Source organism: Lagopus leucura, unplaced genomic scaffold (assembly GCF_019238085.1).
Source record: "Lagopus leucura isolate 7727_CA_CO unplaced genomic scaffold, USGS_WTPT01 Super-Scaffold_100017, whole genome shotgun sequence".
In the NCBI taxonomy this organism is placed as follows: Eukaryota; Metazoa; Chordata; class Aves; order Galliformes; family Phasianidae; genus Lagopus; species Lagopus leucura.
In genome coordinates this window covers 9,655,980-9,915,219 of record NW_024962271.1, presented here as the reverse complement: position 1 = coordinate 9,915,219, position 259,240 = coordinate 9,655,980, and the positions used below count along the sequence as shown (strand labels likewise).

Sequence of the window (259,240 nt, the reverse complement as noted above, 5' to 3'; positions counted from 1 at the left end):
CAGCTCAGAGGGACAAGAACATAAAAACATTCCTTCAAGTTCTGTTTTACTCAGGAAGAAAGACTGATGTCTCAATCACATCCTTCCCAGAACAGATGCATTTCTAAAATTCGTTCACAAGTCAGTAGCTCATGAATTTTCTACATCAACGTACATTTCAAGCTTTTAACTCGGGGGGCAAAGCAGAAATGAATCAAGAAAAAGGACATGCAACACCCACTTTACAGTTACACTATTTACTGCATCTGAACTTCTCATTCTACTAAGAAGACTGAGTAGGAGGAGAGACAAGGAAAAAACTGCTTACTTCACTTCTGTATAAGTCTTATAGATCACTTATTTCATTAGACTGGTTATAGCCTTCAGACCTGAACCTTCTATTTTACATCCTAATAAGCACACAAATGAAAGGCTTATGTTACTCCAATAATGCCAGCTAAAGCACATCAAGGTCCAAATAAATATGAAAATAATAGACTTGAAAAAAATATTTGCAGAGATGTGATGTTCCAGTAATTACTAGTGCTATAACATAGCATCAACACTGAAGAGTCTCACTAGCCTCGTATTTAATTCAAGCACTCATTGCATCAGTGGACTCAAATTAATCAGTAAAAGTCATAAATACGGGTGCACTTATATATGAGCCTTTCAAATTCAACTATTTCAACATTTTCAAAATGATCTGTCTGCAATTTTGGAGTGTAGTTTTAAGCATACAAACAGTACTCCAGTTAAATCACAAATTAATACTGATTGGAAAGGAACACTAACAAGTCAAGCTTTTATCTTAGGGTTCATGGACTTTCCAAATCTGCAGTTCCTCACTATTTCTTGGCTTCAACACAAGAGGTCAAGTGATCAATTGTTTTTTAAAATTGGCAGTCTTCATCTGTGAGAAATATACTACTACACAAGTACTGAAACTAGAAAAAAACTTGCTGATTCCAACTGACGTTTTAGACAACTATTTACTTAAAGCCAAGCATCAAGTGCTACATTTGCCAACTGTTAAAGGATTCATACCATAAGGAGAAGAAAAATATATTGTTATGGATAGGGTATTAAAATGTTGACAGTCTGCCCTGAACTTTATCAATGGCGTGGGCAATACCTGTCTCCTGTAAAATTCCATGCCACTTCAGAGTGTTACTACAAATACAGAACTGGTTCTCCTTATTCTGTTCAGCTTGGCTGTACTGCACTCCAGAAATAAGATAGCATGTATAAAGTTGAAAAGAAACTGCGTTTTTCTTCTTTGTATTTTCCTCTTAAGCAGGATTGTGGTGATTTGCCAAATCTTCCGTTTCAGCACAGAAAAGGAAAACAACAAAAGAGTGTTTGAAAAAACATATCCCATATATGAATAACTGCTTTACCTAGACCACAGGGAAGGAAAGACAAAAACAGTTCACCAGCATGAAAACTATCTAGTTACTAAAAACATATTTTCCAGTTGATCTATATGACTGTTTACTGCAGTCTCTGGGAAAACCATAACCACTACTCTGTCATGTTGTAATGATGTGGAACTGTTGTATGGCATAAGAAAAAAGAAAAATCTTTCTAGTGATACAAGGCATGATGTTCATAGCAAGTCTCTAACAACAGTAAAATTCACAATTTAAAGAAAAGAAAAAAAAACAACCACACATCAGAAAAAAAAAAAAAATCCCTTTAAAACAATATTAAACACTGCACATAGTCAACAACTGAAATGGCAAGAAGCTAAATAGTAAGTTTTATTTATTTATTTATTTTTCAGCAACGTTAAGGCAGATCTTTAGTCAGGATCCTGACTACATAAACATTACATTTTTATGCTTTCTCTACTCTCTCCTACCCAGTTCCTGATATATAAGAAATTGGAGTGCATTTCATAAATACAGTATGAAAGAAAAAAAAAACAAAACCTGCCAACAGTTGAAAACACAAACAGTGCATTAGAAAAAGCCATTCTCAAGTTGTCTACTACCATTTTCACCAGAATTATTTGTGCTATAGGAATAATGTTGTTGGTGACTTCTTGGCAGCAGATTAACAGGTGTAGCAGAAATGCTAAGTCACAGCTGGAAGCAGCACTGGAGCACCTGGTGGGAAGGCAGGGCCAACTGCCAAGAGAGCTCAGGTGCATGCAACGTACCTGCGTGACCAGAATTGCTGCAAGGATCCACCCCCTTCCCAAACCTGTTTAAGGGTTGGCAGTGGAAGCAAGGGGATCTCTCTGGAGATCCCTGTGTATGTGAGCTCCTCCTACAGGTAAGCAGGGGTTGTTGTTGTTGTTGTTGTTGTTGTTGTTGTTGTTGTTGTTGTTGTTGTTGTTGTTGTTGTTGTTGTTGTTCCTTGTGTTTTTTTGTTTTTTTTGTATGTTTATGGCTGCTGTGTTTGGGTGTATCCTTACTTGCTGTAGCCTAGGACTTTGCTACCCTGTCATCATTGCTGTGCTTTCCATTGTATTATAATATCACAACAGGTGGTTTTCATTATTCAGGTTGTGTTTTTCTGGAGTTAACACTTATAAACAAATTACTCTTGATACTACTGTTTCCTAGCTGAGAGTCTGGTCATGTAGTCTGGTTTGGGATGTAGTTTTCCTCCCGGTTTTAACAATAAAACAAACAAACAAAGAAGCAGTTACAAGATAAATGAGACTTTTAATACAAAGGGGGATGATGTTAATGAGAAAAACTTCCTCAACATAAGGCTAATAAAACTAGGTGAGTTTTGTTTCCTCTGTTTTTAAAAGGAGCAAAAAAGGGGAGGAAAAAGACTGGAGAAAGAACAATGAACTCAGTTATATTTTTTCTTTAGTATTATTAAAAAAAAAAAAAAAAAGCTTTGTAAAAACTGTGAGCTTAATTTAAATCCACACAACTCTATAATCATTGGAATGGTCAGAGAGAATGAGAGCAGTTAATTACTACCTTGCTATTAAATGGAGGTACCTCACTTAGCTGGCCTTAATGAATTCTGCTTGTTTTTCCCAGCTTATGTTTAGCTTTTTTCAGGTTAGAATAAGTAGTATGTGAACACTGGGGAAATCTAGATGGCCACTAAGTGTACCTAACAATTACTACTGTGAAACTAATTACAGAACTTCAAGTGGTATCTTTGCCATTCCAGCTTTCCTCCTCTCTTCTCTCCTCCATATCTCCCACTGACTATAGGTGTAGACAATATCTACACTACCATTAACCTCAAAGTGAAATATCTTGCTATAAAACAACATTCTAAAAGCTTTCACTGGATGGCCAGGTGTAATTGCCTCCCTATAGGTGCCCCTGTACAACAGCACTCAGCACAGGACTGTTTACTCTGTTCCCAGCTGTGTGCTTGGTGCAGGCAGTCTAACTAGAACTAGCCCAGAATACAAGGCTGTTTGAGTACAGCACTGTCTGGGAGCTGCTCCATGATGAGGCAGGAAAGGACAGACAGCACACAGAGTGAGCAGTCACTGTTTAGGTAGAAGGTAATAGCTCCAGCAAGGTGGCGATTTTTAGGTTACGGTATTGAACAAAACATATCTATTCCCTGATGAAACAACCCACAACTTCTCAAGAAAAAAAGCACCACACTAATGGATTATTTAAAGCCTCCAAGAATGCTTTGATGGAAACTAAGCAGAAAATTAGAGAAAATGGAAACAAAGATTTCATTTATACCTCTGGCTATGAAAGCAGATTTAACAAAAAAAAAAGATGAAAGGCTCCACGTTTTGTTGTTGCTTATCCAGAACCCCAACAGGAGGGAAAGCTCAAAAGCCAGTGCATTCACTTTCCTTTCATGGAGGAGGTGGACTACAGTGGAAATTCTAAACTCTATAGATTATCTCTCTGTAGAAACTACATAAATAGCTCAGAGAAATGGAAGTTAGACACAATCTGCCTCCCCTTCAACCCCCTGCACTTTTTTTTATATTAGATATGATTTAGCTTTTTCTGTAAGTAACTAAAATAAACTAAAATATCCTTTAAATAATACTGGATTAAAGAATCACAAGCTATGGACAACTATGAGATGTTGTGATATTATGAGCAAACTTTACTGGTAATTCCCAAATCTTACCAATATTATTGATAAGACTATAAAATTCCCCAATCTTATTAGTTTGAAAATTCTTCTTCTGTATAACTCAGATCAATCAAAGCTGTCTCATGCTCCTTTATTCTCCCTTCAAATATCAACTTTAGAGATGAGAATGTTGCTTTTTGTTTTCACAATGTATAATGTATCTATCCAGACTATGCACTGTGGGGAAAAAAAAATGCATCATAAACTCCAACACTAAAATCCCAGGGCTGCTCAGCAAGTAATGCCTCCTATTTTATTTTATTATGCTGGCCCACAATATCAGAGGTGGATGGTGGTGCTGTGGCAGTAGCTGAACCTTCCCACCAATATTACATGACATTGTTGCTGAGTGACAGATGGCAGCAGAGGGGCAGTCCGATGGAGTGATGTCTGACATGGAAGCACATATGAGACAGAAGGGTGTGGCTGAATTCCTCCATGCAGAAAAAATTGCACCCACTGACATTCGTTGAGACTTGCAGTTTGTTTATGGAGACCAAACAGTGGATGTGAGCACAATCAGGTGGTGGTTAGTGTTTCAGCAGTGGTAAGAGTTTGTCACCTCTGTGGTGCAAATTGCTAAGTGCCTACCTGCTCTTGTTCATCACTGGTGAAGATGCGTACTGATGGTAGTAGCAATGTTGAATAGCTATGTTTTGTAGCTGAGAATTTGCTCTATTAAATAGCCTTATAGGCCTCTTTGTATCTGTTGTAGTTTCTACAGAAATAAATAGGAGGCATTGCTTTCAAAGCAACCTACTTATATATATTCTCTCATATAGAAATAGGGCTTGTTTTCTTCACTTTTTCCTTTGTTTTCTTTTTTTTTCTCGCTTTTGCACTGTTTATAGATAAGCTACAAACAATACTGAGATGAGAAAAAGGAAACTGAACTGACAAAGCACATGACAGTAAGCAGTTTATCAGAAATACTAATACCCCTTCCCTACCTGCCTCATTCAAGTTAAAGAGGTTCAAGGATTTATAGGAAGCTGGACAAACATGCTTTGAAGATCTAAAGCAGACAGACTCAGGGAGAATGCGTCAGCTACTAAGGTTCAGGTAGGGGCAGAAAGTTAGGAACAGTCATTATCTGCAGCAAAGATGGAAAAAACCAATTCAAAAGTATGCAGTGAAAATCCAGGGCTGGCTCACAGCAGACAATGAGCTCTCGGGCTGGCCCGCTCATCCTTCCCAGCTGACCTAGCAGTCCAGCACAGCAATTGAGGGAACTACAGAAAATAATGCTTCACAGATTTTGGGTCAACCTGCTCTCCTCCAGGATGCATATTCAGATTTGAAACAGACAGGAAAAAAAGGTATTAGAAGGTATATGCAATGTTTATCTCCCAATATCTCAGGTTGGATGACACAACCCTCCAAGTAGGTTTCAGTTTAAATCATTTGTTGTTGTTTAATCTCTACTAAAATGAAAAGATTGCTACACAATCAGATTTTGTTATTGCCATGGAGCCATCACTTCAAGGTTGAACTCAAAGCATCACTAATATTTACACAAATAAGGATTATCTTTAGAACATAGAGAAATTTATTAGTACAGCAGAGGTTTATAAGGCATGAATATATTTTATTTATAGCAGGAAAATATTCCTATATTCACCTCTTAGTTTTCTTAGAAAACTAACTCTTGTCCTGTGCTGTCATACAGCCCTAAAATGACACAGATGCAAATGACTAATGCAGCTTGTGTATTTATATTGTTATCAAAAATCATAGAGAAGATGTGTTCTCCTTTCTCAGAATTTTTTACTTTGCTGTTTCAGCGGTCAGATCAGCAAGGTGTGTTTAGCAACATAATGAATGCAGTAACACTGTCATAGCAGGCAAACTGCTAATGGGTGCTATACGTGTTTCTCCTATAATTCCAATCATACAGCTCTGATTTGAATGATCTATTTTATTCCTGACCTGAAAGTCTAAGTGGGCAATTTAACAAACTGAGACTAGTAACTAAGCAATGCAAGTCGGGCCAACAGGCAGAGGAGAGGAGAACACTCAGGGTATAAAACTGCAAGTGCTGTGTTGGTGTCCACATGCCACTGTGAGAGTTCACAGAAAGAAGTCATCCTCAAACATCAAAGGAATGCTTTTAAGTCAGAAGTAGAAAAATATCAGCTACCTTGCCTTCCAGGATGTTACTGAGGAGCCAAGCAATAGACAAAGGTCAGAATGGAAGTAATGCAATTACTCTGAAATGATGTTGAGGAAAAATGACTGCAAGACTGTATTTTAGATAACATTAGATCAGACAGTACAGCCTGAAAGGTATTTATGTTTATAATGATGCACAAGGCATCTAAAAGAGCCAATATCTATAGACACAGGTCTATACTTGTGAAAGAACAATCCTCATTGAATTTCTGGCCTGCAAAACTACTATATGTACTCAGTCTTCCCAGTTCTCAGTGCTCTGCATTCTGTTTTAGTTACAGTCCACTTTTGTTACCTCACTGTTTTCTGAGATTTACAGGGAAGACAAAACATAAGGGAGATATTCTCCATTCCCCCATCGCCTCCCCCCCAGTGTTTATATTGATTCTTGAATGCAGCAAGAACAAATTGCTATTCTTGTATGCTTCTTGAGGATCCAAGATGGAGCGTGCCAACTATGCTTTCTCCTCTGTAACATTATATATATAATATATATATTAGTTTTTAAGAGGATAAGTCAAATATTTCGAGCAGCAAATAAAAACAGCACAACAATTGATGCTATTGTGCATCTTGGCTTTTAAGTGAATTAAACCACTACTTTATTACAGACATATTATCTGGAATTAGTACTGCTACAGTTGTGGATTGAAATAATTCTTGTGGACAAGAAATAAAACAAAAACAAAGCCAAAAACATCCTTCCCAGGAAAGAAAAGCAAGGGCAGCAGAGATAAATTTTGTTGTGTTTCTTCACTATAGAAGCACAAATGGGAACTAAGAAGCTCCTTATACAGTTGAGAATTCACCTACTTTCACGAGAACATATGACAGTTCAGCTGTGGAACTTATTAGTACTAACAGATAAGTACATCAGGCACATTTGACTGACAACAGATAAAAGCACAAGATAAAAAATTTAACAACTTAAGTGCTCTGCGAAGTATTATAAAACTTTCAGTTTCAAGTTTTAATTAAATTCCCACTTTTTATGTATTTGAACTCAGCTTTAAGGACACAAACTCTACAGGAGTTTCGTTATACTCCTTTTATAGGCATCATGTAAAATGGGATACTGGGATGCAGAAGGGGGAAAAATGGGAAGCAATGGATGTGGAGAACAAATTATTGTAACAGTGAAAAAATCAGCTGTTGCAAACAGTGACACTTTGCAAAATTACAGAGTAACAAAATTTCAAGCTGGATTAATCTCTAACTCAGAAGTATCTCTCCTCAGAAGCATCTACTGATTTCATGCTAACAATACCTCAGCCAGGTCTTAAGGTGAAGTTCAGCTCTTCACAAAATACTGGTATAAATCCCATGCACCAGGTGGAGTTTACACAGAATTCAAGAGGCACGTAACTCTTGTGTCAACTTTTCACTCGGGGATCAATTTTCCCTTAACATATAAAGCAAACATGGGAAGAAAGGTTACTGCATAGTATTTAAGAGGAAAATATGACACTTGGAGAAAAAGTAAATACCATCATAGTCTCTATAGTTTTCACTACCTCAGATACTTGGAAACTAAAACTGAATAGGATGGCTATTAGTTTAATTCAGGAGTCTGTGTGCTACATACAAAGCAAATACACAATTATATGTGTTTTTATATGAAAGTCAAGGTTTTTTTTTACATAAATATGGGACTCAAAAATGCCTCCTAGGTCATAAGCTTGTATTTATTTTAAGGGAGGCAGAAGAGAAGGAAAAAGGAAAAAAATCCTTGAACAATCTTACTTCCCCCACCCATTGAGAACCCCAAACCCCTAGGGAACCTGCACACAAGAAATGCCTGTAAGGCTTCTTCTGTTTACCCACTATCAGTCTAACAAGACATGAAGTTGAGGAATCAGCTAACTAATGAGCTGCTTTCAGTTATGTGAAATCTTACCTGATTTCTTCATACATACTGGTGTTTTATATTTCATAAATGAAAGTTTGTGGAAAATTATGGCTTGGATTTGTGAAGAAGCAGCAGAAAATATTTAGATTCATTCATATTTGTGCGTTTTTGGCAGTGCTGCTGGTATTTAACAAGAGAATTCCCTGTGCCACTCTTTGTGCAGTTTCTGATGTGTGTGATATTGCTCCCCGCGGGGCGTATCTTGAGATTTTAAGAATTTTTATTTGGAAGACCGCCAGAATTGGTTTATACCTTTTAGAATTGAAATAGAAGTTTAATTGGTTCTGCACAGAATTTAGAGATCCTACTGATAAGCCAGACAAACAATACATTCAAAAATATTTTCAAGAGAAGTAGAGATGCTGTCACAGACAGCCCAGCACTACTTAAATACTTCAAATATCATTTTTGACACAACCAATATCTGTAGACAAGAATTTAAGATGATCTGTTGCTGATTTCTGGGACATGTGCAACCTAAGTGGTTTGTATGCTGATCTAACATGCAACACTAGTAGCACTACAGTGTTGTGTTGGTTTTTTTTTTCACTTATGAATTCACACGTGCTGAAAATATAATGATATTCCTGTGTGATATTCCTGTTATTTCCCCCATTTCAAAGGGTCTTTTTGTTTATTTTTAAAATCACTTTGTTGCACTTCAAAGTAAGCTGATGTACATTCATGCATACATTGGTTTGAAGTAGAATTATATACTATAAAATATGCCACACATTTTGAATTCTTTAGTTATTTTTTTATTGTGATTTTATTTTTTATTGGATTTTATTTTTTATTGGATGTTGAATTTGATCATTTGCAAATTCGAACGGATTCATGCACTGACTTTTGACTATCAGAGATAGATATACAGCAATCCTCTTTTTGATTTTTGGATTCAAGTTACAACTCATAACTTTCCTGCTATGGACACTTTACCTGCCCAAAAATTTTAGCATAAAAATTTCTGAGTTTACAACTAACATTCAAACCCATCACAACCCCAAGATTGGGAATAGCTGGCAAAAATAAAAAAATAAAAAAAAAAAAATTGGTACTTTATTTATCAACTTGTTTCTTTTAGAACCTGTTGGAAACAACAGGTCAATTCTGAGTTGTGTGTATTCTGAGAATACATATATGAAATTGATTCATTTTTCTTGAAACAGCCAAGAGGGCAGATTTCGATGCATTTGTATTCTCAATATCCAGGAGAAGTAGCAAGCTTTAGGGAAGTGCTCGGAGTAGTGGGACAAGAAACAGGAAATATTCACCCAGTTCCTTTTTCCTACAAAGACTTTCGGAAAATCTTCACAAAGAGTGCAAAGCTGGTTTCTCTGTCTCATGCTCTTAATGCACAAAACAGGAAAAATAACATTGCCTGATCCATTACAATATTCCAAGATTTCACCAGCAAATGTCAATAAGACTTGTAAGTGTCAATTTTTGCTTTCAAAGATGTATATACAATATACATACATAATCCTAAACTATAATTTGCTTCATTATCAGATAGAGAAATGAGACTGTCAGTCTTTGAAATCAAGAGTGGAACTATCATTCAGCTGCTGAATCCTCCTCACAGTTACTGAAGAACATACAAAAGCTCAGTCTTTCCTATTATTACCACTACTGCAATTTTAATCTGAACAGTGCCAGTATTAGTTTGCCAGCAGTACAGGGGTTATAACATCCAAATTAACAGATTTATTTTTATTGGAAAGAAAATTGGAAAATAGTAACACAAAACATATATACATAATATGTACATAATCCTGCTATTACTATGCATGATACTGGGCTGAGGAGAGAATGATGTGAAACTGACTGCATAAGAGATCTTAAAGTACTTCAATAACTGCTCAAAAATCACTACTGCTCCAAAAAATACTTTTTGTATAGGGTAGAATTGGTGGGAATCTCAGGGCACAGGTCACTTTACTTTTCAGGATAGCAGCATAGCATAGACAGTAGGTTTACAATTTACTTAGAAAATAAAATATCAGTTTGCTGCAATCTTGTATCTCCTTAGGACAACACAACCTTATGGGATAGTTGTCTACTCCAAATTTAGAGATCAAACAATGGTGGAAGGGACCTTAAAATTAACTAGTTCCAACCCCCTGCCTTGGCCAGGATTGACACCCATTAGAAATCTGTAAGTTCTCTTAGTTGCAAAATAGTGTACGATCTTCATTACCATCCTCTGCTTGGAACAGCTGGCTAATCCATCAGTGCATCCACTCCAGAGACAGAGGTTCTCATCAGCCTAATTTGTAAGCAAAAGCCAGACTAGTTACTCAGTATTCAGTTCAGATAAGTATTTTGTACAGAGCTAGCTTAAAAAAAAAAAAAAAAAAAAGAAATTGCTGGTTAACAAGCTGAGTAAAAAAAGGAAAAAAAAAAAAAGTACGATATGCCCTACAACTTTGCAAGACTTTGTGAATATTTACAAATACACTTTTTCACATTTATGTGATCACTTCTGTTTTGTATCTTGTCTCTCAGGACTAACATAGCACGTTTTCTTTCCAAAAGATTATTAAATCACTTTCTAATGGATGACTCCTTCCTCTATTGATCTCTCCTAGTCATATCATCCTTCTTCTGACACTACTTTTGCCAGTAGGAAGAGGAAACTATTATTTGATTTAGCTCATTTTGATGCTGTGCTGCAGCTAGGCTCTTTGCTCTCTCTCTCTCAGCTCAGAACTGGCAATGATCTCTCCTTCTCCTACGTGTTATGGCGGTGCTAGTCCATACCTCTTTGTCATACATCATTAGCTGAGATGCTTCCTGTTGGGAGCACTCAGCTCTTATTGTCCAGAGGTTTCTACACTTGACAGGAAAAGGCAGTGCTGAGGGTAGAATGTTTGTGAGCTGAAGCAGTGCTGGAGGGCATCTGGGCTCATTACTCACTTCACCATCTGGAAGCAGCATATTTATTGTTATGAGACCTTACCTCCGCCAGGGCACCTTATTTCTGAGATTATCAATATACTCAATGTAGGCCAGCTGCTCAGTTAATTGTCAGTGTGCCAAATCCATGCGCTGTAATTCTATTGACAGAGCAAAATCAGCTTGTTCGATTAACTGTGATTGTTTCTGTTTTAACTAGTGGAACTGAATGAATTAAAAGCCTCGAGCTTTCAGCTATTTTTCCCTGAATAATAAGACAAACTTATAAAGCTTAATGACATGACAAACGCTTAGCAATGCATAGCCTGTGTTCCCACAGGCAGGCTAAACAAGATCTTCCTCGCTGTTCTGTGAATATAGTTAAGGAGCCAGCCTGCAAACTTCTACTGTGTTCATTCTGCGCTTTTCCTGTACGGAATCTAACACCTGACAAAGACATGTCACCTAGAATTTCAAAGTGAAAAGCAGATCTGCCCATAGGTCTTAGCTACGTTTTCACACAGCTTATTGAAGATGAAAGTAAGGTTGTCTCTTTAAAAGGATGCATTTTAAAAGGTCTGTCAGCAGTACTAAACTTGCTTGGAATCACAACTACTGAGGTGGTATTAATCAGCTAACCTGCAAGTAAGAAGTTTCATAATAAATCACCTATCCTAATGCTAGGATCAAGAGGTCACATTGTTTAGTGAAGGGAGCTCAGGATGTCACTGTAAGAACCTACAAATCTTAGTGGCCAGAAGCAACGCAGTTTCCACATTGTACTCAAAATGTTAATTAAACTGTTACCTCCTTTTCTTGTTGTTGTTTTTAATGCACACAATAATACAAATTTTAGATCATCATCTTCTTTCTTTTCTGTTTCTACCCCCCACCACATTTCAGGGGTTTGACAGCAGAGTTCTTTACCATTGTGGAATGACAGACTACATTCCTATAGTAGAGAATGCTATAGAAAGACTATAGCATTGAATTGACTCCTCAGTCAATTCTGTATTTTAAGTGAGTGAGTTTTTCCCCTCAGCTAGTAAACAAATAGGATTATTCCCAAATCTGGTTTCTTAGATAACATGCTTGATAATCTTTATGCAAACCTTCCTTCATCTTCCATTATTCAAATGGAATATGTTCCTCAATTCAAATTATTTTCTGAGTTAAATTGAAGGCTTTAACATATTTTTTCAGAATTTACAGAATGTAAACAAGAATGATTGTCTTCATTGAGTCTTATCATATAACATCAGCAAGAAAACAGCAAAATTTATTTTGGCTGTTCAATTTTGAAAAGCTTCCTGATGAACTATTTCACATTAAAATTGGCTTAAGTAAGGAGGGTTATGTAATACAGGCCTCTTTGTCAAGTTCTTACTTGTGCTCTAGGAGATAGTCTCTCCACCTCTCAAAGGAGTGAGCTTTTCTTCCTGTTTCCTTGGTGATGGATCAGGAAGTGAATAAATCCTTTCATACACTGTGCTGTGGTCTCTAGTAAATGACAATGTAGGGTGTTACCAGTTCCAGCTGTTCCTATGAACTTCTCTTTAGAGATGGTTGGCACTAAATGGCACAGGAAAATAGCTTTGGCAGGGGATCTCTGTGACACAGCACTTACCTAAACTTTCTTTTACTGCAAGATGCATAGCAAATCACTCAGCCTTTGATCCCAATTTGTCTGCCATTTACAGAGCTCTTTTTTTCCTCTCTTCTCCCCTTCAGCTATTATCTATAGGTTTCAAATTGTATTTTTTTCCTTCCTTGGAGAGCATAACATTATTTCTTCTTCTTGTCTTTTTTGTTTTTTTTTTCAACAGCTCCGAACTGGAAGAATTGTGTTGTCTGACCAGGCTGTATAGAGCATATTATGCTCAAATCTTCACCCCACGGAATTCACAGAAGTTCTACAGAGCTAAAATTATTCCCAATTAAATTGATTGTAAATCAAGTATTTTATGTCCCTAAGAAGCTGTTTTCAAGTTACTGTGGAAATAATTAAACCTCCTGATATTTATTTAATAACTAAAACACAAGTTCAGACGAGAAATTAATGTATTTTGTTCTTATTATGCTATTTTGTAGAAGAACTTGTTAAGTCAGGACACATTACAGGCCCATACTGGAGAGAGCAAAATTATTTAACAAGCAAAAGCTCCCTCTCGTGGCAGGCTGGCAGGAGGCCCCGTAACAGCAGCTGGAAAGAAAACCCACGAGAGCTCACAGCACACGTGGTCTGATTCTTCCTCGTCAGCGTATTGCTGCTCCTTCTGCAGAGAATTACAACAATACAGACACGAGAAAATTAATTCCTGTCATAGAAGGAGACAAGAATTATGAGGAACAAAATAGTAAGGAACTTCACAACCTTAATATAACTGAACTCAATTCTGGAAAGAGCAGCAGCATCCCAAACTGTCACAGTACATATATTAGCCAAAAAATAGATTTGGAGAAGTGCTATAATTTAATATCAAGCCTTTCCCCTTTTATTAAAGGCTTGCTGGTGAAAGTGATATAGCAATGGGGAAGTTACTTGAGCTACATAAATGGGCTCTATTCAGAAATAATCAACGCCCAATTTAAAAGAACTAATGCTTTTCACTCTGTCTTGTTTTAGGAGGTTTAATTTTTCTACTGATAGAAATAATCAATTTTGAAGTTCAGAAGTTTGTCTGAAGTTATGCAAGATGAACCACAATCATTATTTTTATGCTAGGATGACTGCTTCTCTGATAACCGAGAGAAACAAAGGCTTCTAAATCTGAAAAAGAGAAATATTGTTTCTCAAAACCAACTTAATTTTGTATGCACTCCTTTCTTCTTTAGAACAAACAACAACAAAGCCATTAAAAAAAAGAGTTTCTATTGCCTTACCTTCCCCCTTTAACAAATCTTTAATATAAAGTCATAAATTAGTAATTGCTTGAGTGAAAGGGATGCAGACCAGCTCACAGTTCTTTTTCCCCTGTTTTCCTTAGAGTACAAAGGTAACAGATATAGAAATAGCTACTTAGAGTTTTAAAGTTAGAGAGGACCCATAAGGGAGTTCTACTATTTCCCTCTGTTAAGTCACACATTGTTCCCAAAAGCCGAGGATTTTGTTGGTATTTGAGAGAGAGGCAGATATCTCATGGTTTCACATATTGTCCACATTATTAACTTCATGATAGATAAAGCTATTCACATTTTAGCTTGTTATTCAAATATGTTTCAAAATGGCATTTAGACAGGCATTTGGTGAAGTTCCAGACTTCTGCTTCTGTTGAAATCAACAGTAAAACAGATTAACTTACTTGGAGCAAGACTAAAGCATTATGAAGTTATAATACCTGTTAGAACAAAAACAATGTCACAGAAGTGTGTGGATCGTTAAAATAAAAAAATCTGTATATGAGAACAGAGTTGCCCTTTAGTGCACAATTTTGAAATGACACTCTTAAACGGGTCAAGAAATACTGTTCTGAGTTGTAATACTGTTTCATTCCACAAAGCTTCAAATGTGATGATTCTCTGATTTTATCTAAATGTGAAAAACTACCTTGTAGATAAAATTACTCCAAAACAACAAACTCAAAACATTAACATTTTTCTATAAGAAATAAAAAAGGAAATATAAATATTTTAATATAGAAGGATGAGGCATTACTGTTTTGCAGTATTTGCACTCATAGAAGTAACTGCAGTGAAGTATTTCACGTAAACTATTTTATCTGAGATAGAATGCGAGCATGAAAAATATAAAGAGCTGCTATCCCACAGGTTCTTATAGATTCCTTAATGCATTTCCTAAATGCTGACTATAAGGTAATGTGTGTAGCAATACTGTGATTCTTGGCTGCAGTAAGGTTAATTATAAACATAAGATATAAGCACAGAGGAAATAGTCACAAGCCATCGTGATGTTGGAACTCAGTACCAGCTTTCAGGAATGTGTTTATCTTGTTGAAGGACAAGGTTCTGGGAAAAGCTGGACTGGCGTCTTTTTAAGACAGCTGCTGATACATTATTGGTAGACTAACCAGAAGGTTTTGTGAGTTTTGTTGGTTGTTTTTTGGTTTTTTTTTTTTAGAATAAAAAAGCTATAAATACCTGTCTTCTATAGAATGTTTTCATTATTTTCTATGTATGTTCTAGCCTCAAAATACGGAGCTAGCTATCTCTTTGCTGACTCCTTTCTGCTAAAGGGAACACACTCTTGTAGATGCACATGCTCAGAGGCAAGAGAGAGAAGCCATATATAACAGGTTTTTTGCTAAAGCATTCTTAAGTCTACGTATTTCTTCATGCCTCAGTTGCCATTCCCCCTGGCTTCCCCTATGTAAGTACTTCCATTTTCCATGTACCTACCTGCCCACCCACCCTTTCCTTCAAAAACCCTGTAATAGCACAACTCTGCCCTGGCAATAAAAAGTCCTCAGTGCACTATTCAACTGCTTTTGCTCAGAAGCCAGGCATTATTTGTCTGTATTTTAACAGCATGGGGAGGAATTAAACCCTATTTAATTGTTTAGGGATGATTATATCAGGATGATTCTCAGATGTGTTACCTTTTCTGAATAAACATTAAATGAATTTTCTCCAGTTATCTACTCCAATGCTCTCCCTCTTGTTCTTGCTTCAGCCTTCATACAGTCTGTTCAGTACTACACAAAGTACCACTTTACTCCACTTTTGGTTTCATCAAGTATACTCTACAGTTAGAAGGCCTAGCATATTTTACAACAGTTACAGTACAATTTAGGAGAAATATAAGCAGATACAGAGATACTGTAATAGTGTCCTCTTGCTTATCTTACAAGAAAGCATTCTTGTAAATCTCCTTCAAAACAAAGTTGTTTAAAAATTGCCCTCAGTTAAATAGAGGCAAAACACCAAACTAATAACCAATAATATCTTTTTCTTCACAGAAAATGCTTGCATGTATTACAGAAAACAGGACATAATAGGACAGATTGTTTGAAGTACATAGTTCAAGAATATGCCAACTTTAGTTACATCCAAATTTTAAGTATGAAGATTTAACACCTATGAAAATCTTGCATATGTATTACAAAATGTAGCTTTTATCTTAAGAATGTCTTTAACTCTCTGGTGTGAGAGTTACTGGTAGTAAAACTGAAAGATCACATACTTACAGCTCAGATGTTCATTGTATATTGAATAGCACAGGGATTGTTGCATGCTGGGAAAAACAAAACAAAATATTATGTAAAAACATTAAGTGCAAGTGTAACTCACGTATCAGATAACATAATTCAAAATAACAATAATTGGCAAGGCAAGTTCTCATTATGTCAAGGGCCTTACTCACATCTCAGCTGTTACATGTAATCTACAAATTAACAAAATTACAAATAAACTGAAGTACTTTTTCCAAGCACTGGAAATCTTACTTAAAACGTCTTGCCTAGTCAATTTCCAGCAACACTGAGATGTATTACTAGATCAAGAAGAAAGCTGGGACTTGTTCAGGAATTTAAACAAATTAAGAAACTGTTAAAAGGCTGGCAGTTTTTTTTATAGTAGATTATTATGAATTTTTCCCCAAAACTATCTTTTTATGATTATGAAATATGAATTTGAAATGGCTCAGTTCTCTTGTGAAAAGTCAGCATATACTTGAGATGTCAGTTTTTGCACTATCCACTCTTTGCTCTTCTTTACCAGTTAACAATGTGACAATTCTCCCTTGGATATCCCAAATATAGAAAAGGGTTATTTCCATCCCAAAATTTCTTACCAGTGTTCTCAAGACTTTAATGAATCTCTTTGAAAAGTAAAAGAAAATTCTCTAAACAACAACTTTTGTTTCAAAGTTAATGCTTTGATTCCTTATCCAAACTAATTTTCACAATACCTCTGCTTGCAATTTACACTGGTAGAATGTGTTTGTGTTAGGTAAGTTCTGCAGCCCATAAAATTCACCCCAAAGCAATTTTAAATAATAATAATAGATCAAATTCAGCTAAAATATTCTTCTAACATTTTGATGTATTTTCTAACAGCTGTGCCCTGCTACAGTAGCAAGCAAATGTCATACTGTTGACTAGGCTTTGGTGTGAAATTCAGCTAACTGAACAAAACTGGGGAAACTAAAGCACATAAGATTAAAAAAAATAATCACTAGAAACTACAAATACTAGTGTGAGATACTGTCCAAAGTCTAGATCCCTCTCTGAGGGTGGCTGGATTCCATGGGTGGTTTAGTGGGAGGTACAGGTTATTGGAAAGGACTTTTAGGAATTAAATCATATAAGGCTGATGACACCTAGTAACCATATCAGTAATAGGACATAAGGCTCAGCTTATCCAAGTAACTGTATCTAAGTAACCCAAATCTGGGTGTGGATGTAGCAAAATTGGACCTATGGGAATAATTAATTAGGGGTAATTGTTTATTTTGGAGGAGTTGAGGATGGAGAAACAGGCGCAAGGGAAGCAAAAATGAGGGCCAGGAAAGTAGAAAAGGAATGAGGTACACAAATCATATTACTGATGCTGCCCAGGTACCTGCCAGGCAGCCCTGGGTTTTATCATCAGATGTGGGGCAGGACAGTAGACAAGACAAGACCTCTTGTTCTGACCACATGGTAAGACTCAAACCTGTTTCTCCAGTCAGAAGAACTGGAGCAGGGACAGGCTCCTCTTAACCAGCAAGAGCTGGAGCAACAGTTCTGTTGTCACTGCAACTGACTGCATGGGCAGCTGCCCACCACTTCCTAACATGCTCTTCGGTTATTGGATCTTAGAAAGAACATTATTTGGAAGTTTCAGCTTATGTTCTTGAACGGCTTTTTTTTTTCTTTTTTCTTTTTTCTTTTTTTTTTTTCTTCACAGTGGAAAAATGGTAGAAATCAGACATTGTGCATAATATACCAACTGCCTAATCAGATCAAATTTGAAATAAAAGAATATTTAAAGAAAAGACCAAGTAGGCTCCATAGCTTTTAGTGTATGACTGCATTATTCTTCAGGAGTATTTAAACAAAACCCTTTACTATTATTATATTTAAATTTGATTGTATAGTAGTACTCTTTAAATAGAAGGCAACAGTGCCTACTTACACACTCAAGTGACTAGGAAGAAAGACTATGTTAAACACATAAGATAACTTGATAAATTGTTAGGGAAGGGGTGGGGATATATTTCTTTAACAGTAAGGTAAGGCTGATCTCTCTCTCTCTGATTCTCCAGTGACAAACACAAACAATTCCTGTTTGATTTCTAAAGAAGCATAACAAAATGCTTCAACCAAAAGAAAAGAAATTCAACTTGTTCCGTATAAAGAATGCATAAGGACCTGAAACACAAACCAAGTGTGAATGATCCCTCTTAGAGCCTGCCTAAAGCCAGATCAATACTTTGCAGAGCTGAGAACTGTGCAATCTATTTAAAGCAAAACCTCATACAGCAACTGCTGCAGTTTTAACATTCCGTCTTTTCATCACAGTGTGTGAGTTTACCTAATCTTAGAAACTATATGAATAAGCTAAGTGAAGGAGAGGAATGATAAAGAAATTGAAACAAACAAACAAAAAAGAACCATACAAAAGACAACAAAGACAATGTACAAGTGCTAGCAAAAAGAAGTGAGGGACATTTCAGCCATGTGCCTAACAAGTTCTGTCAGTACAACTCATGAACAGTTGGTAGAAGCATAGCACCTGCTGGGTTGAGCTAAGTTAGCTCTTCTGATCTCCAGCTGCTGACATTTTGCTTTGTTTTTTAATGCAAAGGCACAAATGCATATTACTCTATGGTATTTTAAATAGTGTAGGTACCAATCATACTGATTCTGTTTAGCTTCAGATCTGCAGAGCAAAGTGCTTCCCTACATCCTCATAACTTTTCTTCCTACCTGACTGCCCACTAATAAGAAAATGCCATATGACAAAAATAGTAATTTCTAGAAGCATATAAATCAGTGAATGCAATGCAAAATCACCAGGGCAGGTATGCATGCCAGACAGTTTGTATATTAGCTGACAAGTCTAAATGCAGCCTTGCCAAAATAAAAGATGAATTCAAGTAGTGCAAGATACAGGTAAGCTGAACATTGAAGCCTTACTAGTGCCAGATGTCAGATGCATATGTTAAACCATAGGGTTACTGAAGGCTGTGCAGACAGCCTCTAAAAATACTGAAGAAACTTATCTCTCCTGATGATTATTTTTTTTTTGTTCTTTCTTTCTGCATGTCTCTGAGCCAGATGATAATTGCAGTTCAAGCAGTGGTTGTCCCAGTAGCTGTTTCTGCCCTAACACTTTTCTCCCTCCAATACTAGTCTCCATTTCCCTTTGAAGTCCTTGACTGCCACACCTACAATACCACAGCAAGTATTACCATGATGTACTAAGCCAGGTTATGCCAGCCTTCGTAAACACGGTGATGGAATTCAGGGCTCTGTAAATATCAGCCTAATGAGCAGAGAAACCACCAGCAGATGGCTCTTCCCAACTGCAGCCACTGCAGTCACAAGCTGAGGTGAAGAGATGAAGTCGCTCTCAAATGATGAGGAAAGAAGCCTTTAAGTGCTTCAATCTGTTCCCCTCAGGCGAAAGGCCCATTCAAATTTCTGCACCTTAAATACATGAATCATTTCAAAGTACCTTTCCCGCACTTTCACCTGGGCCAAGTCTCTGATCTGCTCCTGGCAGACTTTCCTCAGGGCCCAACACTGCTCACCTCATCCCAGACACGCTCCAGGCATGGCTGCTTGGCTGAGGAGGGCACTGTGGAGAACTGGCCCCGTCCCGCTCCTCTTCCCTCTGCCAAGCACCTGCCTCAGGTTCCAGAGCCTTCCAGCAGTCGCTGCCTGAAGAGGGGCTGATGACCAGGAGTGCAGTATGAGGAAAGGCTGGAGAAGCCACACTCCTGACCAGGTTTGAGGGCCGAGGTTCTAATGAGGCACAAGCAGGACATTTATTTGCCATCTGAAAGCGGTGCCTTGCCGTGGCTTCAGCACCACTCCAGCACAACTCACTTCTCCGCACCACTTCAAGCCTAGCATAGCAACTAGCGCTTTTTTAAGATCCCATAAGCGGAGCAAAACACGAAAAACACAGAGCAGATGGGTACCCGTGTTATTTATAACCACCGAAGCCTCGGTAATACACCCCAAAGAAAAATCGATTGGTGTTTGAGGTCTGACAGCACGAGGTGCCCTCAGAGACGCGCCCCAGCAGCAAGGCGCAGTCACCTGCGGAAAGGCGGGCGCACAGGCACTGCAACGTCGGGTTCGAAGCGACGCGGGGAACGCCGAAGCCATAGCTCCCACGCGGAACGCTCCACACCTCCGCTCGTCCCTCACAGCCCCTTCCCGCCCCCAGCAGCGCGAGCTCCACGCGGACAGCGCCCCCTGCAGCCCCGCGCGGGAACTGGGTCAGGCGCCCGAAGCGGCCGAGGGGGCGGGGCCGCCGAAGGGCGAAGGGGGGCGGGCTTCTCCCGCGTCGCGGCGCGGTGACGTCGAGGCGTCTGCGCGTGACGTCGCAGCGGCGTTCGTCCCGCTCCCGGTCTCGCCCTCGCCGCCCCTCGGCCCTCTCCGGCCCGCGCCCGCCGTCCGCTGCTGCCATGGCGAACGTGGCCGACACGAAGCTGTACGATATCCTGGGCGTGCCGCCCGGAGCCTCCGACAACGAGCTCAAGAAGGTGCGGCGGAGGGGCGGCAGCCGGCGCCCGGGGACGGCGGGCGGTAGCGCTGCGGGGCGGGGGTGGGTCGGGCGCCGGACGGGGCCTCGCGGGGCAGCGGGCGAGGGCCGGCGGGAGGCGAGCGGGCCGGGGGCGGGCCTCGGGGGGGGGGGGGGGGGGGGGGGGGAGGGGGGCACGGCTGGAGGCGGCGGGGCCGCGCCGGGTCTCGCCGCGAGGCCTGAACCCGCGTGCGGGAAGAGAGAGGCGCCCGGTGTCACCTCAGCCCGGCGGGAATGCGCGGGCCGCGCCGAGGGGCCGTTGGAGCCTCGCCTGCGGGCGGGCGGTGGCGGAGCCGGGTAGGCCTCGGGCGGGCCCCGGGCGGCACGGGGGGGCGGGAGCGCCGGGGAGCCGGGCCCTGCCGTGCGGCACGGCGGTCTGAGATCCCCGCCATGGCCGTGGGCGGCCTCCGCCTCCCGCCGCCCTGCGCGCCCGACGGGCGGGGGCTCCTCGGGGGAGGGGAGCGGCGCAAAGCGGAGCGGGGCTGCGGCCTCCCCATTGTCTGTCCCACGTGTGGGCCCGGCGGGGTTTCGCTTTGCTCGAGTCCGGGCTGGGGGCACCGAAGCGAGGTGATAAAGAGGCAAGGAGAAAACTTGGAGCCGGGTCATCGGTATAACGACGTACCGCAGGCATTTCAGTACGTAGGGTATGAACCGCTTTTCTGTTTTCCCCCCCAAAAAATTTTACCCCCGTTTATGCGGGAGGAAGGAAAATTAACAAGCAAGTTTACTAGCAGTGACCTGCTTCCGCTGATGGGTGGTGCTGCCACAAACAGCCGCGTTACCCAGCATGCACAAGGTAGCTTAATTTGTGCAGGGATAGGCAGTGGCAGTGTCGAAATAGTGTTAGTGAAAGGTGGTAGGAGGCTGGCAAACACCGTCAGGCACTATTTTTTCCTTATCAGAGTCTCTTAAAGGTGTTTTCTCGCCCATATGACTGAAGAACTTGCAGCTGTCTTTTACTCTATGACCTCTGCTGTTCTGTATTCGTTGCTGTATGTTGCACTTGTCAAGGAATGTACCAACTGCCTTGTAGCACTCAGTTTGTCCCTCTTATTCTCACTGAGAGGCCATGTGGATGCTTCATTAATCTGATATTTTAATATCAGATATGAAAGCAGAGCAAAGAAAAAAAAGAAATGGATAATGGTTTTACTGAGAATCAGGAGGAAAACAGCCCTTAACAATGATTAGTTTAACCTGTATTAAAGCTATGGTAGGTGTCCATGTAGCCTTGATTCTGGATCTGTTTCTCATTAATTAAAAAGAGGTTGCTTGCTCTGGGGCCATGAATGATCTTAAGGATTGCTCTAAAATGCTGTGCTGCTATAAGCGAAGACATGAACTCTTCCCTTTAACAGTCACTACACAAAATCCTTTTTAGCTGATATGATATGTAGATTTTCAGTTGAATTTTTCAATTATTTTAGTGCTTAAAATACAAGGAAAAGATGTTTGTATTACAGTTCAAGTTTGTGAAAGGTTAAGCCTTGTTATTGATGGGTAATTTGTACTATGAGACCTATAACTTTTGCTCTTTACTCTTAGTGTATTGTAGAACATTTTGCTTCTGATGTCGATGTTCTGCTTTGTTTTATTAACTTTTTTTTAAGCACAGCATACTTCAAGATAATCAGTAAAGACATGTAACTTAAAATAAAGGAATTTTACCAGGCATAAAGCTCTTCTACAGCTGTAGTTCCAAAGGGAGAATTTAGATGCTCAGCTCTACTCAGATGTCATTTTGAGTCATTTCTGTTAACAATCATGGGGCAGACATTGGGAACCAATGAGGTGGGGTCAGGGAGAAGATGTGAGAAATACCCAAATTGTAGAAGTAGTCTTGTTACTGGCTTTGATCCTCTAAGGAACAAAGTGATGGAGTACTGCTAAAGAAAAGGTCATGGTCTTAAGAACTGAAGCACTGGTCAAAAAAGCATATTTAAAAATCTTTGCAGCCATTCTGTCTGCTGTTTTTAACAATGAAGTAGAGATGATGTAAATTCTGCTCATGTAACTCATACTTAGTTCAGTATGAGATTGAATGTTTCATTATTGGTAGGTAAGAAAAAAAAATTAAATGATTTTTCTTGGATTAGTGACTGATAAAATCGGATGAAAAGCTGAAGCAGCCATTTTGTTCTTAATGTCTTGCTGTGATTGAGGAGACATAGTAAAATCAGAATTATATACCCCATTGATACGTGACTGATATCAAACATTTGTTTTCTCATTTTATCAGGTTTTTCTTTCTCCTTGGAAGGCTAGTTGAGTCTCTCAAAAAAGTACAGATGACTCAAAATTGGAACTAATTTTGTATCTCTTTCAACTAGGCTTATAGAAAGCTGGCCAAGGAATACCATCCTGATAAGAATCCAAATGCAGGTGACAAAGTAAGACTTGTTTTGTTTTTATATATTTTTTTTCATTTAAACTCCTGAAGTTTGCTGTTTCAATAGCATCTAAAGACCTGAAAAAAGTGTTGGGGGGCTTGGTGTTGCAGATGGCTCAAAAACAGTAAGAACTATGAGAGGGAATAATGCCTTCTCTACTTATTTCCAATCTCAGGGCATACTTAGTGACAGAATGCAGCAGTTAAGTCAAATTGTTTGAGAAGGCAGTGCTAAAAGAATTGCCTCTTCATCTGCCAGTGTCAGCTGACACTGACATCTAGCTACATATGTATTTGAAAAACATAAATAATCTGTTTTCTGGGCCCATATTTCTTGGAAAGTAAAATATGTGAAGATGTGGGAAAAAGTACTTTTGGAGGGACTTGAAATTGCAGTGTAAAACGCACCACATATATGAGAAGTTTGGATCAGATGTACTGATAGTAATTTAAAAAATGTTAATTAAGTTGACTCAGTTGATTATCCCTATCAGAAGTTCTCAGGATTGCTTAGAAGTGAACAGGGATGACTATGTGAAGATAAGCTTTGTTTTGTGGACTAATATGTTAAAATGCATTTTAAAATAGGAGAACAACTGAGCAATTTCTAAAGCGCCTGACAAGTCTGACAGTCGATATCGTGTGCGTAACTTGTTTTTGCCTGCTGGCTACTGCAGTAATGTGTGGTTTTGTACCTGTTAGTAAGACTGTCTTGTGCTAGGCCCAAAAAGCAAGTCAGTGGATACCTGCAATAAAATGTCGTGTTTGATGGGAAGGCAAGATGTAACACAACAATGCCTAAATCTGCTTTCCTGTCTTACTAGGATGAGGGTGGAGAAGGTTTGTGTTGTGTACCATCCTCATCAGGTTTTCATGCTGGACAGGGAACTGTAGCAAAATTCTCCCTTAATTAAAGATTATCGTGCACTGATGTGATTCTTTCTTCCTTCTAGTTCAAAGAAATAAGCTTTGCCTATGAAGTATTGTCAAATCCAGAGAAACGTGAGTTATATGATAGATATGGAGAACAGGGCCTTCGAGAAGGTAGTGGTGGAAGCAGTGGAATGGACGATATTTTCTCCCACATCTTTGGTGGTGGATTGTTCAACTTCATGGGTGGTCAGAGTAGAAGTCGTAATGGTAGAAGAAGAGGAGAAGATATGATGCATCCTCTCAAGTAAGTATCATGATGCTGAAATTAATGTAAATTTTCAACTTATCTGTACTCTTCTCTGCTGCTAGTTTATATGTTTGTTGTGCTCCCCAGGTGAGATTATGCAGTCTGCACCTCCTTTTCAGACCTCTGTGTCACGTATAGTCCAGAAGGCAGTTAGCTGGTTTTCAATAAATGGTTAATCATGTAGGTTATCTGATACTTTAATTTGTCTCAATACTAGCCTGTAACTAAGCCTTAGTTAACGTCATTTTCTTGGTGTTGCTTCTCAGTTATGTTTGGAAGCTCTAATCTGAAATTGCATTAAATAAACAAGTATTGTGTAATAGCTGAACTCTTTAGGTATTAATGCTCCTGAAAGATTTTAGCTAACTTGCATTTGTAGCTGACTGTCTGGAAGTATAAAATATGTAATTAATGGGAAATTCTTAAAAAAAAAAAAAAAAAAAAAACTTCAGAAACAAAACCAAACTGAACAACATGCTCGAATAGCACATCTGACTGTTCTTCACTTACAGTTAAAACTGGCTTTTTGCCTGTTAGCAGCTCTGTTCAAACTTCCTTAGAGTTGCATCTTTTCTATGGTTGGCATAGTCTGGTTACTTCTTTTTGCTTGCTTAGTTAGCAGTTAGTACTGTATGGTGTATTACTAATTGCTTTAGTTTTGTTTTTATTTGTAAATGCTAATGCTAGGTAACCTTTTCTAGTTTAACATACTTCAAGTTGAAACTTCTGTCCAATAATGTGAACCTGGGGAAACACTGTTCGTAAGCTTCTCTCACTTTACAGAGGTTATTAGAATTTGCTCGTATATTCAAGGGCATCTAAAAATGAACAAATGTAAAGAACTGTATAGCCTTGGGGACTTGTTAGTGTTGTTCTTTCTGCCTCCTCTCGCTCAGTATCTTGTGTTTTCCAGGGGAAAGTACAGTACAGTAGTAAGTAATCTTCTCATGTATGTATGCTATAAAGGCCTCCAAGATGATCTAGAAGCAGGAGGGCTTCTCACTTGCTTGGTAGAACCTCTTTGAAAAAGAAAACTAAAAGATCAAATGTGACTGTGTAGTGAAACATAATGTGCTATGTTAGCTTGCTTCCTGTGGAGAAACCCAACTAACCAGTTACATCATAGCTTTTCTCTTAAGTGATGTTCAGGGCTGTACCTGTATTCATATGTATAGAACAGTTTTTAATGATTCCTTGCAAAAGCACAGTGGTACTTTAAAAAAAAAAATCTTGTTTTAACAGCAGATTTAGTCATTATGAAGAACTGTTTTTCTATTACTTGTCCTAGGCAGATATTTTAATGATGTGGAGAAAGAATATTGTTAAATGATAACACAGGAGAAAATGCTTTATTTTGCAGAGTCTCTTTAGAAGATTTATATAATGGAAAGACAACTAAACTACAACTTAGCAAGAATGTCCTTTGTAGTGCATGTAATGGGTAAGTTTGGTTCTGCTTGCTTTGTTGGCGTATGATACAGTGAAGCATCTTCTATGTCAGATCTTCATCAGTATTTAACTTACTGGAGTCTGCTCTCAGACTCAGAATCGTTTATTTGTAATTTCATGGGATTTGAACTACTTGGGGGAGTGTGTGTGTGTGTGTGTGTGTGTTTGCCAGCAGGGACACCTGACTCACTGGCGGTGCAGTCAGGCATGTTAACCTACTGCTGTAAATATTGTTGTACATTTCTGAAAGGCTTGGTTTTAATGCAACTGGTGCTTTCTATTCTAGTCAAGGAGGGAAGGCTGGAGCTGTTCAGAAATGTAATGCTTGTCGGGGTAGAGGTGTACGTATCATGATCAGACAGCTGGCTCCTGGAATGGTTCAGCAGATGCAGTCTGTGTGCTCTGACTGCAATGGAGAAGGTAGGTTGGCTCTTTCATATTCCTCATTGCACTTATAAATATGTAATAAAAATGTATAAATATTTATCTTGTGTGTTTGGGAGAACTGCTGCATAGCTTCTCTCATAGTGAATTGCATCTCATCTAGGAAAGCTTTTCCCCTATGTTGTCATGCTGTCAGATAGGTGTCTGGACCCAGTATGGAGAAGTCATTTTACTTAGAGCAGCAGCAAGGCTTAATGTCTGGAATGCTGAAAGATGACCTGGAAGCTTAACAACAGGGATTAATTGTGGTGTTTTGTTCTTTTTTTTAATTTGTGTTACGTGGTGGTGGTTTTGTTTCTTAAAGACTTAGATGTGAATTTTACTTGTTGCTATTACTCTTCCATTAAAGAGACCAATATTTTTGGGGGGGAGGAGGGATTAGAAGTTTTTGGTATTGTTTTTTTTTTGTTTGTTTGTTTTTTTACTGTCTTAGTCTCCAAGGACAGGTTTAGGTTAAAACTAAAAACCTAAAGTTGGACTTAAAAGAAAAAAAAATACTAAGATACCCTTTGCTGACTTTGTTGTTTTATCATCACATGATATGTACTACACGTGAATCCTTTCTGAATCTTCTGCAGTTTGCAGAGTAGTAATGCAGCCTTGTAGATAGCTTTGCTTTTGACAATACCTGACATTAAAAAGAGCTGTATTTCATTGAAATATTTTACAAATGATGTTTCTTAACATCTTGTTTCACAATTCAAATACATAGTTTCAGTTGGGTAGGACAGAGAATTTAAGTTGCTCTGTATAATTACCCTTCAGTTTGCTGGAAAAAGTACTTGCATTGCTAAAGATGACAAACAGTATGAAAAACTATTCACTGTCAGGATAGTATAGGAGTGGAATCTTATGTGCCAGGCAGTTGTAGGTAATTTTTGTGGGACACCATTTATTGCTCTTGTATGAAGCTAATTTGATCAGCTGTCTTGGTATGTGAGGCTCTCTCTAGTTTTACTGTCTGCATTTATGTAGTACTTAAGGGCTGCAGTAGAATGCTGCAGAATGGGGCTGTGAGCAACTTTCACTGTTGTTAACAGAACAGAATTAAGCTTCTGAAATTCAGTGAAGTAGTTTGAAATTGGTATTGTGACTTCTGAGGAAGAGTGGATGCTGCTTCTCCCTCCTTTACAGTGATTATCCTGCAACATAACGAAGAATTTAAAAGTAGTTTGTTTTATTTTAAAGAGAAGTTGAATGGTAAGGATACTGGAGTTGAGTTTGGACCTAAGGAACAATGCAAGCAGCAAACCTCACCTTTTGTTTTGTCTTCTGTGTCCAAAATCTTTTGAAGATTCGTGATAAGATTGCTTGGAAGCTTTTATATATATCTTTGTGTTCCCTTTTTGTTCTTTCTTCCCCTTTTCCCAAGTACAGTAAGTAGAGTCTGGTTTTCTTCTTGTGATGGATGTGTAAAGCAACACCTAAATAACTAGTTCTGTTGCGTATGTTGTTCAACTTACTTTAAAATAGCTTTCTTTCCCTTTCAGAATTGTGTACAATTATGTGTTAATCTCTGAACTTGTGTCTTCAGGTGAAGTAATTAATGAAAAAGACCGCTGTAAAAAATGTGAAGGGAAAAAGGTGATCAAAGAGGTAAAAATACTTGAAGTCCATGTAGACAAAGGCATGAAACATGGGCAAAGAATTACATTCAGTGGAGAAGCAGATCAGGCTCCAGGTGTGGAACCAGGTGATATTGTCCTGTTACTCCAAGAAAAGGAGAATGAGGTAATACCTTTAAGTTTATATTTTAAATGCCATTTGATACAATCTTTTAATATTTAAGTGATATAAATGGCTGTATTCATGTAATTGCATGTCTGGAAGAGATGATGAATAGCCTTTAGTAATTCTATAGCAGGTAATATGGCTTTATTTGTGAGCTTTTATTTGCAAGTGAGGACCAGAGGACATGTGGATTTTGGTGTTTCTTCATGCTAGTGAACATTAATCTTCTCAAGTAAGCTCACAATGACTTTGCTAGATTTAGTCACTGTGCAGAGCTGTTCGAGACATTAACTTCAATCTACATTGCTTGTGGCACAAACAGTGCAAAGTGTTGATTTTATTAAATAAACTCCTACTAGGCTGCAGAGATGGTGCTTTCTGTGTCCACTATTGTTGGGCTCTGGAAATTTAACACAGAATGCTGATAGTATAACTAGATCATTTAACCAAGCACTAGGAAATAAGATTGCTTTATACTAGCTTGGTTCATTCTTATTGTATTCTAGTGTGTACATATTGCACTTCTGAATTAAACATTGCAAATGACCTTTTTCTGTCCTAGACCTCTGCTAAGGGAAAGTTGGGATGACTTTTTTTTTTTAATGTTTTGTTTGAAAAAGCCCAGTTATTACTATGAAGGGATAAGATAAACTTTGTGATTTACTCTGAAGGAGGAAATCATTAAATGGACTAAAAAAAGCATTCTGTTGCCTCTAAGAACTGAGGTACAAATTTCTAAGTTATTATCAGCTTTAACTATTTGAAAATTTGTAAGCTTTTCAGTGCTGTGGACAGCTATTCTATTGAGACCTATGTGTAGTTCATGCATTCTTCTATAATACTGGGTGAAACACACCATCACAGTTACTTGGTTCGTTGTTTTTGGTAATGAGAACACTGTACACATACAAAACAGATGTGCATAAAACCATGAAAGTTCATATGGTAGATTCCATTTCTATCTTAGTCTTCTAATGAGCTGTATTTGGTTTTACAGCATTAACTATTCTGAAAAATACTGAAACCTTGTGTCCTAGTGAGTAGAACTAGACTGATATTCAGTCAAGCTTTTTGTGTTCTTAAAATCTCCCTTGAGGTGGGAAAGGAGGTGGAGGAGGTAATGCCTTTGGCAGCCTACTGGTGGACAAACTCATGTGTATTCCCATTAAAAATCCAAAGTGGTGTGGCTTAAAGATCTCTTAAGATAGCTGTGGACTAATTGATCAGAACCCTGTGCTCCATAGGTAGCTAGCTGATGGAGATATCAGCTACTACAATAAATGTTGAGAAATGAAAATGTGGTGGTTTTTTTTTTTTTTTTTTTCTTTTTTTGTACCATGGTGTAGGGGAAGCAGTGTCAAACAGTCCTGAATTTTTTGTTTATAGCCTAATTTTTGTAAAAGGTCTTGGGGTAAAGGAGTACTGCTGCTTTACGGGCTGCCTTTTTATGTAATTTGAACCTTTTGTCTTAGGATGTCGTGAGGTGTTTGTAAGGTGCACGCTTCCAAAGTGTGTTAAGTAATGTCTTGTAGTTTTAGGAACAACAGTAAACTCTAAATAATCAGTCTTGTGAAGATATGATTGTAGTGCTAGAAAAGATACCTCCTGTTTTCTGTTTTCAGGTGTTCCAAAGGGATGGGAATGATTTGCATATGACGCACAAGATAGGACTTGTTGAAGCTCTGTGTGGATTCCAGTTCACATTTAAGCACCTTGATGGGCGTCAAATTGTGGTTAAATATCCTCCTGGAAAAGTAATTGAACCAGGTAAGTGTGAGGAGATAAAGACTCCTGTGACTGTGCTTTTGTTGTTCTTGAATATCTAATTCCATTCTTGTTTTGCTTTTACCTGAGCCCAGACTGGAGAATTGGGTGGGGCAGGACTGTTTCTGAAGCAGCATTCTGCAGATTGGTTTCTTACCCTTACAGGTTGTGTCCGTGTAGTCAGAGGTGAAGGAATGCCACAGTATCGCAATCCTTTTGAGAAGGGGGATCTTTACATTAAATTTGACGTTCAGTTTCCTGAAAATAACTGGATTAGCCCAGAGAAGCTTTCAGTAAGTAGTCTTTCGAGCATAAATTTGGTAGTTTTATTGGGCAGTGCATGCAAGGTGCTTGTGTGTTAGCCCCCTGTGCTTGCTTTGTAATCTGTAAATGTTAATAAATTGTTCTATTAATACTGTTCATAGACAGCATATTACTTGAAATGTGAATTGAGATTAAGGTTTCTGGAACCTGTTTTTAAAAGCGGTGTTGATTTTTGGGTAGATGAGAAGAGAATCTATGACCATGTGATAAGTCTTGAAAGTGCAACTGTATTTACTGATTGGACACTGGTTGATAATGTGTGGAGCTTTTTCTTTTTTTTTTTAATTTGTTTTCCAGTTATTGCAGATACTTTGGTTACTCTTAAATGAGTTATGCACTTCAGAGCTTACACTAGTTTAGGCTTCCAAACCAAACTTGCTCCAAGGAGTCTTGATGCTGTGGGGAAGTCATCACTTTATTTAGAAGTTGGAGATGTGGTACTGAATGCGCTTCTTTCTTTGGGGCAGGAACTTGAAGATCTTCTGCCTGCTAGACCAGAATTTCCTAATGTAATTGGTGATGCAGAAGAGGTAGATCTTCAGGAATTTGATACCACTCGTGGTTCAGGTGGTGGCCAGAGACGTGAAGCTTATAATGATAGTTCTGATGAAGAAAGCAGCCATCATGGACCTGGGGTACAGTGTGCCCATCAGTAAACATTTGTCTAAAAAGTTGCACAAGGATTTTCTTTGAAATTTTGCCTGACTTGTTTTCAACAATCCAACTGGATTGTATAAGTAATCCAGATGAACCAATGGACATCTATTGCTGTATGTGTAACTTTTAAATTGGTCTATAGTATCTACAGAGTGTAATTTAAACTAACCACAAAGCTTACATCTTCATTTTGACTGTGTAGCAGAATAAAGCACTTGAAAGGAAGACGAGACTCCTTTTCACATGGGTTTTAAGTTTGTCCTCGTATCTGTGCTTGATTTTTACCAGTTTTGTGTAGATTTTAAGTTTCATATTTTAAATTCAAATTCTACATTGTAAAGTTTGTGTACAATTTGTCCTGAGGCTTGGTATTTGGCTGCACCTGCATAAGCTGCTACAAGTAGAATAAAGAATTTCATAGCCTGTATCTGTCATCTAGATGCATGGTAAATGGGCTTTGCACATAATGGGTTTAGAGCTGACTGGGAACAATGGAAGACTAAATTAGAAGTGGTTGTAAGTTTTTTCTACCATCTTGTGAACGGTTTCTGAAATAAATAAAAGCAGTTGGTGTATAATATATTTCTTCTTGCCGTGTAACTTTTACTTTTGCAGTGGTTCTGACCATGTGTACCAACTGAGTATAGAGAGGTAGGTGCTTAAAAACAGAGAGAGGCTGAAGCTGCTTTAAAACCAGCTTGCAGTTTAAGTACTGTGTGTATAAATATTTTTCTTGAGCAGCAATACAACTATTTGGGTAGGGGAAGGCCACAGCCATGTCCCCTTTCTATAGAGAAAGTACAGAGATTTCAGACTGCCATCAAGAAGTTACAAACATTTGAAATGATTAAATCCTGTGCTAAATTAAATCCATGTCTTCAAACAAACAAAAAAACATGCCTGGCAATCTATAGTGGTGTTAACACAGTTTGTAAAGAGATGGAGATTAGTGTTGTACTTGACAAATATTTTTTACCTCAAAACATACTAAATGTTGTCAATTTTATCAGCTTTTCAGTAGTTTAAAATTTTTCTAGCTATTAAGATGCTTAATTTTCCCAGTTTCAGTCCTATTCCTTTTTATATGCATTTAATTGGTTTTAAAAAAGAGACCTTAAATAATTATCAGGTACAGCTGTCTTATTTTGCTACGGAGTTGGAGAACTGTGCATGAGTTGCTGTTCACCAGTTTGTTATAGTGTAGTTCCTCTTCCCCATTGAGTAGAAGTTGAAATACACTCTTATTTTTCTTTACAAATTTCAAGAGTGACTTTAAAAGCTTGTCAGGTAATTGTTGAATTCTTACCAGAGTGAGGTGGGAGAGAGGTGCTCCAGAGCTTTCAGTGCACTTGTAGGTGATGACATTGGAACATTGCGAAATGTGGATTTTAAACTGGAGCAAGAATAAACACTGTTTGGCTGCTCCTTCAGTATTGATTTATACCGTTGCAAGTCCTCTATTGAAGCTTTGTTTGTTCTCACTTAAACTGCAGGTTTTGGCTTTGCATGAAGTCATAGTTACATAGTGATCCTTCTGGTGTGTTTCACCAAGTTCATCATCTTAAGCTGTAGTGTTTAATAATTAATGTACTTGTCTAATGCTTTCAGATACTGGTCTTCAGATTTACCTCTAAACTTTAGACTCTAAAATTTTTTTAACTCTAAAATTTATCTCTCTAAAGTAAATTGTTAAAGTTGTGTTTTTTGGTGGAGTGGGGAGGAATTCGCTGTAACTTCTTAGATAGCATATTGAAGTGAAAGGGGGGGGAGGATGTAGATTTGATCATTATATGTAGTATGGATTATTAGTCATTAATTTAATTTAGGCTCCTGACAGTAGAATCTGACCATATTTCCAGAATTGCCTTTATTCTACACATCTCCTCTTTCTACAGAGTTTTAGTGTGGTAAAAGTCATACATAAATTTAAAACTTATACAGTCTTGACTTCAGTACTAAACTTGGAAGTAATATAATACCACTGTCAGTAATTTTGTTTGGTTTAGCAATAAACTTTATTGCTTTACTGCAGCTGCTGCCTCGTTAAATAGGCCAATGTGCTTGTCCTATGTGAAAGAAGCATTAGTTGCGTGTTCTTTGTAATAAGTGGTGCATTGTGATATGTAGGTCAGAGGTAGTACTACAGAGTAATTGAGTCTTCGGTGCTTCACCCCTTGGGATAAACGTATCAATTGATTAAGAAGGCCTGCATCACTGAAGAAGTGCACAGCTTGTGAGTTTGGCCCGTGTCAGGGCCCAGAGACACTTTCCTAGCTGTTAATAGTCTCTCTCTCTCTCTCTCTCTCTCTCACAAGCACACACACTCTAAGTTAAAATTCATGAGATCTTCAACTAGAGCAGGCCTGATTAAACAACAGGAGCTAATTCTGTAATAGATACCACTACATTCAGGCTTAAACCCCTCCAAGATCCACAGCTGTGCACTGTACTGGTTTTCAAAGCTATATTCAACAATGCATTTTTATGGAAATTGTAGAATACTGTCATCAAACATTCAGATTTCAGTGCTGCCTTGCAATGGGATATGCATTAGTGTAGCATATGAGGGAACAGTTAAATCATTCATCTTGAAATACCAGCTTGTCTTCAGGAATCAACATTGCTAACAAGCTGATGCGATGCTCTCATCAATTTAGGTTAATTCAAAAAAACTTAGTTGTAATTGGGCAGTATTATGACTGACTTCTAAATGTAGAATGTTTCATACAATTCTTAATGCTATTATTAGAAAAAAAAGCATATCTATATTCTGGTTATCAAGTGAAAATAAGATTATTCATCAGTTAGGCTTAACTTAATGTTCTTGACCAGCTTTGACTTCCTTGTCCTAGGAAGTGCTTTTTTTTCCTTAATTGAAACTTGTGACCCTTATCTCACTTTTTTTTTTTTTTTTTTTAAGACAGAAGAAAAAACTGTTAGAAGCTAAAATTGCTTAAAATATGCTTAAAGTTTTGAAAGTGCAAGTCTTCCCTGCTGTCGTATCACAGTGAAAACAGTGAAATCACTCCTAGCAGACTAAAAGCCAGGAGTATCCTCAAGTTAATGAAAAGCTTAAGCAATTGTGGTCATCTTTTACTTGAAAAAGTTGTCAAAAGCTTTCCTACCAGAGAAAATCTGAGCTATTACCCTATCTTGCAAGTTATACCACAACAGAAGACTGGAAATAATTCAGTTTATTTGTGTTAGATTTATATCTATGTTACCAGAAAACTGAAGCTGCATATCTTAAAGTTCTGTTAAAGAACTTAAAAACCTGCATTTCATTTTAAGGCTTAAGTAAAATCTCTATAACACGAAACATGAATAGTAACAGCAAACCAATAGCTAAATAGAATTCTTCCATGCATGCCAGAAACAACGTAAACTGTAATAAGAAGTAGCTTCCTACTTCTAGCTGTGTAGAAATATCAGTTAGACCTTAAATCTTTTGCTACTAAATCTTGTTTGCTACATCAAGGTATTTTTCCTTTTACTGTGAACTGAGCTAAAATGCCAGCTCAAGGCTTGTACAAAGGTGGAAAAGTAAAATCGCTTCCTTTTGCATTTGTGTCCTTTATGGAAACAAGGAAAAACATGGATCCCATTGTATGCTTTTATGTAAAAATATTTATTCAGCAGTACACAGCTTTATTAAGACATTGTAGATATTCTCTGAACACTTTAGAGGAGGAAGGTAAGAGCAGTTGTGAATATTCTGTCATTGCAAGGCAGTTCCGTTAACTTGACTTAGCAGTAGCCTTTCCACATAATACAGTCAGCTCACTCTAAGGGTGAAGAAAATTCACTTTAGTTCAAGCTAACAAGCAAAGTTTAAAGGAAATTAAAAAATTAGGTGCTGTAGATGTAATAAGTAAATCCCTGCTCTCTGCTTACAGATGCAGATACGCTGTTACCAAATCTGACTTCCGCACCTTCATCTTAACTTATTCCAGCCACATTCAATCACTCCCACCCACAAGACTTCTCTGATTATTATCACTGATTGTCCAGATGGATACCTATTGCTCCAGATGAATTCATCCGGAAGCTCTATGCTTTGCTAAGAATGTCAGGCAGTGTGTGCTACAAAGTTCTGTTCAGCTTTATTCTTCTTCAAAACAATTTACTTCCTAGAGCCAGAAGTAAGGTAGTTCATGTTCAAATACCAGTAGAGAATTAACAGTAGTTCTTATTCAATAATAGACATAGAACAACAGATTTTAACAAGAACTGAAGCTTTGCTGTAACTTTGTAAGCTTTTGTGGATGGGATAAAGTATGGCAATTTGCACACTGAGCAATCTAGAAGGAAAAGCTTATAACTCTGTTCTATTCCAGGTAACTGTACGTGTTTCTGTAAGTGCTCTCCTACGCGTTTATCTGTGTACAGCAGTTGTCCTTTCCCTGTACCTCCCTCTCCCTCTCTCCTTCCAATTTCTGCCAGCCAACTTAGGCTTAACTTCTGAAGAAATACACAATTAGAATTAGCACCCACAACATTTATCTCACATGAAAATGCAGAACTGGGTGTTGGAATGCTTATATGCAAGTCTCCTGGTTTAAGCTTACCACTAGGTTATGAATGTGCTGTACTGTATCTTGATTTAATAGTTGAACATCAAAGTTACGGAGGTCTCCACCAGCCATACGGAGCGTCTAAAAACATGAAGAGAAAGTTTCAAAAACTACTCCAAACGTCTATACTTGCACTGTCAGCTTCTCTGAAAACCAGGTGCTGCCCTGCTACATTACAAAACATTGCTAATTGTTCTTCCTTGTGTTTAGCAGCTCACATAGGGACAGCGAGAGCTATCTGTATTAGACAATTCACAGCTCAACTACTGTAAAGTATTTTAGAATTTTTTTTTAAAGGAAGAGTTTCATACCTGTCCATCAGCCAAGGGAATGTTTACAAATGGAACCATTTTATCTTGGGGTACTGATTTACTTCTCAGTATCATGCCTTGAACTCTTTCACTGGTAGGTAAAGTTCTTGAGACAGCTTGTTGTAGTCCAGCACTAGAATACAAGTAAAATGTTACTATAACATTAGCTTCCTCTATTCTGCACATTTTTTGTGCAAGAAGTTTCTGCACATGGTAGCAAGCATACCTAAGAAAAAAGCCATCTTGTTTGCCTTTTTCAGTGCTGCCAAAGGACTGCAGGAAATCTAATAGCAGCATTTACTAGCACACTAGGTAATATTTTCTGACCGTGACGCTTTTTATTGCTGTGTTACAGGCCTGTAAGCAGGCTGACATTTGGACCTCTCACTATCAAGGACATCCACTCCCCAATATGAACAGTGACAACAGTTTTGGAAAGAGAAAACTGTGCCTTGAGGCTTAAGATAAGACTTGCACTATATCTGTTCACTTCAGAGGGAAATAGCAGGACGTTCCAAAGCTGCTACCTCTTAGAGGTACAGGAAATGCTGTATGTATAGAATTCCTACACTTGTTTTGTATTTTTTTAAAGGCAGGATTTGGACATTTTCTAGGAGGCAATAAGCCTCTGGCATTTGTAGTAAGCCAAGGTGAAACTAAGCAACATGTTGGTTTCATGACCCAGTTAGTTACCAAAATCTTACACCCTTCCCTCTTCTCTTCTCCCTACCCTTAGGTATTTCGGCTGCCGACTTCTGTCAAAACTAAACTGTTGCTTATGGAAAATAATTGAAAACCTAAACTGTTCAAAAAGGATACAACTGTGATAATCAGTTTTTTAAAACATGAGCATATTGGTCACATTTTAATCAAACATATGCTCTGAGGTCGTAGCATAAATTCTAAACTATACCTTTAAACAAAAGGAGAAAGGAGTAGAATGTATACTCCATTCATGTTTATTGAGGTTTTTCCTTTTCTTTGAAGGAAAGAAACAAACTGGCTTAGTTGTGACATTGCATTCTGTACCTCCATGAAAAAGTAAGCTAACGCCCATGCTCAAAGCAGGAGGTGCAACTGGTTCACATCCCCACTACCAAGTTCAGTGGCAGACCATGAAGACCTGTTAAATCGAGATGGACATGCAGTGTCTTGGTGCTCCTTACCCTTTTGATACTTTTGGCGTGGCTTTGAAATTTGTGGCATTGCAGTCAGGGGCAAGAGTCTTAACAGCCTCATTTATGCTTGTGGAAGAGTAAACAGACCTAAAAAAATAACAAGAGTAGTGATTTATTTTAATTGCTTCCTCATCTACTTCTACTGTAAAAGCTCCAGCTTAGATGAAAACAGACAGTGAATTAGAGAACGCTGTAAGTGTTCTGTAACATATCCAGTTTATATACAATGAAGAAGCCCTCAAATAGATTCTGAGCTATGCTGGAACCTAACATGACAGGTGAATGAAAGGTTTGGTTACATTAGTAGATAAGGGACAGCTGCAACTCCTGATGTGGGGGATACTTAAAGCATCATCCCCAGCTTTGTTTCAGCATACAGAGATGATCATCTTGGGAAGTTGCTTTTACAGTAGGATTTCATTTTACTAGTTCAGCTCTCAGGACACTTGTTATGTATGGCTGACCTGAATCCACAGAACAATTTTTTAATTTTTGACTTTTTTTTTAATTGTTGGGCTTTAACTTGGTTCACAGAATTTTTGATGACAGAATTTACCTCTGCTCTTTCCTCTCTTTTCCCACTCGCATTTTGAAGACTAAAGGCATAATTTTGTCCCACTGTTACTGCACAGAATAAATGCAGCCTGAAAAGCCAGACTTCTCAGGCAAAGCAACCTCCTGTAGTTTGATTTCATCAAGACAGAAACTAAAAAAATCCCAATTCAGGAAAATAATTGTACGTGGCTAAGACTTTATTTCTTTTAGGCATGTTAAGCACTGATATTATTTCAGTTGTTTTTCTCCAAATACAAATTGAATGTACCCAAATAAGTGCCAGTGGATTCAGGGATGTACACTGGAACAGGAGCATCTCAAAACGCTTTTTCAAGCAGATATATCCACTGTTTTTTATTCATTTATTTTAATTCATTAGATTTTATGGCGAGACTTAAATATTGTCTATCCTAAGTACCACAAAGGTGATTTTGCAAGCATCTATTTCCCTGCTAATGGTAACTTCCTTTCTGCTATGTCTAAGGGCAAAATTATTACACAACAGTTCATTACTCATAGTAAGAAGCAACAAAGACATTTCCCTTATGTGCTGTCTTTCAAGAAGTGATGTTTGTTAGTCTGTGCTGGTAACACATTTGGAACTGCACACCATGTGGTGAGCGAGAGAACTACGTCTTTCAGCTAGATGTCAGCTAGATGTGCTTTTTTTTACCTCCGATACAAGTTACGGAAGCCATCTCTATCAGAGCGTTTATAAGGCTCAAATTTCATCTACTTTTGAGCATGATTCTGTGCAGGATTTACCAGTTTAAGTAAGTTATGTATCAAAGGTCAGGCTTACCTAGAAAGACTGTGCAGTTTGCTATTTAAACCAGAGCTCAGTGAAACCAGTGACTTTGATTTGGATACCTGAGAACGTGCATTAGACTGCAGTTAACAGAAATGGCATCTTAAGGCAAAATGATAGACATATGATAGATACTTCCAGGAAAAATACTGGAAGAATTCCATGTTCAAACAGAACAGTTAAGCTCCACAGTGCTGCTTTTTGCTGTTTTACATATTTTAGAAACCACAAATACACATTTCAAGTTTTTTTGATGTAAAACTGTACTGAATTTCAGTATGAACAAACACAAGCAATAGCTTTTCTAACATACACCTTTCCAACACGTAGCCCTCTTGTAATTAAGACCTGTAACTCCACATACAAGTTTTGTCTTCATTGAGTCATCCTGGCACATTGTGTTTGGCTGAGGTACTGCACTGCACAGGACTGAGGTGGTAGAATTAATACACCTGTGCTATCTGGTTTACAGCTCCATGTGGATAGGATGCACTAGTCACCCAAACATAACGTCTATTTTTAACACAAAGTTGAGTTCTAAAAAAATGTTTCAGATAGTTCCTCAAAGCATCAAGACTTATTGGCAAATCAGGAAAGAATGACTACTTCAGTATGTGCAATTCTGTGTGAATGAGTTACACAAAGAGCAGATAACATTTTATTATGAAGTTAATTTACTATGCAAATTGTCTTGCTTAACTGAAAATAAGCTGAAAGAATTTATTGTTCAAACAGACAACAGGCTACTGGCCTGTCTGGTAATGGACAGAGCAGGGTTCATAGCACGTCACAACTGATTAAACCCTTACATTGTTTATTTAGAATAAACTTACTTTTTTAGGTATTTTCTTTGCAGATGTATACTTGGCATCTTCATATTCAACAATTGTAGTTACCTTAACTAGAAATGCATTTGAAAGACAAGAAAAGAAAAAGAAGTCTCACAAGAGGCATACGTTACTTCGAACTTTTTTGTTTGAAGGCGATTTACCCACCCATAGTTAGGTATCAGTTCTGCTGGGTGATGATCACCCACCTGGGACAGAATTCAAAGCCAACTGTTTGTCACAGACAAAGTGACACATCAAATAGTTAAAAGGCACCAGATAACCCTTTAACTCCCAGATAAAACAGAACTGCATTTAAGTAGTAATGTCACTTTTATGGCATAGTTCGGACTATAAAGATGAATGTTATATTCTTTACAGAGCTTAGAGAACAGGAAGTCAAAGCATAATCTGTAATGTTCTGAGCTCTCCTGTTATACTGTAGAGCACTGATAAGGCTCTCAAATCTGTCTCCTTTCACCATTTTCAGTGATAAATCTAAAGGGCAGGAATTCTTATCTCATGTTTTGGAGCACTAGAACAGCAACACAGCACGTGATCCTTGTACTTTTAGTTAAGCACTTTCCTCTGAAGTTCTCCAGGCCTAATGTTCACATTCTGCTCAAAACACAACAAGGAGAAAATTTAAGAGCAAAGCTACATAATAGAGCTGCTTGCCTTTTTTACTGTTGGTCCGTGTCACTTTTGCGTTTGGTACATCTTCTAGGGTACAATCTGTCTGTAAGACATTTATTCAAAAAGATTAAGTGAATATTTTTTGTTCAACAGATACATTTTATCTTATAGAAAGCAATAAATCAAAAGGGCGTGGAAGAAAATGACAGAAATGGCTGAACAGCAGTTTATTTTTCAGAAGCAGCTGTACTTCTTGCAGATGACCATAAATGTTTAGTAATGTTACTGCACTGTGGCTGGCTGTCTAGCCTTTTATATGTCTTCTGTTTAAACAGGCAGATTAACAAAGTAATTTGTCTGAAATCTTTACAGCAGAAAGAAAAGTTTCTGGTCTGTAAGCTGTGATAAAGTTAAAAATACACACCGCTGCAGCAGCAAGGGCCACTTCCTCCCCTTCTTGCAAATCTGTGACATAAGAAAGCACAGCTTGTTTACATACTGTTGCTTGAATCATTATTATCTGCAGGTTCTTATCTTTCAAAGTATGGAAATGAGCATGTCATTCAGAACTGTAGTTGCCTAAATAATTCACCTTCACTAGCAAATCCCTTAGGACAGCCAGTGTGCAAAACAACGATAAACAAACATCCTGGGCCACTTCAGTAAGTTTTATCTGTAGAAGAACAGTAAATTTAGCCAAACAGTACACAGCCTGAATTAAAAGCAGCAATGCTCTGTGCTGCTGGAAGCCAATGCTTTTAGGTAGCAGTTTTCAGGGAAGGCACTAAACACACCTTCTGCAAAGGCTTACAGTCAACTCAAGATCGCAGAGCCTTCATTGTCACCAATATTAAATGCTGCATTCACACGCACTTACTAAGCAAGTCCTTCCTTTTCATCTTTCTGATGGCAGTCGGCATCTTCAGCAGTTCCACCATGAACGCTTTCTCAGCCATTTGCAAGAGCAAATCGAGTTCTTTCTTCATTTCCCGGATGCTTTCCTTGGCTGGAAACCAAACGGGCGTTTATCGCCACACGCCTTACCTGCCTCCGAAGCCAGCCCCGAGGTGCGGCAGCGCCAGCCCGCCGGCCGCTCCCCGCCCCGACGTCCGTCACGGCGCCCCCTGGCGGAGCGGTGCTTCCCGCGCAGTCCCACCGTTCCGCGATCCGCCACAGCCTCGGCCGCCCCGACGCGCGCCTCACGGGACGCCGCGCGGCGCCCCGCCCCGAGCCCCTCCCTGCCGGCCGGGCGGGCCCGGTACCGCCGCCTCAGCGAGCCCGGAGGGGGCCGGCCGGCCTTACCCTGCTGGTCGAAGTCGCTGAGGAAGAGCGCGATGCGCTGATCCTTCTTCTCCTGAGAAAGGGCTCCGCGGTCGCGCTCCACGCCCGAGTCGGTGCTGCGCCGCTTGGCCGGAGCCTTCTTTGGGGGCATGGCTGCCACCTCGCGCGACGGACTCGCCCCTTCCGCCCGGAGGCTTTTGTACGAGCGGGGGCTTCTCCCCCCTTCCCCTCCTCTCCTCTCCCCTCCCTCCGCCTCCTCTCCCTCCGCCTCCTCTCCCGGTTCCTGGCGGTCACACCCCCAGCTGCGTGAATCGCCTGAAGGCGGCGCTGCCGACCGGCTTCCGTCCGACGGGTGAGTCGTGGCCGGGCGGCGGGGTGCGGGCGGGCGGCCGCTGCCGCGTGGCAGTCCGTGAGCGCGGTGCGACCTGAGCGCGGTGCTCCGCAGGCGGGGCGGCACCGGCAGCCCGAGCGGCCCGTGAGCTGGAGCGGCACGAGTTGCGTGCGCTGAACCACGGCTTTCGTTGAGGACCGCTTTCATCGTGAGGTGCGGCGCCTCGTGGCGAGCTTTGCAGCGTTGTGTCAGTGAGGCGGGACACGGAGAACAGCCGCTCTTTAGTTTAATATGCGCTTTATTATTTGGAAGTTTCATACATTGAAGTACCATTATAAGGAGCACCTGTAAGAAAATCAAACCTAGAAGCATGCATTTCAAAGTAAGGATTGTCTGTTATTAATCAAATGTTTAAAAGACATCGAAAATAAACCTCCTTTTTCAGCTTTACGGGATTAATCCACGAAAATGCACATTCAGCTCATCACGGTACACACAGACGTTGCGGATGGGCAGCAGAGATCACTGCCCTTCTGTATGAGATGCAAAGTGTCATCCCTGCTAATGTCGGAAACACAAAAGGCACCATAAGAGAATGTTTAGAAAAAACTGTTTATGCCGTTCTATTTTGATTTAAAAGTGTAAGAATTGCTGTCCTGGCATAAAACAAAAAGCCTTTGACACCTGTAAAGTATCATTAGAAACTTGTAAACCTTTACACTTTTCCAGAAGCATTGGGTGCAAAGGCAAATATAAAATCTATTGAATTCTTAGATTACAAATGCTACCCTATGAAAAAATCTATAGTTACAAAAATATAAAAGATCTTCTAACTCCGATTGTTAGATCCTAGCTTCAATCTACACCACAATGCAAGTTCGAAGCCAGATAGATCTGATTTAGACACATTTATAGAATAGGAAAGCGCTGCTTGTCTTATTTTTAAATCAACATTCCATCCACTTACTACAGTTTTGCCTTCTAAATTTGACTTATTACTGCATATTAAAGATGCCAAATGGAGAGTGATAATGGGTAAAAGGCTGCATTTATCAATGGATAGTAGCAACATATCCATTCCCAGTCTGCTTTCCTTCCAGAAATCCATTTCTCTATAGATAAGAGAAAATATTTTTATTTTTTATTTTTATATAGTGTTGTTTTTTTTTAACTCCAGCCTCTTTGTGTAGCACATGCAGTTTTCCTTTATGAACTTGTAATCACTGGCAAATGATTGAGAAGTACCAAGTTCTTCCTTGCAGGCTTTTGTGAGAACCAGTGAGAAGGACAGCAGCTGCCAGTGCACATCACAGCCTGGTAGCTGCTGCTGGAAGGACAGGTATTCGCAACACCTTGCGCACATAAAAGATTGGCACATCCTTTATCCATGCAGTGCTTTTTTAGCCCTTGGCTTTATATTCTGGATCAGCACAGGGTGCTGAAGCAGCTCTAAAGGCAGCCTAACTAAGTGCTATTAGGCATTAAAATGAATTTACTCTAAATAATAATGACTAGATGAAATGAGATACTGATGAATTAACTTTGTAAAATGCTGAGCTTAAGCCTGACAGACTGTAATGCTTTCCTGGCTGAATACTGGAATACATTTCTTGGCCAAAGGTGTCCAGCTTCCAGTCTGGACAAACTGAAGCCTTCTTCCTCTGTTCAGTGGAAGTAGCATAGATCAGTGCAGTAATACCACTTTTCTCCTAGATAGTGACCTGCTTTAGCTGGGTTTTAATAAGAACTCAGACTCAGTCAGCCCGCAGTATCACTGTGGAAGATTTAACATGAGCTGTACTATAGTTAGCTTTTTGCTAGGTGTGCAAGACATTTCCCTCTAAGTACCTTTTCTTTCATTAGAAACCACCCCCAAACATTTCTTCTGATCACAACGTTTGTTAGTCCTTGACTTAGCTGGCTGTGTTTTAGCCAGCTAATGGCTCTTCTAATGATGTGGCTTTGAACAAATGTTCTCTATAGATAAAGCAGTTCTTTATAAAGTAGTGTTTTATTTTACCTTCTTTGAAAGCATTCACAGTACTCATAGGTGCTTTGAGACAGTAGCTTATTATGTTGCATGTATATAAAATAAGTGAATTAAAGAGTCTTGTGGAGTCGTTATAAGAATAAGCGTTCAACTGCTCTTATCTTATGCCGGGTTAATGTGTCCAACAGCATATGAACAAGAAGGTAATACTCCTCACTATGTTCCAATTTTACAAAAATAGGGTTTGAATGGACACCTTCTTCATCCCTTTGACCATAACTGTGTATTCTGCTCAGATTATGCTGTGATGGCAGAATTTCTTTATAACAGAAGTTCAAAGGTATCTACACACATCTGCCAGTGATTTTCTTTTAATAAGCATGTTGTACTTATGTGTTTAGTCAGATTCAGAGAACACTCCATACTTAAAAGAACCACAGCCCGGCACACTAGTCCCTTGTAGCAGGTTTCTGAATTTTTGCTGAGTTTTAAAAAGGAAATCATGTTCCTAGTTCCAATCTAAACAATTGTTCTGAGTATTTCTGTCTTGAGACAAACAAACTAAGAACAAATAACAGCAGTAGATTTCATGACCAACTCCCTTCCCCAACCTAGTGAGTCAAAAGTTCCAGAACATCACTTCCAACCAAGGCACAAAATCATTCACTGACTCTTTTCTTCCATTGCTTTCTTCACATTTTCCCCTTGCCCTTAAAAAAACCAGAAGTTGGTGTAACAATGTTGCATATTACCAGACATTAAATTCAACCGAGTTGTAGCTGTATCTGAAATAGATTCTATCTATTATGAATTTAGGTTAATTAGATGAACAGCACATTCTTAGCACATCTTTGTTCACTTTCGGCATTCACCTCGAAGGGGAGGAGATGGAGGAAAAAGCCGCAGCAGTTTCATGCATATTTTTCAAGAAACTTTATGTGGAAGTCTTTCATTTTCTCCATTAGGATCTTCAGCTTGTCTATTTGAGGAAGAATGGTCATTCTGAAAAGTAGTATTTAGAAAAAGAATTTTTAAAAAGCACCTTATTTTCAAAGCAAAGTAATGTGATCACTTCACAGATGTGACACAGCCAGCAGAACTGCTGTAGCTAAAGGTTCCCTCATCGCTTCAGACCAAACAAGACCAAATTCCATGCTGAATTCCAGCTGTTAGTGGCTTGGCTGTAATAAAATGCTATTTGTTGGAAGCAAGAGCAAGCAGTGGAGTTTATGTTCACAGTTTTGGTATTGAAGGATTTAGTCCTATTTCTTGTTTCAGTTAACTACACGTAATTAAGCATGTGTAAGGAGCAGATTAGTAAGGAAAGATACTGTAGATACTTGACTAAGGAAATGCTGTTTAATTCCCAGAAGAAGGCAGGGCAGTGTTATAAACACCCTAGCCAACTTCACAGCATAAGCTATAATGACTATTTGCAGAGAAGGCATTTCAAGTGTCAGTGTATAAAAATAGAATAAAACTATGTCAGCAAGCTGGGAGAACACCTGAATCAGAAGGAGAAGATAGAAGAGCAGGTCTTTGCCCCAGCAGAAATTGAGACTGTATGACTTTAAATGCAAGCCCTTATATCTAATCAGAAAAGAAAGTACTGGGGTAGTACTTAGCTTATTACAGTTCATTTCATGGATCAAACAGAAACTGTACCTGAAATGATATGTTCCTTCTCTTTGGCCAAATCCACTTCCAGGTACAACACAGATTCCAGTCTCTTCCAGAAGTTTCATGCAATAGAACATGTCAGGTGCCATCTTATGCGCCTGAGGGAATCGATGCGTTGGAATAACAAAGTCAAAATATCCCAAAGACATGTAATTTCACAACTGCTTTTTTTTCCTGAAACCTTGTCTTGCATTATTGGTTTCTTGTTCTGTTTACTAAATAGACGAAGAACAATTCCTAGTTGTACAATTCATGCTGTGAATTAAGTAACAGTAGTTTGTGGAGGAGCGAGGATGAAGAACCTACACCAAATATTTGCTTCAAAAGAGAGGTTCTATATATTTTTGTTTTACTCCTCGAATGGTTTGTAACTTTTGATCAAAAGTCACAAAATTGTACTTGGAGAAATTTAAGCCATATCTGGCAAGATGAAATTAATTTGAGCTGCGTGTTCCACTTTTGTTAGCAGTTTCTATTTTTTCCCTTATGTTATCTGCTGACTAGAAAGTCTCCTGATTAATACCATCCAAGTTCTTAAGTGCATACAATTGTACGCCTTGTCACAGAACGAGCAGGAAAGGAGCCCTATTTTTGTCCTCGCCTATGTACTTACAATTCCCTTTAAAAAAAAATGAGTATTACATATTGGATAACAGAGCTCCAGCTAGGAACAAAAAGACTTGTCACTGAGCTTACTGACCTATGAGAAAAAGTATTGTGCAGAACTAAAATCTGAAAGGAGATCTCCCTCCCTTTATCTCAACCTTGCTCACTGTGGCTTCTGCAGAGTCAGTAGTGCACAGCCCATCTCAGTCTCAGCCACACATCTTGGCCTACCTACGTCCACGTACGTCTCTATCCTACAGCTTAATCCATTTAACACATGGTAGCACTCTCAACTTGGAAGCCTAACGAGTGCTTTGCTTACTTCCCTCACCTAAAGTAAAGGCCATGTTGTATTTTAAATCATATGTAGTCAGTGAAGTACCACTTCTGTGACTAGTGGGCTTTCTCTATCTCTGGAATAGAAGTTCATCATTAGAAGTAGGGTAGATTTAGACTAGATAGAGGGTAGATTGAGACAAGGATAGATTAACGCCAGGTATTAGGTAGGAAGAAATTCTTTACTGTGAGAGTGGTGAGACACAGGTTGCCCAGTGAGGCTGTGGATGCTCTCACCTGGAGGCATCTGAGGCCAGGCTAGATGGGGCTTTGAGCAGCCTGGTCTAGAGGGAGGTGTCCTGCCCATAACAGGTATTTGGAACTAGATGATCTTAAAGGTTACTTCCAACCCAAACCATTCTGTGATTCTGTGATCCATTCTAACTGGCAGGCACAAAAGCATAAAGGTTAAAATGGATTGGGAATAAATGATGACTGACCTTTGCTTCCTCAATGGCTTTGGAAGGCATAAAGATCCGTGGGAAAGCATACAAAGCACCCTGAAGTGGATTGCAGTGAACTCCTGGAACCTTGTTGAACATGTCTTCTGCCAGTTTGGCTTTTTTGGCAAGATTGTTTAAAACAGACTCCTTTTCCTGTATAAAAGGAAAGTGTCCAGTTTGACATATCTGATAAAGCAATAAAAGTGCCAGAGATAATGATGATGCCACAAGAATCCCACCCAGAATTAAGCACTCCAAGGACTTTGCTGAACTTTTAGAACAAATGATGTTCCTACATTCATCCTTTTGGTTACAGACAGCAATGCATAAAGGCATTAGCAGGATGCAACTACAAGGTGTAGGCAGACAGGAACCTACAGAAGTTTATCAGCATGCCCTGTTCTTACATTCTTCCTTCTGAGCATCCATTCTTGGCTATTTTTAGGGACCACATTAACAAACCTTTGGTCTGACTCAGTACTGCAATTTCTTAAGCCAGATTCAATTTCAGAAGTGAAAAACTGTATATATATGCTTTAACACACAATGCCATATTGTTCATATACGGAGGTACTGGATAGCAAGGAACAAGGCTGAATTTATAACTGTATTTGAATTTCTGTTTCTCTTTAGATGTTAGTACAAGCAAATATTATTTATTAGTTCTTTTGTCATGCTTAACAGCAGAAAAGTTGAACTTATCAGCAAGAAAGCTGATTTGGTAATGCCTTCTCAGTTTGTTTTGGCTCTTAAACAAAGAAACCCTAAAAAGAACAGAACGTATCTTTAAAGGTAGACATATTTAGTTAGTATAAAAAGCCTACATGGTTCTAAGCCAGTGCAGAAAGAATAAGCATGTTATTGCTGACCTTTATGAACTGTGAATAAGACTCTTCTCCAGGTACTGGAGGATTCACTACAATATCCATTGCTGCTTGTCCTGAGACTGGAGGACAAAGGCGAACAGAAAGCAGCTTAACAAGCTGTCCTTTAATGTCTGGATGCAAGTTAAGGACCTCCATATAACCTCCTCTGTAGCCACATCTATGATTGGAGCAAACAGAAGAGATCAGTTAGCTGCAAGTGTATAAATACTGGAAAAGCAATGAAAAGAATTGCAAAAGTAGAACGATGGTTAATGAAGATCTTTGCAGTACGTAACGTAGAGGTTGCTGAGACAGCTGCTTTACTGGTGGTTTTATGATGGAAGTGAACACTGTGCCATTACGTCCTAGTATACCATACAAAGAAAACAGGTACAAGCAGCTTCCCTGTTGGGCAAGTTAACTATTAACATGGACTGCTTCTTCTTCACAACAGGATCATATGGTTGTAGCAGCATTCATTTAATAGAAAAAAATCTTTTTCTTAGATCTCTTCCTCTCCAAAACAACCAAACCCCCGTAATATTAAATGTCCTAGTGATTCTTGAGCTTGAGCTTTTCCCATGTTTGCCTTTCTCACAGCTCTGGCTTAGGACTGTAGGACTGCAGCTTTGTGGAACTGAGGCATGAGGTGTCTGAAATAAACATGCTCATAACATTGTGCTACTCAATACATTGAAACCACTGAGCTAATTCATCACTCAGTGCTTTAAATGTTTGCTTTCTTTTTTGTAACAGTTTTTAGTTAAAATCAGAAAAAGATACCTTCAGGTTTCTGATGTGAAATTCCTGTGCAATCAGATTAACGGGAGAAGATGAAATAAAAAAAATTAAAGCAGACTTACTCGCCCATATATCCCTTAGAGGTGGAATGGAAAGAGGCCAGCTCAACGTTGTTAGAGTACTCAGGTCCCATCTCGTACAGAATCTTTTTGAAGGAATGAAACTGGCATCCTTCAGAGTACACATTGTCCTGGTAAACCTGAACAGTCAGAAGACATTAATGTACCCTGTTCCCCCAGCTAAGGATAAAAATGGCCTTTTAGAGAGCCAGGTGTGCACAGAAGAAACAGTTCTAACACTTGTAACTGAAGCCTTTAGAAGACACAAAGTTCTTTATTAAATAGTTGTTACTGTAATTATATGTTTTATCTCATGTGGCCTTAATAATTGAGCCTTCGGAAAAACAGCCAACTCTGTGTATAATTTAGCCTTGACTTGTATGTTTAGATTGATTTTTATTCTTTATTTCATTTCAAGTGGTCTGAATATTGCATAGATTTTTAGGTCAGCTCTTGCAAAGTTTCTTCCTTAATTTTCCTGCTTGTGTCTCCTATGCTTTACCTCAAATCCAGATCAAGCTACCTCTTACTAATCATCTCATATTAATAATCTTGTGTGTTCGTCTGTGTCTTAATGTGATGACAGAGACTCTGTCCTCTGTACTTAAAAAGCACAATGCCACATGTGGGACAAAATTTGATTTAATCTGCTTACTTTTAGCTTTGCATTTGAGAAAACAGAATATTCCATTACCTCATCAGCCAGAAGAAAAAGTTTCTCTTCCCAAGCAAAGTGTATCACATCTTCAATGCACTTCCTGCTTTGTACCTGCCCTACAGTTAGATTTTCAGATCAAGAAAAATAAAGTTAGTGGAGCACACAGACAAATCGTTCAGCCCAGACCTAGTTTGACAACTAACTTTTCAATGAAATATTCCTCTGTCTCAAAAAAGAGCTATTCAATTTAGAGCACAATTCAGTAAGTGTGAAATTAAGAAACATAATTGGAGGGGATATGGTTCAAGGTAATTTAGTACACCTCAAGCAAAGGAAGTGTGAGGTACATTAATCATGCAATAATTAAGAGTAGTCTTTGTATAAATGATCTTTTAAAATCCTCACATGCTTAATGATTAAGCAAAAACAGGCTATTTCACAATGTTATTTAAGCATAACTTTGACAGATAACTACAGGGAGTTTAATTATTCTGTTCCTGTTTGTGACCCAAGCCATGCTAATTGACATTGTGCCTTCCTAACTCAAGTATGATGTATTGACTTGAGCCAATTTTCTTCACAAGTGCAGTGAGCTGTGGATATATACACAAAGATTTTTTGCTGCAGTCAGCTGACAAGCAGCAGGATAAAAGCTTATGCCTGCTTACACCCACTTGAATTGTTTTTGTTATCTTCCGTCCCCAAGCCATTAAAAGGGAGCTAGTTTCTCACTAAGCAACATCAACTACACAAAGAAATAAATTCTTCCAATGGAAACACGGGTTGTCATTCAGTTCAGTGTGCATCTGTAGCCATTGCCATTGTCGTGTGGAGAGAAGATTTTTGGTAAGGACCAAAAGCAATTGAAAGTCATTCTACAAGTCCACAAATTTCAGTGGAGGCAGTGGCTTTCAGATGTGATCCAGTGAAGTGAATCTGCTCCTTCCTCTCTCCCCAAATTCCTGGAGTTCCATGACACTGAAAACAAGTTTCTAAAATTATGATGTGCTATCCAACTTGAAGCACTGATGTCTAGAATTCAGCTTTACACATTGGCATGTATTTTGGATGGGCCTGCAATGTCAAATATAAAAAAAAAGTAAATGGATCTTAAACATCTTTTCAACAGAGGTGCTACAGACCGGTGGGATTTCCCGGGTTGATGATGCAGAGCACTTTTGGGTTGCAATATGCCTTGGCTTCATTCAAGGAGCGCCGAAGTTCATTTACATTTAGAGACCAGCAGTTTTCTTCATCCAAGTAGTAGTTCACCTGGATGGCATCTAATTCAGATATGAGTGCTGAATACAAGGGATATTGTGGTATAGGGATCATAACTCCTGTTCGGGATTTTCCACCTCCTGAGACCAGGATCTTCAAAATTGACTGGGGAAAAAGTAATAAAAAAAAAAAACCAAAAAACAAACAACAAAAACAACTCATATATCAGAATTAATAGTATTCTCTAGAATAAGTTACTGATCTTTCTCTTGAAAAGATGTAGAGCTAAGGTAGATTTCTATTCTAGAAGCCGGCAGTCATTTTCTGGAATATTTAAGTTACTATCTGAAAGAGGCTGGTCTAACTGAGCTTCACAGTATTCCTCTGCACATCACTGCTAAATGTCTGGTCAACTTCAAAATCTTGGGAAAAGTTCTGATCAGAAATTCTGAGCTCCAGGAAAAGTTGAAAAGAGGAACATCAAGATCATGATTTTTCTGTAGCACCCGTTCACAATTAGAACGAAGGAAGCCTCAGCTAGTTGTTGCTCTGCCTTCCACATACTGCACCAGTGATTGCAGCAGGCCAAGAAATAACATCAGAAGTTATTGCTGGGGCACACAGAGGTTTTCCTTTGGGCTGACTGCCCCCAGCGCAGGATTTCTGGTTGGAGATCCCTCTCTTCTGGAGTCTTTCCTGTGAATCTGGATCTCTGGGGACAGGGGAGCACCTTTCCTTTGAAATATCAGTATATCTATGCTGGTCCCTTTCCTGTTACATTCCTATACCCCCCCGTTCACAGCGTTAATTTTTTGGATTGTAACAGGGCTTTTTATGTGTTAATGAGATAAAATAATGCATTTCTGACAAGTGGAGAGATTTCTTGCCTTTTTTAATCTAGGGAGAGCTCTGAAGTACAGGTGCAATCTTTATCAATGTGTAATAAGAGTGCAAAACAAAAAATAGATGACAACAGTACCCTTGAAATTTCTCATGCATAAAATCTGCCTTTCTGTGCTTCTCATCACATTTTAACTCAGCTGTTAGATGAATGATTTATAATCAACATCATTTTGTACCCGCCACTAGTTGAAAAATACTGAACAACCAGAAAGTGTCATTAGAATGAAATGCAAATCTAAAAACAAATTCTTTGGCACACTTTGCCCCTTAAGTGATGAAGCAGTAGTTGTTCTGTCCTTGGAAGTACCAAATAATGAGACTCATTGTAACTACTGACACTCTACTAATGGCAGAGTGAAATAAGCATGATACAGATTTGATATGCTATGCTGATGTTCCTGACAAGCTGCCAATACAACCCTTGGCATCAGAAACTCTGGAAAGCCAAGTCATTAACGATATCTGGAGAACTGTTATGTCACAATTCTGTCATTCTGAACTTTGCCACAAGGTGTCATTAAAAAAAGCCACCTTATTATTATTAGGCTGCCTTTAAAAAAAAATAAAAAAAAAAAAAGGTAAACAACTTTTGGTTGTTACAATATCAGTAACCATGTCCCTGTAATGCAAAAGTCCAATAGAGATGGTTCTCTTCTTTTAACTGAGGACTAGCTTGGTCAAAGCCAAAACCTAATGCTTCTCCCAAACAAGTTGGTTATTGAAAATGGTCTTTGAGGTTTTCACAGGCATTAATATGCACTAGCGGAGTTTGCTAGGGAGAAATGCTCCTGAGACTTCTCCCCTCTTTGTCGTGGATTCATACCTGCTAACCTTCAGTTCTTATGCATCACGACTACCAGGGGCACCACTATTTAGTCTGAATGGGCTGCCTCACCTAGTTTGTACTTAGACATGTACATAGCTTATGCTATCTATGCAAGGGGTACTGGTCATTATAAATTTAGAGATGGTGTTTCCATGGGTCTGTTCCTTAGCTGGCACCTTAAGTCCACGTAATTGATGTTCTGATTATCTACTTAATTTTACTACAGCATCTGTTTGATCAAACTCCTAGGTGTCAGACAGTTCAACAGAGATCTGTATTTCTGAAGGTAGCTAATTAATTGTAGCTTATAGCAAGAAGAAACAGCTTGAATTTTGACACTCACAGTAATACCATCACTTGCCCCAGTGGTAAGATATATGTTGTCTGGATCTGCAGGAACTCCTCCATCTCTTCTTTCAATATATGAAGCGACATCTTCACGGATGCAATTTATACCTTGGCTGGCAGTGTAAGCTCCTGTGGGAAACAGCATGAGATAAGAATTAGGTGCACTGACTATTACCCTGCTGTTTGCTAGCAAAACTCCTGAACTAGTAGTGTACAAAGTAGTTTTTGTGTATGAGAGTTCTGAAACTCTGGGATTTCATTTTCTTTCCAAGGAGTGGGAAAGGAAGTTGGGTTGTTCATTTAGCAAAGTAATTCATTTGAGTCTAGAAAAATACAATAAGAATCACTAACATATAAAAATAGTATACTGGATTGATTAAAAAGTAGGCTGTAATGGATGCTTTGCAAATTGGGTCAGCAATCCCATTTTGACATTCTCCCAGTTGCTTTCATTATGCTGAAAGGTCAATCAATGACTATGTAAGTAGTAGAAACAAGGAACAGAGATAGGAAAAAAACAACTTTTAAAAAATCCATGACAAAAATAAGACTTGTTTGCAATATGAAAATAATATAATGCCATTTCTTCCCACAGTCTGAGAACATCCTAAACTGCTTCCCTCTCCCTCCCTGTGGAGGTAGAAGTTACCTGTAGAGAGACTTCTAGTGTCACCCCAGTCTGCCAGGTTTGCATGAAGTTTACAGGACACAACTAACAATCCTAAATTAAGTAAGATTTTTAGATGCCTGTGTGCTGACATGTGCAACACAAGTGAAGATGAGACCAAGCTTAGTTGAGGACTGATGAACGATGAAATGACAAGTGTACACATAATTTAGAACACTGTCATGAAGCTGTAGAATCTTCTCTGCTTGTTGGGTGGAGTGAAATAATTGCACCTGACTTCACTCTCTTAGCTCAGTTATATGCTAGTAGTCAGCCTAATAATACTTCTGTAGCAATGTAATTTAGAAAGACAGCCTTTGCAGGGGCTGTGCAATTGCACTGCACAAAGTGGCAGTTCAGGGCACAGAGTTCTCTGATGTCCTAAAAATTTATTTTCACAGTAAAGTTACATTAGGTTTATACAAAGGTATTCCACCACAGCTAGGAAGCTCCTGTTATTGTAAGACAACAAACCTAAGCTGTCATTCTGTTTTGTGCTTCTTGAAGGGCTCTGTCCCATAGCTCAGTAGGGATAGACAGAAATTCAATTTTGAGGTCTATGGTTAATTGTACTTGGTTGATATCTTTGACTGGAATGCATTAGTTTGTACTGTAAGATACAAAGTATATTAAAAAAAAATCCAAAAAACAACATGTTCAAATACTCTGGGATTCTTTTGACACAACAGAAGTTGAGGACGTCTGAGGCTTCATACATGGTATGGGACTCTGCACATGCATTCACCCCAGGCCATGTGCTTCTGGAGTGCTGAATAGAGGCTGATGAGCAACCACGGCCAAGAGTGAGGGCTGATATATGATCCAGAGATAGATGGAGAGCAGGCACAAACCAGTAGAGCAGATCAGTATGGTGAGCAGGTACAAACCAGTAGAGCAGATCAATAATATATGCAGTTCTTGGTTTTCAGGAATTTAGACAGGAAGTTGTTCTCAATACATATTGTATCAGGAAAAATACTGTGTACACTGCGTTTACATATTTACAGAGCTTGTATTAAAAACATATTCTCAATGATCATTGCATTTGAATGTTGCAAATATTTTAGGCCTACTTCCCCCGTGCCTACTAAGCTAATGCAAATTATTTGAAGTATGTGATGATCTGATTTAAAAAAAAGTGGTTTTACGTGTATTTCTGAAATATTATACAAAGCCAATTTCTTTCAGTCACTCCAGACGCACAGGACTGAGGCTCAGCATTCTGAGAACTCCTATTATGTCCCTAAATTTGAAAATCACTACAAGAAAAAGATTGAGGAAAAATTTAAATGTGTCCCTAGCAACTCTTACATGGCAGTTGGTACGGGGTTGCTGAAGTGTTTGGAAATAAGCTAGGAAAGGATTTGTGGAGTTAAGAGCAACTTCTCAATTTTGGTAACTGTATTTTATGTTTTACTTTTCCTGTGAGCCACACTATGAATTCTCCCCCTACAGCTTTGACCTAGGCCATCTCCATTGGACTTGTTATCATATAAACCAAGATGAGGATATTTCAGCACTACACGTATTGAAACTGCTTTAGTTGATTCTGTTGCACGTAGGAGCAACTGGAACGGATGCTTACCTAAGCTGTTACCTCCACAACCCTGCAAGATCCGTCTCGCTCGCTTTTTTGCATCTTCTGGAAAACTTGGGCTGTCCAACAGGTTTGGGTATGTGCACAGTGCCACTACCTAGAGTGCCAAGAAAGCTGTAAATTGGCCACTGCTCAACGGTTATTTCAAGTTGGTAATGTTTCTGTGAACTTTCCTTGGGCAGGAGGATCACAAATAGCAGGTAATTTAAAACAGAGGTTATTGATGAAGGGTTTGCAGTTGTTTCTTTAAAGGTAGTGCTTGCAGGAGTGAAGAGATTTTTATCAGGTTCCAAGTTCTGCTGATAAAAGCAGTTATAGAGTTGTTAACTGTTTGTATTAAGACTGGTAAACACTGGAGTCCAAGTGAGCTATGCGTAGTGCAAACACAGTAAAACAGTTAATTATACAGAAGGGGAAGTCTCTAAATAGATCTGTCCTCCACTCTTTTTGTATTATTAGCCCACTCGGTTGACAAGAAATAAAGCGTTTAGATATAGAGCAGAACTGAAAAATATAATCAGAATTTTAAATCCCAGTAGCGTCTTCTGATAATTCTTGCCTAAGAGAACTCATTACCAATTAGAATTTGTGGAAATATTTAATTAAAAAAAAAGTGATGATATGGAACATAGGAAAAGTAGAAACATAACCTAACAGAACTAAGTTTATGGAAAGATGTAAGGCGTAAAGGCTCTGAAGGCCTTGCTTGAAATCAGCTTTGATTCACTCTCTCATTTCTAGGTTAACGTGGTGTCAGATGGGTAGGCTGTTATCATCTTATGGTGACAAGGTGGAAGGTGACTAAGTAATTAAACTTGAGCACATAGGTCATGGGGAGAAAGGATTTCACATTTACACAGTGTTTTATTTAGTAACATTGGTGGATCTAAATTAACTTGAAAGAAGCTTGGGGCTTTCTAGTTAGTAGGCAGTTTGTTGTATACCTCAATTTTATCATCTCAGCATGTAGATACCCAGAATCATGCAGCTTCAATTTGGCCTGTAACTCTCTAAATTTGAATTATGATAGGCTCAGGATTTTGTGTGTGAGTAAGGGATGTTTTAGTATACTACTATATATAGTATGCTATTTTTACTAGCATGCTATTTATTTAAATAGTATAAAAATACATTTATTAAATAATATAACAAAATGTAAATAGTTTTAAAATGATATGCATTTAAATAGCATAATAGTTGGGATATTTTTTTCAGCATGCTGCTATAAAATCGGCAACTGGGTGCACCCAGCTGCATGCAGATCTTTCTTCACCTGACAGTACACTTTCAGGCATTTGCTTTTTTCCTTAAGGGCAGCCACTTTCTTTTTTGAAGTGCACTGCTGATAATGAATGTGCTGGTTCCTAATAAAGAAGAAGTGGCAGGGGAAAGGATGGATGGGGAATAATCTGAAGAGTAAGAAAAGCTACTGTGTTAAGAGAAAATACAGCAAGCAAATTACAGGACTTTAGGCTGAAATCACAATTTGTAACTCGTTATGGCAGACTATTGTCTGTAAGTGCAACTGAAGAATCACTCATACTAATACATAAGTCAAATGGATACTAAGGTATCATAATATAATCAAAGAAGCAAGAATAATGTGTTATAATAGTCTTACCTGTCGAAGGAAGGTGATTGGCCTCTGTCCCATTGCATGTGCATCTCCAATGTTGGCTTTAATTACTTCAGTAAAAGGTTTTTTGATTCCCTAGAAGGGGATAATTCACAATGTACTGTTAGGGCTGAAACAGCTGATAGAGCCTTGTTCTTTGGCTGGCTGTAACTGAACAGTGTGTAGTCTCAGAAAAGAGAAGTTTAATGTAAAGCTTACTGCATTTCTTAAGTACTACCAGAAGATCTTAAATGCTGACTGTGACACATTCTAACACAATTAGTAGTCTGCTCTTTGTTTTCATTTTCTGCTGCCTACAAATAAGAGATTGGTTTGCATGGAAACTACATGTGTGAGCTGGAAAAAGATGAAAGAAAGGCATTTTGAATTAGCAGTAATAGAACAGCTTGTTTGATACACCTGCGGGAGGAAGGGCTCAGTCAAGAAACTACAAATATTTGATAACATCTAAAAAATCCACTAACAAGAGAAATCTAAGACATCTAGTACTATTTTGAGTTGGCCTATGCACTCATTACTTCTTTATTTTCTGAATATTTAGAATAAGTGTGCATTATGTTATGACCCCACAACACTACAGCTGTTCCATGGAGCCCACAATAGTGAGGCTGTGTATGATAAACAGCAAAAGTGCTAAATAATCACCATGAGTATTGGAAAGCTTCCTAATCTCTGAAATCTGAACAGGCAGATGTTTTTCATGTGAGGAACTGAATGCATCATGAGAACAGAGGGAAAGCAGTGGAACAGTGTTGGATAGCAATCAGCTCTTTAAAAAAGGACTTAAAGTTACGGGAAAAAAGGTAAAGAGCTGGACTGGGAGAAAAAAAGAGTATGGTTTATTTAAGTAAGAAAGATGATCTAAAAGATAACTGAAGTGTGAGAGATGTAGGGAAGTCTTCAAGCTGTTACAGGATTTTCATGTGGACTAATAAACTGCAAGTTCATACTGATCAGTTTTCTGTACTGAATCACTTGCAACAACCTGCTCTGTTTGGGCTGAGCTCACAAAGCCCCTTCCTGGCCCGTGTACCTAAAGCAAGTTACAGGTTTGCATATGGCTGGCAAGGCTTAACTAGTTATTCGTTTTCTACCATGGATGGCGTGCAAAGATACTGATGACCAAAATGATAGAATTGGCCACTAAGTTCCTAGGTTGTGAAGATTTGGAAGCCTACAGCTACATATGTGGCTAACAGGTTATTCTAGATAATGTGGTTTCTGTTCTCCCTACAGATCCACTTCAAGGATTACATAACCAATCCCATTTACATTTTTCTTCAGAACTTAAATAGGTAGCTAGAAATGGCATCAAGACAAGGAGGTGGAACTTAGATGATCCTGATTTAGTACAGTTAAAACACTTTACATGGCCTTAAAATTGGCAGGAATTTTTTAAAGGTTTCACTTAAAGTAATTGAAAGTGATACACTGACCCCGCCATGTCATTTGCTTTTATGTTTGCTGGTATAAATGAGCGCCTAAATAAGGGTTGCATTTCAATTTTATATAATGAATTAGGAATAGAGATATCTGATAAACATTACAGGTATTTGAGGCTGGAGTTTAGCAATTTCTCAGCATTACAAACAGTTAGAAATAAGTTGAGGATTGCTGATAGCAGATACCATCCAGATCATTGCTAGTGCCAAACTCAATGTTTATGCCATCACTGCCTTTGAGCTCCAACTACAAGAACATAATCATCACCTGCTCCTTAAAACTTACCCTACTCTTGCTACTGAATTGATTGATATGGAGAAAACAGGAAAACATGTAAGTTATCTTACTGGAAAATCTTAGTGGAGATAGAACAGCTGGGTTGCACGGACTGCTCCTGCACACCTGCTCAATGTATGTCATCCTATTGAATAATTTGTATTTCTTAGCCTCAGCTGCAGGAGCTATTACTTTTATTTTTGTGTGTTTCACAAGAGAGATGCTTTTAAATAACTGGGACCTTTGCTTTTCCTGTCTGAGTTAATGTCAGCAATTGTTTAGAACTGTCTTCTCAAGACTCACTATATCTCTTCCAGTGAAATCTAGAGAAAAAGTATTATGACTACACATTTTTCTCTTCACATATTTCTACTACTTGATTTCTTGTCTTTCTATGGAATGAGGGAATATCAGAAGCTATTCAGATTGTTTAGATTCCTCCTTGAGGAATTGCTACTTTGCAATTTCAGAAAGAAGGCAAAGGAAACGATAACAAGCAAGAACTAATGAAGAATGCTAATGAGCCAAAGTTTCAAAGCAAGGATATCAGAAGCTGCCATGAAAAGAAGTCTAGACAGTGTCCATGACTGCACATGAGTTCAAGGTGGAGATCTACTCGAAGCCTTGACACAGAGAGGTATTAGTCACAGGTCTTTTGAGTCAAGGTTTATCTATGGTGATGGCACTAGTGTGCGTGGCAATCTCAGAAAAGATTACTGTCAAGTACTTCTCAAAGTCTGTATTAACATCTATACGTGAGGAGATGCAAATGTAATGTTGGTAAACTCGACATCAGGCTGTGGAACACGAGGAAAAGCGCTGCAACAAAACATAACATTTGTTAGGGCAAGGTTTATTTTATTGCAGGAGGCTAAACAGTCTTCAGCCATGTCAGAAACCTGTCTGTGCTGGGAAAATATAAGTTCTTGGTAAGCCAGGAACATTCAAGGAGAGCAGAAACTGTCTATAGTCTCTCTCTGTATATAAATATATACATATATGTATAGTATATTTACATATGTATACAAATATACGTATGTAATACATACATTTATATATCTATGTATTTTTATATATGTAGCATTCATTTGTAATTTAGTAGGAGCAGGCTTTCAAGGTGTGTTGTAGAGGCAGTTTGGCTGGATTTGGCAGGATTGCAACTGGCAATTACAACTATACTTGTGGGGTTAAGCAGGCAGAGATCTGGAAAAGTGAAGCTTGCAGAACAGGAGCTGTAATAACGAACTGTGGAGCAGTAAGTACCAGTCTGATACTCATGCCTACTGACGAGGGTATGAACCATGTCAGGGAGAAAAGCCAGCCTCCAGCCCTACAAAACATCCAGTGCTACCACCTTCTGCCTTCAGTGGCTCCTCACCCTGTCCTGACAACATTTCATCTTCTGAACAAAGCCAATCTTCTGCCATTCTACTGAAATTGTTAGCAAGGGGACTGATTATGGTAGTCATCTTTTTTTAAAGAAACCATCTCGCACTTTCAAATTCAGATGTAAAGCAGAGCATGTAAAAATACATTCAATATTTTTCAGTTGCTGCCTTTATGATAATGACAGGTTTTAAAAAGAAGAAATGAGTCTTTCCTCTACAATCTTTAGAAATAAGTTCCTTCAGTTATTTCTGTCAATCTCTTTTTCTTAAAGGAACTGCAGTTTTTCTGGGAGGCTATGTGAAAAGCTTCTGGAACTCAGAGAAGGTCAGGCAGGATTATTCTAACTGTATTGGTGTTCTCAGTATCACACCATGTTGAGACAAAGGCTTTTCATGTAGGAACCAGAATTAACTGGTGCAGACTTCGTGCAGTAAAACAGATCTGGAGAAGCTTCCTTTTCCCCTACATATCCCCGTGACCTCAAGAAACAAAGCTAGAAGTAGAAAAATACAAAATGAAGAAAAAACTCACAGGGAGCAAGTCACCATGCAAGGAGTGTTGAGTGAATTATTTGATGAAAGAAGTGGTACGATGCCAGAACATTCAGTATCACAAACAACTAGCAAGAAGCCAAAGCACTGCCAGTGCTGGTATGTCTTGCAGGAGTTTTAGCATGCCTAAAGGTTCCTTTTACAATGGTGCCATCAAAGAATGCTGGGAAACTGTGAGATTAGCACTGTGTCCAGAAAGAGCAAAGAATTGCTCAAACAAATGTACAGCTATGTTTGCTCAAGTCTTAAGCAGATTTCAGGGGAAAAGCCTCAGTCTGAACACAGGCTTGTGTGGTTTGAATTTGATTGAAACTAAGCTAAAACGGAACTGGAAAGGGTGAAAATGTGAGGTGTTTTTAATCCCAGAAGAGCAACGTGGTGCTTCAGCTGTTTCAGAATTTCAGAATTTGTCTGCTTTGGGCAGTTTTTCATTGATTCATTTCCATTGGCAATTCTTTGTGCTCCCTCCTGATGGTTATCGGGCAATAACACCACACTGTGGAACCCTTTTCCTTAGCACAGGCCAATCCTGATTTTGCTGTGACTTGCACAAACAAGCTGTAAAATAAGGGAGCTGGCACAACCAACCATTTCAGCATAGTTTAGATACACTCTGTAGTAGCCAAGTGCTTTTTTAGCTCTCAGAGGGCCAAGAAAGCACTGGCCAGAGGCCCTTAACTAATAGAGACTTGAAGGTCTGAATTAGCATTCCAATCTATTTATTAAAACAGCTCACGGCAGAAAAAACCCTGACCTGCTTACCACAGAGTGAGGCTTTGTGTTACGTGTGTGTAATTCATGCTGACAAGGACTGCTGTTGGAGGGAAGGAGAAGGCAAATTTTGGATTTTGCCTTAAAATGGCAGCGGTGACTTGCATGCGCTTTACAATTGGATGAGAACAACAGCACGGCTGACCACTACCAGGCAGGTGTGAATCAGACATTACAGATCAGGAATTGTCCTCATGTTGCTTTTCTCTTTTGCATTGTTCAAAGTGCATTTGCATTCAGAAATTTTGTCTACGTTAGTAAAATCCTAGATTTGAATGTGGCTGTATATAACATAACTAAAATAACACCTATTAGGAGGAGGTTAGACACTAGGATCCTCTCAAATTGAAGACCTATTGGAAAATAAAAAAGACTATTTTGGAATCAATTTTGATATCATATCTGAAAATATCAAATCTTGACTGTGGATCTTGTGGACTGTGTGTGTCTGAACATAGAGTTTTTGTAAACATATTCTCAAGATCTTCCTCTTTATCTGCAGTAGTTTCCCCCCTTATTAAAAAGCATGGGTTCTACTGTGGACTTGCTCTAGTACACAGTGTGTACTGCAGAGGAGGAGCAACAGTTCTACCTTAGTAAGGTCACAGGCTCTTGCCTGGGAGATACTTTCTTGGTGTGTACACAGTCACGTATTCAAGGCAGGAAATTACAGGGTGGTAATTTAAGCTTAGCACCTTTTGTTACTGGGTGTACCAGTCCATCTTGCATCCTTTTCTTAGCATGTCAAATTGTATTTCTGCATGTCATCGCCGTAACTGTTTTATCTTTCCAGAACTCACAGGGACACAGTCAATTCCCATTTACAATTAAGGCTGGATTCTGAGTCAGAAATCTTTCTATTCAATTTAAAAGCCTGAAAAATTAGTTTATTAAAAACAAAAAACAGAACAGACTGAAGTGTCTGGAGACTGTACATTGCCACAACATCAAGTAGTTCCAGACTCAGTGGTGGAATATGAAATCCTCCTCCGCTGATCTGAAAGAACTTTCTGCATGCTACCAATATGTGTCTGCATACCACCTCTCTGCCCCTACCTTTCTGTCTAAATAAGTTGGGTGTTTTGAACAGAGCCCTAATGTTGTAGTGACTTGCAGTAAGCCAGTTTAGTTTCCAGTGTTACATGAGTTGACTTGTGGATCCTAAAATGCTATTTAGTATGCATGTGCTTTATAAGGATGTTTAAGCTCACTTAACTTGACATCAAATGAGTTATGTAAAACCTACACAGGAAATTGGTAAACAGGAGAGTTTAAGTGAGGGAGATAGGAAGATATTTTCCATAACAAGGTCAGTTAAAATTAGCACTAATGCAAAATAACAAATTGTATGTTTGCTGCCTATCTGAAGATAAAGCTTGTTATTACACATTATGTAGAGAGAAGGGTTCAGTCCTGTGATTACATTATTCTTGCATGGCCTTCATGCTCAGGCTAAAATTTCTAGTCTGAAATGTAATTGAAGTCAATACTTGATATGCTGGCCATCTGTCAGCAAGTCTCAAAAACAAGTGATAGACAGAAGATCATACTTGCTGGAGTTCTATTGAGAGAATAATCGCTTGGTAAAACATGCCTGTGCTTGAGCTTGCTTTGTAAAAATTTCCAGCAACACCAAGAAAAAGGCTGAAAGTTCTGTGTCTCACATCAGTAAGCCAGCATCAGCTGGTTATTACCATCAGCAAAGGGGAGAAGAAATCAGTCTTTCACTTTTGAAGCACGATGCTTTTTCAAAATTATAAAATATATGTATATTAAAGGAAAGTATTTGAGTAAGAGATTTTGCATAAAGATTTCCAGCTGAACAGACTTAACTTAGATGGAAACTTTAATTTTCCATTTCAGCCAATACAGATCACAGGTCAACAAAACTCATGAGTTCTAAGTACAGGATGCCTCATCTCCGCTCCTGAGCGATGGATCTTATCCTGCTTGAGTAATGCATTCTAATCTGAGACTTACACTGGCCTGATCCTGAGCACGTTAACGAAGAGGCTGAAATTAATGCCTCCTTTTTACTTGCTTTCTCTTTTTAAGAACTATCCCTTAAATTGCCTAGGGACTTCTCAAGTAACGTTTTATTCCTTATTTCCATGTGCACTGCGGAGTTAAAGCTCCTATTGGAATCCTCTGCGGTTACCATACAAAAGAAGCAAATACCAGAAAGAATAACAGAGGAACAGCTATTCAGAATGTGAGTCGACAGGACAAAACTGAAGGAGGAAAGCTTTCACTGTGCAAACAGCTTCAAGTAGCTATTTAGCCGTCTGCATAGCAAGCTATATGAATTACACAAGTATAAAGTCTGAATTGCCCAAGTTTAAACATAGGGGCCTCTATTGTCTGATTAGACAGTGCCTGCATTGAAGATGCTTTTAGTTTACGTAGAAACACAATATCTAGAGGCATCTTCTACAGAATAAGACAAATGCAGATTTACAAGTGGAGGTACCATTGCTTCCCACTGCCTCGTCTTTCTCCCACACCATACTGTGGAGTGCAGGCTTTCCTGCTTGTGCAAAGCTCCTCCCCCATCATAAGTGGAGGAGCAGCTCCAGGATCTTACTTTCGGCAGTAAAGAGTAATCACAGATTGAGAGATGCCGTGGGTCATCGCCTCTCTCAGACAACCACTACTTCAGGCAGCACTCGTTCCTCCGGCAGAGGTGCAGTGCTCACTCTGTGATCGTAGGTTGAGAGGGGTGAAAAAAGCAGTTGTCCAGTAATGCAATGCAGAAGAAAGTCTTTCAGCTGCTTCCTCAGGTTGGTCAGTGCTCTCTGTCAATGTTGTCCTGACTTCAACAGTAATATTCTCCTCCTTCCTTGCCAACAGGTACTTGGTTTTGTTTGCTTTAGTCATTTTAGAGTGTAGTCATGTGTTTACGAACACTGTTTGCTATTGATAATATTCCAGGGACTGCCTCAAGGAAAAAAAAAAAGCTTTTAAATGGAAAATGCCATATAAGCAGACACAAAGCAGCTGTAACAAACTTCTAATAAAGCAATTGGTAATTACTTGCCTTTCTATTTTTTAAGAAGTGCACTGGCGATGATTCTCTCTGCCAATGACTCAGCTTGTAATTGAAGGAAGCAGAGGAGTGGGGAGGAGTTAGGAAGATCACATTGTATTTGTTTTGTTAAGTAATATCTCCTGCTCTGAGATGGTTGGTAACATGAAAACAAACACTCAGCGGGAACGCTGGAAGGTTTTGTTCCCTGTTCCTGGCAGATGATCTCATTAGGGAATCCATGGAAAGGCAGCAACACCTTTATAAACAAGTAGTGTGGCAAAAATCAAAACACATTTTGAAATGAAACCTTCATCAGCACTCTGATGGTCCAATTCTAAAAAAGATGCATCCAATAATTGAGTTAAGCTTAAGTAGTTGATGCATGTAATACATGGTGAGCTGGAAGCATGCACAGCCTTCCAAAATGAGATCAGCCAACTAACACAATGAGTGAAGAAATGAAACAGTCCCTTCCGCATTGCTACGGCACTGTTGTTCAAAACATACACTTATCATGTTCTTCCTGCCATAGCTACAATTACAGATTAGTAAGGCTTGCTAAAGTGGAGAAAATAGGGAATAGTATTTGGAATCATAAGAAGTAACTCTGCCTGATGCTTTACTCAAAGCAGCACTACGTTGCTCAGTCCCTGTGCTGGGGGGGAAGCTGTGATCAGTGCTAGCAAGAAGCCACACCTGAACTGCTGTTTGTTCTCTGGATTTATGTCTTAAGATAAGGACTAAGAGAAAGATCTGGAGAGCTCAGCATAAGCACTGAGTGATTTGGATGCTCTGTTCGGTCTGGTTTGGCCCAGGAGCTTCTGGGATTTGTGGCTGCTGTGAGTGTCAGCCACCCAGAATCGGGCAGCACGAGCGGGCGTTGGCGCTCGTGTTGGGAAGCGGCTCCTCAAGCGCCTCAACTCGGGCAGCTGAAGCCGGGGAATTCCGCGTCGGAGATGTGCTCAGGACTCCTGTGTCTGCCCGGCGTTGGGGCGTGCGGAGCCGCGAGGACGGCGGGGGGCGGAGGTGCCCGTCCTGGTCGAGGCAGAGCCTTGCGGCCCCGTACCGAGCGCCCAAGCGCTCCGGCGGGCGGTCACTAACCCCGCTCGATAACGTAAAGGACGCGGTATTGCATCAAGAGGTCAAAGTGGCAGAAGAGATGTAAATACCGCTTTATGAGGGGATACTGTATGCGCTTTACGCAACCCACGGCACGAACAAACAGGAGGCGGTGGCGGCTTTCAGTCTCTCGTGCCACTCCCACCCCTTCGAGAAGGGCCGGGGGAGGGCAGGGCCGGGTGCGGGGGGTTCCTCGCTCCGGCCGCTCTCGCATCCTCCCCTCGGGGACGGCGCGTCCGCGGGCGGAGGCTGAAAAGCCGCTCTCGGTTCCGAGCATCCCGGCGGGGCGCCGCGCAACCGGGGAGCGGCGCCCACAGGGCGGTCCCGCGGCCCCTCCGCCTGCCACGTCGGCCCCACGCCGACCGCAGCCCCGCCGAGCCCCCCGGCGCCCCAATCAGCGGCGGCGGTGGCGGAGGAGTGCCCGGGGGCAGGGCCGGCGGCCGGGGAGCGCTGCCCCGCCCCGCCCCTCCCCGCCCGCGGCCCCCGCCTCACCTTCCGCAGCTCCTTCTCGATCTCGCCGGCTTTGTGGACGATGGGGCCCCGCACGGCGTATTCTACCGCCTTCACTTGCGGGTTCATGGATTCCAGCGTCAGGATCTTCTCCCTGCTCGCCTTCTCGTTGATCTTCACGGCGGAGGCCTCGGCAGCGCTGCTCCATCTCGCCGCTCCCTCCGGCGGCAGCCGGGTACCCCGCGTGGGCCGCCCCGCCGCGCCGCGCAGCGCCTCTTCCCCGGCGCCCCGGCAGCTCGCCGGCATCCGGCCCGCGGCGCGCCCAGCCGCCGACACGAAGCGGTGCATGGTCGGCACGGGCGCTCAGCCCGGAGAAATGACACCGCCGCCGAAGATCGGTGTGTCGCGCAGTCAAAGCCCGCGGCTGTCGGGATGCCCGCGAGCGAGAGACGCGCTCAGGAGCGATGCCGAGCAGCGGGCGCTGTTACATGCACACGCTCAATGCTCCCATGTCCGGATCCCGCAAACTTAATCGCGATCGGTACGAGCGATCTCGCAGCCGTGCGGTGCCGCGGGAGAAGCAATAAGTCCCACCATTGCATCAGGCGGCGGCGCCGTACAGCCCCCTTCCCTCCGGCAGCTCCCGCACTCAGTGCCCCACCACAGCCCCGCCTGCAGCCATCCTTAGCCGAGCCGAGCCGAGCCGAGCCGAGCCGAGCCGTGCCGTGCCGTGCCGTGCCGTGCCCGCCCGCGGCACGCCAAGGTGGGGATTGCAGCAGCAGGCTGGCGTCGCGCAGCCTGGCGGGTTTTGTAGTTCCAGCGGCCCTGGGCTGCGCCTGCCCACAGCATCAGGTGATGGGCAGGGAACTACCGCACCCACAGTGCCCCCGCCCGCCGCTCCGCATTGTCTGCCGCCGCGCACCGCGGCTGGGGATGCCGGGGGGAGCGGGAGGGGGCAGAGCCCGCGGGGGGGATCGGCGCAGCCCCGGCTCCTTAGGCGGACCCCGCCGCCTTTGTCTGCGGCTGTTTTCCTGCTCGGTTCTGCGAGCCGCCCAGGGCGGCCCCCGCTGAGCCGCTCCCGTCGGTGCGGGGATGGAGCGGGCGGGGGCTCGGGCCGGGGGCTGCGGGCGGGCACCTGTTGGGGAGTCTGCGGGATGCGGCCTCCCGGGGCGAGAGGGAGCCGGTGGCGCTCCCCTCCCTCCTTCCCTTCCTTCTTTCCTCCCGCCGCTCGCTGCGGTGCTGCGCTGCTGCGCTGCTGCGCTGCTCCGGTCCTCCCCTCCTGCAGGAATCATCCGCTGCTCTCACAGTGCCTTCATTGTTTCCAGATGATGGAAATGTTTTTATCTCTCGGGTTCAGTTCTGCTCTCAGAGCGGGCGGCTGGAGAGCTGCCATCAATACAGCAGCGGCACAATTCAGGGGGCGGGGAGGTAAATGCTCTCTTCTTGGCATCCGTGGGGAGGAGAAGGCCCGGCTCACCCCTCCTGGGTGCCCAGAAGAGGCTCCTTGTTTGTGCTCAGAGAGTGGAAAAAGGGACCATTCACTCAGGAATATTCCTATGACCTCATGTTACCTCCCCGAGGAAGAGCCTGGCCTCCAAACCGGGCTCATTTCTGATTTATTTCTGTAGAACCTTCTTTCTCTTCCTTTCTCTTTCTCCACTGACTTGGGAGAATGGAGGAAAACAGCTTCCTATTTTAGGTACCTAATTAGATGGTTCAGGACTCGTGCTCTGTGCTGCATGGTTTGGTACACTCCTCTGGCAGATGAAGAAAAGGAAGCTGCTTTGGCAGTGTTTGGCTTTATTTTGTCCCATGGCACTCTATCTTGACTCTTTTCCTGTCTTCACTATTTCCTCTTTCTAATAGGCTTCTGCTTGCTGTAGCGTTTAGCTCCGTAAACATTTAGCTCTAATTCTTGTTCTATTTCTATTTACTCTGTGCTACTTTAAAGAAAATTCATTTGTTTTATTCAGGGATTTCATTTGTTATGATTTCGGTTGTACACGTTGTACCGAAAGCTTTTTGTTGTCTACTGCTCAGCTTGTGAAGGCTAAACAAAGGTCTGACCCTCTGTGTCCTCTCTCCAGTATTCAGTACCCAAAATGACCCAATGGAGCGCTGTCTGTCGGGAACTCAAGTTCTAGGAAGGACATTTTTGTTTATCTGCAGCTTCGGTGACTGTTTCAGCACACTGGAGTCTGCATCTCCTCCACACTCATTCGTTTTCCACATTTTAAAGCTTTAACTTTTGAACCATCACGTTTTGGAGCCCATACATTTTGACAGTGCTCCTTTACGGTTGACATCAGTTGTGTATCTGGAATGCTGAGTGTTACCTGAATGTTGCTTTTGGACTGATAATTAACAAGCCATGTTGTGGTGCTTTGACACCAGGTTTGATAATGTACTTCAGAAGAAAAGTTTTCAAGCTGTAGTAAAACTTGTCAAGGTAAAAACAAACAAACACAAAAAACCCATAAAAACAGAATGCATTCTGTAGTAGGATCTAATTGGGTCACTTGAAGTGTTTGACTTATTTTGAATTTTGATATAAATTATTGGAAAACTGTTATTTCTATTCACTGTATATCCACAGGCTTGCTGGACACCCTAGTTTGAGTTCATCAGGGATCAGGGTCAAAATGCTGTCTGCCATATACAAATCTAAGTCTGGTGGATTTGGAACCAGTAATTTTGTTAGTGGAAGTATAGAAGTCAACCTTTGCTCCTGACATACACTGTTCCACCCCTAATCCGCCCCCCAGAAAGAGCTGGCAAAGCAGAAAGTTTCCAGTGCGCGCTGCTGCCGTATCTCTGATTGATCCCAAGGAGGACAAGGCATAGGCTGCTGCCCGGCGGCCCTGGCTCTGCCTCCAGCTGGCGGTCCCAGCGGGACCTTCTTTGCAGATTCTGTAATGCTGCTTGTTAGCACTGCAGCCTTGGGAAAAGGCTAGCAGTCGTACAATACATTTTGCACAAGTCAAAGCATATGCTTGTAATTAAGCAGTTGAATGAATATATACAGCCTTGAAATTCAATAGTTTGATTAATTTCCCAAGTGTAGAAACATACACAGTAGTAAAGAAATAGGATGAAAAAACGCCTTCCGTGTTCAACATAATATGAGGTGTTGTTTGGGTTATGGAAGTGTGTATTTCTTTAATTATGATAAATGTATGTTATTTTAATATGGATACTTTCAGGAAGGTAATGGCATGTGATAAACTTGCAGTTTTGGAATAAAAATTCATCATTAGAAGTAAGTTAGATTTAGACTAGATAGAGGGTAGATTTAGACAAGGATAGATTAAGGCCAGGTATTAGGAAGAAATTCTTTACTGTGAGAGTGGTGAGACACTGGAACAGGTTGCCCGGAGAGGCTGTGGATGCTCTCACCTGGAGGCATCCAAGGCTGGGCTGGATGGGGCTTTGAGCAGCCTGGTCTAGAGGGAGGTGTCCTGCCCATAACAGGTATTTGGAACTTATGATGATCTTAAAGGTCCTTTCCAACCCAAACCATTCTGTGATTCTATGATTCTATCTTCTTATCTTTTATGTTAACAGCAAAACTCACAGTGACTTCAGGAAAGGTGACCCTCGAGTTGGTATGACTGCGTTTGTACATGCCACTTTGACTTACTGAGGCTTAGCATTCCTACCCACGCAATGAGGAAAAGAAAGCTTAACTTGTGAGCAAAGGTACTGTGAAATTAGTTAATGAATGTTTGTAACACAGTTGTGCAATGACCTATTAAGGATGAAGTGTCTTCTTGTATTCGCTTATGGAAATCTTCCTTTCTCTCACCCCTTGCCCCTGGAGTTGAAGGGCAGATAGCAGGCATAGTCACAGGCTGCTGCTACACCCTGTGGAGGAGCCGTGGCTTTTGCACGTTGGCCTGAGATGGTTGATAGGCACAGTCATTGGGCAGCTTATGCAGCTGGTACAAACCATATGAATGCAAGTTTCATAAACTAGACAATGAAGGTGGCACATACTGCTTACCAAGTGTAGTTATTTGGTCCCCAATGGCGTGTTCCATCCTTAGTTGTAAAGAAAGACCATGTTTGGTTTTCTCGCAGACATGAGAAGCTAAAGTGAATTTCACAATGCTATTGAGTACTTGGAGATATGGAACAACAGCAAATGTTTAAATACATGGAAAGCTAGATACAGAGTTGGAGAAAAGCCTTGATAAACAGACCAACAGCTGCTGTCACATGTTTTCATGATGACAGACCTTCAGCAAGCTGCTTATCACGAATGAGTGCATGGTTTAAACCACATGATTATAATAATGATGTGGTGGCTGGATGTTTGTTTTTCTTACGCTGTTTCATTTAAATAAATGCACTGGATAGAAAACTACTCTTAAAATGGCAAAGTGGTTAACTATATGTAAGGAATAATTAATATTTGAATGACATTTGATTTTGATGAGACATCAAGTAAACAAAAAACATGTTGCAAAACCTTTGTTTTTTTTAGGCAGAAAGACAAGCTGTTCTCGTGTTCTGTGTTGTACAAGTATGAGAATGAAGAGGACCGTTTCCTCTGGAATACTGCTGATGGTGGTAGTTCAGAATATAATGAGCAATATTATTATTATAATATATTGAGAATATAATGATCTTCAGAGAAATTACCGTTCTGAGTGTTCTACCAGCTGAACAGAAACCATCAAGATCTTGCCCAGAACTCTGTGCAGTCAGTGGAAAAAGTGCCAGTTCAGTGACTTTGTATCTTAATGTTTACTGCCTCTCATTCTCTCATGATAAGCAAAAATAAAGTCCAATCTCCAACCCAAAGAACAAACCCAAAAGGAAACATGAAACACTTTATAAAATTTTCTTTGTAATAATTGACAAAGTACTCTATGAAAATAATGAAATTCTATTTTGAATAGGACACTTTATATACAAAACATTTAAAATAAAACTGCTTGCATGATTTTGTTGAAACCAAACTGTTCTAAATAATGTGTGAACTGTAGTAATTTTGCACACCTGTGATGGAAATTCATGAAACCATGACCTTGAGTCTGCTTCTGGGTTGGTTTTTTTTCCACCTTAACTGAGAAGGTTCAGATACACAAAACACCAAAAACTATTTGAGTATTTCAGAGGGTCTTTAACAGCCAGGGACTATGAGCTAGAAATGTAAATGTTTCTTTTGAGTTCCAAAGGAAGCACAGTAAGAGTATGGACTTCTTGTGGATTTTGTGCTTGTCAAATTGGAGCTGCACACCAAAATACTGCAGTGTGTAAGAGCCCCGTGTGGTAGGCATCCCAGTGAAGGAGAGAATCCTAAGGCCTCCCATAATTCAGATCAGCCAGACTGCATGTGGCAACCACATAGACAAGAAACCATCAAGGACACGGAACTTCATGTGTAGCTTTTCGTCAAATACATAAATGGCATAGCTTTATTATTTCCTCTTTTAAATTAGTGTAAAACATGTTCTAAGTGAGGCTCTGTCTTGCAAAGTACTACTGTTACTGACATAGAGGTTAGGCATCTGTACTCTTAAAAAAAATATTTGTTGCTTTTTCTCAGTGCTGTGTTAAACCTCTAAAGGGATACAAGAGTAGTTTTGACATAGTAGTAATTTTTGACATTCAGAACTCAAAACTCTTGTGTTAATAAATTAGAATACCCAGAAAAATAGAATAGAATCACAGACCAGCACAGATTGGAAAGGACTTTGGAAGATCATCAGGCCCAACCTTTAACAGATGTCTGTATGATGAATCTTAAAAATCAGGAGTCTAGCAGTGAGTGCTATCTTGCTTGTGTTCAATAAGGAAAGAATTTTTATTTTTGTTAAAGTATTTGAACAGCTGTTGCTATTTTATTTGCTCTAAAAAGAAAGGGAGGATACTGTAATAGGACTGTGTTAGTTCTCTTGTATATTCATTAACTCCTTTCCTGGACACTGTCACACACACTGCAGAGCCCCCTGCTGTTAAGGGCCTTCCAAAATATTTTTGTATGTTTTGCTGTGCCTGAAACTTCTCAGTTAAAATGAAAAACAAAATCCTGAAATATTTTCCAGGTTCTCATTGCATGATTTAATCTCAATCCAGCAACAAATCTGGATGTTTTGCCTATATGAAACGCAACTGTGTTTTTGGCAACGGTCACGGTTTATAGAAAATATAAACTTGTCTTTGTGTATCTGTGGAGAAAGACCTCTGCTGGCAGCAGATCGATGTAGGCTGAAAGCAGTACACACAGCGAGAAGGTAAACAAAACTCACCCTCTGAGAGATCATTTAAATACTGACGAGAAAAGGAACATGGCAAGTTAGCTAATTCAGTTGCTCTGCACACAGCAGAAGCCATAACACAGGGATGGATGCTCACAAGTGCAGAATATCTTCTCACACTCTGTGTGGGAGCTGGACTTGAAGCAACAAATGGCTGTGGAGTCCATAGGCATGAATGCTAAGAATGAGAGAAAGAGTGGGAGAACAGAGAGGCCACAGAGCGCCGACATGAGCTGTTAGGAATGAGACTCAAGGAGGAGGGGTGGAAACAAATCAATAGGTGGTACTGTTCTAGGAAAGCATTCTGCGAAATGTTTGGCTATTTATTCATCATACAATAATTGTTAGCAAGGATGGAGTGGCATGGCAAACTGAGAATCTTTAGGGGACTTTCTAGGGCATAAATGTAATTTAATTCTGGGAAATGACGTAGCAGAAGTCCAGCACTTTTCCTATTGTTTAGATCATGACAGATTGTGACAGTGGCAATGTTACTGTAGTAGCACACTGCTGTCTGAGAACACCTACTGTGGTAGGTGTCTGCAGGAAGAGGAATGTGCATATGAGATTCCAATAAGGATGATATGTATGCAGGAAGGAGACACTGGGCTGAGAATTGGGAAAACTAGATTGAACAAAACTGTACACTGTATATCTTACATTTATCTATGAGAGATAAAGTTAATACTTAGATATGTTCATTGTGATTTAAAATGCAGCATGTAGAAAACTACCCTGAGCATATTTGTGTGGAGAGATGATAATCAGAGTTCAGACATTAGTGTTGAACTACTTTTAATATTTAGGACTTTAAAACTCTTCTAGATACATTTTTACCATATGTACTATGTATTATGAATGGATTTTTGTTTGCCTGCAATTCATAGCACTCATCCATTCCAGCACTGCTTTCATAACATGAAGCGAGCATTACACCTGAAGTCTAACTGCTCTTTGTTCCTGTGGTGTAAATCCTGGTTGCAGAACAGTTTAACAAGCGTCTTCTCTCTTTTACTTTATGCGAGCAGTTTAAATTCAAAACACTCAAATTATGTTATTGTCTTTAATATAAAATATAATGCAGTTGAGACCTGTTAGATCTGTCAGCATTTGTTTTATCAACCAAAGTAAAAAAAATCTGTGCTGCAACAATGTGAAAGCTTCTGCTGGAACCAAATGTGGCATGTAGGACTTCTGGTGGAAAACAAGTAGAAAACCACGTATCAAACAGCCTTCTGGTGATTTAAAACTTGTAGCAGTTCTACAGGTAATCAATTCTTTTAAGAAGAATGCAGAACAACAACAAAGAAACAGTACAGTTGGTCTGTTACTGGAGTATATATTTTTAGTGTCTTTATTTCATTTACGTATATGAATGAATATATAAAGATCTATTTATATAAAAATGTGAAATCCAGTACAGTAAGTACAGTATGTTGTACAAATATGGATCATAATCTAATGCATTTAGGTGGCTCGTGGTGGCTTCATGGAGTCCCTTTCCAACGCAAGGTATGCCCCTCTCCAGTAGGATGTTTTGAGATGGCTTTTCCTTCTTCAGAGCGGTTGCTAAAGAAAGGGAGTAGGAGTATGGAAAAAGTGTGAAAGTGGACCTTAAACAGTTTACTGGTGATTTTAACCCTCCATTTTCCTTGTTTTGCATGTGAAAAACAGCATAGGACCAGAGCTGTATTGCTGTTTTGGCTAGGAGCTCTCTTTGGGGAGCTGCCCTGATAATTACAGAGATAAACTATCAATAACAGAAGTGGGTAAATGATTGTAAGTGATTGTGCTTGGACCTGGAACTGCAACCTTCCTCTTCAAACGGCTGACTGAGACATCTCTACTCCTTGGGTCATGGTTAGCATGAAATTAAAAAGATTTCTTTTTTCAAATTTAAATAAGAACTTTTTTTTACCCTAAAATTGTTACCTGTGAACTTTGTCATGTGAGAGGTTAACTGTCAGGATTACTGAAAGGAATCACATTTCCAATGCTTAAGGTGGGAATGCACCTCCTTACTGTTATGATGTTATGTAACTTCCCTATGTTATCTCCTAAATATTCTGATTTTCCTTAGTACAGATAGATGAAATTGGTTGTTCTCTGTGCTGATTAGAAGACATTTCATTTTTTACTGTGTTTATGTTACACACAGCAATAATGTTGCTTAGAAACCTGTAATAAAAGCACATTGCTGATGTAGAGTATGTGTGGGCTTTTATGAATCTGGAACTCCATTTTCTGGTTTCACAGAACCATAAAGCAGCATCAACAGCTGAGCTGAATAAATCAAGCAAGAGCGAGGCTCCAGACAACATCGCTTGGCAACTGGGAGACCATTATCTGGTCTGTAGGGATGATCAGCAAACCGTGGGAAGGGTAGAGCATTCACCAAGGCCTTCAGCTGTAGCTTTACTCTGTGAGGAGTTAGGAGGAGTGCTGGTCTTCTGCCTGAAGGAAGAGGTATTTTTTCATTTCACAAGCAGGGCAAAGTGATTTGGGCTGTGCTGGCTGATGAATAAATACTCTCTCTGTGGATTCCTGTTTACCAAGAGCTGACCAAATGCCTCAAAATAACTCAGTGATGAGGTAGTAGACAGCAATAAAATTAACCTTTAAAAAGCATTCTCTGAATTGCAGTTAGGTGAATTTCCTTAAAAACGCAGAGAGAAGCCTGATTAAGAACACCTCTCCTCCAGTGTTTTTCCTCTGTGTGGAGGTGCAAAAGCCAAGTCCAACTCAAAGCAACCAAATCAGATTCTGTTACAGCGGGCCCAGTGCCAGCCTCGCAGATGCTCCCATTGCTGCCCTGCGGAAGTGTCACAGGCCCAGTGCAGGTCTTTAATATTTGCTGGCAGCTACACTTGGGGCTGTTTTAAACAGAAATCTTCAAAAAAAGAATTTGCTGTCAAGGCTTCGGTGCATTTTTCTCCTGTAGACATCTTGTAGTAAATGAACAAGTATAATTAAAAAAAGAGAAAGCCAAACTCTTAATAGAGGCACTGTCATTCTCACTTTCCTCTTTAAGATGTAACCTTTGCACGCAAATACAAAACATTCACACACTGTTGCACAGCTCTAACTTTTTGCAGTGGAAGTATTTCAAACTGCTATTTTTCTTTAAAAATGTGTAAGAAATGTAAAAGCGCAGCTAGGTTAGGTTACGCTATTAATAATTGCGGGCGGGAGTGACAGAAGATCCACGCTCCTGTAAGGACGCACCACTGCGAGCACGGCGAGCCTCACAGGCGCGAGCGAACAGCTGAGGCGGGAGGCCGCAGCGCCGAGCCCCGCTGCCGGTGGGCGGCTCTGGAGGTCGGCTCTCGCGCCCGTTGCTGAGCTCCCGAGCAGCCGCTCCTGCCCTCCACAGCCGAGCCGCGCCGATCCGCGGCCGTTAAGCGGACCCGCGCCCCCATGTGCACACAGCCAATCCGGGGGTGCGGACGGCTCCTCGCGCACGCGCCCCGCCTCGGTTGCCGCCGGGTGGGCCGGGCTTCAACGGCGGTGTCGGGGAGGTGGAGCGGCTCCTTTGTGGGCGCCGGGCCGGGCCAGGCCCCGGGGAGGCCGCGCTCGCTGCCGTTGCTGCGCGCTCCCGGCCGGCGCCGCGCCCCCGCCTTCCTCTCCTCCCGCCCTCCTCGGCCGCCAAGGGGCGGGGCGGCGGCGCTCCGGCGGCAGCAGCAGAGCAGCATCAGTAGCGAGCATGTCGTCGAGCAGGGCCAAGAAAGTGAAGATGGCCACCAAGTCGTGCCCGGAGTGCGACCAGCAGGTGAGGCGGGGCGTGGCGCGGCGCGGGAGCCGCCCTGTCCCGTCCTGTCCCGTCCTGTCAGCCGTCCCACGCCTGGCGCCCGGCCGCTTTGCCCTCAGTGCCCGTGTACTCGGCGCTCGCCGCCGCCTGGCTGGCACGGCAGCGCTGCCGCTGGGGCTGTGGCTGAGAGCGGGGCGAGCCGCGGGTGTGCGGGGCTTCGATGCCGCTTCGGTGCCCCCGGCCCCGCGCCTCGGCGTGCAGCGCGGCCGCTGCCCGTGCAGGGGCTTCCCGCTGAGCCCCGCCGCTCTTCCTGTTTTCTGTCAGCTCCTCTCGCCCGTGGCTGTCTCTCGATGTACGTGCTGTAGAATACGCGTTTGTGGCGGTAACGCCAGAAGCTGCTGGCTGAGCTGCTTGGTTTTCAGAAAGGAGGAAGATCTGCACCGTTTATAGCAGCGTTTGTATGAAGCACGGAGTTGTTGCCTTTGCAGTCGCCGGTTGTGTGTACCGTGCTTCTCTTGCTGTGATAGTTAGCTTATGCCAAAGGATTCTGTGACATGCAGCGTTGCTTAGGCATTGGTATTGTTTAGTAACGACAAAATATATCAAAATACAATTAACTTTGTAATTTATACAGTGCAGCCCGTCCCCAGCATGACTCGCGTGCCTGGGGCCGGTCAGGATCGCTCACTGTGCTGCTTTCTCATGGAGCAGTTTAGAAGGAGCAAAACTGGGAGCTTTGCTGTAATTCCTCCCGTGTGGTCCCAACGTGTGTGCAGTGTTGTTTGCTCCCACCGCAGTTGTGCTCAGCATACAAAGTGCAATTATTGTGCTTCAGCGTGAGCAGCAGTTGGGCTGTTGGCATATTATATGTTTGCCTTCACGTCCACTTCCTACTGGTGATGATGTTACTCATAAAAGCAGGCCGGCTCATTTCAGCCGTGCTGGAACAATAGCACAGCGCTGCAGAAGGCTGCCGTGGGGCTCGGGTAGGGGAGAAGGCTTTCCCATGTAATTATGGGAAACACATTTCTGTTTGATCCTGGAACATGACCGGTATCCCATTTTCAGTTAAAACCTAAAACAAAAAGCTCTCACACTGCTTGCTGAACAAATTCTGAAAAAATCACTTGTTCTGACTTGCATGGTTTCTGTAATGTTCCTTTGCATCCCGGAGCAGCTGCAGGCGTTACGCTGCGTGGGGCACCCTTTCATGTTTTAAGCAATGCATGAACCACTGCAGCTGCTCACATGTCGAGTACGTCACTGCAGTGCTGTTTCTGAGAAAAGGAAGCTATGTGCCAAGTTCTGATATTAGGTCGGTGAAAGAAGAAATGGAAATGAGTGAGAAGTTGAGTATGAGATAGGTGTTTTTTGTTTTGTTCATTTAATTTAATGTAAATGACAAACTACCAATACTAGGAAGGGCAAATAATATTACAGACTTTTAAAGCTGATGCTGGAACTTTGTTCCGCTCCTTAGAACTAAACCAGATGATGTGCATGTGAGCACAGACATGTTATTAACAGGTCTTCCATGGCTGGCAAGGAATTATGTGCGTCTTGGCCTGGCACAAGAATTACTCATCAGGCCTTGCTTTCCAAGACCAGAAGCTAAAACCTTGCCTCACAATGCCTGGGTCTTTAAAGCTTCTCTTGGAAGTGAGGTGCTTTGCCCCAGCGCAGCTCATCAGCCCTCTGCGTGGTGGGAAGGCCCCTTGGTGGCCATGTCTTGTACCAGCATTTCTTGCATAAACAAGGGCTTTGTGTGTTACAAGTGATATATGGGGAAACACTTAGACAGCCACAGATATTACAGTATAATGCTGAGTAATGTTTCTTAGGCTTTTAAACTTTTTTTTTCCTGACATTTAGATGATATGTAATTGCCATTTAGTATCTTTGGTTTTTATTGTGTTGCTTTTTCTGTTACAGAGTTTTGATTGTATTTTCACAGCCCCAGTAAACGAGGAAGCCTGAAATCCTTGTGGTCATTTATTGGAAACAATTAACCTTAATTTACCTTTGAGTGATCTTTCTTGTATGAGAAACTCAATTTGTTTTGGTTAGAAAAACATTGAGCAGACTCAAATAGCATTTGCAGGACTGTGCTGCCTCAATGATTGCTGGGGGATGGTTTGTGTAGTAAGTAATTTTCGGAGGATAATTGAGAGCCTTGGGTGAATAAGCCCCTTCCCACGTGCTCCTGTCCCCAAACATTAGTCCCACCTACATGCCTAACCTATAACAATATTGCTCTGTCAAACACTATGAAGTTAATTGGGAAAAAAACATTGTGTTTCCTCTAGTTCCTATTGGTTGTCCTCCACCAGCGGTGATTTATTTATTTATAATTTTGGCAGCGCCAAGGGAGGTAATTATTGGAGTGATCTAGGTGTTCAAATGTGGGTTCATAATGTAAACAAACCTGAACAATGCAGATGAAGTGTCTGCTGAGTAGTGTTTCTATACTCTCCTCTTGAGACGTGAACAGTGGGATAAGAGCGCACATAAGCCTGCTAACTTTGATTTTAGGGTTAAGTAAAGCTTGATTAGATTGTTTTTAATGTCAGTGTTCCCATTAAAGGGAGTAACCATGTCTGTAGTTACCTGGGCTGCATCAACTCACTCAGTTACTCATCCTGAGATGATGTTCAGGAGTTGAGATGTGCTGAAGGAAGCAGAATGCTTATTTATTCTGCCTAACAAGTTCCTCTTTAAAATTAATGCACTGCTTTCACATTTGTGTCTTAGCCAGTTGAATACTGGAAACCTTCATATGCATGTCTGGTAAAATTCAGCAGACGGTGGTCAGTCTGTACTCCTTGCAGTTTCAGTGAATGCTGGCAAACTGTCTTAACTTGGGAAGTTACTTCCTGCTTCTTTTCCCCACTCTCCTGCTTCAACGTGGTTTGTTTTTTATGGTGTTATTTAAGTCTATTCCAAATTTTTATGGTTGCTTTAATTTGCGTTTTCAGCCTTAAACCTAATCAAGGTTAGATGGGGTATTCTGTACTATTTTAAAACATCTTGAAAGACCTTGGCTTTAGGTGAAGATGACAAATAACAAATGAGGTTGTTTATCAGCATTGCCTTTTTAAATTGTTCAGAGTAAATTTTGGTCATATTTCTTGTAAGCACAGCATTTCCAAATTCTTGCACCTTGGTTCAAATTGCCTGTGGCAGTGCGCTGCTCTGGGCTGCTCTGCTGGCTGAGGGAAGCTCTGTGGCTTCTCAGGCTCTGTCTGCAGCCAGCTTTGGGCGAGCTGTGGCAAGTTACGTGTGTTTTGGGTTAACTGGTCCTTCTGAAGCTCCCCGACCTTGTTAGCAGCCCTGTGGACGTGTGGTAGGAACGCATGTGTTTCACTTCAGGCTCTGTTGTGCCTCTCATGCTAAGCTGCTGTGCTGATGAAGGGGTTGGTTTTGATTGTTTCTGAGGGTGGATGTGTTCTAAATGCACTGATGATTTTAACTTACGCTTTCTTTCCCCTTCCCCCCCTCCCCGTATTTTGTTTTTGTTTAATAAGTGAGGGAAGGAATGCTGGGAGTGGCTTACTGCTATGGCTGGGGATAATTGTGAGCTCCAAAAGAAAACGTGCTTCTATTCTAATTCATCCCTGGTTTGATGCCCTCACTTTTCCTCACCCCTTCCTGCCAGCTTGGGGAAAAGGGCTCATTGTACAACACATGGCAGTGTTGTGTTCTGTGCTTGTTTTCTGCATGACAACTGCATGAAGAGAAGGCTTAGTGGGTGATTAACAGCAGAACCTGGTTTGACTACTTTCAAATATAATATGTGATGGTCTAGACTGTAGTTTTTCAATAAAAACTGAATATGAAGAGGTAGCTCTGTGGGGATGTAATGCAAGATACTGTTGTGTGGGGTTTTTTTTCATCATATATAGGAATTTGGTCATAATTCAAAATGTTCTGAAATACTTTTCTTTTGCTCTCTCAGGTTCCTGTTGCATGTAAATCGTGTCCCTGTGGCTACATATTTATTAGTCGAAAACTCTTGCATGCTAAACGTGCAGAGAGATCGCCACCCATTACAGGTAATACTTACAAAGATATGGAAGAATGTAATAATAGCTCTTGTGCTTTATTTCTTGGAAGCAAAGAGCAGTGTTTTGTGCATCTATGCAAACTGGCTGCTGTCAGTTCACTTTCCTTTGAATTTGTGCACAGTAATCTTAATGTAGTAGTTTTTCTTCAGTTTTAATGGGGAAAATGTGGTGGTTTTGGTTTTACATCCTTTATACTTGCAGTATTGGCATTTATTCTGTGTACACTTAGCTGCTCACATTAGTCACTATGCAAAACAATCCCTTACAGAAAGCTTTCTGTTAATGTTTTGAAAATAAACGTCTGCATACGTCAAAGGGATCCGATTTCAGAGTGCATGCTGATTGAAGCTGGGGTTTCTGAAAGTAACTGTTTTTTCTTTAAGTTACACTGAGTTTTGCTTACTCACGAGCACTAGAATGGCACTGCATAAATGTGGTGACGTCTAATTTAAAACCAGGTACATCTTGCTTCTTTCTGCATGGTTAAATCTTAAAAGTCCATTTTGTGTCCAATCCAATTTCTTTTGTTTTTGAAGTGCATGCTGAAACATTGGTTGAGTATGCATTCTATCATGATTAACATTCTCCTTGTGTCCAATTTTTATCACTTCCTCAAGTCCTAGTAGGAATTAGTGAGATCAAACACCTGTTGAGGAATTTTGTTTTTAATATTGATGTATACTTTTTTTTTTCTAAATTATCCAAGAAGTCTACAAAACTGAACCTAAGAACTTGGTATTTTTGTATTGATATTCTGAAGGGCCCTTGTAGTTCAAAAGCTAGTAGGAATTATATGATTATATGCTAGATTACAGTATGGAACAGGTAATGCAATCTGTGCTACTGTCTGGAAGGGCTGATGATTTTTCTCTCCCGCTCCCCAGTTGTTTTAAATACAAGTTACCAAATTAAGTTGATGGCCATAGTTTGATAGAGCAAAGCTCCTGCATAATTCGGCTTTGTATGTGTGAAATACAGCTTTTGAATTAAGATCAATGACAGGTTAATGTGCTGTCCAGTCTGTAAGTAGCCTGTCTATGTAAATGAGGTGATAGAATCAGAAGGAAGTTGATTCCCCAGGAAGATTTTGCTCATAAATGGAACTGCAACTTTTTTTACCATGTAGTTACTGCAAAATGGAGCTGCAGCCTTGCAAATGTTCAACCAGTTTGCATTGAATAGCTTGTGGTGGTTGCGTACTATTTTCACTACTCAAGCTCACTAATCTGTACTTAACTTTTCAGTGAAACTCATGTAAATGCCCTTTGATGTGTAGGAAGGTGATACACCTGTTCAGCATCAAGTGAAATGAGACTTGGTCTTAGGCTGAGGTTGGTGGGGGAGTGATGGTGGGGGTTTGGTGGCTGAGTAATGACATGTAACGATAGCATCCTTGAATCAGTATCTCTTGTCTGAGCAGTGGGAACAATTTCAGTATTTGTATCAGAAGTACTTTACTATAGGTCAGCTATGTGATAAATCATACATTTTTAACTTATTCTTCAATAATGAAAATGTATGTAGTGTCTTGATGACTGTGTTCTGGAGAGTTTTTTTCCCATATCTTGTAATGGGAAGCTAAGAACTGGTGTTCTAGTGAATGTCATATGTTACCAAATGTCATTTATATTTGAATGAATTAAAAGCTCAATCCATGTAATCAAGAAGTATAGTGTAATTTTGCATCTGACACCTTAATTTCTGCATGGATGTAATGAATTAGACCTGTGACTGTTGTGAGGAGAAGTAAAGGAAAAAAAGTTGGATGGGTGAGTGCTGAGAGTAAGTTATGAGCAAAGATGAGGACTATTGCAGATCACATCATCTCTATTCATTTGCACAGAAAACAAGAGTGAGGCCAAAAGGAGACGGACAGAGAGAGTTAAGCGAGAGAAGATAAATTCTGCGGTAAATAAAGACTTAGAAAACCGAAAGAGATCGAGGTCTAACAGCCATTCAGATCATAGCAGACGAGGAAGAGGAAGACCTAAGAGTGCCTCAGCCAAAAAGCACGAGGAAGAAAGAGGTATGAGAACTGGAGAAGTATTCACTGGGTTCTGTTTCTGTTAAGATTTTTTTTACCATTACTATCAGTAAACTTCTATAGCATTCTTTAGAGTAACTGGGCTAGGTCAGTCAGTACCACATGTAATATGGGGAAGGGAATTTGGTTTTATGAAGTTTTGGTGCTTGATTGGAAGGAATTCCTAGTAATTAAATCAGTATTTTTTAGTCACCATACCCAGTTTTATCATGTAGATTGAAAGCCCTGGAATTGTAATGCTTAGTGTTTTTTTGTTTTTTTTGTGATCCACTATTCTAGATCACAAGAACAAACAAGATGGTCGCTGTTGTCAGAGTGATGAGGTGACAACATTGCTTAAAAAAAAAAAGCAAAACACAACTTGAGGCTCTTTAGGAAGCCCAAAGCAGAAAGGGCGTGTTAAAGTCATTGTATGATTTATATATCATCACAGTGACTTGATTCCAGGTTTTTACATAATATCTCCCAGGAAAGAATGCCTCCTTACTTATTAAGATGCCCACTGTTTTTAATCTTTATACAAGAGACTTCTGTGTGCACTGGAGTGATTCTGGAGTCCTTCAAGCATGTGGCTATCACTTAAGACTTCCATCTTTGAACCTGTTGGTATTACATTTGCTATTGTTGTTGCTTGTGGCTTGCTGATGTCTGCACCTTCACAGAATTTGAAGCTTCCCTGTTTATTATTGATCTGAACTGAACTCTGTCTACGTGCACCTGTAGGATCATTTCTAGACACTTTTCCGAGAGTCCAATTCATGCACAGCTTTGGTTTGAAAATTCTGCAAGCTTTTTGAGTTGCCTTCTGAGAGTAAGTTGTTTTTTTTCATATCCCATGAAAGAGAGGAAAGCAATCTAAGCAATCAAAAGAGGAAATCCATTCTGCATGCATGTTTTGTAGTGTCTTAAAAGCAATAATTTGAAAGCATGAGGAATATCTAGAAAACTAGGCCAAACATTTTTGACCTCTTGCTGCATACTGTGGAGTGTGTGAGAATATACCAGTGCTCTGAGATGGAAAATGAGAAATATAGATGTAGTGAGGCCTTTATGTAAGAATGCAGATGCATGCATGTGTGGGGTTTTTGTTGTTATTGTCACGTGTCACTTAAGAAGATTGCCTTCATCTACTTGATCTTTAATGGAGCTGTGACTACTGCACCAGCTCTGCAGAAGAGGTCAAAGAAGAAACAGCAGCAGAGCTTGAGTCTGTGCCTCCTTGAAATACATTAGCTCATCCCTAGTACAACACACTTAATTAGCTAGGAATAAGTGGGCGTATGATCTTTCCTACTTCTGGTTAACGTACAAGTAAAAAAAATAGTCAATAATCGGCTGCAATGTCTATAAAAATGAATTTGGCAGAGCACTCCTCATAACAGAAGAGATTTCTCTAAAACAAATTAACACTGAAATTTCCATTTTTGTGGTTTATAAAATTGGCTGAACTGTTATGTGGGGAGTAATTGGTGGATTTAAAAAATTTAAAAAATATTCTTTCTTTTCTGGTCTTGCTGCTTGATAGTGTTTTTTTATGTGGAAGCATACTAAGCAACTGTAATTCTTCTGCTCCAGTTGAGGTGATTTTTGTGTGACCTGCTCAACTATCAGCGCACTGAGAGCGTTTGATGTTGGCTTGGGTAGCACTTCGAGCAGTGTTAACCTTGTGAAAGATGTCCCTGCCTATGGCAAGAGGGATTGGACAGATAACCTTTGAGAGTCCCCTGCAGCCCAAATCATTATTTGATTCTTTGGAAGCTGGCTCTGGATTATCTTGAATTAGATATTAAGTACTTTATTTCCTTTGATTATATATTGGTGGGACATTTTGGGTACGGCTTGATTGCCACCAGTGATTGTGTTCCTTTTCTCTTTTTTTTCTGCCAAAAAAACCCCCAAAGAAATAAAAATAAAAATAAAAAAATCAAAACTGGAAAAAAAAGCCACTGCTTGTAAGTTTGTAGGTATTTGGTTAGGCTTCTGCATTACCTTTTGGGTGGACAGAGAACACCTAAATTAGAATAGCAGGCAGATATTTTGTCTGTCTGAAGACCACCCAGCTGTGAAAATTTCCTTCCTGAAGACATCTGTAGCTTTGCTTCTGTGATTGCTTAATACTCTTTTAATATGTAGTATGCTTTCCCCCTGTTATGTCTGCGCCTTCAGCCAGTTCTTTTGTTTCCTTCCTGACTGGTTCATATTAGAGCTGCAGAATTAAGCATCAATTAAGAGGAATGGGGGATTCAAAAGGGCTTTTTAAAATAATCTCTTTTTCCTCTAGATTCAGTAAGAAGGAGTTGGGGAGGGAAAGAGAGGAAGATGACATAGAATGAGGGGATGTGGTAGAGGGCTGGGACCCAAAGGAGATGCTTCTGTCATGTTTCAAAGTGATGTGATAGCCCTGGGAAATACGAACTCCTCAATAAAAGCCTGATTTTTGTCAAGATTGTCAGTGTTTGTTTTTTTATTGGTCAAGATCTGCAGTATATTTTGTAAACAAAAATACTTCATAATAATCTGCTATTGATTTTGCTGCTGTTGTGGCATAAGCTGATTTTGCTATGTGGGGCTGCAGTGCAGAGCTGGGCTGGTTCGCAGGCTGCCTTCTTATGTACATAACAGCTTTGCTGTTTATCAGCTGTGAGTCTTATTACAGATATTTATGTTTCAGTACCCTGATACTGTTTCAGCTGAAGTAGTAAAATAGCTTGAACAAAGTTTTCCCTTCCCTGCAATTTGTTATTCTATCATTTGTGCGTTTGTTTACTCAGGGTGCACGGTTGCAGTAGTGCTGTCTCGGATAGAAAGAATTCTTAGAATCTCAGCACTTTGGATTTTGAATCCATGCAAAATTTATGAGGGAGCAGAGTCCACGTTTGGTTTATGCACAGGGGACAATTTAAAGGTCCGTGGGTCCAGAACATTGCATAAGATCTAGGAATGATTCTAGAAAGACTGAGTATTTTCACCTAAGTATCCTCTTTGTTGTACGGAAAGGACTTGATATTTTTAATGTATTACATAAATGGTATTGTGATTTTGTAAGACAGTCTTTTGCTAATAATAGAGAAGTGAGTCAAAACTACTTTCAGATAGGAATGTGAAGTGGAAAGTTTTGATGCTGTCTGTAGAAACCATGGTATCCTATGAATAGCTTATAACAAAATGTCAGCCAGATGCAAGTTCTTCACTAGTTGCTGATGAAAAATGAAATGATCTTGATGCATAAAGCTTACAAACTCGTGTTAATCCCCAATACCATTTGATATAAAGATTTCAATGGATTCTTTGAAGTGGAAGTTTCTCGGGACTGGCTCGCACACCAGAAGGGGCAGGATGGAAGGGAAATCTTGGGAAATCTGCTTGGCCAAGTCGCCAGGAGCTGGCTGTGAGATCATACCAGAGAGTGGTAGTCAATGGCTGAATGTCTGAGTGGAATCAATGACAAGTGCTGTCCCTCAGGAGTCAGTACTTGGGCTGGAGCTCTCTAACATCTTCATCAACGACATCGACAGTGGGATCGAGTGCACCCTCAGCAGATTTGCAAATGACACCAAGCTGTGTGGTGAAGTTGATGTGCCTGAGGGATGGGTTGCCATCCACAGGGACCTAGATGGGCTCGAGCTGCAGGCCCAAGAAACCTCATGAGGTTCAACAAAGCCAAAAGCAAGGACTCACACCTGGGTTGGGGCAACCCATGCTATCAGTAAAAGCTGAGGAATATAAGGATACAGTACTGCCCTTCTGAAAAGGACTTGGGGGTACTGGTGGATGGCAAGCCAAACATAAGCCAACAATGTGCACAGAAAGTCAACTGTATCCTGGGCTGCATCAAAAGAAGTGTGGCTAGTGGGTCAAGGGAGGTGATCCTGCCCCTCTGCTCTGTACTGATGAGACCTGATGTGGAGCACTATCTCTGTATTTGGAGTCCTCAGTACAGGAGAGGTGTAGACTTGTTGGAGTGCATCCAGAGGAGTGCCACAAAAACGATCCAGGGGATGGAACACCTTACTGTTGGGATAGGCTGAGAGCTGGGGCTGTTCAGCCTTGAGATGAGAAGGCTCCGGGGCGTCTGATGGCAGCTTTCATTGTCTAAAGAGGAGCTATAAGAAAGAAGAAGACAGACTCTTTAGCAGGGTCTGCTGTGACAAGACAAGGGGAAATGGTTTCAAACTAAAAGAAGGAGGACTTAGATTGGCAGTAAGGAAGAACTTTTTTATAATAAAGGTGGTGAGGTGCTGGCACAGGTTGCCCAGAGAGGTGGTGGAGCCTCATCCATGGAGACACCCAAAGTCAGGCTGGATGGAGCTCTGAACATCAAGCTGTAGAACTACGTGGCCTTTAAAGATCCTTTTGAACTCAAATGATTCTATGATACTGTAAAAACAATCTTTAGAACTATATTTTGTGTGTATTGCTCTCTTCTGTGTCTGCAAGGCTGGTCTTATGCTGACAAAACTTTTTTTATTGTTTTCTTTTGCTTTCTCTGAGTTGTAAGATACCTGTGGCTAGCTAAACTTAAGTATAAATAGGCATGATCTAGAATAAGTGGTATTTTTGAAAGCAGTGTTCTGAGTTTTGGCGTGTGCTACGGAGTAAGTTAGTTAAGCAAGCACCCTTGCTTACCGTTATGTGTCTGCATCCCTGAAACAAGACAGTGTTTTCAGAGAAAGCTGAAGGGCTTTCCCTTGCTTACTCAGGTTTTAGTGTTGTTCCATATCTGGGATAAAATTGAAAGTCTCTAATACAGAAAGTTCAGAAATGATTGTCGTAGCAAATTGGGATCCTTGTGCTGTTTGGACTTGGGCACTGTAGTTCATGTCTTCGTTACTCAGATGTAAAATGAGGGTACAAATGTTGTAGTTAATGAGGATATTGTGAAATGTCATTGTTTTTTAGGATGGGGGCTGTTTTTGTAAAAGCAAAACAAACACAGCAAAACAACCCAACCAACAAAATCACCACCAGGAAACCAAACCCCAGTAAACCTGAGGAACACTTGAGTTCAGTTTTGTGCCAGGAATCAATCTAATGTTAGTGACTCATTCTTCCTTAGTCATTAAAGAATAGAAATTCAGTCATGCTTTTGGGTGACTAATTCTGTGACTCTGCTAGCACCTTTGTGTGCCTCCCTCCCTTCCTTATCTCTCAGTCCCTCCCCAAGCAGGACTTGTCAAACTTCTTTGTAATTCCTGTAGGCATTATAATATTGTAAGTTACATAGTAGTTAATTTAACTTCAGATAATGGAAAAAGCTTCTAATAGTGACTTTTTTTTTCTTCTACAGAGAAACAAGAAAAAGAAGTTGACATGTATGCTAACCTTTCAGATGAAAAGGCCTTCGTATTTTCAGTGGCCTTGGCGGAAATAAACAGAAAAATTATCAATCAAAGACTTATTCTGTAACTTGTAAGCACAGTCTGATGCATTTATATACGGAATGACTAGCATATTTCCAAGGTGTCATGGACTCTCGGAAAGCGTGTTGTCTGCGCCAATAAGGACCGTAGTATTTCCTGTTAAAATTCTGCTGCTGTTTTTGGAAATCACATTCTGTCTCTGCAAGTGAGAAAGGAAGTGTTCTCAAGATTGTGCTATGGAAATCAGAAAGCAGAAGTGTTTTATGCCTTGAAGACAAATACTAGACGAATGCTCAGAGAGACTGCACCCATGCTAGAGCACTTCTTGTAGATTTGCTGCCAGAAATGCAATATTTTAAATATTTTCAGAAAGTAATGATTTTCCTTTAAAATCATATATTTCAGATTTTTGGCTGTATTGCAGTTTACATATGTACAGTTCACTTAACTTTTTAATAAATTGATATTGCAATATTTTATTGAGCTGGAAATTAAGTACATTTGTGATACTTTAAGTGTTTTGGTTTTAATCCTCTTAAAAATCTGGTATTCTTTGGTTTTTCTTGTTTTTTTTTTTTTTTTTTTTTTTTTTTTTTAATAGATACGATATAATTCAGTAGGAAGAAAACTAAAGCAATTTCATTTCGAGTGACTATTTTGCTTGTCAACTTGACAAAGAGGTCCCCAACAGAGAGTTGCTTTTCAAAAACCACATACAGTTTTTGGGGTCAGGCTGCTGGGATTGGAAAGGCAAATACTTGTTTTGTAACTGCTGTTTGCTAGGTTTCTGTCTTGTCTGATTGGTAAGTACTAAGGCTGTATTCTTAATTGGCCCATTATTTAATGGGAAGAGAGAGAAAGTAGATATCTGTGATGTAGATTGGCATCTAGCAACTTCTCACTGATATTCCCAAAACATGAGGATATGCTGGTTAAATTTAATTCTCAACAGCTTTTGTTGTGTGGTGATGAGCTGTTCTGGTAGAAATAGGTTTGGGAAAGATATTGAACAATAGTCATTGTGTTAAAATGGTATAATGCAATTTGAGCCCAAATTCTGACATTAATATGTATTTTTTTCTTCTAAAAAATAAAAAAACAAACAAACAAACAAACTTCAAACTGTAGAACACTGAAGAGGAGATGTGGGAAGCAGTTGCATGTGTAGGATCTGACATACTTGCTTTTTATCGCTTTTCCAAGAAGAGGAGAGCACTTAAATGTCTCATTTTTTCAGTCTTACTCATACTTTACAGTATCACTATTTTAATAGTGAGAATGAGTTTCTGCCACAGAGCTGATCTTTGGTTGGTAGCAAAGAATTTCATTAATAAAGCTAGGCTATTGCACTCACTGCTTACTAATTATTGTTTAAAGGAAGGAGCTGTGCTTTGAGTTAATTAAGCCACAAGGGATGACTTTTAATTCTTAAGTCGTAATTGGGGTCCTTTTTAACGATGGGGGAATGGTACGGGTGTGGAAAAGCACTTAAACAACTAATCTGCATTTATCTTTATTCCAGTAAATGAGAATTTGTGAACGCAAGATCTACTTCCCTTCATCATGTAAATTTCTGCTTTCCAGAGCTGTAGCCTGTCACAGATAAAAGTAGCAAGAACAAATGAGTAACTCTTAAGGATAGAGATAATGCGTCATAACGGCTGTCTGCATGGTAAGTTAAAAGTCAGAATGACAAAAGGGAAGTTCTCATTTTGCAAACTTAAGATATAGTCAGGATTGTGTTGCTTCTGTTGCCAGAATGAGATTTACTGTGTTAAGAGAGGAAGGGAAATACTAATGTCCAACTGTCTGGTGCTCTAACCTGCATTCCTACAGGTGCCTCTTTCTTTTTACTCTTGCATATGGAATGAACATTCTTGTAATAGAGATTCTCTGCGTCAGAGGAATGCAGCTGATGTTAAATGTCATGTTAAGATTTCTACACTTAGACTAGTGCCTTACTGTTAAGAACTGAAAAATACATTAATACCTCTCAAATGTGCAAGGCCCTTTTCTCTCTTCATCAGTGGAGAATCTTGAACGAGTGATGAATTTTTATTTCTGTACCACTTCTTTTTGTTTTCATCAGGTCTCCGCTCTCAATTCTTTTTCAGTTGTGATCATGCTATTTTTATTCCTTTCTGGCTTCCAGTTTCTTTGCAGAAGCTGTGATAGATGCAGGTTGTTTTGAAAATATCCCAAGGTGGGGGTAGCTCTTTGCTAGTGGGCCACAATGGATCTTGCAAAGCAGGAGTCCAGATTTGCTTTTACCACCAATCAGAAACAAACCAGTTTCCTATATAAATGAGACACTTTGGAATCTTCCTAAAGCATTGGTATCTCTGTAACTGTAATATCATAAGACATAGATTTATTGGAATATATTCCACACTTGAACTGTAAATTGTGCATTTCAGGATTCAGGGGCTCTTTCTTTGTGTTGGAGATGGTCAAGGGATTAAAAATAGCAGTAAATGACTGTAAATTATTGATGTTGAATGTATTGCATCTCAGTCTACAAAACTGTAAAATAAAGTCAATGACAGCTAAATGATGACAGAGTAAAATCCTGTGTATTGCAAACTGTATTTGTGCCTGTCTTTTTAATGAATCTGACTTGGAAACTTTTTTTTTTCCTTCTTGTTTTCTCCAAGAAGCAAGAATAATTATTTAACCCTTCAGGAACTAATTGATGCAGTTTTTTTTGATGACTGGTTTCAGTGTAAGATTTTGGGCCTGCCCTGCCCTGAAATGTTTCTTTGATTCAGTCTGATTTAATCTGCTTTATTGCATTTTGTAGCAGAAAGCTTCTCTGAGGAATATTGCATTTTTTGCCCATTAACTTGAAGGAAGAGAAAATATTTCACATCTGTAAAAACACTAACTCACTTCTGCACCACCTCTATGCTAACCTGTCTAGAGCAAATTAATGTTGTGAATTGAATGGTGTATGATTTTACTGGAAAGCTGCCTGCTTGAAACCACCATCTTGCAACTTCTACTTTCTGCCACTTTGTTTATTTTTTCCTGATGAACTGTACTTCCTATGTTTATGTATCTACATAATAGCATGTCAGACTATCAAGTGGGATCACAGCTTACATTCTGGCTTGGGATTTCTATGCATTTACTTTATTCTGCTACTAGATGGCAGCCTTATTCTAAGGACAATTTCTGTATACGTTCAGGCATTCTTACTATTAAAAGAACATAGTATTCAATTTCCTGTGAAAGTACACTGAAAGTCACTTTTCTTTAGAACGTCACTGGGAGGCTGTTAGTGTAAGCAATTACATTAATCCCAGTTTATGGGATCATAGCTATGCAGTGTTCATTATTAGTGAGTGTTACAGCTGCAGTGGCATTTCCTTGCCTAGCAAAGGAAAGAGCAATGGTGGCTCATTCCTGATATGAGGAGGCAGGGACAAGAGTGACTGGGCAGGAAGGCTGTGCCTTGAAAAGAGCAGAATGTTACATGGGGTAGGGGGAACAACACGAGAGAAGAAAGGGCAGGGAAGGAAAGTGGGGGGGTGATTGAGGGAATTTGTCTGGATATTGCATGGGAGAAAAGTTAAACTAGGCAGAGCTGGAGAAGAATGGAATAACAAGAACTAAGCACGACTGTGTGAAAGCTGCTAGGAGAGATATATGTAGGCTTTCTGTGATATATACTAGGGGAGAAAGCAGTGCATGAGTTCCACATTTCTGGAGATGTGACAAAAAGCAGGAAAATTTGGAAGGCAGAAGAGAGGTGATAGAAGAGTAAAAATACATAAACAATTCTGAGTTGAAGAGATCCTTTTTACATAAAAAGTGGGTAGCATGAGCAGTGAGTGCTCCAAAGGCTGTGTTCTTCTTTTCTGTTGTGTTTTACCTTCTGTATCCTTAGTTGTAAGTTTATTGGGCTCTCATGCTTATGATCTGCAGGGAAACTGATTCAGGCATGATATGTGAGGTGAATGAGGTGTTTTGCAAGATATTTTTCATTTTGAATCAGCTCTGAAAGGAGGCTTTTTGATGCCTAGAATGAACCTTACTATCATTAGTGACACTTTTCTTTAGCTCATTGTCTAACAATCCATTCTGCCAAAGTTAACGCCTGTCTAAAATACTTACCTCTGAATTTAAGACCCAAATGGGAAGGATTCTAGAAGTCTGATTTCCTTATTTCTGGCTCATAAATCTTGATCTGTGTATACTTTAAGAGACTTAATCACAGAAATGATGTGTTCCTTAGTTAATAAATCATTAAAATTAGAGGTCATACCAGCTGTATGGCCAAGAGAGGGCAAGATGGTAGGAAAGGATTGCATCAGTTGAATTCTTCATGAAATACAGAGTAGTGCATATTGTAAGTGGCAGCATAATAAGATTTATCATCTAATGCATGTGGCAGTGTATTTATCTCATTTTTCTTCTTCCAGCAGTCACTCTTGATCTGCACTTCTCACTGTTGCAAACTTTTTTTTTTTCTTGAGGGAAGTGGAGGAATTATTTTGATTTTTGCAAGAGGTTACCTCTCAACATTTTAGAGCATTTTCTATTAAAAACAAGCTGTTTAGGAGTTGATCTGTTATGACAAACAGTTTGCAAGGGAGAATAAGGTAAAACTAGATCAATTAATCTTTTTTTTTGCTTTTGGTCCTCATGCCTTCACTAGTGTGCACCAGAAGGCTGCAGGGGCTGTCTGAGCATCCTGAACTTGTTGCTATCTGTGGGGTTGAGCTGTGTAACAAGGATTTGTGCTATACAGAAATAAGATACCTTCCCCCAAAACTGTCCTCCATTCCTGTAGAGAAGGCTTGAATCTGTTCTCTGTTGCACCTTCCTTATGACTCTTAAAGCCAGGTTTGCTGTATGATATGGTGTGCTTTGACTGCAAAATTATCTGTACGTGTTTGCTATGAAACAAAGCAGATAGTCACTTCTCCTTAATCTGTTTTTGTGGCAGTTACAGCTATTTTTGAAGAGTTCGCTAGGCAAGTTGGCTTTTGTGAGTTTATTCAGCTGCAGACGTTGTGCCCACCCATTGTGATGGAACAAAAAATAATGACAGAATGAAAATGTTCTGACAGTTGTACTTGTGTGCCTGCTTTGAAGGCAGGATTCATTGTAGTGCAAATCTTTGCAGGACAATGAAGTTAGAGCAGAGTTGAATCTAGCCCAATAAATACTATTCTTTTAAAAATAAATGAATAAATCAGCCTGCTTAAAGCAGTCTGCTACTGTTTTCCTTCCAAAACAATGAGCTCAAACACTACAGGTTTAAAAATAGAATGTAATTTATGAGCCTTCTAATCTTGGAGATGAGTCTATATGTAAATAAGATTTAAAATATAAAATGAATATTAATGAGATGGAGAGGCTTTCAAATCTACCCTTTAGTACTAATCCATTGCAAGTGGAGCAGCTCTAGAAATGTGCTGATACTGGCACAGAGACAGCCAGGAGCTCATTGCTCTTAAAAGGTCCTCATCAACCACAGTATTCATAAACTTTTGAATACTTGCCCTGATCAGACATACAAGGAACTCAAACATTTCTGGTATCATTACTCACTTGCTGATTTCGTGTGCTTTTCCCTGGGAGCATTCCTGTATGCTGGCATTCTGTTCTAGTTTGTTGCATGGATGGAAGAGTAATGAAAGGGTAAGTTCTTGGTGGAGCTTGGAAATCTATTTTGGAAGGGGGTTGTTATCCTGCAGTGAGATGTTTTGGGTATAATCATAGTGAGTTAAACTGGATGGAATTAGTGTCAGTATTTCCTACTTGTAATTATTAATAGATGACAAAAAGATTCTCAAATGCTAAATTAATTTAGTAACTTTTAATAGTAAAAAGAAATTTCTCCAGAGGCTAAAACTTCTAGTTACTGATTTCCTTTTCAGGAAGGAAGAGATCTGTATTAACTGCCATGTTAATGGAAAGTTTTAGCTGAGCAATCTTGTAGGTTATAACTGAACTGAATGTGAGATGTGTTTGTGGAGCACTGAGCATCTTCCTAATTTGAGGAGCCTGGTGCAGGGAGATCACCTTAAAAATGCTGATCTTCCATTTTGTACTGTATTCAGTACAGGACTTGGTGTGTCTGTCAGCAGCTGGCTGATGGAGGTAATAAAACCGAACAGCCTCGTAGTGTTACCTTTTTTCTTATCCTGCGCTCTGAATTGCGGTGAGCTGCTTATCAAATGTGGTTAGAGGAGTTTCTGGAGTGTGAGCATAGGAGATTCAAATAGTTGCTCTAGAAACCATCTCTCCTTTGTGTGCAAAATCCACTAGACCTTTCTCTAGTACTGAAGAAAATGTAGCCCTGTATCCATTGTTTTCTGTCCTCAGCGTTTAATCCTGTGACAAGTGGGCTATTTGTTTACTGTGGATTGAATGTTTTGTAGATGCAGCTACTTTATTGCTTTTGAGATCCTTCTGCAAACACAATCCACAGTGCATCATAAAATATGAAATGAAAATGGGAGAGAAAGAAAAAATGTTTCAAAAGATGAAATAAAGAAAAAGCAAAGCTAGTGAAGCTTTGTAATTATATTCTTAGTATTGATATTGAGAATACTGCAGGAAGGTGTTGTTTTACACTATGGTTCTGTATTTAGATCTGTTAATGGAAGGTTGCAGGCTGAGCATTGCTTGTTCCCAACTGCTTGCCAAACTTCCTGAAGAATTCTCTTTGTCATGCAAGCTTTCCCCTATGGCATGGTGCTTACACGCTGTACACGCCTCCGTTGCCGCATTAAGTAATATCATCTCTTGATTAAATCCAGGGTAACAACACGATTATTGGTGCTACTGGAATAAATCATAAATGCATCAGAAATGCGTCTGTTTTACCTCTCGATTTGGCATCTCCTGACTCATGTGTTAAGTTCTACACCTTTTTAATAGCAGTAGTATTTGCTGTTTTTGTGAGATCTGTAGATCATAGAATCAGTTACATATGGATGTGTAAAAACAAACAAAACTTGAGAGCAATGTCCAAGAATCTCATACCGGTGTGGACATGCTCTCTCCTGTTGAGTGGCTGGGTAGTGTTCCTTGTGTAAATGCCAGGAATACTGCTCTAAGGTCTGCAACAGTCTTTTCATATCATAGGATAGCTTGGGTTGGAAGGGACCTTGAAGATCATGGAATTCCAATCCCCTGCCAGAACAAAGTATGAAGAAAAAATAGTTCAGCATCAGTCTCACTGCTTGGAAGACCCAATTTTTTCTTGTACCGCTATATGGAGCTAGTTCATGTCTGAATAGTTTGAGGCAGTTTTGACTTTTTGGGTTTGTTTGATCTTTTGAAGGTGAGGAATAATAATAATAGGTTCTAAAGCTCTGAAAATCTGTAAGCTACAAAGTAATTTAGCTGAATTTTACAAGTGGAGAGAGCAAGGCACGGAGCTCAAGTTTGAATTTATGTGAGACTGTGCAGTGGAGACCAGCCTTAAATTTCTGGAGCTTTAAGGCCAGTGTCTCAGGCAGCCTCAGGCTGCCTGTGTCTCATAGCAGGATGTTAGACTGCTAACCTTTTGGTAGAACTACCTCACCTCTGTGGGCTGCAGTCAAATCGTCCTGCACCCCAGGCAACCCCTGGCCTTTTCACTTGTTTGTTGAATGGCCTGAAAAACATTCCTTGCCAGGCAGTTTAAAAAAAAAAAAAAGTTTCCAACACAGTAAGCACAGCAGTCTTATCCCTGGCTTCTGCCCCCACGACTCATTCATCTTTATTTCCTAATTTTGTCTGTAATTACGTTAATTTTGTTTTGTTTTTAACAGCACATTGCTCATCTGATTGTACAGCGCCAGGTGGAAATGAAGCTCTTGGTTTTGCTGTGAGAGGAGTAGCTGGTTCTGTACCCACACTTCTGGACCTGGCATCTCTTAGTTCGTAATGATAAAGGTACTGTGTCTTATCCCTGTTGCCTACCTATTTATTTTAGAGGAGAGTTGATGTGCACTCATTCTGCAGTAAAATACAATCTTATTTTGATTTAATCAATGAAGGTGGGGTCCATGCTAAGTCCAGATATTGCTCTCTAAGCAGCTTTTCTGTCTGTGCAAAGGTCAGGATCTTCTCATGCCTGATATGAATTCTAATAGAGGATGAATATTTGTCCTTTCTAGTCTATTCTTTTCTGCTCCCAATGCTTTTCTCTTATATCTGAAGAAATTTGAAATGGAAGAAATGATTTGGTATAGTCATGTTTTCAAAACAAATATCATCTCACGGTAATCAGTGCCACTGAACAAAGCAGTCAGAAAAACAACAGTCCTGTCACTTCTTAGTTGACACAAACGTGCTGTCCGTAAGTTAGAACTAATGCAAAGTTAAGTAGGGCAGAAAAAAGTTAAGGAACAGATAAATGCAAGAAAGGGACTCTTTAGTGACTTCTGGAGATTCAGATGTCATCTTCTGTTACGTGGCTTCTGTGCCTTACAGTAGCTGTTATCAGTAGTTCAGGAAGTGAGCTGCTGAGATGCAGATAAAATGTAGTACTGCTGATAAGGAAGTGAAATGATTGAAATGCCTGGTGTAGTGCTAGATAAGATGGAATGCCTAGTATATCACAGAAGCAGAATTCTGGCAAGATCCAGTGAGGCTGTACAGCCTAGAAGTCTTTAGGCTACCTGGGTGACCACTGTACAATCAAAACAAAATGGGAACTTTATATCAAGAAAGCTCTCTGCACAGATCTCTTCGTTTAAGCATGGGAGGATTTTGTGTTTCTGATTACATCAAGAGGTTTACGGTAAGTATTTTGTTGCACCCCTAGTTTGAAAGTAAAAAGTGACTGGATGTGACAGTATTGGCTACACTGCCTTCTGTAAAGTGCTGTGTGTTAGACATTCTTAGCCACTTTGTGCAGTCTTTTTGCTTGCAAAGCACCCGCCGATGTTGAGGAGGTGCTTCTGAAATGAGTAGTGCAGGCTTTGCCTTTCTAAAGAAATACGTTTCTGTGAGAGCCTTGGCGTGTTAAAACTTTTAATCCAAATGATGTGTTTGTATTATGGGATGCCAGACTGACATTCAGATTATATGGAGGTCAGTTGTTACAACTTTTTGCTTTGGTAATCATATGTCTGAGAATTATAAGACAATTAATCTGTCAGGCAGGCCTACACAGGGCGATTTCATTAGGACCCAAATTCTGCATCACGCCATTTAAGCTGATAGTAAAAGCAGTGCAGTCAACTGGAGTGCTGTGTGCTCAACACCTCAAATATGTGTTCTGTGGTAGGATGTGAAAGTTTTGATATTGGAACACTACTGTGCTGAGATCTGAGGAAATGAAATGAGTCTGGCTCCAAAAAAAATGCTGCTTATTGACAGTCTGCTAATGCTGCAAAAAGAGACAGATACAGAGACAGTACTCGTGGAACAGAGAATAGTGATCTACTTTTCCACCGCTTTAAGCTATCCATCAAACAACAGTATTGAATGCTATCTGTAAAGCTAGGTTTTGGTTGCTATAGATGCAGGGAGTCTGGGGAAAACAATGCTTTTATTTTCTTCCACTTGCATGTTATTCTACTACTTTAAAATATTGAGCCTTTACCATCCAGACAGATGCAGGAACATGAACGTAAGCAAACTTAAAAAGAATGCCATGTGATAACAATGTTCAGTTATTTTTTTTTTTAAGAAGCTACACTGTTGTGCAAAGCAAGCATTGTAGCAGTTTTTGGGTTTTGTTTGTTTGCTTTTTGAAGAGGCCATTCTTTCAAAATTTCGAAGAAAGGATTGGCTCTTAGATCTTATTTGATAATGGCTTTAATGGACTTTAGTAAAGAGCTTATTTGTAATCATCTTCATTCCATAATGGGACGTTAGACTGAGTGAACTAAATAACTTCTGGTACAGTTGGAGAAATGGACAGATTTTCTTCGAATTTCAACAGATAGAATTCTTTTGTTCCATTCTTTTAATGTAATGTTATGTAGTGAATCTAATATGGCCAACACTTCAATGTGATTTTTATCATATTGTTTGAATTTATTACATAAGAATTTATTGCATGAGAAAATAGGATAGCTTAGAAGGCTAGATAAACATCATATGGAAGGAGCTATTCATTTATTGTCTATTTATGGCAGCAGAACAGGAAAAAAAGATGTATTTAATTGAATGCACTAATCAGCTGTTCTTCATATTGAACAGATAATGTCATATTTAAATTGCTGGTATTGAACTTCTTACCAAAGACGGTCTTAAACTGAAATATGTGTTTGTGAATTTCTTTTAATTGCCCTTGTTTGGAACAATTTGTAGAATCAAGACAAACTTCTGGACAATTAATTTTTGCTTGTTCCTTGGAGATTAAAGTAAAATGTATTCCAGGAGGGATTATAGGAATTGGCTTTAGAACCATCAAAGCAACTTATCCAGGGATTTTTTTGGACTAATCATGTTTCAGGAAAAATGATCAATACTGCAGTTATCTGTTTATGTGCTCTTCTGTGGCTTCGCTCTCTGCAGCCCAGGATTAGTTACTTCTCAGTAACATGAAGGTTGTGCTGAGGTTCAGAATATCTAATTTCTCTGTAATTCTTCTGTTGGGTGACTGAGTAACGCTTTCATATTCAATGGTTCAGTTTCTCTTTCTTTAGAACTGGAGATGATGATAATTCTTTTCTGAAAATGGGAAGGTCTAGAACTAGAAACTGTCTTAGATTTAGTTTGATTTCTGTATTGGTTTTCCTTATCTTCAATGAGCACAGAATCAGAAGTCACTTGATTTTGGTTGTCTTGCATTGGATTATCGCAGACCATCGTACCAAACTCATTATGATTATCAATTGAAAAATTATTCTTTATGTTGTTCACAAAGCTAATCATTCACTTTTATGAAACAGTATGAAAGGAAAGATGCTTTTGAAGAATACGACCAGCAGAGAAGCACATAAGATCAAATAGTGTCTTGGACCATGCATGCAGCTTTTACTAAAATTGGTAAGAACTGCTTTAATCCAGAAACTTGCTATTAAGCATAGTGAGATCTCTCTTCTCTTGCATGGAGTAGGTTTGTAGGTTGGGTCTGAATCTGTTCCAGCAGGAGCTAGTGAGTGTATGTATTCATTTGATCTTACTAGTTGCAAATGGAACCTGTTGTTTGCTTGTTTGTTGTCTGTAGTCTCTTTCTGGCTTAGACTTGATTATCTGCTTGCTTGTGCTGAAGTGGCTGACTCAGTTGGTCCTGGTGTTACAGAAGGATTTGTAATGATAGTTAACTCTGAAAATTGTGATAGTAGTATTTAGAGATGGCTTGAAAACTTGTGTTATTGCTCAGGTTTACAGTGGAAGATGTTTCCTGTAGTTTATGCTTAAGCAGTAAGGCAGAGGATTTGGCTTATGAAATGAGTCAAACTTTTTGTTAGGATAGATGGCAAAAAGTGTATTCTAACAAGTTTGAGGACAAAGTTCCCTCTTGAAGTTCTTTTGCACATCTGATACGGATACTGCATTCTATGTACATGGTTTATATAAACTTTCACCTGAAGGAATATGAGCGGCTTAATTGTGGGTAGTTGATTCACTGGGAAGAGTTTGTAAAACCACCAGCTTTTGTGCTCGAGTTCCCTGACTCTGAATCCTTTTTTGAAGCAGAGCTTGTCTTGAGGCTAAGCCTGAACTGATGTAGTTATTCCTGTGTTTGAATGACGTCAAACCAAAATGTCAGAGAGATCTGAATCAGCAGGTGAATATAGCACATAACAGACTTCATTATAGGAGAGATGACTATTTAGTTGATCTTAAATTTCCTTACTGTGGTAGTCTGGTTATTACTGAAGAATGGCAATGTCAACAAGTGTTCATTTTAATAAGTGAGTAAATTGCTCTGCTAGGTTTCTGGTTTAGATTTTCACCAAAAACAACATTAAAAAAAAAACATTACTAGTAAGTGTCTTATTTTCAGCTGGGATGGAATTGTTTTCTTCAGAGAGTATGGTATGATGCTATGTTTTGATTCTGGGAGGAAAACAGCGTTGACAGCACATTGATGTGTATAATGGTTGCTGAGCAGTGTTGTACAAATCTGAGGCCATTCTCAGGAAAGGGCCCAAGGAGCTGGGAGGGGAACAGAATTAGGAAAATTGACTTAAACTGGCCGTAGGGATATGATATCATATGATATCCATGTGAAGGAGTTTTGAAGGAAGTGGGAGTTCATCGCTCTCATTGTCTGCTTGAGGGCTACCTGGGCATCAGCCAGGAGGTGTTGAGCAATTGCTTGTGCATCACTTGTTATATACATGTGTGAGCATTTGTATATATAGTCATAACTATTGTCCTTCTCTGTATCTTAGTACATGTTTTTATCTCAATCCATGAGTTCTACTTCGTTGTTCTTCTGTTGGGTTTGTTTGTTTGTTTATTTTAGAAAGAGGATGGGAATGAGCGAATGACTGTGCATTGCTGAGCCATCTGCTGAGTTAAACCACAACAGTAAGGAGCACTGAGCACAGTACATGATGCTTGCTGTACTGCAGTGGCAACTGTTGGATGGAAATATGACGGAGAGAAAGAATTCAGTAACTGAGACTAGAGATTGCACAAGATGTGAAACAAGTGCACTAGCTGCTTTTGGGAGAATTTTCTGAAAGTGTGTGTTGCAGTTCAAGTCCAGCCAAATGCTTTGTGGGCAGATTGTTGTAGGTGAAGTTGCCTCTGATGTGGCTGCTCACGAACACGATTCACTTCATTCCAGTGCAGTTTGATGTATGATGTGCTTGTGTGCTTTGCTTTTCCAACACTTAAACCAGTGAATGCAATGTGAAATTGTGCTAAGGTGATCACACTTCATTCAATAACCACAAAGGGCTGAAGAGTGGCTGTGGAATCAGTATTACTGCATTTTAACTTTGGAAAAGTGAGTGTAGAAGCAAAAGAAAAAAGAAAAATCAGATACATTCTTGCAGCGATCATCACTTGTGATATTGTTGAAGTTGGAAATGATTATTGCAAGTTAACTAGTTAGTGCAGTGTGTATGCATTGTATGCATTATATGCATTATTCTCATAATCTTTCAAATTTGAATTAAAAAAAAGAAATTTCCAAAGCAGGAAGGGAACAGAAGATAACAAGGCAGTGCCATTTGGTGGTTTCCATCTGTTCTAAAACAAGCATGCTACCTGTAGAGCAGAGACTTTGAGGGATGTGGCTGAAAGCCAATGCTATTCCAAGTCAGCCAGACTATTTGTGATGATTTTACTGTGCTTTGGAGCAAATTCTGGGTTATGCATGGTCTTCCTCTGAAAAATTGTCTGTCTAGAAATAACCCTTTCTTGTGCAAGAGATCTGAGAGGCCTCATCTCATCACTTCAGTGGCAAGGATTTCCTTTTTGTGTTTTTATTCTTATTTGCCTTACTGTGCAACCAAGACTTTCTCTTATGCGTTGCAGTGGATCCCTGCTGACTTTAAATTACCTGTAACTGAACAAACTGCCATAGATACAACAGCTTCAGGTCAGTTTAAAAGATGTCTTACAGTTCTCTGCTGAGCTCCTAGTGTAGATGAGAAAGCATCTTGAAAATGAGAGGCAAAGCAGTTTAATAGTAGATGGCCTGAACCAGCAGGCTTTACTGAGAACTGACAGCATATGATGTAAAATCACTGAAATTCAGAGAAAGCAGAACCAGCAGCAGGACTTCTCTATTCAGTTTCCAGAGATCTCTGATGAAGGTTGTGGAGGGATGGGAAACTTTACCTGTGGCAGCCTTCTGGTCCAGGCTGGTAAATTGTTTTAGTAATTTTTTGGATAAGAAAGAAAAGAATGAAAATTAAAATCAGTGAGACAGCTTCTTAATGCAGTTTCTGTGGGCATCAGACCTGATGGTAAAAGAGGTCACAACTCAGGGTCAGTTGAATAAATGTGAACAGGCAACAGGTGCTCTCTTGGCCTCATGAGAGGAAAGTAACCTGAAGGAAGAATGCAAGGGGTCTTGTTAAGCCATGTGGGTGAGTGATAAACACTGTTATCTACAAATCTTGTTACTTTGATGTAAATTAAATGTCATAATTTTATCTGTTCAGCTATCTGCTGTCAGCTGCTTGACAGGGATGCATTAATATACTCTGCGTGATCTCAAGATCGTAAACGTGTCCTTAGCTGTGCCACTGCTTATGAGAGTTATGACTTACTGTGTTAACAGTTCTCTAAACATGCATAAAAAGGAAAAAAGAGTTCATATAGTGGATGTTCATACTAAGTTGAGGTGATACTATAGTAAAGTTGAACTTTTGCCCACTAGGCAGTATTTAAATGTGTCATGCTAGGGTCTGATGGGGAGACTGCTAGTGCTTTATAGACGCTTGTACTGGGCAAGTGGATTTCAACCAACAGCTGACATGAATAATATGTTAAATGTCAGGTTCTTGGCCTTTTAAAGCCGTTGTGGTCCAGTTCTTAGTTCATCACCGAACATGACAGATGGAGATCTTTTGTCTGATCACATCAGGAAACCAAGCTATTTCACTGGACAGGCTTATCCAAACTGTATGGCATATTTTGACCTTGGAAGTTATTCCTTTATACTAAGTTGAAGCCTGTTTCAGTACTTGTCATTTGTCGTGAGAATTGGTATCTTACTGAACCACTGCTCTGTGGATGTGATTTGCTGCTTTTCATGTGTCAAGGAAATTAACTGTTTGTGGGAAGTTACTGGTGTAGATCTTAATTTTGCAGAAGTTTATGTATCTTAAAGTTCAGCTAACTCTTCATTTCCTCAGGGGAGAATTCAGTGTGTGTCCATGAGCAACAGCAACTAGATATGGGTTAAGGAGGTTTTCAGCATAACTTGAAAAAGTTGCCTGCTGGCCACTGAAGATGTAAAGGATATTTATTAGTATTTTTTTTTTCCTGAGTAATATTCAGTAGCTGTAGCCAAATTTTGAATTTGCTGTCTTTTGCTTTTTTTATAGGGTCCTAATGTTTACCACATCTTGTTCTTCATCTTCTTAGAACTCTGAATTGCAGCCTTTTCAAACTTCTCCTCAAGTCCCTAAAGTCTCTATAAAGCTTTGGCTTTGTTTAGGCTTTTTAATTTTATTTTTTTTTTCATTTACCTGCATATTTTTAGTCATCTCCAGTTATACTATGTTACTGGAAGCAATGCAATAATCTAATGAGATGATCTGTTTGAGCAGCTGGTTTTAACCTTGTGACATTTCTTGTTTGGGATATAAGCCTCTGGTATTACTTTAGTACGTGCTGTAGTTTTTTTTTTTCCCCCCATTCACTTCATCTTTGTTCCTACTGCAAACGTGTTTTTTTTTTTTTTTTTTTTTTTTTTAATTCCTTTGGATCAGAGATAGCAAAGAGGAATCATAGCTGAACTGCTGTATTGTAGATTCTTAAACCATTCGTTATGTTGAATGCAAATGTTTCTCTTGTCTCCTGACATCTGTCTTTGACAACTGGGAGTGTGTGTGGGACTGAAGCCAAAGTGGAATAAACTCTCATTTCCCTCTTGAGAATAGAAGATTCTTTGGCATCATCAGTTGAAGGTCACTTGTAGTTCTGGTTCTCCAGAATTTGTGTTCCTTTCTTCATGCACTTCAGAAATACTTGATAGCCTGGAGATGTTTTAAAGATATCCTGAGATATTTTAAAGGTATCCCAGAAATTCAGTTCAGTTCTTGATAGGATGAAGGTAGCTGCCATCTTTTGTTCACTGGTTTCCTTCTTTCCTAATAATAGGAGAAAAAATTATAAGAAGCTTTATTCGGAGTTTACATTCAAAGTGTGATGTGGCTTGCCAGTTTGCTTAGCTAGTGACAACATGGGATGCCTGAGCAGAGCTCTGCTATGTACAGTGTTCCTGTGTTAATTGCTGTTAGTTATTACTCACAGAACATTTCACATTCTTCAGATGTAATTTGGAAAGTATAGGACATGAAACAATTTCTGTAGCAGTGTCTGAGTACAAAATGTCATTACGTGCAATAGGTTCTTATGAAGAAAGGGTGAATTTAATAGGCTAGTGCATTTCTTAGACTAAAGACAATTTTTGTGTGTGGTCTAAGGATGAGTACACCGTGATCCACAGTATGTGAGTTTTAGCATTAAAAGACTTGAGTCTATCAATGAAACAATGTGCTCTCTTTGAGCTGCTCCAGTGAGATGTGAACACTGGACATTAAATGTTCTGAACAAAAATTACCTTCTGTTGTAATCCAGAGCAAAAGGAATAAAAGATTCTTGCCTGAATATAAATGTATTATCATCCTGTAGTGGAAATGCTAAGTCACAGCCTGAAGCAGTGATTGAGCACCTGGTGGGAAGGCAGGGCCAACCCAGGGGAGCTCAGGTGCTTGCAATGTACCTGAGTGACTGGAAGGGGTGGAGCCAGGATCTACTCTGTCCTAGACCTCATTTAAGGGTTGACAGTGGAGGTGAGGGTGTCTTGCTGGAGGTCTCTGCCTACCTGAGGCTTTCAGAAGGTAAGCAACTCTTCTCCTTCATTTCTGTATCTGTGGCTGCTGCATTTGGGCTCGCTCTCATTTTTTGTAGCTGAAGATTTTGCCACCCTGCTGTTATCATCCAATTGCAGCGTTACACATCCCTAGGAGAACACAATCAGATCCATTTGGAACAGTTTTTCTTTGTGTGTTTAACAGCCAATAAAAAGTTGGGAGAAGGAAGGAAAAAGTTAAGCATCAGTCATGAAGTGACTTTAAATTTCTTACTACGGACCAATTGATGTTTCTTTTTTCTTCATCCATCACCCCACCCATAATTTTGCAGGTGCTTATTCAACACTATTTAACATCCTGCTGCGTACCTGTATGTTGAACAGCTGCATCTGAATAGGAGTCAGCTTTGGCTGTGTCTTCTCTGTACGTACATCACAGAATGCTAGGAAGGAGTATTTTCCTACAGAAGTGGCAAGAACTAAATACTTTCATGAAAGGGTAATTTTAATATTGTTACTGCTGACTCTGTAGTGTGTAGAGAAAGGATTCTAATTTCTATGATGCCTCATCTCATACAGCAAATACACTTAAATAATTATGTTTTTTTCCCACGTGCTCATTCTGAAAAATGAAAGGGATTGGAGACAAAGAGTTGCTCTGTATTGCAAGGCATTTGAAAGTGTGGGGATTGTGCGAGTGTGGAATGGCTACTTTTCTGTTCTCTAGGGAATGTTGTAGACACACTAACGTGACTTAGAAGTGAAAGGAAGTCAGTAATAAGTCTACAAAATATCTAATTTAGTAATTTTGTTGGACTGGCTCTTTGTCCTCGTGAAGATTTTTTGCTTGGTTCACTTTCACAGCCTGGGAGAAAGATATAATTTTAGAAGTTTCAGTTGACAAAGACATGCTGGTGCTAGATACGTATTTCAGATCCTTGTCATTGTACTCTATTTTTAAATTCAAGTGCCAGCCAACCTAACAAGCACAGCTTGTGTCTCTGCTGGGTGTCCTATGTCTGTGCTGGAAAGCAGAACTCTTCCAACCCTTAGCACAACACCACCACACTTACTTCTGTATTTGTTGTATTTAAAGAGGAGAAATGCTCCAGCAAATTCTTTTCTATATCACAGAAGCAAAACTGGTCATAAAAACAGTGCTTCTCTGTACAGAAGTCTGCTTAGGCATTGGCAATTGCTAAGATGCTTGCCTATCAGCAGCCACTTGAGAAAGAATTTTAAATGGTCTTGTGACGTCAAGGAGGCCCAAGAAAATACAGCCTGGTGCCAGATTACCTCCAACATTGAGAGCATGCAGTAAGAAATAGATAACACACAAGTAAATCATTTGCGCAATAGCTATCTAATGATACGCTCCAGCAACTCCAATAAGTGAGATTGTCTGGTGTAGGCATAGCTAAAGAAGATTAACTTTCAGGCCCTCATTTTCTAATTTATGATTAATGAAAAGCCAGCCTAATCTATTTGACATCGTGCTGTCTGGACAGAATGTCTGCAGGTAGCTTGGACACAGCAGAGGGAAATGCCTCGACCAAGTTACAACCTATAAAAGTGAACAATTTAAGTATCATGGATAAAAAGCTGAACTTATTGAATGAGAAGATGGACAAACTATTGCATTTCCAAGAAGACCTGACAGGCAGACTGCAACGAGTTAAAGCTATTGAGGATGTAGGAAAGGGCATTAACAAGCTAACGGTATCCAGAGGAGACCTTGATGAGACAGGTGAAGTGGAAAAAGGCCTGAAGCTATCGGACAGTCCTCACCACACTGATATGGACAGCATATGCTCAGAAGTGTTAAGATTGATGAAAGTTGCTCAGCTTGATGCCTCGAAGCACAAGGAGAGACTGGCAAAGATAGAGGGAAGGATTGATACGCTGGATAAAGTGATTACATTAGTGGGAGAAGTACTAAAAAATTCTAAAGTAGTGGATTTTATTCTCAAAGGTGTTGTGCCCTGGAAGAAGGAGAGTCTACTGGAAAGCCCTGTTGAGGTTGGTTTTCTTCTACTGCTCTTGATAAAGTTATTTGTGAAGTAGCAAGTCTCTCCTGCAGGTGTTTTTTTTGTTTGTTTTGTTTTTTTTTGTTTTTTTTTTTGTTTTTTGCATAACATTTATAATTTAGGTTTTCCTTTAAGAATTGCTATTGCAGGTTACTGCCATGACCTCTAAATTATAAGCAGTTTGTGGCAGAGACCTAATCTTAAAATGTGCCTTGAAACGTCTCAAGTCCTCAGAGTGTGCCAAGCAATCCTGTAACAGGTATGAAAAACTGATTGCTGCTGTAAAAAATTCAGCTTCTAAGAGTGCCTGAAGATCAGCAATGTCATTCACATTGGTGACAGAGATGAGGTTCCGGTGAAAGGCAGGAGTAATGTACTGGGAAGTATTTACTGAAGGAAGCTGCTTCTATTTTCTTGATCGATCATGAAGTCTGAACACAACAAAAGTTTTGAAATTTTTTTCTGACTTTTGTTTATATGCCTGTGACTTCATGAACTATACTGACACTGTTCACTCCTCAAATCAAGTAGTTCTTGTGGTTTTGCATATGCAGTTTCCATCAGTTCACAGACAGCGATTCCAAAGCATTTCCTAATTATCAAGAATAGTGAGGAAAGATAGACTAATATGATAAGACTGATCGGTAGTTGGTATGGTATTTGGAACTGATTGAGCTTGATTTCTGAGAGTTAAGTATTTAGAATTAGTTTTGGGAGTTGAGTCTTCATGATGACTTGTGTACTGTTATTGCCCCTCCCCCGCCTCCCCCCCAAAAAAAGTGTGAGGGAGAACTCCATGAGTTGAAATGTCATTCCAAGAGTCTCTTACACACCTGTGTAGAGGTGTCCTTACTGTAAGGACAGCTTAGTACAAATGTCAGTGTGCATTTCTGTATTGATCCAAATGTTATTTTGTCAAATCAGTAATGTGTGTTGGTAGATGCTACACCTGAACTCCTGAACTGTTATAAAACCAGGGCAGTGTTAGATGTTAGCATACCTTTCAGTCTTTGAGAGCTCTCCTGATATCCCTTTTTAAATGCCAGAAGATGAAAAGTGAGCTAGACTGTATGGAGACAGAAGGATTTATAAAGAGATTCCATTAGTGTTGATACCAATAAATGATGACCTGCGTTGTTACAAGTTGCTGCCTGCTATCCCTGTGAAAGGCCTGGAGCCAAGCACTGTCCTTGATGATGCTTACATGTAGAACAGAACTGACTGCACAATATGTTACTGGCCAGGAGAAGACGAATATAAAGATTTCATTGCCAAATTGTCAGTTTCTAAGTGAACAGTAAGGAGGGATATAGATAACTGCTATTAGAGCAGCACTGGAGGAACCTTTCCCATGGACTTGTAGCATGCAATCAGGATCAATTGTTAGTTAGCTACTGGGTACTGCCTCATCAGTGTTGGTGAGAAAGAAGGTCTGAGGTCATAAATTCATTCAAGATATGAATGGGATGAGAGGTGAATTGTCCTGCTCTTGGTGGCCTGATGAACTGGGGTAGAGTGGAAGTCTCCATCCCAGGCTGTAACTACTGCCTTGGGTGAAGAACTCACAATGTGTGTTTGGCAAGTGAACTGTTATGGAGCTAACTGCTTTTGCTGAAGTACCATAGTTGTTCTCCTTTCTTGTTACTGGGAAGTTTTTGAAATTGAAGCATGAAATTAGTTATAAGAACTTAAGATATGTCTGTGCTTTGATTACAGGCTGCTGAGTAGTCTGATATTTGAACTAGTTTTACATTAGAGAGGTAGTAAATGTATGTGACCTAGCTAGAGTAATGTGGAGGAAAGTGTGGGTGAGTTTAAAAATGCATCAGCTTGTGGTGAGCCCTGTGCTAACTTCGGCCTGTTTTTTATTTCAGTCTGTTTTATAATGTGTCCAAAAAGATTCACAGTTGCATTGGGGTTGCACACAAAGAATTTCCTACTTGCTTGTTGCTATTTTCCAGCCTTTGCTGTTTTGTAGCGATACGCTGCTTATCGCAGTTGGCTTTGCACAAGGTTACTAAGAATGGGGGTGGGAGTGGGGAGGTCATGTTTTCATTTCTGGGTGAAGCTGTTTGCTGATGATATGACAGCATTCCTGGGATGCCATAGGAATGCTTATGGAAGAGGCATTCAAAGTTGGAGACAAATTAATAAAAGGCTATGAACGGAGCTTTACAGGTTCCAGGCTTCTTTTTTTATGTAACAAAACAGCAACAACAAACAAAACAAGGGCAAAAAACTAAGCTGTCCCTTATTCAAGGCTTTCTTTGCACACAGGATTTTGCAAGTAAATGTTCCCCATAGTCATTGTTGCAGGTTTGCTTAGAGCTGCGATAAAGATGGTAACAATATTTTATTTTGTTTTTGTTTTTTGTGGTGGGGGGAAAGGGTTGGAGGGAGGTGCTCTGTAGTGGAATTTATAAGGTTGTAACATGAAAAAATGTAGTAACTGTTTTTACTCCCAAGTAAAAGGGGATGACTTGCAGCAGAGTTCTAATTGGTTATTTGTAGAAAAAATTAGAGATGTTCCTTACTAGCTTATATGAATGAGGATAAGAGGCTGCTTATTTAAATAGGCCATCCAAGATGTTATACCTTTTCCTATTTTGGTATAATGCTTTATGCCAAATATTTAGTTTTATTACAAATGTATTGCTTTGTGAAGTGTTATAGTGATGCTGTTACAAAATAACTGTTCTCAGTGCTGTGTTAATTGGAGAATGAAATTGCTTTAGAAAAAGTCTGTTTTTAACCATACTAAAGGTAACAATTTAATAATGTTGCATGTGTATGAGTGTTAAAATATAGACTAAAGGCTCTTTGTGTAACCTCTATCACTGCTGGAATCATGAATCTCTAGATGCCTTGAGACAAATACAGCATTGTATCTACAACAACATCTTTCAGCCATCAGTCAACAAGTATCAGAAATACAACATCATTTTATCTTCTAATAATTCCTGTGTTTCATATGGCATGGTTTTTAATCAATATTAGTAAGGGTGACTTGAGGCAAAATGTCTTACAAATAATGTTTTGGAAAGCGGAGACCTAAAACATTACTCTGTGCCATCTTGTTTTAGGAGTATGTTTTTTTTTTTTGCAAAAGCAGGAAGAGCTCAAAAAAGCGTGGGGGGCAGGGGGGGGTGTATGGAAGCAAAGTAACTAAAGATTCAGAAGTTCAGAGGTGTCAGTACCTGTTTTACAGGGTCTCAACCTATGAAGTTAGAGAAACCCAGTGAGAAATAAACACCCTTGAGTGTAACTGTTATTTTTGTCATTTTTCAGGCCAAGGAAAAGCTTGAGGAGAGTGGTTCAAAACCTAAGCATGTACTTAGTAACAGAGGAACGCAGACTGAAAGCAGTAAGCCTTCTGAAGGTATGTATCACTCTGGGCATGTTACAGTCTTTGACTCTAGAACACGCAGCAGACAAACTAGAATAGTCTGCTATTTTCCACTAAATGAGGAATTACTATGAATGAATTCCACAGAGGAATTACTATGAATGAATTATTGAGAAAATAGAGATGTTCTCCTCTTCCTTTTATCTGTCTCCTAAATCAGCCCCCCCGAGAAACCTTGAAGCTCATTAAATTAAAGACAGCATCTTCGCTTGGCAACACTGTTTCCTTGTTTTGGTATTACAGTGATCTGAAACAAGAGAGCAGTACTGGTTTGGAGATACCTCAGAGGTGAGGCAGTATCACCTAGCAGACAGTCCCCAAATTTGTCTTAATAAAACTCAAAAAGCACTTTTATCCTCCTTTGGAATAGGGGCATATTGACATTGCAAATGTATTATCATTATTTTTTTTTTTATAAACAACAAACTTTCATTGCCACAACAGTGCTAGATTCCTCTTTAGGATGTAGCTGTCTGGACATTGCCATTTCACATCCATTATTAATACTTGAGAAGTTGTAATGGCGTGAATGTGAGTTCAACAGACCTGTTGTCTTCAGAAAATGTCCTTTTCTTTTTTAAAGTGAGTCCTTTAGATCATGGGGGCTCCCTTTAGTTTCATTTAGGAAGTGACAAAAATCAAGCAAACAGCTGGTCACAGTTATGAGTTGAAAGCTACACAAGTTTGTGAACTAATCTTGGTAGCCTCTGCATACTGAACACCAAAAGAAATGAGAAATTCCTGTTATTAATATATGTAATAATTATCCTGAGAGTGCTGGAGAACCTTCCCCTTTTGTGGAGCGCAGGTAAGACTTTGATTAAGCCATGAGCATTAACAGTGACTGACTGAACCTGGGTAAGGATTTTTAGTGGCTTTTAGTGGCTACTTCTTTCAGAAGTAGGAACTGCTTAGATTATTTTGAGTGGGTGTGTTACTTTACTCCCTCTTTTTTGCCACTGCTTCTGCCATGGATAGCTTATTAATGTTGTGTTTGTTCAGATACTAAAACTGTGAAAAAATTGGATGAAAACAGTAGAGGATGCAAGAAGGTAAATGCTTCAATTGCTGTTGCCCACAAAGCTGACTCCAGACCCCAGGCTAAAGAGAGAACAGCACAGCAGAAAGCGGTAGAAGGTACTGGAAAAGCATGGAGCTGTCAACAGCAAAAAGATTTTGGTGTCAAAGCTTTGAATCAACATAATGGTCTTCCCTTCATAAATCAAGATCATGTAGGCAACCAAGATGTTCCTGTTAAAGCTCACAATATGGGCAGAGCACCATGCCCAGAAGAGTGCCACAAGCAGCTTTTTCATCAGAAACCCAAAGAGAATGAAAACAAACCTCCGTCACGGAGTATGGCATTGCAGGAAGCTGTGCCCTCCACATCCCAAGCTTTATCTGACACAGGGTGTGAAGTGACACAAACCAGGTAATGACTTTGCTGCTAGTTTTCTACATGATCTGAAACCATTTCACGTGTTTAAAAAAAAGAGAAAAAAAAGGAATAACAGATTATTCGAAAGTCCGCTCTTGCTTAGACATGCTCCAGGGGAGAAATGGTCATGATGGGAAAAGTGCAGTGGGACCTTATAAACAGTTAAGGCAAAAAAACTCAAAGTATGAAGAACCTCTTGTTTGTCTGAAGTTAGAGGGCTAGATATATGGGAGATTTGATGTGATGGGCTACTGCGTATTAGAGGAATGTGACTGCCCTTCTGCATCTCAAGTAGATGGACCTTTTACACACTCTTTTCCGACTTCTGTTTCTGTAAACATGGGGCTGGAAGGAATTTGAAATGTTTACTTGTCTATGATAAAGCTGAAGCATTTGTTTCATTTTATGTCCTAAGTAGTCTTTAAAGCTTTTTTTTTTTTTTTTTTTTTTGATGCCTTGATCACCTAAAGATATGACCAGATTATTTTAATTTCTAATAGTCTCATCTGTCATGGGTAAATACTTTGTGACATGTCTTTAACAATTCTTTTCCTTTTGAATTCTTTATTCACAATTTGATTGTAATTATATTAAAAACCAAAAGCACAAAACTCTACCAACCAAACCTCAACAGCTGCCAATTCAGTGACAAATTTGAAGTGTCGTGCCTTTTCTGTTGGGGCTGACAAATACATGTGTGTGGGTATGAGTGGTATATGCATTCAGGTATGCATAAGTATACATCTACATTACTGTGTCTCCCATTACACTATTAGTAGTGCTTATTTAGGTAACTCTGAAAGTAATGCCTCCTATTTATTTCCATGGAAACCACAACAGCTACAAGGAGCACAATAACACTATTTGATTGAACAAATTCTCAGATACAAAATGTTATGAGCTACGTGTTTTTACCAGCGATTAACAGTAGCCTGCATGCTGTTCTCCTTTAAAAACAACCCTGAACCTACAGACTTCACCGGCTGCCTTACTGTGCTGACACCCACTGCTTGCTCTCTATAAACATTCAGCAAGCATCAGTGAATGTTTGTGGGTGCCATTTTTCTACTTGCAGGAATTCAGTGACACACCTTTGCCTCATCTGCGCTTCCATATCAGGTGCCATTTTATCAGACTGCCCATCTACTGCTGTATGTTGCACAGCAAAAAAAAAACTAAGGGAGCGCTGGTGGGAAGGTTCACCCTCTATTACGTGCCACCAACATCTGTCTCTGACATCATGAAACCAACATGATAAAATGGGAGGCGATACTTTTGGAGCACCCCTAGTACGAATTAACATCTGAAGCCCAGACAAGAACGTGACACTACTTCTGTGCGTGTGTTTTAATTTGAAACCATCATGGTTTCCACCATCGTGGCCTCTTCTCCAACACTTAGGAACAAATTGTGTACAGCTCATATACATTGATAACCCCAAATCTGTTGTTGTAACAGCATTAAGAAACAGGAGACCTCCCTCTGTTTTGCCTCTGGCTCATGAGGCTTCTTTAAGTGGAGCTGGGTCTGTGCTTCCCGCACTGAGGCTGGCTCAGATGTTTGTGAACAAGCTGATGAACAGTTGCTGTTATCCCTATGGCATTTGGTGCTGATTAAATATGATACAGCAGGAGTGAACTTGCACACAGAGAGCAGCTTTTGGAGCAGTTGAATGGTTTGGACAGAGGGGGTATGCAAGTGCCAAAGCATTTGGTGAAGAGAGTTGGGAAGCCAACAGAAAACCAGAAGGTAGAACCTAGAGTAAATCCTGGGAAAAGACAACACTCCTGAACAAGGTCCCTATTATGCTTGCGTGTGAAGCACAGTGTAGTAAATGCATCTTTGAAACGCATGCTACTTTTAATGAGGTCTGTAAGCCCCTGCAGAAGTGTCAGAAGAACATTGTGTTCTCCTGTTTGGAGACATGCCCAAGAGTCCTCTTGAGTTCAGGCTTGTCTAGATAGCAGTGGAAGTGTTTGCACAGAGCAGCGTTCAGTGCTCTGAATAGCTTACTACTGGTGCAGTTTAAATTCATAGCACAAGGCAGCAGCTGTGAAAGGTGCTAAAACTGGGAAACTTCAGACTTCAGTTATGCAAAAGTGGAAACAATTTCTTTTGTGTATTTTGTAATGACGTTACTCCTCTGAAAGAGGGATTAACTTCTGGGAAATGAGGGAAATATTTGAAGTTTTCTGGTAGCTGGAATGTCAGGGCAAATAATATTAATGGGGTGGGAGAACTACAGAAGTTACTTTTCTAACAGAAAGCTGTGGAAAGAATTCTATCCCACAAGGCATAAACATGTTTGAGTGTGCAAGTCAGCCAGCTGGAGAGGACTAGGATGAATACAAACACAAAGATTTGTAGAGCTGTATGACCAGGCAGATGTTTGGATTCTCAGCCTGTAATTGGCAAAGACAATCTCTACCATCTCTCTACCCATAGGAATGATATCTCATTAGTTCAACTGTAATAGCTGATAGAAGTTGGAACAGCTTTCTGATGTTTCTGATGATGAGTTAAGCACTTTGGAGTTTGTGAGACATGTTCTGCTCAGGTGAGGCAGTCAAGGATGCAGAAAAATTATCTGTATGTTTTTCAGTGCTTTCTCCTTAGTGCTGTTTTTCCTCAGAGGATTGGTATAATTATGTTTCTTTAATACTATAGAAATCTGCATTTTAAGAAGTTTGTAAGTTTTCTTTCTAAGTGAAGTTGTGAAAGAAAGTCTGGGTATCTATGTGAATTGTCAACTGCTTGCTCTGCAGGATAGCCATTGATGTTCATATGACTGAAGTGAAAGAAAAGATTGAAATGAGCAAAGAAGGGAACTCAAGTGATCACGGACATAAAAATCTCAAAGCAAAATCCCCGTCCTCTTTATCATCAGAAGTGGAAGGATATAAACAGCTGCCTAGTAAATCCAAGCTTGAACAGACTTTGAAAAATGTCAGCGCTGAATCAAATCAAGAAGTGAGAGACAAGAAGAAGCAAAATGAACTTGCACCAAAAACAGGGAAGCAACAGCCATTATTGAACAAGCCCAAGCCAAGTAAAAAGGCTGAAGACAAATCAGAACTAAAATGCAAACCCATAGTTTCACAGAGTACCGCTGCAACAGAGCCAAAGAAAGATCTGGGAATACAAGTCAAAATCCATCAAGGAACAGTAGAAGTAAAAGATTCCTTGGCAGTTACCAACTCTGACAGGAGAGAATCTGAGCCCCCCTGTTCAGTGGGAAGTGAGAACGATGTGGGCCAGTGTGCAGGAACAACAATGGAGAACACTAAATCATTGGAAGCTAGCAAAGAACTTTCCACACAGGATGGGATGATCGTTGGTAAGCTGCTTGTACTTAATTTTGGAAACTTTTACACTGAGTTTGTGCTATCCCTGTGTATTGCATACAAGCTAATAGCTGGAGTAGTGCGTGCTACACCACCTGGGTCCTATGCTTAAGAGTATTTAACTGAACACCACAGATAAGTTTGATGGTCAAAAACAAGAGAATTAACATTAGTACAGTTTATTTCAATAGTACTTTTCCTTCTAAAAGGTGTTTTGCAGTAAAAAATATCCTTTCAGATGAAATTAAGTGGAAAGTATATTTCTACAGAAGAAGTAATATTGACAAAATACAGTCCTTCAGATATAGCCTTTGTTCAGTAAGGTAGAGTAAGCAAACTAGGTATGTTTCTGCAATTACAGACTGAAGAGAACAGCAGAATATTGCAGGACGAGTGTCTTGCTTGGTCTTTGTGCTATTGGCCATAGATCTCTTCTCGATTAGTGTGTGAACACTCAGTGTTTTTTCAGGCAACAGACGTGTAATTCCAGAATGTACGTGTATGGGTAGATGCCCTGAGCTGCATCTGGTGCCCTCAGCAGTGGTGGCAAGAAAATGAATTTGCATATGTGTTAAATTGCTCACCAAGATCTCTGGACTTAAATTGTAAAATTACTTTGAAAGAGCAACACCGTGAGTGGATGGTAGAAGCTTTATCCTAGAAGAACTTAGACATTAAGCATATAATAAATTAATTATTTAACTCCCAGGAACTGATTAAACTTAATCATTTAAGTGTTTACAGCTCTTAATAAAATGTTGCTAGTAAAACAAGGTGTTGCTGGTAGAAGCTTCCTGAATTAACTGATATCTATGCTGATATTGTTGTGTATTCATGCTGGTTTTCCCAGTTAGCTTATCAAAATGAGAAGAATGTCAAGTATAATTTTTTTGAAACTTCCAGATATTTTTGTTGAATGGCCTCTTTTGTTAATGCATAAGGTCAAATGTTAACCTACCTCATTGGGTTCTTTCAGCATTGATGTGTTAAGAAGACAGGGTTGAGAGCTGGGAGGTGGGATCCTATCCTCAGTGATGGGCCTTCATCCATCATCTCTAGAAGGCTGCTAACAGTAGAAGTCTGTATTTGAAGCAGCAGAGAGATTTTGAATATTTTCAGCATCTCCTTTACAACCATCTAGAAATTCTTTTTTTTTTTTTTTTAAATCAGATTTAAGTTTTTCTTAATGAAAAGCAAAGTGATTGTGTGTGCTCAACTGATTTGCATTTAAAAATGAGCAGTTCCATTGCTTCTGGTATTTTACCTGCATTTCACTCTAAAAATAGTGGAAAGAATTGCATGCTTAATGTTTGTAGATACTTCAGTGCTTGTCTGAATTCCAGTAGAAGGCAATTGAGACTTCTTATTGTATCGAGCAAACAAAATGAAGTGATGTGCATGCCCTGTGGACTGAGAATGTTGGTGTGATGAAGATGAAGCTGCAGTGATGAGGGAGAAATATCTCAGTGACCAGGTTTTCTCCTCTTTAGATGACAGCCCTTCTCCCCCAGCTCCTTTCGAACATCGCATGGTGAGTGTCAAGCTAACAGATGTGACAACGTGCTACTCAGTGTGTCACCGTGAAGTCCTTGGAGGGTAAGTCTCTCTGCCCCCTTCTGCTGTACTGCAGGTGGTAGCTAATTGTGAAGAAGTGCAGTTAGCTTGGGAACTAGTAATCTTCTTCAGATGGCACCAAGATGTGTACAGGTGAGGCATGTGCAAGCCTGCTGCAGCCAGAGCAGTTGCTTAGTGGATCAAAATGCTCACTCACTCCTGAAAGCATGGAGAGTGATGAATATCAGCTTATTTCTTTAATTTACAGTTCTGTGTGGAGCAAAAGGGGATTCAAATGTATCTACTGTAACTATTTTTCATGTATGTTATGAATACTTTCCACTCTGTTCTGATAACATCACTTTCTCTACCATTTTTAGTCCTTTAAGCTTTGAGGAAGTTGGTTTTCTCTGGTAGAGCAAGAAGAGAGTAAATTTGGCCTACAATAGAAAAGCAAGGAGAGAGTATGCAGATAGCATGTCAGATTGTTTGTCTCTTCATCCTCCAGACTTCCTGGGCTACTATATTTGCCCTCTGATGAACCAGTCTGAGGTGCACCTCTAGGTCCCTTAGATTACTGGCTTCTGCCTCAGTTCTATTTTCAGGCTCCTGACTGTGCTCTTGGATACTATTTGCATTTGCTGTAATAATTTTCGCTACAGCTGGAGTCTTGACAAAAATCCATAATTTCCAGTCAGATTCAGAGCATTTGAAGTCAGCAGAGCCCGTTAGGGGTCAGACAGCTTCCAAAATCTTTATTTCACATTGAACTTTCCCTTAAAGAAAACTAAGGGAAAAAATTGTAATTATGTTGACCTCGCATTTAGTTTTGACTTGAGGAAAATCTACAGCTGCTTCAGCCGTTGTATTTTGTGTACTTATCTAACAACAAGGTTTTATTTACAGACTAATTCAAGTATGAATATGGCTTAAGTATAGGCCTGATGATGCAATAGCAGAGAAAATGATGTTTAGGAATCATCCCAAGGGGCATTAATGTATCTGGGTGACATGGGGGAGAATTTACACCATGCAAGAAATGTGGTTTGTGAAGCGGGTACAGTTACTGGTGTTAGTCATTTTAAAAGTTATGAGATCAAGACAGAAATATCCTTGTTAATATGTCCACTGACACATCACTGAAGGACAGCAAATGGGTACAGTTACAGAACTGAAAAAGAATATCATCAGGTCATCATACCACAGTGAAATGTAGTAATACGAAGGGGCATAATATTTTAATGTAAGCGTTGAACAACTGGCTGGAAAGATAAAACTAATCCTTCATAAGCTGAGAGAAAGAGGAGATTGATGCTGCTGGCCACCTGATTCTGTTCACTTTGTACTGGGCTATTTTTAATCAATGATAAGAATAGTTTGAAAAATTTCTGCAGTGAGCTGTGTTATTTTCCTGTCTTTCATTTGTTGTCAACAGGGGGCGTTTTGGGCAAGTTCATAAGTGCACAGAAGTCTCAACTGGTCTCAATTTGGCAGCCAAAGTCATTAAAGTGAAAGGAGCAAAAGAAAAGGTAACTATGTTCCTGTGAGCCTAAATGAGTGCATGCTGTAAACCATGTGAATTGCATTCATTTTAACGCCACGTCACTGAACCTCCTTGTAGGAGTCAATTTCTCATTGCATAGTACCAAATATTAGAACTTGTCTGTTAAAGTAGTAGCTTGGGCTTCATAACTGTTGGTCATTTCCAGTGTTTGTGATTAAGCCATTTGTTCACATGAAACCTGTCATACAGCTGCTGCAGGGTTAAAAATTATTGTATTCAAATATATTGGAGTTCAAGGAGCATATTTGCTCTTTTTTATTTTTATTTATTTATTTTTTTTCAGGAGGATGTGAAAAATGAAATTAACATCATGAACCAATTAAATCACGTGAATTTGATCCAGCTTTATGATGCCTTTGAAGCCAAAAATAATATAACTTTGATCATGGAATAGTAAGTTTAAATGATTTCAGGAACTGTTGGAATTTGGGTTTGCTTTGGTTACTAAAAGAAAAGGAGAGCAATAACTCTGAGATATGAAAAAGGCTTGAGTGGCTTTTGAGCCTATGAGAGTGGAAGCTACATATTTTAAAGGCAATATCTTCACATTAAAAAATACATACACTGCAAGATTGCAGTTTAAGCAGATGCTAAGGAAGGTAGTTATCTTCAAGCATATGGAGCTAATTACAAGACTATTAATGAAATAATTTTGCTATGGTTCATTTTTCATTTGAGTTTAACGTTGAGGCGTCGCTGTCCCTAGCTACCAAACTACAGTATGGGGTAAGTAAAACCTCAGATAAGAAGTAAAGTGAGAATACAGAGTACGGAAATGACACAAGGGAGATTAAAGTATGGCTATTGCTTTGTTTTGTTTTTGTTTTGTTTTTCAAACTGAGTTTCCATTACAAAATGAATTGTTGTTGACGTGAAAGAAAAAAGGAAACAAAAAAAAAAAAAGACATTTTAAAATGTCTACATTCTACTCTTTCATTTAAATAATTGTAATTTTTACCCTGCAAAACCTTGTCAGATCTGTGTGTCTGACGTACTGTTCTATTTTTTTCTTTTTTTTTGTGCAGGATTGGTTTCAGTTGTCAGCTCAAGTAATATGGCTTTCAGTTTAGAAGTTGAACGCGTTGTATAGGTTGAAGAGTTAATTTCCCAAAGCTAACAGGAAGATAATAATAGATACTTCGGTACATTCTATAGGTTTTCCAGGTCCCCATTTTGTCTTCAGATTGTGTGGCTTTGAATTTAGGCTTTGATTCTCCCCTGCTGCTTCCTCCCAAATGTTAGCAATAAGTCTTCCAGTGTGGAAGGCACTCTAAAGTGATGCTTGATTTCACACGCAAAAATAAGTTTCTTAAAGTCATTTAGTCTGCAGATGTGATACATGCTGGTTGTGTTGTCAGGACTCGTGCTAAATTAGAAACTGAGTTTCCAATGTGGAAATAAATGAAGTTAATGAGGAAATTCTGGTTTTTTTAATGCTTATCTGTTAAAATTTTAGTCTGGATGGTGGTGAATTATTTGACCGGATCACGGATGAAAACTACAGTCTAACAGAGTTGGATGCAATCTTATTTACCAAACAAATCTGTGAAGGAGTCCATTACTTGCACCAGCATTATATTCTCCATTTAGATCTGAAGGTCAGTGATATCCATGAGTGATGGTTTACACCACTACAGGCTGTAATTGCTATTATTTCTTATTTCATTAATCTCATAAAGAAATAGACTACCTTAATTCAGTAGCCACAGTGAATGAAGTTCCAGAGATGGTTTTTTTCAGTGTCTACTTAGTAGCTTACTTATAATAATGGAATAATGCATTTCTGTAATTTTTTTTTTTGCTGTTAAATCAGAAACTTTTCATTGTGTGACATTAAACAATGACCTTCTGTTCTTCTTCAAAAATAAACAAAAGAAACCAACCCCAAAACATCTTTGGACAGAAATGCTTAGAAATGCTTCCAGTCTTCATTCTTCCTGCTTTTATAATTGTATCCAAACATCTTCTCCATCTTCTTCCTATTGTTCCTTTTACTGCCTGGATCTGAACTGTGTGATTCCTTAACTGATGTGGCTGAAAACAGGCCACATCAATTTCCTTGTTCATACAGTGCCTTACTCAGATGGTAGTAGTCCTGGTTGGCCTACAGGCAGCTCTGCAGTTCTGACTTTGGAAACTCACTCTCTCCTTTGAAAAACAGTCATGTTAGGGAAAAGAAAACTAGCAAATAAATGGAGAATAGTAGCAAAAACAAAACGAAGGAAACTTTTTCCTTTGCTTTCGTGAACAAAACAGAGGGTGCATTTGATGTGTTTCTTGTGACTTTCGTGGAATCACTTTCATAAATTCAGGGGTAAACCATAACCATTAGACCTGACTCTGTTGTTGTACATGAAGCAGGTGCTTTTCATTTCACAGTCTGTTTATATTCAGTACAGGAATAGTGTTGTACTGGAGTGGAAGTTAAACTTCCTTACAGGAGATCCAAAACCAAACCTTTCTCTAACTTATGTGTCAGCCAAATCCTTATCTCTAATAAGAAGTAGTAAAAGAGTCATCCTAAAGATTCTAAAATATCTGAGATATTTTTCTTATTCTTACTAAATTTGTGTATTAGTCATGTTTAACTGAAAATACTCTTGTCTTTTTGTAGCCTGAAAACATATTATGTGTAAATCACACAGGAAACCAGATAAAAATTATTGACTTTGGATTCGCAAGGAGGTAAGGGTTCTGTTATGAATTAATTAAAAAAAAAATCCCATCGAAATATGCTGCTGGTAGTTCTTATTATATTTTTTTATGCATTTACTGGCTCTGAGGTGATTCTGATATGTGAATGAGCTAAATACTATGCTGCTGCAGGCATGAGTTCTGCTGTGTGCATTAATTATCTAATTGCTTTTTCAAGTAGGATTTCTGTTGAATAAAGATATACAGCTGTTCTAATTGTTTCAAAATGATTCCCCTTCTGAAGCTTTTACTCTAGGGACTCCATGAACACATCTCATGTGAAACATAAAGCCCTCAGAGAAATAGAGGCTTTTCACTGTGCTCTTACTTTGCTTGCTCTGTTTGCTTGAGGAAAGCTGTGGGAACGTGAGTCAAATCCTCAGAATTGAAAGAATTGACTCCTGTTGGTGTAACTATAAAAACATTTCTTTATCTTTTTTTTTTCTAAACCCTTTGAGGATTTTGTTAAGTCAGGACCTGGTATATGCATGCATATGCGTGCCAGCACGTACGTATGTATCATATTCTGGTGTCTATCCAAGGACTCTTGTTTTAGAAGTATTTATGAAAACAGATGGATGCGCTGAAATTAATTTATTTATGAAATGGAGGGTAAAGATGTAATTTTTTTTACTTAAGTAGAGTTTAAAACAAAATCTTCCAAGAAGCTGAGATATAAAAGCAGTGCTTTAATTGCTTTCTGTCTGTGTACTTAGATGTAACTCCCACTGGCGTCAGTGAAACTTATTACTGGTTCAGTGTCTGTACACTTAATTTTTAAGCAATAAAATTGAATCATTTTCTCCCTATTCGGATCTGTGTTTTACATGTTACTAAGCCCAAATAATCCTGTTCAGAGAATCCCACTTTTGCAGTTACATTTTGCTCAAGTCTGCTGTACAGACCTTTAACCTAAGATGTAGCTGAGCATAGGGAAGCAAATGCTCTCCAAACCCCTTTTAATGGAAACAGGTTTGTTTGTTTTATGTTGGACAACATCTGCTGGAAAGGTGGAACCTGGCAGAAAGCATAGCTTCTCTCATTCCCTGACAGAGGTCTATGCAGATTTTATTGCTCTTGGTCTTTTTTTCTGTTTTTACTCAGACAAGTGGAAAACTGATTGTATTATACCTACAGTCACAGCAGAATTCACTCCTTAATTTTCAAGATCTTAAAAAAGACTTTTAATTAAGGTCTTCAAGACCTTAATGCTGTCCTGGTTGGCTTGGAGACTGCTATGCTAGCTTTTTGTTTGTTTGTTTGTTTTTGTACCATGCTTTGATTTCTAGAGATGAGATATTTGTTCCCCTGGCCTGCTCTCAGCATTGATGTCTGTTTCTTTCTGTTAAAGGTACAAACCTCGAGAAAAATTGAAGGTTAACTTTGGAACTCCAGAGTTCTTGGCTCCCGAAGTGGTGAACTATGACTTTGTTTCCTACCCAACAGACATGTGGAGCGTAGGCGTCATCACGTACATGTTGTGAGTATGAGAGGTCATGGCAGTGGCACCAAAGGCTCTATGAGAACAGAGCAGTGGAGGGTGTCTGCGGTACAGGAGCGTGGCAGGCAGCGAGCCCATCAGAATGGAACTCCTAATTCATGCTGTTAAAAGCAAACAGTGAGCTGCAGCCCTTTAATGTGAGGGTACCTCACAGTTGGTGTTAAGTCTCTGAACAACAAATAGGCCTTTAGATAAGTATGTAAACATTCTTCTCCTTTACCCCACCTTATTTATCAAGTTCAAGTGGATCATATTGTGATTCCTTGGAAAAGTGGCCCAAAGCATTTCAGAATTTCCATTTTTATTGGATTCTTGAAGATTTAGATTAATTTTCAAATTTGCAGTCTGATAATTTTATTAGCTTGGACTTGATCTGCATCTGCCCAGAGGAATTAATGTTAAGTGCTGGGCCACAGGTCACATCACAAATGGGAGTAAGACTTTTTTTCTGTTGAAGGCAGGGATGGCTTGGAAGGCTCTGGTGAGCTGCCTCAGCGTCTCAGTATTTTTCACAAATGCTTTCTGTGAACGGAATAAATGGTTTAAATTTGTTAGCCAAAAAGTAACTGAATGAAATAATGAATTGCTGAAACAATAAATCTGAGGCTAGAGGCTAATTGAAAACAATATGCTGTTCAGAAACCAGTGTAATTTGAGCCAACCTTGGTTATAGGCTTTGATTTAGGAAAGCTCTTGAACCCTCCTAGCTCTTCTAGTTGGGAAAGCACTGAAATATGTACTGAGACTCCTGCTGAATTTATTTTATTAGAGATCCAATAATGGTGTGCTCTGACTTAGCTGAGTGAGCTGCTGAGCAGTAACACTAACAACACAGTTCTTGGCAGGGACTGACGGGTAGGACCCCCATGTCTGAGAACTCTTCCTCTTGAAAAATTGGCCAGAACTATAGAACAGAAGATTCAAGGGAGAAGAAATTCATCTTGCATGTAACTGTTTATCTCCCACTTCGCTTTTTAAAATTGTTTTTTAAATTTTATGTATTTATTTATTTATTCAGGCTTAGTGGCTTGTCCCCATTCCTGGGAGAAACTGATGCGGAGACGATGAATTATGTAGTCAATTGCAACTGGGATTTTGATGCAGAAGCTTTTGAACAGCTGTCAGAGGAAGCAAAAGATTTTATTTCCAGACTGCTTGTGAAAGAGAAAAGGTACCTCCTTCTCTGATCATGAGAACAGTGTAGCACCTAATAGTGTTTATTTCCTTCTAGCCCACTGTTTGAATTACAGTCAACAATGAGAAGTTATTACATGACATTTTCTTTTGCTGTTCTGTGCTTACTGGGCAGTTCCTCAAGGCAGAAGAGAGGAAGTCTGGAAGGATTTGCTGTGTAGAAATCTGTCTTTAATATTCCTTCTCTGCATAAAAGCTATTTTGTTTGTTACTTTGAATTCTTACAAGCCTTGTTGTAAATTGTGGGGGGGAAAAAAGAAGTTTATTGAGTATACAGAGGATGAATAGGAGCTACAGCTGTGAAAATGTGCATAGTTTTCTTCTGAAGTGGTCTAAGTGCATTTGGTAGCTATGAAGAAGCATTTAGGACTTACCTCTACATGTTGGTTTCTCATTTTGGGATCAAATAAAACAAAAAGTGATTGTATGTATGAAACAACAGAAGAATGAGAGTGACATTGATGTCAGAAAATGGCTATGGGGCTGGGGTAGGGTGGATAGAAAATAGTTTTCTCTTGCTGGGTGATGATACAAAACTAGTCAAAACAGGAAATAATGCATACAGAAAAGCAGAGGGCAATATTCGAGGGGTATTTCAAGGAGTGCTTAGAATATTACCGTCCTCCAGATCATTGCCTAAATCAGACAAATCGGTTATAATACTTTATTACATTTTGAGCCAGAAGTCATAGGGTTTGTTTTTAAAAAATGCAAATTGAACTTACTTTAAAATCTTGTCTCCCTGCCTCCCTCACAAGATTTTCTCTATTTCTCAAGGTTTTTGGGCAGGTTTTCATGTTTGGGGCCGTTGTTGAATGTCTGAGAATAATGTTATATTTATCTGTATCTAAGCTTAGGATGAAGGGATGTTTGTGCTTTTTAAATATGAGGCACAGAATAAGCCTGCACTCTCAGGACAGGTAGATGGCACCACAACAGTTTTTCTTCATGCAGTGATTCTTTCAGTGGTTCTTGATTTGCATAACAAAATTATACATAACCGATGAACCTGTATGGCTGCTTCTTCAGAACAAAATCCAAACAAGGTAAAATAGAATAGTTGAACACCGGACAGTCAACCCACTGCACACCCTGCCAGCAACTTTTCACACCACTCATTCCTTACACTGGAGAGTGCAGGATGTTGTTAGGACTCTATGCACTGGAATGAATAGCATCTCAAGAAGCCTTTCCACTCACCACTTGCATTGGTTTATTTAAGGGAAACATTTATGTAATCTGTAGATTGAGGAGCCTGAGATTCAGAGAAAATGGCAAGAGGGTGGCTGTGTTTACATGGTACTTCTTTTTTTTCTTGCAGCTGCCGGATGAGCGCAACACAGTGTTTGAAGCATGAGTGGTTAAACAACCTGCCTGCCAAAGCCAAGAGGTTCAAGCTTCGCCTGAAGTCCCAGTTGTTGCTGCAAAGTTACATAGCTCAAAGAAAATGGAAGGTAATTAGCCTGGAAAATCTTCCAGGGGGAAAATCAGCTCAACCCAGGCAGGTTCTGCTTTTCTGAATATTGGCTCAGTTTTACTAAACTATTGTAAACATGAGTTTAGGAATTCTTCAGTTTGTTATTTGAAGTTCTATATTTTTTTCTTTACAAGTTCAGAGGCTTCAAATGCTATTTAGCTCACTCTAATTTTTTTTTTTTTTCTTCTTTTAATGGAGACATTTTTGCATTGACAACGGTTGTGATGGGATACAATGAAAGGCAGTTTTGTTTCCCACTGCAGAGAATGGAAGTCTGGGAGAGGAAAAAAAAAATAGGCTTAAAGACATCAGGAAAAATTCTCAGAACCTTTCTGATAAGCCCAAGACTTTTCAGAAAAGGGAGCTGTAGAAAGACTATTTCTTGCTTTAAGTGAGCTGATTTACCTGTGGCTTAGACAGTGATTGTTTTCTGACCCTGTATTCAGTTTTCCCAGAATCACAGAATGGCTGATGTTGGCAGGGACCTCATGTCCACTCCTTTTGCTCAAGCAGGACTACATATAGGTGGCTTTTTAGTAACCTGAAGGAGAGAGGCACCTCCTCTGTGCAACGTGTTCTATTGCTTACTCACTCTTACAGTTGAAAAGGATTCCTGATGTTCAGATGGAACCTGCTGTCTCAGTTTGTTGCCAATTGCCTCTTTTGTCAACACTGAAAAGAGCCTGGCTACATCCTTTTTGCACCCTCCCTTCAAATATTTATATATATTGATAAGATTCCTTTGAGCTTTCTCTCTTCCAAGCAGAGCAGTCCTCATAGGAGAGACTCCAGTCCCTTACCCATCTTATGGGCCATTTATTAGACTCTCAGGTTTTAGGTCTCTTCTCTAATGTGGAGCCCAGAAATGGACACAGTACTACAGCTGAGGTTTCACCATTGTTGAGGATCAACTTCTTTGAGCTGTTCACATTAAACAGTGCAACCTGGGGCACCATAGCTACCTTTATGGCAAGGGCACGCTGCTGACTCATGTTCGACTTAGCAACTTAACATGTTCAACCTCCATGAGGACCTTTAGGTAAATAGATTGTCTTTTTTTGCTGAAGGAAAATCTAGAAAGAAAAAGTCCTTTTCCTCAGTTATACTCACACTCAGACCACTCTGTTTTGTTCACAGAAACATTTTTATGTGGTGGCTGCTGCTAACAGACTGAAGAGATTTCAGAGTATGTCTGTCAAGCTTGCATAATGTTGTATGAAGCAACTACCATGCTTGAAGATGGATGTGAAACCAGAGGAGAACAACTCAGTATCTTCAGTAATTTCTATCCCGTATATAATGTCAAGTCTTGCATCTGTCTTTCTCACATATTGTGTGTTAGTGCTTAGTTACCTGAAATGTCTCTGAAAGCAGACAAGAACAGAAAGTGTTACCTGAAAGCAGAGGCACTGAAATAACTTAAGAAAACAGAATATACTTTGTTTTGTTCTCTCAAGCTTTTAGTTGTACATAGTGATGAAAAAATAGAATTTAGTGGGGCTGACCTCTTCCTGAAGGTGTTATTGGTCTGTTTTTACCAAAAAGACCAGCAGTTTTCTGGCTTCTCACACCAAGCATGGGATCTCTAAAGACTTTCTTCACAACTGCTCTGTACACGATCAGTTCTAGTGGACTGCCACAAGAATAGCACAATATTTTCCCTCAGGTTTGTTACTTAAGCAGGAAGATCAAACTTTTACTTTTGTGAGAAGATAGATGGGTGAAACTGCCACAAATAAAAACTAGGCAGTGGCTGCTGGGTCGCTCTGCAAATATCTCATAATGTACTGGAAAGACTTCCAGACACTTCATTTCACATTTTAAATGTGTAAATGCTTTTCATTGGGTGTGACTGCAGCCCTTAGTATTGTGATTCTTGAGATTTTTTTAAATCCTTTTCAATGATTTTAATGCATTTTATCTGGAAAGTTGATATGCAGAACACATTTTAATGCTGTTTAGCTCCAGAGAAATGGTGTATTGCTAGACTTTGTTTTTGGCTCAGCTGGAACATTGAAACCCTTTTTTTCCCAACTTGCTCTCAAACATAAGACTTTTTCTTCACAATACTAACTCTTCATGATGTCTAAAGAATTGAAGCCACTTACAATTTCTCAGCTAAAAATGCAACATTATTTATTAGACCTGTGGTTTCTTTCATTCCTGTTCTAGATTTTGTAGAGCTCAGTGTAATCTGAACAGGCTCTTTATTAGTGATACTTTTTGGTTTTCCTAGAACTAGCTTTTCAGTGAAGACATCTAGCTGCTGCCAAGCTCCCATTAACTTTACAGATTTTCATATCCCTTAAATTAGCAAAAGTGCTGGTTGCTAATAAAGAAGATTTTATGAATGCCTTACCCTAGCCTAGTTATCTTCTTTCCACTCTAGTGCTTCCCACTTATTCTAATCCCTGGATTCTGGACTGGTGCCGATTTTCTACTATCAAAGCAGTGAAAAATGATTAAAATCCAGTGAATCTTTACAATGTATCACCTTCTGTGAAGGCCCACTTTTGTTCATATTTTCCTTCCACAGTGGTTCTGCATGCTAGAAGTGGATATATTCTTCGGTCTGTATATTTCTGAACTAATACTAATAAAATACATTATAAAGGAACAGGCCCATTCCTCCATTTTGGTTCAAAAAACAAACATTAGAAAGCATCTTTGATTAGGTCTTACAGAATGTAAGATCTCACCCCTCTGCCACATGTTAGATATTAATAGCAGATGTTTTGTTACAGCTCCTACTGGGGGTTCATTAACTAAGATTTTTCTCTGCACGCCATGCATTTGTTTGGAGTCCATTCCACAATAAAGTTACTGTTATGTTTCAGGACTCTCATCAGGTATGAAATTGGCTTTTACTATTTAAAGGTGACTAGAATTTATTTCTTTTTTATGCTTCAATTACACTGTGAGATGAAGTGAAAGGTAATTTGCTAGTAAACTTCATTTTACCACTTACTGTGTAGTACTTCCTCTATTTTTGTAAGGGGGTAATAGATATAGCTGTTCTCTGCTGTCTTGTATTTCCTCTCCATCTACAAAAAGAGGATGCATCTGGCTTGCTATTTTGTTCTTAACAGAAATCTTTTCAGCTTCTGTAGCCACGTAATTCTGCAATACAGTGAAAACCATCTCTGCAGTCTCATGGGATATTTCATAATGTCCTGCATGGTCTACAAAAAGCTAAAAACACCCTACACGCAGTCTGCAAGACACTGGAACAGAGTATGGGAAAACAAAACAGGTGGCCCCACAGGGTAATAGCTGAAGCTGGAGTCAGTGTCACCCAGGTAAGCAAGGAACATGCTAAGCAGTGAGGCATTTGGCAGACCATCAAAATACTGTTGAGAAGCTCAGATGGGAATGCTGTTTCAAATCTAAGTGCTCAGACAGGAGTTATTTCCCTTCATGCAAATAGCTAAGGAGTTTCTGGTTTTTTTTTTTTTGAAATGATGATTTATAAAAGTTAACTTGTTCATACAACTCAGACAGAAGACAAGAAATGGGCAGCAGAATTGGCTTGACTTTATTATAGTAACGCTAGTCCTGGACTGCTAAAGGTTATGATTTTTCTTTCAAAAATAGTTACTTTAAGTCCTACTCTGAATAGGTGGGATGAAAGTATAGGATGACACAAGTTGCCTCTAAGACCTATCGGTCAGGGCACTCCAGTTGAAGCTTATGCTCCTGAGATACAACAAAAAGGTCTGTGTCCCAGCTTCACTAGGTTCAAAATCCTCGTTCCCTGGATACCTTCCACAGATGGGTCCTCCTGTCTTACTTTGCCCCCCAGAAGTTTTACATACAACAAGCATGTGCATAAAAATGCACGTCTTAATGCAAAGCTTTTCCTTCCGATATCTTTATTGTTTCTTGGAACAGCTGGGCCCCATTTCATACACAAGAGACTTCAGTCCTACACAGGCATAAAAACTATTGTCAGTTCAGTGAATAAGTGTTTGACAGTTTTAAAAATTACTCAGTCTTCAATTCATCTGTTGTTTCTGCTGTTTAACAAGGCACAGTTGGTCTCCTCCCACTCTTTTTCATTGTCTACTGCCAGCTAGAGGCACAAGGACATGTGACTTATAATTTACTCACATTGAACATCGTATTGGAGTGTCACCTGCTGCTTGTACCAAGAAAAATGAAGCTGTCCTACCACCTAATGCTACATCTGCTCAAGTACCAGCCTGGCAAATAATTAAACATGCTTCTTCCAAAAATCACCTCAATTGTCATTTACTAAGAATAACTTTTAAAAACTAGCTCAAAAAATAAAATTAGCTGAATACCAGCCAGTCATCATTTGTATGCTACAGGAATTGTTAAGAACAAAAGGACTGTTAACATTATGAGCAAGCAGTAGTGATATTACAAGGTGGCACTATAGAAACAGTACCACTATTTGTCTCTTGTGCCTTAGCAGCATTTTCCAGGATTCTCCTTTTCCATTCTTCATAGTCTTGCTTTGTTTCAGTCTTTGGCTGTTTACATGGAATCTCATCATCATAATCTTCAGAACCTATGTTTAAAAAAAAAAAGGTAAGTACATGATGGGCCAGCACCAGCAATGTGTTGTTGGAAATAATCAGCCAGTGTACAGAGATCAGCCTATTCATGTACAGAGACCATTACTGCACTCTCAACTCTCTGGTTTCCTCATCTGCCCCCCTCCCAAGGCGGTCACCTTTTCACTTTTCTGGTTGAGTGTAAGAGTTAACTTTACTACAACTACTCAGTATAATAAACATTGTCCTTTTGCTGCGTTTAATTAGCCCTTCTATTATAGTAGATTGCAGAATGGTGTCAACCAATTTTTATTGCTTATTTTACAACTAAAATACTGCAAAGCAGCAACAAAACCCCAAACTACTCCGATAATCTTAGTTCACAGCTAAACACAACTTACTTTCTTTCTCACATTGCTCCAGGTCAGTCTGCTGGGTTTCAGATGTCTCTGCAGCTAATGGAATATCATCTTCTAAAAAACAAACAAACAAAAAAGTTAAGTTACTTTACTTCTGAATGATGTGGGATGAGTGATGTGGGATGTTATTCTACATCCAATTGTTCACGGTAGTGATGCCTTCCCCCAGTGCCCTCCCTTTGTGATGTATTCTTCCTTCCAGGTTGCTGCCTGCTGTGTTAGCATAGCTTCTTGTGCAGCCAGTTAGTGAATAGACTTAACTGATTGACCTGGCTGGAAAACAGCTTAGCAGGCAAGTGGTGTTTCCTCATCAAAAAGATTCTCTGTTAAAGACTGATAGCCAAACTGTATATGCAAAGGTGCCAGCACCCTCCAAGGCTTGCGAGGATTGGCTGGCTGCTTTATCTAGTGCTGCTGCTGCATGTGTAACCATAATCATCAGCTTTGTTCATATCAAAAAACACCTTGCTGCCATTCTTGATTATTCACAAAGCATTCTCCCTTCTGTACCATTTCCACAACTGCTTTGTTTTACAGATACCCACAGCACGCTGTCAATTTATACCTAACCTGAAAAAGGAACTCCTGTCTGCCTTGAAGCTGCTTTTGTGGTGGGATAATTTCTCTGTTGGCAGCTCCATGCCTAGCAAGAGCAGCTTTTGGTTTGGATTCAGGCAGCACACTCTAGAAAACACTGCAGTGTGAAATATGGAGGAGGAATACTGTCAGTGGGAGAGTGAGAATAAAAATCTGGGGAGGGAAAGAGGAGATAAACAGGAAGGAACAAAGATACAAGGACAGAAAGGAACATATATCTTCAATCTTTGCCCTATGCTAAAGAGTGGGGAGAGCTGGAAGTTCAGCAGCAGGTGAGAAAGACTCTTATGTCTGCCTGCTGTGTGTGGAGGCATGGTGTCAGGTAATGGTTGAATTACTACAAGGAGATCAAGGCTTAGCTGTGTGTTAATCCCTGTGAAGGAAAGGAAAACACAGGAGCGTCAATTAAAGCAACAGAGGTAGTAAAAGGTTTATGCTAATTTCCATATTATGTTGCTATATTAGACAGGATGAAGAAAGCAGGCAAGGATGAATCCAAAATGCTTTAGTGGTATGGGAGAAAGAGGGGATAACTTTTAGCAGCAGAAAATGTAAAGAACTGTAAGCATTAAGGAAGAGGAGAGGTACTGTGGGCCTTGTCATGTTCTCAACTGTTGTGACCTTCCCAGAAGCAAGGACTGTGAGTGGAAACAGGACTGAGGGAAACGCTGGAATGGTGGGCAGGTTTGACTGAAAGAAAGTAGTTGAAGTGACCGAAATGAAATCACCAGCAGAAATGCATGGGGACACTGTGAGCCTAGACGTTGGGTAAGCTGTATTACAAAGATAAGGTCAAAAACATACTGTTGAATTGCTGGCTTATCTTCTCCATCTGACTGCACAGGCGATCAAATATTGCTTTTTTTACTCCAGATATAGCCAACACCCTAGATTTGTCCACTTTCAGCTTCAAACACCTGTAACAGAAAATTAATTTATCTCTCAACAAGTATCACCCAGCCGAGATGATATTTATTACTCTATCAACACTGCCTTTGGGAAGGAAGAGTCAAGATGGATCTGGAAGTGAAGCCCACAGTTAGCTCAAATTATGAGAGGAAATTCTATCAGGAAAAGCTACTTCATAGGTTTCAAGGGAAGCAAGGCAACTACTCTTGTGAAGAACTGAATGGGACTGCAGTCAAAACATTTGTCAAGAGCTATGAAACTACACAACACCGGAATTGTTGACTGTTAAAAGGCACAATATTGAGAGGGAAAACATGTACGCGCAAGCAAATTCTTCCCAACTGTTAAATGTGTCAGGCTCTTCTATCAGCCATCTCCTGAGATGATGCTGGTCTAAAGCTGAGACAAATCCATCCCCCAAATGTTAGAGCCTGAGGATGGGATGGTACAGGTGCTCATAGGTAAGCTGGCAGCAGCCATTCTTTCATCTTGAGCAATATCTCACCAAGAGACATGCAGAACTTCTTGCTTTATGTCCAACACCAATCTACACTGACAAGAGAAGAAAGTTCAGGTTAAATCTGAAAATATTACTACTGTTATATTGGCTTGGTGGACTTCTTCAGCTACTATCAGGGATAACACATCCAAATGGAATTATCTGCTTTGTCAATCACACACCAGGAAAGGCAGATTTCATTTCTTCTAGGACAAGTAATTCAAGATCCTCTTCTGTACATCTGATGTAATACTTCTGTTCCCCCCTGAAAGCAAATGCAGTGTAGGCTGGAGATTTCCTTGTAAAAGGGTTCTTGTGCTAGAGATGTCTCCAGTTCCAGGAGTAGAGATGCAGAATGCAGTAGTAAAGAGCCTTCAGCCATGCTGAATCAATCAGTTGCTTACACTGCACGCACTATTTCTGTTGAATGTCTCACCAGGTATCTAAGCCTATAAAAGAACCCCTTACACTGTACTCACCTGCACGCAGTGAATAGTGCAGCTGCTATAAATAGTGGTTTTGAGAAATCAAGTTCCATTTGCTGTGCTTCAGGGAGGCTGGATTCATACCTAAAGAATAACAGAGTGATAGTTGTATAATGCATTTGCTTCAAATGAAACTTTTGAAATTAATTTGTCACATGGTACTCAGCAGTTAAATATTGGATATCTCAGTCCTTTGAAACCTGGTCAAGCACAAAAAGCTGCTACTGCTTTAGAGGAGATAAACAGACTGGGGAATAGAAGGGAATGGGAATCACTTCCTCTTTTTGATTTAAAGGTATTTTAAGGGAGAGATCTGAATCGAGGTATGTCAGTATAATTTCATTTGTGCTACCCATTTACGCTTGCTTTTATCTTTAAAATTACATGAAGAGATCTTTAGATCTGTCCTATTACAAAGGGTAGAACTATAGATTTTTTGATCTATATTTAAACCTTCACCTGTACAATACATAGTGGATGACATACTGGATATTCAGCAATGTGAAGAATTTAACTTATTGTTCACCTTTACCAGGCTGTTTAAGTACCACAGCGTTCACAGCCTTTGTTTCCCACCAGAATCCTCGGAAACCCCACCAACATTTAAACGTGCTCAGCAGCAGAACAGCACTGCAGAGCTTCTTCCCGACTGCTCTTGCTAAAGTAGATCTTACAGCCAGGTTTTAGTAAAATCTTTTGGATCCCCACTGAAGTGCTGTACCTCATGTTCTGACAGGTAATGTGCACTGTAAGAGATCTGCTTCTCCAGAATGGTTGTTTCTCCTGCCCGTTTCTTCTGAACTGTGCCATGAGCAGCAGCTAATTACAGTGCTGCAGGCACAGACACAAAGTCCTGTCTTTTTCAAACTGCTCTGAGCTGAAAAACTGGAACTTGGGCAGCGACTTACCGTGCTCCAGAGGCTCAGTCTTTCTAATGTGTTTTAAATAGGTAACGTGCTGTCAGTGCTAAGAACTCACCTCGTGGGCCTTTAGAAGCAGCCGCCCGCCCTTCTCCCCAGCCGGCTCCTCACCCTTGCGGGCACGGAGCTGTACAGCCGCTCACCTCTGCAGGATTTCCGAGGCCGCGCTCAGTGCCTCCGTGCAGCACAACTGCACCGCCAGCTCGCGCATCCCCAGCCGGGCGTTCACCCCCAGCAAACACTCCAAGGCCTTCACGGAGCTCTGGTACGCGGTCTTGTTCAAACCGGAGAGTTTAACAAAGGAGCTCTGTTCGAGATAAAGAAAGAACACGAGGATCGCCGAGGCTCCTCGCCGGCTCCGTACCCAGAGACGGCGGAGAAACTACGCGCCGCTTCTGACGGCGCTACGGCGGAGATCCGTGCGGGGCGCGGGAGGTTTGGGGCCAGCTCACCTTGCCGGCGGGGTGCTTGGCGCAGCGGGCCGCCAGCTCCAGGCACATCACGGCCAGGCCGCTCGCGGTCACGTGCGCCATCAGCCCCGCGCACTTCACCTGGGACAGCCGCAGGTACTCCTCGGCTTTCCTGCAAAACACCGCGGTGACGTCCGTAGGTGACCGGGCTGCGTGCCGGGCCCGGTGTACGCAGGGCACGCTCCTCCCGCCACCCCTGCCGATGCTCTCGAGCCCCGCACCGCGCTACCTGACGACGCGCGGCTCGCCGATCCCCAGCCGTACCGCCAGCCGCCGTACCACGCCGCGCTCCATCCGCCTCGCTCTCGATTCCCGCCCGCTGTGCCCGCGTCGCGCGGCTCCCGACCCGCCACCGGGCTCGCCGACCGACCGGTCCGTCCAGCCGTCAATCGTCCCCGCAGAGCCAATCGACCCGCAGAGAAGCGCTTCCTCGGCGCCGGCCAATGGAAGGGCGGCGGCGCGGCGGAGGGGCGGGGCGGCGCGGGCGGCGCAGTCACATGACGGCGCGCGGCGCTGCGGGGCGTTGCTGGTGGGGGCGGCTCGTGGCGGCGGCGCGACCATGGTGAGGGGCGGCGGGGTCGGCCCGTGGTGGTTGTAGGGCAGTGGGGGGGAGAGGGGAGAGCCCCGAGTCCCGCCGCCGCCGCCCTGAGGGCGGGAGTCGGCCGCTGAGAGAAGGCCCGGGGTTGGGCCGGGCCCGGGGGCTGCAGCTCGGGAGCACCGTCAGCGGTTGCGCGCGGCGGGGCCGTGCGGGGGAGGCGCGGCGGGGTCTGAGGGCTCTGGAGGCCGCGAGGCCGCTGCTCGGCGCGGGTGGGGCCGAGGCGAGGCGGGGCCGGGCCCCAAACGGCAGCGTGAGCCGCTGCGGCCGGGGTCTGGGGCAGGCCGCTCTGCAGCAGTTGTGAGTGCTTATGAAAGAACCTGGAGCGTGGAGTAGCGCTTACCGAGACGTGCTTCTGAATGCTCGGCGACAACAAAAGGACAGCTGTGCTTCCTGGCACAACCCGAGTTCATTGTATTTGCTGAGGCGTTATCCTCAGCAGCGTGTGCTGTGGCATCTCTGCCTGTTGGTCCGTCCAGCTGCAGTGTGAGCAGTGCTGGCCGTGTCTGCGCAGCGAGGCGTGGACATACTCGGTGCCACAAATGAACTGAAGCAGAGCTGTGCAGTCCCAGGGCTGCTGGGGCAGATCTGTGTTCTGACGTCGTCTGTGTGTTGGGTTGGATTTAATGCTGCATCCTCCAGAAGTGTGTGTGTGTGGCCGTGAATCCTGTCATGAAGGGGAAGTATTTGAATGGATAACAGGAAACGTGCAGTGTGTGCAGGTGGTCTGCCTCCCGAGTCACTGCCACAGGTACCTCATGGTTCCCAGCTGGCATGGCTCCCTTGTGTTTGTCACTTCCGTGTCTGCTCTCTGTCCCCTTCTTCCAATGCCCTGTGGTGCCTGATGGAGGAAGAGAAGACCAGCGCTGTGCTGGCGTGGTTCCCTCTACCAGATCGAGCTCTGCTGCTGTTTCCAGTGGCCATGCTGAAAGCAAAATGTTTGAACCTTAAACTAGAGTGTTGTTTCTTGCTGCTGTCAGTTATCTCATGACTAAACAGCACAGCCCCTTGATTCTTGTGGATTGCTTGTGCCTTCTTGTGGAAATAAATGCTATCTTAAACATGTGAAAAAGGTGTTCTTTAGTTTATCCTCAGACTTCTCCGTTGTGAGACTTACAAGTTCTGGTGTTGCAGAGTAATGCTTCTAATATAAATGTAAAATGCCTGTGCTTTCTTTTAGTTACTGCCAAGCCGTGCTGTGATGCTCACAGCAATCTGCTGTGTGTGATCAGGCTTCATAGCTAGGCCAGCTTCAGTCCTAATCTTCTGCAGCAAACCTGTTGTCTACCTTGGTTAAATGCTCCTTTTGCATGGGCAGTGATAGGGTGATTGATGTCCTCATGAAATTTGAAGGAGGTAGAGAAACTTGGGTAAGTCACTTCTGTTGTGGTACCAAACATGGGATGTGAGCAAACAGGAGGAGAAGTTGCATGGAATATTCTGGAAGCACATCTAAGTAATGATACTTAGGGTAGATAAAAAATACACCTTAGAACAGAAGCAAAATCTTCCATTTACTTGTGTTACCCATACCCTACATCCAGTTTTAGGTGTGTGCATTATCAGAGTACAGACAGCTTGGTAGGTTCTGCAGGCTTACCTTGATTTCTTTCGTGGTTTAATGCTCTAAGTTCTGTGGAGTGCTGCTGTTTGCTAGACTTCAAAGCCATCTGCACCCTGACCTGGGGTTTTTGCCACCTCCAGACTGCTGCTAAGCCTTAAATATGCAACAGACTGTGTATTAACTTCTTCTCGTGGAAATGAGTGTCAGAAATCAAGTAAATTATACACTGTAGGTTTAATGATAATGTTCTGTGTCAGCAGTAGCTGTTACTGTCGGAATGTACATGTCCAGAGCCATGTTTGCAGTACGAATTATCTTCCAGGTAACTGATGTTACCATGTGATCAGCCAGGCAATATGCTTCTTCCAAGCTAGTTTGGGGTTTAAATTTTTTCTTCCCCAAGGCAACTCAGCAGCATCAAACTGGCAGAAAGCACTGTGGGGTGTTAAGACTCAAGCATTTAAGTCAGGCTGGCTGCATAGTTGCTGAGAATTGTTATCTTGCGTTTGTGCAGTAGCTTATATCTTTCTGTGCTTGGTGCTGAGGAGGGAGGCCGTGTTGTGCCTTGATTACACAGCTCTGCTGCTTTTCTCAGGAGTCGATATATCTTCTACTTCAGGAGTTTAGATTGGAATAGGATTCCACAGAGCAGTTGTGTTCCTGATTAAATAACACTTGGAACTGACATGTAGGTTCTTGCTATGGAGTGGAAGGTACAGGACATAAACAGCTTTATTCACCATTGTATCTGGCACAGCAGCTGGTTCCCAGTTTGATAGGAGCCGTGTCTCCTCAACCTCAGCCGTGTGTGTCTGGCACGCGGTAGTAACCAGCTCACATGCAGACGTACCCTGTGCTTCTGAAGCTTAGAGCAGTAGGTAGAAAAGGGTCAGCTGGTACTTTCTATAGAGATTTCAAAGTCAGAATACTTGGGAAGGAGCTGGAACTTGTTTGGTAGCGCTGCTGTTCAGATGTTCACCCCTTTCAGAGGCCATGCTGCTACAGGCTGTGCCCCTTGGGCTGCCTCGGTTATGTTTGTTGCAGTCAGGGAAGGTTTTTTTGCCACTTGTGCAGCTGTAGAACACCACGATTGCCTTTTCTTTAGGTGCAGAAGTGCAGTACCTTCTACCTATCTTCATTTATTCCAAGTCCTATTGGAAAGACAAAATTACTCAAAGCCTTTGAAGAGTTTGTAGCTATGAATTGCCCCAGAGGTACAGCCACCTCACTGTGCTGCTCTGCCATATGCTTCAGTGCTGTGCGGAAGGCCCATGCTTTGTGATAAGTGCAGTCACTCTGATTAGCAGAGCTAACTTGCTCTGTTGACAAAACAGATTTGCTAATGGGTTATTGTTCATGGTTTAGCTGTTAGTGAGGTGCTGAGTTACAGTTGAAGAACTTCCACCCATAGCCTTCTGCTCCAAGCAGAACTGTCACCGAGGTTGGATCAGAGCAGCCTTGACTTCTCCCTGCTGGAAGAAGGGTGGAGATTCACCACCTGGTGAGATAGAACCAGGGCACAAACAACATTGTGTGGTATTGCCTTCTCTGTTGGGTAGTAGGGAAAACACACAGGAGAAGTTGTCTGTGGCTCTTGTGAGGGAGATTGCAGTTACAGGATAGGAATCAAGGGTAGTGGTGAATGTGGAAGAAAGGAGGAAAACATGGTATGCCAAGGCTGCAGTGCCCTACAGCTACTAAATTGGTGTTAAATTTAACTTCTCTATTTTAATGAGAACCCAAATTAAAATCTTGCTCCTTAAAAGATGCTTACGGGAACTCCAAGCACGAAGCATTTGAGAGAAGTGAATACTGGAGATAGTGGTTTTAAGAACATCAAGATGGTGTTGTAGTTGATGGCCTTTTAGATTCTTATCAAGATATTTGGTTACAGAGGGCAGGAGCCTTCTGAACACAGTGGAAGAGGAAGGGAACAAGAACCAAGAGTTGAGAAATTACTGAAGCTGTGGGCTCAGAGCACCAGCACAGGATTCTGTGTGCATAAATGGTATTTCTCAAGACCAGAGAAGGTGCAGTTGGGCCACAGTTCCAGTGCTTCTATCTGATGATAACTGAGGGGTGCCCTCTGAAACCAAACCCCCAGGCTGAGAGAGGCCAGGGGAGCTCTAATGAGATGCTGAGGGCTGGCCTAAGTGACAGCGGCGTGGTGGTGGTTCTTCTCTGGGTATGGGGAGTGGTACTGAATGCAGTGTGTGAGCTGCTGGGGCACTGTGAGGAAGCTGGGTATGGGTTTAGGTTGATGTAGACTTGAATGTCATGTGTAATGTAAAAGAAGGAAGCTCCACTGACCTCATTGATCTGGCAGAGGAAAGGAAGCAGCTGCAGGAGGGAGAGCCTGTTCCAGCTGGGCGGGGGGATGTGTAAGGCTGTAAGCAATGGGTCTAATTAATACACAAAATGCAGTATGACCCTTGATGAAGTTGACCCAGATGAATTTGTTTTGTATGGTGAAGGCCTGGAGCATTCTTATTTGAGGAGAAACAAAAGGAAGAGAGTTGCTGAGGAGGATAGGGGGCATGAGGAAATGATGATTCTCATTGGGTTTCTGTTACTTTCTGCAAGTCATCTTTACCTTCCATGAAGAGGTAATTGTACTTTATCCTTTGCTTATCTGGAGCTAGGCCTCAGCAGAGCTGTGTGGCTTGGATACTAGTTAGCTGATAGCTTGTGACCTGTGTGTGCAGAATACGATCTGTATGGTTGTGGTCTGGGCTTCATGCCTTGCTTTGATCTTCTGGCAAGGAGTAATGATGCTTGCCATCAGGGTGATGATGTCCATGTGTTCTCATGAACCTTCTTCTTGCCAAATACTGATGTTGTATTTTTGACCTGAAAATGCTGGTAAAGGAGGTAGAAGTTGACTGTTTTACCCTCTTGGCTCTGTGTTCTAGGAAATAACAATGCTGTCCATATTTATATATGAATAATATAGGCAGTCCATAACTCATCTTGTCCCTGCCCTCAAGTTCATAGACTCATAGAATGGCTGAGGCTGGAGAGGACCTTAAAGACCATCTAGTTCAAACCCCCTGCCATGGACTGGTTGCCATCCACCAGCTTAGGCTGCCTGGGGCTGCATCCAGCCTGGCCTCAAGCCCCTCCAGGGATGGGGCAACCTTGTTGGGCAACATGTTCCTGCAACTCACCACCCTCTGAGTAAAGCATTTCTTCCTTACATTTAACTTAAGTCTCCTCTGTTTAAGTTTAAAGCGATTCCCCTTTGCACAATCACTATCAGGCCGTGCAGAAAGTTACTCCCTTCAAGTACTGTAAGGCTGCAGTAGCGTTTTCCTGGAGAAAAGAAAGTTTTTGCAGAGTAAAGCTTTACCCCATAATTAATGAATATTTAGCTATTTGACAACTCTTAATGGTCGTGTTGCTGTGACACTTGCACTGTATTCTAAACTATGGGAGAACAGTTTGAATCAAGTCATAGGTAGATTCATTAAAATTGTTGTTTGTTTTCCTTCCAGCCAACAACACAGCAATCTCCGCAGGATGAACAGGAAAAACTCCTGGATGAAGCCATTCAGGCTGTGAAGGTGCAGTCTTTCCAAATGAAGAGATGCTTGGTAAGAACGTAACTTAAAAATGCAGTGAAGCTTCCCATCTGCTAGGAGTAAAATAGTAAATCAATACTAATCTGTAGTGCATTGAGGGAACTTAACTCCTTGTGTCTTTGTGTTAGAGCCTTTGCAAGTGAATGAGGCAGCTACTAAATGAGTGAGGGAGTCTTCAGTGTTCCTTAAATAGCTGTTGTTTGTTGTTTGTTGTTTTTTTTTACCCAGTATTTGACAAGATAAATTATAAAGGTGCACCTTCATTAGTTGGTGCTTCCATTTGAATCAGCTTAAACTGAGGGTGAGCCTGCCAGCTGTTACCAGTTCACTGCTCAAATGCACTCTATGTGCAGCTACACGATGAGAAATTGTTCTTGTCAGTGTTCAGTGTACTGTTGCTTTGTAACTGGAGTCTTTTCACGAGCTGCGGACTGTGAGGCTAATGTGTTATCTGCTGCTAAAGAGAACTTTTATAGGACTAATTGTAGACTGATGCATCAGTTCTCCTCTAACTGGAGAACAACATTGACTGGGGTTTCTGCTGGGATATTCAGCTTGAAATTGTAGTCAGTGCAGAGCATAGTATAATCACGTGAACGTTTCTTGGCTTTGAGAAGCTTTAGCTTTGTCTAGAGAATTATTTAGAGAAGCTGTTTAAAGCTGCAATGACAGAACTTAAATATTCCCATATATTTTTATTTTCATCTGGCTGGGCAAGCTAACTTTGTGGTCAAATGACAGTAGCAAGGAAGTCAATGCCTCTTCCAGTTTTCTGCTGCATGGAGTATTTTTGAAGTCTTGAAAGCAGTTGCCCCTGAACTTTCCACTTTTATTTGTGACTGAGTAACCATATGCTAAGTGTATAACCCTAGCCATTCCATCCACTGCCCTCCCAAACTTAATGCTGTTTTTAATGATGTGTTCAGTAAGTACATATAGATGGTAGATTGGAAGTTTCTTGTTTCCTGTGGTGCTATGCATTGTAAGCACATGCTGTATGTGACTCTTGCTTTCAGTAAGCTGTTATTGTTGGGTGAGGAGGGGAAAGGAGAAATCAAACAGTGGCTCCCACTGGCATTATGTGTGTTCTGAGTGCTGGAGGTTTCTTCATAAGATGTGAGAAAACAGGAGATGGGATGACTTAGGAGTAGTCCTGGTTTGCTTGCTGAATAGAACTTGAGTGATGGATGTGGATTTCTGAACAGGAAAAAATATTTTTTGATAATATAATACTTTATTGCTACAGCTATATCTTGTGCTTTCTAGCTGCCTTCAGCTTAGTTTGGAGGGAGGATGTAATGTAGGTTAGATACTAATTTATTTGAGTTAGAACTCTCACTTTCCTGATGTTTAGGTACTTAATGCTTGCATGTTGGGTTTTTTTTTTTTTTTTTTTTTTTTTTTTTGAAACCTATGCTTTAAGTTTTTTTTTTGTTTGTTTAAGTACTCTGGTTTCCTGGAGTTATTTGTGATAGACTGTTGTTTTACCTCCTCTGAAGGACAAAAACAAGCTCATGGATGCTTTGAAACACGCGTCCAACAAGCTTGGTGAGCTGCGGACTTCTATGTTGTCTCCTAAGAGCTATTATGAGCTCTGTATCCTTTGAAGGTTAAAGGAACAAGTGGTTGCTGAATTTGGAATGAAATGTTCACATGCTCTTTTTGTTGTTTGTGGTTGTTCAGTTGCCATCTCTTTTCTCACATTCTTGTTAGCACTTCTCTACTAATTATCTGGATGTATAATAAGAGAATATCCAGTTGTTTGCTCACTGTTTGAAGTTATTTTCCCTTTGGTGTGAAGAAGGTCTTTAATGTCTTTTGTATCTTTCATTGTGAGTCTTCGGGAGTCTAGGTCTATAAGAATAGTACCTCTATAAAAAGTTGTGCTTACTGTATGCTACCCAAAAATATCTATAAAACCAACTTACTTTGCCTTTTTGTTTTCACAGAATCTAGCCCTAAGTCAAGTGCTGTAATCTATGCACTTGTCTGTCGTCTTGTACCTGAATGACAGGAGGCTTTTCATGAAGTTTGAGAATTGAATGTGAATATATTTGAAATTGCTTTCTTTGTGCCTGCTGTTGAGGAAGTTGTTCTTCTGTACCACGTTGTATGCCTTCTTAGTCTAGATATTCTGATCCATCACATTCACTTGTTAGCTGTTTTAACTGCTTGTATTTCTTGCTCTTTTCTAATATGCTGAGAATGGAAATTGAAGTTTAGGTTTATTTGGTACTCTTAATGCCAGTAGTGATGAATTTTTCTGAAGTGCTACCTAGTTAGGCTTGACTTGTTTAAAACCTATGATTGTATTTGAACAGCATCTTTCCTCTTTGGTGTGATTGAACAAATTTCTCTCTAGGTCTGTTGTAGATGCTTTGAACTAAAATCCTTAACTAAGAGAACAAGACATGGCAATTTCTGATGAGCTACACTACTTGGAAGTCTACCTGACAGATGAATTTGCCAAAGGAAGGAAAGTGGCAGACCTTTATGAGCTAGTACAGTATGCTGGAAATATTATTCCAAGACTGTAAGTGTATATGTGTTTGGCATTTTCTTAAATAAAAATGTCAGATAATGGTCAATATCTGAATTCTGATAATGGGCTGTATTCTTGCTTGACAGCAAGACTTGCTTGTAAATGTTACAGCTGCATATCTTAAGAGTGGATTCCTATGAGATTTAGGCCAAGAGTGCAACTTCAGAATGTAGATTGTTCCTGCCAAGATCTTATTTTTGCACATGACTGAGATGGAAACACTTTTTAGTAAAGCATACTTGGAGTAAAGAGCTGGTCAGCACAAAACTAACCAAGTTGTCCGTTCTGCTCAGTGAGATTAACAGCACATCTAGCATTTTTTTTTTCCCAGTGCTACCTGTTAAGTAACTTGTAGCTGAGGGTCTAGGTCTTTGAGCTGCACACAGAATAGGTACTTCATAAGCATCTGTCTCCTAGTGGTGAGTAACCACAGCTTAGTCTTTCTAAATGTAGTTTTTAAGTAAATGTGCTAGAGGTAATACTGAAGGGCTTATCTTCAAATGTGTCGCTGTAGGGCTAGAGTGGACCTTCGAGATACAAAGACTTCAGAAGTTTCTGTGCTAAGTAAAATTTTATTTTTGGCATTCACAGTGGTGCCAGGAAGGGTCTCTGGGGTACCAGGCTCATGCAGATTGGGTGATTTGGAGTAATGCCACTATGTCTTTACCTCATCATAATCATTTGATTTTTATTCTTACCTATTTGATGTAGGCTATGTTTCTCTCTGGTGAACCCTTCTGGTGCTCTCATGAGTTAGCAAAGCTTGCAGAGTTGAGGCTTCTGAGCCAAATATTTGCATGTTCTGAGGATTGTAAGGGTGGGGTGTTTTTTTTGTTTTGTTTTTTTTTTTTTTGTTTTTTACTTTTAAGTTGTTCCTTGTACGCTTTGCTTAATACAGAGATAGGAAGGACTAAGTGCAGGTGTGAGCATTTCTGAGGAGTGTAACACCTTTTATGCTAAACTACAGTGTGAAAGAGGTTTAATGCTTCACCATTATACATACCTTATCTTTGTGCCAGAGTTACTTTCCAGTCCTGCAGGGTGTTGTAAGTGTAGACAAGCAGTAATTCACTCCGTGTGTGCTGAGCATGTATGCATTCCTTGTGCAAAAAATTGTAATGAGGTAAATCAGCTTTTCAGACTTACTGTGTTCTGTAGCAGAGGAGAGCAGGAGTTGAAAGCTGGCAAAATATCTGAAGTTATGGCACCCCGGTACCTGGATGTCATCTAACTGCTTTCTGCACTTTGGTAATGCTGTCAGGATTGAAGTGGGCTGTTGCCTTTAAGGTATTTTAGTGTTATTTGACAATTTGTTGCTCTGTTCTGTGCCTTCTGCAGGTATCTCCTAATAACAGTAGGTGTTGTATATGTCAAGTCATTTCCACAGTCCAGGAAAGATATTTTGAAAGACCTGGTGGAGATGTGCCGTGGAGTACAGCATCCTCTTAGAGGCCTCTTTCTTCGCAACTATCTCCTGCAGTGTACCAGGAACATCTTACCAGATGAAGGCGAGCAAGCAGAGTAAGACAGCACATAACTTGAAACACAAGTTTTTTTTAAACAGAACGTAATTACATATGTGACATGACTTCTTTGGGTTTGAAAGAGGTGGATATCATCTATGGTTTGGGTTGGAAGGAACCTTTAAGGTCATCTAGTTCCAACCCTCCTGCTATAGGCAGGGAAACCTCCCTGTAGACCAGGCTGTGCAAAGCCCCATCCAGCTTGGGCTTGAATGCTTCTAGAGAAGGAGCATAAGTTAAAAATTCTTGTCAAAACTGAATTCTGTTAATTTGGGAAGGGAATTCTTAAGGTTTCCTTATTTAAGTGAGAATGTGAACTGTTCTTATGAACGTAGACATCCCACCACATGCTTCCCCAACCTTTTATCTTAAAATCTGGGTAGACAGAAAGCTTTTCATATTCCTAACCTGTTCTCAATTGCAGTGAAGAAACCACTGGAGACATCAGTGATTCTATGGACTTTGTGCTGCTGAACTTTGCTGAGATGAACAAACTTTGGGTGCGAATGCAACACCAGGGCCACAGTAGGGACAGAGAAAAGAGAGAGCGGGAAAGGCAGGAACTGAGAATTCTGGTAGGAACCAACCTTGTTCGCCTCAGTCAGCTGGAAGGTGTTAATGTGGAACGATACAAGCAGGTAGGATGACTGTCCACACTTTCCAACCTCTGCTGTTTTTTCCCCATGTCAAACCAGTTTGGGCTTCCAGATAAGCAGGTTGGGAAGAGTTACAGCTGTGCTAAAAGCTTGGTAGTCATGGCACTTCTAGAACCGCTTTTCACTTGAAACTCGGAAAGCTAGTGAAACTGTGTGATGTGTTGAGAAGCTAAGCTAAAGACCTTACTCATGGATTTTTCCTATAAACTTTTTCAGTAGGATTGGCATGAAGTTTTGACTTCATTTTACTGATTCCCATAATAATAATAATAATAATAATAATAATAGGTGGGTTTAAGAGAGATGTGCATATAGAGTATTCTGTAGTAGACTTCACAACTTCTTCTAAGTTATGCCTTCCAAAGCATTTGGGAAGAATTGTTTGTTTTGTGAAAGGATAGCCAGCAAAACTTAATATTCTTGCCTAAAAAAGACTTGCATGTTTTGAATTAGTACCATGTGCCAAAGGGGCATCTGACTGGGAGTGGAAAACTTTTTCTCTGAACACTTAGACTTTCTGATAAAGTCTTTATGTAAAGAAAAGCCAAGAAGTGTTAGAAATACTGCTCTACTTGGATTAAATGCATCTATGAGTATAAACTTCAGGACTGTAAAAACACTACAGGGCTGTTCTTCTTATTACAGATTGTTCTGCCTGGAATATTGGAGCAGGTTGTAAACTGTAGAGATGCTTTAGCTCAGGAGTACCTCATGGAGTGTATCATACAGGTGAGCTACTTAAATTCAGTTGTGTTATTAGTTTTGAACACAGGGATAATTATTTCTGTGCTTTTAGTCAGGTTCGGAGTATTTTTACTTCTTCCTTATGAACTGGGAAATTTCTTCAGTGGTACTCTTTCTCATTGGCTTGATGCATACTAGTTTTCACCAGGTGGACAGAGTGGAGTGGTATCCATTTTGTGCTCCTTCTGTTGCAGAAGCTGGTAAGCTATCTGAGCAACCATGCTTGCAGTAAGAATGATGATAGGTAGCCAGGCCTTCAGGTTACCAATTTGTCTTTCATCTTTTGCTTTACATATTTGCTAAGACAAGATCAGTTTGGGAAACCCTAGAACAGTCATAGGACTGTATTTAATGTGTGGTATTTGCTTTTCAATAACTATTTGGTTTTACTGCTGTGTGATAGTGGGCAAAGTCAGTTAATAACTTGATGATTACTGGTCTAAAATTTCAGGTTTTCCCAGATGAATTTCATCTCCAAACCTTGAACCCATTTCTCAGAGCTTGTGCTGAGCTGCACCAAAATGTTAATGTGAAAAATATAATAATTGCTTTAATTGACAGGTAAGTGATTGGGGAGTGTGGAAATTGGCTCAAAATGAAGTGTGTATTGCACATGCAGATGATAACTCTTAGCAGTTGAAAGCTTTCAATTTTTCATATGTTATTCATGTTTAACTTTACTGTATTTTTATCACCTGCAATTAAGACTCTGAAGAATATTATTCATGTAGTTTCTGTTCTCTGGGCTCTGCTTTAGCGGCTTCTAATGTGTCCTACTTTCAAGGACAGATTAAAAGTTCAAAAGCAGATGAAGCCAGGCAACAAGTTATTGACCAGCTTTGTGTTTTTGAACTAGAGTGGCAGCAGTATTCTGATTTGACAACCTCTTCAGAAAAGAGCTGGTAGGAAGCAGAACTACTTTATTGATTCTTATTTTGGGGAAATACTGCTTTTAACTGCTTGCACTGAATTAAAATATTAAGGGAGCAATCTCAACTGAAGTTTTTATTTGTATCCTGAATGGAACCAACACCGATGACAACGAGTACCTGTACTTTCTTACTGCAGAAAGATGCACTTAGGATAAGATCATTAACCTTGAAGCCTCAAAAAAACCTTCTTGCTTTTGCACACCAATGTACGCCTTTGTATAACTGGTCCATTCATACCACTGTAGGAAGTTCAGTTACTGTAGGGACCTCTTGCTAGATTTACATGATCATGTAGCAATGTAATTCTTGCATAGAGGCTTTCATTTTGTACCTTCTGCTGTCACATTTATTTGCAGGACTTGAACAACTTTGGTATTGCCTCCACAGTAAGTCTTCTGTTCTTACTCTTACAGATACTCAGTGGTAAGGAAATGAGTGGCAGTGGACCTGCTGTGCTTCTAGGCATATCAGTACTGTGTTGGCTGCTGTTAGTGTCTTCTGGAGCCCTCTCATTCAGAGATAGGATAGAAGAGAGGTGGTGTGATTATCTTCTTTTGTAATTGGTCAGTTTTTTGTTTAGGACTGATGTTACTCTGAAGGACAGCAGTGTTATCAGATATTTCAGTCAATGCGTGTGATGAAAATCTTTTGTTTTGCTGTTGTTTGGAACAATTATGCAGTTCAGAACTGTGCAGTTATGACTTAGATATGTTCCACGCAGGGTTTGCTGGTTGCATTTCTCATCTTGATTTCTGGCATGAGGTAGTTGAAACTGGGCATGAACAAAGCAGAGGAGCTCGTGAAGCTTTAGCCTCTATTCCCATGAGGCTTTCCTGTTTAAGGAGTCTTTCTGAAAAGACTTGTTGCTTTGAGGTCTTTCTTGACTTACTGTGCCATTCACAACTTCTAATTATGCTGCCATCTGCCTGCAGCATGATGGTATTTGGAAGCCTGTCAGCCTCACATTTTGAGTTGTTCAAAGAAACTGTCTTGTCCCTTTGAGAAAAGGCAGTAATTTTCCTTGTCTTTAGAAAACCTTCTTGTTCCCAACCCGTCAAAATGTGAGTAGTTTAATGTTTTCCCTGGCAGTGAGGTTTTATTGGTGCTTAAGCCTGTTCTTACGTATCTTTATTTCAGAGCAGAAGTTTGTGAAGAATTAAGTTTTTAAACTCTGTGAGAAATAATCTTAGAAAGTTTAAATAGGTGATTTTTCCTAAATATTTTGTAGATCTTTCTGTAACTCAGGAAAGAGCAATCTCTTAACTTTGCTTTTATGGAGGAAAAAAAGTCATCTACTCCACTTCAAATTTACTTTGAACTTTGCTCTTCATAGGCAGTGGACATCCCAAACATGTTGATCTATAATTCTTTTGGAAACAAGGAGTAGTTGAGTCATAGTTCAGTTCTTCTTCCTCCCTCCTCTGGAGACCTTTTAGCTGAAAATGCTATTGGATGTTCAACACCACTGTGGAACATCTGCTGTTCCATCAGGCTGTTCTGTAACTTTTTCTCTGCTGCAAGGAGCAATCAACTTCTAGGTGAAGAGCACAGATTTGAACCTACGTTGTTCTTTCTTCATCTTGCTGTCTATCAGCACTCTTTTCTAGGACAGATATTTACTAGCCTCGGTGGTTGATTGTGGCCTCTGACTCAGATGAATTTCCTTTTTGCTTTTAATAAAGCTTGCATGTATACCTAAAAAGCTTACTTTTTTCTTCTAGTATCTTACTCTGACCAGTGTCTTTTGTTTTTTGTTGTTGTTGTTGTTACCAGGTTAGCTTTATTTGCGCATCGTGAAGATGGACCTGGTATCCCAGCAGATATCAAACTGTTTGACATCTTTTCACAGCAGGTTGCTACTGTTATACAGGTATGCTGGGAATTCTTGCGTGCAGTCTGTTCTTTTTGCAAAGTTATGTGGTTTTGATCAACTCAGTGCTGTCTTAAATTTCAGTCTCGTCAAGACATGCCCTCAGAGGATGTGGTATCCTTGCAAGTTTCTCTCATTAACTTAGCTATGAAGTGCTACCCAGACCGTGTTGACTATGTTGATAAGGTGTTGGAGACAACTGTAGAAATATTCAATAAACTTAATCTGGAACAGTAAGTAAATATTATGTTCTCTCTGGAGTAGTAGCTGCCCTCAAATCTTGACTTCTACATTGTATTTTTTTAAGATGAAGAGGCCTGGTTTAGATTCTACATCTTGGTGCAAGAGCCAAGCTGTGGAAGTTCATGATAAGCTACAATGGGGGAAAGCCTGACTCACCAGGATTTACTTGTCTGTGCATAAATCTCCCCATGTAGCTGTACAGATGCACAGTGTTGATGCCAAGCTTTGTGTAGTCACTATCTGTTCTTTCCCTTACAGCCCTCTGGAGTTTTCCTTTGGCTGAATTAGCAGCCACAGTTTGTTCCTGCTGTCAGTGGCTTTAAAATTTGTAATTCCTGCTGTATATCCCAAAGAGCAAGATACTGTTTTTGAGCCTTTATCTTTCTGATCTTCTTTGCTGTGGGTTGCTTAGTTGTTATGGTCTATATCAGAGTTGGTACTGGGGCAGATTTAAGTCTGCCTACGTATGTAAGCTAGTAATTAATTGTGGTCTCACATGTATTTTCTTTTAGTATTGCAACAAGTAGTGCTGTTTCAAAGGAGCTGACCAGACTTCTGAAAATCCCTGTTGATACTTACAACAATATCCTGACAGTTTTGAGACTAAAACATTTCCACCCCCTGTTTGAGTACTTTGATTACGAGTCCAGGAAGAGCATGAGTTGTTATGTGCTTAGCAACGTGTTGGATTATAACACAGAAATTGTGTCCCAAGAACAGGTATGATAAAAGCTTACTTACTTGCAAATTCTGGATATCTTAGCTACTGTTTGAAGACTTGAAAACATTCTAAGGGATCTCACGTAGGTTATGCTTAGATTCTGTTCTTGTCTTCCCCATTTTATTAGCCCAGATTTTATCTGGCTTGATTATTTTTCTGCCCGAGTTCTCAGATATCTTGTCTTTATGTATCTTGTTTACCTCATCCTAGAAACTACTTCTTAAGCTTTAACAAAGATCTTGATTTTTTTTCCACCTTGAAATTTGGCCTTTTACCTGAAGAAGGTTTGAATAGTGAATCTGAATTTTGTCAGTACAATTATTCTGTCCCTCTATGCAGAGAGGGACTCTTCAGCGTGTAAGGCAAGTAAGTCTTAAAGCATCAACAGTTAACATGTTCTTAGTCCTTTGTCAGGACTATGAATGGCTGTAAAGACACTTCCAGTTTCTATCAACATATGTTCATAGACTACTCAAATTTAAACAGCTTATGTTGCCTTTAACAGGTTGATGCTATCATGAATTTGGTATCCACGCTGATCCAGGATCAGCCAGATCAACCTGCTGAAGACCCTGACCCCGAGGACTTTGCTGATGAGCAGAGTCTTGTTGGAAGATTTATTCATCTTCTGCGTTCAGATGACCCTGACCAACAGTATAAGGTATGGCATTAGTGCTTCTGAGTGTGTCTGTGTTCTGTGAAGTGTCAGATTTTGCATTATTTACTATAAAAGATTGATTGGAGCTTGAAGCTGCTCTGGCGCTACCAACTCAATACACAACATCATGCAAAAGTGTAGAAAGCTGCTTACCTAGAAGTAGTGTGTTAAGGTGCAATTCGACTAGCCTTCTAACTGCTTCATATAACCATCTATCTCAAAAGCATTGAGTGAAATTTGGTTGACTTGTTTTATTAAACTTAACTGCTTTATAGTTTTTACAGGCTATTATAGCAAAGGATGGTCATTTTTTTTTTTTTTTCTGCAGTCTGTGTTACTCTGAGAATAGAAGGTATCTGATGCAGGTTCTAAATGTGAGCCCAGGCAACTTCTGTCTCTCTACCCAATCCAGAATGTATCTGTAGTTAATACAGTATGAGCATTGCCTACTGCTTATTAAGCAGTTACAGGAAAAAGTTTTGTCACTCAGTACACGAAAAACCTGCAGATACTGCACAAATGTAATTAATGTTAAGCAGTTCATATGTCTTCCTGCTCCACAAAGTGCAGATTGTTGTAGATGCAAATGACGTGATATTTTAAAGAATTCTCTGAGCTTCCACTGCTTCTGTTTTTCAGATCTTAAACACTGCTCGAAAACACTTTGGTGCAGGTGGGAACCAACGTATTCGTTTTACGCTGCCACCGTTGGTTTTTGCAGCATACCAGCTTGCTTTTCGCTACAAGGAAAACTCCAAAGTGGTGAGTTGGTCTCTGGATGTCTTCTGTGTACTTGTTTCTTTTTGCTTGCTTCTTTAGAGGAGCAGGGAGCATTTTGTCTGGCTGCAGCTAACAGTGTGTAAAAGCTTGTTTGTTTTTTTTTTTTTTTCCCCCCCTCAAGGCAGATTGCACAGTCATCTGCTGATTGCATTCTTTTAACTACTGCTCAAGTTACACTAAAACAACTCTTCTTCAATTTTTGTCTCTTAAATGCTTTCTAATTGAAAGTAATAGCTTAAACATGCATTTCCCCTTACTGCGGGGTTGTAGAGCGAAGAAAAAATGTTTGTTAAAAGCACTCTTGAAATTGGATGTCTTGAAATTCCCTTGCAATGGTTTTGTTAAAACTTGCTGAGATCCATGCAGTTCTGTGAGGCCCACATATACCACCCCATTTCAGTAATTGTCTGACATCCAGAAGGGAACAGATTGGAGTGCTTAACACAGTTTGCTACAGTTCATATTTTCTCTTACTGCTTTCTTGTTCAGTCTTTAACTTGTTTTACTTCTCTAGGATGACAAGTGGGAGAAGAAGTGCCAGAAAATCTTCTCATTTGCTCATCAGACCATCAGTGCTTTGATCAAAGCAGAGCTGGCAGAGCTGCCTCTTCGTCTCTTTCTACAAGGGGCGCTGGCTGCAGGGGAGATTGGCTTTGAGAATCATGAAACTGTGGCCTATGAATTCATGTCCCAGGTAAGTGTCCAGCTGTCCTTTGCTGTCACTGTCCTGTGCTACCTTAAATTTGATTTGGATCAGTTTTCTGAACGTTGAAAATCTAGCACGATTAAAACATCAAATATTGCAGCAAATACTACTAGGTAGAAACTCTTAACTTCGTTCTTGCTTCCCAGGGTTCTGTGTAATTGAGCTCCATTGATAATATTTCGAGTATGCAGTCTGACAACATGTGTTACGTTGCAATGCTGCCACATCCTCACGCGGTTGGTTTGCAGGAGGAGTGTGGCTTTCTCAATGTAAAATGCTTTTTCATTGCTTTTAAGACCATTTTCCAGCTTCTGTAGCTCATTGTACTGATCTTAGGTACTCTTGGAAGTCCTGTAAAATTTGTGGCGTTCACAGCTGTCACGCTGGTCCTTATTGATAACCATCTTTTTGTTGAAAGTCATTAAATTATTTCCAAGTCTGCTTTACCTGTGACTTAAGCTTTTCTCCCACTTGCCCACATTAGATGAAGAACTGACTTACTAATGCTATCCGGATTACAGGCCTTGTTCTAATCTTTCCTCATACTGCTACTAAGGCATGTTCTTAAACTGAGTCACTGATAGCCCCCCGTCTTTACTCACTGTGGATCAGTTGCTATTCTGACACAGCACAGTCCTGATGGACCTTATGTGCCTTACCTTAGAAATAGTTTGAGATTTCTTTAGTGGTACGTTCTTTTTCTGAAGACACAGCAGCAATGTAAACATTTTCCTGACTGTCAGGAAACCTGACTGGTCAGTAACCTACCACTTAAGCTTTTGCTGTGCTGTTTTGCATTTCAAAGGATCTTTGTTAATGAATATTTCTGTTACTGAAGTTTCTTATTTGAACAGATGCCTGAAACAAGGAGAAACTCTATCTCTGTTTTTAGAGAACCATACATGTTTTCTATGACTATTTCAATAACTTTGTTGCAGGACACGCTTCTGGTCTGTGGTTTTGACTAGATGGTGGCAGTCACTATGAAGTGTCCAATTGTTTTTTTGTTATTGCAAGTGTAATTCTTTTTATATTGTTCTGAAGCAGTAATTAAGATTTGCCTTCTTCTCTGACTAGGCTTTCTCTCTGTACGAAGATGAAATCAGTGATTCAAAGGCACAGCTGGCTGCAATCACATTGATAATTGGGACGTTTGAGAGGATGAAGTGCTTCAGTGAGGAGAACCATGAGCCGCTGAGGACTCAGTGTGCGTTGGCAGCCTCTAAGCTCCTTAAGAAACCAGACCAGTGCCGGGCTGTGAGTACTTGTGCTCATCTGTTCTGGTCTGGCCGAAACACTGACAAGAATGGAGAGGAGGTAAGAATTAAGGGACACAGCGCAGCACATCCTACCTCAGTGATGTAGCTGTGTCTTCCTTCAGAATGCACTAGCTTCTAAAGTGAACACAGTGTGATCAGGCTTGGCTGGACTGTGTTCCAATATATGAAGCTTCTAAATCTTACAGTGTGCATAAATAGAGAATTAAAAAAACCTCAAGCTTAAAAGTTTGTGATTGTCAGCTAGTTTAAGGCTGGCTCAGAGTAATCTCCTGCATTTTACACATCTCTATAGTTGTTTGCACATGAATCAATGAACTCTGAAGGTACAAATTGTTGAATTCAAAGATAAGAAGGGGTGCTTTTCCCACATGAGCAACAGCACTTAGGAACATTTGTTTGAAATTTGTTTCACAAGCTACGTGTTAGTGTACGTATTGTAGTGTAGGTAGTGTACAAATTTAGTTAGGTACATGAAGGCTTTCAACAACTGTTTGTTATTGCCTGATTTACGGAAAGCTTACCCAAACTGTTAAAATCGAGAAGGGTACAGTTTTAATGGTAGGTTGTTCTGCAGTTTGTGTCATTCTCTACAGTTGTTTTTGTAATGTACCCCTGTGAAATGCTATCTATGTGTTGAGGGAAGAGATGTTGGTTCTCCCTATTCTATTTCTTATATTATTTTATTCTATTTCTTGTAACTTTATTTTTCCTTGTAGCTTCATGGAGGAAAGAGAGTGATGGAGTGCCTGAAGAAGGCTTTAAAAATAGCAAATCAGTGCATGGACCCTTCTCTGCAAGTCCAACTTTTCATAGAAATTCTCAATAGATACATCTATTTTTACGAAAAGGAAAATGAGGCAGTGAGTAAAAATGCATTATTCATTAAATCTGTTTTCTAATACCTGTACTCATTTATACCCCGGATCATGTCTGCTTAGTGTGCTAAATAGTAATACTAAGTGGTCAATTTTTGGTATGCTAGTAAAATACAATGCTCTCCATGTTGTAGAGATAACTTCTTTCATAGGAAAGAAAATCACTTGTAATCTAGTTCTGAATTTAAATTGCGAGACTTGGATACATCTACTTTTATTAGGTCAAAACTGACTATGATTTAAGATCTTACTGTATTTTCATTTAACTTCAGAGGTATTTAACTTAATGTGCACTAAGGGAAATAAAATTCTTAGAGCTATTCAAGGTCACTGCTTAGAGTGCTGCCAAAGGTTGGTGTAGACTTTAATCTCACTGGTGTGATGTCTTGCGTGCCAGCCTAAGTTTCACCTGACATCTGAGATAATGGTTGCAGCATACTCATTGTTTAGTTAGCATGTAGCTGGTAAACTTCTGAAGTTCCTATGTCACCATTTAGTGAAGAACAGATGTTAATAACTTATCATGTAATTCTGAGAGCACATCTGAAGAGATTTTAGGGATATGATAACTTCCAGCAGCAGAACCAATTTCCAGCTACTACAGTAGTGTTGGAGTTGTTGGATCTGTGGATTGAGGCAAAACGCTGTATTTCAAGGCACTGAGCACATCTGTAAGAATGTGATACAGTGGCAGTCTGCAGTGCATTTTGTGCTTTGGTGTACTGTGTAATGCTGGATTTGTTGCCATAGATAGCTATACTTTCCTAAGCTGTGACTTGGTTGCTAGGAATAACTTAATCTGATGCTACCATCCTGACTTCTACAGGAGACAGGTTGTCTAGACAGTCTGGTTGTGTGCTTTATTTGTTTAAAGTTATTAACGTTTGTAATGAATAAAGTGAAGAGAAATGCTGTGTTAAGTTACAAATCTATAGGTTTCTTCACTTGAGAGGCTGTTCATATTGGCTGGAGTTGGGGGGAGCTTTCACAAAATTCTGAAACCTGAAGTATTGTGCCTGCTAGGAGGAGCAAGAGAAGGTGCAGAATCCAGCAGTTTGTCTGCATATGTTATCAATAATAACTGTAAGAACTGTCCATAAACCAAGGGAAGTCTGTCTGTAGTCTGTTAAAACTAATATTTATGTGTTACACAGAGGTCTTGTCAATTATTTTGTTGCTCATATCTTCTCCTGCAGGTGACAATTCAAGTTTTGAATCAACTCATACAAAAGATAAGAGAAGATCTTCCAAACCTCGAATCTACTGAAGAAACAGAACAAATTAACAAACACTTTCACAACACACTGGAGCACTTGCGTCTGAGGAGGGAATCACCAGAATCTGAGGGGCCAATTTATGAAGGTCTTGTTCTTTAAAGGAGATACGCACTGTACTTATTTCTTTTCATTTACATACCATATGGTTTGTTTTGTTGTTTTTTTTTTAAAGATAGTTTCATAGATTGTGCCTTTCAGAAATGTCAAGTTAACATTCACGTGCTCAGTCTGGCACTTCAAACACTTGTGTTAAGTACTCTAACGAATTTGAAAGGTTGGACCAGCAACTACAGGTTTCTTCAGTTAGCATGGCTGAATCTTTCTTTGGAATCTATGTGACATGGTAGGGCTCTTCTGTTTTTGACTTCTCTTGTCTGTTTGCTGTTGCTTCTGTGGCACTAGAGTTCTAAACTGGCAGTGACTGTCATCTGAAACTGTGATCCTTGCAGAGCATCAGACTTTTGGGATTATTGTATGTCAGGTTCTGCTTGTGCTTTTCTTTTAATGCAAGTTAAGACTAAGTGTAATGTTTTTCCCTAAAAACTAGAATATATTAATGCATGTTTGGAGAGTTTTAAAATACCATGTTCAAAAACAGAAGCTATATTTTGCATATTAAGGCTCTGTGACATTCAGTGAGAGCCAGTACCGTGCACAGGGAGTATTTATCAAGATAATTTTGTTCCAAATAGTATAAAAATAGAGAAATTGCAATCTATATAGATATGTATAACCTTCATTACTGTAAATTTAGGGGAAAATGCATTACACCAGTTTATTCCGTATCATGATTTTTGCACCAGTGAAACAATAAAATTGCTATTAACACCTGTTGTTTTGTCTGTTCAGAGCCCACTGTTGAACCTAGTACTACCTTCTGATAAAAGCAAAGGGACTTCTGCTTTGAAGGGACAAAAAAACAAAGGCGTGGTTAACCTGGACCAACTGAGGAGGGTGCTAGCTGTCCTGATGCAGAAAACTGTCATCCAAAATCAATTTCTGCTGAAAGGTGCCTGTTCACACTTCAGAGTGCTTTTCTGATTTGAATGGTGGAGAAGCCTGCTAGATTCTAGGTCTGTGCTAAAGAGATTCGTGGCAATTAAATCATGAAGCTGTAGAAATTTGAGTGGTAGAGCAATTCCCAATGATATGTGAAGACTGATCTAGTTGTAGATTTAATACCATTTCCTAAAAACTTTGTTGAAATCTTGTTTCTTTACCTTAACTGACTGCGGTGTTCTAAAGCTACCGACTGAACTTCCTCACTCCTTGAGTCGGTCACTGCTATTAAAATGGCATAGGCTATATTGGATGAGGTAGTCAAACTTTGCTGGGTTGTTCAATAATTTAGTGTCACTGCTTGTTTTTGAAAATGACAAATATAATCCTAGGAAACCTAAGAATTACAGAGAAGATAAGAATTAGGTTGTTGCTCTGCTGGTTTGGAAGTGGAGGAGGAATGGAGGGAACCTCATGGCCTTATTTGCTTTGTGGCGTAAGTAAAAAACTTTTGAATACCATTACTCAGTATCTGTTGATGCTGTCCCTTGTTTAAGAAAAAAGTTAAAGCACTCTTTGTTATGAAGCATTCATAGTAAAATGTGATTATTATGTTCATGTAGATGCATTCATATGGTTGGAATATGCCCTCTTATCTTAGAATATTTGTGAAACTATGTTTAATTCTTAAGGTAACCTGTACTTGTAACTCAGGAATTACTACTTAATAATAGTTTTGTGGCTTCAGCTGCAGTTATTCTCTGTTATAAGCTTACTTCCGTATGCTCTTGGTTAAGATGACAGTCGTAACTCTTTCACAGTTGGTAATTACCTTTATTGAAATTTTACAAAATGAACTTCATCATTAGTGAACTTTCAGATCAGCTGTGCTAAGATGCTTTTTGGCTGTGGCACTGAGTGACTGTGGATGTTCAATAGCTATGAATTGTTCTCAGAATTAAATGTTTGTAAAACTGTAGAAGATGCTAATGAAGGTGGAAACGAATCACCTTTTCCACCCAAGTCAGTGTTCCTTTATTGGTATAGTTGTTCAGCTTTTCTGGTAACCTGACTGTTCTGGTACCTCTTGTTCCAAGCTTTTCCTTGGTACCATTAGTTGGTTAGGGACTGGGGATTTCCTCCCCAAAATGCATACACCTAGCAGCTAAGACCCTGAAGTCCTTACAGAGTGGCTGGGGGCAAAATATAACAAATCCAAACTAACAAATTTCTTACCAGTTTTACTTGAACATTAATAATGAGACACTCCCCAGTTGTTGGATATCAAATTTGTATTCCCTTTTTGTCTCTTCAGTGCTAGTGCATCATCACCAGAAAGTACACTGTAGGCAAATCCTTGAAGAGCTTTGAGAAATTACCTTTGTTGTCACTGATTGCTATTTCTTCAGCTATGCAGATGGCTGTATTCTATAAGTTCCTGAATATTTACTCATCAGTGTTCCCTTAAATATTCAGTGCACAGTGCATTTACTATTTACATGAGTATTGGCCAGTTTGTGTTCCCACTGAAAGCAAGATGTGCTTACTGACAAATTTCACAGGTTTTTCTTTTTTTTTTTTTTTACATAAAAATATGAGGATGAACTTTAACTTTTCCTGGGCACAGGAGTTTGATAAAGGCTTTCCTGAAGCTCATGTGGCATAGTGGGTACAGAATGGGATTAATGGCTGAATTCACCCACAGAAGCCAAAACGAAGTCTCATAAAGTGAATGTAACACACAGTGCCCATGTCAAGCTGCTCTGATGATCATTAAAAGTGTATAAGGTGCCCAACACAAACCAAACACACTTACAATAATTGCTAAAGACTTAGCTACTCTTTTATCTCGAGTAAGTCTAAATCTGTTTGTCATAGCAGCGTCTGCTCTCGTGGTGGCGCTGCCTGTGTCTTTTGTAGTTTTACAGAAACTGTTCCTATGAGACTTAGTCTCTACGTCCACCTGAAGTGGTGTAAGGTCTTGATTGACATTCACATTTAATGACTGACTGTCAAATTTACACAGGCTGAGCCTTGAAGCCTTCTGCAGGGGAGAAAGGCTGCTTCCTTTCTTCTTCTTGTGTTTCTGTCTGTTAGCAGGTTTTACCAAAAATATGGTGTGTTCCCTTTTTTTCCCTCGGAAACTCATCTCACAGTCCTCTTGGCCAGGAGATAAGTTTTCATTTCTAAGGGATATGCGTTTCCTAATATTGAGGTAAATGCTTAAGTTGAAGTATGTAACAGTGATGAAAGGTGTAAAGAATTCAATGGTAGAAGCAATCATTAGGAAATACCAGTTGTAGAAGAACTCTGCATGACATTCTCCTTCTGGAAGGATGCTCTTCTGGGCTACGTACTCCCAGCTGAGAATGGCTGGACCGTAGAGAAGAAAAGCAGCAATCCATACAGTGATCATCTTCAGTATTGCATTTCTGGTCTTCCCTTTCTGTGCTCTGTAACTCACCTGAGAAAGGAAGAAGTCACGTATATTAATGGCATCTCAAGTGGTTCCATGGGCACCTTGGAATGTGGACCTCTTATCTTTTGAAGGTTGATGATAACATATATTGGTTTGGGGGTAGGGGTTACGGGCTCACAAAACCACAGAAAAGATGTTTGTTAGAGTGGGTGTTTCAGAAATACTATCATGGGTAGGTTCTGAGAATGTGCATCAGACCTTACAAACCAGAAAATAGGCTTTTCTGAAGTAAATACTCACTGCAGTTTCTAGAATTAGCAGTTACTAGTTGCTTATGTATTCTGTTGCATAAGCTATGACACAAGTTTACAGCTTATCAAAGCTATCAAAGACAGCTCTTTGAAATTCATTGATGTATTCTATATTAAACAATCTAGAAACTGTAATAAATGAATAGAGCTTGCACGGGTATTCTGTGAATGCAGATCCTCAATGCTTTGTATAGATAGCTTTTTTTTCTTAAGCGAAAGTTGCCCACAAAAAGAAATGGCGAAGAGCTTTTGTTTTATACCCTTATTTTCATTTTGTCACAAATTACTTACAGAACTGTTACCTGCAAGTGGGATTGATTTGTGGTCTGCAAAATGCTTCACAGGGTGAGTATTTTTTCTTATTTAGAAAACAGGGAATCTAAGGTGCCACAAGGGTTGTACGGTGTTAAGTCAGTAAACTACATCAGCACTATAGAGTAGAACCTCAAGATTATCTAAGTTTTCATATTCTAATTTGCTGGTGTACCAGACAATATTCATATAATGAATTGGAATTCCATCTTCCCATCTCTACAGTGGTTAATCCCAGGGACCTATGACACAATATTTTGGAATACAAAGTCCTCAGCCTTGAAATCTCCTTGAATTCATGCCCGTTGCCCCAGTCTGTGAATTTTGGTCTCCAGGGCTTATGCTGTTTTGGTTAGTATGGCAGTACAGCTGAGGAATTCTGAGTTTGTCTGAATTGGGTCTCATTTTTGCAGTCCTTTTCAAGACTGCTCCTGAAATCATTAGCAACTTCTGTAGGAAGTTTGAAGCTTTCACTGAGAGAATAATTTAGAACTCATTCACATATTCTCATGTTGCTCTACACCAGTAGGCAGATTCTGTACTCTTTGGGAGGGATTTTTATATGGACGATTTATTTGAAATGTTTCAAAGAGGCTGAACTCTATCATTTATGCATTTATGCAGCTTGGTTCTGAAACCATCCAGTCTATATATTTATATTATGTGTATAGTCATGAGTGTGGTTTCTAAAAGTAAAATTCATGGCTAATACAGAACTTAGAAAATAAAGGAATGTTGTGTTGACTATTTGAGAATTAATTTATTTCTCCCTGTTGGAAAAAATAGTTGGTGAAATACTAAGCTACCTATGAACTGTGTTAAGTGCTGTTGTTTCTTCTAACTATTTACTGAAAAGTTATTGTTGCTTCAGTGTGATTTACATTGAACAATGAAGCTAATTCAATGTTTTAATGAAATACAAGTGAAATGGTGCTGAAGAATAGCCACGAACTGCTTGTAGAAGAATGAGACCTAATGCCAGAGATAACGTGTTGTTTGGGCACCATGGAAGGGCTTAGTACCTGGTGCAGAGCTCTGCCTTTACTGGAGGCTGGCAGTAGGTGTGTTGCTGTGTTCGAGGGAACGCTCTGTTGCACCCGGGTAATGATTTTCTAAGCTCTTCTAAGGTGTAACTGCAGAAGAAGGTCTATAAATATCTAAGGTGTGGGGGGCAGAATGGCGAGGCCGGACTCTTTTCTGTGGTGAGTGGAGACAGGACAAGGGGAAACGGCTGGAAACTGCAGCATAGGAAGTTCCGCACAAACATGTGCAAGAACTTCTTTACAGTGAGGGTGACGGAGCACTGGAACAGGCTGCCCAGGGAGGTGGTGGAGTCTCCTTCTCTGGAGATGTTCAAGACCTGCCTGGATGCCGACCTGTGCGACCTGCTGTAGGGAACCTGCTTTGGCAGGGGGGTTGGACTCGATGATCTCTGGAGGTCCCTTCCAACCCCTACGATTCTGTGAAGAAGTGAGAGGCTCTGCTCTTCTAGCTTCAACAGCAGCTCGTACAGCCTGTGCCAGTTTCTGAAGCAGCAGAGAAGTGAGAAACAACTCTCCTTTCTGCCAAAGCCAATTGTTCCTAAACCTACTTCCAGAACAGAGCGGGTGTATCGAGGCTGCTCTCATCTCCTGTGTTGTCTGAGGAGCACGAGGATCACCCAAGCAAGCCCTTCCTGCAGCTGCTCTGCTGGGCTTCTCTGCTAACCGCGGCTTTTGCCGTTCGTGCCCTGGAGTGCAGCCCTTACCGCCTTGGTGACAGAGATGAACCTGTCGAAGCTGATAAGGACGATGTTGAAGACGGAGGCGGTGCACACCAGGTAGTCCACCACCAGCCACAGCTTGCACAAGCCCCGGCCGAGCCTCCACTCGCCCGTGAGCATGTAGGGGATGTAGAGCGGGATGCAGAAGCCGCCTGTGGACACAGCCGGTGGTGACTCTCGCGGCGCACCGCGCTCCCCCGGCCCTTCGCCGCCCCAGCACTCACCCACCAGGAGGTCGGCGACGGCCAAGTTGAGGAAGAAGTCTCCCTGGGTGCGGAGGCGCCGGTCCACCACGAACGTCAGGATGACCAGGGCGTTGCCCAGCACCGTGACCAGCACCAGCAGCCCCACGAGCGCCGCCAGCAGCGCCGCGGCGGCGCCGGAGAAGGGCCCCGCGCGCTGCCCGTCCGCCGCGCAGGCGCCGCCGGCCGCCCGCGAAACGCCGGACTGGTTGAGCCGCGCCGAGCCCTGCCCCATGGCTCGACCCGCGATGCTGGTCCGCGTCTGCCGCGCGCCCCGCGCTGCTCCCGGCCCCGCCCCGGCGGGCGGAGGGAGGGGCCGGGCGGGAGGCTCGCCCCGAAGGGACGGCGCGCGTGTAGCGAAAGCGGTCCGCCGACGGCCGGTGGGGGCTGCGCGGCGCCGGCCGTCGGCGGACCGCTCGCGCCCTGCCACGCGCCTACGGGTCCTCCTTGGGGTCCCCGCCGTAACCTTCGCTGAAATCAGCCGCTGGTAAGCTCTTTCGTATGAGCGGCGAAAGATCTGTGTAAATCTGCCGTTTGAAATAAGTGTTAGGAGCGATCACCACAGCTTTGTGAAGAGAGGACGGTGTGTGCGACGTCAGGTAGGGCGAGCAGCGCAGCTCTGTAACGGCTGTCCGTCGTGTCCCTGAGGTGCCGCCCTCGAGCCCCCGGCCGCTGCCTGGGGTGCTGGGGGGTGCACCTGCGAGGCCCCGCACATCGCTGCCTGTGCGATGCCTGGCAGCAAAGTGTTCTCACAAAGTGTCCCTGTAGCATCCTCTCCCTAAAGCAAGTAAGGGAAGCTACCACAGTGAAGCAACAAGAAACTGTAGCTTGTTACCACACTGACTGCTCCCTTATTTGGGGACTCTTTTTCACTTTGTTTTGAGCTGAGTTCTCAGTTTGCCATTCACTTGAGTTGGGGCGGCAGCGAGGTTGTGGATAACTGCTGCTGTCTGGTTGTGTGCTGGTATGAAAAACATAGAGGCAGCCAAGACACACAATGAAGAGAAGTATCTATATCACCAGGAGAACATGGGAAAGTTAATTTGTTCTTTATTGAATAATCACTTTTAAATGGATATTTTCAGGTGTTTTCTACTGACTTGTGTTGGTTTTCCTTTAAGAATATCAGCTCTTGGGAGAAGAGCTTCCCTTCAAGATGTACGTTGTAGTGGTGTGGATATGTTTAGGAACACTGTGGGGAAAAGCTCGAAACACACACGGGTGAGAGAAGAGAGCTGCAGCTCGTTGCTCCCATTGTCAGAGCAGGCTGTGCTGGAGGGAGGGCGCTGATAACCAGGCCTGGCAGGGTGAAGTGAAAGAGCATGAAGAGCTCTGTGTAAAACGTTCTTATGTAAGGCTGAGCTGTAGACTTCTGAAAGTAAATTTTGTTCTTGATCTTAAATAGTCTCTTGCTGAGAATCAAATAACTAGAATTGTTAAAGAGGAATGACAATAGCCCCAGATAATAATGAAAAATGTAACATTTCCCAAGGCAATCAATATTGATGTGTTCTGAAACTTAAAACTTTTGTTCCATGATTCCTTCACTGATGATTGTTTTAATTTCCAGAAGATTTCTCTCAGTCCTTAATGAAAAAGGGAGCTGTCTGATTCATGCAGTTTCCCATGACTAGTGTATGTGGGTGAGCATATCTACAGAAATGACAGAAAAACAGAATGTTTTTTCCCCCCATCCCAGGCAGATGACTCTTTCAGAACAGGCCAAATTCATCATCCAAATGGATTTGGGAAAGCTGCATTGTGAGGGGGTAGACTCCAGCTGGCTGCATATCCTCTTGCTTCAAAGATGATCTCCTCTTTAGTTAATCCCTTCTTTGAAGTACAACTGGGATAGTAAGCATACTTGAACTGCATATTTCCCAGAATCTCAATTTGGAATTACATTGTTGTGTCTTTTACCAAATAACATCTTGTATGTAATAGTTCTTCCTTTGCTTGTTCCTTGTGAAGATATTTAGTTCTAGTCCCAGGACTCCACATACAGGATAATTCTTTCCTGGTGTGTACATGTGTTGACTGGCATGAAGCTTTAGGCTTTAATTAGACTGGCCACAAGATCCCAGAAGCAGTTATCCCATAGGCAACTGCCTCAAAGTGAAACCAAAGTTGTTAGCGCTGAGGAACATCATAACTTGAATATATTATAGGCACTAGGAATAGTTTTATTCCATTTTGCTCCTCCTAGATACACTCAACAGCTTCTCACACTATTCCATGTGCATGGTACTACCAATCAAGTGATGCAGCATATTTGGCTTTCATGTCTTTCTCATCCTGACTGTTGATGTATGGATATTTCACTTAAGTACTTTCATTCATGTTGTCCAAGGGTATCAGCACAGTTTTGTCTCTTGGCTGTAAGCATGTTGCAGAGGACTCAATGTTTGTTTATGTAGTTATTTGTATTTAGTGAGAGCTGGACAGACATCCAAAACATCTCTCAGTACATTGGCGGGCATTGCAAAAATGAGAGAGGGATTGTGTTTTTTCTCTATTCTTAACTGATTCTCTCTTCTTTGTACTGACAGTGACCAGACACATGATCTTACGTCCTTAGCATGCTCAAAGTGCTGTGGTATTTCTATCCAAACTGTTGCTGAGGTCCCAGGATCCCCTTTTCCCCCAATGAATGGCATCCTCCAGAACTGAGCTGGTGCCCATCTGGCTTCTGCATCCCTTGTAGAGACTACATTCCCTTCACCTTGGCCTACAGGGAGGCTTCTTAATAAGAACAGGTGAAATTAAGAGTACGTTCATGTAAGAAAATCCAACTCATTTAATGAGGGTAAATCATTACCATGATTCAACGCATGGTAAGTGACAAATTAAATTTAAAAAAGAAAATGGTAACAACAACAAAGCTAGAGAGAACAGCTGGAAGAAATCTTCATGATAAGTCAAAGAGACAAACACTCAGCAGTACTCACAGGTGTGTTCCCCCCTCTGGTCTTTCAGTGCTCTCTGTACATAGGCAGTCTTCAGTGCTATGAATCAACCATTCCTGAAAGAGGTGTATGGGAAGTGATCTTCCAGCAGTCACTGAGCTCCTTCACTGACTTCAGTATACTTGGGTCAGCCCCTAATTGTACAATTCTCTGGGCAGCACAAAAGGGCTGATTTTAGCTGTGTGCAAAGGGGAAAACTGCAATACATGAGTAGGAGGCAGAAGCCCATGTTCTGTTCTTGGCCTTGTCACAAACTCGTACATTGGGCTTCATAGAAAGTCTCTTTTTTGTGCGTTTCCCTATTCTTATAGGGGACAGGGTACTTAAAACTCTTTCAGAAATATTCTAGAAGCAACAGTGTTCAAGATTCACAGCTAGACAGACTGTAAAACAATGGCAGCAGAACAATAGCTCTCACATCCTTCTCTGTTCATAGTTAAACTCCATAGGCAAGGCAGCTCCCACCTGCTGAGTGTTCAGATAGATTCATCTTTGCACATGGTGGTTAAGCATGCTGTTCCCATTAGTGTCAGTGGGAGTTAAATAAGCAATTACAGAACATTAAGAGGAAATGCTAGCCTTTAATCATCCTTTACTAAAAAAAAAAAAAAAAAAAAAGCATCCTGAAACTGAACTAACACACTTCTTTTTAAAGTGGTCACTGACACTCCTCATATGCTTGAAGTTCATCCTTGATTCTGTGCTAGCAAATATCCCTATCCTGGCTAGAGCTCTATATAGCAGTATTAAAACCATTGCTTCTGTGTGTTACAGTTAAAAAATTGACCAAATCTAAATGTGCCTTTTTAGCAGTTCTCCAAACTGCACTGTCTCTGTGTTGGGCACAGAGCTGAAAATGTTTTGCCAAATGTGGATGTCATTAAATGTTCTGTTCTGTAGAAAGAGTTTATTTCTTCAGGAGAGCTTCATACTGGACTTAAAGTTTTGTCTCAATAAAAGTAGGAAATTGTTTCCTGTGTTGGAATGTTGTGTTTAAAGAGCGTTATTCTGTGATGAAATAGTTGAGCTTTTCAAGTAAAGGAAGATTTCATTTCAAAACTGTTACAAGTACTGCAAAGAAAAACAGGAAAAAAAAAAAAGAATAAAATTATGAACTGTCTCTAGTATGGAACTAAGAAAATGTAAGAAAACAAGTTTTCTGCTGGAAAAAAAAGCTTTTGGGTTTGATGCAAATCCTTTTATAGTCTTTTTCTGTTATGCATGAATGTTACGCTTATGTTTTGAAATAATCCCATTGTTTTCCATTTCATACACCATTATTTCTTATGGCTTTACTGGTTATCCTGATCTGCACTTCCACCAAACATGAGTAATTACCTCTCTTAAGAAAAGCCACTGCTCACATAGGACTTGAAGAGTGAACCTTTAATGTTCTTTTGTAAAACATTTGGGTTTCTTGTAGTGCTGCTCAGGGGTTACATGTACATAACCCCTCCCAGCTGAGACCTCGGGATTGGAAATTAGCTCCTGTGTTAAGAGAAGAACTTCCAGGCCTCAGGAGGTTGTGGTAAGGGTCAATAAGGAGTCTCTTACGCATTTCACATAAGTGATGGTGTGGTGTTGGTGGCTGTACGTGGCGGAGAAAGCTGGGGATGGGACAGCTTGGGGAAGTGCTGCTAGCCAGCATTGTGTTATTTGCATCTCCTGGCACTTCGGGAGAACTTGCAAAATTACTGGCTTCCAAATTTTTAAGGCTAATAGTTCAGATTATTTTTCAAAGTGGGAATTTTTTCTTTCATACATTGGTTTGTAGTGATAGACTTCTACTGTGTGTTTTTCCTGTGTTGGACAGCTATCAGGAAAGCTTGCCAGGGGGACACTCTGCTTCCCAACTGTCTTATTTTGAAGGCAATCTTTTGTTCTTTTGTGAAAAAGCCCGACTGTATTAATGCAGTGACAGATTCTCATTAGCACACAGTGCACTGCTCTGCTACAAAAGTGGTGTATCTTAAAAAGACATATCTATAAAAGAGCATGTAAACAATATCCAGGGTTTTTTTTTTAAAGTTGGATGAGAAATATTTTCCATTTCAGTTGAATTGTGTTCTACATTATAGACACTGTTACAGAGTGTCAGCGCATACAAAGGGAAGAAATAGAGTGGCTTCAAACACATATAAAAGCATCACTTCTATTTTTCAAATAAATAAGGACCTGTTTTTGAAGGGTAAGATTTCCAGATGCAGGGGGAAAAATTTATTTGGATGTCAGTGGTTCATTCAAAAGAAAAATAATTTTTGTCTTTAAACTACTTAACCATTATTTTATTTATTAATTTGGCTGTAATTTAAAGTTTATACATTCTGGTTGAAATGCATCTTTTCATTGTTTTGTTTGAATTCAAACACTTCTTCTCAGAAGAGTGGTGAGGCAGCGGAGCAGCTGCCCAGGGCATGGGGAGTCACTGTCCCTGCAGGTGTTGAAGAAGAAATTGGATGCTGCACTGAGTGGCGTGGTTGGGAGCAGTCGCTGGCATAGGCTGGTGGCTGGGCGAGGTGACTTTAGTGGTCTTTTCAACCTGGATGGTTCTATGATTCCATGATAACCAAAATAAATTCTGATCTTTTTTTGGGGGAAAAAAAAAAGCTTCTTTTTTTGATTCAAGCTGTTGTGTTAATTGATTATGATCCAATGCATAAATTGCTTCTCCCAGAGGATGCATCTTGTATTGCGTTTACTTAGAAACAAAACAAAACAAACAAACAAACAAACAGGGTACCTATCCTGAACAAGCTCTGATAACCACAGAAAATGAAGGCTTTCATTAAAGGAATTTGTTATGAGCATTTTGGAGGAGTTCTGGAGCTGTGTGCACATATGAATCCAACTGCCTCCAAACATATGTGCCATCCAACCTACAAGAAATAACATTCTTGCCAATTTTATCTAGATGGGTAGATTGCAGTCATTAGGAAAGACTGGGCCACATATTCTGTTGTTTTAGAAAGCCACCACAGAGGATATTCCAGTATCTGCTGTACTGAGCAGAAAACGTGTTTTCTGTAGGAAATGTTTTTCCTGACAGGGCTTAAACATACCTTTAAAACTTCAAAATATTTTAGGAATTCCACTACAGGAAGAGTTGACTTTATCATTTGAGCATATGTGCAGTTACATGTTGTGTTGTAATTTCACATAAGCATATACATTTCAGCAGTATTTAGTGAAATTGTTGTAATTGCACACAAATTGCTAAGGAGATTGAAAGCACGGAAAATGAAGTCAACTACAGAAAAGCATCTAGAAAAGTCTGATGTCACTGTGCTTTAGTTTTGCTTTACCACATCCAAAGCAAACTGGCTGCCTATTGCTGTTCTATCAGCTGAAGTAGCACGCTTCACATAGCTCCAGCCTTTCAAACTACCATCTGCTAAGACATAATCGTAAGCCCACTGACAAGTGTTTGTCAGAAATCACTTCATGCTAATTGATCTCTTTTCCAACACACTTCAGTAGCTAATTTTTAAGACCCAAGAGCCATCGTTACTCTGCTTTCATCGTCAAGATAGGGACACAGCTGTACTACAGGGAAAAAAGAACTTAAAGCACTTGAAATACAACAGAATCACAGGAGGACAATTTCTAAACAGCCATGTTCAAAATTTGAACTGAAATGAAGCATTGGTCACAGCAACATAATGTCCCATCACCAACAGCTGTGTTCTTTTGCATCTTTAGTAAACTTATTTTGTTTTGTTTGCAGTGAATGAGGAGGTGCAGTGATCATACGAAACCAACACTGTCAGCAATTTTCATTCTTTTCAAGCTTGCCATCTTCCTGATGTGAGTATGCCCAATGATTTGTTGCATTCTGCATCTGCAGTAATTGTGATTTCATCCTTATCTTAATCACTGCTTCTTTCCTATTATTTCTAAGATGTGGTCAGCAGCTCTCTGGGTGCAGAAAGTTGAGTGGTCACTGTCAGCAGTGATGCCTGTTCTTATGAATGCCAATGGAAAATGACGGTAATATGGCAAAATATAGCTTTCATAGTGTTGTGCGGTGCAAAATGGCTGATAAATAATTATTGTAGTATTAGTCATAAGGATGAATCCTCTTGGCAATTTCCATTTTGCCCAAATTCATTATTCCCATCAACATTCAACTTCAGTTTTAACGTTTGTTGGAAAATCTGTCTGCCTGCTGTCCACGTCTAAAGAAAGAAAATAGTTTATTATGGGTTTTGTCCCTGTTGCATCTTTGCAGTCAGTTGAAGAACACCTTGCAGCGCTCAATCTACCGAGTTCTTTGGGACAGCACTGCAACATCTGCAAAAGGGACTTAGCTCTTTTCTGGCCTTTCTTCAGGGAGCAATGTGTCTGTCTGGAGAGATGGCCTGTCCAGTGCTGAGGGAGCATGGCTGATGGCACTTCCATTGTAGATGAGTCTTAGTTAAGTAATCTGCGTGGGCTTGAATTTTGTGTTATTATGTAGCTTATTTCTGAAAGTCATTATCTAGAGTGAATTCCCTCATTCTGAAAATGAGGCACTTGGCAATGTCAGGCATGTTTGTGGTTAAAAGAAAGTCAACACGCAGCAGATAAAGTAGTGTAAATCTTGAAACTCTTCCGGTGAATTGCAAGAAAAGAGGTGTCTATAAACACAAAAAATCCAAACCTGTAATGCTATTACTGTGGTTTTAAGAAATAAGGTGTTGGACCAGTTTTAAGTCCATGAAGTACATTTCTGAAGAAGCCAGAGTTGAGAAGGTTCTGAAAACCGCTTAAATTATAGTAGAAAAAGCACTTCAGAAGCATCCTCTGCTAATAAAGTCAAGCAGTAATAGAAGCAAATGATTTCCAACTGATTTTTCTGATTTTCAAAGATATATTGGTTGCAGTGATACGGCTCCATCTTTGATAGGTGTAGACATTTGGACGAAGAGAGCTCACATGTGAAGCTCCAAAGTAGTTCTTTAAAAGAACCCATGAATTGGATTTGAGTTTCTGAGGGGATGAAGCAATGAAGCTATACAGGTTTGCAAAAGTTCAATTGCTTTTCTGGTTTTATTTGATTTATTTAGGCTTACAATGATAAAATACCTGTCAAAGAACATACTTTATAGCTAATAACCCAAATAATTAACAGCAGTCTGCAGTTACATGGCACAGTTCATCCCCAGATATAAAAGTTGTTTACAAATGAGTTAATCAAGCACATGCAGTAAAAAAATATTGTCTAAGTTTTATGATGGAGAAATGGAAGCCTAACGAGATTAAATTATTGCCATGGTAACAAAAGGAATTTGTGTCAAGAACAGAAATGTATGCAGACTTTTTACTGCCTTATGTACCATTCTTTTTAGACTTTTTTATTTTGTGTCTTTTTATTATTTCTTTCCCATCACTGTGAATCTGTGCTGATTCTCAACCACTTATCCCACACACATCTGATAGACATTTTCAGACTGACAAGCCTTATAAAAAGCATTTTTTTTCATTACATGTAATAATATAATTTGATCTTTTGATACTTGTATTTTAAGGTTGCTTTATAATGAGAGGTAAAGAAAATATTGCTTTAAGAAACCTTAAAGTAGAAACAGTCTGTGCTTTCAAATGAAATCTGCATATATCCACAAATGAGAACTTCGGTCGAGGGGTTTCTCATCCAGCAGTGAGTTAAAGTAGAGATGATGTTTCTTTGGATAGGAGCACTGGATAAAACACTGCTATTTTTCTTTAGGTTTTTAACTTCGGAAATGAATTTCCAGGTGGCATGAACAGACACTGCTCCAGTGAGGTCAGTGGCGCACAACGAAGTTCTGGTCCAAACTATCAGGTGAGTTTGTATCCTACATCAATTTCTCTGGACAGATGCTTTTTCTTCATAACCTCACAGTTAAAATTAAGAGCCGCCCTGACCTGAGGAACTGCCTGCTCTTATCTGCAATAACTGGCAGCCATCAGGCTCGCACTTTGGAGATCTGAAGCAACAGCTCAGCAGAATTTCCCCCAGCAATTTATTTCCCACTGCACAGCAGCCCTGCTCTGCAGGGGTCACAGGCTGACTTACATATGCAGTCTTCAGCAGCCCTCAGCCGTGCAGCTTCTCTGAGCCAGGGTTGTGTGTTACAGCAGTCTTTGAGAAAGGCATTTTGATGTTGATGTTTAAGCCACCTGCATAGGGACTGCTGTGATGTGGCTGCCTGTGAGGTGCATGCTATCTTGATCCCCAGCCTGGATGAATTGCACACGTGGGATTTGTTTCACCATGGTGTTCCTTCCATTAAAAATCAGTGAAATATCAAAAGAGAACAAATTAATACTTTTTAATGCTAACATTTGGAAGCTAAGCAGGTTAATCATGTTGTTTGAGATCTAAGGCAGCCCTCTTGTGGCTGTTTCTGTTTTAAAGCAATTGTGGCATTAAAAAAAAAGCAAACAAAAGACAACAAAAAAACTCAACAGCAATTTAAATAGCCATTGTTTGGAGGAAAAATGGTGGCACGTCCAGGAGCAGCTGTGCAGAACACCATTCTACATGCCTGGCTCCAGCAGTGACAAAGCATGCTGTATGGAACATAACCTGTTCTGTCCCAAACCTGCGACATTGATCTTTTCCTTCTGAACTGCTTCCCACAGAGCTCTGCACATTCTTGCTGGAGCATCCTAACCTTTCTTGTCTATTGTTAGTTGCTGCCTGTCCTTAGCTCCTGTAGTGATGTCCAGTCGCCTCATCTCTGCTAAATACCCAATTATAAATACCCAATTGTAAAATACAAACATCTTCCAACTGCTTAGCTTAACCTTACTTACTTTGTTTGGAATTTAAACCTTACTGGACCTGTGGCAACTTTACTTTCAGAGTCTTTATCTGAATAGCCACAGTAGAATCTGCTCCAAAAGGACACAATCTGCTTCTAGCAGACACAACAGTAAGCAGGAGCAAGGTTTCAGCACGGAACGAGCCGTGTTGCTGCTGAGCATGAGGCTGCTGGGCAGTCTCATTTGCCACTATTTGAGGGTGAATTTGTTCATGCAGACAGGATAACAAAATTCTCTCTTTTATCAAAGAAGGTGTGTGTTCAAACTTGTACCAAATAGGGAATGGCACAACCTAAACCTGATGTACTTCCTACCACGGATAATTTGGCATCTGTGTAAGTTACCCTCCAGGCTGTGCAATATTTTGCTGGTATGTCTGCCAATGACATGAGAACTGGCTTACCGAGCACGTTCTGCCTGCCCTTTCCCTGCCAAGGAGCCATGTTTAATTGGCAGAAATCTGCGTTTGTGACTCCAGCATGGCTCTGCGCCCGGTTCCTCAGCCCAGGATCCTCCCAGTGAGCCCAGACCGCCGGCCCGCCCCGCAGCGCAGCGCAACGGCCCGCCCGCCGCCCGGCAGCCAATGGGGGCGGGCGCTGCCCGTGACGTCGGCGCGGCGAATTTGAAATTTGTGCGGGCTGAAGCGTAGCGGAGCGGGCGGTATGGCCGGAACGGGACTGCCGGGCGGGAGCGTCGCTGGGCTGCAGGAGGGCGCCGAGGAGGCGAAGCCAGGTGAGGTTCGAACGCCCTGGGGCGCGGGGGCTGCGGCTGCCGCTGCGGCGCGTGCGTTCGCGCAACCGTTTGCGCGAGGCGTTGCTGCCGCGGCTGCGGAATTCGGGCTCTGAGGAATAAATTCGCGTGCGTAGTGCAGGCACGGCCTGCCGGGATCTTTGGTAGCACTTCTGAAGGAGTACTTGAAGGTTAAAATCGCCTTATAATTTTCAGTGTATGAATTTCAGCGTTTTTGTGGTGCACTGCGAGATTTGTTAGGGAAAGCAGGCGTGTGACGGATCTCGGGCCGAGCAGGGGTTGTTTGGGAATAGAAGAGAGAGCGATGATTGCGTGGACCTGACGGCCTGTGGGGTTTGCTTTGTTCCCACTGCTCCCCCAGCTCCCACCCAGCAGGATGAGGACACCTGCAGCGATTATGGAAGCCGTGACAAGCCGGGCACTGCCCTGGGGAGGACTGTACCGGATGGGAGTGCGCTTTTTCCTGATATTTTTCGCACGGATCATCTTTTGTTTTATGAGCGATTTAAAGCTTACCAGGATTACATTTTGGGTAAGTGATTTTAGTAGGGAAAGAGTATGTGGCAAGGTTTCTTAAGACTTCTGCTCTAAGTGGAGTCAGTTCTGCCTGAAACGCTCACTCTTGATAGCGAGGACTGGAACACAGATGGGGTGTGTGCCATCAGTGCTGGGCTGTCTGCTGTCACCTCAGCTGATGGGCCCAGGAAGTAATGGCTTTAACATGAGTAAATGTGAAGGTGTGAAAGGAAAAGCGCTAATGCTGGGCCCTGTGCTTGGTTTTATTGATGTTATTAGAACTTTTCTGCGTGTGGTGAGACGCCTTGAGATAAAGCACAGACTCAGCAGCATTGCAGCTGAAACCTTCTGTGCTTTTCATTTTTCACTGAGGACTTTTCATTATTTTCTTACATAAATGCACTGCCTTCCTTTTCATTTTAGCTGACTGCAAAGCTTCTGAGGTGAAGGAATTTACAGCTGAGTACCTGGAGAAGGTCCTTGAGCCGTCGGGATGGCAGGCTGTTTGGCGCACTAATGTGTTTGAGGTCCTCGTGGAGGTAAATGGAATGTGGTTGTTCAGGCATTGGTCTCCCACTAATGTCATTTATCTCTCTGACAGGCAGGTCACTTTCTATGAGATTTATGAACTGCTAGAAAATAGTATGGTTTTTTGTATGTAATTGCCAATGAGGACTAAAGCAATAGGAATTTGTTTCAAAAAAATCCTTATTCTTGAACACCATTTTTGTACACTGCTGTGCTATCTATACCTAAAAGCCTGAGGTTGGAACCTGTAATCCAAATACTTGTATTGGGGACTGTTATGGCAGTGAGGCACTGCTGCTCAGAATGAGCTCTTCAGGGCTGCAGCAAGTCACAACTCCAGAAAATTATGCACTAGGTAGGCTTCCTATTTTTTTTTTTAAATTAATTAATTAATTTATTTATTTTGCTTTATCCCATAGTTCAACCTTGGAATTTAGCTGTCTATTACTTAAAGCTTACTTCTGCTTTTAAAATACAGCATTTTCAGTGAGACAGTTGAATTTTGTTTTCGAGACACAATTGTGGATAAACTGGTGTTGGTATCTTGAGAATAAGCTGCATCTAGTTCCATAAAGTTGCTGTGGTCAGTGTGTCATCTGTGGTTTTTAGTAGAGCACGATCGCTATTTGCGAGATAAATTTATCGGTGCTAAAGCAAAATATTTGTACAGTGTTCGTTTGCTGTGTGCTAGAGCACTGCATAATCACTTACCTTTTCTTGAGCTTCTCAAGAACTGGGCAAATAATTTTGAACCTCAGAGTGGCAATATAAAGCCTGAATGATGTCCCTGTGTGTAGCAAAAATACACCATATGGGTTAGTTTCATAGATCCTCTCTAGTGTCTGAATATTTCTTGGGAGGACTGCTTAAAAGGAAGCAACGTTCTCAAAGGGATCCTTGAAACAAGGAGGAGTCCAAGTTGGTATGGGTGCACTGTGAGGTTAAGCCTGGTGGGCACAGGAGGGATAAGTGCTTTGTCCAGAGCTGGCTGCTGGGGTAGTTTTCTCAGTCACCAGGCTGTGGTCACTTCTAAGTTCTTCCTATCATTAACATTCTTCTGTCTAATCGACTTTGATACTAACAGTAGCTCATGTAGACCTGCTGGAGGATTGCAGGTTTGGGATCTTTCTTTTTTAGGTCTACCAGTATCTGAGTCTTTCATATTTGTGCAAACCTGGGATGTTTAATCAAGCTGGAACTTGTATTACATGTTTTCAGAAGGGAGGAACTTCATCTTTTGATCTTTTCAGCAAAATTAGTGATAAAATAGTTTGCTGATGAACTCATGGGATGGTTTGTATCTTGTGGATGCTTTGAAGAATGAACCATAGAAGAGTCTAGGAAAACTGTGAGGCATGGATTTGTTTGAATCTGAAGATCCTATTTTTTGTGTTTTAAAACCAATTTGAGAAGCAATTTACTGGCCTTGGATAGGTGTTATGAGATTTTTTATTTTTTTTTTTTGAACCTGGTTTTGAATGTCAAAGAGATTACTCCAGATCTTTTGATTTTTAGGAGTTTATTTCTGGGATTATCGTTTCGTCTGACCAGATTGCTGTAATACGTACTGTGTGTTGATCTGTGTGGGTCAGCTGGCACTTAGTGAGGTCTGCTGGGTTGTGCACATCATGTGCACCTTCCTCAGCCGTTTCTGTGGTTCTGCATAGAGAAATTCTAAGAGCTATTCATTCCAACAGGTGGTTGATGTGGAGTACTCAGATCTGAAGGCAGTTGTGCAGCTCTGTGAGCCTTTCCTGTGCGAGTCACAGGTTAGCACCTTTACGTTGGAATGCATGCAGGAACTCTTGGAGCTGAAGGAGCGTCGGATACCGCTGCAGGAGCTGTGGGTTGTGTATGATGAGTCGGGAGAGTTTGATCAGACAGCACTAGCTGTGGAGCATGTCAGGTAGGAAACTGCTTTAAGGCTAATTCTTGTCTTGAGCAATTGCACTCTGGTTGTGTGCTGTCCTGAGTTCTTGTGGCTAGACTGGCATCCCCACGTGTCTAGCTTTCCACATTCAATATTATGACTGGTACCACGAAGGCTATGGGGAGAGGAAATGTGTTTGCCTTTGGTAGCTGAAGGCAGTCACACAAAAATGGGGTGTATTTATCTGAGAAGAGACTCTTTCTGCTGGCCATTGCTCAGTAGCAGAGACCTGAGCATGTATCATAGAGGTGGCAAACTTCTTGTGGAGAAGAAGAGCTTAGTGGAAAGATGCCTGGCCAAAACTGAATAATCAGAGAGCCACAGAATCTTGTGCAAGTCTTCTTTTTAAATCCAGATTATACTCGCTCAGTCTCTTGATGGAAGTCAGAAGGACTCGGGCTGTTATGGATTTTAATCCAAGAAATACAAATTAAAACTCTTCATATAAAAAACCAACTGTTGTGTCTACTAAATGGCTTATAGGAGGGTGATGTGGAATTGGAGAAAGAATGTTTTCATTTGCATTCTGTAACCTATTATGTCTGTATTTTTAGTGCCACTGTCTCTGCTTGTTTAAATGTGGCCTCTTTTGTGTTTAAAAGCTTACTTTGCTTCAAAAGGTTCTTCTACGAGTGCATCTGGAGGACCTGGGATGAGGAGGAGGAGGATGATTTTGATTACTTTGTGCGATGTGTGGAGCCTCGACTGAGACTGTAAGTGTAACAGTTCTTGTGTTAATGGGTGGGACCACAGGAAAGGGTGCTGTGGGAATAGTGGTATGCATAAATCTCCAAGGAATGTTTTCACTAGTGAATTAAAGCAAGCCTGTTCTAGTAGCAGCCACTGTCTGATGCTCTGTTTTGTTACAGAAGAGGGTACAACTGAAGTTGCTGCTTTATTTCTGAACCCTTGTGTTTTCCTGTAATCCCTAACCTCCCATCAGATGGCGCTCCAAATCCAGCTATTGCCTCCTTGGACTTGCAGGAGTGACTAATGTAACGCTATCTATAGCAGGCATGAAATGCTGTCATACCTTTAGGCATAGAATAGGAACCAGAATGGAACAGAATGTAAACAAAAACTCATAAATCATTTATACTGAAGAAGGATTATGTGCATTTCTGTTATCTGTGGGGTTAGCTGGCATTAGGTTTTCTGAAGGTGAGTTTTACTTTTTTAATGCCATCTGTCTATATGGAAATTGAGCAGTGCACGAGGACACAATCTGGTTACATGCTGGAGGGGGTTAAATAACCCAAGCACACTTCTGTTTTCAACATAGCATAACTGAGCATGAGTTTGTCATTCAGGTGCAAGTCTGCTATGATGCTTTGGAACTAAATCAGCTATTATTTACAGCTAACCCTGGAATGCTCTTCAGAATGTAGTGTGTGCTAGAATACAGTGTATAGCACAAGCTTTACAAAGGAAATTAGTATCATTACCTGTACTCTGAAGGTGGCTGTGGGTCTCTGTTTCTAACAGGACACAGTGAGTTTTGAGGATTCTGATATGCTTGGATTTCTAACAGATCATACAAATTAGAGGGAAATTAGAAATTGTAAATGTTTGTGAAGTGTTTATAGTGTGAGCTTGCAATGCATGGCTATTCTGTTGTTGAGGTTTTGGATCTTTATGAAGTCTTTGCATGGAATTAACCAGAATGCAATGGTATGCCAGGAGAGATTGTTTTCATCTGTGAATGACCTTAGAGTTGGTTTATTTGGGATCCAAAATGTTTTAAAAAAAAAAAAAAAACACCAAAAACTTCAAGTAGACGTTATCTTTTTTCCCACACTGCTTAATGCGAAGTCTCTCCTCCAAACTATGTTGATGTGAGTGCCATCCTGTGTTGTGATTGAAGTCCTCATGTGTTGACTCTAAAGCTGCATGGAAACATGTGATGCTTTAAACTTTACAGATCTCTGGTGTGCACTCTTTCAATCAGAACCGATAAATTCATGTGTGGTGGTAGGATGTAATACTGTTTTTTTTGAGGCAAGTAATATGAATTGTTTAATTGAAGCTTGGGAAAAAAAAAATCAAGATCAAGTTTTATGCATTTTCATAGTGACCAGCCCTAAAATGAAGTATGCATTTCAGGACCAACCTACATTTAACTCTTAGTTTCCATCTAATATTTTATTTCTACATTGCTATAAATCCTTTTTTTCATTTAATCATGCTGCGTTAACTTTCTGCTGCCTCTGATTGCATTGCCAAAATCTTGTGAGTCTTTTTCTTTATATCCTTTTTATTGTAACTGCATACTTATTTACTTCTCTGATTATAGTTTTTTTTTCTTGCTCTTTTCTGAATTAAATGCACCACTTAAAAATAATCTTTTGAACTTTGAAGATTTGCCCTTATTTCATTCCGCCTCTTCAGCAGAGTTATTTATGCTGTGTTAAGTTGGTTCTCTACAAAAATGAAAATATTAAGTCTTGTTTTGTTTCATGTTATTAATTATTGTCCAGCATTTCTTTTTCTTTTTTAGTGACTGTGATAAGTTCTATGTGACTGCGTGGCACTGTCTAGTTGGCAAATATCTTAATCTTAACGCAACTTCAGGCTGGCATTTTCTACCCTGTAATTTCATTTGTAGAAGATACTTCTGGGGTGACACAAAATTTCCTGTGCAGTACTTTCACATCTTCATCTCGTGCAGATACTGCCTTATTTGTTTCTGGGATTTTGTCCAGGTTATTGTTTAGGTTGCTGCTGATACACACTTCACATTATGGGCTTATTCTTGTTGTTTAGACATAGCTTTCTCAGGCTTTCCAATAAATGCTTGAGAAGTAGGCTAATTTTGATTTCTAATGGATTTAGGAGTTGCTTTTTTTTTTTTTTGTAACTGTACCATTTCTTTTAGAATATGTTTCATATAATTGTTACCTATATGCCATGAGAGATCATTTAGAGAAGTAAGTAAATATTTGTATGTTCTGAGGGTTTTGGTTTGATGCAGACTGCAAAGAATTTTAACTTCAGTACTAATACAGGGCGTCTCAGATTCTCTCTGGGTTTGTATTTGATCTTTCAAAATTGGAAATGAAAGTATGCTGATCTCTGGCTCTGAATTGCAGGCATTATGACATCCTCGAGCACCGTGTGCCTTCTGGTCTTGTTGCTGATTACCACAGCTACTTGTCTCAATGTGAAGAGCTCTACAGGAAGTTTTTAAATGTGAGGAACAACATATCAAGCAGTGATTCAGACTCTGAAATGGAAAATGTCTCCATGGTGGAGGGATTAAAGTTGTATGAGAAAATAGAGCACTTGAAACAAAAACTAAAACTAATTGAGAATCCTCTGCTGAGGTACTTAGCGGGTTTAATGGAAGGGGAGCCCTGATGGGGAAACCATGTGTAGAATGTTCTTCACTGAAGGCTTTGTTCCTTGTTCTAGGTATGTATTTGGTTACCAAAAATACAGTGGTCTCCAAGCTAAAGGGCAGAGACCAACAGGTATCAAGATCACTCATGTTGTGTCCGCAACTGTGATGGCGAGTCTCTTGCAGTCTTTGATAAGGGACAGACTTTGCCCTGAGTCTTGTGGTGAAGAACTAGAAATACAGGTAAAGTAACAGCAATTCCCTGCTCACCCATGATTTTGTCTACTCAAGAAACAATACAAAAGAATCGTGTACATGAAAGACGATACACTTGTACAGTACCATTTTTGAGTCTGAAAACACCACTGTAATTTAATAAGACAAAGTTGCAAGTAATTTCTCTTAATTTGTTTGCTGAGTAATCTGTGTGAGCAGTTTCCTTCCAACGTGTAAGAAATAAACCTGTAATAAATGTGCAAAGGAGTAATACTCTAATATTAGATAGCTCTGTATTTTGAGTTGCTGATAACAATTTAAGGTTTCAAGAAGGAAATGCCATTCTATTGCTATGGTTCTGCATAGGAAACTTGCTTAGGAAACTTATTTAGAGCAATTATTTAGTGACTTCAGCTAGGATTTTTAGCACTTCAGCATAGTCTGTCAAACAGAATAGTCTGTAGTCCTTGGGCCCAAATGAAATTGCTTACTGTATTCTAATCATGTTCATGAATTGCAGGTGGGCAAAGCAGACCCAAACAGAGCATTCCCTATTAACTCTGGGGATATAAATCAGATTTTCTCACTTGGCAGTTGAGTAATTTTCACAGTGCTTGCCCTAGAATTTGCCAGGACGCAATAAACTCGAAGTTTTTCTGTACTATTTGTTTCCTGTTATGTGGAATTGCTCAGAGGATATCAGCCTGCACTTTTCAGGTACTGAGGTCTTTTTTTTAGGGAAAAGAACCATGAGGACCTACTATTTGCCACTGTGATGTCTGAACTCTGTTCTGGAGTGACTTGCTTAGAAATAGGGTTCAGCATGTTTGGACCGACTCAAATCTTATTGCTGAGTTCTTTGTTTTTATTGACTTTTCTTTCCCGTCTGCTATGTGCTGCTTCATGTAATTCATGGCAAGTCACTTGAAACAGAATTCACATGTTGGCCTGAAACCCAGGCCATACTGAAACCTGCTTTCCAGTGCATATCCTCTTCAGTCTGCCACTGCCCCAGATTTCTCATGGGATGGACGTAACACAAAGGAATGCTTTAAGGCTGTTTTTGTCTAGAGTGCTATGATTGTGGAATTCCAAGTAGAAACGGCCTGTTACTGGTGCCGTTATAAAGGATTTCTTTCAGGCAAAGGCAGCAACGTTTAATTAAAGAACAAATTTAAGGGCATAAATATGCCTATTTTATAGCATTTTTTCAGGAGTTGATTATGTTGTTTGTCTCTTACAGTTCCACAATGATCCGCTGGCAGCTGTAAATGCTTGTTATGAAGGAGACACAGTCATCATCTGTCCTGGTCATTATGTTGTGGATGGCGTGTTCTGCATTGCTGATTCTATTGAAATGGAAGGTAGAAAGCTTGCTGAGAGAGTCCAGGGTCCTAAACTAGCTATGCACAAAGATTTTTTTTTTTTTTAATTTGGAGAAGCTTGACTTGGGTATTTGCTTTTTACTTTGGAGTACTTTCCTGTTTCTGCTTGTAGGGCTGCCTGTGGTGTATGGTGTTCTATTAACAACAGTTATTCCTGCAAATAAGCTTAAAGTTTTGCTGATGAATAGTGAATTTGCTGTTTTCTTCTGTTTGACTGAATTATATAGGTACTACATCTAGTACTGTTACCTATGGATCTAGATTTTGTACCTGTATCTGTATCCAGCAGAAACACGATTGTATGTTTTTACATCTGACAAGCATAGATCATTCTGAGAAGCTTCATTTTGAGTACTTAGTGGAGGTTCTTGTTGTCCTTTGCATTCTCACAGACCTAATGCACTTCATAGAGGTGGTCTGAGACTCACTGCCAGATAGCACTCATCAATACAGAGGGGAAAAAGCCAAGTTCTGTCAACTCAGTTTATGGTATTTGTTGTGCCAGCTGTGCGTATGGGCTGCTGATGTAAATCTGTGCATTATGTGATGTACCTAGATAGAAAGAGCTATTGATTTAGTCTCTGTTCTGTAGAAGTGGACACACCATATGTGATTCTATTTTTCTCTCCAAGTATTTGTTTCAAATACTCCTGCATTGTCTAGGTTATGCTACTGTCTTTTCCTCATAATTCTTAGTTTCCCAGTGCAATTTCTCTGCTTCAGGCTTGCATGCTGCTGTAACGTAATAGTCTGTGTATCACCGGGGCTTGTGCAGCTGTTCATGTTCTTCTTCGGCTGTAGTTTTATCTTGTCAAAACTTCATTATGGGAAAGGCTGGGAATTTAATTTCCTGCTGCTTGGGACTGTATTTTCCTTGCCCTTCTCTTATGAATATCACTTTCTCTTTTGCTCTTCTCTTGTATGATTTATATAGAGTTGTGTGCTGGTGGACAGTGGTGGTTAAAGGACTTCAAACTGCTTGATTTGCTTGCAAAAATTGATTTGTTCTAAAATTGTGTGGACTGGAGTTTATGACAACTTCTCTCATACTTTTGAGGAAACAGTAATGCAAATGGTGAAATAGCACTCCCATTAAAGAATGAGGTATGCTATATTAAGAAGCAAGGCATGTAAATGTGTCTTTAGTACAAACTGCACTCTGAATAATGAATATGTCAGGGTACTTAATCTTCTTATATGGACTTCTGTTAAAGAAGTTTTTATAGCAGTAATAGCAGCTGAAAACATTTGAAGTAGGAGCATCAAGAAAGAAGTTGCTGGCACTAATCTGAGTGGCTGGATATAGCTGCAATGAAGTTGTGACTCATCAAAGATATGATATTGCTTTGCTTAGTAGTGGTGGTATTTTTTTCCATGCATGTGCAAACCAGTGCTGTGGTTGAAAGTGTGAGGAAAAGAAATACTTCAGAGGACTGGGGAAGGTTAAAGCTGTAACACAGGAAATTATATTAAGGACAACTTAATCACTTGGTGAAGGTATGCAGCAAAGGTACCAAATAACTTTGCAGCTTGTACAATAGTTGAAGTTGGAAGAGAAGCTGAACATCGATCCTAATACCTGTGATCAGAGTTATGGGATGACAGTTGCTGTTAGCTCCTGTAAAGTTGCTTAACAGGGTGTACAACCTTGAGCTAGCTATGTATTGAACAGTGCTTGATGGCAGGTGAATCAATTTCTCTCTATTCCTTATCTTTTAAACAGCTTCTTTACTGCTAGAGCTGCTGCTTTGTAGGTGAGGCAGGCGAAAAGCTTGGTTAGAAGATCTTTGGGTAGTTTGGACAATTTTTCTTAAAACTCTTGCCATGAATGATAAACAACCTCATTCTTTGGGGTATATAGCTAAACAGGATCTGCCTCTTGAAGTCCCAGGGTGCACTTTCTTTCCATACTGAAGTAAACTGCCCCTTGCTACCTCCTCTCCAGGAACCATAGAAAAAGATTACTAGCTATTGTAGTGTGCTGAAGTATCACCAAACTGCCTTCAGTTGCTGTCTCTAAAACTTTCTCTCAGCTCTTGTTCAGAAGCTTTTTTTCAACCTTTCTACTTGCACATTATTTATTTATGTACTTGGTTAAAAGCTAGCATCCTGTATGGGCACTTCTTATCTAAGCTTTTTTGCGTGTTCAGAAAATGATAGGACTCATACTGCTTTAATAGATGTTGCATTATTGCTTTCCTTATCATGATTCTTGCCAGTGACAAGCAATAGAAGCTTTACATGCTCATAAATTTCCCTTTGGGTGTTTGAATGCTGACAAGTGTGGATGGCTTTAGTAAATCAGTGGTGGCATAGGCTTTTGAAAGTTCCTTTTTAATCTGGAAGTCCATATAACACATAACACAGGAACGTGTTTTGACCCAGGTTTCATTCAAACAGTAAAGCTGAGTGAAACTTAGGACTATAGCATGAATTCCTTTTGTTTCCTTGCACTGTGGTAGTGACTGCTTCCTCAGAGCCCCAGCTTGCTCTGCTGTGCTCATCCGTTTTGAAAGCCAACTGCAGGTTCTCATGTGGCCTTTGTTACTGTACCTCCCTCCAGAGTATTGCAGCCTTGGGGAGTGAGGACTTGGATCTCAGTGAATGTGATCTCTGTTACACATCTGTTCAACTGGCAAAAATAATTTGGCATTTGGTGTCATTCAAAGAGGGTGATTTGGAATTCTGGGTGATTTAATTCATTGGACTGTAGTGCAGAAGGGTGTAAGTTGAGGCTTGGCCAATGGGTAGAAAACTATTTGAGATTATCGAACCTCAAGTTCTAAATCCTCTTATTTGATGTGAATATCTGCCTGTGATTGTTACCAGTTGCTCATCAAACTTTCACCCCTGCTTTAAGGCTATGGCCTGCCAGATGACATTGTGATAGAAAAGCAAGGGAAAGGAGACAACTTCGTGGACTGTACAGGAGCCAATATAAAGATCTCCAATTTGAAGTTGGTGCAACATGATGCTGTGGAAGGGATTTTAAGTAAGTATAAAACCACTTTAATGTTCTTATGAGTCTTCTGTGACTTTCTTTTCATTTTTTTAAATGAATCCAGTACACAGAGCTTACTGGTTTTAACTTTCAAGCTGTTGTAGCACTCAGGCTTAACTTTTGGGTAAGATAACCTTGGATGAGATAACTTGACCTCTCTGCTCTTGGGTTTTGCAGCAGTAGGTCAGGTTTCAGTGTGTCAGGCTGCGTGGAAAAGGAAATAATTTCTCATGCTACAAAGAACTCCCAACACTTGACAGCTCTTTGCTGAGGGTTGATATGGACTTCAGAAGTAGCACAGACCTTTGTTTTCTGACAGCACACTTAAACTGAAACTCAGAGAATCCCAAATTGTATCCATTGAGTTTGGCCATGGCTGTTTCTCTTTGTAGAAGGTATTAATTAATACTTAGCCTTGGCAAGCATTTGTTTTAAAACATGTTTTGTTAACACCTGTATATATGTATCTAATAACTTATTAATACAAAAGACTTTTTAGAAGGTTAAAAAAAAAACAAAAAAAAAAACTGCTGGCACTAGAAAAACAAACAGTGACTAACCAAACAAAAAAAAAACTTCAAGGCAAATCCTTTGATTAGTGCTCATTTGTAGTGTACCTGCTTATCCTGACAAAATACCATGAGCTCAAACTATGCCTGAGCAAATCAGTAAAACTTGCATAAGATGTTATTTAAATGGTCATTTTGACATACTGTAAAAAATATTGTGAATCTATCTACCTGTAGGTTTGCTTTTGCATGTATGATTCATTTAACAGTGTTTGTTGTGTGTGTGTGTGTGTATGTAGATGTTCATCAAGGGAAAACAACTTTAGAGAATTGTGTATTACAGTGTGAAACTACAGGCATAACTGTACGAACTTCAGCTGAACTATTAATGAAGAACTCAGATCTGTATGGTGCCAAGGTAGGAAATAGCCAGTTAAAAATTTGTTTATAAATTTCAATAGAGTTGTACTAGGCAGGGATACTCTCAGTGAAGGGGTGGTTTCTTTCCCTCTTGTGAGAATCTTTACAGGTTATCTTGAACATCTGTGTGTTACATTAAGAGATTGTTCCCAGGGATCTTATGGTCTTCAGTAGTACCCAATGAAGTATCTCGTGCAGGGGCTATCTATGAAACAGTGATTACTGCATTGTTGAACTGATTCATGTCCTGCTGTATCTTTAAGGTGATTTTCTGTGTTGGTTTTTTTTTCCCCCTGCCTATAAATAACTCATTAATCCTAGTTTGGCAAATTAAGTGACCTTATCCTTCTGACAGATATGATATGATATCCTTCTGACAGAATTGAACTCCTATTAGCACACTTGGGAGGATGATAGGGCTTTGAATGTTGAGGTGGATGTCTAAAGAGCAAGAAAGCAATAAAAGGATGCATAGTCGTTCTTTGCTAGTAATTTTATAGACTAGCAACAGTAGCATTACTTGTGGGACTTCCATGTTTGATACTGCTGTTCAAGTTAACAGAGCTGTGAAGCTTCACAGCTGGAGTGGTGCAGATAAATGAATGAGCACCAAGATCAACCATGGAGATGTCATGCCAAATTGTCAGCATTCCTGAACTATTTGTGAACTGCAGTGGGTTTTGTCTCGTAGGGTGCTGGTGTGGAAATATACCCAGGTAGTACGTGCACCTTGTTGGACAACGGCATACACCACTGCAAGGAGGGAATACTCATAAAGGTCAGTTGAAGGCAGAATGCACTTTTTTCTTCAACTTAATAGCACACAAACTTATAGCTGTCAGAATTGGTGCAGATAACTTGTGTTTAGCTTGACTTATAACCATGCTTTCTGATAGTGGAACTCTTATGTATTACAACTTATGATGGTGGTACTTGTTTGCCTTGGGTTGGTACAATGAAGCAATGTTTTGTTTCTTATTTGCCAGAAAGAGATCTTTTGCAGTATTACTTGCATACACTGAAAACATTCTAGCCAATGCAGAGAGCTAATTCTGTCTAAAAGTGAAATGATTTGCATCCCATTGGGTGGACATAACAAGTTGGATTTCTATTTCCTTTCTATAGAATTTCTTAGATGAACATTATGACATCCCCAAAATAAGCATGGCCAATAATGTGATCCATAATAATGAAGGATATGGTGTGGTCCTGGTAAAACCAACTGTTGCTTCTGATGTAAAGGATGCTTCAGCAGAAGGAACAACAGGTATCTTTCTCTCACTTCATAGAAGTAAATAATAAAAAAAGAAACAAAAACGCTTAAGCCTAGTGTACACAAGTTTTTTTGAATTCCATAACTAGGAAGTGAGTCTTTCAAAAACTTCTTACAATGTCTGTTTTGATTTAGTTGGAATGTATCTCTGTAACTATCAGAACAATGAAATTTCCTGAATTAGACTTCCTGCAGGTAAATACTGTAAATATCTGTGCTCTGTGCTATGTGTACACTTAGATTATTTTTTTTTTTAAGTCCTTAAGCATCTAATCTATACTTCCCACTAAGCAAAGCCTGTATAACTACCTCAATCTTACAGAAACAAGAGTGTTGATCAGCAAGAAAGCAGATGTGACTTCTGTTATAGCTCTTCTGGTTCTTAGTTCTCTGCTCCATTTTTCCTTTCAGCACTAGAGCTGAGACGTGCTGGTTAGCACAGTCTTGCAGCACAGTTGTTGTTTTCTGCAGTAAATAAAATGTGACAATTGTATTTCTCTTCATATGTCTTATTTGAGAACTGCCAGTCGCAAGTATGGTATGTAAACACAGTCTAATATCACTGTTACTTGGTAGCTTGAAGTCCTTTTGAGAGGAAACCTTTTCATATGCTGTATTTGACATGTATGGTTGTCACTAAACAACTACCCAAATGTGTGGGGTATGCAAATGTTACAATTGAAGAAGACTTCATTCTGGTAGTTTTAACTGATTTGGATATTTTGCATGCTTGGCAATGATGTTCTCATTGTTCCCTGATCTAGGGGATGCACAGTCTACCCAGTCAAGTGATGAGAGAGCACATGTAGAGGGCTTCAGACAAGAACAACTACCTGAGTGTGTAGCTGATGAATTGGAGCTTTATAAGCAAGCTGAGATTTCTGAAGGCAATCATGAAATTGTAAGTGAACTTGGTGCTGCTTCTGCAAAGAAGAGTCAGATGCACAGGAAAAGGCTGAGTGAACTGGGAATCACAGAAGCTGACGACAACTTAATGTCACAGGAGATGTTTGTTTCTATTGTGGGCAATCAGTTCAAATGGAATGGCAAAGGAAGTTTTGGTACTTTTCTCTTCTGACAGTCCTGATTCCTAGTGGCATTGTAATAAGATTTGCACAAGCTGTTTTTTTCACTGCTACTTTCTGAGGAGGTAACTTCCACCAGCTTTCCATAATGTTAGTAAAATATTTATTAATTATATATATATATACACACACATATATGCAGCATGTGAAAACAACTTTCTTTGTGCAAGCATGGGCAATGCTGGTAGAAAAGAGAACTGTGCTAATCTATGGACTTGCTCTTTGCTAGCTGTCATTTTTTGTTGTTTTTTTTTCTTCTTTTTGGTATATTTATTTAACTCCTTTGGTTCTTTTTTAACATATAAATAAATCTTTCTACAAACAAAAAGTTTGTCATGGAAGAATGGAAAACAGCTACTCAGCAATTGGTGGTACATCTTCCTCCATAGTATTTTTTAAAGTGCTGTTAGCCTCTACATCCCTCCTGTAAGAGAATGATAGACTTAGTTTTGTGTGCCAAACAGAAGCTGGTGAACTGTTGCATGAAATGTAGTAGTTGGCTGCCGTGCTTTGCTTTAAGAATTTTTTAGAGAAATTGGCATCTGGAAGGATAGCATCGTTCAGTCTTCTTTGGAAATAAGCTGGCACGCAGCAGCAGCTGCCACTGCCTGTGTACCTTTGACATAAGGAGGGATGGTGTCTAACTAAAACTCTGAATAAGAAATAAAAACAGATGTTTCTATGGTTAGTGTTATTCTACTATATCTTTCAGCACATTATTCTAAAATGTTTGAAACTCCTATGCCACATATAGCAGCAGATCTCTTGGAAATAAAAGGGAAACTAAAAAGGAAAAAAACCAAGAGCTTTGCATGAGATCTCATCAGCATACAGCTATGGAGCATTTGGTTAAAAAAAAAAGAAAAAAAAAAAAGCATTTCAGTGACTCACCATTCATTACAAATTAACTGGAGATGAAATTTGGCTGAACTGCCTGCCCCAGGACTCTGCCTTTTCAGTGCTTCTCATTCCTTATAAATATAAATCCAAATACCTTATTTAAGCTTATATTGCCTTCGGGAGTTGTATTTCCATACATCAGTTCAAAACCAGTTCTACATGTTTAAAAAACAATAAAAAATCCCAAGTGATTCAAGGTGGTGCTGTAAAACACAGGATGGTGTTGAGAAGAAGGAAGGTGCCAGCAAGAGAATTTCGGAATAACTTCTGCAAGTAACTTAGCAAGTATATACCTTCCCTTGCACTGTAGAGGGTTGCTTAAGGTGGAGATGAGTTGTCTACTCCAGGTTTTTCACTCCACCCACTTCTGAAACTTCAGTGGGAATCAAAATTCTCTTGAGTCTATAACTTGTTTTAGTGTGAGCAATAGGTAGAAAGGAAAAGAGAAAAGTGTATCTTAAAAGCATTTTTTTCCTGCTTTTTTTTTTTTTTTTTTTTTTTTTTTTAACATGACCTGCAGCATTAATTGCAGCTTTCCTATCCCCCTGCTGTTTTTGTTCTGCTCAGTGCACTTGACTTCAGGACTGTGCTTTTGAGTTTTAATGAGCCTGAATGCCATTACAACATCTTAACATGCACAAGACAATAAATGTTTGCAGTTTAGTGGCTGTAACAAAATACTTAACTCAAGTGAAATCCCACTACTTGTACTGACAGTGGTGATCTTATGGGATTTATCATGTCATGTGTGATGTTTAGTGCTTTGATGTTATACTTTTAATTCCTGAGTGCAATCCTAATTAACGGTCTAGAGCTGAAAACTGATTTTGTGGTTTTGTAGTGAGCTGTCTTTGTGATATGTAGGTAGCATTTCTTTCTCTTGTAATTAATTTTAAAGCTGGCTTCTGTTGACAACTTTTGAGTTCCCTTTTTATGTTCAGCTTAAAGTTTATGAAGGCAGAAATTAAAATATTCTTTTTCAATGTCACCATTTTTTTTGGTCTGTTCCTGTGCCATGTGCCAGTGGTATGCTGCTGTATGGGTTGTCAGCAGGTGAGGAAGCAACATATGAAAAATAAGATTTTATGCAGGAATTCTGTTATTAAATTGTGGCTTAATTCTTGATGACATTAGAGCTTTGAAGGACCAAACTTCCAATTGAGCCATGCCCTTTTTGTGGAGTTTGGCCTTACCACTGTTTTCTACTTCAGCACGTTCATCTTCAGTTCAGGCTGTTGTTTCTTCAAGCTGTAATCCTAACCAGTAATTTTATCTGTCTTTAGCACATTATGTGCTTGTATGCTCTTTCTTTATTCACTTTTGTGCTTCTTTCAAGGCTGTGCTGTCACTTTCTTGCCAGCTTTCAGTTGTAGATAAAATAGTGAATTGAATACGTCACAGAAGCAGTTAGTGCATCGATCTGTCTGCAGTAAGGGGTATGGCCATAGGCTGCCACACATTCAGATGGTACTGTGGAACAGGGAGGATGATTTCACAGATTCGTGCTTCTCTTCTAGTGTTTTGTTTGTTTGTTTTTTTCCTCTCAGAAAGGAAAAGAAAGCGACAAAACCTCTTTTGGAAAGTGATGTTTAATTCTGTTTCACAAATATTTTTGCTCTACCTGTCCTCTGAGCTGCCTGACTGCCTCAGACAGTATTTTTCATGTTTCACAATAAGAAAATAAAATCAGTTCAGCATGTCCTGTGATATTTCCTGTCCGGTTTTCCTCTGGCCCTGTTTAGCAGTGCTGTGCCTTCCTGCTTCGCAAGGTCCTTGGGCAACAGCCAGTTCTGCACTCTGCTTTCCCCTTTTTCAAATACAGGGTTTTCTTGTAAAGCACTCCTGCGGGCTGGATTTGATGATGCTGTCTCTCTAAAGTTCCCCTCTGAAGCACTATTCTGTTCTTCTCTAAGGCATTATAATACAGCACAAAAGGCAAAAGGAATTTTATTTTTCTTACATGAGTTGAAATCAACTAATGCTGTTCTGCTGTCTCACAACCAGAAGATATCTGCAGGCCTCAGAGCGCTCCTGAGTGAAACTACAGCTTGTGCAATGTGGGCCAGGAAACCAAACTGAATTTATTGTATCTGCTTGTAATAAGCTGAATGGTTTTTAAGCATGCCCATGTGAAAGTGTTGAAGGAAATTTAATCTTGAAGTTACTTGTGACCCTTGGCTTTTTTTCCTTCATCAAGTTTTTAGTTTTCTAAGAGCAATATAAATGCATCAAGTTAGAGTTGTATATGAACTGTATATAAAATAAAAAAAAAAAACAGGGCAAGGATCTAAGCTGTCATTCACCACCAGGAACAGAAGAGTGTGTGTGTGTGTGTGTGCATGTGTGTAGAAGTAACCAGCAAGTTCTGAAAGAGAGAGAGAGTCTGTGTGATACATCTTCTATTTTCCCACAGGCAGGGAGCTGTGGGAATGCACCCAAAGGTGATTACTGCTGCTCTGCTGAGTTACTGACTATGTGAACTAACTGAACACCACAGATTCTTTTAAATTTAAGAGAAAGCTGTTACTTTAGGGTTTTTTGTTTGTTTTTGTTTTTTGGTATACTTTAGCTGGCAGACTAAATCCTTAATTCTTCATTTTGAATCATATGTTCACTCTGAATGTTTCATGCTGTGTCATTAAAAAAAAAAAAAAGCATTTTGTTTGTGTGGTATTTGTTATGGTAAGAATCTAATAATCTTCAACTCCTTTTTTTTTTTTTTTTTTTTAAAGCAAATATAAAGAAAAGTGCAATAAAATGTATCCAGAATCCACTGGATTTAGTGGCAGTTGGTTCTACAAGGCAGGCAGTGTATGATGTTGACAATACATCTGAGTACGTGATAATAGGCACCAAAAGCAAGGCAGAAATGCAGAAAAAGAGGAAGGTATTGCAAGCCCTGATTGTGAATTGCAAAGCAGCCTAGGAGTGCATGCCATCCTTTCCTTGCCTCTGAGTGTTGATATTTGACTCTGGGGGTGGACAGAACTCCTGATAAGAGTTCTCTTTAAGTACATTCTTTTTAGACTTGTTTGATATATTGGGATGAAACGCAGAAAACTTTGGCCTTAAAATGGAAGGGTAGGAATTATTGTATTTTTTTCTCTTCTGCCTTTCTTTTGATCTTTAAAGTACTTCGTGCTGCCTGATCAAGGAGAAACTTGCTGCACGACACATGATTACATCAAGTATGTACCCTTCTAATGCATCTTACACTCCATTTCTGTTCTTAGGGTGATTTTTGTGGACAACCATGTTTTTGTTTTTGGTGTTGTATCCTGTAGCACCACACTGCTTTTCAACTGTGAAGCTCTGCCTTGTCTTTGGATATGAAACAAGCCTGTAACTGGCTTGCGGTGGGTGGTAGGTTCTTGATGATTTTAATTAAAATTATTAATTTCAGAAAGCAGCTGAAATAACCAGACTTAGGTTGTTATACCTGGGTATCTGTACATGGGCACTCCATTATAGTAATTCTTATACTGGCTCTTCATCTTATACCAGGCTTACTGTAGCTGTTTGCTGAACAGTGAAATGCTGAAGTAAATGATTCTTCCACTGTTTAAATTGCTATTTCTTCCCAGTCAATAAAGAATTTGCTCAAAAGTGTGAACATGAATTTTTGTTTTTACCATTCAGTACATGAAGTGTTTTTATTCCTACTGACAAAGCAATTTCAGCATTTTAATGAATGGTAAATGCTATTGTTTGAGAGTGTTACTTTCCTGTTTTCAAGTTTGAACATCCTATACATCCTATGTATCTCTCGGAAGAGAGATTGAGCATTTGCTGAGCATAATTTGAATAACTGATAATTATTTTGGTAGTGCTACACAGAGTTTTCCTGTATTGCTATTATAGTGGGAAATCTTGTCTTAAATGACTTTAATGTTATGGGGTAATTATAGGGAAGGTGTGGAGCGAGTTATCTTTCACTTTGATAAATGTATGCTATAGTAATAAAATGTTGTGATAGGAATCTCACTGAGACTGATAATCTGTAGAAAGGACCTTTATTATGATGAAATACATCATTTCTCTTCCCAGCCTAATGTCAAGAATAGCTAATGAAGAAAACATTATTGGAACGTGCTTTATATTATGTTTCATGAAATGTTAGGATTCTTAGAATGTTACGGGTTGGATAGCCAGCTTAAGTTAGGCTGTGTATTACAGTAAGGAAACATACTCTCTTAGTTTTGCAATTGTAATAATGCTATTATGACAGAACTTTGCATAGTGTTGCTAATTCTACTTTTCTGTTTGTATCTGCTCATAGTCTTTATCAATACTATTTCTTTCCCACCTATTATGCATTTTAAAAACACTTAAAAAAAAAAAAAAAAAAAAGTAATTTTAACATCATTGTATCTTAAATTTATTTTTCCAAAGTAGGTCAGATCAATTTCTAGACCATCATTTCAAAGTACATAAAGCAGGGCACTGGAAACATCCCCATAGAAGGTAAGGAGGAAGAATAGGGGTAGGGTACTGGCAGAAGAATGTGCTTTTCAGTATCCTTTGTTTTGTTACAGTGAGAGATGGGGCAGTTTTAATCAACAGAGAGGCACTGTCAGCTGTTGCACACTGTAAGGTAGGATGGCTTGTACAAATGACCCTGTGCTACTTAGCATTGCTTTAACTTACCACTATCAAGAGTGTGCAGCAAAGTCTTGTCTCAGTCGTGCGCTGCTGGAAATGAGTTCCCTGCAGCACAAAATGCTGCCGTGGAGACAGTGCTGGCAGCACTTGCAGGGAAACTGCCTCAGAACAGCAACCCAGGAACCCCAGCTGTCAGGCAGTCAGGACCCACCACAGCTCTATTGTGAACACTGTACCAGGTACAAAGTGTTTTCCATCTTAAAGCAACAAACTTGTCACAACACATTAGTTCTAAAATGTTTACCATAATGATTTTGTCAAGTATTTTTGTTAGTTTATTTTTAGGAAATGGAAGTTTCATGAAAAACTTTGATTTTTGGTCTCCAGTTCTAGTAGATAAAAATCCATTGGAAACACACAGAATAGATTTCTCCTTTCAAATGAAACATGGGAAAACAGGTTTTAGCACAATTTCCTTAGCACCTCACTGAAGAGATAGGCAATTCAGGCTGGAGTAATAAACAAATAAGGAAAAATCTAATCAGCTGAAAGCAGACTGCTTTGCATCTTTCAGTGTCGGCATAAATGATGCATGCTATTTTGTTTCTCAGTGAAAGTTGGGCTTAGGAGGTGAACAACTCCAGTTTCAAGTAGGGATCTGTGAAGAGTTCATGTTCTTGCTAAGCAGAGCAGCAAGACAGCCTTGGGACCTGTGCACAGGTATGATAGCTTTAAAAGAGATACAAGTAATGAAATGGCACAACATTCAGTGGGGTGTTTACCTGGAAGGTGTGTCACTACGTAGTTGGAAAAAAAAGTTCATGACACGAAATGTACAGAGAAATAAAATAGGAGTGTGAAGTGCCCCAAAAGCTGTTTTGAAAAGTGCTCTCTAACTTTTTACCAAATCTGTTAGTATTTCTGTAGTTTAGCCTAATATGTGTTATTCTCTGTTCTAAATTTTATTCTGAAGTACTTCAGCCAGTACTACAGGTTAAAAACAAACAAACAACAAAAGCTTTCCTGAAACTAGGGCTCTCATTAGATACATTTTCTCTGTAATGTGCATTATTTTAAACCTTTTACAAAACTGTTAAAACTCCATTTCAGTTGTAGGCAAATAGTTGTTATAACTTTCCTTGTTTGTGTTTCTTAGATGCTGCTCCTTTACCAGGACTTGTATTGTCTCTGAACTCTACAGTTATTTTCAAAATTACAGTTATTATTATATATTTACCAGTTAGGATAAACAAAATTCAGGATGAATTTAATGCTGATTGATGTGCTTCAGTGCTGGTTCTGTGGGCAGAACGCTGTTTCATGTCTCCATCAGTACAGTGAGTAACAAGGTGTCATAACTTAAAAATTCATGGTGAACAGTCAGTCTCTTGCTTTATTAATATCAGTCATGTATTACATCTGTTCTGCTAATGCAGCCAGTAAAGCACATCTCTCCTGTGATACAGTGAGTTATTTTTGTTCATATGGAGATCTATGATTATGTAAACAACTCATACAGTTTTTTCCTGAAATTTCTGCACAGCCCTTCCTGCATCTGGTTACCACAGCGACAGGCAAAGGAGGCTGATTTAAATTTGTTAGCTCGCAATGGGAAAAGCTTTGTATTTCATTGTGTTTTGTTTCAGAGAGGAAACATGCTCGGGTAGCATCTCCACGCAAACAATTTAACTCTGATATAAATCAGTCCTCTGGGAGATGCAGCATGTTCCACTTGTGTAAAGCGCTTATCTCAGTGCTCTACTATACTGCTTCCCCATTCCTCTAAGTTACATCAGTCATTTTTGTGTGCAAGGCTGTAAGATTATGTCATAAGCACAAATATTTTTTTGTCCTCCTTCCCTCTTGTAACACAAAACTTAAAATTATTTTTAGAAGTGCGCTCTAGATCAAGGTGGAAACAACAGGAAACGTGGGTGAAACATAAAAAGTACAGTGTCCTGTCAAGCTAGACAATTTTGTATATGAAAATACAATTGGATCTTTCAAGTTACTGCATGGATGTGACAGCCATACCAGCATAGTGCTCAGAGAAAATGTCTCAAACTGAAGTAGTACTTCTACTGAAAAGAATACTAGTGAAGTGTCTGCGTAGGACAAGTTCTAATGGAAGAAAGGTCTTCAAGTGAGAGATAACTACATCCCTTGCAGATTTGCACTGAATCTTAGACCTGGAAAACAGTTTCTAACAACTGCTAGTTCTCAGCATGAGAAAGGTCTTTGCAAAGCTGCTGGGGAACATCCACCAATGATCCCATTACACTGGTAATTATGGACAAGAAAATTGGATGAGCCTTGTTGCCTGAAAACTGCCTACGAATTAAAGAGAAGAGCACGATGAACACAGATACTTGCTTTCTTCTGTGCAGGTTAAATTTAAATAAGTACCTAGTTGAATCATCACTGAGATTCAGAAGACTGGCAGTTGAACGATGCTTTCTGACTGACCTTGCTCAGACATAGAAAGAAGTGTAATTTTCTTCCTCTGTACAAAATGTAGTGTTTGCCTAAAATTCATCTTGTGATTAGGACAATTTATCTATTCTGTCCGAAAGCCAATTCACTGGAGTTAGATTAATGAGGTCTATAATATTTCTCAATGGAATACGAATAGTGAAAGCTGTTGTCTTGTACTCCATGCTTCCAGGTGAGGAACTCCTAGCCAGCATCTCGGCCATTTTGTTTCTGATTGGGCTGCTTCCAGTCCTCTCCTAGTGTTTCTTTTTTCTGCTGTTGTAGCATGTTTCCTGTTGGAAAGGTGTAAGTTCCATAGACCAATTGATTTATTCACTGTCCTTATTCTTTTCAAGTATACATTGTTCAAACAAGCACATTTGTCCTTTCAGATTTTTTCCTCTACCTGATGTACTTAAATTGTCATATTATCCGTTGCAGTCTTTTGTGCTATTTACTCTTTGTGTTTTGTCATTCTCCTAGCAGAAATGTACACTAAGAATACTGTTGTGCAAGGTTTCGTAGAGCACTTTTGAAGTTGAGAAATCTATCTTGTCTTTGTAATGGCGTCCGCATAGGGATTTGGGGTAACTTGAGCAATTCAAATCCCAGTTTAATTGTTACGTGACACACAAATAAATAAATAAATCCCTATTTTTGACATAGGATCTTTTAATTAATTGCACAGAATTTGAAATTCTTCATAGTGAATTTGTTATTGCGGTGCTAGTTATCGGTACAATTCTTTCTTTAAGGAACTTTATTTCAGTTACCATAGTATTTTGCTGTCAGTATTTCATGAATATTCTTGTGTTATTGTTTAGAGCTAGTAAAGAACAGCCTTTCCTCTAGGACCTTAGAACAAACCGTAGGATCTTACACATCTTTCTTAAAATTATACACTGTATTTTTTTAGTGACAGGGTAATATCTTGCTCTATGAGATAAGTGGCTTATTTTACTGATGTCAATTGATATTAGACTCTCACAAGTGTATATTAGAGAATTCAAGACATTTTAATATATGCTGCTCGATCAGTTTTCATGGGCTTATTGTCTATTGTTGCCATATTGCTGGATACCATGGCTTCATAGAAGACTAAAGAGAATATACTGTTGTTATCTTTTGCTAATCAGGAGACAGGATTTTTTCACTACCATTCAGAGGCATTTTAATAAAAAATAGGCTAAGCCTTTCTCTGTGACTTAAGCAGGTCTCACATGGACAGGTCTTTACAGAAACTGAGAAATAGGCACTGGGAATTTCTCTCTCTCCCTACTCCTGTTATCAGTGAGCTCTTAGAAATCAAAGTGAAAATCTTTTACTTTTCAGGTTGTTTTATTTCTTCTTGCATTCTGATGCTATGTCAGTTTTCAGTTGCTTTAATTACTGAATGATTCCTTGAGCTCTGGAATAATAAACATCTGTCTCGTATTTCATTCACCATGTTACTTTCCCAGTGAAAATATATTTTAGTCTCAAGGATGTGCTCCAAATTCTTTCATGAATGTTAAGGCAAATAACTTATTCAGGCCTTCAGCAATACCAGCATCATCTGTCACTACTAGTGCATTCATGTTCCTTAACGACCCTCTTTTTTTTCTTCTGGCTGCTTGCTTCTTTTTCATGTTTACCATTATTCATTTTGAAAAATACCCTTTGTATTTGCATTTTGATGAATATTCTTATTATTCCCGTATTTTAAATCTTTCTTTAACAGTCACATTTCTGGAATCAAGCTATCAACCATACTGTTGTAAATAGGAAAATATTTGTCTTTGATTATAGACCTTGTATTTGTTATTTTCTCTTTTTCAGTTAATTGCAGTAATGTGTCTGTAATTCCCATGTGTGTGATCTGCATCTCCAGAGACTCGTGTCCTTAAAAAGTAGTTTCTTAAAACTGTGTTATAGACAGTACACACGATCAGAAAGTCTGTAGCACACTGCATGCAGAAGTGTTGGTACGTTCCTCTCAGGAACTACGCTAGGGAGAAACTTAGAATTTTCTTTCAATAAATGGAAGAACAATGACCATTACTTAACCTGAGTGTATGGGGTTATATGAGTAACAGCTGATGGTCAATGCAGTAGTTATTTCTGGGCTGTTAAGCTTCTTGTACACTGACTGCATTTCTCTTTTAAACAATAAATTTTCTTATGGCTCTGGTAGTGTAGCAGTGGTATGTCATAGTTGGTTGATAACCAGAATAGTACCTCAGCTGTACAAGGACATGCAAGAATAACATCAGAAATTTAACCTTCACCACTTGTATATTTAAACAACAACAACAAAAAAGTATGTAAGAATTAGAATTAGACAATTTTGAGGTAAAATCCTTTTTGTAGTGCTGATGTCTAGTTTCTTACTTTGTGGATTCTATAAAGGTTTATATATTTTTCTTCTTGATGTGCTGCAGTGGAGACTTTTGCTTAAGGTATCAACTAGTACTGCTAGCATGCCAGTTGTTTGCTGATTTATTGTCTTTCCATAGTAATTTATGTATCTTTCTTTCAAGGTTTTTATTTTTTGTGTCACAGTTTGATCTCTAACTTCTCTATTGATTATAGATGAGACTGACAAAGTGGAGTAGAAGTAAACAGCAAATCATAAATAATGAGGTAGAATGGCTTTCCCAACGTCACATGAAAGGATTGTAGAAGAACTGGGATCAGACAAAATCATCCTTTAATCAGTCCCCATTTGCTGGATAAGAGCATTTGGTTGATACCTGACAGAAGAGTGAGTCATCTGTGGACATTTGATTATCCATAAACAATTAATGTCTTAACAAAAAAGTGAGATAAATATAGTGACCCATTTACTTGTCTCTTTAAACTGAATACAAATTTGTCAGCAGAAGTGTATGGATTTCTTAGTACTAGTTTAAATAGACCAATTATTTGAAGTGTTTGCCTGTATTAAATCCCAAATGGCTGCCAATTTCAATACCTTAAATAACCTTCCCTTACAGTGCTCCAAAGCTTGGCTGCGGGCCTCTTAATCTTTTCCTAGCGTAGGAAGACAAGTTGTAAATTTTGTTTATTTCCAAGTGGAAGTTGTACATCTTCATTAGGAAAGCAGAAGCAAAAGAAGTCACACCTATGTTTTCAGAGCTGTAGATAACTTCTTTCTGAATAACTTTACTATCAAGCTTCCATGTTTAACTGGGAAATGTGAATAGATTTTGAGCTTTCTTCACGTGCCTAGTGCTTTGTCAGTAAGATTACTGCAATATCTCATGCCATCTGTCATATTCTCTTCTCTCAGCAGGGATGCTTTTCCAGTTATAAAGTCTTAACCGTTATCAAGAAAGAGTATTACTGTTGGCATTTTGCTGCTAGGCCAGCAGGCTATGCTAGGAAAAGGAATGCTATGTAAGATTTTGGGGGTGTTGGCTTTAAATATGAATATTTCTACAAATACCAGATGGTATAATAATCTTTGATGTATTCTTGGTTTCTGAACTGTTGTTGTCCTCCACAGTATAATGTGTGTGTTCTGAGCAACAGTTGCTGGCTTGCGAGTTCTTGCTTCTTAGAACTCTTGTCACATGCAAATACTGTTTGAAAATGATATTCATGCAGTGCATGGGAGTTAAATTACAATACCAAGTGTGTAGTGTGTGGCATGTGTGCAGCATAGTAATAGTTGATACAGTGACAGCCAAAAAGGCTGGCACCCCTACAAGTAACTGGATGCTGCAGCTGCATTTCAGTGTGCAACAGTACTTTCTTGCAGGTGGTAGGCAGTAATCGAAATGCTTTGACAAATAACTTAGGAAGATGTTTAAGACTTCACCCAAATTTTACAGTGTTGTAATGCACTTTCTACTTGGACAGTTAAACTAATATTCCTGTCCAAATTCCAAAGGAAATAAAATGTCATTGGACCTAAATCATCCCTGCACGACCAGTTTGAAAAAAGCTTTTCCCCTCAGTTTGGTGCAAACACACGGTGCATTACTGAAGTGATGGCTGTCATGGATGCTCTCTCTTAGTGATACAAGCTCAGCTAAGTTCAGGCACGGTGTTTGTTTCAGTGCATTCTTAACACCACATTGTCTCCAAAAGACAGTGGGCTATCAAGTATCTCACTCAAATTAAATACCCATTTATCTGCTGACTTAGAACTTGTAGTGAATTGAAAGCTTTCTGAAAAACATAGTAGCTGCCAAACATTTAAGACACCTGTGTAGACTTAAAAGCTAATAAATTTCTTGTTGTTCTGAAGTATGTTATATCTGAAGAATGAATTGGGAGTGAGAATATTTCCCAAAACTGGACTAAAATCTTCATATAGAGATTGTTTTATAGCTAAACAAGGGAATTTATTCTGGAGGCATTGACAAATATTGTACTGATTAATGTTGTTTGAATAATCCTTCTGTGATGTTTCAGTAATTATGGAGTATTCCCATAATGTGGGAACGTTAGAAATCAAATGTACTCCTTTTCCCCCAGTGTTGGCTTCAATTCATGCCTTTAATGCCTGCATCCAGGAATATCTTTGGGGGGTTTAAATAGATGCAGCCTGAAGTCTGCGAGCCACTGGTGGAGAAAGAAGGCAAGCAAATGAATGTTTAATAAACTCATAGACTTGTGCATGTGTGGAATTTCACAGGTGTTTACCATTATGCATCCAACAGCTAGTGAGATACTCATCAGTACTTAACAATCTATTTAGCAAGAATGAATCAGCATAACAAAGCTACTGTTTGTTTTTAAAATATCCTATTAATTAGTCCTTTGCATCCACCTGCTTAGGTAAACAGTTCATGTAATACAAAACCTTGGTGTTTTTATTATGGTAAGCTATGCAGTTTCTATTCGTTTGCTCACTTATGCTGACAATGATTTCTTTGACTATGAATTTTCCTGGGAAGCAGAAGGAAGCCCATGTTCAAAACAAAACAAGAAGTATTTTTGGACGTCTTGTGGGTTAATAATTAATCCATTGGTCTTTTTTTTTAAATGTATTGGAATGTAGTTGTGAAAAACATTGTGTCCTACCTTAAGAGTTCGTAATGACTCAGTAGTCATTCCAGTGTTCCACATCTCTTTTGTTTTCTTTTACTTAACATTTCCTAGCAAATGTTTCCTTGCAGATCCCAAGCCCAAAGGAAGTTCTTAACCTGGTTCTGATGTACCTCTGCTGCATGGTGGTGCTTTATCTGCTTCTCTCCAGCAGCTGCAGCAGTATAACTGGATGTGAAGGTACAGCTTTCTTTCACATGCTTAAGAACCTGACAAGTGAAGGCTTTCCTATAGAAAGGAGATGAGAGGCAGTCAGAGAGGTGCCAGAAATCTCAGTCTGGAAGACTTCAGGAGTGAGAATGCCTAAGTCTGGTTCTGAATTATACCAGATAGTGCTAATCTGTAAGCTTTGTGCCAAATGTACTTGGTGGGCACAGTTAATTTAGAACAGGTTTTTTTTTTCTTTCCTATAATTATTTTTATGGGAGTTGTAACAGTATAGATTAAACCCACAAGGAACTGCTAGCCATGTTAGTATCAAGATTTAAGAAGCAGTAGAAGGCTCAGGCTAAAACACTGAGAAGGCATCACTCCAAGAGATTATTTTCTTAGTAACCTGTATTGGAAATGCTAGGTCATGGTATGAAGCAGTGATTGAGCACCTGGTGGGAAGGCAGGGCCAACCCAGGGAAAATTAGGGGCATGCAGTGCACCTGAGTGATTGGAAGGGGTGGAGCCAGGATCCACCCTTCCCAGACCTCATTTAAGGGTTGGCAGTGGAGGTGAAGGGGTCTTGTTGATGATCCCTGTGTACCCGAGGTCTCCTGAAGGTAAGCAGCTTCTTTCTGTTATTTCTGTGCCCATGGCTGTTGCATTTGTGCAAACTCTCACTTGCTGAAACCTGGGGTCTTGATGCTCTGCTGTCATTACTGCACTTTCCATCATGTTGCAGTAGTCCTCTGTTGGAAGTGTAACATCTTACAACAATTTGCTTGTGAGCTCTTAAAAGCAATTGTCTTCAGTATGTTTGGAGCGTTGCAGGTAGGGCTAATATTCCAGGTGTAGCAAATAATAAAAAAGAAAAAGCTAGGCAGTCATAGCACAGTATTTTTTTATTATCAGGCAAGCACTGCAAATGTTTGGATTTAGCAGAAGTGTTTTAGCTTTCTGTGTATATGTATATGTATGTGTTCCATGAGATAACATTCAGAAGCCACAAATCAGGCAGTGATCCATTTGCAGAAACATTTGTCTTGTAGCCTAGAGAGAAAACTAAAGATAATTTTAAATGGAGATTTGGCTTGAAAGGTGAGCTTAGAATAGTGAGTGAAACTGCACCCTACTGTTTGAATTCTGCAGAACTTAGAAACAAATTTTACATACTCTGTGACTAAAGATTAAGAGAATTTATGCTTTATTGTTTTCTTCTTAATTGGAAGAACCTTCCCGTATGGGCTGTTTGAGTTGAAAGAAGTAATGCAGCTTACAGCGAAATGCATGTGCGAAATCCAGGATCTGAACTCCATTTGCACAAAGTATTTCTTTTAAGAATAGGAATGCTACCTGGTATTGAGATTAAGGAGAATCACATAGTAAGCTATTGAAATTGATGTGAATTTGTGTGATTTGTTGTCAGATGTATTTAAATACCCAGATAGTGCCAGGGGCCACAGAACCACAGTGTGAGGTATCACCAAGTTGGCATAAAGCATCTGTAAGAAGATTACTCCTACTCCGCTGTACTCTACTGTTCACATTTTTGCAAACTATAGAACAATATCAACCCTTCTTGTTCCTGTTCACTAGCTGAAGTAAATTCAGGTTGAACCTACACTCATTTGTACGTTATCCACCTAAGGAGAACATTGAAGGCTTTTTCTTTTGGTTTATGTACAGCTTTTGAGATCTGATTCAGTAATATTTTGGGGTGACAGAAAAGGGGAGTTTACAAAGAAATAGAAAGAAGAAACTGAAAGAGGATTAATTACTCTCTTTTTACTCAAGTGTTCACTTGCAGTTAAAAAAAAAAAAAAACAACTCCTTTTGGTATTATTCTGCTACCTAGAAGGTCTCTGGAAACACCGGTATGTGTGTTAATATGGGGAAGTTAAATGGTTATTCTCCTGTTGAGTGGCTTGGAGTAGTGAGAAGGGAATTGCAGGTGTGGCTATGTATTAGATTTTTCTCAGGACTTTGTACATATTCAGCATGGCACACTGCTTTATGGCAGTCTTATGGATGATGTGGTGGCCTCTCCACTGTCAGGCCACAGCTGCAGCTTTGGGCACACATGGGAGCTGCCGCTAAATCCCACAGGAGCTCTTAGCATCAGCTCTTAGTGTCAGGACAGGTATGGATCTGTCCTGGCAGACTTGAGCAGTCTGTATCACAGCAGTGGTGCAGGTGCAGCAGCACCAATGTGCTCCCAGGATGTGGCAGCAGCTGCATGCCCATGATGCTGGCATGAGCCTCCTGAGGGGACCACCTGGGAAAAAGGGAAAAGGGTATTCTGTCTGCTGGGTGGTTTGCTTGGAGGTTGCCTGAGGGCTCTCTAACAGTTAATGCTTTGGCTGGTGCTTGTAATTCTGGGGTTTTATTTGTGTGCATAATTCCATGAATTACTAGAGCTTTTTGTAATGTGCTTTGGCAGACGTAAATAAGTTAATCGCAGGATTATGTGAAAGAAACCAATTCTGTGGTATAACACTGTCCTGAGAAGTCTCCATTGGGAGTTATGTTACCAGCAGTGTTTACTTTTGGATGTAGGTAATTAGCAGTGACGTGTGCGTGTTTGTTTGGTGCTGGTCACAGAAGTGGTTTTGGAAGTCACGGCTTGTTAATCATCTGTAACTTCTGTTAATTTACCATTGGCTTTCCTAGCTTTCTAATCTTTCCTAACTAAGGTCTTCTGTAAGCATTATGCATCTCTTCATAAATGTGTACAAAATCTTTAGGTGACTTCAATGAATACGGTGCTAAGCTGGTGGTTAAGGCAAACAACATGTCTGCTCCTCCATCCCTACCTTCACTAGTAGCTTCCATTCCTTCCTGTAACTTCATAAGAAGGTCTGTTTGTAATAATTCTGTAGACTCAAAGCTGATTATTGGGTTGGTAGTGCTTGCCATGCCTGAGGAGGTTTGGAAGTACTTACTGTGCCTTGTTTCAGTGCTGGTCTGATTCTAGGTCTGCAGTCTCTTCCAAGCAGGCAGTGGTCTTTAGCTGCTGTGGAGTAGGTGCCTGAAAGCTGTTAAGATGAACCAGTATAAACTCGTGTGTTTTTTTTTTTTTTTAGTGGTTCAGTATTGCATAAACTTTTGATAAGTGGCTATTATAGTTAAAATCATTCTGATAAGTACTACTAATGGAATTGTTCAATGAAATTAACTTGTGATGTTGCTAATTCTTCACACCTGACATAAACTTGAAATCCAAACACAGTATATTCCTAAAGCTAAACTGTGTATTTGTCCGTTGCTTTCTTACTTACTCATGTGGTAAGTAACCTCTTGTAATCCTTAAATTATGCTTCTTTTTATAAAACAGCATTACTATGCAAAGCTGACTCATTGACTAGCATAAAATATTTCTATATATGTTATGTATCTATAAACATATTTTTGTGTGGATTTGTTTACTGAATAATTATCTGGTAAATGCTATGATTTCTATTTCAGGCTAAGATTTGTAGTTCCGTAGCCACTAGAAGGCACTCTGGTATAAAGCTTCCTTTCTAAAAGCTTACAAAACCTGCATCTAACTGAGGACAAAACACAAACAGGACTGGCTTTAAGCAATTCCTTCTAAAGATAGCTCTCTTCACTTTTATGTGAGATGATAACCTTCAAATTGTTGTTTGTCCAGCTACACTAGAGCTTACACTGAAATGCACACATGCTGCATGTATATGAGAGGAGTAGAACCACAGAATCACCAAGGCTGGAGAAAATCTCCAGGATCACCCAGTTCAATTCCTCACCTGCCACTAATGTTTCCCCACTAAACCATGCTGCTCAGTACAGCATCTGAATGTTTCTTGAATGCTTCCAGGAATGGTGATTCAAACACCTCCCTGGGCAGCCCATTCCAGCACCTGACCACTCTTAGAGATGAAATTCCTACTAACACCCAACCTGAACCTCTCCTGGTGCAACTTGACTCCGTTCCCTCTAAAAATCAGTGTGTTGATAATTATTGCTGTTTCACTGAGTAGCACTTAGAAACCAGGAAGAGTTTGCGTTGTCTGACATTCTGTTCACATGTGCTGAATACAACACTGATGTGTGCGACCGGCATGCAGGATTTTGCGCAGCTCTGGGTTTGATTTCTTTGAACACAGTTTATAATAATGCACTGTATAGAGACACAAATTTAGTCAAATATATATGAAAAGAAAAAGAGCATGTTTATATAATACAATACATGTGTATCAGCTGTCTTTATTGGTGTTTTGACTTGAAAGCTACTGTTTTCTCAAGTACTCACTAAACTGGTAGTATCTCCTAGCATCACAAAACAGAAACAATGTCCAAGTACAAGTGCATGAAATACAAAGCAATTTAATGTTGCTATAGCAACACTTCCACATTTCTAGACTTGTATGTTAATTTTAACTGTGAACCTTAAGACTACATGAGTGTACTTTAACACAAATAGACAGTGGTGGATTAACATCTCCCCACAGAAGCCAACAGAGCAATTTGGTACTGAAAGCAGAGTTTGATCCTTGCACTTCCTGGACATGTTTCTCTACTGTAGGAGTGGATCCTCCTGCCTCTTGTAGCAGCTGGGCCCTGGCGCACTCTTTGGGTTGGAGCCTCGGTCCTTTTGCTGTTCTGCAGCCCTACTGCGTGGAGAGATGTGCCCAACTGCTCTCAACTGCGGATCTGTTTTTTCTCAGACTTCAAAATGTTCCTTTCCCTGCACGCACTCCAGTTTCAGAGAAAGCCTCTCTGGTTTAAAGGACTATGATGCTATGTTTTTATAGAGTTTTTTTTTCCCCCATGTTTAAGAACACAAACTTGAAAGGATATACCATAAAACTCTCTCTGTAGCTGAATTTTGGACACTTGCTAATTATACATTATAACAATTTTTGGGGTCTGGTTCCAATTAGGATATTTGCTAGCAGTTCTGGTGCTATCACTTCTGTTTAACTCCTAGGAAGTGCTCACTGAGGTGGGACAAAGCAGCAAGCAATGGTGGTGTGAGAGTGCAGGGCTGTGCAGAATGCACTGACTTTTCCAATTATGACCTCCCAGGAAATGCTTTTTTTTTTCACAACACATAAGTGCATGTGAAGTGTAGCTGGCCTAAAACCCGAGGAACAAAATAGCATCGAGCATTTGACCCTAGACGCAATCAACTCTTCTGTGCACCTTCGAGATGTGAAGCGCTGAAGAGCTCGGGAGGCTCCTAGCGGGCTTTAATCGAGGTGCGCGCACTGGAGGCTGGATCCCGCGCGGGGCGGTTTGGCAGCGGGCCGTTTGGTTGCTCCGGCCCCATTTGCAAAGGCTTCGGTGCGGATCGGCCGCTCTGCAGCGGTTCGTCGCGAGGGAGGTTTGGCAGAAAGGTAACGCCGTTGCGAAGGCTGCAAGCGGCCCCTCAGCTGCGGTAGCGCTGACGCGGTGGGGGCGGAGCCGCGCGGAAGGCGGTGCGGGGCGCGCGGGCAGCTCGCGTGGGGGCGAGCGCTCTGTGTGCGGGAGAGGTGCGTTCCTTAGCAGCTGAACACCCGCCGAGTTCAGGGCGTTCACGGTCTGAAGTGCGGGATTATCACCCTCTAAGGACAGAGACTTTATCGTGATATTCACCCTGAGGGGGATCTGGGTTGTCTGCCCCCGTCTGGAAGGGTGTTGCAACCGACTAAATGCAAGCACGTCGCAGGTCAGAGCGGCGGCTGCGCGGAGCGCGCGAGCCTCCGGCTGCCTTCGTGGGGCGGCAGTCAGAGCAGCGCCGTGCGCAGGCAGGCTATCTGCTCTGCCTTGTGGCCAGGCGGCAGGATGAAATATATAGATTAAAAAGTGCCAAGGGGGACAAAAAGGAGCAGGGAAACTGCAGCTCATCCATGCACAGACAAGTTATTTCAAAGAAAAAAAGACAAGCCTAAGGCAGCCTGCATCACATCGGGTTGAGGAAAAAAAATTGCAAGGCTGGAGGCAGGAATGCAAAGGAAAGGAGCGGATGGAGGCAAGTCTGTGCTCAAAGCTGCAAACAAAAGCCCTCCTTGCTTGCTGCGCCCACCAGGTGCCTCTGTACAACTGCTGTGAGGCCCTGTGTGTGCAAGGCCTCTCTGAGAGGTAATGGCGTGCTCAGTATTGATGTGCTGACAGAAACAGACCAGGAAAAGCTTTTCTCCAGCACTAAGGGTGCTTTGCTGAAGAACAGACGGTTATTGGTTGCAGGTGATTCCTCTCTACAGGGAACTGAATGCCCACTGTGCTGAGCAGACCCTCTTAGAGAAGTTTTCTGTCTTCCTGGCATGCAGGTAAGGGAAATCACTGGGAAACTATGTAGTCTGGTATGACTGACAGACCACAGTCCCATACTGCTCTTCCTTGCAGGGGTAGATGTTGTGGCCAATACTCTTTAATATCTTCATTAATGATATTGAGTGTGGGTTTGAGTGCACCCTCAGCAAGTTTGCTGATGACACCAATCTATGGGGTGCAGTCAACGCACTAGAGGGATGGGATGCCATTCAGAGCATAGACAGACTTGAGCAGTGGGCCCAGGTGAACCTCATGAGGATTCAACAAGTCCAAGTGCAAGGTCTTCCACCTGGGTTGAGGCAACCCCCATTAGCAGTACAAATTGAGGGATGAAAGGATTGAGAACTGCCCTGCTGAAAAAGAGTTGGTTGTACTGGTGGATGGCAAGCTGAACACATGAGCCAGCAGTATGCCCTTACAGCCCAGAAAGCCAATCATATCCTGGGCCACATCAAAAGCAGCGTGGCCAGCAGGCTGAGGGAAGTGATCCTGCACCTCTAGTCTGTACTGGTGAGACCTCCTCTGGAGTACTGTGTCCAGATATGGAGTTCTCAATACAGGAGAGATGTGGACCTATTGGAATGTGTCTAGAGTAGGGCCACAAAAATGATCCATGGAATGGAACACCTCTCCTATGAGGACAGGCTGGGGCTCTTCAGCCTGGAGAAGAGGTGATAGCAGCCTTTCAGTATCTAAAGGGGAGCTGCAGGGTCTGTGGTGATAGAACAAGGGGAAATGGCTTCAAGCTCAGGGAATTTAGATTTACATTAGTTATGAAGAAAAAATATTTTACATTGAGGGTAGTGAGGCACTGGAGTGGGTTACCTAATGTTGTGGTTGATACCTCATGTCTGGAGACTTTAAAGTGAGGCTGGATCAGGTTCTGGGCAATTTGATTTAGCTGCAGGTGTTTCTGTTCATTGCAGGGGGGTTGTAATAGATGGCCTTCAGAGGTACCTTCCAGCTCTAATGATTCTGTGATTCTAGGAACTCTTAGACTTCCTTACAAGTTACCTCTGCTAAGTCAACAAATTGTAATGGAGGGCTCTGCCTTTGCAAGTGTGGTCTTAGCTATGTTGTTATTTTAAGAACAGGAATTATCTTAAGAATAATTCCCAGAAGATATGAAAACAACAACAAAAGCCCCCTCCACACACACACACACACACACACACACACACACACACACACACAAAATCCTGCTGTCCTGAACAACTTTTCTTCCTTTCCTCAAGTGACCATATTTGGATTATACAAGAACTATTATCTGTTTTGAACTGAAACTAAGTTCTGCTTTCCTAAGAAGGAATCTGTCTCACATAACTGTTCACATGTGTGGAAAGAGCTTGCCAGGTGCATGTGAGCCCTGACTTTTTCTACAGTCATGATTCTTTTTAATCTAATTATTGTTTTAGTTTAGAAAGCTGTCTCTGCAGCAGGATAACTGCATTATCTTCTCTTTGTCCACATTGCTATTTTTTTCCCTGTTAAGAGGTCAAGACTTGCAGAAGAAAAATTACCATGTGAAGCATCCCATTGACCTCTACAGAAAACCGAACTCCCTCATACAGTTAATCTGTTATATTGATGGACAGTCGTGGTTGCAAGTAGATGGTGCCCATCATGTCTTGTGTTTCCTGGCAGAGAGTGAATCATATTACTGGGATAATGAACCATTTAATGGCTTATGTGTTGATTTATCAGCTGGTGCTGTAGAGGCCATCCTGAAAATACAAAGCCGTAAGACACAGTATTGCTGTGTATGGCCCATCAGGGCTGCTTGGCTCCCTTACCATTGATTGCTGTGTTAATTGAGGTGTCGCTGGGGTTGGCAACAGTCAAGTGCTTAATGCAGTGCTTTTTCATTATGCTGTGCCATTTATTCCAAGTCAGGACTCTTTTTTCAGGTTTAAAAATAATTTAAGCTGGTAAAGTCAGCATTGCTGTCTTTCACACTGAGGGAATTTCGTCCTGATCTGAGAAATCAATCAACAGTGGGGACGGAGATAGGCTGAACAATGTAACTGCTCTGGTTAATGGGCAAGCACCAGGCTGAGCTGGTGACTCAGTGCAAGAACAGTTATATCTTATGGCCTGGCTTCTGTACTTTGAGATACACATTTTAGCTAGTACAAATGATAGCAATGGCCAATGTAAAGGAGGTAGGATGGGAAGAAATTCTTCACTAAGATGTATGTTTGTTTTTGTGTTTTTTTTTTTTTTTTCCTTCACAAAAGCACTTATTTCATTTCTTTATTTTAGAAATAGTTTAAAACTGATCTCTACTAAAAGCCCAATGACATGTTTTCTGGAGTCCTGCTTTTGCTTACGAAGTGTTGCAGTGTGGCATAAACCAATGGCGAAGAACAGGCAAATTGCTTTCAGGCTATTGACTGAATAGTTTTGTTTGTTTTTATTGAGGAATTTAAAAAGGAATTTATCAAGGAATTTACAAAGCAACAGCAGCTGAATTGTGTGAACTCCCTGAAAGCCAGGATGTGTCTGTGCTCTGATGCACTGTAGGGGTGTTAACCTGTGAATGCATGCATATGAATTAGGAATGAAGCATTTCCAGCATCTCTATCTTCTCTTTTATCAATGTAGTCCTCCTGGAGCCATTTCTTCTTACTTGGTGCTTGATGGGCTGGGGCTAGCTACTGTCTGCCCCTTCTGATTTGAAAGGATGTATGTGGAGGAATTGAATTTTGGAGAGCTGCTGTCTTTCTTTCAGTGATTACTCATCTACAAACTAATCCTTGTGATTTGTGAGCAGGATTATAAAATTATAATGGGTAGTTTCCTTGTGGTGATGATCAGAGAATTGCAGGGGTTGGAAGGGAACTCAAGAGATTGAGTCCAACTTCCCTGCCAAAGCACATTCCGTGTTGTGGGGTCCACTTTTAAAGGCAAACTCACATCACTGTAATGTGAGGGTATCTCACTCTTCATATTCAGTCTTTTTGTGAATGTCTGTATTTTTTGGTTCTATATTCAGATGTCTTGAAGATTAAGAAAGCTGCTTCAGGGAAAAATTTTATTTGAAGCCTTGATTGCAGACACATTGAAAGTACAGCATGCCTGGCTGCTGTTCCTTCGTATTGCTGGTAGCAAAAATAAGAAGTAGTTTTCTTAATTCTTTTGGCCTTGGACCAGCTTGGTTACAACCTAAAGGAGAGAGGCTTGGAGTGAATTAGTTACCAACGTGCTTATCTGTAGAGGAAACTGTGGACAAGTATGGCACCCTTAGGGAACAATGCTCGTCCTTTGCAGCAAGAGTTTAGATGTAAAAGATTATTTATGTGTTACCTTGGCAAAAATCAGATCAGAAAAGCTCAGTTATTGTTTTTCAGCTTCAATTTTTGGCATTTTGTACATCAGGATAATGTTTAATGCTAATAAAACAATTTACAGTTGCCTTTTTGAGCATGTGAAGAGTAAATAAATTTCAGTTAAAACGGAACTTCACAGTGATATTGGGAGAAAAATTATATTAATGACTGTGATCTGCACAGATACTGTAATAAATGGACACCATATAAATACCTTAGGCACCCAATTAGCTCTCTTCTATTAAGAATTAGAAAGCTGCAAAGGCCAGTGTTTGGTTTCCTATGGCTGTAACTTAAAAATAATGTTGAGTAGAGCTTGTGTTGAAAAGAGGTGATTGAATAGAATAGGCAACTCAATAATAGTGCATTTTAAATATCAATGACCTATCACTATAAAGAGGATAAATTGCATGTAAATGATTAATCTTTTTTCTCTGCAGCTAGACTTCATGCTTTTGGTCCAGCTAACAGTGAGCTGTCAGTGATCAGAGGTATTGTTTCAATGCTATTTCCTGGTTTCTAAGATAAATACTCCCTTGATGGGTTGCCTCTGAGTGTCAAGATTTTGCTTGTGCTGATTTGTGTATTAAATGTGACTCTAATTAAGAAGAATTTGGAATTGAAATAAACATATCTCTCGGCTTGGACCTAGACTGCTAAATAGAAGAATGAAGAATGTCCATGGTGTGAGAGTGTATGTAATGTTTGCTTGAACTAAAGCTCTATATTTGAAAGTTCATTTTATACATGGGTTGTGGTTAATATAGTTGGAATAAGTAGCAGCTGAGAGATGTGTGGTGTTCCATCTCACCTTTATAACTTGTTCTTTCACCTATGATGTGATTTTTTTTTTTTTTTTTTCTGCTTCTTTTGCATTTCCTTTTTTTTTTTTTTTTTTTTATTGTTTGGTTGCTATTTAAGAATGTTAATTCTCTTCCATGGAATTACAGCTTTTTGTTTCTGGTGGTATTTTCAATATTTATTACTTCTTACTGTGCTCTTTGATTCTGCAGATTAAGCAGCAGCAGTTCCTTAACCTCAGTGTTCTGTTGAGTATTGTTGACTGTTAACGAATGTTCCACTGAACAGAGATCATCTTCTGGAATCTTTTTGGTCAGTCTGTGCGTCTCTCATGCTGGAGTTCTCTGGTTGAGACTTCAATAGTCTGTGTAGAACAGGAAGGTTTTCCTGGATTCTCGCTGTGCGTTGCAGTATGGTGTTTGATTTTTAAGCAGCAGTGCTACTACTAACCTACGTTCAGCATGTGGTAGACTGTAACTCCAGTGTGGACTTGCTACTTATCATCTTCTTCTCCTCATGTATTTGTGTCTGTTATTTCTGTCTTACTATAATTCCTTGAGCTTATCAATATTGATATGCTACAGACACCCCTTTTAATATTCGACACTCTCATGTTGAATTCTAAGCTTGTTTCTCGTGACTGTAGACGTAGCTTTGTATCACCTGTGGTTTTGATTAGGGGTAGTCCTAACTCCATCATCCAGGTAATAAGCAAAACTGCTGAACATACCTTGAGGGAACCTTCTTGGTGACTTCTTGACAGGTAATTGTTAATAATTGGTGTTTGAATGGGGTTTTTCAACCATTTTCTTTCTTACCATGCAATAGTTCTGTCTTTCTGTTTTCCCAGATTCCTTAGGACTGTTGCATAAAATGGTGACAAAAAAGCCTCAAACAGATCAGTTACAAGAATGTTGCCAATTACTCTATAAGCTCTTATGCCTTGTGATAGAAGGAAATTAAATTAGTTAGACTTGATTTGTTTTTACAATATACACATTGCCTGCTATTTATTTTCATGAATATTGGACTACTTGTTTTCTTCCTTTCTCCCCACATACTGTCATTTCTTATCCAGACTTGGTGGATCCCAGGGATCTGCATAAGTGAACATTTTAGATGCAACTCGGCACACAGATCTATGCTTATGTGGTAGAAGAAAATCACTAGGTAGCAGATGGAAGTTATGCTGCTTGTTTCCAACACTCTCAGAAAAAAAAGCAACCAACCCACAAACCAACAACGCAGAAATCCTGCACACACCCCAAAACCAAACCAAAACAGCGCCTTGAGAAACCCAAAACTAGTAACCAAACTATTGTAAATTTCAGAGTGTCAGTGACAACAGTTATTATTTGGCAGGTAATTTTTTTTTTTCAAAAAAGGGACTTTGAAACACTTTGAGATGTGTTTACTTGCATTAACCTTGAATGATGATATACTGTTTATTGATAAAATTTCCTTGAAGACTATCAATGTGATTGACCCATTCCAGCCTGCAAATGATGGAATCTAGATATTTATTTATACATAATACCACCAGATCTATGCATCAGAATTCCTCAGCATTTATTCTGAGCTTAGTTACTAAATTGAAAATATTCTTGTTGCAAATTTGCCTTTTGGTTATTTAAATTAGATAAAAATTACAAGCAGTACTTAAATTTTTGTGTGTATTAGGAGTATATCCAAATGTGACAGGATAATCTTGGCAAATGGATGAAGCATTTTAGGATTTCCCTAACTTTGTCCTTCAGGTACTGATTCAATAGGTCCTGGGTCTTGAAAACGTATCTGAACACATTAATCAGACAGGTTGTTGCTGTCTTTTACTGATTGCTGGTGTGGACTAGATGGCTGACTTAAATCTAGAGAAAATTAACCTTTGTATTAAAAACAATAATCAGTGAAATTAGGAAGTAATAATAAAAACAGGGATGAACATTTGTCAGAATTGAATTCCTTAGAAGGCAAATCCACTTTAGTACAGTGCCTGGCTTCCAGTGTCATGGCTTTCAGAATTATAGCTGTAATGGCAGCTTAAATTAATCCTAAATTGAAGAGATGAGTAATAGTGAAGTGATGAGTGACATTTTCCTAAAGGAGAATAGAAATGGTTATTTATTTTTCCCAAGATTTAAGCAGCTCCCAGACTTCCAGCTAAATGTGCATATGTACGTTACAGTGCTTGGAGTTATTACTAACCTCACAGTATATGCAAATTATAATACTGCTGTTTAACTGATAGAAGATGTGAATATTTCATTTTGTTAGAGGGTGAGTGTGTCCCTTTTCCCCAAAATGTTTTCCTTTCAACTGATCTTGATGCAAATAAAATAATGGTGAGCATGCAAACGAACTGAACTCCTGAGCAGCATGCACAGCAACGCACAGTATGAGCATAACTGCCTTTTTGTGTTCATTGCTCACCATAAATATTGTACAAAGAACATAATCCATCAGATATGATTGCTGATTACTGTTCAGTCTGTTTGGCCAAATCACACTGCGCTAGATTTGCTGTCTGAGGTCAGATTAAAGGTATTAATAACAAGCACAACCTGATTGCAGAGGATTTGTAGCAAGCAGCTTTGAAATCAAATGGTATCAAGGGTAGTGCCTATGACAAACTGTAGATGTGCTGTGAATCCTAATATGCAACTCAGGCAGAAATAGTTGGAATTCTCCTGAAGTGGGCTCGCCCCCCCTGCAGACCTGGGCTTACAGCACCCAATCAACGTAAGACGGAATGTTTTTCTGCTTGAAAGGTTTGCTATATTATAGGCAGTACGGATTTTCAGTTGAAGTGCGTAGCTCATTTTAGTCTTAATCATAGGACTTCCAGCCTTTATAATGATATGGTATTAAAGTGTTCTTAAAAAGTGCCTGATGATATACTAGGAATAGCTCCTCTGTGGACAGTACTGATATAGATATGTTAAAATTCCAATGAATGTTCTTCTTTTTTATTTATTTAAATTTATGCCTATAAAGCTCAAACTTTTGAAGCTACAAGGGAAACGTGACAGGGATGCCTCTTATATTTTGTATATCTGTATCAGGTCAGACGTTCTGAGAATTAATGGTTATGCAGAATTGCCAGCGTGGGCCCGCAGGCTTTTGAATCATCGGTTAGAAGTTTGACACGAATGTGTCCAACAAGGGGCTTGTTGGAAAGAATGATGACAGACTTTGGCTGCGGCACAAAATTATAAGATGGTCATTTCCTTCGTGTGTGTCTTATTCCAGTGTTGTACCTCAGAATTTAATATGCATTTTCAGAGGGTTTGAGCAAGTTTAGTGTTTCGAACAAATCAAAATGTTACCCCTTTAAATCTTATTCCTGTGTATGTTGCTCACTCACATAAATTATACTTAAACTCATTACTGATGAAGATGCCTTTTATAGCTGTTCCTAATGCAAGTTTTTTGTTTGCAGAAAAAAAGCAAGGAAGAATGCAAGTCGTTCCCCTCTGCAGTAAGGTATTTCTGCAGTGAGCTATTTCTGCAGTGCACTGCTCTCTTGCATTAATGCTTGGTGATAGGAGGAAAAAGCCCTGTCACTGACTTAGAAAGGATCATCTGCCATCATTTGAACGGGCTCTCAAAAGTGCTACAGACCAGCTCCTTAAGAAGCATTTGCTTTCACTGCTCTGATTTTCCAAAGTTATGGCTAGCTATGGTTCAAGTAGCCTGAATTTGTGGTTTTAGTGCTGCTAAATATTTAACTTCATTGGGACGCAAAATCGGGGTTTTAGCTCATTGCTGGATATTTCACCTTAGTGCTTTTGAGTGTGGGTGAAATTTGAGTGCTACAGCAATTGAGAATGCACGAGAAAAAGAATATGAAGAAGAATACAAAACCTAGACCTAGTTAATCATTATTTTGTATCTCTATGCTATTTTCAGCATTGTGTTGAGAGAAGATTTTAAAGTGTTGTCAAAGGAGCTCAAGAACATATCCTCTGAGTCATCATAAGAAATGTGAAGTGTCTTGCTAGTCATAACATAACATTAGTTTAAAAAATGTGCAAGTTTTAATGTGGAAGGTGGATTAAACTATTAAGCTAAATGGATTCTGACAGATGTTTCTGAACATTTTGGCCATAATGTAGTAGTAGCATATTGCAAAATGTTCCAATTTCAGGAGAGATTTCTGGGGACAAACATACAAAAAGTTAACTCCTATTTCCTCAATGTTTCTCACTTCTGCTGGAAAAATGGTGTGAATTCTTACAAAAGGCAAAGGTTGTATATTGAAGGAAGTGCTAGTTACAAATATCTCGCTTTAAGCCATACATAAATACGTACATTCTTTCTTGAAGGGAGCAGTTAATTATTTACTGCCCTCTGTAAGAGAGTTAAGTCTGGCCTGACTCTATTAATTAGCTCCCGAGGCAGGGCCAGCAGGCTGTAGGAGCTGTGCCAAGTGGAATGTACCCTGTTATTTAACTGAACCTTGCTCTATCTAATGTTCATCTAACTAGTGTCTGACCTCCATTTTCTGATCCTTAGAATACATTGTTTTTGTCAGCATTGAGACATGTGCTGTGGATAGTTACTGTCATGTTTTTAGTTTTTCTTTTGTTTTCCTCCCTTCCTACCTGAATTCATCTCAGAATGACAGAACACGCAATTCACTAAATCATCATGGTTGTTAGGAAAGAGAATGTTGAAAAAAGGCCTAGCAGGCTTATGGATTTCCCAATGGGCAAAAGCCTCAGTCAGCAGCCTGTTGCACCAATGTAATCCCCAACCCTCAGGTGGGACAGTAATGAAGAATTATGTGCTTATGCCAAATTTGAGCAACAAATGTCATCGTCATTCTACTCAAGTTTTATTTGTTGTGATCTTCTGTATTTTTCTGTAGCACATCCAATATGTTGAACTTTTCATGAAGGCCAAGGGGGTTTATGCAGACGTAGTAAATATTCTAAGTGACATAACACGTGTCAGTTAATTGTGCCTCATTAGTGCTATAAATTTGGAAAGGAGCCTTCACAAAGAAACAGAATAACCTTCCCTCAAAAAACACACTTGAAAATCCCCTCTGTTACTTGTTCACAGATACCATAATTACATCTCTGAAAGCTGAGACACGAATGGCACGGATTTCTTGTTATATATCCTTATGTGAATTCAGCCCTTGTGTAACACATGGGTGAAGAAAGAATATTGGGTCGTACTTGAGGCCAGAGCTTGTCCCTTTGTGAATTAGATGGAAATCAATTGTCAATGATTGTAGAAAGTACCTTGGTTACGGATCAATGAACTGGCTCTAATTAATTTAGGAGACTGACAGGCTCTGGAGAGAAGAGCTGCCTTGCTCAGCTAGCAGTGAGAAGCAAAATGCAATTCTTTAGCTGATGTTTGAAAATTGAGAAGACAGCTTTAGGTGTTTAAGAAACACCTGTTGTTATTTTTGTTCATCGATGTTGTCTTTGGTCTACACAAATTCAAATTGGTAGCGATTTCAGGCCATTTACAGCATTAAAGGCTGGTGCTGTGCAGCTATAGCTGCAGAGATGTCAAATGAGTTGGTCTGCCCTTGGTTCAGGTTAGTAAGGCCAATATAAATTAATTAGGTAATATTAGATATTGAGTGCAAATAACTTGTTAAAAATGGAGTCAGTTTATGCTCAAAAAAAAAAAAACCAAACAAGGAGTGATTTGAAGAGAAACTTAAAGCAAAACATGGAAAACTGAAGTAAAATGGACAAATTCCTCTTGTATTTAAGCAATTTTTTATTCCTTAGGTGATCTGTACTAAATGAACTGGAAAAATAATACTTCCAGGCTCACTAAGAAGCCTAAAAAGTTGTGCAGCTTCCTGAAAAATATGCCTCTTAAATACGTATTCAACTATGGAGTAAAAGAAATAAAACTTTGCTAAGTGAGACATGGTAGGCGTGGTTCTGCTGCTAGCTTTTAGAAGAAGCAAATTTTCTCTAGTAGCATCTTCCCATCTCTATGCAGATATTTTACTAGTGATGGATAAAATGTGAGGAATGTAAGCTGGATAACTTTGTCTTAATGCTAACAGGTTACTTCTAGTTTTATTTTTATACAACTAAATAGAAAAAATTGTTCAAGTGTGAGGTGTGCGTTCCTGTCTCCCTAGAAGTGTCAGTATGATCTGCTTTGCTGGACATATTGGTTACTGCTCACACTGGGTAAGCTGTGTGCCTCTGCTGCTCATCTGAGCTCTCATCTCTCTGTCTTGTTATGCATGAAGCTTTCATTCATTACCTCGCTTGCTGGGAATGTGCACCTACACGCCTGTGTATGGACATGGAAAGCCTCACGTAGAATCAGTAGTTCTGCATTCTTGTCAGCACGAAAGCTCTGCTATTCAGGGAGAAGCTGTGATTGCTTGGCTGGGGCACTTCAGCAATGGCACACCTCTGGAACCCCCACATTGCAGGCCTGTCTGATTAGTGAGTCCGGGAGGGAATGGAATGAGAGAGGCTGTAATGCTTTGACGCATCATGGAAGTTGACAAAGTAAGAGATAGTAACCCACTGTGATGGGATTTGTAACACGTTTGTATCACTGCTTGTCAGGTGAATGTGTTTGTGTACCTCAAATTGCCTGCCCCTCTGTGGGAGCAACACTTCTCAGTGAGTACCCCATGTGTTACCTTCCTATGAGAAGTAGTTTCTTCTTAGGGCTTTGCTCCACCCCTGTCTTTTATTTTTTTAGTTATTATTTATTTTTAATGAATGCTTTTGTTCTAGGGCTTTCTAAGCTGACTCTACTTTGGTAATGGTGAGCTCCAGTATGAGCCAGGCAGCTGAAAAACAGAGGGCTCATGTGCTATTCCTTTGGGTTAATTACCCAGCTACATTATTGGTAGTTGATAAAGCAGATCAGCAGCTGACATTGGATTTGAAGTATAATCCTAAATGAGCAAAATGCTGAGAACCCAGAAAGCTTAAAAAAGGGAGGAGGAGGAGAAGAGGCATTTCAAGATTTAATATTGTAAATTAATTGTAATATTGTTTCTCCCATACAATTGTAAGGGAGAAATTCCACCTGCTATGAAGTTTCAGAAGCAATTGCTTTGACTTGGATCCTAACTGACAATTGCTGTGCTGGTTTGAGCTGGGTGGGAGTGGCTGCCTTCCATCAGGTTATGCTTCGATGTGCCAAGCCTAAAGGTGGTGGCAAATAAAATCACAATTGTGATATATTTGCTCTTTTGGAACAGGAACGAAAGTACTGTTTGAAATACGTAGTGGTGTTTTGTTTTGTTTTTGTTTTTAAGTTAGAATTGAATAGAATAAATTCTTAAGCAGAGTTTTTGGTGGGAAATAAACACTTTTCGATTTACCGTTTTTAAATAGAAAAACCTTTCTGAATTATTTACTTAGTTTATGGGTATATGGGAATGTAGCTTTCATGTCCCTGAATCCTTCAAAGGGCTGTTCCTTGAAAATAACCCATATAAATTTTGATCAAGATGAAGATTATAATTGTTTTAACCTCTCTAGTTGTCAAAGGATTTTTAAACCTTTTGAAATAATCACATGGGCATGGAATAAACAGGCAGGGTTTCCTTTTTTGAGTGGTACATTGCTATAATGGACAGACAAATGGTGGAAAATGTGCTTAACCCCCATCTCAGTACGTTTAATTGCTGTTGTAGCTTCAGCACAACTACTGGCACTAAATTAAAAGCATGCAAGAATATCTTGCTATTCAGCAGTCTAGTGTGACATGGTAATTGAGCTATATTTTTGGTAAATGTGAATTAGTGATGGTTGTATGCTTCAATTTATACCAGTAAGCAAATAACTTTTTTTTTATATATATAATTGGTCCTCTTCTGCCCTTGAAAATATTTGAGCCTTAAGGTCTGAAAAGTAACGACAGAAAGAGGGATGAGTACCCTGGGAGCTAAGGGTAACATAGCAATCTGATATAAAAATTTAATGAGCTTTCCTTTGACACTGTAATTTGTCTTGGCAATTTTTTGTAGTGAATAAGGCCAGAAGCCCTATGTAAATGAGTTTTTCTTGTGACTTGTGCTTGCCAGACTGCTACAGCTGCAGGGAGTGTTAGGGTGATGAAATGATATTGCACATAATAGGGTTAACGAAGATTACAAGTTCCTTCCTTCAGGGAAGTGTACTCCATTCTTTTTGTTTTGTTTTAAGCAAGCTTACACTGCAAATCAGAAGACAACTCTGTATTTATGTATTGTTAAATCTAAGCAAGGTTTGAGGCAACATATCACAGACTGCAGGTGGATAATTAAGTATTGTGTTTTGTGATTGGTGGCATTTCTTTTGAGAGTGTCCACTTCAGAAACAGTAACAGCTTATGAGGAGGCCTTCAGTCTCCTTTATTGATGTTTCTTTTTTACTTGCAATTAATTCAATGTTTGAAGAAGAAACTATTAGGACTTGGGCTTGTCTGTAGTCCTGTAATACAATATATAGAAAAGTTGTTACCAAAAGCCTGTGAGTTATTTAGATACATCTAAGAAAAATTGAAGTGCTTAGAATATTTTAATGGGAGCAAAATAGTGAAAATTTCTTTATTTAACATAACCAGTATCTCCAAGAAGCCTCTTATTTCAGCCAGCCCTCCTTATCATCTTCAGCCTTTTGCATTTGCATTTCCTGCAACACTGTCCTTGATTTTCCAGTCTACTGCAGAAGGTGCTTGTTGTCTAAGTTGTTCCAGCTCCTGTGGAAAGCTGTGACCACTGATTAGAGAACAACAACATTAATTAATATGAAGTAGATCAATACTTTTAGGTGAGAAGCGCACCTGGTCTTCAACTTCTCTATTTGATTGGATAAGTTAGAATTAATTCTATCTAATCTTTTTTTTAGCTTTCTGTTTTTTCTTTTTTTTTTTTTCCCTATTAGCTTATCCATTTAGCTGTTATACTGACAAGCAGTTCTGTACATTTGTAGTAGATTATAATTAATATTGCAAAGGAGAACATCACAAACTGAGCATGAGACACCTCTTCAGCCATTTTTATTTATCTACTGTGTAATTCTGCAGATATCTGTAATATTTGCATAGTTATTCACAAAATGGGCAAAAAATAATTTATTAATCTCTATATGTAGTAGAAATGCTGAGTCAAAGCCTGAAGCAGTGATTGAACACCTGGTGGGAAGGCAGGGCCAGCCCAGAGGAGCTCAGGTGCATGCAGCCAGGATGCACCCCTTCTCAGACCTTATTTAAGGGTTTGCAGTGGAGGTGAGGGATCTTGCTGAAGATCCCTGTGTACCTGAGGCCCTCTGAAGGTAAGCAGTTTCTTTCTTTTGTTTCTGTGCCTATGGCTGTTGCATTTGAATGAATCCTCAACTGCTGCAGCCTGTGATCTTGCTGCTCTGCTGTCCTTAGTGAGCTGTCCATTGCATTACACTGTGCAGTTAAATAATAGTAATAAATAAAAGTTATCTTGTTTCTTTTGTAATAATAGAATACATCTTAATTTTTTTTTTTTTAATCATAAGTAAATGGGGAAGACTTCCAGGTTTTGCTATTTGTCCTTACAGCTCCATGTGTCTTGGTGATTTTGTTCTGTTATTTCAGCAGATTGAACTCAGAAAAGATTGAATACTGAAGAGAAGGTTATCAAGTTTTTTGTTGGATTAAAAGCAGTTCACATGGAAGCTCTTTTCAGACCTTATTCTAAAAGAAGATAGAATTAATGTACTTCAAGTAGGGTAACTTGCCCAGTGCTGTGAAAACTTGGAATATTTTACCTAGTGGCATTTTCATTTTATGGTAAATTAATTATCATCTGAATTTTATCGTGGCAGAATCCTGCCAGTTCACTTTCCTGACTGACTTTTGGACTTACTTAAAAATACATCATGTTAGGCTCTGCTGAGTGTTTCTGCTCACATAAAATTATATATAAATCAAGTTAATATAATTAGTGACCTTACAGGGAGAATTTCAGTTTGTGATATCCTTTCCTAACCTGCATCAAAAATGAGAAGAAAGCCGATAATGAGGAATTCTCGCGCAGAAATGAGAAAATCTTATGTTCTTCTTCCCATATAGAAAGTCTCCAAAGTAATCGAAGTGAATCTTCCTTGGATTAAGATTTTTCAAGTTATTTGCAGAGTCCATAGGATCAACCTGTATTTTGTCAGTTGGAGAATCTAGGGGCTGAATTCTGTTCTGCTTGATTCAGAGGTTCTGGGAGGCAAACCCTCCTAGACGTTGTAGTGTAAAATTGGTCTAATTTGCAAGGAGTGACTTAATAAGCAAAAAAGTAGTTTACATTTCAGATATGTGTAGTGGTTTGTAAATTTGCATTTATATCTTATGTTCAAATTATTCAGGGAGTTAGTGTTTCACTCTTGCATAACCTCTGTCCAGGCCTATGAGACCTGTTCAAATCAGAGTCTTGTATAATTATAAGGATTGGAGTATATGAGTGGAAAAGCAGGCAAGCCAAATTCATTCCTTTTGCAAACAGGCATCTTTTTTTTTTTTCTTTTTTTTTTTCAACTGACTGTATTTGAAAATATTTCCTACTGGGAGCAACTGACCAAACTCTTGATCTGTGGTCATTAATATTTTAAATTGTTATTGCAAGAATTATTATTTTTTTAATGGGACCAGTTAAAAATACAGTCCTGATATGCTGGTGTGCCAGTTGGCACCATAGGCAAACTAAGTCTTTGCTGATGATCAGGCCAAATGAATGTGGATAGTGTGGAAATGCAGGTGCTAAAGTAGGAAGTCCCGTACATACATTTGCAGTATTCCTTTGGATTTTGAATAAGTTTATGCTGTTACTTTTTAATATGCTTCGAAATTGTGAAGTTCCAGAACACTTTGGAGAGAAATGTCTTCTCTGCCTGGCCGGCTGTTCTCAGGAAGGCCATGACATGAACTACATCACTGATGTTTTGTCAATCATCCATACAGTAGGGTTTGAAAAAAAAAAAAAAAATTAAAATCTCTTCATGATTGGCTTCCCTTCCAATTAGGGAATTTACAGGAATTCACAGGATCAAGATAATTAATATGGATTATTCCAAACATCATTTTTTCGTTATGTATTTCATTAGAAATTTTTGTCACTAAACATCCATATTAATTATTATTGACTTGTGCATATTTAGGACCAAATTTAGTTCAGTAAAGGATTAAAAAAAAAATTAACTGCCTGAAGACCTTCTTAATGTACACTTGAGATAAATTCATTTCTGTTCCTCGTGTATTTTCTTTTGCAAGTGTTGATGAACAGGGTTTTTGTCTTCAACTTGCATAGAAATCATTTTTGTCTCAAAGAAAAATATTTTGGCTTTATTAGCTTTAGTGGTCTCCTTGTTTTTAAAGGGAGAGCACTGTAAGTTCTGGCTTCCAGTAGTTTCACTGTTTCTTGTAAAGTTAGTAGAAAATGCTGCAGCCTTCTACTCCAGTGCAGTTATGAGAATCAAGGTTTGGACAGGTATTTCAGCTCTAAATGACAGCAGAGATAATACAGACTACCCATCTCCTGCTACTTCTTCAGCTATTTACTTCTTGCGTATGTTGAGTTACATTTTTATTTTTAGATTTCATCTTTCTAATTTACTACATACTGTTTTACTTTAGCATGTTTCATTTTAACTGGTGTGGACACTAGAACTCTACTTCTTTTTTCCCCTAGCACCACCCAGAGTGATTGCTATAAGCAACACGTTGCAGTCATTTTTCATTTAAGCTGGGTTCGTTCTCTGATCCAGGCCACTCCAAAGCCCCACAGATAGTGGTTAGCACAACTTCATGTGGTCAGAGAGGGCCCTCTCATGCAGTAGAGCAGCTGATGTGAATCTTCAGGAGTGCTTCCACTGACATCCCTGTGCGTCAAAGTGAGCTGTAGAGAAGAGGGAATCTGTACCAAGCTTCTGGGCTTACTTCATTTTTGCCCAAATCAAAAGTATTTGGTGTAATCAAGTTTTGCAACAGTTCCTGTGGTGCAGAGGATGTGTTTGAATGTGTTTCACTGGAAAAATCAACAAGCAGTGAAGTCCAATCTAAATGCAGTTTTGGCTGTAGTTCAGTATGACTTGGAGGCTAGGCCATTGACTTCAGTGACATTAAATTGGCTGAAAGTATTATATCCTGAATATGGACATAAAACTCATCTGAAACTAAATGAAATTACATTTTCTGGGTCTCTGTTTCTGTAGCAGGCATATAAAGCGAATACTTAGCACGCACGCTTGCTGTTAATTTGCATCATTGAGAAAATGGAAATATTTTTGTTCCTGCATTAATTAGGTTGTATTCTAGACTTTGCTTTGTTTTTCTGCCAGTGCAGGAAGAGTCAAGAATATGTTGTGAAAACATCTTATTCTGCTCTTGATGAAAAAAACACTTTTTGCAAACATTATCTGGTGGTAGAGTTGTTGACTGTGTGCTTCATATACAGGCTGAAGAGAGAAGGTTGGAACAATGCTGTCAATACTTGCCTTTCCTTCGGGTTAACAAGCTTATTTTTGTGTCTGATAAATGCTCTTCCAAAATGGATTTAGCTTTATTAAAGAAAAATTCCAGCAGATGCTCTAAAGAGAAGGTTTCTTTTACCAATGCTGTAGGATGACTTTGAGGATTTTGTTCATTGTTTCTTCTAATGCATCATGAATTGCATTACTTAAGAAGATAGTGCCCGGAGGAGAAAGGTTACTTTTAAATGTTGCTTATAGACATGTTTATTGGATGGAAGAGATTGTATGGAAAATGTCTACTTAAATCAAATCAATTGTGACTACCTATGTGTGCCCTTTGCTGCTTGCTCTTCACTTTCTTGAATAATAATCCTGTAGTGCTATTCTCATGTAGGTTGTTTAGGGAAACAGATGACAGGCTGTAGTACTTTACAAGTTGAAGTAGAGCCAGGGTAAAGACAGAAGGTGTTTGTTTAGTTTTAAATGATGCACAGTCTATGAAATAACTTATCACAGTGATAAAGACACACCAACGTGACATGCTTTGGAGTCAGTAGTGTAACAATGAAAGCAGTTAGCAATGCCCAAATAAACAAAAGAATTACTCAACTCAACTTTTGTTGCTTGTGATAAAGAATACATCTAAAGACACCTGATAAATGCTAGCCCCAAAGAAAAAAACACCTATTTTTATCACAGTGGGTTTATGCTGGACTTACCACAGTCTTCGGTGCATGTGCTTGATGTGAATCTGTTCACAGTGTCACAGCATCATAACTCACCTAGAATGGTGCAGAATGAGACTGCTAAAATGGTCGTATGAACTTCAATGTTTTCATTTTGACAAATTGAAGTTTATCACTGTCCTTTATGACAGAATGTGATAATTTTCTTTATTTCTGTCTGTGTTGGACTCATTACTACTTGATACAATTTTCTGGAGAATTATCCGTTATTCAGTCTATTTCCATTTGCAATATATACAATAATAGAATTGATGCCATCTGTCGACAACAAGTTTTCACTTCAGTTTTCTGTTCCTTCAATTCACAAAAGTGACTCAAGTGGCTTTTAGATGAGCCAAGAGAATCTTATATATGTATGTGGGGCTGCCTTTTGCTGGTGAATGTCAGTGGCAGAGTTGTAGGGCAGAATCCATGTTGTGCTGTAGATCATACTCTCTTTTGAAGAGCTGAAGTTATAGCCTATTTAGGCTTTCTTAAGTTTTCATTCATATCTCCTGGATTTAATATGAACTCTTTTTGTAGAGTTTTTTAGACTGTAGTGTGAAGAAAGCAATGTATTTGTATTCAATATTCAAAAGAAAGATAAATGTTGGTATGTTTCATTTAAAGCAGTACAATGTAATGCGTGTATTAAATTTCACTTCTAATTCACATAATCATTCATTCCTTACTGACAAAAATAACTTCTCATTTAACTTACCAATTAGAAATTATAATCTATAGAGCACATCTAGGAAATGACCTTTCTTCACATGAAATACTCTTAAAAATTAACTTCTCATGGTCTATAGGCAGCACTCCAGGGAAAGGATGTTTAGCATACTGGATATTGCTTTCAAAGTACTCTTAATTGCCTAAATTAAGAACAGTGTTTTTTTTCTTTGAATCTTATAAGGGACAAATGAATTTGAATTATCTTGAAAGATCTGAAACACTGGACAGCTTTATCTGATTGCTTTTTGCATTCATTGCAAAAACCAACAAGGTCACCTTTAGCGTGGCTTTTATTTGTGAGACAAATGTGGCACTAACTCTTCTTAACCAGATCTTAGGGAAGCATGGTCACTACAAGCACTGGTAATGTTATGTCAGCTCTGGATGTCAGGTGTATAGGTAAAGGCAATCTGAACTGTGTCATGAAAGGAAGTTTATTATAAAGGATTGAGATAATGGTACTGTTGTGTATCGGCCTTTGTTTACAAATGGATTTCTGATCTGAGACCTAAAAAAAAATAAGCCTGATTTTTGGTTGTTTCATTGTGTGTTTTTTTGTTTTTTTAGGAATGTAAAATTAAAACAGAGAAATCTTCCCTGCTTTACTCTAGATGTAAACTTTATTCAAAAATGTAAAGAATCTGCATTATGAGATACAGAAGAGTTTTCTGTACTCCATCTGGCAGCTCAGAAGAGAGAGAAAATTAGTCAGGAACTTTGTTAATCACTTAGAGATCAACTGAGTATGTAATTAGCTCAGAAGAGCTTTTTAGAATGTTATATATAAGATGTGGTAAATCAATTCTACTCCAATATATCAAGCTTGTTTGCAAGCTTGAACTTTCTAAAGTAATACATTTAGAATGCTGATCTACCAGCAATTTGATACAGAGCTCTGTACTGGTAACTATCAGTGTGTTGGGTCCTCAGTTGTAAGGGAAACATGGAAGCTGAAAACAAATTACAGGTTGGAAGCCTTGGGTGCTAGTGACACATCTGAAGAAAGCTCAGTATGTGAACAGGGAGGTTTGTGCTTGTGACTTGTGTCTTCTGATGGCACAGGGATATGCTTTTCTCCAAGCTATGCCATCTTGTGGTGATGATTTTGGTCCTGTAGCTCCTTTTCTTACTGTGACTGGATCTCACTGAGTGACACTTCAAGTGGCAGAACATAAGTAGCAAATGTTGAGCCTGAAGTGGCACGTTGTTTCTACAATTCCTGCCAAAACAGGAGCTGATTTAATGAGGGGAGAAATTTGCTGTAGTAAGATTTTTTTTTTTTAATATGTTTATGAAGATTAATCTCACTTTCAATAGAAAATAGATACATTAGAATGAGAAACAAGCTGCCACATCTGGGTCTTTTAGTAATCCTTCAGTTTTCTTAATTGCTTTTGTATTGCTTTTATAATTAAGACCTGTTAACATATCACACATTGATAGTAAGGATGGTTCCTGAAACAGACTGGTAGTCCTGTATTTCTGAATGCTCATTGGAACATGCTAATCTTCTGTTGTTATTGTAAGAGCAGTAGCAGCAGAGATCTATTTCATATGAATTCCTGAAGTCTAGCCAATAGACCATGTATAGTTCTGTATTGCTCAGTAGGGAACTGATAGCAGCCCTGAAGTTTTTCTCACAAGTCGGTGGGTCAAAATTGGCAAGATTTTATGTACAACAGTAATTTTATGATGCAAATGTATACATATACATATTTTTAACATACTACCATATTTCATTATTTATTTAAATGGCATTGTCTTGTGTGTGTCAGCTGGTGGACTTACTGGTTTAAATGTAGTAAAAGTAGCTTTTATTAATATCTTGTAAGGTGCAAACAAAACTCCCAATAAGAAGGAAGTGCTGGTCTTGCTGGAAGAGGACTCTTGTAGGTCTACTGAGCACATAGCAGAGCTTAGCAAATGGTGCCCATTGAACAGTTTCGGCTAGTGGAAGCTACTCAATAATCACAAGCCATTTTTGTGGGTCATTAGCAGTTAAAGATTATTTTTAATGTGATGTTTGCAACGTACAATATTTTCTCTGAAGCTTATAAAATAAAAGAAAGAAATCTGATTAAAACAGTATCAGAGAAAGCATTGGGATGTTCTGTTATAACCTGGAATCTCATTAGACTATAACAGTTTAAAGGTTGGGCAAATTTTATGCTTCAGCAAGTTATGAGAGTCTTTGATATTTTCAGCCACAAATAATTAGCTCATGGTGACAATTCTTCAGTGGATTTTCTCTTGTAGTAGAGTGCATTGAAACAGAGCAATCTGTTGGATACAGATAAGCATTTACTGAATGTCATTATAAGGTAATAGGAAATTGTTTGGAGACCTCTACTAAAGCTGAAGTTGAACAACTGCAGTAGCAAAACCTACAGACTAATGGTCCAATTATACTCACAGCAACGTACGCTTAATGATTATTTAATAATTTGTAACAAATATTACATTGTTTCTCTCCTGGATTACAGATTTGAAGCAAAGTAAATATAAATTGAGGAGTACGTAACTTTTCCTACCATAATCTCAAACAAGTATGGCAGACAGTGCTATCTTCTACTCTTCTTGGAAGCATGTTTGTTTAGGTTAGTGATGAACACATCAAATGTTAGTCATACTTTTATTTTTGATATCACAAGATGGGGAAATTACTTCGCTTCCTGAAATGCTGACAGGACTATTTGCTTTTTACTAGTTAAATACCAGTATTATTACCTTTAAAAAAAAAAAATTAAATGTAAGTCATAAAAGAGATTAAAGTTATGACGCTTAGCACAACTGATGAGCTATTAGGAAAAGATGACAGCAGTGAAATGAAATATTTCCATGAAAGGATTTGAAGGAATCTGCAAACTGTAACACGACAAGGCATGTTAATGTAGCTGATTTTTGAAACAAACTCTTTTGAGAAGGAAAAAAAAACCTCTTTTCTGTGAAAAAATGGGAGCTATGTTTAAGTGGACTTAAGCTATACCATCCTGATACTTGAAATATCCTAGAAAATACTTGATTTCAGGCTAAGTTGACCGGAACATATCAAGGTCTTCACGTTTTAACAGATTCAGTGATTTCCTAATCTACGTGAAGCTGTGACTTCAGGAAGTGATTAAATAAACTTATGGGGAAAAAATTGTCAAAATTAAGCATACAGAGATTATCATGCTAATAGTGCAGAAAACCAAACTAATTTTAAGGAGTCTGGCATGCCTCACCCTCATTTCAAATCTTTTCAAAGTAATAGTATGCCATTTTTCTTTCTGTGCTGATAAAGTTGATGGACGTGTTGAGACTGCATGCAACCTATAGATTTTCAGCAAATCGCCTTTTGGTGGTGTGAGAAGTCAGGGTGAATTGGATTTGCACTATAAAGTTAGGGAGAAACCAAACGTTTAACTTATGCAAGTCAGCTCTTGTTAGCCCAGAGATTTCTGCAGTGTGAAGCTGGCTGTTCTCCCTGGTCGGCCTTGCTTTACATGCATTAGTTACAACAGTGAAGTGTTACCTCACTCCAATAAACAGATTTCAACTAGAAGGTAGGAGGTGCTCAGGCATTGGTAGTTAAAGGATTTCTTAGGTGGCAAATAACCATGAAGTTCTCAAAAATATTGATGCATTTCTTATTCCATCAACTTGGAGGCTTCTAACAATGGGAATTAACAGTTCATTGAACTTAGCTGTGATAACTGATTTCAAGTAAGATTTAATAAACTCCGCACTAAGGGATGTTTTCTTTTTAGCAGATGAAGTGCATCATTTTTCCTCCTTTGAGTATTGGATTCTATTGATAGTAATTAGATGAAAAATTATTCTCAGTTAATCTAAAATAAAATATTTACCATTAAAAAAATCAATTTGAATGCAAATTAAGTGGCTCTTCATTAAATGAAAATGTAAGCAAGCCTGCAAATTTCACTTGCACCTATTGACTGTGGGAAAGAATTATTGAAACAAAACTTTTCATCACAGAAATGATAATGGTGGTTAAAAAGGCTTCTTACAGCAACGAACCATGATATCAGGTTGGGATTACTGGCAGTATTTCTCTGGAAGGAAATATGAAGCTTTGACTCTGGAGCTTTTTTAGAAAGCCTGTGAATGTGTCCTGCTCCCTCCAGGCAGGTGTCACCTCTCTAAAAGGGAGTATCAGAGAAACTACTTGTATATCAATCTTCTTATGACTTTGCTGTTCTACAGCTGCCTCCTTGAAGTGGCATGTGTGTATTTCACTGAGACGTATCACAGGAGCAGGGAGAACTGACAGAGCAAGAAGGAAAAAAAACCTAATGAATGAGGTTATGGGTTTAAACTTCGATAATGATGTGAGATAGCATCCATAAAAATTTAGGAAGGACAGTGCTAATAATGAGTTTATATTATGAAAAAGTGTGCTTGTCTTGACAGGAGCAAACTAAAAGTCTGCACTTCTGAGAAGCACCAGTTACATTTAATTTGTCGAACAGATACTAATGAATGTATAGCAGTAGGGATTTGTTTATTTTTAAGCTCCTCAGAGGTTACAGAAAGAAATCATTTGCTGCTAAATTTACAGAATGAATTCAGCAGTCTTTGAGCTGAGAAATTGGGCATTTTGAGTTTTGAATGAGGTGTGATATTTCTAGTGGGACTTCTGTGATGTAGAAATTAAAAGAGACGAATGGACAAGAAGTAGAAGTGAGTTTTATTTTTTGAATGACACCCCAGACTGGTGAGTCCTAGTCTGAAATGTGAGTCTTCTCTATTTGATTTCTAATTCTTTTTCATGGAATTTCAGGTTCTAGAAAAGAGTTACAGAAATTTCCTTTTGAAGGACATTGATCCTTTAAATAAATTAATTACTGCGTAATTACAATATAATCTTTATAATTAAAAAAAATATAAATCTTGTGGCTTTGGAAACTTCTCCTCATTCCCTTCCCCCAGTATAGAGTAGTGAGAGGTAAAGGGAAAGCAGTTGAAAATAATCTCCGTTGGATTCCTCTTAGGCTTCCAAGTTTTAGTCTTTATATTAAAGTTGAATAGATTTTTCTGGTAGGGAATATCTCAAATATCTCATAGCTGATCTGATTTCTGACTAAAGATTTCTGTGATTTCTGAGCATTATACTACTCAAAAAGTAAGAAAAGAATCAGGTAAAGTGATCAGTAAAGCAAAAAAACAATTTGGAAATAAAATGATTAAGTGGAATTTGTCAGAGGAATTCATGTTAGTTGAACTCTAAAAAATGGAAAACACCTTATTATCAGGAAGCCTTGGTGTGTCAGGTTTGTTATAGGATATTTTAGGAGAGGAACATCAAAGGTAACATGCATATGGACCCCTCTAACTCAATGTAGTAGCTGTTTGTGCTAGAGATTTGGAACAACATTATTTCCTGCCTCAAATTCTCTCCTTCAGAAGAAAAGAAAAAATGTAGAAGGTTTTTGTCATAATTTAGGATTAGCAGATGTGATTCATCTTTCATAGTAGTTGAGATGGCCAACTAATGGTAAGCACTACTACTAAGTACATTCTTTGGTAGAAGCAAGGTCAACTGCTTCATATGTTTGCTTTCATTAATAATGTGCACATTTCATCTGAACATGAAATTAACCTAATTATATGTGACAGTTAATATTCTTAGTGATAGGGAAGTGTTTAGGGAGTTTTCTAATACAGTGAAGAGTCATCTGTAAGTTGGAAATTGCAGCCTGGCAAATATGCTTGTAGTGGTGAGGAGAGTTCACCAAACAGGTCAGATGAGGGAGCAAAACTATTAATTTAGAAGGTCTAGAGGAAACAAACTGCTATTTCAGATTTGTTTTGTGTTTTGGAGGAGGGAGAATAATTCACAAGCAGAACTCAATTATTATGTAGAGAAAATGTGTGATGAGCCTGGGTCGCTTTTTAAGTTTTTGATGTCAGCTCCTAAGGATATGAGATGGTGACGTTCATGTGCCTTTAGTGCATCTCCGACTGAAATTATTGCGGTTCTTTCACTGAATGTGTCAGAAAAAGCACCTTATTCTAAGAATTGTTAATACACACTGATTTCAAATCCAGCCATAGAGATTGTTTATGTCTCTAAAGCAACAAAACCGAAAACTTAAAATGAAATACACAGTTATTTTCCAAAGAATGATAGTTCTCCAGCTACGTTAGTTTAAAGTAATTAGTCTTCAACTAGTTATAGGCACTTCCTTTCGTACTGCACTGCTTTCTTAAACATCATTTCTGCTTGGCATATGAATTGCAACAGCTGATTAGACCTCTCAGCTAACATAATTCAAATCCCTGCATTGAATGGAATGTAATGTGGAAGTAACCATGCTATACCTTATCTTGAATAGCTTCAGTGATGGTGCCACAAGTTGGTAATCATTGTGTAAATATCCTCATGTGAGAAACAGAATGCTTCCTATTTTTCTTAGTTATAAGTTCATGGAAGAGGATAGGAGTGGAGGATGCCCACAGGTTTCTACAAAGAGAGGCATGATTGCTACATATATTCATCTGAACTCAATTCACATGTATAATGTTCAGCCAAAAAATCCCATTTAGGATTTCACAGTGTTTAGTAAAGGTGATGTTGTTGTTGTTGTTTTTTAAAAAGGAAAAAAAACACATAAATAAGGCTGGATTTCCTCTTATGTAACCATTTAATCAAAAATTGTTAAATTGAAGGTTATGGAACACATGGATATTATATCACTAACGATAAAAAAAAAAAACAAACCACGAGACCATGTTCAAGGAGTGCCCAACTTTACTGTTAATAGCTAAAATTAGCTTATAGTCTAAATTCTTAAATTTTATTTTGTTCTACACATGGTACGTAGCTAAAACTAAATATCAGGTAATATTTTTTATATTTTTCCATGGACAACTTGTTTGTGTGATGCCTAAAAAGCCATGAGAGGATTTTAATTTACTCTTCATTTTCAAGAATGTTTCCGTACAACCTTGATAATCCTTTGTGTTCTGCAGATGATGAGTTCTCCTCTGGTGTATTCTGAAATCCTTTATGAAGCTATTGAGTATTCAGTTCTTGCAGTAGTGGGGAGTAATGGGAGGTGCACACTGGACATAAAAGTATTGCATCTTTGTGAGGGTACCGTACTTTGTACAAGAGAGGCAGGAATCTCAACGAAGCGTCATCTGAAGTTTAAAAGTGTCAAATTCCAGCAAATGGGAATTGGATCACTAATTACTGTTGCAGGCAAAACACAGTTTAGGAAGATTAATACAATTAATTGTAAGTGTTACTAACAGACTGGAGCAGTGAGAAATGCTAGCAAACTAAAGCCACCTTCCCCACCCCATCCACCCTTCCGCTTGAGTAGTGTGGGGGATAAGGGACTGGGGTTTGTGATCAGTCCATAATGCTTTTTCTTTGCCTCTCATATTTTCTTGTAAGCTTTTTCTAACACTTGAAATATTGATGGGATATAATCTAGTCATTCAGTGGTGACAGCGATTCTTTTTATAGCATGGACAGATATTTATATTATGTCAAATAATGTAGTCAACATAGTTAGACAGTAATTTGTGACTTAAAATGTAAACATTTTAGGATCTGCAGAACCAGAAGTGAGTGCTAATTAGTGAGCTGTTAGCTAAATATATGTAATTGAGAACAGACTGACAGGCTATTCCAAACAGCTGGCTATTTATAAATCTGTGCTGTTTTAAGATTATATTTTGCTTGATAGACTTTGGACAATGCGTAACAGGAGAATTTGATGATTGGATTTGCACTTTAATTTCTTAAAATAAAATGAAACCTTGCAAATGTGAATGCTAACAGGCTAGCTGTGATAATTGAAAAGTATTATTAACTAGATGACTTTGAGGCTGAACCATTTTCTAATTTCTTTAGGACTGGGGACTCCCTGAAGAGAATTATAAATTCAAGTATTACTTAATTACACTTATAACAATAAAGGGCACTTTAATCAGCAACCTCTCAAAAGCCCTTGTCTTGTAATTTATTCAAACAATGGAAATGTCAAGAGATACTTCCTTTATAAAGTCTTCTGAAAGGACAGTGTACCTTCACAGATCTGAACTTATAGCTGTTCCTATGGAAACTGATCAACTGTTCAATAACAGTATCAGAGTATTAGTTTAACTGTTTTCAGCTAACTGAATAGTGATGTACTGCATCCGTTTTCTATTTTTAAGGAGATGTTTGGGCATTGTGATCATCTTTATGGCTGGGGTTGAGTATGTCAGTTCTGAGAACTGTCTTCTGAAGAACATGTTGCCTTTCTGAGGCTGGGAAAACCAAGACTGGTCTGTAAAGAATTTGAAAGCTGAAGGTTAGTTTTTATCAGGATCTCTGAGGGAGCCAGAACTACTACTTAGAAAATGAATCATCCTGAGATAGAAGCCAAAGGCAGAAATGGCAGATCTAGACAGAAGTGCTCTCTGATCTCTCATACTGTTGCTGTGAAGCTATCACACGCTAACAAGACTGTGCAGGTACAATTTGAAGAGCATGGCACAATTCCTCTGGCAATGTCACCTCTGCTAGGAGCTGCCAAGCTTATTTATAAACTGGAGTTGTATCTGAACAGCAGCATTCTCTTAGTTTTTTTCAGATGAAAGAGCTAGTTCCAATATTATTCACACCTTAGAGTGTCTTGTTTTCATTCAAGTGTGATTTGATTAAGCCTGAAGGTATAAAATAATTTTTCTGCTAAAGCTTTCTAAAACTTAAAATTGTATCATGTACTCAAAGAGCATTTCTACAAACAGATGCAAACTTTCAGTTCTGTCTGAAATTAGTCAGAAGTTGATCTACCTCTAGGATGATATGGAAGACCTCACAAAGTACGATGGTATTTCAGCAAGAGGTAACTTTTAATGCCCCTTTGTCATCAACTGTCAAACCCTGAAACTGCAGCTAGTGTAAAATGGTACACTGGGAAAGTGCAATTTGAGTAGTTTGCAGAGAGGTGTCATGCAAGTTTTTTTTTTTTTTAATTGAAATTTCTGTCACTGGACAGTTCTTCAGAGTAAGTCTTACCACTGCAAGTGTATAAAAAAGTTCTCTTGATCAGATTGCATCGGTTCATTATAACTAAAAAAGGAAATTAATTGTTGAGAAATGGTGGCTGCTTGTATCAATATGCAGACTAATGGCTGTTCCCATTCTCTCTCTGGTGCGTGGGGGAGGGCTGAGACTTCACCAGAAATTTTTCATCAGTTTGTTGCATTCACAAAGTTATTCTGTCCTTTAGAAATCTTCAGTTGTTTTCCCTTGAACTACATCTTTTCTCATTGAAATTCCATGTATTTTTGAAATTAATGTTTGAATGCAAAATATTCAGTATTGAAGAGATGTTTCCTTTTAATCTTTTTCTAAGTTTGCAATTGGAAAATTGATCTCTCTTTTTCTATTTTGGCTGTGTGTTTTTCCTTGATGCTCTTTTCTTCTTAAAAGCTCTGGGCTTCTTTGAGTCATTTTCTATTTCGCTTGCTTGTCTACGGATTTATTTGCTTTTTTATTGACTTGTTTTAAATTGTCTTGGTTTTGGTTAATAATAAGTACCACTTTTGACTTGCATCGTTTCTCGTTAAATAATAAAAAGCACAAACTTTTCCACAAGTAATTAATTTTGAAAGTGGTGGAAGTAATAAGCCTTGGTTTCCAATCTGTGGTTGGATTCTCATATCTAAAAAGGCAAATCGAAGTTTTTCTTATGATTGGGATGTTTATAATCCATTTTCTGGTATACGAAATGAGTTGGCTTTATCATGCAGGCTTTAATAGAACTTCTAAGAATGTAATTAACTTTGGGATGCCAACCCATCTGTCACTTGACAGATTCAGATTCAGATTGACTCTGAACTTGGCAGATAAGTACAGAGATTTCAGGGGTGCGAGTGGACAGATGTGAATACATGCAGAAGTGCATTTTGTGAGAGCATGCGCTGATTGGCATAGTTTGCTTGACCTTAAGTTGAAGACAAAGTGAGAGATGCAAGATAATGAGCAATAATGTTACTAAGCAGATTTTTACTATATAAAATGCTAGAGTTCACGTCTTAAATGATGCGACGCACAAGTTATCAGTTAGGCTTTGCTTGCAAGTTCCCCCCCAAGCAGTTATTTTGGGGCTGGTGTGCATGTTTACTAATCTGAGAAACATTCTTCAAGACTTACTGCAATGCATCAGTTCCTAACTTTGGGTTTGTGATTGATCAAAACAAAACTTTTCCATAACCTTTAAAACTGAATCCAAGTGGTTCCATCTGGACTAGGAAGTCACTCTTGACCTTCTTAACAATGACAAAGTTACTTGAAAAATACAGGAAGGACAGGTCAATTTTGTTGTCTGACAAAGCATATGATAGAGGAAACTGCTTTAATTACTAATGAAAGTGGCTTTGCTGTTTGAGTGAGGAATCGGTAACATCTGTTTGCTCTTCAGATGCTTATGTCTCTGAATCTCCTGTCTTTGGTCTTCATTTCAGATGCATGTTTTGTTTTCATCTCTCCATTAAGATTTCCCTCTTGACAAATTAAACATAATTTTGTGTGTATATTCTTGGAGTTCTACCTGAGATGGCCTATTAAGCATTGTAATGACATCATTAATAAATTTAAAAAAAATTACAATGTAGCTGTGCACAGTAATGAAGGCTCTTGAATATTAGAAAGAAAAAGTAAACATTTTATAGTATAAAACATGATGCAGGGGCATTGCGAGGCAACCGAATTGACTAATAATGCTGCAGTCACATAGTTTAAAAACTGAGCAATGTGTGTTTTCTGCAAGGGAATTTTGCTGGTTTAATTAAGAAAAGAGTGGAAATGGGTAAGGAAAGGCACTTAAAACCACCCTGTTCATTTTTATATTTATCTTTTGTCTGCACCCAATATTGTTTTTGGTATGTGAGAAAGAGAGACTATATTAATATGGTTAATGTTACTTTTTGATTTAATTCCATCATTAAAATATTTTGATTAAACAGTGGAAATGTCACAGTGAAGACATGAGGAAGACATTGGGTGTTTCAGTTGTTTTTTTGAATCTTAAAAATTTGTTGCACTTAAGAAAAAGCAATTTCCACTGGCTTCAATAACCAGCTGATTAATTTTCAAAGATTCGCATCTCTTCTTCAGTCTAGAAAGGTTTACGCTCAACGCTTTCTTTTTATTAGTTTACAAATCTTAGCTTGGGTCTTGTTCAGTGTGCTTTTTTGCTATTTTTTTTATTTTTTAAACTGAAGCTCCTTTTAAAGGTGGGAATATAACTGCTTTGTGACCTGCTGGAAACTGTACTTTGATTCAGACCAGTAGATCCTTGCCGTGAAGTCTCATAATTAACTAACAGTTGAAATTTGCATCACACAGCGGAGTAATGTGTGGGATTTTACTGTCTCTTGTGGTCCTTTCAGAGTTTCTGCTGAATTTGCTCCTAGAGTTTGCCTTGCTAAATGTTTGCAAGGTTAGCATTAAGTAGAATAGCCTTTGAATTTTTGTGGAGTAATCTGCCGTGCCTTTCATTTTAACAGACCTAGTAGAAAGGTTTGTACAGAAGGGCAAGTTTAGCTTATACTTAAAATTTTTGACATTAAGCTGTGCCTCCTTGAAAGTGCTTTGGATTCTTTTACCACCTGCTGGTGGGATGCTTTATTTGGATAACTAAGCTGTCCAAGTTTAGAGTAAGTTTTTTGTTGTCCTAAATTTTGCAGTATCCATGAATTCACTAAATCCACAGAAATCTTCTGCATGCCTTCTTACAACTGGAGCTGTATTTAGAATTTCTTTTTTGAATCTTAATATGCTTGTAGACCATTGTACAGCTCAGTGTACTTCAAAATTCATCTCTACTCTTTTACTTCATAATGAACAAATTATGAACTTGCATTAGAATGCACTCAGGTTGAATCATACTGGTTATGTGACTGCCTAGTACAGTGGTTACCAAACCCTTTTTCATTTGCACATCTCATTATTAAAAAAATAATTCAGCATGCACCCCTCATATGTCTGTGCATGCCTCTGTACTACTATGCACGTTATAAAACACAAAAATAGGGATTGAAAAAGATCTAAATGGAAGAAGTGCATTTTTCTCTGCACTTTACAGAGTGATAACACTGATTTTTGACTCTCATCTACCAGTTATGTAAAGGTTTTTCTTGGAATTTGGCTAGTCGGTTTCCGTCCTTCCTGATATCAACCAAGTAGTTCTGCCAAACTGGTCAGAAGGTGTTTTCATTACCATCAGAAACACCACTTCTGTTGGCCTGCCTAGCTCTTGTCCACTGCCCCCTGGCACTCTGTAGTCTGCTCTCCCCATGCTCTTCTCTGAAGCGATTCAGATCAGCATACAGTGCAATTTGTCCTGTAACACATTATGGCTGAGAAATTAAAAATCCAACTGTTAAAGTCAAGCTTTAGATGCAACAGAAATAGTAGCTAGGAAATGCACTTCTTATACTTTTCTATTGCTCTAACTTTAACATGAAAGATTACATTTTACTTCCATTTCTTGCATGATTAATCCTATTCCTGGTTAATTTGAAACACTAGGTCTGTGCTACTCTCACATATTACTCCTGGAGGGATAATGTGCTTCAGTGACAAATGTTAAATGGATGTGTTCTGTTATCTTTTGTGACACGGCAAACAAAGATGGAAAATCATTTATTTAGTTTCAGAAGGCAGGCTTAGGGGATTATTCTGACAGCGCTTTGACTTCAACTAAGTGATTGTGGTAGCTTTTCCAAAGCTTTACCAGCAGACAGGAGTGATGACACTCCTACTCCATTGGTAGACTAGGGAACATAAAACATCTATGGAGAATGCTCCAGCTGAAACAGCAATTGTGTTTATCATCTGTGTTTTCCATCCAGTGTGGTTCTCTCCACTCTCCACTACTTTTTCCAAAAAATCAATATATTGATGAACTAACTGAACAATTAAAGGTAGTTCTAGACTTTGGCTTATGATAATGTGACATTAGAGATGCGATGGCATATTTTTGTGAGATTTTTAGTGAGCTGAACATCTCTACAAGAGTATCGTATGAAACAAAGGCATTATTCTGCTGCTAGATCTCCCTGGAAGTCTCTGATGAGTAATAACAGAGATGGGTGCGAAGGTCCTGTGCAAGATAAGAAAAGAAACATTTTCAAGGTTGTTGGCTTTTAAAAGAAATCAGGGTACAAGTGAAATGCTAGTAGGAACCAACTACTATTGCGAGTTAATACATGCTTTGTTGTGTGTACTGCTAGCTACTTTCTTATGTGGGCATCAAGTACCTACAGAAGTGCTTTATTTTCATGCAAGTTTTTACGATGCAGATATAAGCGTGATTGAAAGCAGACATAGGATGTGTTTTGAGGGTTAGAAAAGTCAATGAACTCAAAATAAAGGAGATGTCCTTTTACCATCTTTGGCTGTAAGATACAAACTAAGCATTCTGAAGAACTACTGAGCGTTTTAAATGTTTGTCTCTGTACTGCTGGAGAGGTAAAGGTGAGATGGGTCTATTTCTCTTTCCAGTGGTGTTATTAAAAATTTCTATACATTAAGAGCAGCCTGCACTTCTAATTGGTAATTGTATCTGCCTTTGAATTTTCTCTTGATTATGAGAACAGAGCCTTCCCTTCATTTGGTACTGACCTATGCATAATGCACAGCAGAATTAATTTGAAATGATGCTTGAAAAGAACCTGTCCGTGAAAATCTCGTATGCACTACAACAGATTCAGAAATTAATCATTTCTCAAGTGAAAAAATGAAGATGGTAAGCTATTACTGTGCCACAAAGCTGAAACCAAGAATATTTTGAGTGGTGCTATGAACAGTATCCATTGAATTAAAGAAATGGAAAAGATGATGATCACTCTGGTTGAATGGTCTGCAATTCCAAATTGCGCTACTACTGAAAGTTGTTAGCTTCTCAGTTGTTGATTATATACAGATACATAAACTGGACTGGTTTAAAGTATGAAATTCTGATGTGTTGATTTATCAGCAACCACCTGTGTTTTAATTTCCACATCCTAACCCAATGAGAGAGCTGGAATACCATGTGATTGGCCTAGGAGATTTATCACATAAACTCATTGGATGTTCAGTAGTAGAGTTCTTCACTGTTGTTGAGCATGTTAAGCACTGCCAATGAGTTTTGAAGAGAAGTTGCTCTTGCCCGTTTTTTTTGTTTAGTCTGTTTGTAACATGTATGTAGCCATGATCCCCTCTGAGGGTGTCAGATCAACACGAGCTATGTTCTGTTCTCTAAGTCTCTAGGCATGTATTAAGGTTTTCCTACTAGTATGTGTTGTGGCTTCTAGAGTGCAAACTAAAACCAAGATAACTCACATTGATTGTAAGCATTTGGTACACAGGGATATATTTTGTCCGTGAAAGGCAACTAATTTCACTTTGTTATACCACTGCTGTGAGGTTTCTGCCATTATACGTTGGTTAAATAAGCGAAACATAACTCTTTCAGTTGACTTAAATATAAAGGAATATTTTTGTGCAAGTAAGGCAATTGCTGTCTGAAAGAGAGTTCTTATTCATCTTAAAGTATAGGAACAATGTTTACGGGGCATTTATATATTTAATAGCTGTTGTTTGTTGTGTGGGAACAGGTGTTGATGTTTCTGTTAATTATTTTTCTATTCATTTGTTCCCTTTTTCCCTTAAAATGCTGTATTTGCTGTTTAAGTTGGGGGCTTTATCCTTTAATTGCTGGCTCTATCCAGTTTTCAAGTTTACTCCCTTGTGCTGTTGACTGTAACTATGAGGTATTTTGCAGGTGGAGGCTGTCTTAGAAGAGAAGGCTGCAGCTTCTTGAGGAATTTAGATGAATAGATCGCATCCAGTAATCAAAGAGAGCAATTAACTTATGCTTCGGTTCTTGTTCTGTTTTGAATTTACAGATGGCAAACTTTATAGTGAAGTTCTGAACTTGGAAAAAAGAGAAAAAGGTAGCGATTATTTGTTGCTCAGAGCCCTTTTAGTTAGCTTTGATGAATGATTCAGTCAGTCATTTTCAATAACGACAGTGTTCATGAAAAAGTAAAGTATTTTAAGATCGCTTCTGGTGAATTATGTAAGTAACAGCTATGGAGCTATTAATCAAGCCTGAATTGTTGGAAGTCACTGGAGCAGTGTCTCCGGGATGGTCTTCTGTCTCCTACTATTTTTATGTAGGTCATGAAAAATGGGACTTTTGTAACAATGATGGATTGGTCTACCTCAGTTTTGGCTGTGAGAATAACAGATTTTTTTTTTCTTATGTTCCGGCAAGACATTGAAGTAATTTTCCCCAGCAGAGGACACTGTGCTTCTGCGATTAGCTTTGAGTTTTTTATTTTGCCAGGGAACCATGGATACAAATGAAGTACGATATGATTTTGTACTTGGTATTCTGTATGGACACCATGACTGACATTGCAATTATAGGTTTTTTGCATTGTTTATGCTTCTCCAAAAGCGTATCTGAGTGCTCTGAACCACTGGCTGAAAAGATGTTAGCTTTTATTACAGCGTATAATTGTATTTACCCTTTAAGGCCTCCAAGTGCATTTCATGTTTTTTGTCTTGTGCTCGAACACTGTTTGTATTATTCATAATTAAATAACTGATTGAATGAATAAGCTCCAAATCGTTTTTGTAGAGTTTTTGGCTTGCCTTTTGAGCACCTATCTGAAAGTAATCCGTGCTCTATTTCTTTTCTCTCTTTTTTTTTTTTTTTCCTTGTTCAAGGGCATGGTGTGACTCTTCGCTCCACCCAATTATTTCTTGCAGAGCATGCACTGTACCTGTGATTATACAATATATAAATTTATAATTATGATTATAAGTATTTTATCTCCAAATGTCTACATATTAAGTTAAAGTTCTTATAAAGGGAGTGCTAGAAATATAATTTTAAGAACATATAAGGAATTCCAATAGACTGGAATTGCTAAAGTCACAGAATCACAGAATTGTAGGGGTTGGAAGGGACTTTTGGAGATCATCTAGTCCAACCCTCTGCTGAAGCAAGTTCCTTACAGTAGGTTGCACAGAAAACTGACTTAGGTGAATTTTGAATATATCCAGAGAACAAACTCCCACCTCTGGGCAGCCTGCTCAAGTGCTCTGTCACTAAGTAAAGTTTTTCCTCATGTTTGTATGGAACTCGCTCTGTCCACGTTTTTCACTGCACCTCCTTCTCCCCCTGCCTCACCTCCCCAAATTGTATTACCTGTCCTTTTCCAGATAGCATTTGGTTTTTGTTATTGGCTTTGCATGGCGTTAGCTATCTCTTTCTCCTGTGTTAAATGTTTTAGACAAAGATAGAAATCATGAGAAATTATCTGAAAATGTTTCCTTCTTAGTTTTGTGTAGCAGAGCTGTTAAGGGAATATGTGATACAGCAATCAAACCACTCAGGTTGCATTTTATTCATTATCACTATGATCCCACAGGTATATTGATGGTTTTAAAATGACAGTTTCTGCCATGTAAGTGTGGGACTTTTATTTCCTTCATTAACATCACCTGGATTTCACTAAATAAACTCAAGGCATCCCTATTGTGGCTCTATTTCTAATCACTGCCAAGATAAATTGTGGAGTTAAAGCACTATTTGAGGTATCAGGTATCAGATAGAAATGAGAATATTAACGTAATTAAGTTCTGTGATGTGTGTAATAAAACACAGGGGAGGTAGAGCCCATAACTATGGAGATGCCACAATTTATTGTATGTTAAGTTGTCTTAAAGCATCATGCTTGGCTGTCTTTAGCATCTAGAAGCTTGACCCCTAAATTGCATGAGAAAAGCAGTCTTTAACATTATTGCTAGTAGAATCCTCTGTATTATGAAGCGCTTAAGTTAGTGGTATCATCTTCCATTGCTTAAATCATTCAGTGAATGACATTTTTATGCAGGATATGCTACAGAGACTTCAAATTTTTCATAAATGGCTGTTAGGCAAAAACATTGTAAGGTGATGGTGAACGCACTGAGCTGCACTGGAAATTTTTAAAAGAAATGCACAAGGTTTTGTAGAGGGACCATAAAATAGAGTGCTTTAAAAACACTCTAAGAAACATGACAGGATGTTTCTATTTGTTCTGGCAAGGTGTGGATGCCTTGTTAGGTTTTGAGGGAATTCTCATACAGGCTGTTAGAAAATATGGGCAGAAACCTTTCATGGACCTTCAATTTCTGCTAGCTATTCAAATGGCCACCTATGAGTGGGCACTTGATCAAAAGTCAGTGAAATACAGCGGAGATATTTAAGATGACTGAAGATACTACTGACCATTTTTACAGTACTATCTAGACACTTCAATTTCCTCTGTTTGTTCTGCTGGAATGAAATAGGTGGTTTTAAATGTCATGTGTGAAGTACTTTTGTGATGCTCGTGACCTGTGCTGGTTTCTTTCTAGGGACTAGGATAAAAAGCACATTGTTCTTAGGTTCTCTATTTTTTCCAGTTTTTGAGTATTGCCTTTATTTTTAGTTGTCTTGATCAACTGGAGTGTTGGCTAAATAGTGCACTGCTGGAGTTCAGCCTTGGAACTGAGAATAATGAAAGTGGAAGAATCTTTGTACATGCTAGAGATAAGCCCAGCATTTTCCCCTTAAAGTGTTGTTATTTGGAGGGTTGATGTATTTAAAAGCAAAGCAACAGCAACAAAATATTTTGCTGTTCCAAGTTGTGGTTCATTTTAAGTCCCTGATAGACTACAAGATGAGTGTCCTGTGGTTTTGTTTGTGTGTATAAAGGAACACAAAACTGTGCTATTTCTAATCTGGCTTACTGGTTTCAGCTGGTAGATGTTAAGTTTGCTCTAGCTCATCCCTTTGATTTTTGCATATTTTTGAGAAAATGAGGAAAAATGGAGTTTATCTTCAAGGGACGCAATAGTATTAGTGTGGAAGCTATGCAGCATCACTGCTTTCACTGCTTCTGCTGAATCTACATTTGATATGTAGACTGCAAATACCAGCCAAGCAAAAGGGATTCTTGTGTATAACCTACTTGCTTTAAGCTGGAGATTTGATGTAAATTATGAGTGAGTATTCTCTATTATGCTTAATTGCATGTCCTAAGTTAGGTGTATTTTGTTGGATCTAAGGAAAGAGCAGTTCAACTAATCCCATAGAATAGGGTAACTAGACATAATACTTACCTGGTCAAACTCTGTATTTGCACAATAATGTATATATTTCATCTTCAATCACTTTATAAAGACCATTACACGGTTTATTTTATATGTAATTGTATTACTTGGCTTCAGGCAATATCCTTTAAAATAGTGACATTTTTTAAAAAAAGATCTATTTATTGCAGTATTAGAAATTTTACTGTTTATAGATGGCTACTTCTAGAATGTTGTAGGAAATCATAAGTATATTGTTATTTACATGGGTTATTGATTGCAGTAGTAGTAGTCTGGTGCTACTAAAGAGATTACTTGATTTTTCTAGCTATTATTAGGTTTTTCTTGTTATAATTATTTTTGAAGAGTGGATGCACAGATGTGCTCCAGTAATACTGCACTGAAATGCGGTAGAGCTCTCATACTCTGCTACTGCCAAACTTCTGTTTCCAGTTTGAATGACTACATTCATGTTCAAAAATTATACAGATCATAGCTGTTTGTTTTTCGTGAACTGAATATTGGTCATTAGATTAAAAAAAAAAAAAACCAAAAATATTGCATCATAGAATCACAAGGTTGGAAGCGACCTATCAGATCATCTAGTCCAACCATCAACATTACTCATCATCAATATTACCCATCAGAGGACATGATCCTGAGAGGCATTCAAACCTGAGATATAATTGTGGTTTGTTTTAATTTGAGTTCTATGTTAGCAGTAAAACATTTTGTATTCTATGTGTTATTCTATGTGTTTTGGTTGGCTAGTTTTAGATCAGTCATTTAATGAGAATGGAGTGTGTTTGGAGAGCAGTAATACTGCTGCGTGTTTCTGAAGGCTGTACAGTTGCGGAATTAAAGCAGTTAAAAAGATTTTTTACATTGAACAGGAATGGAGCACAATTCCTTCATATAAAAATGATTAAAAACAAAATAAAAATATGCTAATTTGGCCATACATTTTCAAGTAGGCATGCGTATGCGGATGACCAATTGCAAAGAAATGGATGCTGAGCCCAATTCAGAACGTGAGAATGAGCTGTGAAATTCCCTGGAATGTTCTGTGAGGAGCTGTCCATTGGTTGGTTTTGTATTCTTTGCATTGAGAAAAAATAGCTCTTGAGCCTAATTTTTGTGGGTTGCGATTCGTCTATACGTGACTTTCTCACTCCTTGTTCAGGAGCAATTTACGTGGTCAGTATTGCTCACCAAGGTGAGCAAGCCAAATATTAAGATTTCAATGAGATTGTCTTTTAATGCTTTGAAACACTGGCCACTAACTTTTGGTTTTGAACTGGTATTTTTCTTTTTGTAGCTCATTATGAGTTATTTAGTCTCTAAGACCAGTGCACCAACTTGCACTGTGTCAGCATGCCCTGATTTAACCATGTAAGTTCTGTGTAGGTGACCTACTTCTACTACATACCTTTACTTCTTTTTAAACTCTACTGCAGCTTATGCGCGGAATTGTATTTGTTCTACAAGAGACCTAACTAAATTGATAAAGCTGTCCTAATTACGAAAACTAAATCTGAAAGTATTTTGTGCATATAATGAATTGCATCAGGTAAATAAAACGTATTCTGTCTATTCAGTATAGAAGTTCTGTCACCAAGATAAATGGACTAACTAATATACATATCGGTATGGCTGAAATGCGTAACAATGTAATTATTTTGCCAAGAGAATGCAAACCTGTTTTAATCAGTGTATTCACAGCATAATGTAAAGTGATTTAGTAGTAAAATGAATCTACTTACAAATGGTTTTATAGCCATAATTGCAGTCCCTTTTTAGAATGTAAGTTGATGATCATTTTATGGGCAAATGATTTTTCAATTAAAATGTCTTTTCACAGATAGAATGCAAACGTTCCAAACTGTTCCCAGTAACTGTAGACCAGGGTGGAGGCATACAGGGCTGTCAAATGTATCAACCTCCTTTCAGACTCAGCTGAAAGAACTCCTATGTTATGATTTATTCAGTGAGATTTGTAATTTATTTCTAGTTTAACGCAAAGTACCTTTATGTGTTATATCCTGTTGATATAATAACCATCTTAGGAATTTGCTGTTAAAAGGCAGGAACTGACGTTTCCCATTTAAAATCTTTTAATCTATTAGTACAAGATATGTTTTAGTAATTAATTTAACCTAACTATATTCTGTTATCTTTATTGCAGTAATTGCAATGTCTGATGACCAGAATAAATCACTGCAATAAAGTAATCTTTAATTTCAAAATTGTGATAAGGAAAGAAATCACATTGCTCGGCCTAACTAAAGTAACTCTTTTCAACACAGGAGGGTACTCTTTGTTATAGGAAATACATGTGTGGTTACTCTTTAGAGGAGCTATTAAATGGAAAATCATTAAAACATTATCAAGTGGCTCTGTATGCTCTACATAATATCTTATTTAAGTAAATCTATTTATTACCCAGTGATTGATGTTTTTCTTTTCACTTTCATGTAGCCAAGGGCATTATCATCTTTAAATTTTAGTATTTCATGTATTTCATCCCAATTTAATAGAACTTTTATACAGCCTTGAACCTCTTATGTCAGGTTTTTTATATCACAATCAATTTCTGTTAAATGGCAAGGTTTTTGTTCCATATAGCCCAGTATCAAAAAACTTGGCTGAAATTTTGAATGCTGATGGGAAAATTTAAACTGCATTTGTGAGGTGTATCCCTTTGGAGGTGTCTTCATTGCTTCTCTTCTGTTTGAATTTCTTCTACCAAAGTTCCGATCAGGGCCAACGGGTCTCAGTTAATTCAATCTCACCCAACAGAATCTTGGTGTGTTTGTCTAAGTAAAGAACTGCAAACCCTCTTCCTGACAACAACTCTTTCTGAGTATTTCATAGACAGAGGCAAATAATTGCCTAACTGGCGATAATTTCTTAGGCTGTAAACATTGTCTAAGGGTGTGAGCTGATCATGCCTCTTCCTCATGCGTGCAGTACCACCAATGCTCATTTGGCAATACATGGTGTACTACAGAAATGTAAACCGTGTGCACTGGCCAGGAGAGTTTGGGAGAAGTCATTTTAGTGTATGAAAATTATCTTATGATTCCACGTGACCCCACCTCTGAATAAAACAGCTGAGTATTGTTTTTAGCGTGATCCAGATTGTCTATTTTTAATGCATAAGTGAAGATTCTTAGCTGTGCAATTAAACTAAGGATTTAGATTTTCTAAACTTTTGAAGTGCATTATTTCTTTTAATTTTTCTGAGATATGACTGTAACTTAATAAATCCCCTCACTTCTATTTGTACACCTTTTCATTTTAACTAAAAACAAATTCTTTTCTGCATCAGCAGCCAAGGATCACTTTGGTATCTTTTTCATAATGTTTTTTCAATGGAGATTGTAGCTGGAACCCTAACAAGAATAGCAATTTGTTACAGTTAGAGAAATGTCTGTAAATCCTGAAGGCCTTGTCATTTTAGGAGGAATTTAGCTGTACAAAAAATGCAGAATCGATGATTTAAAAAAAAAAAAAGAACCAGAGGGTGATCTAAATTGATATTGACAAGCCAGCAATACAAGCTATTTCTACCTGATTACACTGACTATAACTCTAAGGATTTTGCAAGCTAATGGTTTTGTCGTGTTCTGATAGTTTAGAAGTGCATCAGTTCTGTATATCTTGTGTGTTGGTTTCTGTTAGTTTGTTTTGTGGATGTTGGGTGGGGACCTTTATGTCCCAGAAGCTGTAATTCATGTTTTACCTCCATGTCTCCCAAATATTGAAATTCTTTTGTTGAAGACCAGAAGCAAGGAATCGAGATAAAATAATACTAGAGTTTTAATATAGTTTGTCAATCGTAAAAAAAGGATAGATAGTCTCTCTTTTATAAATGAAGGAATCTGAGACAGGAATGCAGACAGAAAAGTAATATGAATTCATAAAATAATTGGAATATGCATATAACTTTCATGATTTAATTAAAACCCATTAAAACTAATATAGCTTTGTGAGCTTCACCTTGTTATTTTCTAGTTGTCAGGCATAGGGCTAATCCAGTAGGAAGTAGATTTTGTTAGTAGGCAAGTTCTTGTAGCTTTGCATTCTTAATGGGGAATCCATCTGCAGTGGAAGATGCATTATGCATTGAGATTTTGGAAAGTGTGATCAGTCCTCTTGTTAGTGCTGATGCGATTTGATCCTGATGGACAAGGCCTTAGGTAACTTTTCATGGCTTTGGGTAACTCTAAGGCCTGCCAGTAACTGTTTAAATTTTCACAGGAGCATTAAGGAGGTTAGGCTCTGCAGCCTGCTTAAGCTGTTCTTAAAATTTAAAATGAGAATGAAAAAGGCTTGCAGTCTTTTATAAATTGAATGTTCTTATAAAGCAATAAATTCACATATATTTGCAGTGGGATTTGGGGAGGATAGGCAGATAATAAGCTTCAACAGCTTTCCTTGACATCATGATGGAAGGGTAATTTCACTTTTCTGACACATTTTGCTCTTGTAAGCATTTCTCTTAGGCTGTTTCTACTGAATCACATATGCCATAGTTCTCAGAAAAGATAAGTAGAAAAGTAAAATGGAACTAATGTCTGTAACACCTGTACAATAATCAGAATAAATCATAGCTTTGTACATATGTGGTGGTAGTTCTTTTAATATTTACTTGCAGTAAAAGATTCTATGTATTTCTTTGTATTGCAGTGAAAAATAGAAAAGTTATTTTGTGAGCTGGCAACGATATAAATGAAAACAATTTTACAAAATTTTACAAACTCAGTGTCACTGTAGGTCATCTGTAAGCATCTTACATTGGGAGATTTGTTAATGTTACATTCAGTTGTGTTGTGAAGTCTTTTTCTGGTAGGAAAGATCCTCTCCTTGAATTCTTCTGTACCTTATCACTAAGAGAAGTGATGCAATGCAACTAGAAATAACAGTGTAGTTTTCCTTAACATCAGACATATGTAATGCATACAAACAAATTAGAATATTTGTTGTCTCTTTACTCAAAATGGTTTTTGGAAAGGGTAGTGTTTGTAGGTTCTTGTTAAAGTTCTTATGGAACTGATGATTATTAGTTAATTTCATGAACTTTTTATGCACTTTTTTTTTCCCAAGTATTTTAAGTCTACTAAGGAAGTATTAGTGGAAACACTGAGTTTCATCTGAATATTGTAGAATATTTACAGAGTATCAGATTAAAATATGACAACATCTGTTTACATCAGTGAGCTTGATAACCTTCCACTGATATTGAAGGTAACAGAAAGATGAGTAATTCTCTAGTAACCATCAGTCCAATGCAGCTCCTTGAGGACATTTATAGCAGTGGTAAGCTAACAGCTTTTATAGGATACTTTATTGATAAATTCCTATTTTGAATGGACTTGTCCATTTTTATGCACCCTCTTCCTTTTTTCCTGAGCAATGTCTTTTTAGTTTAGTGATTGAGAATTTTTAATTATGATAGAAAACAAACTGGAAGCATTTTGAGATGGAGAACATTTGGTATGTTTAATAACCTTAAAAAACCAATGCCATTCTTGTGTGTATAACAATATTACCATGGTGTAAGAAATTGCATAGTCTTCTCTTAAGGACTGTCATTGGTTTGCAAGTGGGAGAGCCAAGCTAGTGCTGTGGGCTCAATTATGTAACTCAACTTATAGAATCAACAGAGGGGATTGGGAGAATCTTGCCTTGCTTGACACCATTCAGTGTGTCAGCACAGGTTCCACATGAACAATATACAGACACTCAAAGCAGTAAGAGATTCCTAATGAAATTGTTCTGTGTACATTTCCTTCTTTGTACTGCTTCTGGGGGCTGCGAGCACTGTGTTGCTGCATAAACAAATCATTTCAGCAAGCAACAATCCAGCCCAAAAGTGTTTGGTTTATCTATAGTGATACGAAAGAAGGATGGTGTTCATGTTCAGAATTATTGTATAGACAATACATCAAAGTCTCTCTCATAACCTGAGTGTTTTGATCTGTTCTTTAGGCTGTTGTGGTAACTGATATGCAACAGTTAGAGTAAATAAACAGAAATTATCTGCTAAGTGAACTACGAGTTGTGCTGGTGGGAATCAAACAGAAGGGAAGAGTGTGGTAAACTTCTAAAACTGACTCTATCTCAATATTATTATAGCAAGCAGATGTTAGAGACCTTTGTCTCACTTGTCTCACTAACATCTTGTATACTTCAATTCTCTCTGTTAATTCTTGTAATTGTTACAGCTCAAATAATTGCTTTTTTAAGTTACTGTATTACAGGTAAATCAGAGCACTTATGCGTAGTAATGGTGTTTCTTATAATGGCTTTTTTTGGAATACAGCAGTTAGAGACAATTCTTGTTAAGGAAGAGTTTTCAAAATGGGCTGCAAGAGCTTGTGTAACTCTGATGAATAGAAAGTACACCTTCTTAGTTAAGTGGCTGTGCCATAGCCAGTTAGGTCAGCACTCACAGGGGGTACATCAAAGTTAAACTCCTCCTAAGATTCAACAAAGTTGTGATTATGCATTTTAGCAGAGAAATACAGCAGCCATTAGGACTGAATTTCTGTTTATATGGAACTGCCTTCCGAAGACAAAGGGAACCGTGGACAGCTGTGGGAACACATCTCTACATTATGTTCCAAGCTAGAATCCTTAGGACTTTGACTTTATACATAAAAGCTGCCTACCAAAATTAATTAATGATGGGGGTGTGATGGGTGTTCATAATAACTGTATGTCAGACAGGATATATCACACGAGTTTTATGATACTATGAATAAAGTATTAGCCCCCTGAAATCTTAAATAAGTTAACAGAGGATTCAGGTAACAGAACTCTACATGTGCTACGTAGGTAGGTAAATTGTTAGGTAACAAGCACTTAGAAACTGACAAATAAAGTATGCAGTCATCAGTGTTGCAAACAATTCTTTGTAATCACATACAATGAAGATAAGGATTGTGTCATGAGCAAGATGGTGCTGGTGTCTCACCAGTTTATTCCTGCAAGTTAGATCTCTTTTGCAAGAACTGAAGGAGGTTAACTTTATGCTGCAAGCATCTTGGTGGCTGTATGGGGAGCTATGGCTGCTATACTCTTTCTTATGGATTTTTTGTAGGTTGAGTTGCAGCTTTGTATTCTACACAGAAAAATAGGAATGCAGTGTGTACTGTTTAACTTTATTCTCCCACGATATTTTCAGTAAACTGAAAAGTAGTAAGTAAGGTAATAAGAACCAGTATGTTTTTGTATCAGTAAAAGTATGTGCATTAAGAAATTAAAGAAACAAGTATTATTAAAATGGATGTTCTTCACCACAAAAGATGCTAGATGAGTTATCTTGGTAGTTCTTGTGGGTTTATAAGCTGTGACTGCAAGTCTAGTATTCTTTTTCACCAGGATATTATATTCTAGTTTGTATTGTCATGGAATTGTTGTTTTTTTCTCCGTTTACATCAGTGGACGAGAATTACAATGCTGGACTGTCATTTCTCTTTGAAATGTTTCTGTTCATATTTCGTAGCTGGAGCTATCATTCATACCAGTTATATTCTTGGAAATGGCATCACATCTAATAGCAAACAGCATTCTTTGAGTGACAGAGGAGGTTGGCTTACGTATGAATTTGACATTGCACCACTTCTTACAAAGTCTCCTTCTGACAAGTCGTAAATGAGAGAGTTTTCTCACTGATTTTTGTGTTGGGAAATAAAAAGTTGTGTGCATATTTGTCATGATTATTTTTTCTCATTCTATTGGAAGTGAAAGAGGACAGTTTAGTTACTAGAGATACAGCAGGAGTTGCTGAGTTTCTGGTTCAGTACTTTGCTGAGCTGAATCTCTGTCATACTGTTATGCTGACACACAAAAAAGTAATAATAATACCTGAGCTAAGCACAGTTCTCTGTTGTGCCAGAGAGAGCAGCAAGTACACACTGTGGAAATATCAATAGTTTCAGAGTTACACCACTGTTAATTTTAACGCTGATTATGATGGTTTGGGTTCCACGCAATTAACAAATAACCAAGTTTGAACAGCATCAATAGTTAAAGGATGTGTGAACTTGGGTTTTCATCCTGTTTGGTAGGTAGATAACATAGTTTTACTGCACTAAGACAATATTAAACAAAAATGCAGAGAATACAAACTCTGGTCTTCTACAGAAATTAGTGGAAAACATTGAATATGCAATGCAACCAGAACTCAGAGATGCCCTACAGGGTATATTTTTTTTTTTTAATTTTTTTTTTGTTTTTTTAGCATTGATGAGGCATGTAAAGAAGGCATGGTCCTTCCTGCCCCTGCTGTGACTGAGGGGTAGAAAAATACAATTGCAGAGCCCTGGCTCTCTGATGCTGATCATCCTGGACTGAGGAGTAAGTGCGAAGTTTTTAAGCAGAGAGCTTTCAAGAACTTGCATTCTGAAGAAAGTTAAACTTTACAGAAGCTTTTTTAATCTCTTACCAATTCTCCCCATGTCTGCAGCTGCAATATTGTTCTGAAGTAGTGATGTATTTTCTATTTCAAGTGTAGTTTCGATTATTTCATGTGTTTGAGTACCTATCTTTGAACCTATTAACATGACAGAATTGGGAGGGGGAGACATCTAAAATTCAAGCTCTTTTAGATGGTAGTGGTGATGATGGTAGAAATAAAGAAATTATTGACGTTTTCCTGGGATTGGAGTTTTTCTGAATAAGTCAAATAATTTTCATCAAATTAATCAGAGGGAAGCAGTTACTGCTTGGCCTGTTTGTAACAGGGTTGCTATGATATCTTCACCATGGGATTCTGAGATTTAAAAGATCATGAAACCATCATCAGAAATAAATGGAAGGAGGTAGTGCATCACAGTCAAATGAGAAGAAGGGATATTGGGGGACTTTTATGTAAGCAATACAGCTGAAAGCAAGTAATGATATGTAACCTGTTGTCTTGATAATTCAGTGGTACAGAGAGGAGAGTTGTGGTGGATTGATTTTTCTGCATGATCAGAATATGAGAACTGAAATTATTAGTGGGCCTAGCTGAAGATTGGGCCTTATTTATTTTTTTCTTCAGAAAAGTAACCTAAGAGTGGGTGCTTGTCTTCTGTTGTTGAAGAATTGGTTGAAGTCTTCATAATACACTTTGGACCAAAAACTTCATGGGCCAAATAGTGTGAAGCTTCCCCCATGGTAGTCCTGAGAGGAGAGATCAGTGTGGTCAAGTCTCATGTCACAATTACATGAACTATTATCTAAATTGCTTCTTCCTGTTCTGTCTTCACATGACAACTGCTCTTCCTTCCCATGTTTTCAGTATTTTTAGAACACAATGCTCCTAAAGAATTTTTTTCCCCAGTGGTTAAATTAGTAGCTTGTCATGGTTCTTAATCAGTGTAGTACCTTAGAACTCTTGGGTATGTTAGTGCATGGGTAACAAAAGCATCCTTTAAGTCTCTTTTCTCTCAACATAAAGTACTGGAAGAGATGAACAAAATCACATGTTTAAAATGAAATACATAAATATACATTTTAAAAATCCCTTAAAATCGTGAAAATCTTCAGTGTGATTTACCTACCCAGAATATACCTACCAATTTCTTGTGATTTTTGGAGTTTGGGAATATTAAGTCTTTTAAAAACTCTTTTTTTCATGTTAATAGTTGTAAATTTACATCTAGGTAAAGAAGAAACCTTTTACATGTGATGACATACTTTTTTCTGTCAAAACTGTTGTTTTGGAGGGGTCGTATTCTTGGTAAGCTGGAGTAATTAAAAATATTCTGAATTCTGAGTTTTATTTGAATTGTTCTTTGATTAAAGAAAAAAATAATGGAAACTATGCTTTGAGATTAAGCTTTGCTTTCTTTGCAGCTCAACTTCAGAGCAGTTGTTACTTAGTGTCATTCTATCTTTTTTGTTAAGCATTTAGTGAACATAAGGATCTCGAACTTGCTGCTGATTTTATTTTTTTTCTGTGACATAACCAGTTGTTCAAGATGACGCATAGGAGTCAACTTTTTAAGGAGCCAACCTTTATAACAGGCTCCTTAATGGAACACAGTAACTTGTAAAATCACTTAGAGGACTCCCAAGTCCTCTCTCCTGAACTGATACATTTGTCAAAGGGTGTGCACACTTTATTTCAGATCTTATTGAATGAAACATCAATTCTGAACTTTTGGCTTTAATCTTGTCTGCTGGAGAAAGTTCAGTGCCATATCTGTGTGCCCCAGATATTTCAGGAATCCACTTAAGCAAATCAATAGGTCATCAAAGCAAGCTAGCTATAGAAAAAATATATTATCACTGTGTTGTAAAAATCAGTCCAGTGTGGTGGAATGTTTTTCAGATCACAAGATTTTCAAGTAGTAAATCCGGTTTTTGTTGAGGTTCTCCTGCCTCCTGGTCTTCTGAGTTATCTATCTAGACAGACGTTTTCATTGCTCGATATTAACTTTGGGTGAAAAATAAAGAAAGCTTTCTTTGTATGTTTCAATATCATGGTGTATTAAGTTAATACTGGAGAGTGTTCAGTCTATAACTATTTTCAGCCAGGATACCTTGGAACAATGAGACGTGTGTCAGTGTTCTTAGCTATATCTATTTCTTTGTTTAACATTAGCTTATAGCTTAAGCATTACAGCTTAAGTTAATGTAATTTCTATAGAGATAAGAAAAGCAGGGAGAATAACCAACAGGAAGCAAAAATGAGCAGAAAGCAAGGCAGGTGAGTTGAGAGACTTCTCTGGTAAGAGACTCCAAACACAAGTGTTGGAGCATCTGCTGGTTGGAGTAACACAGTTTGGGGATGCGTGATGAGTTGGAAGCCAGGGAGAGCAAGGAGTGAAATAGCTGTTGACAGAGCAGGTGTCATAAGGACACAGAATTCTTGTGGTCAAAAATATATGTGTGAAATAAAGTAAAATGTAAAGAATGTATTTGAGTCAAAAAGTAGGACTAAAGGCATGCTGGACTGAAAAGGAAGACATTTGGAGGAGGTAGCCCTAAGGAACCCGGCAATCTGGAAAGAACATCTAATTCTGTAAAAGATGATGCTTAGCTAAGTTTAATTTCATCCCGAATAAGATGAAAATTCCAAACCTTGTCTCCTTAAAATAATTTTGGGTCAAATGAATTAACCAGTACTGCTGCCAGCACTAATTAGTCAAAATAAAGTTACCAACAGGATTCTGCATTTAATAAATATATAACCTCTTCATGCATAACCTCTTACTACTTATTTTTAAAAGCTCATTTTTGTGTTTCTGTAGACTGCAATGTAAATTAATCACAGTCAGTTCAACAGCATTTTTACTGTTAGGAGAGTCATGGCGCCAAACAATGCAGATTTAATTTTTATCACGTGAAAAGCAGAAGGCGTGAACAGTAAACTTCAAATTATATTCTGTTCCTTCCTGCCTTTCTTCTTTGCCTACTTTCAGTTTTTGCCTTTGAAATTCTCCTTTGTGAGTTTACATCTAGGACCACAGACAATGAAATTCAGCACACTGCAGTGTCCTTTCTTCTTGAGAGGCTAACATCCTTGTTTTTTGGTGATAGTTTTATTTATATAGTCTTGTCTTTGATATTTTTAATAACAATATGAATCAAAATAGAGATCCTGATTCAAGACAGTGTAGCGTTTATTGATAAATGCAAGGGGAGTTTTAGAGAAACTCTAAAAACATTTAGGCCTTATCAACGTGCAGAAGAGTTTTGAGGAATAAATAGTAACTGCTTTTCTGCAAGAGTATTTTGTGCATTGCTAAGGCTTGCTCATCTTCTTCAGAGCTGCAAATCGTAATAGATCTGTTAAAAAACATGAAATGAAACTTACAACATGGAAGAGATAAAAAAAAAAAAATTATATATATATATATATATATATATATAGGAAGGTATTGCTTTTACTGCTTGACTCTGTACTGTAAAATGCACCCAGTGGGGAGGATTGGACTTGATTTCCAAAGGTCCCTTCCAACCCCTATGATTCTATGAAATTAAGATCTTAGTTTTTTAAAATGTGTTGGAAATTGAGCATACTTAGTAAAAATGGATGATACAACTGCTAAGGGATGAGCGATCTTCTATCTTGGCAGTATGGATAAGCAGCATATCAAAAATCAGGCAGTCTATAGTTCAAAAAAAAGGCTTATTTTTTGAGGAGGGTGCCAGGGCAGTGTCACAGAGGATAAATTTATGAAAAAAAAAAACTTACAGAAAATAATGAAAGCCTTTAGCTGAAAAAATACTGTTTTTGAGATTTTAAAAATTATTTTTAAAACGGCTAATTTACAAAACAAATAGGAAGTTAAGAAGCATGTAGGTAATCTTAAGAAGACACAAATTGTTCTTGAAAGCAATTTGTCTTTGCTGTTAGGAACTCCTCCATGTCCAAATAATGTTTTGAAAAATTTTCAGAGTAGGCACCATGAGGATTTATGTTCTAAACATAACAGTGTGAGTCTCACAGTCGTATCTTAGTCCCACATTAAAAACTAGAAAATATGGAACATTTAAATATATTTTTAAAAATTCACTAAATTGGTTATTATAAGATAGAGTAGATGTATTATTTTTATTAGTGATTAATACTTTTAAATTATAAATGCAAATCTTATTACACTGTGTTCACCTGCCATTAGCAAACAGAAAATCTTAAGTAAAATCAAGTGTGCACGTTATGTAAGCACTCTCTAGGAACTTGCTTGGGTAAAATAGTGTCGTTCACTGTATAGGGAAAAAAAAGTTTTCTTCATTCTGGTTTATAAATGAGCACTGAGTCTTGTGTGATTCATGTCTCAAATGGTTAATGGAAGGCACTGTTACTGCAATTTTGCATTTTGGTGGATGCCTGTGTTGCTTTGTGGCCTGGCTGATGGATGCTCACTTTTATATGTCATTTGGATTAGTTCAGCTCTCCTTTCATTGTGAGGGATACATGTCCTCATAATTGTAAATCTTCTCTGAATTCTTTCTGGGCTGTATGAGGAGAAAAATTGTGGAATTCAAGTCAGTTGAATGCTACAACAGGAAAATAAAAAATCAGTGATGTCTTTCCCTGGAAAAGTAGTCAAGGTGATTTTTGTGCCCTGAGTTGCAGAACTGATAATCCTGGGGAAAATTAACCAGTTAACCTCTGGTTTGCTAACGTGATTGCATGCTGATCTTATAGTTTTTGCTTAATTTTAATATTATTTGTGTTATTAAGTGGAGAGTTTCTAATGTGCTTAAAATCCTTTGGTTTAATGTTTAATTTATCTCAAATTCTGGAAGAAAAAAAAAGAGTTGATGAAGTGTTTTTTTTTCCTAGTACGCTTATTCAGGACTTGATTTTATGCATAACATATTACACGTTTGTTCAAACTAGACCTATTTTGTATTTTTACATTCATTTTCAGTAAATCTATTTTACTTCCTCTGTCAGATGGTAATTTTAGCTGTAGGTAAATAATTTTAAAAGTTACAATGACTGAACCATTTTAGAACTTTTGAAACGCTTGCTCTCTGCAGCCAGGATTCTCCGTTCTGGAGAATCTGTTCCTTCAGATTTAGGTGCAGCCAGCTATCAATTAGCTAATTGTGCAGCTCCCCTTTTAAAGGGGATTATATGTATGGCTAAAAGGGTCATGATTCTGATTTTTGGTAATTTGGATGATTTCATTGTTTTTTTTGAGCTTCAATACAAACACTGTTTTTCAGACTCTTCTGATGAATGTCAGTAGGGCTGTGAGGAGAGGGCGCTAATATTGTGTGGGATTGCCTGCCAGTGGCTACATTAGTGTTTGTATCTTTGAAGCAAATAATTGCAAACAGCTGCAATTAATGGCATTGTATAGACATCTAAATAAAAAAATATTTATTTCTTCCCAATTATTCAAGTGATAACTCTTCTACAGTGTCTAGAATCTTCTTTTTATTAAAAATTGTCTACCCCATAGATTGCTTCAGAGAATCTTAAAATATTCCTTGCGCTATTTGTTCTCCTCTCTTGCACACTCTGAACCTGTACTTTTTCTGATGTTCTTCTTTTTTTTGACTTCAGTGATATATGTTGTAGTAGATCAAAATGGAAGCCCCCAGATACCTGACATCCTTTGTGGCACTTGCTCGGCACAGGGTTCAGCGGCTTAGAAGTTATTTTAGGGTCAGTATGAAATAAGAAAATTGATTTACTGAGACACTGCTTTCACTGAGTTACTTGCCTCCCATACTAATCATTCCTTAGGCCCTCTTGATAGTGTCTAACACAACACTTTTTTCCTGAGGTGTCTTGTAGACTTCTGAAAGTCTCATCTATGGGAACAATCTTTGCTTTGATAAACAGAATTCCTGTGTGTTCACTGCTCATTAATTTTTATAATAAGAAATGAATTTAGGTATAGTGTTAGTGGTCTGATCACAAGGTGGTGTAAAAGATATATTTAAGTAAAGGTTAGTAGTGAGTTCATTTGTCAAATGCATCTTCTCTGATTGTAAAGCACAGTTGTCACTTTGTAGTTTATTTGGCATCCCAGGTATGGGGAATGCCAATGGTAGTTCTCTTTTCTGTGTCAACAAAGTCTGATAGGATTGAAGGTGAGACTTGTGAAGTGTTCAACAGTGTTGATCCGATCTGGGTTTCTCTCTGAGCCTATTAATATTCTCAGAGCATACTTGCAATGTAGCAGAATTGAAGCAGACCTTTCAAATATTCCCTTGTGATCAACTAAATACCTTGAATGAAGTTCTAATGGGAAAACTCAGATTCATTACTTATCCTTAGAATTTAAGTCTTTTAATATCTTCAATATTTTTTTAATTTTTCATTTCTTCATTGCCTTTTTTTCACCCCATTTTTCCTTATTTATGTTCCCTCTCTCAGATGGAAGTTACTGGGAAAAGTAAAAGTGAAAAGAGGAATTGAGAAAATGCCGTTTTTTCTTTACTGTTAAAAAAGTGAAAATAAAGTGAAAAGTCAGGGAAGGATTTTTTTTTTTTTAATTTTGCCTTTAATCTGTTTTAGTTTGCACCGGTTTTTCATCTTTAAAGAAAGTAACATTTCTTTTAATGAAGATAAGAGAAGTGGTTCCTACTTCTGTGTATTTTGGGTAATGTTTGGCATCAGATGTTGCGATATACTTTGCTTTAAAACTTACAAACTTGGAAGTAATACTGAAGAAAATGCAACTCTGGTGAGAATCATGTTGTTGTTAGCAAGTTATTTTCTTGTGTGCAGTTACAAATCAGAAAAAAATGAAGTTCTGAGCACTGTTTAGATAGGTTATACTCCCTCGGAGATGGTAAGTAAAGTGGATGATCTCATGACAAGCAGGCCTTGGGATGGTTCATGTTCTTGTTGATGCATCAGATATGATGCTGATACCAAGTTTGAAAAGGAACTTCTCCCAAGTGAATTGTAGGTATTAAATAATTCATGTCTTTACTTGCTTCCAGCCTTAAGAAATTAATAAAAGCGTGGACTTCTTAGAAAGCTATTAAAAGTTTAGACTTATTACTGGCATAAGAGACAGCTAGTCTTTTTCCACAATAAGGAAACATCTGCTTGTTCTAAAAGCTCAGGATTTACCAGCTTAACTTTAGAGTGTTATTTGTAGTAAAAAGCAAAATTTAAAGTAATGAAGCATAAACATCAATGTCTATAAAAGGCAGTAAAAAGCCTTTTAAAATTTTATTGCAGAAAAGTTTCATTTTACACTGTCCTATGAATGCAGAGTAGTAGGCGTTTATTTAAGTAACACTGTGTAAGAGCACCTGTAAGAGCTGACTGAAGAGGCTGTGGGTGCCCCATCCCTGGTGGTGTCTATGATTCTAAAAGCAGGTGCTTTTAGTTCCAGCAACTTGCCATTGCTCAAACTTGTTCTGTTTTGAGTAGGTCTATCCACATTCACTCTTTTAATATTCTGTTGTAGGATTCTACTTCTCAAAAGAGCCATAACTTAAATGACTTCAGTACAATCACTTTCTGTTGTTTTTTTTCTCCAGTACTTCTGAAGATTGCCATTTGGTTCAGGAACTGCTGTTATTTATTTCCTGCTTTTGTCATGTTGTACAAAATACTTGAAAGCCAACAGTGTTTAACCCTACTCCTTCTCTTACTATTTTGTTTTGTTGCTTTCAGAATGGTACAACTGTAAAAAACATTAATTTGCTTTATTGTCTATCTGGAGGTAGACAAGAAAACATTCTAGCAAAAAACTGGTGTTTTTTTTTAAGCATTATCTGATGAGGTTTCCACTTTATATGAATTTGGAATGGTTTGGGAAACCACTTAACTTACAGGTAAATTTACTTTGTTTTTATCTTGGAGCCATAGAATAATTCAGCTTGAAATGGATCTCTAGAGATTTTCTAATCCAAAACCCTTTTCAAAGATTTATTAACTAGGTCAGGTAGCTCAGGGCTGCATCTAATCAATTCTCTGTATCTCTGAAGTCAGGTATTCTAAAGCATCTCTGGGTCACTGTTTCAGCGCTCAAGTCAATCTCTGATTAGATCTTTGATTGTAAATAGCAAGTCCAGTATGGTCCTTGCACTCACTGGCTCCTCACTCACCTTTGTTAGGAAGCTCCAAAAGCCTCCTGGCTTACTGGTACTCTTCTGTCAGACACTGAGGTGATGAACACACACCATGAGAACCAGGATGCAAACATGAACCTTCTTCCAGTTGTCCGAGGAAGGCTTCATATATATTTTTTCCTTAATCAGCTGATAAATAGCAAATGTAGTGCTTAGGGTTGATGGTTTGTCTGGATTCCAGGAAATCAAGCAGGATCAGTCCTTTCCTATCCCAAAAAGCAGTGCATGTCACTTTACTCACTGAGGGCAGCATCTTGAATGTAATTGAATGTAATGGAACTCTTCCAAGGGAATTCAAGTAGATTTTTCTCTTTGTAGGTTGATCTAATGAACTTTTTTCCTTGCCTGGATTCCAGTGCATTTCCCACTGTGCTTTTGTCCAAAGCACCTGTCATGGATATTTTCCTCTTTTTGCTGTTAATTAATATCTATGTGGTGATTAACAATACACACAGTTGTGAAGTCCTGCATTAGAACATTTGTTTTCTTTTTTAATAGTGGAACAGATGGTTTGGACTAACAGTTTTCCTCTTGAGTCTGCAGTACAGAAAAGGGAAAATTATATTCAAATTGTGCATCTTCAAAGTTAAAGTCACTTTTTTGATTATTCACCTTTGCCTATAGAGAAATATGCTCTTCTTTTAGAGAATGAGAGCAAATAAAAGCTACAGAGATAAAATCAAAAGAAAACAAGCCATATCAGGAATGTATTCAAATCTGGTAGATAGAATGACTTCTGGTGAAGGAGGTTGCTCTTTCTGCATGGCATAAAATAAACAAAATGTGTAGGGATTGTGTTAACTTCTCAGCATGTTTGAAGAAGTCTAAATATTAGTTAATTACTTCAGTGTAAACTGCACCCATTTGAGGTTGCCAAAGGCAAAGCAGATTCTTTGTGAATTTATTTTTCCTGGATGAGCTCAGCTGGGAGGCCTTTGAATTTAAGGGCCACCTGATGTAGCTAAGCGTAGTGAATTCAGTTTATGTATCGTGAGGAGAGGGTTGAAGCAAAGGCATTTTGTGGCTGTGCCTTTGTTGTCATCACTTTCCCATTTCTGTCATCTGCTCTGAGGATTCCTATCAGCATGAAACTGTGAAAATAGTTTTGACATTGTCTGAAATCCTGACTTACAACAGGAAGGAATTTTTACCAGTTCTAGCACTAATTAATACAGTGCTTGTCTTACACCATTCTGACATTCACTGATCTGTGTTTAAAAAAAAAACAACAACAAAAAAAAGCAATTCTACCAGTACTCAGTATCATTTAAGGGAGAATAAACATTCTACTTGTCATTTCTATTATAGTCTACATCGGAAAGCCATGTGCCTACGAGCAGTAAAACTGAACTCACTCCTGATGCTTCTAAATTTATATACAGAGTTATCTAAAGCTGTGTCTGGAAAGAGTATAGACAAGAAATCATTTCTTCATTTTTCCTTAGGACAAGGCTGGCTCCCTACTAAATCAGAACATATTGACTTAAAAAGGAGGGTAATTTGTTATAGTCAACTTAAATTGTTACTAAGATTTAGGAGTCTACCTTAGGGTTATTATGTACTGTTTTGCTACATATTTCATGTTTAAACCTTATTACACAAGTTAAAGAACTGTATTTAGACATTTTCAGATTAATTAATGCCTTGCATGCTTTGAGTCTTTTCTGTGGTATTGTGGTGATCTTCCATCAGATGGTGCTATTAGGATTTAAGATGAAAACAGTCTGGTTTGTGCTTATGAGAGCTAAAAGATCTTGATCCTGTTTATCATTTTGTATTTTAATCCAATTAATGGAGATTTATTGGAAGTTTTATACACTTCATGTAGTGAAGGAAGCTGTTTGTAAACACGTGGTAAATGTCAAACTCAGTGATCTGAAAACACACCTCAACAAGTTTAATTAAATGTTTTAGAAGAGGGAATAAGATTTTGTATTGTCTCATCAGTTCTACGGAGTAACCGACAATCTTGCACTGTCTTCTTCTGAGTCAAGGGAACTGCTCTGATATTCTGGAAAGGTATTTCTCTTGCTGACACCTGAGTGATGTTCAGACAATGGCTCACATAAGAGGTCATTGGTCAAAATTCAGTTTGTTCAAAATAGTATTACTTGCTTTCCCCATCCAGCAGTGGTTTCCAGTTCACTTTCAGTAGTAATGTGAGTACAGAAGTGATTTGACCTCTACCCACAGAACCTCACAAGGATCTTCTAGCATAAAAATCTGATTGCCTAAAAAATCAAAACCAGAAAATGTACGAATTCTAAAGTCAGGAAATGGTAAGTTTTTGTGGTGTCCCTCTGTAGGCTGGAATATTATCAGAACAAAGCAGGTGTGCCAGTGATGAATAACAAAATGCTGAATAAGTTTTCTGGAAAAACTGTGAGAACTTATTCTGGACTTCCACAAAAAGTGACTTTACGTGATATGTTTAGAGATAAACGGTGTAAAATGTTTGAAGAGAAAACTTAAGTCTGCATCAGAACTAATCTGTGAAGTTCTGTGCCATCAGCTAAAACAGAAGCTTTAAAACGTTTTCATCGCATTTAATATTGCTTGAGATACTAGTTGCTGTTACAGCCAGGAACTAAATAGAGTTGCAGCTTTTGGCTGATTTTGCAATGGTTAGGTGAAAAAGTTCAAAGTGTTTCTCATAGTTTAAACTTGTTTTATGCAAAACAAATGAACAAAACCCCAAACCAAACACTTTCAGAATTGTTCAAAATATGTGATTTCAGTAATTTTTCCTAAAACGCTGAAAACTTCACATTAGACAGCAGAAGATACTGATTTTGATAAGGGTGTAACATTATTTCAGATTTTTACTTGAGAAAAATTTATGGAATAATCACCAAAATGTCCTGTACGGTTTTGAATGTTGAATGTGAAGTATCTTGCATTAAAATATTTCACTTTGGAGCTAAATATACAAAAAACAAATAATATTTACAACCTATGGTTCAGTGTGACTGTATTCCTGAAAGATGTAGAGGTGACCTGAGCCTTCTTTCTAGAAAGTATTATGGAAATCAAGGGAGTCTGTGAGCTGTTAAATCACTGAATTACTGTGTCTCTACAGAAGTGCTGTGCAAGAAACAGAAGTGAAACACTGGAAGAAGTATACTTTCCAAAGTTGTGCTTACAGTGAGGCTAATAGTGTGTTTTCCCCACTGTATCTGGGGGTGTTCTTCATCATTTCTTGCAGGGGGTGCTAATGTGAGTTATAACAATACAGTAAGAAAGAAAAACAAAGTAGAACCCAGCACTGTATTTATCACATCAATTGGGCAAGTGGTGTGAGTTATGGAAAGCCCAGTGACACAAGTAAGTATCTTTCAGAGATTGTAATTGTAGCAGAGAGATTCTTTGGTAGCGGCCTCTGTGGCTTAGTGAATTATCTTTAGACCTCACACCCTGGCTTCCCTTCTCAGGAGCACTAATCTTCTGTAAACAATAGGATTTAAATGCTTTGTTAAAAGGAATTCTGTGATTTTGCACCATTATCAAAAGAAAACATTTTAGTGGTGTTCAGTGCTGCTCCTCCTGCGCAAATTAAAATTCCTTTGTAGGGATCAAGAGCTACAGCTTAGATTAATATCCTACAGAAGGGAGAACATATTACCTTCCACAGTCTAATGCCTTTATCTGAGCCAGCAGTTCATGATGCTGTGAACTGCTGGATTTCAGTGACCTTTCCCAGTGATATTCACAGCAAGTGGTAAGAATAACAAGTACATACACAAAGCTGCTCTGAAACTTTTTATCCCCACTCTTTTTGATATTATTACTTCATTATATTTAAAGACTTCTTGCAACAGTGGCTTCCACCAATATTCACGCAGCAGCAACTTGATGACTAGCATCACACCACTGCATGCAATTTCATTATAGCTAAAAAGACAGAAAAAGGCTGTCTCTGCCCTATTATGGGAAGATGCTGCTTTTTATATTCCTCTGGGATAAATTCTTATTGTATTGCCACTGTGGATACACTCCATTAATACTTTATAAAGTCATTCTCTTTGAAGCCACTGAGCCAGAATTTCATCCTTT

At 39.2% G+C, this 259,240-nt stretch overlaps 9 protein-coding genes across 16 annotated transcripts; 5 read left to right on the top strand and 4 right to left on the bottom strand.

Annotated features, from left to right (window-relative positions):
* Window positions 1-20,566: 20,566 nt before the first annotated feature.
* Window positions 20,567-31,266, top strand: DNAJA2 (DnaJ heat shock protein family (Hsp40) member A2). Its single transcript, XM_042877171.1, has 9 exons — window positions 20,567-20,708; window positions 23,077-23,136; window positions 24,089-24,312; window positions 25,676-25,756; window positions 26,051-26,184; window positions 27,743-27,939; window positions 29,562-29,706; window positions 29,869-29,996; window positions 30,495-31,266. The coding sequence occupies exons 1-9, from the start codon at window positions 20,631-20,633 to the stop codon at window positions 30,681-30,683; spliced, it is 1,236 nt and encodes a 411-aa protein (XP_042733105.1). The 5' UTR covers window positions 20,567-20,630; the 3' UTR covers window positions 30,684-31,266.
* A 3,027-nt stretch (window positions 31,267-34,293) lies between these two features.
* On the bottom strand, window positions 34,294-41,033 carry LOC122183119 (borealin-2). Its single transcript, XM_042876885.1, has 10 exons — window positions 40,876-41,033; window positions 40,451-40,579; window positions 39,998-40,038; window positions 39,616-39,676; window positions 38,944-39,011; window positions 38,105-38,172; window positions 36,736-36,834; window positions 35,570-35,702; window positions 35,253-35,339; window positions 34,294-34,469 (listed from the first exon to the last, which is right to left on the bottom strand). Exons 1-10 carry the CDS (start codon window positions 41,003-41,005, stop codon window positions 34,422-34,424), a joined length of 864 nt encoding a protein of 287 aa, XP_042732819.1. The 5' UTR covers window positions 41,006-41,033; the 3' UTR covers window positions 34,294-34,421.
* A 432-nt stretch (window positions 41,034-41,465) lies between these two features.
* On the bottom strand, window positions 41,466-65,557 carry GPT2 (glutamic--pyruvic transaminase 2). The gene is made up of 11 exons (XM_042876884.1): window positions 64,892-65,557; window positions 55,808-55,897; window positions 54,175-54,283; window positions 51,918-52,051; window positions 49,767-50,010; window positions 48,661-48,740; window positions 47,970-48,106; window positions 47,110-47,284; window positions 46,238-46,393; window positions 44,841-44,953; window positions 41,466-44,177 (listed from the first exon to the last, which is right to left on the bottom strand). Exons 1-11 carry the CDS (start codon window positions 65,195-65,197, stop codon window positions 44,087-44,089), a joined length of 1,635 nt encoding a protein of 544 aa, XP_042732818.1. The 5' UTR covers window positions 65,198-65,557; the 3' UTR covers window positions 41,466-44,086.
* A 9,184-nt stretch (window positions 65,558-74,741) lies between these two features.
* On the top strand, window positions 74,742-88,885 carry CUNH16orf87 (chromosome unknown C16orf87 homolog). Of its 4 annotated transcripts, none has more exons than XM_042876889.1 (4): window positions 74,742-74,884; window positions 78,819-78,915; window positions 80,771-80,953; window positions 81,251-81,456. In XM_042876889.1, exons 1-4 carry the CDS (start codon window positions 74,819-74,821, stop codon window positions 81,334-81,336), a joined length of 432 nt encoding a protein of 143 aa, XP_042732823.1. In that variant the 5' UTR covers window positions 74,742-74,818; the 3' UTR covers window positions 81,337-81,456. The 4 variants fall into 4 exon arrangements, with proteins under 4 accessions (XP_042732823.1, XP_042732825.1, XP_042732824.1 ...); XM_042876891.1 differs by lacking the exon at window positions 81,251-81,456 and adding an exon at window positions 81,634-82,365 and having other exon boundaries at window positions 74,743-74,884; XM_042876890.1 differs by lacking the exon at window positions 81,251-81,456 and adding an exon at window positions 81,496-81,569 and having other exon boundaries at window positions 74,743-74,884.
* On the top strand, window positions 87,915-125,786 carry MYLK3 (myosin light chain kinase 3). Of its 5 annotated transcripts, none has more exons than XM_042876883.1 (14): window positions 87,915-88,003; window positions 94,104-94,227; window positions 108,058-108,148; window positions 109,178-109,607; window positions 112,379-112,950; window positions 114,448-114,553; window positions 115,947-116,040; window positions 116,359-116,468; window positions 117,532-117,673; window positions 118,690-118,760; window positions 120,121-120,249; window positions 121,289-121,441; window positions 122,786-122,918; window positions 124,079-125,786. In XM_042876883.1, exons 2-14 carry the CDS (start codon window positions 94,219-94,221, stop codon window positions 124,148-124,150), a joined length of 2,112 nt encoding a protein of 703 aa, XP_042732817.1. In that variant the 5' UTR covers window positions 87,915-88,003; window positions 94,104-94,218; the 3' UTR covers window positions 124,151-125,786. The 5 variants fall into 5 exon arrangements, with proteins under 5 accessions (XP_042732817.1, XP_042732815.1, XP_042732814.1 ...); XM_042876880.1 differs by lacking the exons at window positions 87,915-88,003; window positions 94,104-94,227 and adding an exon at window positions 104,073-104,761 and having other exon boundaries at window positions 109,178-109,312; window positions 109,403-109,607; XM_042876881.1 differs by lacking the exons at window positions 87,915-88,003; window positions 94,104-94,227 and adding an exon at window positions 94,976-95,077.
* A 667-nt stretch (window positions 125,787-126,453) lies between these two features.
* ORC6 (origin recognition complex subunit 6) lies at window positions 126,454-132,067 on the bottom strand. Its single transcript, XM_042876886.1, has 7 exons — window positions 131,990-132,067; window positions 131,743-131,872; window positions 131,434-131,597; window positions 130,365-130,454; window positions 129,282-129,394; window positions 127,863-127,934; window positions 126,454-127,475 (listed from the first exon to the last, which is right to left on the bottom strand). Exons 1-7 carry the CDS (start codon window positions 132,052-132,054, stop codon window positions 127,303-127,305), a joined length of 807 nt encoding a protein of 268 aa, XP_042732820.1. The 5' UTR covers window positions 132,055-132,067; the 3' UTR covers window positions 126,454-127,302.
* Window positions 132,068-132,272: 205 nt separating this feature from the next.
* VPS35 (VPS35 retromer complex component) lies at window positions 132,273-153,135 on the top strand. Its single transcript, XM_042877024.1, has 17 exons — window positions 132,273-132,322; window positions 137,414-137,512; window positions 139,000-139,096; window positions 139,910-140,033; window positions 141,381-141,563; window positions 141,990-142,203; window positions 142,867-142,950; window positions 143,417-143,526; window positions 145,671-145,767; window positions 145,852-146,000; window positions 146,523-146,730; window positions 147,237-147,392; window positions 148,029-148,151; window positions 148,684-148,863; window positions 149,953-150,192; window positions 150,872-151,015; window positions 152,227-153,135. The coding sequence occupies exons 1-17, from the start codon at window positions 132,320-132,322 to the stop codon at window positions 152,404-152,406; spliced, it is 2,391 nt and encodes a 796-aa protein (XP_042732958.1). The 5' UTR covers window positions 132,273-132,319; the 3' UTR covers window positions 152,407-153,135.
* A 1,145-nt stretch (window positions 153,136-154,280) lies between these two features.
* On the bottom strand, window positions 154,281-158,587 carry LOC122183394 (histamine H3 receptor-like). Its single transcript, XM_042877290.1, is given in 3 exon segments — window positions 154,281-155,770; window positions 158,096-158,262; window positions 158,335-158,587. Coding segments are annotated over 3 exon segments (1,302 nt in total). The 3' UTR covers window positions 154,281-154,888.
* Window positions 158,588-168,756: 10,169 nt separating this feature from the next.
* Window positions 168,757-183,330, top strand: SHCBP1 (SHC binding and spindle associated 1). Its single transcript, XM_042877145.1, has 13 exons — window positions 168,757-168,839; window positions 169,219-169,389; window positions 169,797-169,912; window positions 171,599-171,807; window positions 172,452-172,544; window positions 174,921-175,154; window positions 175,243-175,411; window positions 176,628-176,748; window positions 179,630-179,761; window positions 180,579-180,697; window positions 181,391-181,477; window positions 181,825-181,966; window positions 182,737-183,330. Exons 1-13 carry the CDS (start codon window positions 168,770-168,772, stop codon window positions 183,048-183,050), a joined length of 1,977 nt encoding a protein of 658 aa, XP_042733079.1. The 5' UTR covers window positions 168,757-168,769; the 3' UTR covers window positions 183,051-183,330.
* The last annotated feature ends 75,910 nt before the right edge of the window (window positions 183,331-259,240 follow it).

What these genes read in the sequence shown, in the direction of transcription:
- ORC6 (XM_042876886.1), bottom strand. Translation starts at nt 132,054, where the DNA reads ATGGAGCGCGGCGTGGTACGGCGGCTGGCGGTACGGCTGGGGATCGGC. An exon ending in GGCGAGCCGCGCGTCGTCAG is followed by an intron (nt 131,873 to 131,989) that starts GTAGCGCGGTGC and finishes GGTGTTTTGCAG; the next exon opens with GAAAGCCGAGGAGTACCTGC. An exon ending in GATAAGCCAGCAATTCAACA is followed by an intron (nt 127,935 to 129,281) that starts GTATGTTTTTGA and finishes TTTGTTTTTTAG; the next exon opens with AAGATGATATTCCATTAGCT.
- CUNH16orf87 (XM_042876888.1), top strand. Translation starts at nt 74,819, where the DNA reads ATGTCGTCGAGCAGGGCCAAGAAAGTGAAGATGGCCACCAAGTCGTGC. An exon ending in GAGATCGCCACCCATTACAG is followed by an intron (nt 78,916 to 80,770) that starts GTAATACTTACA and finishes TCATTTGCACAG; the next exon opens with AAAACAAGAGTGAGGCCAAA. An exon ending in AAAGCACGAGGAAGAAAGAG is followed by an intron (nt 80,954 to 86,258) that starts GTATGAGAACTG and finishes TTTCTTCTACAG; the next exon opens with AGAAACAAGAAAAAGAAGTT.
- SHCBP1 (XM_042877145.1), top strand. Translation starts at nt 168,770, where the DNA reads ATGGCCGGAACGGGACTGCCGGGCGGGAGCGTCGCTGGGCTGCAGGAG. An exon ending in CGCCGAGGAGGCGAAGCCAG is followed by an intron (nt 168,840 to 169,218) that starts GTGAGGTTCGAA and finishes CTGCTCCCCCAG; the next exon opens with CTCCCACCCAGCAGGATGAG. An exon ending in TTACCAGGATTACATTTTGG is followed by an intron (nt 169,390 to 169,796) that starts GTAAGTGATTTT and finishes TTTTCATTTTAG; the next exon opens with CTGACTGCAAAGCTTCTGAG.
- DNAJA2 (XM_042877171.1), top strand. Translation starts at nt 20,631, where the DNA reads ATGGCGAACGTGGCCGACACGAAGCTGTACGATATCCTGGGCGTGCCG. An exon ending in CCGACAACGAGCTCAAGAAG is followed by an intron (nt 20,709 to 23,076) that starts GTGCGGCGGAGG and finishes TCTTTCAACTAG; the next exon opens with GCTTATAGAAAGCTGGCCAA. An exon ending in GATATGATGCATCCTCTCAA is followed by an intron (nt 24,313 to 25,675) that starts GTAAGTATCATG and finishes TTTATTTTGCAG; the next exon opens with AGTCTCTTTAGAAGATTTAT.
- GPT2 (XM_042876884.1), bottom strand. Translation starts at nt 65,197, where the DNA reads ATGCACCGCTTCGTGTCGGCGGCTGGGCGCGCCGCGGGCCGGATGCCG. An exon ending in TTGTGGAGGTAACAGCTTAG is followed by an intron (nt 52,052 to 54,174) that starts GTAAGCATCCGT and finishes TGTTTCCCACAG; the next exon opens with GAGCTTACACTGCCAGCCAA. An exon ending in GAAGGAACATATCATTTCAG is followed by an intron (nt 44,178 to 44,840) that starts GTACAGTTTCTG and finishes ACTACTTTTCAG; the next exon opens with AATGACCATTCTTCCTCAAA.
- VPS35 (XM_042877024.1), top strand. An exon ending in AGGTTGCTACTGTTATACAG is followed by an intron (nt 145,768 to 145,851) that starts GTATGCTGGGAA and finishes CTTAAATTTCAG; the next exon opens with TCTCGTCAAGACATGCCCTC. An exon ending in ACAAGGAAAACTCCAAAGTG is followed by an intron (nt 148,152 to 148,683) that starts GTGAGTTGGTCT and finishes TTACTTCTCTAG; the next exon opens with GATGACAAGTGGGAGAAGAA.
- MYLK3 (XM_042876879.1), top strand. Translation starts at nt 104,252, where the DNA reads ATGTCTGCAGGTAGCTTGGACACAGCAGAGGGAAATGCCTCGACCAAG. An exon ending in TGTGAAGTGACACAAACCAG is followed by an intron (nt 109,608 to 112,378) that starts GTAATGACTTTG and finishes CTTGCTCTGCAG; the next exon opens with GATAGCCATTGATGTTCATA. An exon ending in ACAGGATGGGATGATCGTTG is followed by an intron (nt 112,951 to 114,447) that starts GTAAGCTGCTTG and finishes TCTCCTCTTTAG; the next exon opens with ATGACAGCCCTTCTCCCCCA.
- LOC122183119 (XM_042876885.1), bottom strand. Translation starts at nt 41,005, where the DNA reads ATGCCCCCAAAGAAGGCTCCGGCCAAGCGGCGCAGCACCGACTCGGGC. An exon ending in CAAAGAAAATACCTAAAAAA is followed by an intron (nt 38,173 to 38,943) that starts GTAAGTTTATTC and finishes GCACGTTCTCAG; the next exon opens with GTATCCAAATCAAAGTCACT. An exon ending in TTCCCTTGGCTGATGGACAG is followed by an intron (nt 35,340 to 35,569) that starts GTATGAAACTCT and finishes TCATGTTTTTAG; the next exon opens with ACGCTCCGTATGGCTGGTGG.